The sequence below is a fragment of the Leucoraja erinacea genome, chromosome 27 (genome assembly GCF_028641065.1).
Source record: "Leucoraja erinacea ecotype New England chromosome 27, Leri_hhj_1, whole genome shotgun sequence".
In the NCBI taxonomy this organism is placed as follows: Eukaryota; Metazoa; Chordata; class Chondrichthyes; order Rajiformes; family Rajidae; genus Leucoraja; species Leucoraja erinaceus.
In genome coordinates, this window is record NC_073403.1 from 7,606,526 (window position 1) to 7,894,883 (window position 288,358).

Here is a 288,358-nt window from a genome sequence, read left to right on the forward strand (position 1 = left end):
GTAGAGGTGAGCAAGACTCAAAGAACTTTAGACATTAGAGATACAGTGCGGTCAGGCCCTTCGTCCCACTGATTCTGTGTTGACCAGCAATCACCCCGTACACTAACCTACATACACCAGCTACAATGTTACAACTTACCGAAGCCAAATTCCGGTACTCTACAGACCTGAACGTCTTTGGAGTGTGGGAGGAAACCGGAGCACCCGGTGAAAACCCACACGGTCACAGGTAGAACTCCAAACTCCTTACAGACAGCACTCATAGTCAGGATTGAACCTGGGTCTCTGGCGCCCTAAGGCAGCAACTCTACCGCTGCGCCACTGTGCTGCCCCTAATCTGTTTCCCAGAGTTTGGCCATGCCCTTTAAATGAAGGAACGTGTGACCAGAATGGTATGGATGGGGTCGACACTTCATATTGCATCGGCAAGGCCACCACCATAAACAAGGTCCAGTCTCACCCTGGTCACTCTCTCATCTCCTTCCCCCATCAGGCAGGAGGTACCAAAGATTGAAGACACACACATCCCGAATCAGGGACAGTTTCTTCCCAGCTGTTATCAGGCGATAGGACTGCCCTCTCGCCAACTCAAGAGTGGTCCTGATCTTCCATCTACCTCATTGGAGACCTTTGAACTCTCTTTAATTGAACTATACTGGATTTTACCTTGGACTAAATGTTATTCCCTTCATTCTGTATCTGTACTCTGTCAACGTCTGATTCTTCATGTATTCATGCATTGTCGTTTCACTACAGATAGACACAAAATTCTGGAGTAACTCAGCGGGACAGGCAGCATCTCTGGAGAGTAGGAATGGGTGATGTTTCGGGTGGATAATCGGTTGATCTCATTACCACAGAGGCCTGTGGAGGCCAAGTCAGTGGATATTTTTAAGGCGGAGATGGACAGATTCTTGATTAGAACGGGTGTCAAGGGTTATGGGGAGAAGGCAGGGAAATGGGATTAGGAGGCAGAGATCAGCCATGATTGAATGGCGGAGTAGACTCAATGGGCCGAATGGCCTAATTCTACTCCTATAACTTGTGAAATTGTAAATTGTGTGTAGGGAGTGGATGCGAAATTGGGAATAACAAAGAACGGGTAAGTGATGGTCAAAGTGGACTCCATGTCTGAAGAACGGCCACAACCGGAAACGTAATCTATTCCTTTTCTCCAGAGATGCTGCCTGACCCGCTGAGTTACTCCATCATTCCGTATCTATCTTCAGTGGGTCAAAGGGCCTGTATCCAGGCTGTATCTTTGATTTAAATTCAATAAGCTCCCACAAATGGCCATGAGATAACAGCCCATCCATCTGTTTCAGTGATGATGAGTGAGAGATAAATATTGTTCAGGATGAGTTAGAATCTTTCCCCAGCAAGGTTAATCCAGGTGAGCAGAAATTGAATTTGTCAGGGACCTGTCCGAACTGAGAGTTGGTTTTGCAACCTAGAGGGCTGGCACCTTCGCTCCATAGATGCTGCCTCACCCGCTGAGTTTCTCCAGCACTTTTGTCTACCTTCGATTTTCCAGCATCTGCAGTTCCTTCTTGAACCTTAGATACTCCAGCATTTCCAGAAGAGTCAGGCCTGTTTAACTGTCAAATGTGCCGCAAACAGAACAATGAAATCCTTACTTGCAGCAGCACGTACAGGTCTGTACAGATGCGGAGAATGCTAACAGGAGATTGTCAACCAAAGCCCCCACCCCGGTCATTACCGAACTGTACCGGCTCAGGCTGGGAACCAGCTCGGAGTTGAAGCATCTCCCACCCGAACGAAACGGGTAAACAAGTGAGGTAATGGAAGGAACTGAATCAGCGCCTCTTACGCATGTAGGCCGAGCAAAGGTTGCAACAGAGACCTGGAACATCGCAAACCGCAGCACATTTAACCTTTCCACCACCCAAAAAATATCTGCCTCGCTTTTACGAAATCCTTTCGCGTTGGTGCTGGGTTACACCTAGACATTTCAGTAACCAACATGACTGGACTTTCCAAAAGCATGGTACAAAAGCTGCAAAGGCAATCGTTTTTGTTCTTGATCTTTTCTCACCTTGGATTGCATAAAGTCCCCCGAACATCTCACCTGGTCATCCCGAGGATTACAGTAACATCTTTTGCACTGCTGTGTTTTTAGAGATATTCTGAGAAAGTAACAAAGCCAGTCAGAATGAACAGCCGTTGCGATCAATACTGCACGTCTGCTGCAGATTCATATGCATGATTGCAAATCAGCTGCAAAAGGCTCATCGCCAGTGCATCTTAGAGAGAGATCCTGTTAGAGGTTTAGTGCCATTGATTCACAAAGCATGGAGAAAGGCCCTTTGAACCAACTCATGGACATCTTCCCTTAGATGTGGACACAATAGACAATAGACAATAGGTGCAGGAGTAGGAGTAGGCCATTCGGCTGTTCGAGCCAGCACCGCCATTCAATGTGATCATGGCTGATCATCCCCAATCAGTACCCCGTTCCTGCCTTCTCCCCATATCCCCTGACTCTGCTATTTTTTAAGAGCCCTATCTAGCTCTCTCTTGAAAGCATCCAGAGAACCTGCCTCCACCGCCCTCTGAGGCAGAGAATTCCACAGACTCACCACTCTCTGTGAGAAATAACGTGGACACCAGACCTGTCCACGCTATTCTAGGTGTGGTCATCATCAGGGCCCCATGTAAACAGCACAATATCTCTGCCCCCATACTGAAATCTCATTGCAATGTATTATTTGCCCTTCTAACTCCGCACTGACTATGCATGTGAACATTCAATGATTTATGTACGTAGACGTCAAGTTCCCTCTGACACCAACACCTTTTAGCCTCTAACTATCTTAAAATATATAAAATTAACTTTCTATTTCTTCTACTAATGTGGATGAAGTCACATTTTTCCACATTCCATCCGCCACATCCTTGCCACGTTTATTATTAACCATCTCTCTCACCCTTGGAGTTCCCCTGCCTACCGTGGGGCAGAATTGCTGCCTTACAGCGCCAGAGACCCGGGTTCGATCCTGACTACGGGTGCTTGTCAGTATGGATATTTGTACGTTCTCCCCGTGACCTGCGTGGGTTTTCTCCGGGATCTCCGGTTTCGATCTACACTCGAAAGAAGTACAGGTTTGTAGGCTAACTGGCTTGGTGTAATTGTAAATTGTCCAAAGTGTGCATTAATGCACGGGGGTCGCAGGTCAGTGCGGACTTGGAGGAACAAAGGGCCTGTTTCCGCGCTGTATCTCTAAACTAAACTAAACTAAACCTTTCACAGCCCACACTGCCACCTAGCTTTAGGGAGTCATACTGAGCAGAAGACAGGCCCTCCAACCCACCATGCCCCATACTAACCATCAAATACTAATCAACACTAACCCCATCAACCAACGCCTGTTTCATAGCCTTCAGTGAATTGGAGATTCAAATACTTGTCTAGATACTTCTTACATGTTCCGAGGGTATCTGGTTCCATCACCCTCTCTGGCAGTGCGTTCCAGACTCCCACCACCCACAGTGAGGAAATTCCTCAGTATAAAATCATGAGGAGAATAGAGAGGGTAAATGCAGAATCTTTTACGCATGGTGGAGGAATAAAGAACAAGAAGGTATAAGCTTAAGGTGAGAAGGGAACGATTTAATAGCAACCTAGAAGCCATATAGCCACCTAGGAGAGGCAACATTTTAATACTGAGAATGTGGGTATATAGAACGAGCTGCCAGAGGAAGTAAGTAAGTAAGTTTATTGACCAAATATTCACATACAAGGAATTTGCCTTGGTGCTCCGCCCACAAGTAACAACATGACATACAGTGACAGTTACGAATGACTCAGAGAACACTAAACAGTAATAATAATAAAACATTAATGATAAAACACCATTGATCAAGCATGTGAACCAACAAAATACCAGATCAAAGGGTGGCTACAGATTTTTGGCTGTTGAGTAGAGCAACTACTCGTGGATAAAAACTGTTTTTATGTCTGGCTGTGGCAGCTTTGACAGTCCAGAGTCGCCTTCCAGAGGGAAGTGATTCAAAGAGTTTGTGGCCAGGGTGAGAGGGGTCAGAGATGATCTTGCCCGCTCGCTTCCTGGCCCTTGCAGTGTACAGTATTTGAGTACTAGTATTTGAGACGCGTACAATAACAACATCTAAAAGGCCTTTGAGCAAGTGCATGGATCGGAGAGGTTTGGAAGGATATGGACCACAGGTGAGTAAATGGGCTTTGATGGGGCATCTTGGTTGACATGGACAAGTTGGGCCGAAGGGCCTGTTCCCGCACTGTACGACAGAGACTCTAATGCCTGCTCAGCAGGTCTGCGGAAATGGAAACAGATTGAACTTTTCAGGTGAATTGTTCGGCTTGCAGAGTCATTAACCCGAAATGTTATCGCGGATTTCCTCTCCACAGTCACAACCTGGCCCGCTGAGCATTGCCAGCCTTTTACATTCTTGTTCTGCATTTCCAGCATCTGCAGCACTTTCCTTTTGCACCTTTTTTTCTGCCCGATACGTAGATTACATCAGAATTAACTGAACGCAATCTCACCACATCAGCCGTTTCAATAATCTTGCATCAAACACGAACCACTTATCTCATCGCAGGGTGAGATACAACGAGACACGTATGCCGCATATTTCGATTCGATGTTTAAGAATGGTTAAGGTGGAAATTCAGAGTGCAGAACACCTAGCATTTGATCATGAGAAATGATCGGGAAGGAAAGACGAAATTGATTTTTAAATATTTTTCAAATTATCGATATGTCCCGAATGAAATGATGCGATAGAACTTTATTGATCCCAGAAGGGAAATTGATCATAAACACACAAAGTACATGAAATGTGGAATTAAAGTGTCGAGTGGAAAGGATTGTGGGTGTCCAAAGATTGTGAGGTGGGGGGGGGGGGGGGGGGGGGGGGCAGGGGGGGTGAGGGGCGGTTTGGGCGGTGGGGGGTGGGGTGGGAAGGGGAGCCAGTCTACCCCATGACAGAAGGGGGAGGGGTTGTCACAGGTTGTTAGCCACAGGGAAGAAGGATCTCCTGTGGCGTTCTGTCCTGCATCTTGGTGGAACCAGTCTGTTGCTGAAGGTGCTCCTCAGGTTGACCAGTGTTTCATGGCGAGGGTGAGCTGTATTGTCCAGGATACTCCGCAGTTTGAGGAGCATCCCCCCCCCCCCCCCCCCCCCCCAAAGACCCACCCCCCATGAATCAAACTCTGCCCCATAGGATGGAGCCAGCCTTGATGAGGTTGTTAATCCTAATGGATGAATAAGAATAAGGAGTAAGGACATTTAGAACGGAGATGAGGAAACACTTTTTCTCACAGTGAGTGGTGAGTCTGTGGAATTCTCTGCCTCAGAAGGCAGTGGAGGCAGGTTCTCTGGATACTTTCAAGAGAGAGCTAGATAGGGCTCTTAAAAATAGCGGAGTCAGGGGATATGGGGAGAAGGCAGGAACGGGGTACTGATTGGGGATGATCAGCCACGATCACATTGAATGGCGGTGCTGGCTCGAAGGGCCGAATGACCTACTCCTGCACCTATTGTCTATTGTATGTACAGTATTTATGTATTCATAGAACATAGAACAGCACAGCACAGGAAACGGCCCCCTTGGCCCACAATGTCCGTGCAGAACACGATTCCAAGTTAAAGTGATCTTATCAGCCTGTTCATGATCCACATCCCTCTATTCTCTGCACTTCCATGAGCTTATCCACAAGTCTCTTAAACGCCACTATTGTATCAGCCTCCACCACCTCCCCTGGCAGTGTGCTCCAGTCCCCCACCACTCTCTGTGTAACAAACTTGCCCCGCACATCTCCATTAAACCCCCCCCCCCCTTCTCACTTTATAGCTATGCTCTCTTGTGTTGTATATTTCCACCCTGCGGGAACGTTTCTGACTCTTCTGGAACAAACTGAATCCCGCCACATCTACCATTAAACTGTGTGCCCCCCCCTTCCGTACCTCTTGTGTTGTATTTCCACCCTGCGGGAAACGTTCTGACTGTCTACCTTATCTGTGCCTCTCATAATTTTGTAGATTTCCATCAAGCCCCCCCCTCCACCAACCTCCAGGTTCCCAGGAAAAAAAGAATCCAAGTCTACCCAAACTGTCGGTGTCACTGAAATCCAGGCAGCAATCATGTGATCATTGGACATTCCCTTGTGAAATGGTCGGAGGCCACTCAGCCCATTGAGTCCAATGCTGACACTCAGAGAAATGCCATCAACTCCAGAAGAGCACTGTGGCAGTGTAGCCACAATGTGACAAATTTGAGTTACGTGACCTCTTTACACCCCTCTCCCCATAAATTCCCAAATCGATGATCACGCCAATGGGGAGATGAATAGCATGTTCAGTCTTTAAAAGGAGGCAGTACCTTAATTCCATCCAAACCTTGAACCAAACCCCAGCAGATCAAATTGCTTCTTACCATTATTTTATTCATTCCAGAGATGTGTGGTTCACAGGCAGAGCCCGTTTTTAACCCTTAATTACCCGTAAGGAGGTGTAGGAGAGTTGTCTTCTTGAATTGCTGGTCCTTTGGGTGTGGGCACACTTGCAATGCTTCAAGGGAGAGAGTTCCTGGATTTTGACATTACGAGCCGCAGAGTTTTCTCAACGTTTTTTGCTGTATGGTTTTGCTGCGGATCAAACCTATGTACCGTGCCTTGGTCCAGTTGCGTGGCAACTGTCATTGTATGTCATGTTGTTACTTGTGGGCGGAGCACTAAGGCAAATTCCTTGTATGTGAATACTTGGCCAATAAACTTACTTACTTACTTACGTGCTAGTAATGAACTAAACTAAATTCAAGGATAATGCTGTGGCATGAAGAATCTAAACCAAATCCAAAACAAGTCCATAGCCTCTCATTATAGTCCAGGTTATAATTGCCACCTGTACAGTGAAAAGCTTTTTTGTAGCGTGCTATCCAGCCAGTGAAAAGATCATACATGATTCCAATCAAGCCACCCGCAGTGTATGGATACAGGAGGAATGGAATAATGTTTAGTGCAAGACAAAGTCCAGTAAAGTCCGACTAAAGATAGTCTGAAGGTTTCCAAAGAGCTCGGTGTTAGATCAGGGCCATTCTCTAGTTCTAAAGGAGGGTTCCAACCCGAAATGTCATTTGACCATTGCCTCCATGGATGCTGCCTGACCTGCTGAGTCCCTCCAGCATTTTGTGTTTCCCTCTCGTTGTTTGATGGTTAATAGATCAATGGTTCACAGCAGATAATTAATTCCAGCATAACATTTAAACAGCAAATCCTGCTCGAAACAAAACATCTTCTTGTTGATACTCCAGCCCAAGTAGTTTTAGTTCAGCAGCATTTTGAGAGGGGCGACCTCTTTTGCTGTGAACTTATCACATCTGCTGTGCCAATGAAACTTCTAATTGATTAGATGGATTTTGAATAAATACATGTACCATCTCAAAGTATATGGTGAGAATAAGTTCTGGTAAACAATGGGAGGTGGGTTTCTGCATAGATGTCACAGTTGCGGAGAGAGCACACTATGTTTCTGTCCTTTCGTCCGCCCTTTCTCATGCTTCCCTTGACTTGAAAACAAGGTCAGACAAACTGTAAAATGGAGAATATTTCAGAACAAAAAATTCATTATTAATCACCTTGCCAGCCGTGAGACAGTTTCACAATCTGGGAAGGTGTCAGACTTTCAATCAGATCAGCCTCAATCCGTACAGTCTTACGGTAACTTTGACTGTGAATTGAGAAATGAAAAGCGTTCGAGATTTTCCGAACCGTAAAGCATCCATTTTGTGAGTTTGACCGAGCGTCGTTCCAAACTTCGTAATCTCACACCTCCCACGTTAAAAGGTCTCGACCCGAAACATCACCTCTCTATTTTCTCCAGAGAGGCTGCCTGACCTGCTGAGCTTCTCCAGCATTTTGTATCTATCCCCATTTGCCAGGTTTAAACTTTAGCATGAAGATGGGCAAAACAAAAAGCTGGAGTAACTCAGTGGGCCAGGCGGCATATCTGGAGTGAAGGAATGGGTGATGTTTCAGGTCGAGACTCTTCTTCAGAAAATTTAGCATTATCCTTGAGTTTAGTTTAGTTTATTATTATCACCACGTGGACCAAGGTAATAATAATAATAATGGATGGGATTTATATAGCGCCTTTCTAGATACTCAAGGCGCTTTACATCGCATTATTCATTCACTCCTCAGTACAGTGCAAAGCTTTTGTTTGCATGCTATCCAGTCAAAGAAAAGACTATACGCAAATACAAACAAGCCGTCCACAGTGTGTAGATAAAGGATAAAGGGTAATACATTTAGTGCACAGATAAAGCATCTGATAAAGTCCAATTAAGATAATTCAAAGGTCTCCAATGAAGTAGGTGGGAGGTCAGGATCGAACTCTAAATGATAATGAAAGAGCCATCAGTTGCCTTGAAATTGTTCCTGAATCTGGAGATGTGCGTTTTCAAACGCCTGTACCCGATGGGAGAGGGGAGAAGAGGAAGTGGCCAGGGTGTGACTCATCCTTGATTATGCTGGTGGCCTTGCCGAGGCAGCGTGAAATGTAGACTAAGGCAGCGTGAGGTATATTCCTTTCTTATTCACAAACCATGTCTGTTTCTAGTGAAATCCATCTCTTCAATGGTGGTGTTTTATCATTGATGTTTTATTACTATTAATGTTTAGTGTTTTCGGAGTCATTCGTAACTGTCACTGCATGTCATGTTGTTACTTGTGGGCGGAGCACCAAGGCAAATTCATTGTATGTGAATACTTGGCCAATAAACGTACTTACTTAAATTGGGATAAATTCCCGTCCAGTATTAATTCCAGCTGTTTGAATAGCTGTCATTGTGTAGGCAGGAACTGCAGATGCTGGTTTATACTGAAGATACACAGTGGACGGCTCTATTGTAATCACGTATAGTCTTTTTGCTGACTGGTGCGCAGGCAACAAAAGGCTTTTCACAGTACCTCGGCACACGTGACAATAAACTACACTAAAGATGGAAACAAAATCTGGGGTAACTCAGCGGCTCAGTCAGCAACTCTGGAGAAAAAGAATGGGTGACGTTTGGAGTCGGAACCCAGAATCATTTTTATGAATAACGATATTCGTTCATTTACTGACCGGTCTCTTGGCTTGTCACTTGAATACTGTGTTCCTCAAATAGCATCTGGAATGATATCATACTGCGGTCAATACTTTCAAGGGGATATTTAACGGCAAGATCTCTTATTAATCCTTCCTCGTTAATCATAACCAAATCAAAAATAGCCTGACCCTCGCTAGGTTGCGTAACAAACTGTTCCAAGAAGCAATCCGTAATGCACTCAATAAGTTTTTCTTCCACAATACGCTTAACTGTTTCAGTGCCTTTTTTGTTTTTGCATGATCATCGCAGAGGAGGATCCTGAAACTCTCCTGACAGTTGCAGCTCTCTTTAAACATGATGCAGATATTTCCCTACTTGTCCTCCGCCATAACGAGAGGCCACAATTTGGCACAGCTTCTCTCCCCTACTCCTCAAGACTTCAGTACAAACTGATTCCCCATCACTATGTAGGAGAACAAAGGGGGACCCAGCCAGGGGAAGGGGATGGGGAGGGAAGGAGAGGGGGGGGGCAGGGGCGGGGAACAAGGGAGGACCCGTCACGGGATACTTGGTAAGTTTGCAAAACAAAGAATTATCACTGTAAAGTATTCACTCATTCACTCATTCACTCATTCAATCACATCATTCATTCATTCAGTCATCCATTCATTCATTCAATCATGCATTCATTCATTCAGTCATTCATTATAAAAGACCCCACACATCTCCATCATGGACTGTTCACTTTGCTGTCCTCGGGCAAACAGTATCGTAGTATAAGGAGCAGAACGGCCAGGTTTTGCAACAGCTTCTTCCCCCGAGCCATCAGATTCTTGAATTCCATATAATGTGCCGCCACTATTATCTATTTTATCTTTTTATCTATTTTATCCTTTTGGTATTTTATGTTGCACGGTGAGCCAGATGCAACAAGATTTAGTTCGGACTTGCATTTGTTGGTGTATTTATGAATGACAATAAAGTATTGATTGATTGATTGATTGATTGATTGATTGATTGATTGATTGATTGATTGATTGATTGATTGATTGATCCATTCATCCATTCATCCATTCATTCATTCATATTCATTCATTCATTTCATTCATTCATTCATCATTCATTCATTCATTCATCCATTCATTCATTCATACATCCATTCATTCATTCATTCATCTACTGCCTCCATTTAATGATACCCCACCATTCTGAGAGCTCCCTTTATGAGCAATGATGCCCTGCCTCATAGAACATGGAACAGAATCCATAGAACAGTCCCGTACAGCAATAGGTTCTTCTGTCCAAATATCCATGCTGAACATGACGCCAAATTAAACTGTCTGCACATGATCCGTATCCCAGGTGGCGCTTCGATGGCAGCCTCGCCGACAGTCTGTCAGTCCTTTTAGATTTTTTTTACTGTGTTTAAAACGTTTGTGTTAATGTTCTCTGGTTTGTTTTATGTGGGGGGTGGGAGAGGGGGGGTCGGGGGAAACTTAAAAAAAATCTCTTACCTTGCCGGAGATGGGATTGTTTTCTGGATGGTATCTGCGGTCACTCTGCGGCCTAACATCGTGGAGCTTGGGACTGACTTTGAGCCCCACCGCGGGGCCGTGGACTTACCATCGGAGCCGATTCCTTGCCTGGGGTCGACACTCCAACTGCGGGTCTGCGGGCTTTAACGTGAAGGGGCTCGCAGTCTCGGGAGAGACCGGGTCGGGAAGGTCCAAAGCCGCACAACGTTCGACTAGCCCCGACCCGAGATAGATCGCATGGCGCGGGGGAGCTGATATTCCCCCCCCCCCCCCCCCCCCGATGCAGGAGCTTGATCGCCCGGACGAGGAGGCCCACCGCCGGCTACGGGAGTAAGATCCTCCCGTCAACGGAAGGCTCAAGACCCTCGATCACTGGAGGACAAAGAAGGGATTTAACTTTTTTTTCGCCTTCCATCACAGTGAGGAATGTGGAGGAGTCACTGTGGTGGATGTTTATGTTAAAATGTATTTTGTGTGATCTGTTGCTTTTTATTAGTACGACTGTAAATGGCAAATCAAATTCCTCGGATGTTGCAAAACATACTTGGCTAATAAAGTATGATTGTGAATATGATTATTATGCTTACGAAAAGCCACTTAAATGCCACTATCATATCAGCCTCCACCACCATGCCTGGCAGTAGGTTCCAGGTACCAGCCACTCTCTGTGTAAAAAACTTGCCCTCCACATCTTCTTTAAATGTTGCCCCTCTCATCTTAAAGCCAGGTCCTCTTCTCGTCTTTGGCTTTTCTACCCTGAAAAAAAATGATTCTGACTGTTGCAAATTGAAGGAACAGCACCTCATATTTCACTTGGGCAGCTTACAACCCAGCGGTATTAATATTGATTTCTCTAATTTCATGTAACTCTTGCATTCTCTTTCTCTCTCCATCTATTCCCCCAGCCTAATCATCCTGCTAGTTCTACTGTTCATATCATAGAAACATAGAAACATAGAAATTAGGTGCAGGAGTAGGCCATTCGGCCCTTCGAGCCTGCACCGCCATTCAATATGATCATGGCTGATCATCCAACTCAGTATCTCGTACCTGCCTTCTCTCCATACCCCCTGATCCCCTTAGCCACAAGGGCCACATCTAACTCCCACTTAAATATAGCCAATGAACTGGCCTCGACTACCCTCTGTGGCAGAGAGTTCCAGAGATTCACCACTCTCTGTGTGAAAAAAGTTATTCTCATCTCGATTTTAAAGGATTTCCCCCTTATCCTTAAGCTGTGACCCCTTGTCCTGGACTTCCCAAACATCGGGAACGTCTTCCTGCATCTAGCCTGTCCAACCCCTTAAGAATTTTGTAAGTTTCTATAAGATCCCCTCTCAATCTCCTAAATTCTAGCGAGTATCCCCTCATTATCACCAACAATGGACCATTGTGGGCTCTTTGGCCATCGGTGCCGGCTCTGATTTGTTCTGTACTTTTTCATGCCTCTAGTTTCCCGCTCCCCTGAATCACAGACTGAAGAATGGTCTCACCCTGAACCGTCACCTACTCCTTTTTACCAGAGATGCTGCCTGACCTGCTGAGATACTCCAGCATTTTGTGCTGATCTGCAACATTACACTTGACCACTTCACCTAAATCATGATAGAGACTGTGAACAGCTGGGGCCCCACCACTGACCACTGTGCCACCTCACTCCTCCCAGTGTCTCCACCCAAAAATGACCGATTTATTCCGACCCCGTGTGTTTTATGCCCGGTGAGATGATTAATCTCAGCTTCCTGCTGAGATTCCTGGAGTCGCAGAAACCCGCTTCCAGCGAACTTGACTCAATGTACATGATATCAAGGAACACAACATTAGAGCACTGACGACAGCAACGGTCCCAGCTGTGGCACTCAAGACCTGTGCTATGTGAACTAGCTGTAGTTTCAGCAAAGAAATTCCGTGAGAGGGGAAGGTGTAAAATGGTGACAGGACGACAGAGGTGGGTGAACATTGACAGGCGATTGGAGCTAGATAGGGTAGTGGGAAGGGTCGAGTTGAGAGTTGAGAGATCCTTCTCCCCATATCCCTTGATTACGTTAGCGCTAAGAGCTCCATCTAACTCTCTTTGAATGTATCCAGTGAATTGGCCTCCACTGCTTTCTGAGGCAGAGAATCCCACAAGTTCACAACTCTCCAGGTGAAAAAGCTTTCGTCATCTCAGTTCTAAATTGCCTACCCCTTATTCTTAAACTGTGGCCCCTGGTTCTGGACTCTCCCAACACTGGGAACATGTCTCCTGCATCTAGCGTGTCCAATCCCTTAATAATTTTATATGTTTCTGAAAGATCCCCTCTCATCCATCTGAATTACAGTGAATACAAGCCCAGTCATTCCATTTTTTCATCATATGACAGTCCCGCCATCCCAGGAATTAATCTTGTGAACCTACGCTGCACTCCCTCAATAGCAAGAACATCCTTCCTCAAATTAGGGATAGGATGTCTTAAGTGATAGGAGCTGTATTAGGCTATTCGGCCCATCAAGTTTATTCCATCATTCAATCATGGCTGATCTACCTCTCCTGCCTAACTCTATTCTCCTGAGGTCTCCGCATAATCCTTGACACCCGTACTGATCAAGGATCTGTTTATCTTTGCCTTAAAGGTATCCATTGACTTGGCCTCCACAGCCTTCCATGGCAAAGACTTCCACAGATTCACCACCCTCGGAAGGATGGGGATATTGGGGTTCAGTGTAAGAAGAGATGGGGGATGAAAATTGGTGATGGGGCTGGAGGGGGATATATGGGCATGAGAACAAAAGTGGATGAGAGGAGCAGAGCGAGGGGGAACATTGGCAGGAAGGGTGACCAGAAATGTGACCACTCCATGTTCATACACTGGGTTGTTCCAAGTAGTATTCTTTAACATTGCTTTCTCCACTGCCACAGTTAACAGGACTCACAACACCACCAATTTCCACACATTTACTCCGATCGCCTTTCCTCTAGTCAGAACGCAAGGATACGCCCAACCTGATCTCCCGGTGGCTCAGCATTTCAACTCCCCCTCCCATTCCAATCTGGCCTTTCTGTCCTGGGCCTCCTCCATTGTCAGAGTGAGGCCCAGCGCAAATTGGAGGACCAACACCTCATATTTCGCTTGGGTAGTTTACACCAAAATGGTATAAACATTGACTTCTCTAACTTTCTCCCTCCTTCCCCTCCCCCTTCCCAGCTCTCCCACACGTCCTACTGTCTCCCCACACTTTCTATCTTTTTCCCGCCCCCCCCCCCCGGACGTTACTCTGAAGAAGGGTCTCGACCCGAAATGTCACCCATTCCTTCTCTCCATAGATGCTGCCTCACCCGCTGAATTACTACAGCATTTTGTGTCTTCCTTCGATTTTATTTAGCATCTGCAGTTTTTTTTTCACACAAGGATACGAGTTCCATTAACTGCACTTTCCACCCCATTAGCCTCTGCAACCAATTTTCCTTTATAATCTAGAAACATCACCTACTCCTTTTCAGAGATGCTGCCTAACTGACTGAGTCACTCTGCATTTTATGTCTATCTGTTTAGTCTCGATCAATCTGTTTCTCACACCGCAGATGCTGCCCGACCTGCTGAGTATTTCCATCGTTTTCTGATTTTGCTTCAGATTTTCAGGACTCTCTTTCTTGCTTTTCGAATGCGTACAGATATCGCTCGATTTGGAATTAAGATAATGTCAAGTATGGTTTCATTCGAGATACAGCAAAGGAATCTTTATTAGGTATGTCTGTTAATTGATATGATGCTGATCACTGTGGTGTGATCACCTGTTTCCAGATCACTGTGTGTTATTTGCTTCTTCCTTGCCATGCTACTCCTTGGGTTAAAATGTCACGGCCCATTTCGGAGCAAACTCTATTTGGGTGAAGCACTCACACAACACAGAATGCAGGAAATATCTTCACCCAACAGCCCAATGAAACAAATGGTGAGTTTAGTTTAGTTTAGTTTAGATTAGAGATACAGCGTGGAAACAGGCCCTTCGGCCCATCGAATCCACACAGACCAGCGATCCCCGCACATTAACACCACCCTACACATACTAGGGACAGTTTACATCTATACCAAGCCAATGAATCTACATGTCTGTGGGAGTGTGGGAGGAAACCAAAGGTCTTGGAGAAAACCCACGCGGTCACGGGGAGAACGTACAAACTCCGCACAGACAGCACCCGTAGTGGGATCGAACCCGGGTCCCTGGCGTTGCAAGCGCTGTAAGGCAGCAACTCTACCGATGTGCCACTGTGACCGCCCTTTAATTGCAACGGAAAGAACTGGCTAAGTGCAAAAGATAGCTTCGGAACACTTTAAACCCAAGTTGTGTTTAATCGGAATACATTGTGCCAGTTGCAGGAAGATTTGCACGATGCCAGTAAATGATATTTCAAGTTTACTTGGTTTACTGTCATGCTCCATGTCTATTACATTTGGTCTAGACGTTTGGTAAAATATTCACTTATCAACAGTCATTATAGAGGTAATGAAACAGAACAACCTAAACCTATGTGAATGGCAAGCTGTCTGTCAGTCATAACCACATCAATGGCAAACCATTCTCAGCCAAAGCCCACAAAAAAGCACTGACTGAAATTAAGTAAGATCACAAACAAACGCAAAATGATGGCACAGAGTTTTTTTTGGGGGGAAAAAAAACTGTGCAAAATGCAGTTAATAAAATCCACATCATTTTTTTCCGCCATGTCATAGAAACATAGAAACATACAAAATAGGTGCAGGAGGAGGCCATTCGGCCCTTCGAGCCAGCACTGCCATTCACTATGATCATGGCTGATTATCCAAAACCAGTAACCCATTCCCGCTTTTTCCCCATATCCCTTGATTCCTTTAGCCCTAAGAGCTAAATCTAAGGGACACGGGCCCCTTGACCCACCATGTATGCGCCGAACATGATAGAAACATAGAAAATAGGTGCAGGAGTAGGCCATTTGGCCCTTTGCACATCTCCTTTGAAGTTTGCTCCCCTCACCTCACCATGCCCTCCAGTCTTTGACACTGTCCCCCCTCTCTGTGTCTTCATAATTGTATGTACTTCTATCAGATCTCTGTTCAACCTCCGGCGTTCCTGACCATACAATCCAAGCTTGTCCTGGTCATGATAAGGGCTGCTGAACTTGCATTTGTCGTTATAAACCATTCAGCCATTTCAGCCATAAAATATATATATATTTTGACTGCACTTTCAGAAAACAATGTCATAGAGTGATACATCGTGGAAACAAGCTCTTCAGCCCAACTTGCCTACACCGGCCAACGTGTCCCAGCTACACTAGTCCCACCTGCCCATGTTTGGTCCATATCCCTCCATACCTGTCCTATCCATGCACCTGTCCAACTGTTTCTTAAATGTTGGGATAGTCCCAGCCGCAACTACCTCCTCTGGCAGCTTGTTCCATACACCCACCGCCCTCTGTGTCAAAAAGTTACCCCTCAGATTCCTATTAAATCCTTTTCCCTTCGCCTTAAACCTATGTCCTCTGATCCTTGATTCAGCTACTGTGGGCAAGAGACTCTGTGCATCTACCCAATCTATTCCTTTCATGATTTTATACACAAGCAGCAATGGGTGATAAATTTGGCTCAGGTTGTGAGCTGAAGACATCTTCGAGAGTATTGGCTGCTGCTTGAACTCACCTCTAAACATACAATAGGTAGACAACAATGCTGGAGAACTCAGTGGGTGAAGCAGCATCTATGGAGAGAATGAATAGGTGACGTTTCGGGTCCGAAATGTCGCCTATTTCTTAAGGGGTTGGACAGGCTTGATGCAGGAAGATTGTTTCCGATGTTGGGGAAGTCCAGAACAATGGGTCACAGTTTAAGGGTAAGGGGGAAATCTTTTAGGACCGAGATGAGAAAAACATTTTTCACACAGAGTGGTGAATCTCTGGAACTCTCTGCCACAGAAGGTAATTGAGGCCAGTTCATTGGCTATATTTAAGAGGGAGTTAGATGTGTCCCTTGTGGCTAAAGGGATCAGGGGGTATGGAGAGAAGGCAGGTACAGGATACTGAGTTGGATGATCAGCCATGATCATATTGAATGGCGGTGCAGGCTCGAAGGGCCGAATGGCCTACTCCTGCACCTAATTTCTATGTTTCTATGTTTCTCCATAGATGCTACCTCACTCGCTGAATTTCTGGAGCATTTTTGTCTACCTTTGATTTTTCCAGCATCTGCAGTTCTTTCTTAAACAACTCGAAACATAATCACTTGGAAGGAACCAGGCATGTGTATGGGTGGGGAAAGATGTGTGGGGTGTACTCTATAACTGTTCTCCTGCAGGCCTTCCCTGAGTTACAAATGCCTGAACAATGAGCACCTTGACATACAAACGAGCGGCCATTACATTAGTAAATTCAAAGGTGCATTTAAGAGACTTTTGGATAGGCACATTGAGTCTGAAGAAGGGTCCTGACCCGAAACGTCACCCATTCCTTCTCTCCAGAGATGCTGCCTGTCCCGTTGAGTTACTCCAGCTTTTTGTGTCTATCTTTGGCACATGGATATGCAAGGAATGGGGGGATATTGGTGATGTGCAGGTAGATAAGAGATGGTGCTGGCATCATGTTTGGCACAGATATTGTGGATCCAAGGTTCTGCACTTGTGCTCTACTGTTCTGTGATCTAATGGCATAAAATGTTCTACCAAGTAATTTGTGGCCAACAGGACAGCGAAGGTGATTTACTACCTGGAAGGCATCACACCTATCCCCACTTGGTCAAAAGGTGCTGATGTTTTCAATCTGTTTATACATTGTTTTCTTGCAAGCCTACTTTTTCTTCCTTGAACAAATCAGGCCAAGATCAGATATGATATCTGCAGAGACATGAAACTTGATAGATGCAACCTGGTGGCAGAACTTGGCGACTCTTGCCTACTGTCCCAGAAGAGGATCTACTACTATCCACATTGATCATTCCACTCTTTTACAGGGTGGCACGGTGGTGTAGAGGTGGATTTGCTGCCTTACAGTGCCAGAGACGCCGGTTCGATCCTCGCTATGGGTGCTGTGTGTACGGAGCTTGTGCAATCTCCCTGTGACCGCGTGGGTTTTCTCTGGGATCTCCAGTTTCCTCCCACACACCAAAGAAGTGGAGGTGTGTAGGGTAACTGGTTTGGTATGAATTTAAGTAGTTCTTAGTCTGTAGGATAGTGTTAAGCCTGTGGGGATCGCCAGTCGGTGCAGACTCAGTGGGCCGAAGGGCTTGTTTCCATGCTTATCTCTAAACTAAACGAAACTTGGTGTATCTGACAATCTATATACTTAAAGGTCTGATCTTGTATGTGGATGTGTGTGTGTGTGTTTGTTTGTGTATAATCACATCTTCTCCAAAAAACTACACGCTAACGGTAAAATGTTTACATATTCCGGTAGAGATATTTCCCGTGGAGTCCAAAAGCACCTTATCTGAAAATTTCATGCTTCATTTCTCGAGTATTACTGAAAATGTTCAAAAATCGGCCAAAACTTTGAATTTAAAAACGACTGCGTGCCCTTCTTCCTCACGCTGCGAGTGATGTCACCACCCCGACCTCCCCCTCCTCCCCCCCCCCCCGTTATTCAAGACTCTGCCCACCCCCCCAGTCCAAAAGACACTGAAAGAACGAGCAAGTCGAGTCCTCCCCTCCCTTCTGCCCTCATTGAGGGGACGGGACCGAGCTGTAGGGTCCTCGGGTATGGTCCTCTCTCTCCGCCCCCCCTCCCTCTCATTCTCTCTGGCCTCACCTGCGAGTTGGGGGTATGCGTGAGTGGGTAAGGCGGGGATGGGGTAAATGAATATTAATATAATATCAAAGGGGGTGGTTAGTGTGTGTGTGACGCCGCAGGCCGCTCCGCTCCCCCCCCCCCCCCCCCCCTCAGCTGTTTGAGGGGACGGGACCCAACGGGTCCCACTGGGTCTAGTGATAAATAAAACTGTCTACATTAGTTACTTCAACAACTCTCTCTTTACTCTTTTAGCATTTGTTCTTTCTTATCAGTCTCATGAGCTTTCAATGCCAGTCATTATAATACTGTGAAAGTCTGTTTTCAATATTTATGTAACTTTTGTGTATTTTCTGACTTACAGACAAAATCAACTTAAAAGCATCTGTAAAACTGAACCTGTTTTCTTGTCTGGGGCCATCCTGTGTTTCCATGTGTCGTGCTGTCACTCAAATAGGCTTTTTTTCCCTCAATATATTACTTGCTTATACAAGGTATTCAAATTTGGTGGAATAAAATATACGACCCTGAAGGTGCTTTACTATCTGGAAGGCATCATATTCATCCCCATTTGATCTAGAGAATGGCAGTAAGGAATGAACGTTGCCACTAATATTTTCAGATGCACACAAGGAACTGCAAAAGCTGGAATCTTGAGCACAACACCCACTGCTGGAGTAATGCAGGGGCTCAGACAGCATCTGAGGAGGGAATTGGACAGGCGTCATTTTGGATCAGGTCTGATGAAAGGTCCCCGATCCAACACGTCCCCTGCCCACAGTCTAAAGTACCCCACCCACTGAATTACTCCAACATTTTGTACTTGGCTCTTACAGTCTCTTTATATTTTTCCCGTATGCCTACTCCCATTATTTTACTTTTCCTTTTGCTAACACTCCGTTTGCTGAATTCTGAAATTTAATTTCCCAATCTTCAAGCATACCACTTTATTTCCCCAGCTTAATAAGCGCTTTCCTTTTGTATCTTTAAGTATCTTTTACTGTTTGTGTCTTTAATGTCTATTTACGCCCCGTTAGGCAACTTTTCTTTTTGATTCCTTCTTTGCCAATGATGAGAACACAATCCTAAATGACCCACCTGACAGAAACAACCACAAGAACCTGATTATTCTTTTCAGTTCGAAAATGTGTAGGTTGGCAAATCTCTTTATGGGCAAAAAAAAAAAAAAGGTGACTGATTAGTCATGGTGTGATAACACTCCACCCAAATTCCTCTGTACAATTACTTTGCTAAAATCCTACAAATCAACTGGTATGACTCTTAAAGGAAGTGTCTTTGCACTGAAATGAATGCTGGTTGTGTAAATGACAGTAGATCTGCAGATGTTCTTAACACCTTCATCTGAGACGGAAGTGTTTTTGGTTTCAATGAAAGGGCAACCAGGTGATTGTAACCTAGATTTGAATCAAGTCTTGCTGCCTTCTTCACATCTATGTTTCTTAAAATTGCATCATTTTCTCAAATGCTAATGTGTTCACTCTATTCGCTCAGAAAGCAGTCATATGAAGCTAGTTTAAATAGGTTGTAGAAAAGAAGGTTTCAGCAACTAAGTTACAGAGATAGGTTGAACAAGTTAGGGCTTTATTCTTTGGAGCGCAGAAGGTTAAGGGGGGACTTGATAGAGGTCTTTAAAATGATGAGAGGGATAGACAGAGTTGACGTGGATGAGCTTTTCCCACTGAAAGTAGGGAAGATTCAAACAAGGGGACATGACTTGAGAATTAAGGGACAGAAGTTTAGGGGTAACATCAGGGGGGAACTTCTTTACTCAGAGAGTGGTGGCTGTGTGGAATGAGCTTCCAGTGAAGGTGGTGGAGGCAGGTTTGTTTTCATCATTTAAAAATAAATTGGATAGTTATATGGACGGAAAAGGAATGGAGGGTTATGGTCTGAGCACAGGTATATGGGACTAGGGGAGAATACGTGTTTGGCACGGACTAGAAGGGTCGAGATGGCCTGTTTCCGTGCTGTAATTGTTATATGGTTATATAAGGGTCTTGACCCAAAATGTCACCTAGTCCATTTCTACAGAGACGGTGCCCGACCCGCTGAATTACTCCAGCATTTTTGTGTCTCATTTTAAAAAGGAATGGATATGGATCAGGCGTCTGTTAGACGTGGTATCTAAATAGGGAGGAGTGGGGTAAAGAGTTGACAAGGAGTTTTTATGTCGCATCAATGTCTACACACCAGGGCTACTTCAGTTTCAGAGACTTTAGGGTTGCCCGAGACCAAGAAGTCCACTAGATGGCAAAAAGGAAAATTAGGCCCACGAGAGAGATAAATACAAGTAATAAACAGCACACCTAATGTGAGAGCACCAGAGAATAAACTGGAAAAATCAAAACTGCAAAGGCTGGAAAACTCAGAAAATGCTGGAAATACTCAGCAGTTCAGGAGCCACCTGTGGGAAGAGAAACAGTCGAGGTTTCAGCTCAAAGAATTATCAGAAGTGGAAGCAGAGGAAAGAAGCTTGTTAAGCTGTGGAGAGGGTGAAGGGGGATGTTTCCAACAGGTAAAATTGGGGGTGACCATGGCAATAACTTGTAAACAAGCCGTCTGGTCAATGAGTGAATGGGAGCGGTATTAGAGAGCGAGCAGACAATAATGGTGGCGGCACTGTGGCGCAAAACGAGCTGCTTCCTTTTACAGCGCCAGAAACCCGGGTTCGATCCTGACTACTTGTTGTCTGTATAGTTTGTACGTTCTCCCCGAGACCTACGTGGGTTTCCTCCAGGATCTCTGGTTTCCTCCCACACTCCAAAGACGTACAGGTTTGTAGGTTTAATCGGCTTGGTATTAATGTAAATTGCCCCGTGTGTCGGACAGTCTTAGTGTAAGGGAATCGCTAGTCGGCGCTGTCTCGGTGGGCTGAAGGGCCCGTTTCTGCGCTGTAAACTAAAATAATAAAATGGAGGAGATGCAAAATGTGGAGCGGGAAGATGTGCCCAGCAGGTCAGACTGGGCTAGTCCTCCATCCTCAGAAGGATAAATGAATCAAGCTGAGCCAATAACACTGATACAGAGAAATCTAACCATTGCTGACTAAAATGGTAACATCTAAATGCTTTATTAAGACTATCATGGTTCAACGGTAGAATATTGCAACAGAGGACAGGCCCTTCAGCCCACCTTATCGATGCCCACCAAATTGGCACACTGGGCTCGTCCTGTTTGCCTACATGTGGCCTACAGGCAGCTAAATTCTACCTACGCAGATATCAGTTCAAATATCTTATAAAAGTCAGCATTATATTGACTTCTATAACACAGATTTGCACAAAGTACACCAGACCAGTGTGGTCTCACCAATGACTTTTACAGCAGCATGATAAATCAACTTTAGCACTCAATACCTTTCCCAATATAGGCGGGCACGTAAAATATCTTCTTCACCACACTATCCACCCGACTTGCAGGTTTTATAATCCATGCCATCATAAATCAGAATCTAGAAAGCGAGGCTTGAAAATTGGTTGATGTGGGGGCGTCACACTTTAAACATGTTGAACGTCTGAATGTTCCCTGAAACTTTATAAGAAATGGAACTATAATGACAGTTTAGGCAATAAAATAAAAAAAAAAATTGATACACGAACGAGCCACAAATGCCACTTGTATATTTGTGTTGAAAAGTACAAGGGCTCCATGCAGAAAACTACAAATATTTTTGGCATTTTTGAAATCCAGCATTTGCCCCTTCAACCATTTGAATAGTTAAACAAACATTGTATATTAAACAATCAAGGATAGGTGGTGGGGGATTTTTTCCTCCATTATGTTATTTTACCTTCTCTTTGATTTTCCAGAAAGTGAAGTGCAGCTGTGACTCGAGTTGATAATTGGGAAATAATCCAGCAACATTTCAGACTGACCAAGAAAGAATGGACTAATCCCCAGTCCCAGTAACAATGAAACCAGCGGACTGACATGTACATTTATTTTCTTATAAAAAAACCCCAACATAATGCAACATGTGATTAACAATAAACTTTTCACACCAAAAATAGTATTTGTATGAAATCAATTTATTGTATCTTTTGAAATCCCAGCAAATCTTTCAGCAGCGGTGAACATAACTGGCAAACAGTTGTCCGAGGAAAACACAAACAGTTTACTATGATTTTAATATCATTTTAAATATGATTTTTAAAATGACTTAAATATAAAATGTAGAATGTGTAACAAATTCACAAAAGAATAAGTAATCAAGAGATCAACTCATTATCAAACTGTTTATTTGCTAGTTACAATCCCCAGTTGGTTTGAGGTTATAAAAATCACATTAGCAGTCCTTCCAAGTTTCCTATGGAGTGTACATGCTGATGGCGATTGAAGTTCCAGTCCTCTAACTATGGGTGTTTCTAGCCACATCTTATACACTCAAATAAGCAGGAAGATTTAAACCCTCTCACTTAAAAATAAAATAAAAATCTCTCTAACGAGCCCAGGTTTTACCCAACTTCCTATACTCTACATTTCACAAGTGTACTTTATGTATTTTTCTTTATTCTTTTAATGAATGTTGGGACTAATCTCGCCACTGCCTGAGAAATGCAACCCTAAATATATGGTAAAAAAAACATCATCTTTATCTGCTTTCAGCACCATCGTTCACTTCAATTCCATCGAGTCCAGCCTGTCTCTCACATATTCATTACAGTGACCATTTCTTGTTTAGGCAATTTGCTGCACAGTGTTCAGTCATTTAGGGTTTTAACAATTGATGTCAATACCATACTAAACAATATTAACAAAAAAATAGTTTCCGGTCTGAAGAAGGATCTTGACCCGAAACATCGCCCATTCCTTGTATCCAGGGGTGCAGCCTGTCTTGCTGAATTACTCCAGCATTGTGTGTCTATCTTCGGTGTAAACCAGTAACTGCAGTTCCTTCCGACACAAAATAATTTACACATGTAAAATACTGCTATATTACACAATGCTCAATACATCATTAACAGAATGGAGGCAATGTTAAAATCATGATATGCATGTATATAAAAAGTTAGATAAATAATATTGCTATTGAAGATGTTCCAAGATTTCCACAACTAGTGGTCCAGTAATAAAAGTCGTATGCCCGAAATGCAGATGCTAAGGAAGGCCTATGTCTTTCATTCAAGCCAATTTATGACTGTGGCACAGCTAAATATACGAGCACTTTGGTACTATGATGGTGTCATATGATACTATGATCCACACTAAAATACCAGCATTTTATTCCTCAAAGTGTGCATTGGAATGTGAAAGTTCTGGACTAGCTGATCATGTTTCATCTGCACTTTCCTTTATGCATTCCTATAATAAACTTCTCATGGAGTCCAATAGCAGAGCAAAAAATTGCAACAATTCCTCAGACCAAACACTGCAGAATGGAAGAATTGGCAATGAGGGAAATGGTATAACACTAAATTTAAGCTAAATGTTTGAGAAACATTTGGACAGTACATGGATAGGACATGTTTGGAGGGATATGGGCCAAATGCTGGCAGGGGGAACGAGTGTAGATGGGACATGTTGGTGAGTTTGAGCAAGTGGAACTGAAGGACTTGTTTCCAGTGTATGACTCTAATCGAACAAAATGATTTGAATGTGGAGCTAAGGAACTGCAGATGCTGGTTTACAACACAAAAAAGGATACAAAGTGCTGGAGTGACTCGTGTTAGGAAACATCTCCGGAGAACATGGATCGGAGGCCCTCCTACAGAGACCTGACCCGAAACGTCACCTATTTATGTTCTCCAGAGATGCTGCCTGAGCTGCTGAATTACTCCAGCACTGTCTCTTTTTATTTTTAATTGACTTAAATGTTTTAATTTAATTGTTGTGATCTTACATGTTTTGCTTTGATAAAAACATTTTAAAATAATCAATTAGATTAGCATTTCTGATTTACAGTAATTCAGGAACATTCATGGCTATTTTCTGGTTTGATAGCAAATGCGAAGGCTTGACTTAAGATTGCCAGAAGTCCTTAAATTTTGGAAGGGTACATCAATACCAACGCTTAAAATGTGGATTGCAAGTATGTTGGACACCGCTCATCTTGAGGAAATGCAATTCCTCCTAATGGATAAATCAGACCAATTCATAACGAGTTGGTCTCCATTCGTCGTTTTTTTGGAATCATATGGTGAAACACAATTGTAAAAAATAAAGTTTCAGGACTGGACGAGGATGGTCAAGACTATAAATAATGGCTCCTTTTCTTTGCACTAGAGTGGTCTCTCAACTTTCTTCGACTTACTCATTTTCTTTGCTTCACACACTATATATTTCACAAAACTCCCTTTAAGCTATCTAACTTCTTTTTCTTATTCTCATCTTTTTTCAGATAACATGTACAAAAAAAAGAAGCAGTGTACATAAAATGTATTATGGAAGAATATATATTAGGCACTTTGGTGCCATATGACACTTACTTCTGTAAAATCAAATATACAAAAAAAAAAATTAAAAAAAAAAGATTGCCAGAAGTCTTTTCCGCATCTATTTCTTGCATGGGGCTTGGTCTGAAGCAGCCCGTGTACTGCCACATTTAGGCAGTTGAGCCCTTCATCCCCAAGTCTTTGGCACCAAGGATCTGGAAGTCTTCATCCAATAAGTTCAAGCTGCAGGATGTGATTAGATAAGGGCACTCTCAGTGCATAGAGTGGTAGCCTGCCGCCGACTAGAATACCTAGGTCTTTGCCTCTACCTCGTATTTATGCAAAACTCCAAGCAGCTCAACATTTTTATGTCTGCTTTCACAGATAACATGTAAACAAATGTTTAATCGTGTTCCAGCAGGGAAACTGTGGACTGGAAGAAGTTCAAGTTGGTGACCTTACCACCACATTGCACAAAATTGTCTCTCATTATACAATTCAAAGAACAATTTAACCGTGGATTTTTCTCATGGTTGTGCCCAAACTTGCTATTCTGATACGCTGTGCTAATTTCTTATTTTAGCAGCAAGTGTTAAAAATGTACAAGTTGATATGAACAGCCAGTAATCTTAAAGTACAGGGGGTCACAGGTTTGTAAGGAATAACATGAGAATGAGGAATTTTATAGCACCCTGGTGTATATGGAAATAAGCCAATCAAAAAACTAATCTTTAGTAGCAATATAAATTGTAAGCAGCTTGTAAATTATGATGTACTAGGCTGTAAGGTACAGTAACAAAACATGCAGACACAATAAGAATTTAGCAAGCCAAATGATAAGCTCAGCTTTACTGCAAAAACATTGAAATGCAAAATTAAGGAGAATGTTGACATTTTACTGGGCTTTGCTCATAGAATCAAAAACGATATAAGATGGAATCAGGCCCTTTGGCCCATCAGTCATGCCCACCATTTTTCTTTTACTACGCTAATCCTATTCATTCTACATTAATCCTATTCATTCTCTATATGTTGCCATGGACACATCACCCCCATTGCTCTCAGATCCCACCCACAAGATCTATATACTGGAGACAATTTCCATTGGCACAAAGCTTTATGGGAATGGGAGGACCATGCAATGAAACTCTCTGAGAGTTACCACTGCTGAGAAACCTTTCATACAACTCAGCCCTTTTGTGCTCATCATCTTAGCACATGGCACTGGCTAGTAGAGAATTCCCAAAAATCAAGATGTTCACTGCTGGGATACATCAGGAACAAGATGTGTTTCTTGATCCATTAGATTGTGATTTTTTTGGGATTTCTTGGCTAGCTAGTGAATCAGTCTCTGGGCATCGACAATGTTAAACCCGATCAAAATGTTGTATCTCTCGTTCATCTAAACTCCATAAAGTATTGACGAATCGTATTCCATTTCGCTTTGTGCAACCAGCTCGTTCCAGGAATAAATCTTGTAAGTCTCTGCTGCAAAAACAATTATATTCCTCTTTACGTGCAGAGCCCAATACTACGCACACTGGAGACCTGGGTTTAGACCAGGGACTGCACGGTGGCACAGCCATTGGAACCACTTAATGATGGTGGGCATGACTTTGAGGAACTTGCGAATCAAAGATCATCTATACTTTCAGTGCAAGCAGAAAAGACTCAAGAGGCTGTGTAATCTGTTCTTACGTGAAGGCAACTCCACTGTATCACGTGCCCAGAGACTCACCAGCCAGCCGTTAAAGTGCAGCAATCGCCTTTGCGGCAACCCTACGTCCCAGAGGGAGGCCCAAATCAGTTATAGCAAGTACTGTTTTTGGTTTGGATAGGGCAGGCAACTTCACGAGCTCAGAAACCTATTTCAGAATAAAAAAATATCAGTGTCAATGAAAAAAACCCAAAAACATTTGAATTGTAAAAGATACTGGTAAAGCAAGGACTTACTCTAGAAATTTGCAGTAATTTTTACTTGCAAGAAGCTTCAATTAGACAACATTACTTATGGTATTTAGTTACAAAGAAGAGAAACTGAATATATATATTTTACAGCTGTCAGCTTCTGAAAACAAAGCCCATGCAACAAAAATCATTTCCCAAAAAACAATCATATAAATCTTTAATGTAATTAAAATGTTAGAATGTTGTATTTTGAAACATGACTATAAAATATGGGATAACAAAAAGAACACATGCATTTACGTTGCACCTCTCACAACCTCAAGATATCCAAAACTTTATACAGACATTTAGGTGAATTTGACATGATCAGCCAATTGGTTCACAACAAATTCTCATAAACACAAATAAGCAGAGTTTTTTTTCTTTGGTTTTAGTTGAAGAATAATCTGACATGGACACAGGGAGAACCATAGAAATAAAGAACATCAGGTGTTGGTTGGACCCGAAATGTCACCCATCTATTTTCTCCAGAGATGCTGCCTGACCCGCTGAGATACTCCAGCACATCGTGGGGTGACGCCTGTTTGATCGTGAGTAGTCGCCCAAAGAGTCGTACCTTTTACAGGTCGCCGTTAGGAAACATGTTGAAAATTTTCGGCAACCTGCTGCGACGATGACGGGTGCCGGCAGGTCACCGAAAACCCTCCAAAAAAACGCGTAAGTGGGACAAGTCCTTTAGTAATTTAAAGCACTAATCTAATATTATTTTTCTTAGTGATCAATTGGTTTGAAGATCTAACTCACCATGGTAAAAGGCATGAACTGGAGAATGCTACCACGACTTCCTTGGTCCAAGCACTCCACACACTCTTCCATAAACCACTGAACAAACTGAGTATGTGGACCAGCCACCTTTGAGCTCAGGATTGTGGAAATCAAAAGGAACAGGTTTGCTGAAAAGATAGTTGAGAAAATTAACGTTTTTTTTTCTCATCTTTTCTTCCAGCTTTTAGTTCACATTCAGCAGTGTCAGTGGAGGGATATTTCACATTCTGTTGAATCTGAACGACTCCCCCGAGACATTAATGAGATAAAACTTAAGACAATTTAGATTTCCATCAGCTGAACAAAATAAAATTGGCTGTACCGCTGTGTCTTTGTCCACTGAATGTAAAGAAGTACGCCATTACAGAAACATGACTTCAAAATGTGTTTGGGCAGGAATTTAGACTTGGAGTTCTGAATAGGTTAGGGAATATTAGAAAATAAAGGCAGTTATTTTCACTTTCCAAAATATTAGGCTAGAATATGCTGATGTGCCCAGCTGGCAATTTCCCAGAAAAAAATAACTGTCTTGTTCCTCTGCACATTGCAGCTGAGTGTTTGCAGCACAGAAGTACACAATTCACTGGAGATTAGATACAGATGCACTGAGTCCTTAAGTGGTTCCAGGTATTATTTGTCTGAGGGATTGGTTACATTTCATAAATTGTCCCTTGGTTTTGCACTGGCCACAGATGCTACACCTAGCTTTGCCCCCACTCAGCTGAATGCAGTTGCTGCCCTGTGGAATGAATGCTCTTTACAAAATGTAATGATTAATGTATACAAGTTAAATGTTTTTGAATTATTTCATTGTATGAGGATAACTTTAAATTTCTCATTATAAATGTGTTTCAACTGTTTCTTAATATTTCTGATCATCAACAAGGACAGCAAAGTTGTGCAAAGAATCAACCTAAGTGTGTATCACAATATAGATATGCCTAGTAATGAAACAGCAAATAATGCGTTGCAGAATATCTAATTATGAAATAGGTAAAAATACAAAAACAAAATTAAAATCACATTGTAAAGAAGGAACCAACAATTTAGTTATTCTACTGGATCTGTGGGACCATTTAAATGCTGCAATGCAATTTAATGTCAGTTAAATACAACACTTGACTCAACACACACCTGAATGGGTTTGAATGAACACCCATATAACTTACCCAATACTCTGTTCAAGGGATCTCTCATATTTATGTTGTGAAGCTGAGAGGCAGTCAGTGAGCTGCTCATTGAACGGTCACCTAAAGGTCAAACATTGAAATCATTATAAAACAATTAGAACAGTGACTAAAACAGCGACGCAGGAGAAATAAAGAAAATCTAAAGAGGCCAGAGCCCAGACTTCCAATGCAAACAGAAATTGCAAAGGAGAACTGAACTGTCAGAATATATGAACAGGGAAGAATGAGAGGAAAACAAAGTGCTTTTTAATTGGTCTCGTGCCAGGTATATGACAGCATGTGCCTGATGATGGAAGTACAGTTAACTCTGTGGGGCAGATGTGATTATTAACACCCGAGCTCAGCAGGCCACACTTCCACAAAGAAACATAATTGAACAATCAGCCTGAAGATTCCTACCAACTTTTATTTAAGAACTTGAATCAGCTAATGGGGATAGCCCCTACCTGAAGAGTGTAGCCTTCAGCACACACAAAAGGACATTGGATGATAGTACATAGAAACATAGAAAATAGGTGCAGGAGTAGGCCACTCAGCCCTTCGAGCCAGCACTTCCATTCAATATGATCATGGCTGTTCATCCAAAATCAGTGCCCCGTTCCTTCTTTCTCAGTAGATTCAAAGTCAGTACCCCGTTCCTGTTGCTAGTACGCACCAATTTGATAGGTTTTCATCATTAAGAGAACCAAGGGATACGAGGTTAGTAAAGGAACCTCAGCATTGCCATATTTTAGAATTTCATAAGAAATATATTATGCCATAAGAGATGGAGCAGGCGGAAGGGATTGCATGGTTTACTTATATGTCTTATGAAATTCTAAAATATGGCAATGCTGATCCACTGTGGATCCGAACTTAACAAAATTTACAGTGAACTAATTATCACTCTGCTTAAAAAAAGCAAACTTTGTGCCGTCACAGTAAACCACTGAATCACTGGCTGTGATGATTGCAATCTTGCATCTTTTGCTCTCTCAGGTCAAGTTTCATACAGTTAATCATACAGATATAATAGACCACAGGGAAGGTGGTAATGGTGTTCACTGTTGTCGATTGCCGCTATAACTGACTGAGGGTTTCGCTCCAACCACTCAGCAGTTACTCCGTGAAGCGACAAAATGTTTTTAAATAATGCTCTTTTTAATAGCAAAAAACGTATTTTTGTTACTGTAAGTTAAAAATACTAAAGACTGTTTGATACATTGTTATCATTGCACAAGTGTCGACCGAAGCAATTGCTTGTCAGTTTCAACGGCCTTCCGCAGTGCAACTCGCAGCCTATGTTTTTAAAGAAACGGTGGTGTCTGATTACTGTGGGGATGCTCCATCCGTCATAACTGAAATCTGTTCTCGAGCTCCACAATAATGAGGGCAGACTGTATCTCACTATAGCTGTTGATTGCAAGCTGCACATAAGCCCACTCCATTAAACACGTCTAACATACAGTGCACAGTAAGGACTCTCTAGAGGAAAATGCCATGTGTCTGAAATCACAATTCATAAATTTGTGGAACTCCTGGTGCTAATGTACATCATCTTACACTCTCATATTGTAGCATTATTCAAAATACATATGATTTGACGCTACTCACTAATCTTCCTAAATGGAAAGCTGCAACATAATATATTAGTACACCCATACATCTAATAATACAGTGCTCTTTATTAGGCTACGACGTGATGTGTGTCAAGAGCACCTACCAGGACTGGAAAGGATATTCGGATCCTCTTCATTCGAGCTTAACAATCGTAACAGTTTTGATGGTTGGCTATCATCCAGAGGAAACAAATTGATGTAGTCCTGTTGAAACAGAAGCCCAACAGTTTTACATTTCACTGTTTTTTAAATGATACACTTCAATTGTAAATTAGGGTGGCCCAGTGCTACTCAAATTGTATCTTAAATGCAACCAACGAGTAACACTTTGCCAAAGTTACAAAGGGAAGATTTTGTCCGAGATTTTAGTTTTGTTTAGAGATACAGAGCAGAAACAGGCCCTTCGGCCCACCGTGTCTACGCCGACCAGCGATTCCCGCACATAACAGCCTATTGCACTTTATCTGTTTATTGCGTGCGTGTGTGTGTGTGTGTATATATTCTATGGTATATGGACACACTGATCTGTTCTGTATTCATGCCTACAATATTCTGTTGTGCTGCAGCAAGCAAAGATTTCAATGTCCTATCAGGGACACGACAATAAACTCTCTTGACTTGACATTAACATTAATCTGCACACACAAGGGACAATTTAGAATTATACTACGCCAATTAACAACAAACGACAGACTACAAACCTGTATGTCTTTGTCGTGTGGGAGGAAACTTGAGATTCCGGAGAACACCCACGCAGGTCATGGGGAGAACGTACAAACTCTGTACAGACAAGCAGCAGTAATTAGGACTGAACCCAGGTCTCTGGTGCTGTAAAGCAGCAATTCTACCAGTGTGCCACCATGCTGCACAAAATGTTATTGGTAAATTGGTGAATCTCTGAACAGCCCTGAAATTTCTCATCTATTTTTATTTTGAAAATGTTTTTTGACTGACATTGCAATAACCTCAGTGAAAAAAAGTTATTTCTTTGCCATTCATTTTTTACTGCTGACTGTTGAAGGCTGAATGGGGTGTGAAAAGTTTGTTGGGTGTCAGCAGCCCACTGTGCGATTAGGGGAATGTAGTTACAAAAGGTATCCTTTCACTTCTAACCTATTAGTCAGTTTCTCTGTTAATCAAACTCTCGTGGAACAAGCCACCTTACCACAGAGTGGGGAAACTTTACAGCAGTTTAGAAATTCAGCAAAGCGCAGCACATATTTGGGACAGACTATTGCAGTTGGACAATTCTGTGATAAGATCACACTGAAATGTTGGGGTCATGGAATGTCAATGCATCCAACTAGATCAGGTTCATTCTACCTATAGGCTTTGCAGCTTAGTCTCAGAAATCCTTTATTTGAACTCCAATAAAATAAAATTCTTCTTGCAACTAATTCACTAAAAACCTACTTAATAAGTAAGAAGATATAGAGGAAATTTAATGGAACAGTATCAGTTTAAGGATGAGTTATGCATTTTTGAACATCTCCTGAATGTGAAATGTACCATATTAATGGGACGATCCCGTTTTCTCTGGGGAAAAAAAAATCAATTTCTATGAATCGTTTTCATAACATAATCCATTTTAAAGGTTACAGATCAATAGTATTACTGATTTATTTTTCTAACAGAAACAATATAACGATGGACGTTCCTTTTGAAAAGGTACTGTTCTCACCTCAATATCCTCTCTGTGTCTTTTCCTCTGCTTGGCTGTGGCCTGACCCTTGTTATGAGTGGAATGAGAGCTCAGAGAACACCAGACCGAGAGCCTGCAATAAAACAGAAATTGGTCAAATAATGGAATTTCAATCAATCAATCAATCAATCTTTATTGTCATCTTGCAAGCAACAGTTGTACAGTGCAAAATGAAAAGACGTTTCCCAGTGAATAGCGGAGCATCGCACATGAAATTTAAAACATTTCACACATAAAAACAATCCAGTCCCTGATGGAACAGTATAAATAGTTAAAAGCAGGTAAAAACACAATGTTAAAATACAATAAACCAATCATAAAAAATGTCCGGGGCAGCTGATTTGAGTGGCCAGTTCCAGTTATTAAAGTGTCCGTGCCAGCCACAGAATCAAGTGACTTTGAGTACAGAGTGACTGTTTAGCAGCCTCACAGCCTGTGGTAGGAAGCTGTTTAGCAGTCTTGTAGTCTGGGCTTTGATGCTTCGATATCTCTTGCCTGATGGCAGGAGATCCAGGTGTATGTGGAGGGGGTGCAGTTTTCCTTAGCAATTCTCTGAGCTTTTTTCAGGCGGCTCTGGAACCCTTGTACCGAGGGTAGGGAGACGCCAATGATCCTCTCTGCTCCCCTCACTACCCTCTGCAGAGCCTTCCTGTCCGAGCAGTTGCAGGTGCAGTACCACGTATTTATGCAGTACGTGAGTACAGACTCCACCGTGCCCCTGTAGAAAGTCCTGAGGATGTTGGTGGGGAGTGAGGCCTGTTTTAGTTTCCTCAGGAAGTGCAGTCGCTGATGGGCCCGTTTGACGGTCCCAGTGGTGTTCCTGGACCAGGTGAGGCTGTCCGTAATTTGCACACCGAGGAACTTTATGCTCTCCACTCTCTCCACTGCAGTGCCACTGATGTTGAGGGGTGTATGCTTTGGCTGCGCCCTCCTGAAGTCGACAACCATCTCCTTAGTTTTGTCGACATTCAATTCTAGATTATTTTTGCCGCACCAGTCCACCAGTTGTTCTCCCAGAACCAAGCAGGTGAGCCAACAAGGGAAATGAATATCATTTTAATATTAACAAAAGATTTAGCATGCTATAGGTCAAATGCAGGCATTAAGACCAGCTCAGTAAAGCACTTTGGAGGACCATGGGCAAGATGAGCCGAAGGGACAGGTACTTTATGATAGCACTAACAGGAGCTTACTGCCTGGTATTTAAGAGTGAAGAATTCATTTTGCAGCTTGAGAAGTTAAATGAAATCGCATTTGATGTTCTAACTGTGCCAAACTACAGTTAGAAATGCATCTCAAGGAAAGGAAAGTTCCAGCTGAAAAGCCCACATTTGTGAGGGTCAAATGAAATGAGAATTAAAGATGCTCTAAGATTCCTTTGAGTATTGAATGTACTGCCAATACAAATCACCTCATTTCACACAGAGGTGCAGGAGCATTATTGATATCCAAGGAAATGTTTCCCAGCAAGGGGCTACACCTTTCAGGAGTGAGAAGGGAAACAAGGCCAAAAAGTGAAAAATAAAAACGGCAGGAATTAATTTTGATTTATCATTACAATATCTAGGCAATACCTTGGGTTACTTTTCAATTACATTCTTGCAAAGTTCATATCTCAAATATAAGAAAGCTGAACTTCATCGTTGACTTCAGGAGAAACCGGCACAGTCATACACCACTATACATTAATGAAATCGATGTGGAGTTGGTCAGTAGCACTAAGTTCCTGGGGGTGCAGATCACAAACAGTCTGACCTGGTCATAAAACATCACTAATTAAGAGAGCGCAGCAGCGTTTGCACTTTCTGCGCCGTATGAGAAGAGCTCACCTTCCCCCCCATCCCATCCTCACCATTTTCTACAGGGGCACCATGGAGAGTATTCTGACCAGCTGCATCTCTGTCTGGTTTGGGGACTGCAAAGCCTCCGACTGGAAGTCCGTGCAGAGAGTGGTGAGGACGGCTGAAAAAATCATCGGGACTTCTCTTCCTTCAATCCGGGTCATTGCGTGCAAACGTTGCTTGTCCACAGCCAACAGCATTATAAAAGACCCCACACATCTCCATCATGGACTGTTCACTCTGCTACCCTCGGGCAAAAGGTATCGCAATATAAGGAGCAGAACGGCCAGGTTCTGCAACAACTTCTTCCCCCGAGCCATCAGACTCTTGAATGCCATATAATATCCCGCCACTATTATCTATTTTTATCTTTTGATCTATTTCATCCTATTGTTATTTTATGTTGCACGGTGAGCCAGATGCAACAAATTTCGTTCAGATTTGTATTTGTTGGTATATTTTTGAATGACAACGTCTTTGATTGATTGATTGATTGATTCAAAAGGGAGGGAGAACTTTTTTCGATTTGTCAGTTCTAGCCCATAAGTTTTTTTTTAATCAAACAGATTAAAGAAAGTCTACAGTAGTAGTTGCTTCAATTGTGTAACATGAATGATTAAGGTAATAATAAAAGAAAATACTTGGCAAGAGCTCTTCCGGGTGGATCCATGAGGGTCTGCCACTTCAGGGAATTGGTCAGGAGCCCAGGCAGGATATGGCCCAGCAGGACCAAGGTGATCTGTTGCATGTCCAAGCAAAACACACTATGTAGGAGTTCAACAGCTTTGTAACAGTGTTCCTTCCTTGTCTCCTTCAATAATTCCTAAAGGGAAACAAAATGTATAGACGAGGCAATTAGTCGGTGACGTAGTTGATAATTGTTCTCAATAAGAAATGAGACAGACTAAAACTTTCAACCTCGTGGAGTCACACAAACATTAATAGCATTTTAGATTTTAAAATATTGACATTAGAGTGCAAGAATCCAATTATAATAATTTTCTTGCACAAAACATTTAGCTAGAATAACAGGTAGACAAAAATGCTGGAGAAACGGGTCGAGACCCTTCTTCAGACTGGTTAGGGATAAGGAAAACGAGAGATGTAGAGATGTAGACGGTGATGTGGAGAGATAAAGAACAATGAGTGATAAAGAACACCAAACAAACCTTATCTGTTGGAATGTTTCCAAGATTTACACAATGTGGCAATCTGATAAGGGTGGGGGGGGGGGAGACGACAAACACTTTTGAAGAAGACGTCTTTTTAACAAATACAGCCATCAATGTATTTCAAAGTAATGTACCCGCTGTGTGTGAGTGTAGTTAGGAATGAGAACAAACTGTTTTATTGTTTTAGAATTGATTAAGTTTAATCTATGCTAGTCTATAAGAAGGATTAATACATAGAAACATAGAAATTAGGTGCAGGAGTAGGCCATTCGGCCCTTCGAGCCTGCACCGCCATTCAATATGATCATGGCTGATCATCCAACTCAGTATCCCGTACCTGCCTTCTCTCCATACCCCCTGATCCCCTTGGTCACAAGGGCCACATCTAACTCCCTCTTAAATATAGCCAATGAACTGGCCTCAACTACCCTCTGTGGCAGAGAGTTCCAGAGATTCACCACTCTCTGTGTGAAAAAAGGCCACAGTGCAAGAAAATACACAGGCCAAGAGATGGGTTAGCCTAATTTCACAAATCTTTCTCAACATGTCCACCAACCTTGACCAAGTTATTGCAGAACCAGTATACTCCTCCCATATGTAGCAGCGCCTCAAATACGTGGATAGTGCGGCTGTCGACCCAGCCTTTATTCAGTACATTGTTGAAATTGGTAATGAGCACCTCTTTAATTGGCATCTTCACTGGCAGCAGGTTGCGGTATGGGATGGGGCCCAGGTTTGCTGTGGGAAACATTATGGAGGTTGCTGTCTGCTGCAAGACGTCGGCACACATCTGCTCCAGGATCAGGTTCATGATAGCAACTCTGGGAGAAAGCAGAAAAATAGCAGCACAAATTACAGGTTTTCCTGGTAAGCTAGTGAATTTTGAAATCGAGAATAAATTAGCAAAGGTAGACATAAAATGCTGTAGAAACTCAGCGGGTGAGCGGCATCTATGTAGAGAAGGAATTTCAGGTTTCGGCCCGAAACGTCGCCAATTCCTTCTCTCTATAGATGCTGCCTCGCCCGCTGAGTTGCTCCAGCAATTTGTGTGTACCTTGGATTTTACCAGCATCTGCAGTTCTTTCTTAAACAAATAATGAATTAGCACATACTGGCTTTGTAAATAAAAGTCTAGTATAAACATCAGCATGTTATGCTAAACCTATATAAAAGATCAGCTCTGCTTAGCTGGAGCTACCATATTTCAAAGAACATATAATATATATTCACATAGGATCTCAGATGAGGGTCGTCTGAAATTCCAATTGAAAAAAGTCACAATATTTATAAGGACTTGTGAAGAGAGCATATTATTTCTGTGACCATGAATGAATATGAAGGATTCCTGGAAGCCACAATCAGCAACTGTTATCTCTAAATGATTATTCATGAGCCAGAACAAAAGGTTTATCTACAGAGGGAAAGTATATATAAAAATGAGGTGCAGTCTCTGGAGGTGGGGCAGCATCTCTGAAGAACATGGATTGATGAGATGTCGTCTCTGCAGGTCAGGCAGCATCTCTGAAGAACATGGATTTCAGGTCGGGACCCTTCTTCAGACTGAGGCATTTGTCAAAATAAAAAAAGTTGCTGGGTTTTTCTTTCAAAGTTACTATGTAATGAAGTTACCTTTCATTGTAGAATTGAAGGGTGTTCTCTGCATAGAGTGGTGTCACAAGCTGGAAAATCATTTGCAATGGTTTCTCACGCTCCTCCAGACCCAACATCCTAACGTGCGCTACTAACCATGCTACTGCACAGATAGCCATGCTGCAAATCTTCCCCTTGATGTTATCGGTGATTTTCTAGTTGGGAAGAAATCGAGCAATGGTTCATACAAATTTTTCCTTGCTGCAAAACAGATCACATACTAATTGCATGAGATGAGGATTGATAACTACATTTATGCTCTGATCTCTTACAAAAGGAATAAGCGGTAGCTCCCATTAATCCTGCCCAAGTATTCCCGAGGTTTGCACTGAATGATATCAAATATAAAGCCAATACCTAGAGTAACTTAGTGCTCTCATGGAAATAATTTTGAAGGTACAATTGTATTGATCAACTTTAAAACTCATTTATTCAGTTCTAATTAATTCTGATGTTAGGGCATTGATGAAGCCAGCCTTTAACCAGCCATTGATGCCTTTAACAACAAACTTGTGTTGCATAAGTTCATTATCAATTTTGCACTAAAACTAGCCCTGATCTTGTTCTTTTCCTGTCAAGAAGAGTTTTAAATTCTGCTCTTTGCTCAAAGTGGTTGAATCTGAGATTTTATTTGATTCATGACATTCCACCACTCCTAGCTGCTTGAATCTATCATAATTTTCAGTCCATGCACATTATGATGAATGGATTAATGGGCATAAAGAGACTACACCTCATTTTTATATATACTTTCCCCTTATAGATAAACCTTTGTACTGGCTCATGAATAATGACTTAGAAATAGCCATTGCAGATTGTGCAAAGGAATATATTCCTGGGAGCTACAGTCTCACTGTAAATCTTTATAAATATCATGAATACGTTTAAATTGGGATTTCAGAAGGCTCTCATCTGAGATCCTAGGTGAATGTATATTAATGGCTAACTTTATTTCTCAATTTTTAGTAATCCATGCAACTCAAGATTTGTGTAATAACCAGTGCCATAATTATGAGCAGGAATTCTTCGCTAAACTTTTGAAACAGAACTGCTGGACTGAGATAAAGGGCATGAGATGTACCATGACAAAAGTTCAAGTACATGAGGAAAGCGAAAAGGCCAACAGATGTAGAACAAGTTGTTTAAGAAGGAACTGCAGATGCCGGAAAATCGAAGGTAGACAAAAATGCTGGAGAAACTCAGCGGGTGAGGCAGCATCTATGGAGTGAAGGAAATAGGCAACGTTTCAGGCCGAAACCCTTCTTCAGACTGATGTGGGGGATGGGGCGGTGGGAAGAAGAAATGAAGAGGTGGAGCCAGTGGGCTGAGGGAGAGTTGAGAAGGCGATGAGAAAGTAAGCACTACCTGAAATTAAAGAAGTCAATGTTCATACCGCTGGGGTGCAAACTGCCCAAGCGAAATATGAGGTGCTGCTCCTCCAATTTACGGTGGTCCTCACTCTGGCCACGGAGGAGGCCGAGGACAGGAAGGTCGGATTCGGAATGGGAGGGGGAGTTGAAGTGCTGAGCCACCGGGAGATCAGGATAGCTATTGCGAACCGAGCGGAGGTGTTCGGTGAAGCGATCGCCAAGCCTACGCTTGGTTTCTCCGATGTAGAGCAGCTGACATCTAGAGCAGCGGATGCAATAGATGAGGTTGGGTCCAGTATCTCCAGAATACAAGTAGAAGTCATGAATCTAACATCACAATAAAGGGAGAATCAGCTGGTTCAAAACAAACTTTTTAATTCTGTATTTACAGGTTTTTTTTTAATTACATTAAGTTTTGTGTAATGTATCGTCACTTCCCTACATTATTAATTCCAGTCTTCCCTGTTTCTTAATTTTTATGTCTGCTGGGCTGTGCTCTACCAGCCAATCTTCACGCTGACTATTTTGCATTGAGGAATACAATAAACATTGAATCCTTCTTGATTTATAGGCTACATGGCTCTGGGAATCTAGCAGGAATTACTGAACAGTGAACAGGAGTGGGAAACCTTGTTAGACTTTCATCCCTGAGATCCACTGAGATCAAATTAGCACTAAATTGCCACCTTGGTGAGATCAAGTAGCTTGGCAAAAAACAAATTTGATAGCTCAACTGAGCAGCATCTTACCTATTAGACATTAGGCTCTAACAGACTTTTTGTGATTCAAAGGCAGAAATTTGAAATACACATTTGCATTTGTGGTATGGACAGCAACGCAAGTGACAAGCATACATTCCTCAATCGGACCCACAGCAAAACATAAAGGGTAGTATTACCTGCACAGCTTCCAATGTCAGTAGGCCATGTTCCCAGGCATTTAGGACCTCCAGAATAGCAGCTGGTGTACAAGAGCATACTTCATGCCACTTCACCTGCCTTGAGAATAATAGGGGTTTGATTACTCCTGCTATATATTACATATGGTAATCCAAACATTAAAAGGGTAACAAAGTGAATCAGTGAATCCAGAAAGACGACTTAAAAAATAAAAAAGCAGACTTGTGGACATTTTAACAGAAGAGAATTGAAAGCTTACAGGAGTTTCAAATGAATTATAAAATAGTTAAGTTACAGGAGATTATTTTGATACTGATGGTAGTGGAGTAATGTGGATCTCAAGTATAACATCAAAATATCACTCAGTCATCTACTCCCTCAATCTTTTAATTTAGTTTAGAGGAAACAGCTCAATGAGTCCACACCGACCAGCGATCCCCACACACTAACACTATCCTATACACTAGGAACAATTTACAATTATACAATTTCTATTAACCTACAAATCCATACGGCTTTGGAGTGCGAGAGGAAACCGGAGCATGGAGAAAACCCACGCAGGTCAGGGGAGAACGTACAAACTCCGTACAGAGAAGCACCCGCAGTCAGGATCGAATCCTGGTCTCTGGTGCTGTGCCAGCCCTTCCCAATTCTCAATCTGTTTGCAGTCCTGGACACGTCTAACCTCTTCACCTCCTCTAACGCCTCTCTACTATCACCTAACAAGCTGAATTCATGCGCTCTTGGTTCAGATTTATTTTAAGGGGATGCCGACTGGCTATGGGTTTTCCTTCTGCAATCAACCATGGCCTCTTGTGTCTCTCAGAAATCAACCCATGTCTTTTGGTTCTCCAGTAGGCATTGCCACAAATCAATATTACCATAAAACATGGTTTCCATTTGTACAATGATAACACCCAAATAAACCTCAACACTTTATATGACTGCCACAATCTCTACAAATTGCTGGACTGCTTGGCAACAGAACTGTCCTCCAATTAATTATGGGAAGACACATAATCTCCTACTGCTGGCTAGTTACACGTGACAATTGTTAGACACAGACTCCTTCCTCTCCTCTACACCCCCCCCCCATTGTCTCTAACCTAATTTCCACATACTTGTCCAACCTTCTGTTAATAAAAGACCACCCAATACTCCGTTGCCTACATTCATTCATCCATCTCCCCTGTTCTTGCTGGCATATTAGTTCCCAGTTTAGCAATGTCTCAACTTTAAAACCATTATCTTTTTTCTCTATCTCCTTCAATCCCTGCAAGATAACTGCAGTCCTCCAATTCTACTCACTACTTGATCATACTCACCAATTTAATCACACCATCTACCAAGATTATAAGCAATAGATTTGGTAGCCTATGTAATTCTTTTGGCCTCTTCCATCATTAAATACTCCTTAAAACCTTCTTCTGGGCAAACCTTCAGTCATCTGCCCTAGTTTCACCGCAAGTCATTTATACCATGTTATCACCTTCTTAGCTTTTATTTTTGAAAAATGGTCTTCTAACATAACATTGTTACTTCAGAAACTGAGATACATCTGACTATATTTTTAGTATTAAAACTCCTCACTTGACATAAGAGTAGAACTGCTTAGTGACCGTCTTACAGACCTGTTGCTTAAAATTATCGGTGAAATATATAATAACTGAGTTTCCATGAGAGCAGACAAACCAGTCTGAAGAAGGGTCTCGATCCGAAATGTCACCCATTCCTTCTCTCCAGATGCTGCATGTCCCGCTGAGTTACTCTAGCTTTTTGTGCCTATCTTCAGTTTTAACCAGCATCTGCAGTTCCTTCCTACGCTAAACAAAACATATGTCGGCTGAACTCCAAGTATTCTTTATACTTATAAATTGTATTTGCCCATACAATTTAAGAACCAATCCGATTGAGTGAAAATTAAAACCAAACAGCAACATACACAAGTTTCATTTCAGCAGAGGAGTTGAGATGCGTCATCAGCGATTCTACTTTAGTGGGATCGGCACGAAAGCCTTGCTCTGGATTTAGAATTTTCCCTTCCTCGGGCATGCAAGTCAGCATCCAGGTCTCAAAGAAGACCACCTCCCCTGACGCACAGGGCTCCGACAGAATTACCTGCAAACAAAATGCAAAACATCACCGTGTCTTCCCACAAAGTTAGAATGAAATGATTTAACACAACAACAAAATCTACACCTTTCATGTTCTCAGATGCCAGGAAGATCACAAAACACTCAGAACAGCTATTTATGAATGGCTATTTTTAAAGTATGTGAAGGAAAAGGTAAGGTAAGGTAACAACTAACACAAAATTGAATTAACACTGTCAGATTGTTGTGTAGCTAGGAAGTGCAGATGCTGGTTTAAACTGAAGATAGACACATAAAGCTGGAGTAACTCAGCGGGTCACAGGATCTCTGGAGAAAAGGAATAGGTGAAGTCTGAAGAAGGAAACGTCATCTATTCCTTTTCTCCAGAGATTGCTGACCGACCCGCTGAGTGAACACTGGCAGATTGTTGTATTTAAACACTTCAACATTAAACTAAGCATCAAATGCCAAGTGAAGGAAGAGTTAAAAACAGGGAATTCCTTCATTCAAAAAACATGTTGAATGCAAATGTTTTATCCAGGGAACCAAACATGTAGAGGTTCAGCAAATCTATTGTTGCAATAGTCCCGAGTGAGTTGAGAATGTGAAGACAACCATAATTGTTCATTGATTTTAGGCAAGCACAGAAACATACAGGGATTGGAGGAGTATGAACCATGAAGGTAGATGGGATTAGTTTAAATTGGCACCATGGTTGTCACTAACACCATGGCCTGAAGAGCCTCTTCCCTGTGCTGAACTGTTCTATGTAAGAAAGAACCATGGCTTTGTAGAGAGGTTATTGAGAGAGCAGTAAGGAAGGTTGGAGAAGGTGGGAAAGGCCAAGATTTTTTAAGAGCTTAAATATAACCAGCTGTAGGGATATTGCATATTACAGGGAGAATGTACAAACTCTGTGCAGACAGCACCCATAGTCAGGAATGAACCAGAGTCTCTGGCGCTGCAAGGCAACAACTCTACTGCTGTGCCACTGTGCTGCCCGTTTTATTATTCTGAAAATGTTAAGAGTACAATTTAAGAGTTGGGTTGTAAGCTATCCAAGTGGAATTCAAGGTTCTGTTCCTCCAGTTTGCATGTGGTCTCACTTCGGCAATGGAGGAGGCCCAGGACAGAAAGGTCGGCTTGGAAATATGAAGAGGAGTTCAAAATGGTTAGCAACAGGAGTTCCATAGACCTTGGCCAAACGAGCACCAAATAGAAATGTTTGGATATCTCCTCTCTATAGAAACTCCATTAAAATGTAATGTGTAAATAAGTACCAACAGCAAAGACTAATTGGAACAAATAAAGTTCATCAGTGCACAGATGATTATCTGCAGCATCTTAATTAGTGGGGACAATTATCATCGATAGGAACGAGTTACCATTATGAATGTTAAATATATGGTGCTTGATATGCATCGAAAGGTTCATTTTCACCAGATTTATGAGCCCAGTTTGCACTTACATCAGATCCATAAGTCTGAGCAACATGACACAACATGAGGAAGGAAATGTCAAACAGTAATGCTCGCACAGAGGCTGCTTTTGCTGGAAAGAAAAAGACAGAACAGATTAACAATGGGTTTTCAACATGATATTGGTTATATATATATATATATATATATATATATATATATATATATATATATATATATATATACCTATATATACCTTATTAGTTTAGTTGAGAGATAGCGCATGGAAGCAGGTCCTTCAGCCCACCGAGTCAGTGCCGACCAGTGATCCCCATACACTAGCACTATCCTGCACACCAGCGACAATTTACAATTTTAACCAACGCCAATTAACCTACAAAGTTGTACGTCTTTGGAGTGTGTGACGAAACCAGAACACCTGGGGAAATCCAATGCAGTCACAGGGATAGGTACAAACTCCGAATAGTCAGGATCGAACCTGGGTCTCTGGCACTGCTAAGCAGTAACTCTACTGCTGCACCACCATGCTGCCAACAAGAACTTCTAAATGTATAAGTTGATTTTTAAATTATTTTTATTTAGTCAGCTTTCATGGATCTTGCTCACCACTAGATTCCATTGGAACGGTGATGACGAGTTAACTCCTTAACTACTGTATTCTTTCTGATGAATATATTCCTATAGTTCTCTTGTGTAGGATTTACTTCCAAAAGTAATGAAGGACTGGTGACATGTTTTACTCTCAAAATTAGAGCAGCATGCATTTTGGACAAAGCCCTGCAGGCATCTGTGGCCTGGTGTGGAGGGTGATGATTTGGGAGATGCTATAGGAGTATCCTGGGTGAGTAATTGCATTTTGTAGATGGCTTACAATGCCTCGGCTATGCACCAGATACAAATGGAATGGTTATTAGGATAGAGACTGCTTTGCCCCCTGGATGGTCTTGTGCTTCTCGAAATATTGATCAATGGTAATTATGTCCTAAAATCTCAATTACATCCAGCTCAACAGCTCAGTCTGAACAAGGGTCCCAACCTGAAACATCGTCCGTATATTCCTGCCACAAATTCTGCCTGACCCGCTGAGTTCCTCCAGCACTTTTGCTCAAAATTCTAGCATCTGCAGTCTCTCGTCTCTCAGAGTATTTGGTCGCTTGGCAAAGAAAATCGCAATCAGGTTTCAGCCTCCTATCTAATCCTAACTGTTGGAAAATGTAAGTGTTGCAGATCCCATGTCCACTTACCGCAACCCTCGCATTAGAATTGTAACTACTTACAGCCTGCCCAAAAAGTGTTGAAAGCATGACACCTAGTGACATCAGATTGAAACATGTTCCCGATATTGGGGGGGGGGGGTCCAGAACCAGGGGCCACAGTTTAAGAATAAGGAGTAAGCCATTTAGAACGGAGACGAGGAAACACTTTTTCTCACAGAGAGTGGTGAGTGTGGAATTCTCTGCCTCAGAGGGTGGTGGAGGCAGGTTCTCTGGATGCTTTCAAGAGAGAGCTAGATAGGGCTCTTAAAAATAGTGGAGTCAGGGGATATGGGGAGAAGGCAGGAACGGGGTACTGATTGGGGACGATCAGCCATGATCATATTGAATGGCGGTGCTGGCTCGAAGGGCCAAATGGCCTACTCCTGCACCTGTTGTCTATTGAAGACAAAATTAACTGAATCAGGTCATAATCATACATGAATAATACTTACATCCTTCCATAGTGATGTTCTTGGCAAACTCATTTAACCTAAGATAAAATTTAAACAATGAGTTTACAGAAAATTTATGACACAGGAAGCAACTGTTTGACCCATCAACTTGAGCAGGTAAAGAAAGACTTCTTCAGCCTAGATTGTCCAACCACCTTGAGGGCATGGGTCTTCAGGTACACACCAAGTACTCAAATGTGATGAGTGTTTCCTCTTTCACCACCCTTTTGGGTAGTCATTTGCAGACCCATGCCAGCTTCAGGTTGAAAAATGTCAATATATTTTACAAATTACTTTATAACTACACCTCCAAATTTGAGGTTGCAATTCTGATAACAACATGAACAACTCCAAGAAAAATGTTCCAGTCATATAATTTCTAACATACATATTTTGTTTTTGATAGTTCCCACAGACCAGCTTTGCAAACTCGGACAGCAGAGACAGCATGATAAATAATATTATCAATTATTTCATGCTGTTGGTGTTAAACCAGTTCAGATGCTAGGCTGCATTATATTAGGCTTATAGAATTATCCATCATACATTGTACTGTACTATTAGCCATGTCAATATGAAGTGCTAAATCTAATTACTGCAAGAATGATAGGGCACTTGCTCTCTACATACTTCTCCAGTCTAGATTTAACAAATCTTATACCATCCTTGATTGCTTAATACACCCAAAATGCTCCTTAAATCGCCGCTGGTCAGAAACTTTAATGATTATAGTCTGTACTGCCTTAAGTCCTGCACGTTTTTCAACTCCATACTTGCAAGTCTCAACCAGCTCTCAATAGCCCAAATTTAAAAAAAAATTAAAAAGTGCTGGTAATAGACAACATGTCAATTAGCAAGGAAAATGTCTGAGGCATTTACCTTGTCACAGAGTAAATGAGCACTGGTTATTCTTCCCCTAATATGGGTCAATTACCACAATATTCGTCTGAGGAAGCAAGTCATACACACCGCTTACTTTCCTAAATAACGCTGAATTCATCTGGTCAATCAATTACATTAGGTAAATTACTGTCATAAAATCTGTAAAATATCTAAATTTCAAAGCAGATCCTCAGAGATTTCCGACTCACTTTTCACTTACTTGACAAACTTCCGGGCAAAAGATTTCAATTTTCCAGTAGCTGCAGCAGCTGCTAACAGTAAATCCAGGCTCTTCCCTGAAAGCATGTGACCCAGGACTCCCAACAACCCCTCGGGGGATTTGGAGTGGTCCGCATCCATGGTCTGCAAGAAACAAATTCATCTTTCAAGCGTTATTATAATGGTCAAATTTTAAGTGCATAGTATTAGGGCGAAAAAGGAGCTCAATTTCAGAAGCAGGGTATATACACATATACAGACACTGCTATGTTACTCATTCATTGCAAGTGACAGAGGATGATTTTCTAACCAAATGCCTCTGTAAACAGAAAAAAACAAAATATTGCTTCTCTATGGGTAACAATATAGACAATAGGTGCAGGAGTAGCTTCGAGTCAGCACCACCATTTAATGTGACCCTGTTCCTGCCCTCTCCCCATATCCCTTGATTCCACTAGCCTTAAGAGCTCTATCTAACTTGCTTTTAAATGCATCCAGTGAATCGGCCTTCTGAGGCATAGCATTCCACAAATTCACAACTGTGTGAAAATGTTTTTGCTCGTCTCAGTTCTAAATGGCCTACCCCTTATTCTTAGATCTTCATATTATTAATTAACAAAACATATTTTATGTTAAATTTGTTACCTGTGTAAATTAATCATGCAAAAAATGTAGTAGTTTTGAAGTGTATATTATTTAACTTTTAGATAAGTGAATGGAAGAGACACGATACAAGGCTTTCAATCCTGGCCGAACTCAATGCTTTCTATCCATGCTTCACTAGGGAGAACACTAAAGTGCCTTCTGGGGTTCCCACAGCAAACTGTTATTGAGGCAGATGTTAGGAGGACCTTCGGGAGAGTGAACCCTCAAAAAAGTGTCTGGACCTGATGGTATATCTGCTTGAGTTTTCAAAACCTGCTCAGACCAACTGGTTAGAGATTTTGCACACATCTTCAACCTTCATTATTGAGGTTTGAGTTTCCCACCTGCTTTAAAAAGGCTTCAATAATACCAATGCTCAAGAAAATTAAGGCGACAGGCCTCAATGACTACTGACTGGTGGAGCTAACATCCATGGTGAAGAAGTGCTTGGAGTGGTTACGGCACATATCAACACCTACCTCAGCAACAACCTGGACCTATTGCAATCTGCCTTTATCATAATAGACCAGAGGATGCGATTTTGCTAACTCTCCACTGGACCACATGGATAATAAAACACAGGTTGCTGATCATAGACTACAGCTCGGCATTCCATACCATCATTTCCCTCAAACTTGTTCCCAAGCTCAGGGAACTGGGTCTCTGCCATCTCTTTGCAAGTGGATCCTCGACTTCTTCATCAACAGAACACAATAGGTACTTATTGGCAACAACACTTCCGTCTCGATAACCATCAGCAGCGGGGCACCTCAAGGCTGTGTGCTCAGCCCCCTGCTCTACCTACTCTATACCCATATGTGTCTATAGCAAGACACATTTCCAACTATCTTTAAATTCATTGATGACATCTGATGAGAGAGTATAGGAGGGAGATCAATCGTCTGATTGAATGGTGCCAGAACAACCCACCTGGCTCTCAACGTCAGATAAACCAAGGAACTAATTGTTGACTTTAGAAGAGGAAGTCCAATGATCCACAAGCCAGTCTTCATCGATGGGAGACCCATACAAGTTCAAGTTCCTAGACGTGCATTTCTCTGAAGATCTGTCCTAGACCCAGCACATTGATTGTAACCAAAAAGAAATCCCATCAACGCCTCTACTTCCTTAGAAAATTGAGGAGCACATTGACTAGTTGCGTCACGGCCTGGCTCAGCAACTCCAACGCCCATGGAATGATGGAGTGGCAAACACTCTGCAGTCCATCACAGGTCATTTAAGGGATCTATTGGAGATACTGCCTCTAAAAGGGAGCCAGCATCATCATTGACCCATACCACCCTGGCCATGCTCTCATTTCACTCCTGCCTTGCAACAAGAACCTGTGGAGAAACATTATGTCTAAAAATACAATAGTATTGGTTTAATAGAAACAAACAGGAGCAAAATTCACCTTTAAAATATTTGTGACGGTGGGCTCTGCACGCAGAATCAGGCCTGGGTTGGGCTGAATGCTGGCATTTTCAGCAGATTTTAGTTGGGGAGCCAGCTCTCTATCTGCTGTCCTGCAATGTGAAAAAGAAAGAAGAAATGCCGTGAGAAGAATTTTCAGGTATTTATAATTCTGAAAACTCAGTTAAGTTTACATTTTTTTTTTAGTTTAGCTTATTGCCACATGTACCGATGTATAGTGAAAAGCTTTTGTTGTGTGCTAACCAGTCAGCGGAATGACAATACATGATTGCAAATTGAACCATCCACAGTGCACAGATACAAGATAAAAGGAATAACGTTTGTGCTAGTAAATGCGATTAAAGATAGTCGTGCGATTAAAGATAGTCCAAGGGTCTCCAATGAAGTAAATAGTTGCTCAGGATTGCTCTCTGGTTGTTGATAGAATGGTTCAGTTGCCCGATAACAGCTGGGAAGAAATTGTCCCTGAATGTGGAGGTGTGCATTTTCACTTCGTGCCTGGTGGAAGAAGGAGTGATCGTGGCGAGACTTGTCCTTGATTATGCAGGTGGCCTTGGTGAGGCAGAAGGAGGTGTAAATGGAGTCTGAGATGACTGCAAAGTGAAAATTTATAAAGTTTAACGCCGGGGTAAAAATGTACCTTTCTTGGTCATGGACTGCCAAAAGTGTAGAAGGAAAATTGAAAAGTTGCAAGCACTAGAAACACTACAGCTCCTACTTTCCTGAGAAATACCAGATGGTCTGCTTAATAATGCCAGCATTTATTTACTCATGTAAACATCAAGAAGTTTAATATAAACTCTTATCATAAGTTTAATAATGTATTTCCCTTACCAGCAATTAGACTGGACAATGAAATACAATGACAGTCAGATATTCCCCAATTTACTACACAGAAAAAGTTGGTCCAATTCCTAGTTTCTGAATTACCATAGCCGAGATATGGGCAACTCTGCTGGCCATAGTGCAGCTGGGACAAATGGTGACAGCCGTTATGTAATACTGGTATGAGGGCATGTTTTCTATAAGTGACTTGGTTGCTAATGAATTAAAGGACAAATGCAGTAAACAACTTGATTTTGTAGAACTTTCATAAGACTGTGCTCAGCTAGTAGTGTTGCCAAATTTCTGTTAGGCTTAATTAACAACTGCACCAAAGCGCTATGAAATGTATTTGAAATGTTTGGTCAACTAAATAGCTTTTTTTCTTTTTATTGAAGCAATGTGATCACATTCAAAGCGCTAAAGTGGAATTTTTCTAAATGTTTATATCTCGAACAATCCAATTTTGCCAATTGTTGGATGGAGAAAATTAAACCTACATCTTCTGGCAAAAATAACGCCCCACCTTTGAAACAAGCGGAACACAATGCACATGGCACAGAAAGACAACGCTGCATTTCATGTTCCTGCAAAATGCACAGTACACAGTACCAGTCTTACCTTTTGTTAACCAGGTTATTCATGTTGTCCTCTGAAAGCAACCCTAGTTTCCCACATTCCTGAAGCAGGAGACTGACGCAGTCACAGCTAAGACGAGAAGAACAAAAATACATTGGTCTAAGGGCACTTAAGGTAGATTAATGAGACTTCATTTTTAATTAGTGGTAGTTATTGTTTTGTGTAGGAAGGAACTGCAGATGCTGGTTTACACCAAAGAGAGCCACAAAATGCTGGAGTAACTCAGCGGGACAGGCAGCATCTCCAGATAGAAGTAATGGGTGACATTTCAGGTCGAGCTCTTCTTCAGACTTGAGGGTCAGGAGAGGGGGAGTCAATGAGATAAGGAAGTCTAAGAGATTAAGATATGATGATCAAGGAAAATGCACCTCTGTACCTCAATCCCCATATTATTCCACCCTGTTTCAAAAAATATTGCAACAAGCAGCAATCTCCAAAACAGATGGGAGATTATTCAATCCTGCAGACACCCAGTCTCTGTTCTGAACATTTATCTGATGTCACATCTTGAATGCAAAATTGTACTTTCAGATGTCCTATTGAAAAATATTGTTGGTTTGTCTTCGAACATTAGTACTGTTTAATGATCCATCTATTTTGTTTCAAGATATGATAAATTATATTCTTATTTTTATTTGATCATGTCATAAATTTGGGGTCAGCAATTGTTAATTGCCTCCAGCTATTTGTAACTTTGCACATTGTTCTGCTCGAAAATTTAAGAAATGCTTTTAATTAATTTAGATTAGTCAATTATCACATGAAGCCCAGAGGAATCAGCATACATGCAGTAATTACAAAGATAATAAATACAAGAGTGCAAAACAGATGCATGGTGCAAGACTGGAGAGGAAAATCCAAGTATTTATTTAAGAAGGAACTGCAGATGCTGGAAAATCGAAGGCACACAAAAATGCTGGAGAAACTCAGCGGGTGCAGCAGCATCTATGGAGCGAAGGAAATAGGCAACGTTTCAGGCCAAAACCCTTCTTCAAACCCACATGTCTGAAGAAGGGTTTTGGCCCGAAACGTTGCCTATTTCCTTCGCTCCATAGATGATGCTGCACGCCGCTGAGTTTCTCCAGCATTTTTGTGTACCTTCCAAGTATTTATTGATTGATTGAAAGATACCATGGAAACAGGCCCTTCGGCCCTACATGTCAATGCTGACCATCGATCACCTGTTAATACTAGTTCTACGTTATCCCACATTAGCATGAGCTCCCTGCAGTATGGGCAATTCACAGAGACCAATTAACCTACAAACCCACATGTCGTTGGGATGTTGTGAGAAACCCAAGCTTCCGGAGGAAACTCACACTGCCATCGGGCAAAAGTGCAAACCCCAAACAGAACAGCAGAGGTCAGGATTGAACCTACAGAAGTCTCTGACACCGAGAGTCAGCGGCTCTACCAGCTGTGCTACTGTGCTGTCCTAGTAGTGCAAAAGGATTATTGAAGTATTGAAGGGGTATAATCGAATGAGGTGATGAGCATTTGGCAGCAACTAACAATACAACCTGTCATACCTCCATATCTCCACACCACTTTTTGCACAATGCTCACCATTTCAATCATAATAAACATTAAAGACATATCTATGGATTTTAAACCACTAGATGGCAATAAATACTGAAAATCAAATCACAGCAAGAAGCACATTCAACCAGGATGTGCAACTCTAATGGCAGATATTCCAACAGATCAGAGGTGCCCAAGAGGCATAATGGTTAAATGGTTGCAATTACTTTGAAAGCTTGCTTATACTGTATGAGTATGAGGCATAATTGTACCTAAATCAGAAGCCCTGAACTAGCTGTCTGCGAGTTTGATTAATTTTTCTTTGTTTACTCTTAATGTAAGACTCCTGACTCAGATGGCAGTTTATGGCGTTCCTAATAATTTCATACTCTCCACCCACTCCTTCTATGCCCACAGCAGGAGAGGTTAACCAGCAGCTCAAATTACAATATTCTGTGCGTAATTCCTCACTTAAACTGAACAGTATACTCTACTCATCAACTATGAATCACAAAAGTGTACCAGGTTGCCAAGAGTAGGATAATTATACAGTAACCTGTTTTCAGGTAGAGCATAAAATCATTTTTATTAGCTGAGTGCTTAACCTCAGGGAAAAAATCATTAAAAAAAAACTAACATAATCAACGCCACCCATACTGCAAACACACCCAACTCTGACACAATGAAGGACCAAAAGTACCATCATGGATCAGAGCCACATTCAAAATCCCTCATGCACAATGGCACAACGAGTAGAGTTACTGCCTCGTAGCTTCAGCAATCTGTTTTCAATTGCGATCTCCAGTACTGTTTGGGTGGAGTTTGCATGTTCGCCCTGTGTTTGTGTGGGTTTTCGCATTACATGTGGGCTTGTTAATTAGCAACTGAAAATTAGCTACCATGTGTAGGTAAGTGATAGAATTTGTGGTGGAATTGTTGGGAACGTAGGATAAATAAAAGAGGATGTGTGTTAATGGGTGCTTGATGGTTGGTGGTGACTTGTTGGGCTCAAAAGTCAATTTCCGCGCTGGATGATTATGATTCATCGAAAATCAGTACTTACTTGCATCGCTGATCTGCTTTGTCCAAAAGTGGAGTAAGTTTAAGCAAAAACTCAAAGGCAGTGTTCACATCTTCAGTGAAGTCCTGTACCCAAAAATAGGATAAACATTAACACACTTAGGCCACTACCATCAAATAACACCCCTGTAAAATTTGTGGCGAGTGGCTGGGAGTTCACAGGCAGATTATCCCTCCCATGTAATTTGAAATGCTAATTGTAAATAGATTAGTTAACAAAAATCTCGCAATGAGTTTAAGGGATATGCAATGACATAAGGAATTAGGCTATAGATCAACCATTGATTTTATGGAGTGGCCTAACTGTCTAAGCAAATCACCAAAGTACCAATCTTCTAGGCTGATCTAGAAGTGAACTTTATTCCCTTCTGTCACTAATAAATGAGCAGTGTTGGGCCTGTTAAAATACAGTTCAGTCAAGTAGCACAAGGATCATTTAAAACTATGGGCCCCATTCAGACTAGGATATTTGCAGAACAGAAACCTAAACAGCGAATTGCGCAATGAGATAGTAGCACCGATTTGTCACAACATATTACATTGTACTAAACCATCTACCCATGAAAAACGCAGGTGTAGTATGTCAATTCTCAGAATCAGCTTTTTTATATTCAACATCATTTAACTGGTATTCACCAAATTTGCTGGATGCACACCTCGCTTTTTGAATCAACACTTAAGAAAAACACCAAGTAGCAGAAAATAAATAATAGTGCAATATTTTGAGACCAGTAACATAAAACCATCAGGTCCACGTAATCAAAGTCTTTCACTCAGACCAAGGGTGTGGTATTGCTAATAAGGAATTAAATACAATCGTCATCGACTTTATAATTGGATCGTATACAAAATTAAGAAATGTGTGCAATAGTGGCACTAATATCTGATATGTCCTCACTAATGCAAATACTATTTTCAGATTTCTTTAGTATTTTATTTGTAATGTGCACTTCAATTCTCAAAAAAAAACTTTATTAAATGTGTTGTTAGCAACTGGGTTCCTTCCTCCTTATGGCTTTGCTTATTTTATAGCAATTGCACCTGAAAGCTATTGCAATGCTGCTGTAGTACTCAAATGGATATGAAACAAGCACATAATATGAAGAAATGCAAATATATCCATTTGAGAAGGAAGAATGAAATGAAATCATTATATAAATGGAGTGAGACTTTAAAATCTGTGCAACACAAAGCACATCCGCACGCCCTGGTGCATGAAACAAAGGGTTAACATGCAAATATAGCTTGTAATTTGGCTAGCTAATGGAACATTAGCCATTATTGAACAAAAGGCAAGATAACGAAATCTGAAGAAGGGTCTCGACCCAAAACGTCACCCATTCCTTCTCTCCAGAGGTGCTGTCTGTCCCGCTGAGTTACTCCAACATTTTGTGTCTACCAGGTAAGCTAACTTCACAGTTCTCTGGTGAGACCTCATCTGGAGCAGTGTTTGAGGTTTTAACTAGCAATATAGATATTGGTACAGCAGTTGATGGGGGAATATTTGGACTTTCAAAAAGCCTCTGGACGTCATACTTCAGAAGAGGCGATGAAACAGAATTAGAGCACAGAAACAGAATTAGTGTTTGGAAAAACACAAAACTCAGCACTTTAGTAGAGAAAAAATAAAAATGCAAAACATGTTTTTAATTGTGAGAAACTGAATGATCAAAGAGATCCAAGTCTTTCTGCACATGAATTATTTAAAGTTGATATTCAGCTTCAGGAAAGCAGGACTTGTGTTGGGAGTTGGGGTTATGAACAATCTGTCATAGCCTTATTAAAGTCAAGTCGAGTCACTTTTATTTCTATAGCACATTTAAAAAGCAACTCTTGTTGACCAAAGTGCTTTACATTGGTGGAGGTACTAACGTTATACAACATTGGTTCATAGATTAAGTACATACATAAATACATACATATAGCCCTCCCTCAGAGGACGTCAAGAAAGGCTTGAGAGTAAAGATGAGTTTTAAGTCTCGACTTAAAAGAGTCGATGGAGGGGGCAGTTCTGATGGGAAGAGAGATGCTGTTCAGCAAAATTAAATACCAGAGGAGACTGGACAGGGTTAATTCTTAAGTCCGAGTCATAGTCATACAGCACGGAAACAGGCCCTCAGGCTCAACTCATCCATGCCACTAAAGATGTCATATCCAAGCTAGTCCTATTTGTCCCTGGTCTGGCCCATACCCTCTAAACCTTTCCTATTCACGTACATGACTAAATTACTCCAAATGTTTAAGAACTGCAGATGCTGGAAAATAGAAGGTAGACAAAAATGCTGGAGAAACTCAGCGGGTGAGGCCGCATCTATGGAGCGAAGGAAATAGGCAAAGTTTTGGGCTGAAACCATTCTTCTGAAGAAGGAAACGTTGCCTATTTCCTTCGCTCCTTAGATGCGGCCTCACCCGCTAAATTACTTTAAATTTTGTTATTGTATCTGCCCAAACTACTTCCTCTGACTTGTTTAATTTGGCACCACCAGCTAAAAAAATGTACCATGGGTTTCTATTTAATCTTTCTCCTCTAATCTTAAACCCATGGCCTCTAGCTTTCCTATGGGTAAAAGACTGTGCAGAATCTAGTCACCCTATCTAGTCCTCTCATGGTTTTATACATCTCTATAAGATCACCCTTAACCTCCTGCATTCTGCATTCCAAGGAATCAAGTCCTACCCTGCACAATCTGCGGTCCCTACAGGTCGGGTCCTTTAGTCCTGGCAACGTCTTTGCAAATCTTCCAAAACATTTTTTTTCCGCTTATTGGCATTTTTCCTATGGCAGGGTGACCAAAACTGAACATTATACTTCAAGTGTTGTTTCCACTGACTGAGACAACTAGAATTAAGGGAACAGGGCTGGTGTGGGGAGGTCACAGTCTTCAAATAATGGGTTGGCCATTCGGGACAGAAATAGAGAGAAACCTCTTCACTTAACTGGTGGCAAATCTTTTGAAAAAAGGGACTGTGGAGAATGAACCCAAGTATTTCCATGAAACAGATCAGTAGATTTTTAGATACCAAAGCATTAAGACATTCACTAAATTACTGGGAACATAGAGAAAGAAAATATTAATAAAAGGGCATGGTAAATAAAAAACAACTTACTTTATCGCCAAGAGGGTATTCCTTGAGCTTCAGTAATGCCTGTGGAATCTAGAAAGATTATACACCAGGTAAATATACTAATATGGCCACAATCACACAAAATTCCAGAAGTTATCTTTAAGCCAAAAACATAATTTAAATCACGTCGTTGCTGTTGAATACTTTGATAACATCATAATGGAAGAGGACAAGATGATTAAACTTGGTAAGGTGGAATACAAATAAGCAGCTGAGGAAAAGCATGGTTAAAGCTAGGCACGATGTATTCAAGAATGCACAGGATAACATGACAGCATGATGAAAGGGCACGATGCTCCAAAGGCTTTTTAAAAAATGCATAATTCTGGATCAATCTACTTGTTGACTGTTATCCATGTTAAACGAAAAGAATCCAGGCCTACTTTCCACTCTACAAAGAAATTTAAGACGTGCGCAGTTTTGGGGTCATACTGGTAAGTCTACAGCCAAATCAGATAAAAACAAAAAAATGTTTTAAGCACTTAGTGAGTCAGGCAGCACATATAGAAAGATTAAGAGTTAATGGTTCAGTTTAAAGGCTTTTCAGCATCGGAAATGTGAGAAAATAAGTTGCTTTTATGTTGCAGAAAGGGTGTGTAGGTTAAAGGGATTATTTCTGATGGGGCGAGGTCAGTGTTACCATGGTGACATACGGTTTACAAAGCCGTTGAGTTGATAAAAGTAATAAGAGCAGCTTGAGGTAGAGATAACAAAGAGATATGGAAAAGCTATAAAATACAGGTTGGAACTGTTGCAAAGAATAGAAATCAAAAGGGGAATGCTGAAAACGCCCAGCAGATCGAGTCGGTGTCGATGGCTATTCCAAACAAAATACCTTAAAATATAGAGCTAAAAAAAAATAAAAGGAAAAACCTTTACCTTGAGGAATGTGAATGCCGTCCATTTTAACTCTTGAGTTCCCTCTGGGGATTCAATAAGACCGACAAAACAGGCCTTCCAGATTTCCAGTAAAAAGAGAGGCGAGGGGATTCGCTAACAAAAGGAACAATCTTAAAAGCTTCGAATTAAATGATCTCAAGTTTTATTACATCAAAATCACTTGATTTCCCATCACAGCGAATTTCCCAATTACATATGTGCTTATCTCCAGCCTCATTTACGTTATTATCAATGTATAACAGAATAACAAACAGGCAAAGATGATAAAACTATGGAACTATGGAACATTCCGACTCCAGTCTGACTGGGTCCCTGCGCTGCCTTCAGGGTGACACATGGTAAGAACACGAGAACTAAGACCAGGAGTGGGCTATATCGTTCCCTTGAGCCTGTTTCCCCATTTAATTATATCATGGCTGATCCTATATCCAATCCATTTTCCCCTGGATCCTCATGTCTTCCAATTCCCTTTGTGGCCAACAATCAACCACAATCTTACAATACTCTGTGAATAAATATTCACTTCCCTTTGAGGTAGAGAATTCCAAATATGTGTGACCTGTTACAAGACGTCTCTTCGCATCTCTGTCCTAAATGATCAGCCTCTTACCCAAAGGTGATGATCGTTGCTCTAGACTCTCCAGTTACAGAGTCTAGGATCCCATTAAGAACCTTAGCCTATATTGTGTGAGCTTATTGGGTGCTGACAACCTTAGATAAACTGCTACGTCCAACTTCTTTACTGTTAGGATAAATGATATGCTCAGGAGATAAAAGAGACAACCTTAACAATCTTGCAGTAACTTGTAAATTCATGCACTCTCCCTAGCTTCTCCAGCAAATCAATTTATTCTATTCATAAGCTACATTTGTCAACAACAACAGAACTTCAATTCTTATATGCTTTCATATTGCATCTATTCTATCAATGTCATAGTCTGAACTGCACTTCATCCTCCTGGCCATTTCTTCTCCATATATCCCAAAAGATTACACTGGACTCGTCCCGTGACTGCCATATCTTTGATGCAACAGCCAAATAGCCTTTCATTCACTGCTACTTTTTCATTTGGAAATTTAAACTACCTTAATCATTTCTTCGAGTAAAACACTTCTAGAAATCGTAAGCATTTAGAATTTAGAATCTTGGATTTACAATATGCAAAAAATAAGACCATTGTAACTGCTTTCTGTAATGCTGGTATGAAGCTATATTTTCAAATATACGTTTGACCCCATTTTAATCTATGATCACAAAATGGCAAGAAGATAGTAATAATGTTCAATATTTTACTGCCTGTAATTAAGTTTAAAATTCTAGTTACCTGCATTCTTTTCACCATGATCAGTTGTTCAACAAGTGATTGGGTATCAGATGTGAGATTTAGAGTTCCTTCCAATATAATCAAGGCATGAACAGTTGGGAATTCCATCTTGGTGTTCTGCTCAGTCTGCGTTGTTATGACTGAAATACTAGAAAGAATTTACACTGCATTAGTATTGTATGCACAGACAGCAGTTTACTAAACTTTGTGGGGAAGCCGACAAAGCTAGTTTTGGACAAAATCTACATGTTTGAAAATGAATTATTCACAAATATTTCATTGAAAATCAGTAATGTATGCAGAACACAAAGTCTTGAACAAATGTAGAAACTATTGTCAATTAACTTCTCCACATTCTGATATTCTTGAATTTAGAAACATAGAAAATAGGTGCTGAAGTAGGCCAATCGGCCCTTCGAGCCAGCACACGCCATTCAATATGATCACAGCTGGTCATCCAAAATCAGTACCCTGTTCCGGCTTTTCCCCCCCATATCCCTCGATTCCCTTAGCCCTATTTATTCCACTCCTAAAAAGGTATCATAAACTAATTATCTTTACATTAATTTTCCAGGATTTATGGTCCATATCTAATTTATCTTGGAAAGTGAGTCTTGCTCTTGGAAATAAACTGCTTTCTTGGACTGCTATAGTCTTTCGGAATATTAGCCGAACCATCAACCTGCCTATCAGTGAACCCCCTCGTCTGAACTCATCTGTTGCCAGATGTAATTTATTCAGCTTTCGTTTCTCCTCTTCCAGTTCCCCCCCCCCCCCCCCCCCCCCCCCCCCCCCCCGCTCCACCATGCAATCATTTTGCAGAGGTGTGCTGACCCAAGATATCACCTATCCTTTTCCTCCAGATGCTTCTTGACCCAATGAGTTACTCCAACATTTTGTGACTTTCTTCTATATAGGGTCTCCCCGGGTTACAGAAGGGTTCCATTCACACAATTAAAGGCATTTATACATTGTCTTTACAACCACAAACTTCCAGTGATCAGTACAGTCCTCTAAGTATTTTTGAAATTCAGACACTGCTGTACTGAGGGAACTATCTGCCAGTTTGCAGATCCGTCCATAGTAAAGAGATGTTGACTGAAGGAAGACATGGGCTAAAAGATATAGAATAGTGCTCTCTGTTTTTCTTCAGGATTACGAGATATTCTTTACATCCAGTCGGTCGATGGATGAGGAATTAGGTTCATGCACAAAATGCCACCTCCATCAGCACATTCAGTTCTGCAATGGAGTGACAAGAGACTAAATGTTGTGCCAAGTGCTGAGAATGGGACTTGAGAAACATAATAGCAAACATGATATTCCACAACACGTAAAGGTATTCCATCAAGCTTTTCCACAACATTCTGGTGTTGGATTTTTTTGATGTTTGAGATTATGAAATTTAAATCCAGCAACAAGTGGCTTGAGAGAATCTTGAGTGTATTATTCCTCTTCTACCTCTACAGGTATAAGTAAATCTATCATGCTGGATTTGTCCAGCTGAACTTGGAAACTTGGAATTTGGCAACAGCTTACCATGGTAACCGAATGGGATAGCCTTACCTCTTAATCAATCCAATGCATTCATCCAGCTTTAGTCGGAGCTGCTGATTACTTATTTTGTTACAGTGTTCTGTTAGCTTGATGAATGCTTGCTCCACATTAGCCCACGTAACTAAAAGATGGAAAAAAATGAACAGATAATCATTTTAATGCATATTTCAGAGACATTGTAAAGTTCACTACATAGCTAAGCTCCAGTCATTGAAGATAATTAAGATTTTTTTCAACACACATATCTGAACAGGTCACGACACATTTTTGTCAAGATGAGACATTAATGTAACTTGCAAAGGCAAAATTACCATTAATGTGTACTGGAAAACGACTTCAAATTTACATTGGAAAGTGACAAGCAAAAACATCAGGGTAAAAATAATCCAGGGAAAATAAACTGTTTCCATCCAACAACCCCCACCCCCCAGTAATCAGATTTCATTATCTCCAAGATACCTCATAATCTCTAGGTTATCCCTAAAAACACAGTTTGGTAATCTTGTTAAATTTGCAGCTACTGCTGCCTGTAGAAAAATACATCAAACAATAGAACAGATAGCATTCAGTATTTTTAAGCTCGTAGTAACAAAAGCAAACTTGCAGATATTAAAAGGACTTTCATTTTTGAAAACCTCTTTGGGAAAAATAATTTTGTCATTGGGAGTCTCAAACTCCGTAGTCCTTAACATCCTTTCCTCCATTAATAATTATTTTTTTCTGCATTTTTCTATCACATGAGGCTTCTTTGGAATGTAACTGTCATGTTACAGCAGAACTACCTGCATCTTGTACTCTGTTACATCCACGGTTAGAAGCTTCCGTTTAAGAAGGAACTGCAGTTGCTGGAAAAATCGAAGGTAGACAAAAATGCTGGAGAAACTCAGCGGGAAACTCAGCGGGTGAGGTAGCATCTATGGAGCTCCATAGATTCTGCCTCTCCCGCTGAATTTCTCCAGCATTTTTGTCTACCATGGTTAGAAGCTGCTCTGCAGCCCTTCGTCATGAGTGGACATTGGCCTATACAGTGAATAGCCACAGGCTCCAATGGTGAAGAGCGTCACCATCAGACAATATAATTAGACAGCAAATAAGGTGGAAACATAGGTCGTCTTTCACCTGTCAAAACTAGGACTGCTGAGGTTAACTACAGTACCTCAACAGTGATGACTAATGTGATTAGACTGGGGAAAATTTTAATTTAGGTGCCTTTGAACTCAGTCGGAATACCATACTTCATCCCCAATCAATTCATCGATTCATGTATTGTGCTGCTGCTAACTGGTTAGCACGCAACAAAAAGCTTTTCACTGTACCTCGGTACCACGTGACAATAAACTAAACTGATCATTTTCATTCATTACACCATCACAAGGGTAATCCTCAACATAGAAAACTGAAGTAAAGCAGTTAATATATCGAGGCGTAGAATTTAGCTTGGCACACATACCTGGCTCTTCCAGTCTCGCTATATGAAGAAGAGCTCTATTCTTTCTCCTGATCACTACTTTCTCAATCCGGTTAACACAGAGTTGGAGCTGTTCTTCTCCGGAAGATGCATCTGGCCCCTCTTTCAGCCTTTCAGTAAAATGAGCAGCACACTTCAGCAGCCATCCTAGTGTGCTTAGCAAAGCACGACAGAGACTTATGCATTCTTCTGCTTTTCCTTGACAGCTGAAGGATTAGAAAGTATCATTAGGCCCTTACGTAGAAAACTTGGAAAATAATTTAGAAATAAGGAACTGCAGATGCTGGTTTACCAACGAAAGACATCAAATGCTGGGCTAACTCAGCAGATTAGGCAGCATCGTTGAAGAACGTGGATAGGCAACGTTTTGGGTCAAGAGCCTTCTTCAAACTGAAGAATGGTCCCGACACAAAACGATGACCATCCTTTGAAAATAATTTAATCATTCAATGATCTAGAATCGCAGAGCAATGCAAATGTATTTGTCCATTTAGAAACATTTACACTTGATTATTTGGAAAAATTATGATACAGGTGCAATGCAGGTTATCCGAAGATCCAAATAACGAAAACCTCCGAATAGCGACATTTTTTCGGTCCTTGAAGAAAGGTCCTTGAAAACGTTCACCGAGGGCGGCCTGCAGAGGTGACAGCGGAACCTCCGGTCGGTCCTCGAAGAAAGGGGAACTAAATCCCCATTCATAAAAGAGAAGGTGAGGGTATATTGCGCGGGAGGGTTAATAATTGACAATATGCTGCTACCTGCCAGCCGAGTTAAAAAGTTCCCATGGTAGACTCACGATACACAGTGTATCGTGAGTCTTGCGTGGGAACTTTTTAACTCAGCGTGCAGGCAGCAGTAGATTGTCGCTCCCTTCAGTTTCACCCCACCTACACCCCTCTGCTTCCCGGCCATGTGTGTGACCCCTTCCCTCCCCTCTCCAGCTCCCCGCTCATTGCACCGGCGCGGGGGCTTTGTACTGTCTTCACGTCGCGATGCTAGCAGCACAGTGCCAGTCACCGGAGACGTCAGGACCAACGGAACACCGACCCCCAGGCCCACTGCAAGCACGGAGATCCCAGATCAGCAACTCCAGCCCAGCCCCGTTCCAACTCCAGAGGAACACGCTCCCCGTATGGGCAGAAGCTGATGGTGTGCAAGGGGTACGTCTTGTTCTTGGGGTCGCGCAGCTCGGGCTGTGGGCGAACTGCCACTTGTCGCCATAGCGGCCCATCGGGGAGCGGATTCCTCTGGAGTTGGAGGGGGAGGGGGGTATTGTGCTGTTTGATCGCCCCCTACTATTCCAGGGACAGGGAGACAGGACGTTCACCGAGGGCGGCCCGCAGAGGTGACAGCGGAACCTCCGGTCGGTCCTCGAAGAAAGGGGAACTAAATCCCCATCCATAAAAGAGAAGGTGAGGGTATATTGCGCGGGAGGGTTAATAATTGACAATATGCTGCTACCTGCCCGCTGAGTTAAAAAGTTCCCACGATAGACACGATACACAGTGTATCGTGAATTTTGCGTGGGAACTTTTTTAACTCAGCGTGCAGGCAGCAGCAGATTGTCGCTCCCTTCAGTTTCACCCCACCTACACCCCTCTGCTCCCCGGCCATGTGTGTGACCCCTTCCCTCCCCTCCCCAGCTCCCCGCTCATTGCACTGGCGCGGGGGCTTTGTACTGTTTTCACGTCGACGATGGCAGCAGGCCAGTGCAGTCACCGGAGACGTCAGGACCAATTGGACGTCGACCACCAGGCCCACCGCAAGCACGGAGAACCCAGAGACCCACAACCAACAGCAGCCCAGCCCAGCCCCGCTCCAACTACAGAGGAACCTGGGTTGCGGATGACGGGGCGCTGCTCGGGGCGTCGTAGGGGCCTATTGGGGAGCAGGTTCCTGTTGGTCCTGACGTCTCCGGCCACCTGCTATCCTCCGGGAACTGTACCGCCCTTGCAGGAGAGTGGGGTTGTTTGCAGTTGCAGAGGGAGGGGGCAAGGGCGGTACAATTCCCAGTCTCAGCTCCAGTCCAGGGGGGTGGCCGGAGACGTCAGGACCAACGGGACAGCGACCCCCAGGCCCACTGCAAGCACGGAGATCCCAGAGACCCACAGCCAGCATCAACTCCAGCCTAGCCCCGCTCCAACTCCAGAGGAACACGTAGGGGCAGAAGCTGATGGTGTGCAAGGTGTTCTTGGGGTGGCGCAGCTCGGGCTGTGGGCAAACTGCCACTTGTCGCCGTAGCGGCCCATCGGGGAGCGGATTCCTCTGGAGTTGGAGGGGGATATTGTGCTGTTTGATCGCCCCCTGCTATCCCAGGGACAGGGAGACACAGCGGCTTTTTAGACTGGTGGGCAATCACTTCCAAAGTTCTGCCCACACAGTCAGTACACCTCTCCTACACTGCATTTCATACAAACATTTATTCTGCAAGAAAAAACGACATTGGAGACTCAAACTCGCGACCGAGTAACTGCCGGGATCAAGGCGCAAACTCGCGACCTTGCGGATATGAGCCGAACACTCTACCACTGAGCCAGCCATTAAAATCTACGCTAAAAAATTTCCATTCCGAAGACCGACAAATTCTGAATTACGAAAAGTGTCTGGTCCCAAGGCTTTCGGATAAAAGGTTGTGCACCTGTATAGACAAAACGTTGTCTAAAATACGACAGGTCTGATGGTATATGAAGATGACAAACGAATCAAGACTGATTTTGGCCGTGTACGCTCCTTCAGTGTCCACTCAGTCATGTACCTAAATCTGTGTCTTCCTTTACTCCTGCATAAGTAGTTATAACTCTTTCCTCATAATTTAAATGCTTAATGCTTATTGTAAGCAGATGGGGCTCGTCAGCCTGGGAAGGGAGTCCATCTCGGAGAGGGAAAACTCGGATTTAAAACCTCCACTGCCTTGTGGCCATATCCAGTCATGGAAAAGGCTCCAGGAGAAAACCTCAAGAAAATCCAGAGTCGGAGCCCCTAAGGCAGTTCGTCGTTGTCTACAACCTCGCTCTGGCAGCTCCTGCAATGATGCTGGTGCCAAACTGTAACGGCCCTGCTGTTCCTTTGGATCGATCAGCGAAGTGGAGTGGGGAGATGTGCTGCATGGGCAACAGCCTGTCCTCCATATGACATCGGCCAGGCTTGCATCTGACCAGGATGCATCACCCATGGTCAGTCATGACTGAAGGGGACCTACTAATTTTATCTATGAAATAATATTTTCATATGGCACCTAAAGGGCAGGAAGTAGAGGTATGGAAAAATAATAATTTGAATTACCACTGACCTGAGTCGATCACAAAACATGTCCATCAGTTCTAATAGAGCTTTAACACACAATTCCCTGGAGTAATCTTCAAACTGAAACAATAGTATTAAAAAAATGTAGGTACTGAAAATATACCCATCTTTAATATATAACAATCATATCACTTTGATTCATAAACACGTGCTATCAATGAAGATCTGAAAGCAATTTATCAGCATCAATTTATTGGCCAAATATATGTTATCATACAAGGAATTTGACAGTGCTTGCTCAAACATGGTAAAATTACACAGTTATTTGTATGCCAGAAAACAAACTTAACCAAAGCTGAATGGTTTGGTTTCAGTTTTATAGAGGAAAAGAAGGAAAATAATTCTAATTACTTAAAAAAATTAGGCATAAAGTGCTGGCTCATTGATATTCAAGAATTCAGCCAAATGTTTTTTTGTGTAAGCCCTTCATCAGAAATAGATGGAAAAGAACAGTTACCCTCAAGCAATTTCTTTTTTTAATTAACAGATGCCATTAAGACAATGACTTGAGCTGAACCAATTTGGGTATAGTGAATAATACACAAAAAAGCAATTAATAAGATGTAACAGCCTGCACAATTTTTTCTTTAAAGTAGTAAATGAGAATGAGCCGAAACCGGAAACATTTCCTTGCGTAGAGCATGCTTGCGAAAGTTTCCGATTTCGGCATCTAATAATCACTCCAAAACAAATACAGACCTTTGCAATAGAAGACATCACGCTTGCGTAAGACACCATCTGCAAAAAGTATCAGAGAAAAATCAGCCTGAATTTAAAAGATTTGTGAACAGAACAAATATGTTAATTTAGCTATAAAAGAGCTGAACTCTTCCCACTTAGTGCCCTCCATAATGTTCAATCAATCAATCAATCAATCAATCAAAGACTTTATTGTCATTCAAAAAAACACCAACAAATGCAGGTCTGAACAAAATTTAATTGCATCTGGCTCACCGTGCAACATAAAATAACAAAAAGATAAAATAGATAAAAAGACAAAATAGATAAAAAGATAATATAGATAATAGTGGCGGCATATTATATGGAATTCAAGAGTCTGATGGCTCGGGGGAAGAAGCTGTTGCAAAACCTGGCCGTTCTGCTACTTATACTGAGATACCTTTTGCCCGAGGGCAGCAAAGTGAACAGTCCATGATGGAGATGTGTGGGGTCTTATGGGACATAGAACCATAATTTATTTATTTGCCTCTGTACTCCACAATTTGAGCTTTGTAATAGAAAAAAAAAAATCACATGTAGTTAAAGTGCGCATTGTCAGATTTTAATAAAGGCCATTTTTATACATTTTGGTTTCACCATGTAGAAATTACAGCAGTGTTCATACATAGTCCGTGTCCCCCACCCCCCATTTCAAGGCACTATAATGTTTCGGACAGCAATGTCATGTAAATTAAAGTAGTCATGTTTAGTATTTTGTTGCATATCCTTTGCATGCAATGACTGCTTGAAGTCTGCGATTCATTGACATCACCAGTTGCTGGGGGTCTTCTCTGGTGATGCTCTGCCAGGCCTGTATTGTAGCCATCTTTAGCTTATGCTTGTTTTGGGGGCTAGTCCCCTTCCGTTTTCTCTTCAGCATATAAAAGGAATGCTCAATTGGGTTCAGATTGAGTGATTGACTTGGCCATTCAAGAATTGACCATTTTTTAGCTTTGAAAAACTCCTTTGGTGCTAGAACAGTATGTTTAAGATCATTGTCTTGCAGAATGAACTGCTGGCCAATGAGTTGAGGCATTTGTTTGAACTGGAGCAGATAGGATGTGTCTAAACACTTCATAATTCATTATGCTACTACTATCAGCAGTTGTATCATCAATGAAGATAAGTGAGCCAGTACCTTCAGCAGCCATACATGCCCAGGCCATAACACCCCCACCACCGTGTTTCACAGATGAGGTGGTATGCTTTGGATCTTGGGCAGTTCCTTCTCTCCTCCATACTTTGCTCTTGCCATTACTCTGATATGAGTTAATCTTCTCATCTGTCCACAAGACCTTTTTACAGAACTGTGGTTGCTCTTTTAAGTACATTTGTTCTCCTTATAAAGTACAAGTTAAAGTACTTACAAGGTCTCGGTCAAAAGTCTAATCCTGTAGATGGCCAGATTTTGACCTGGATCATAAACATAGAAAAATAGGTGCAGGAATAGGCCATTAGGGCCTTCGAGGCTGATCATCTAAAATCAGTATCCTGTTCCTACTTTTTCCCCATATCCCTGATTCCTTTAGCCCCAAGAGCTAAATCTAACTCTCTTTTGAAAAGTTGGACAAGATGCAGCTGCAAGCCCCCACATGTAAAGCTGAAGTCCAAGTTCCCACAGCTTTGCACTTGTTGAATTTATGAATGATATTAGTGGTCTGCTTAACTATAATTTCTAATGAGGTAAAAGCATACAAAAAAAACTTTCCAAGCTTCCAGACATTTAATAGAAACCTTAAATTATTAAATGTTTTAAAATGTAAATGTAAATTTTAAAATGTAAATGTCAAGCATTGGACACTAAAAGTTGAGAATCATAAATGGTTCACAACCCATAGAATGGCCTTCTCAATTTGTGGAGTTTTAAGCCCTTACCTGTGAACTAATTGCATACTTCAAATAGGACATAATCAGTGGATTTGGTGAAGGGCCAACCAACGCTTGTTCCAGCAAATGATCTGGAAGAAATGCAAGGAAGATTGGAGCCATTTAATTTAAATACCATGGTTTTGTTTTCTAAACCTGTCTCTCTCTTTTCACTGTCTTGCAGACATTATGTTAGCACATCTACAGAACAACTTTATCTGAAAAGCTTTTTTGGATATCTCGAAAGGCATGTATATACTCAAATCTTTCTGCTTTCACCAACACCAGGATATTACTTGATTACAGTACTTCTTCCAAGACAGCCCTATGAATCGAGGATGATTTGCTTTTATCTGGTTTTGCGTATCCTGGTGAGACGGATGAGGCCAATTTGGGAACGGCAGGGTCGGGCTAGCCACATTGGGATTGAGTGAAAAGGCTGCATGTTCTAGGTACAGACATGAACAATGGACAGTTGGATTAAATAATTAAGGGTAGCTTTTGCCACAAGGTGGAAGAAAACATGCAGCCTTAATATGCCTTAAAATAAACAGTAGGAACCCAACTTAAGTTCAAATAATGAATACAATTAAGTTCTCAGGCGTTTCTACCTGAAAATGAATCTGTTGGAAAGATATTTTGAAACATTATTTTATGGGTTATCTCTAAAGTTACTAGTCTACATGAACACTTTTCACGCATTCTGTTTCAATACAATGACACATGAATATGCAATCAGATTACTGCATATCAACAGTCCGGTTAAATTGCTAAAAGACAAAAAACAAAATTGAGCCATTTACTAATTTTTTTTTTTTTTTATCTGCTAAGACTGCATTTTCATTTAAATTCCAAACAGTGAAGCAATTCCACCTCAAAGGCTGCATAGTCTCACCTGAGAGTCCAAGGAGGTCCCAGGTTGGACCCTTTGGAAAAAGATTTTTCATGTTTATGGCCCATTGATAGTCTGTCCATCGTTCCTTCCATGCCTGGAGAATGGCTTGCCTCAGGTTTACCACCTTCATCTTTGAGTGCTACAATCAATAAGAGGGGAAAGAAATTTTAAAAAGTAATTCCACTGTGCCAATGTACCAAATTCATTATCCTTTAGCAATCCAAAAGGAACAGTCTAAATGCCTAAGGGACAGAGAAGTTGTCAGCCAGCCTGTGCCCCGTATTCACTTCTCTCAGAACTCCTTGCTGTCACACTTGCTTTTTTCTTCTGTGCAGCGTCCAACATCCTCCCAGCCTTATGCTGTCAGAAAGAATTTTCCACTGAATTTGATGTCATGATCAGAGGCACTTAGAGACAATTAGAAAAATAAATTCAAACTATTACTAAAAATGTTCATTTCAAAACCATATTCAACTTCAACAATTTAATTAGAAAAAGTAACTTTAATTACAATTATGCAAAAACAAAACCATGTAGTTTTTCATTGTGTCAGCAACTTGATGCAAATGACATGACATGCTATATGTGCCAGGATGTTGAGGTGCCAGAGATAAATTGAATGCAGCCTCAGAATCGGCTAAGTACATTCCAAAATGCCTCTGTACTTGGTGATTCAGGATGGAGCTGGAGGTCAGATGCACTTGAACTTCTATGCTGTAGAGTGTGGAGAGAGTCAACAGCTTCAAGTTCCTGTGTGCGCTCAGCCTAGCACATCATTCCAATCACATAGAAAGCTAAACAAAGCCTCTGCTTCCTAAGAAAATTGAGGAGATTTGGTATGGCAACAAAAATTCTCTTGAACTTCTACATGTGTACAGTAAAGAATACACTGACTTGGTTGCATCACGGCCCGGTTCAGCAACTCAAATGTGCAGGAATAATGGAGACTACAGAGAGTGGTAGACATTGCCCCATCCATCACAGGTACTGACCTCCCCACCATGAAACAAGTGAAATAAGTGAAACAAACAAAAAGGGAGCCACAATCAGGGACCCACACGGCCCTGGTTGCAGTCCCATTTCACTTCTACCATTGAGAAGAAGGCAAAGGAGCCTCAAAACCGTGACCACTGGGTTCAAGAAGCTTCTTCCCAGCAACCATCAGCCTTTTGCGCATTAAACTCAGTAACTATGATCTTCTGCGCATCACAATTTATTATGTATTCATCTGTGTGTTATTGCATTGACATGCTTGTTAAGCTGCAGCAAGAAGGAATTTCATTGTTCCGTTGCCAATAAATACGAGTTAAACACACTTTACTTGTTTATTAAGACAAATCTGGAACATATCAACATACACTCTTCAACCTGTTGGCATTTCACTTTGGAACCATTGGCTAGGCTTCAGTGTGACTGTTCCACTATCTGTTTGTATATGGTTCCTGTCTGCTAGTTGGAGAGTGTATAGATGTTTGGATGTTCACTAAATTGGATGCTCACTCAAGCACAAAGGGACTGAAAATCATCCAGACTAGATGAAAGAAATTGTGCTCTTTCAAGAGCAGATTTATACGTGAAAAATATTGTTTTAGCTTTAAAAGAAGTGGATGGTACTGACAACCAAATGAGTAGACTATCAAAATAAACAATGGATAAAAAAAAAAACTTACCCACTATACCTGGTTCAGCTCTTTGCTCAACTACCCAATATAAATGCCATCTCCAAACCCACCCAGACTTTCACTTCTGTTGGCCATTTAGATTCCTCAAAACAAATAATTATATCTGCTGAATTTTTGCTTCACCACAAGGGTGGCAAAGTATATCAGCCTCTCTGATCACTTACACCAACATTGTTTCTTTGATTCATTACTTAACTGATCGATATGCTTCCAAAGACAAGTTCCATTTTCATGTAAAACCACTTATTATTTTTCAGACATCTACTTGTAAACTGGAGTTACAGTTCATAGTAGCAGTATTTTTTTTTTGGTATATTATTAGTTTGATGGACAAGCTACCTTCTTCTAGATTATATTTGATTTTTAAGACCGAGGTAGTTTCAAGCGGATCAATTTAGCATTGTAACGAAGAAGCAGGGCTTTCACAAGATCAAGCCATTTGTGAAGCAATCTTATCACTGCTTATCCTGTTCTTTCTCTATATCGATACAAACTACCTTCTCTCCAATGTCCGTCCAAACCTCTTCTAAAAGCACCAAAAAACTATTTGCAACAGACTGCAGATGCTGGCAAAAAATAAACAAAACAATATGCTAGAGGAACTAGGAGGTGGCTGGAGGTTAGGCTGCATTTGTGATCTGTGCAGATCATAGATGCCCTCTCCCCCCCCAAGAAGCCACCTGCGAGCAAAGATTCGATAGAATTTTATTTTTTTGCTTCAATCAATGTTTGATCCGTGATCCTTCCATGAATAGGAAGAGCCTCTATTTATCCTATATTAGTCTGACATGATCTTTGCACACCCATCAAATCGCCTCGGAATCACCTTTGCTCCAAGGAGAGTAACCCTGGTGACTCCAGTCTCTTCATGCAGCTGACATACTTAACATAGAAACATAGAAATTAGGTGCAGGAGTAGGCCATTCGGCCCTTCGAGCCTGCACCGCCATTCAATATGATCATGGCTGATCATCCAACTCAGTATCCCGTACCTGCCTTCTCTCCATACCCCCTGATCCCCTTAGCCACAAGGGCCACATCTAACTCCCTCTTAAATATAGCCAATGAACTGGCCTCAACTACCCTCTGTGGCAGAGAGTTCCAGAGATTCACCACTCTCTGCGTGAAAAAAGTTCTTCTCATCTCGGTTTTAAAGGATTTCCCCTTTATCCTTAAGCTGTGACCCCCTGTCCTGGACTTCCCCAACATCGGGAACAATCTTCCTGCATCTAGCCTGTCCAACCCCTTAAGAATTTTGTAAGTTTCTATAAGATCCCCTCTCAATCTTCTAAATTCTAGAGAGTATAAACCAAGTCTATCCAGTCTTTCTTCATAAGACAGTCCTGACATCCCAGGAATCAGTCTGGTGAACTGTCTCTGCACTCCCTCTATGGCAATAATGTCCTTCCTCAGATTTGGAGACCAAAAGACTTTTTAGTTTCTATAAGATCCCCTCTCAATCTTCTAAATTCTAGAGAGTATAAACCAAGCTGCGCCAAGGATTAATGCCTGGAAGCATTCTAGCTGACAACATGCAGTTAATAGCGAGACCCAGGGAACCTCAGATGCTGAAATCGGGACCAGATGCCAGTTTTGTGTAAGCATTGAGCAGTTAGTTTGGCGAGAAGCGTTTTTCATGAGTGTTTGGATGGAGAGTGATGAAGATGATGGTCCCTGGTCTTTGCTGGGAGCCTGATTCGCTGCTTTGTGGGTGCCGAGCTGCGCCAAGGATTGTTCATCGCCACAGAAACCATAAGATAACGCGGGTCAGACCGCAGCTCCGGGCACTTTACCTGGGTTTTTCAGCCTAAAATCCAAACTGGGGCCCCGGTTCCTGCAGTCGACGCCTCAAGCAAAACGCTCCGCCATCTTAGTCAGCCACCAGCACCGGGCAACAACCGCTGCGCCCATTGGCCGAGCCCGGAGCAGCGCAGGCCAATCAAGTCAATGAGGTGGCCTGTGCCGCGGTGGCGGCTGGGAGATGTAGTCCGACCCTCTGCGAGTCTGCGCGAAACGCGGCAGCATGAACGACAACTCCCAGAGCGCACTGCGAACAGCTCCCTGTCACCTGCGCTGGAAGCTCTGAGCTGGTGAGTCAGATTGCATTCGCTTGTGAAAATACATGAGATCTAATTTTAGTACATTATTTCAGCATTTGGCTGTAGATTTATGTGCATTGGGGGGTTTCATGTTATGGTTTGCATTTGTCCCCAGATCTGCTGTTTAACTGTGTGTGTGTGTGTGTGTGTTTTAAATGAACTGGGCTGCTTTTCTACCCATTAATGCTGGCTGAGGTCCAAAGGTTGCGTTTCATTCACTCTTTTACACACTTGTTTCCCTCCAAAAGGTTTCGTAGTCCTTCTTCCACGTTGGATTGCGATTTTGGAATAGTTGTAGGACTGCAGTGCTAACGAAGATTGCCTGTCCCCCCCTCCTCCACCCTTGCATGCAGGTTGGATGCACCAACAGACGTGCTATTGATTCTCTTACGTTGTGTGTGTATGTGTGTGTGTGTGTGCTTCCCGGGAAATGGGGTCAGCTTGCCTTTCTGGGTGGGTGTGGACATACACGATACTCCGTGTAACTACAAATGCTTCGATTTTGCTGTTTTGAAACGTGATTTCCCATTCATTGTTCTGCTCCCTATAAAAGTGATAAAGTAATGTCATGCCACCCCCGCCTTATTAAACATTCAGCTCAGGGTGACAGAGAATTCCGCTGCATTTTGGTTTCTTCTTCAAGGCGTTCAAACCCTATAATGCAATAGCAAACGTGTTTTCTTTATGTTCTTCTATATTCCTCAGGATTGGACAGCTACTCTTTTCACACCAATTTCTTCTCTCTTCGCACTCTTAGTTTTCTATTCACACAAACGCTTTAGCTTGAAGAATCTTTTCTTTACTGGGGACAGACATGATGTGATGACAGGCTTTTTTTGGAGGGGATAATAGATCCAACACCAACTCGATTTCCATTTGAAATACACACGGTGTGTAAAAAATAGATTTTCTCTCTCTCTCTCTCTCTCTCTGAGAGTTGTTGAAGCTAAATGACCACCGCATTCCTGATGATTTTGGCTAATCAAACATGAACCAGAAATACACGGAATCACAAGATAGTTAGAGCATAGAGAGACCATTTGGCACATCAAGTCTTTACGTGATCTATCTCATAGTGATGCAGCTAGTTCCGTTCTCTGCCTTTTCTCCGAAGCCCTGCATTTATTTCCTTTTGAGATACCATGCATAATGCTACAGAGCAATAGTGCAGCATCACAGCTTCAGCAAGCTGAGTTCGATCCTGACCTCCACCACTGTCTATAAACAGCCTGAACATTATTCCCGTGGGTATATGGGCTCCCCCTTTATGCTCAGATGTGCTGGTTGGTAGGTTAGTTTGTTATTTTTAAATTATCCTGAGTGGATTGTGGAAGAATCAGGATGGTGTTAATAGGCATGTGAAATAGAATATTTTGCAAGGAAATAAGTGGGAGAATGAAATTGCTCTTTGAGCTGGCATAGATGGGCTGAATGGCCACCTTCTGTGTCGTCAGAAAATAAATAAGAGATCATTTACAGTAACTGTAATCATTAAAATAGCAGAGTGTTATAAAACTCCACCTGATTCTGGGAAGACAATCTGCCATCCTTATCCATCAAAGATAGACACAAACTGCTGGACTAACTCAGCAGGACAGGCAGCATCTCTGGGGCGAAGGAATAGGTGATGTTTTGGGTCGGGACCCTTCTTCTTCATCACATATTCCTTTTCTACAGTGATGCCGCCTGACCCGTTATTCCAGCATTTTGTGTCCATCTTCAGTGATAACCAGCATCTGCAGTTCCTTTTTACACTTCCTTATCCACTCTGGCGTGTGTGTAATTCCAAACTCGCCATTATGCTTGACTCTCAACCTTCTCCTCTTCCTGGAGCAATTAGGAATAGACAATGATTGCGGGCATTGACAGCCACATCCACATGTTGGGAATACATGTTCGTGCACTCACCTGCTTGGAGCTCAGGACAACCTTTTACACAGCTCATTTCCCAAGGCAGCAGTGATGGTCTCGTGGGATTTTAACATCAGTTGTGAGATTATTGTTGCTCTTCCAGTGGCGCACTGGTAAGCAGAAGGTAGGAGTAACTGAGAAAACAAGCCAGAAAAGTTGAAGGAAAGTGATAAATAGAACTGCAGAATGCAAGCAAGAGAAATTAAATGAAAATGTGGGAAAGATATATCAGTGGCCACTGTACACCTGACAGAGAGGTGAAGACTTTGGATGAAAACCTTCAACACAATGTCTACTTTGTGAAATCAGTTAGGTTTAATTCAACATGGCTCTTAATATAATGGCCTCACAATATAAAATTGCCCCTCAATGGAATTGGTTGGAATAGGGAATTATATTTTATATTGTTGCAATAGGTGCCACATATTTGTAAATTGGCGTTCGTTATCGTAAATCTTGGCCCAGCATAATCCTCATCAACCCTGAGGGTGGCACACCTGTAGAGCAGCTGTCTCACAGTGCCAAAGTTTCGGGAATCATCCCGACCTCGCGTACTCCCTGTGTGGAGTTTGCACGTTGTCCCTGTGAGTACAGGCGTTTCCTCTAGGTGTTCCCGTTTCCTCCCATATCCCAAAGACGTGCAGATTTGTTGGTGAATTGGCATCTGCAAATTGCCTAATTGTGTAAGGTGTAGAAAAAAGTGGTATAACAGAACGAGTGTGAAGGGGTGATGGATGATCAACATAGACTCAGTGGGCCGAATGGCATGTTTCCATGCTGTATTTTTCAATTAAAGCCTTCATCAGCCTGAAATAAGCCTCCAGATGTAACATCCCTGCCCCTTTTTGAGGGTGAGGCACTAAAGCTGTTCAGCACATGTACTCCAGTTCTTAAAAGCCTCCTCTGTTCACAGGCATCAAGCGACTCTTATCTTCCCTTCAGTAATGACAGCACTGCTTGTCAGAAGTCTTCAATATTCTGAGTAATAAAAAATGTTCACGCGGTGGTTACCTCTTACTCTCGCACTATTTACACAGCTTGACTCCAATCGCTTGCTTGATTTGGTGATCGAAGCCTTAATTGTGGTTGAATTCTGTCATGCAAAATCTACTCGATTTGAAGGTGATGTGAGCACTGTTAAGAGCTGGTTGGAAACTGCCAGATTTTTTAATAACAAAACATTAATATCCCCCAGCTATACCACGTCTAAACAATATTACTCTAGGATTTAGAAGATTCTTCACCGCAGTTCTAAACTGACATGAAGGTTGTATAACCTTTATCTAATTTGCTAATCTGTCAACATGACAAGGAGGGCTGCATTCTTCTGTTTTTATGTTAGGACATGTTTTCACTTGTTCTAATTGCATTTTTAGAAATCAAAAGGTAATATGTAGTAAATATCAAAACAGTAGGAGAGCGAAGGAAGTCACCTCCCCAAAGAGGAATAATTTAATTTGGCTCTTAAAACCAGTTAATAAAATAAAGTACAATATATGCCATTGCCTGAAGTCTGAAGGAGGGGCTCAACCCAAAACGTCACCTATTCCTTTTATCCAGAGATGCTGCCTGACCCGCTGAGTTATTTCAGCTTTTTGTGTCTGTCTTTGGTTTAAACCAGCAACGGCAGTTCCTTCCTACACACATGCCATTAAGTAATAGCTCTCTTGTAAACCTGCATCTGCAGTTCCATGTTTATCTATTTCTTTTCTTGAACACACACACTTCCAAATTTCATTAGATAGGAGAGAACTTGTTCTTGATTGCACATTTGCAATAAAGACATGATGCTTGGCAATGTGTCTTTTATTGAGCAGGGACAGGATCTGCAACAAATCTCAAAGAGAAGTGGCATAATATCTCTGCAGATTTAAAAGTTTAGATTTATTTTAAAGGTTTAACAATACGAAAATTGGATTTGACAATATATAAAAGAAGATTGTGCTGCTATTTTTAAAAAGCAACGTAAATGAGCACACGTGGAACAGCGATGCTAGAATCTTGAACAAAGGAAAAAGTGCTGATGTAACTCAGCAAGTCAGGCAACATCGGAGGAGGGAATGGGCAGGTGCCGTTTTGGTGCGGGACCCTTCTTCAGATTGATCAGTCTGATCAGTCTGAAGAAGGCTCCTGACCCGAAACATCGTCCATTCCCTCCACAGATGCTGCCTGACCCGCTGAGTTCCTCCAGCACTTTGTCATTTGCACATGGAGGGGGGTATTATTTTATTCACACTGGATTTAGATTATTTTACACACACTAGATTTGCTGTGGATTGAGAAGGTGTGAGAAAGGTAAACCCATTTCCCACTGAATGAGTTTAGAATAAAACAGACACGAGAAATAGGCTTCATTTCCCGACAACCGAAACATTGTATGTATGAAATTTATCTTTGTACTTACAAGTTGGTATGATTGAAAGGTGAAGGTCAAACCTAAATGGTCGTTCACATGGCATATTAGTTCACATGAACAAAGTTGTTTCTGTGATAAAACTAGATACATTTTAAAATAATGAGGCAAGAATCAAACGTTCAGTACCCAGTGGCGCATGTACCTTGTTACAAAATGAAGACTGGCTGGTGCACGTGCATTCATGGGGTTAACGGCATCAGTTGCCACTAGAACCACTGATCCTCTTTCCCCACTGGTCTCCATCTGTCCTTCACTAGGCACCAGTCTCCTGGCCACAAACTATCTCACCCCCTTTCCAATCTCTGACCTCATCTCTGATGACATAGTGGAGAGTGCAGTGCCAACTCAGTAATAACTCGGGCACTGCTGATGTTTTCAGAAAACGTTCCCACAACTGAAAGAGTCATGGCAGCACTAAACAACAGTCACTCAGCATGTATTTCAGCACAGAGTTACTAAGGCATGCCTTTAACGGAGAGCTTCCCAATCCAATTCTTTCTGTCGAAAAGTTATTAAATGATTTCGAATATAGTAATCCTGACTATATACATAAAAAGACACAAAGTAATGGAGGAACTCAGCAGGTTAGGCAGCATCTCTGGAGACCAAAACATCACCTACCCATGTTCTCCAGAGATGCTGCCTGACCCGCTGTGTTACTTTAGCATTTTGTCTCTTTTTTTTTAAACCAGTACCTGCAGTTGCTTCTTTCTACATTAATATACAGTGTAGACATCTTATCTTAATAGCCACCTGTTTTCCAGCTTCCATTGGTTTGATAATGAATAACTGACACTGACATTGCCACTGCATTTTCCGTTTTGTCCTCTTGTGGTTACTGATGGGACAATTCGATGAAAAATGATTAATTAACTGAGAAAGATAATTTATCTAAATGGAAAATAATTTGTGTTTGTGAAGCACTTGTTTGCTCAATAACCTCGCCGAGCATTTCACACATTTAGTTGTTGGAAACGGAATGAACCGTGTCACATGAGCCACCATAATACCCATATTCTGTACAACTTAATCCCTGAAGCAGCTTGTGAACAAATGACCAGGTAATGACAAAGTGCTGGAGGAACACAACAGGTCAGGCAGCATCCGTCGAGGGAATAGAGGAGCAACGTTTTTGGGCCAGGACCTTTGTTCAGATCTTTTGTCGGACTCAATCAGTCCGAAGAAGGGTCCTGACCTGAAACGTTACCCGTCCATGACCTCCACAGATGCTGCCTGACCCACTGAGTTCCTCCAGCACTTTGTCTTTTGAACGCGGAGGGTGGGATTATTTTATGCGCGCTGGATTTAGATTATTTTAAGCACACGGGATTTGCCGGGGATTGAGATGGTGTGACACAGGTAAACCAATTATCTATTGAATAGAAGCAATGAGTTTAGAATAAAGCAGAGTGTTCCTCCAAAACTTTGTGTTTTGCTCTAGATTCTAGCATTTGCAATTCCTTGTGTATCCATCTCTGAATGATCGGTTTTGATAGCATTGATTGAGGGAGCTGTAATGCTTTAGATGCTGATGTATCTCGGTCTTCTTCATTAAATGGTTTATAATGAGATTAACTGATGAGCAATGCCAAACAGCTGGCGGAAGTGTTAGTTTAAATTTTCACCTGAAGCCTGAGCTATATACGCGTCAATTAAATGTGACAAGAAAATCTACTTAGTAAATAATTAATTATGTATAACAAATTCCCATCCCCCCCCCCCCCCCCCCCCCCCCCCCAAATATATTTTATGGTAATTGAGAATCTTTTATTTGAAGCAAGATAGCCATCGCAAACCACCAGCCTTATCGTTTGGCTCATCCATATCTGAAAGAGCTCGGTAAATTAAAAGTGAATTGCCTTATTGAGAATACGTGTCCCAGGGATCAGTGAGCTCAAGACCCAAGGAAAAACACATTTTATCTGAAGTGGAGCCGCACGTGTTCCAGTCCTTTCTGCATTGCAATTAAGATTCTGACCGATTTTACATTCAAACAGGAAGATAGCTATGGAACGTTAGTAGCAGAGAGATGAAGCCAAGCACTGTTCAGCAATTAACCATTTCTACTCCAAGAGCTTTTTGCCATCTTTCAGTGCAGTGGTCTAAATCTTAACTCCGGTCACCTGTCTGTTCTCCTTAACGTTCATTCCCCCTGTCCAGTTTAAATCTTTAAACATAGCTTTGAAAGTTTCATTTGACCTTGCATCTACGTTGCTGCCAGCCCAACGGAAATGAAGACCTCCTTACGCCAAGGAGCACTCAAGGATTTTTGGCAGCAGTTCATCATGTTCCACAATAAAACACTCTTCATTTAACGAAGGGTCAAGGCACCTGCTGGTTTATAGAAAAAGATACAAAATGCTGGAGTAACTCAGCATGTCAGGCTGCATTACCCGCTGAGTTACTCCAGCGCTTTGTGTCTTAATTTAACGTATCTGCTGCAATTAGATATTTATGGCAAGATTCCACGGTCTGAAAGGACAAAATTGATCAATTATTGGCTTGGAAATGGTACTGGACGGGACAAATTGTTCTTTGGTTATTGGCTCGATGCGGAACCATTTTGAATTGTCCAGGGGTGGGTCTTGTAAACAAGTAGGAGGAAGATAAGAGTGGCGTTTGGAGGCTCCAATAGAGGGGAGGGAGGGTGAGGGAAGGAATTGTTTAGCTGTCAAAGCATCAGCTGCTTGGTTGAGAGTGAGTAGGACGACATATTTAGGGCGGCTAGGGTGGCGCAGAGGTGGAGCTGCTGCCTTACAGCAAATGCAGCACCGGAGACCCGGGTTCGATCCCGACTACGGGTGCTGTTTGTACGTTCTAGCCGTGACCTGCGTGGGTTTTCTCCGGGATCTCTGGTTTCCTCCCACACTACGAAGACCTACAGGTTTGAAGGTTAATTGGCTTGGGATAATTGTAAATTGTCCCTAGTGTGTGCAGGATAGTGTTAATGTGCGGGGATCGTTGATCAGCATGGACTGAGTGGGCCGAAGGGCCTGTTTTAAAAAGTATTATTTTAATAATAAAGTGGTGCGTGACATCAGGCACTTGCCTGAGCAGATCTTATTTCATCAACACATTAAGCTCCAGGTGGCATCTCTTCCTTCAGAATGTTGCTGGGCTGTCAGTTTAGATCATGCATTCACATTTTGGAGTAAACATTAAATCCACAACCTTGTCAAATGGAAGCAACAAGGCATCAACTGAGCCATACTGATAAATAAAAAATTATGTTCAGTGATTTCTGTCAAAGAATAGGATTCCACACTGATAGCCGAAATGGCAATGGATCTGTTAATTATTCTCAGTATAATGCGAGGAAAATTAGGCTTCCATTTCAAGAGGAACATTGCTGCGAATAAATGAATCAGACCTTTATGTCATTATTTGTGCAGGGAGGAACTACAGATGCTGGTTTAAACCGAAGACAGACGCAAATGGCTGGAGTAACTCAGCGGGTCAGGCAGCATCTCTGGAGAGAAGGAATCGGGTCAAGATAGTTTGAAGAAGGGTCTCGACCCGAAACATCACCTATTCCTTTTCTCCAGATTTGCTCCTTGGCCCGCTGAGTTACTCCAACTTTATGTCATTATTGTTCCTTGAAATCTGGTTCCCGCTCATCTGCACTTGAAGGGAATTTTAAGTCAGACAAAACAGGTCCGTGCTTGAATTTTACCTAATTCCTGGATGAGGATAAAATCAGATGGAATTGGGAAATGGAAAATGATCGATGTGTAGGCACTTTATTTTTAGATAGTTATGGCAAAGAATGGTAGGACAATTTACTTGCGGCACGGTGGCGCAGCCGTAGAGTTGCTGCCTTACAGCGCTTGCAGCGCCGGACACCCGGGATCGATCTTGACTACGGGTGCTGTCTGTACGGAGTTTGTACGTTCTCCCCTTGATCTGCGTGGGTTTTCTCCGAGATCTTCAGTTTCCTCCCACACTCCAAAGACGTACAGGTTTGTAGGTTAATTGGCTTGGTGTAAGTGTAAATTGTCCCTAGTGTGTGTAGGATAGTGTTAATGTGTGGGGATCGCTGGTTTGGTGCGGACTCGGTGGGTCGAAGGGCCTGTTTCCACGCTGTATCTGTAAACTAAACTAAAGACAAAGCTTAGCACAGAACCACAGTGTGCAAGGCGCCTATTGGTATATCTTGGAACTCCACTGAGGAACAAATGAACCCAAACCACGATTGAAACATTAAAATGGTGCACTCCATATAGTTTAGCTCAAGGGTTATTGATATTTGCCTTCACTAATTTTATTATTACAGGAAAATAGTTCATGTGCTGATTTGTGAAAATTGCAATCCAAAAATACAGATTATTTAATTTGTGTCAAATATCCAAGGAAACAACAGTTGAATGATCACTATGTACCATCACAATGAATGGCGGTGCTGGCTCGAAGGGCCGAATGGCCTCCTCCTGCACCTATTTTCTATGTTTCTAACCTCATCCTTGGTCAACGTGGACTAGGTGGGCCGAAGGGCCTGTTTCCAGTCTAAAGTTTTAGACTTTAGAGATACAGCATGGAAACAGGCCCTTCGGCCCACCTGGTCCACGTTGACCCGCAATCACCCCATATAATAGCACTATCCCACTCACTAGGGCCAATTTATTATTTTATCAAAACCAATTAACCTAAAAAATTGGCAGACCAAATTCCCTCCAGGGATGAATAAAGATTTATCATATCGTAAGTAAACCTGTATGTCTATGGAGAGTGGGGGGAAACCAGAGCATCCAGAGAAAACCCACGTGGTCACAGGAAGAATGTACAAACTCCGTACAGACAGCAACCATTGTCAGGATCAAAACCAGGTCTCTGGCGCTGTAAAGATGCAGCTGTACTGCTGCACCACTGTGCTACCCTTAATAACTAATTACCAACTAGGTCATATTTATTAAGTGCAAGTCATTCTCATCCTGATCTATTGAAAAGTTACCTGACTATGCTGGGTATTTAGATGATTGGTCCTCTGTCCCTTTGTGCCTTATCCCACACTAGGGCCGTAGTTGACCTGACAGGGTGCATGTCAGATGCTCATACAGACATGGCAACGTCTTGATGTTGCTATGCTTTTAGATACGCGCTTTGATCAGCACTGCAAATCGCAATTTAAAAAAAAAAAAAAAACGAAGAAAATGCCGGAAATAAGCAGAAAATAGGGAGAATGTTTCAGGTTGATCACCTGTCATCAAAACTGGAAAAGCAAGCACACGGGCGTGTGACAGAGAAGGGAGGGGTGGGGAGAACAGGTCTCCACCCTGTCACACAATTGTCCAGGTGACACAAATGCAGATGGTGTTATGGATGAAACCGAGTTGGCTGCTCAAAGGCCTTTGTTGATATGTCTGGAAGGCTGTTATTACAGGGAGGTGCTTGAGCATGGGCGAGACAGAAAAACAACTTTGGATCTGTGAGATACAAAACACAGCAGTTACCGACCGGGATTCACGTCTGACAACCCTCATGTCAGCCATGTGCCAAAGTCAGAGTCGTACCTAAGAACTACATGGGGGTTATAGCTCAGTGATAGAACATTTCACTGCAGATCAAGAGATCCCTAGTTCAAATCTGGGTGCCCCCTTAGTAATTTTTGGGAGGCACAGTGGCATAGCAGTAGAGTTACTGCCTTACAATGTCAGAGAATCAGGTTCGATCCTGACCAAGGGTGCTGTCTGTACAGAGTTTGTACGTTCTCCCAGTGGCCGCTTGGGGTTTTCTCCCGATGCTCCAGTTTCCTCCCACATCGCCAAAGACATACATCTTTGTAGTTTCATTGGCTTGGTATAATTGTAAGTTGTCCCCAGTGTGTGTAGGGTAGTGTTAGCGCAAGGGGACCGCTGGGTGACGTGGTTCCATGTTATCCCACATTCGCATCTTACACACGAGGGCCAATTTACAGAAGCCAATTAACTTACAAACCTGCATGTCTTTGGAGTGTGGGAGGAAACCTGAGCACCCGGAGAAAACCCACGCGGTCACAGGGAGAAGGTGCAAACTCCGTACAGACAGCACCCGCGGTCAGGATGGAACCCGGGTTTCTGCCGCTTGTAAGGCAGCAACTCTACCGGTGCGACTCCGTGCCGCCCTTGAAGTGATTCATACTAGTCCAGAAGATCACTCTGGCTTTTAATCCCTATGGTATCTTTAGTAATTGATGATCTTCACAGCTAACTGAACACAGAACCAGCTCTTCCTGAAATAGATCTGGCATAGTGACTTGCATTGACAATGTGCCGGTCAACATATTGGCAATGCCTAAGTGTGAATTATTGAGTCGGTGATACAAGTTGCATCTCACTTAAGCAGCTGAGGAATTTAATTCAAGTAGTTAAATAAGTCAGAAATAAAAAGCTGACATTGGAAATACTAATTTGGGGGAATTTTCCTGTTTTATTGTAAAATGTATTTGATTTACTAATGTTTGAAGAGATGGAGATGTGGGAGCTATATTTAAGAGAGAGTTAGATGTGGCCCTTGTGGCTAAAGGTATCAGGGGGTATGGAGAGAAGGCAGGTGCAGGATACTGAGTCGGATGATCAGCCATGATTATATTGAATGGCGGTGCAGGCTCAAAGGGCCGAATGGCCTACTCCTGCACCTATTTTCCATGTTTCTATGAGAGAACAGCACGGTGGAGTAGCGGTACAGTTGCTGGCTTACAGCGGACACTCTGATTCCATCCCGACTACGGGCGCTGTCTGTATGGAGTTTGTACGATCTCCCCGTGACCTGCGTGGGTTTTCCCCGAGATCTTCGGTTTCCTCCCACACTTCAACGACGTACAGGGTTTGTAGGTTAATTGGCTCGGTAAATGTAAAAATTGTCCCTCGTTTGTGTAGGGTAGTGTTAGTGTGCGGGGATCGCTGGTCGGCGCAGACTCGGTGGGCCGAAGGGCCTGTTTCCGCGCTGTATCTCTGAATTAAGCTAAACTAAACTAAACAGGGGGAGCATCTGTAAAAGATGGAGACCGAGAGTGTTCAGGTTAACAAATGCAGTTAGTGTCTTGGAAGAGAGAGTGATGAATGTTTCTTAATCAAATCAGATCTGTCTGGGAGATTGTAAACAGTGGGTGATGACTGACAGTGGCTGAGTGAAAAACAATGCTGGAGGGCAGTTACTGAACAGTGGAGACGCGAGGAACTGCAGAGGCTGGAATCTTGAGCAGAACACAAAGTGCTGGAGTAACTCAGCGGGTCAGGCAGCCTCTGTGGGGGAGGGGGAGGGAGGATAGACAAATTATACAAGGAACTGCAGTAACTGGAGAGTGACTGTGTATCAGGGGTTTCAGGGTGTCAGGGGATATGGGGAGAAGGCAGGAGAATGGGGTTGAGAGGGAAAGATAGGTCTGCCATGATTGAATGGCAGAGTCGACTTGCTGGGCCGAATGGCCTAATTCTGCTCCTATAACTTATGAACTTATGAATACCACAATCCTCGTCCTGTTGGCATACGCTCATTCCAGACCCACAGCACGGACTCTTACTTCTCTGAAATGGCCTCATAAATCCTTCAACTCATGGGAAATTAGAGATGGATAATATATGGCAGCTTTGCCAACAACGTCCATGTCCTTTAAGCACATTTAAAAAAAAAGCCTAATCTAGAAATCCACTGTGTTTAAGAAGGAACTGCAGATGCCGGAAAATCGAAGGTACGCAAAAATGCTGGAGAAACTCAGCGGGTGCAGCAGCATCTATGGAGCGAAGGAAATAGGCAAAGTTGCTGCACCCGCTGAGTTTCTCCAGCATTTTTGTGTACCTTCTAGAAATCCACTGTTTATTAACCCGGATCTGTCCTTTCACAACTTCAAATGTTACAGGTGATCTCTCTGTTTAATTGAAAACGTTATCTATTCCCCCCACCAATCACCCTAAAGGGCCTGTCCCTCTGTACGAGCTAATTCAAGAGTTCTCCCGAGTTTCCCCTGATTCGAACTCTGAGAATTCCCTCTCTCTCCGCCCCTCCCCCACCACTCTTTCCACTGTTTGCATCAGAGTTTCCCCTGATTCGAACTCTGAGAATTACGGTAATAGCCGCTCGTAGGTACTCGGGGCTCTTGTGGACATTTTTCAACATGTTGAAAAAACTTAATGAGCTTACCGCATTTCCTGAGTACCTGCCGTTAGCGTTACGAGCCGCTAAGAGACATCCCAAGCTCCGACGTACCCGCTACGTACATTCTACGTACTTACCACGAGTTTGATTTTTTTAAACTCGGGAGAGTTCTTGGGTAAAATCGTATAGTGGGACAGGCCCTTTAAACTACTCTTATGCGTAGAGTCACAACTTTCCTTTAGACTTTGGAGATACAGTGTGGAAACAGGCCCTTCGGCCCACCGAGTCTGCATCGACCTGCGATCACCGCGTGCACTAGCACTATTTTACACACACCAGGGACTATTTAGTGCAGCCAATTAACCTACAAACCTGCACGTCTTTGAAGTGTGGGAGGAAACCGGAGCAGAAGGTCACAAACTCCATACAGGCAGCACCCGTTGTCAGGATTGAACCCGGGTCTCTGGCGCTGTACGGCAGCAATAACAACTGCGCCATCCAAACTATCTTGGGTCAGTGGGTCTTGGCTGTAATAATTTCCAAAGCATTAGCTTCACGTGAGAGGTGACCAAAACCAGGCACCGTGTAAGTGTTGCAAATGATGCCTGACCCTTGTCCTATGCAAAAACAATCTGGTATGCATCATTGTTATAAATTGCTAAGTCAATACATTTTGAGTCCTGTTTGCCCTGGCATTCACAGCACAAAATTGTCCATGTACCTTCAGAGATGAACCTGGACAAAAAGTGAAAACACTCAGCAAGTCAGGCTGCATCAATGGGGAGAGAAACAGTTAATGTTTCGGGATTGATAAAGATTAAAATCTTTTTTACTTCATAGATGCTGCCTTACCTGCTGTGTACCACTGAACATTTTAACTCTCCTTCCCATTCCCAGGTTGTCCTTACTGTTCTGGGCCTCCTCCACTGTCAGAGTGAGCCCAGCATGAGCACCTCATATTTCGCTTGAGCAGCTTACAACCCGGCGATATGAATATTAATTTCTCTAATTTCAAGTACTGCCTGCATTCCCTCTCTCTCCGCCCCTCCCCCACCATAGTCGTTGTACTCATTCCACTGTTTCCATCCATATATCCCTTCCTTGTCACTTCTTCCACGGCCAACAACAGATCATTGTGGGCTCCACCTTTCCTTGGTCATCGGTGCCGGCTCTGATTTGTTCTGAACCTTTTCAAACCTCTAAGTTCCCAATCCCTTGTCCCTCAGTCTGAAGAAAGGTTTAGACCGGAAACGTCACCTATTCCTTTTCTCCAGAGGTGCCGTCTGATCCTCTGAGTTACTCCAGCGTTTTGTGTCTATCGACCTAGTATTTTTAATGTTTATTTAAGATTCCCAGCATCTACAGGTTTCTTTCAATGTTGATTTATCTGCACACGCTGAAACACAGACCTATTTATTTCTCTAACCACTATCATGCTTTCCCCTTCAATGTATTTAAACATTGAACTGTCACCGTGCTGACAAGTATAACATCACTTTTCACCAAACGAAATGTTTTTTGGCAGTCTTGAGCCCAATCTGCCAACGTGTTGTGATCTGCGCAGCAGCTATTAAAGATTGTGTACTGTTGTAGCACTTGAACAGATCATATTATCTGCAGCAGAATTTGCTGGTTTTATCCTCCACACCAATGGAAGAAACAGTAAAGGCCATTGGTTTCAACGGCATCCTTCCAGAATTCCTAATCAAACGTGGCATTTCCCATCTAATCTCCGTGGCTTCAATCTTGGTGAAAAGTGCCCCGACCTATTTCCTTTCATGCATGCTGCCTGAACAGATTCAGCTGCATGCTTTTAAATTTAATGACGTGAATATTTTGGGAAACGAAAAAAATTGTTGTGCTTTTGAGAAAATGCAAAGTGGTCTGGTAGAACAGATCGGATATTTTCCGTACAAAAGGGATGAACAAATCTATGTCCAGGGTGCGAACAACATTGGCAATGAGGGCAAGAACATAATCTTGATGCTGTAAATCTCATGAGATCATGAGAGGAAAAGATGGGATGGATGCACAGTCTCTTGCCCAGAGTGGATGAACCGAAGATCAGGGGATATTGGTTTACAGTGAAGGGGGAAAGATTGAATAGGAATCTAAAGAGTAACGTTTTGACACAAAGGGTGGTGGGTGTATGGAACAAGCTGTCAGAGGAGGAGGTAGTTGAGGCTGGGACTATCCCAATGTTTAAGAAACAGTTAGATAGGTACATGGATAGGACAGGTTTGAAGGGATATGAACCAAATGCAGGCAGGTGGGACTAGTGTAGCTGGGACACGTTGGGCCGGTGTGGGCAAGTTGGTCTGAAGGATCTATATCATTCTATGAATTTATGAGAGTTCAAATAATTCCTTACTTCCTGTTCAAAATAACTTTGATCCCATTGTGGTACAATGCACCACTGCTGTGTAATGTTAAGGTATGACACGACATGCTTTTTACCACCTACCCTCTCCGCCCACCGCTGCCTTTCCCATTGCAGCTTTTTAAATTCCCTTCCTTCACTGAAAGAATAAACTTCCTTTATGGGAATGTGTCCGTTGCTAATGGTTACTCAGTTGGCAACTTTCCATGTATGAATTCTCATAGTGAAGAAACTACACCCAATTGCCTCATGTCCTAGCCGTGGGCTTCTACATGTGAGCTGCAATTTGCTAGCCAACAATTGGGAATAAGAAGCCTCAATTATATTTTCTTTTTCTGATGCAGAAGACCATTTGCACCCCAGTTATTCTCCCTCTCCCTTCTCCCGTTGGGCACAAGAGCTTGAACGTATATACCGCCAAATTCAAAAACAGCTTAATCTCCACTGTTATCAGACTTCTAAACATCCTCTCATAAGCTAAGGGTGGAATCCTGATCTTCCAACCTACCTGATTGCAACCCCTGCACTTTTTTAAAATTTATACTTTCTCTCTAACTGTATCACTATAACACTGTAACATTATAATTTGCACTCTGGTATTTTTCTATTTGTGTTACCTGTGTACTTGTGTAATGGCTCGATTGTACACGTATATAATATGATTTGACCGGACATCTCAGAGTTTTTCGCTGTTTCTTGGAAAGAGTAACAATAATATAATAATAGTAATAATAATAACAATAATAAACCAATGCTAATACCAATAATAGAGACACAGGAGACTACAAATGCTGGAATCATGAGCAAAACCAAAGAGCTAGAGACCAGAATCAGAAGAAGGGTCTCGACCCGAAACGTCACCCATTCCTTCTCCTCCAGAGATGCTGCCTGTCCTGCTGAGTTACTCCAGCTTTTTGTGTCTATCTTCGGTTTACACCAGCACTTGCAGTTCTTTTCTACACATTTGAGTATTAGCCAGATCTGCAGTTCTGTGTTTCTACTTCTCTGGAATTCTCTGCCTCAGAGGGCGGTGGAGGCAGGTTCTCTGGATACGTTCAAGAGAGAGCTAGATAAGGCTCTTAAAAACAGCGGAGTCAGGGGATATGGGGAGAAGGCAGGAATGGGGTACTGATTGGGGATGATCAGCCATGAATGGTGGTGTTTTGCTCGAAGGGCCAAATGGCCTACTCCTGCACCTATTGTCTATTGTCTATTCATTCCCTCCACAGTTACTACCTGACCCGCTGAATTGTTCCAGCACTTTGTTTTTTTGCTCAATACCAATGATGCCTATATTTGTCTGAGGTTACAGTAGCTAGTCTGCAACAGATTGGATATAAAGTTTTGACTCATCTTGATATTTGTGGCTCAGCAGAGAAACATTTGGATGACTGGGAAAAGCAGTGATAACATTGACCATTTAGGTATTTATAACAACGTGCTACGTGCTTTTTGGAGGTATGTTGCAACACGGCTGAGGATTAATGATATTAATGTTCCACCTTAGAGCAGAACAAATTCCTTTTTAATTGCACATTGGAGGCAGTCAAGCAAACTCCTTAAATTAGGAGGCTTGGTTTTAAAAGAAAACTTGGAACATGTTTGCTTTTTTTTTAAATCTTAGTCAATCAAAATAATTAAATGTGCATGTTTTCTCATGTCTTTTAAGAAGTATCCTGTTTAATAGATATTATTTCATAGAGTCATAGACCTGCACAATTTGAAAACAGGCCTTTCGGCCTACCATCTTTCCGTTGACTATCAAGCCTTTCTATACCAATCCCACTTCCCTGCAATTTAAAATTTAGAAAGAATAGTACTGGGACCTTAGAGTAAATGGACCAAAAATGCTGGAGTAACTCAGCGCCTGTGGACGGAATGAATGGGTGACATTTTGGGTCGAGACCCTTCTTCAGACATGAGACATCTCGACCTGAAACGTCACCCATTCCTTTTCTGCAGATTTGTTGCCTGTTCCGCTGAATTACTCCAGCATTTTGGGTCTATCTTTGGTGTAAAACCAGCACCTGTAGTTCCTTCCTACAGCTCAGAGCCGAAGTTGACTGGTCAAAAGTGTGATATGATTGTATGTGTCTGATGGAACACAGAATGGTTTGTAGGTGGGGAATATAAATTTACTGCAGCATGTAGAACCAGATTATGTTGGTAAGAATGAAGGCTATGAGTCAGAGGGTTTTGCTGTATGGGAGCATAATCACCTACAGATGTTTAAGAAATTTGGCCATCATCTCCCCAGTCTACAAAGGGTCAGGTAATCTTGTCAATGAGACCCACAAGACTCTCTCTAATGGGTCAAATTAGGAGGTAACCTGCGTAAACTGCTCCTGGTATGACAGGCATGACAGAGACCTGCAGCTAGGTCTTTGGCACAACTATGGAAGTTGACCTTGCCTTGAAAGACTCGGTATTAATGCATGTTTAAGAAAGAACTGCAGATGCTGGAAAAATCGAAGGTAGACAAAAATGCTGGAGAAACTCAGCGGGTGAGGCAGCATCTATGGAGGGAAGGAATGGGCGACGTTTCGAGTCGAGACCCTTCTTCACACTGATGTTGTTGGGGGGGTGGGGAGGAAGAGAAAGGAAGAGGCTGAGACAGAAGGCTTGTGGGAGAGCTGGGAAGGGGGAGGGGAAGGAGGGGGCAAAGCAAGGACTATCTGAAATTGGAGAAGTCAATGTTCATACCGCTGGGGTGTAAACTACCCAAGCGACATATGAGGTGCTGTTCCTCCAATTTGCGGTGGGCCTCACCCTGGCAATGGACAGAAAGGTCAGATTCGGAATGGGAGGGGGGAGTTAATGCATGTTTTGAGAGAAATTAGAACTATAATAGGACCTGTTGGTCGGTGTATGGGACAGGTTGGTTAGTGCGGGCAAGTTGCCCGAAGGGCCTGTTTCCATGCTGATTGGCTCTATGACTCTATCACAATTTTTGCAAGTTTAAAACGGGAGGCGCTACAGGTCTCTCTGTTGCCGGACCAGCAGGTCCAGGAACAGCTTCTTCCCTGCGGCTGTTACACTACTTAACGCTGTACCTCGGTGGTTGCAAATCACCAAACCCCCACTCCTGGACACTCCTCCCACCAGGAAAAAATATATACTATGACTGTTTGCACGTAAATAGACTGATTCCTGGGATGTCAGGACTGTCTTATGAAGAAAGACTGGATAGACTTGGTTTATACTCTCTAGAATTTAGGAGATTGAGAGGGGATCTTATAGAAACTTACAAAATTCTTAAGGGGTTGGACAGGCTAGATGCAGGAAGATTGTTCCCGATGTTGGGGAAGTCCAGGACAAGGGGGTCACAGCTTAAGGATAAGGGGGAAATCCTTTAAAACCGAGATGAGAAGAACTTTTTTCACACAGAGAGTGGTGAATCTCTGGAACTCTCTGCCACAGAGGGTAGTCGAGGCCAGTTCATTGGCTATATTTAAGAGGGAGTTAGATGTGGCCCTTCAGGGGGTCAGGGGGTATTGAGAGAAGGCAGGTACGGGATACTGAGTTGGATGATCAGCCATGATCATATTGAATGGCGGTGCAGGCTCGAAGGGCCGAATGGCCTACTCCTGCACCTAATTTCTATGTTCCTATGTTTCTATTTATTGCTCGTATTTATGTCGCTCTTCTAGGGAAATGCTAACTGCGTTTCGTTGTCTCTGTACTGTACACTGCACACTGCCAATAAAGTTGAATCTGAATCTGAATCTGAAAAGTTTGTTTCCCCCTTTTGGTCCCATCGTGTTTCAGTTTCAAGCCATTTGAGATACATAATTTTGTGGCTAGTTTACTTTTGACAATGAAATACAAGAAAAATTATTTCCTTCATACATATTTCACACTGTGCGACAAGATAAATTGCTAACCTGCGATTTAAAACAACTACTTAATAGTCTCTGGTCTTCTGTGTGAATTCGAATCAAACATCCCAATTATGCACTTGGCCTTTTCTTAGGTTATCATAACCATATAACAACCGTATCCAAGCTTGGGCAATTAGGAATTGTTCACCTTTTCGGTGGCAGTGGTAGAACTTCAAGTATCATCCATTTTCATTAACTTTGCGCTAAAGCTTCAGCACAAGTTTTACAATCAAATAATTGTATGAAACCACTTGAATTGATCTACTCCATTCATCCACATATACGCAGCTAATCATATCGCACCGTATCACAGCGCCGGAGACCCAGGTTTAATCCTAGGAATAAAAATGCTACTAATGTAGGATTAGTGTATCAGAAGGAACTGCGGATGCTGGAAAATTGAAGGTAGACAAAAATGCTGGAGAAACTCAGCGGGTGCAGCAGCATCTATGGAGCGAAGGAAATAGGCAACGTTTCGGGACGAAACGTTGCCTATTTCCTTCGCTCCATAGATGCTGCTGCACCCGCTGAGTTTCTCCAGCACTTTTGTCTACCTAGGATTAGAGTAAATGGCTGATTGATGTTGGCACGGATTCAGTTCGCTGAAGGGCCCGTTTCCTTGCTGTGTCTCTCTCTCCTTGCTCCACAGGTCACAATTAGCACAAAATAGTGATTGCAGAGAATTAGTTCAAATCTGTGATTCGAACTGAGCACGCAGACCATTTAATATTGCCACCTAACAATACATATTGGATCATTTCTGAGAACTGCTCACCTTCTCATCTTGATATTAGTCCAATTTATTTGCCCCAACCTTTGCTACACTGTTTGGACTGCACTCCTCTCGACAGTACTGATAATTCGTCCACTTTGCCTCCCGCTGGGCCTTATGTCAGTTTGAGTCTTCTTTTGCCAAAATCCTGTAGTTTGCCATTGCCTCCATCTCAGCCACATTCCTTCCCTTCAGGCGTACGCTGCCATGCGCTGTATCTGTTTCCACATCAGTTGGCTTCCTTTCTAATCCAACTCAAATGCGTAGAGATAAGGGTCTGACAAGCTGTTTTGATATCAGATACCATAAAACTAGGCCAAGTTACTGCACCACAGATGGCCATGGCCTACTCACTAGACCTGAACACATACATTTAACTGGGAGCACTATTGTTTCCCGGTCAGAAAGATTCTGGATTTAAGTTCCATTTTAACACTTGAGAATATAATGTAGACAAAAATGCTGGAGAGACTCAGCGGGCGAGGCAGCATCTATGGAACGAAGGAATAGGCGAGATGTCGGGTCGAGACCCTTCTTCAGACTGTTTGGAACCAATGTTGGCTTGGTGACTTGTGTAGGAAGGAACTGCAGATGCTGGAAGATAGACACACAATGCTGGAGTAAGTGGGTCAGGCAACATTATGCTCCTTGTCACCCCCCCCCCCCTTCAGCTAACAATGAACCATTCTACATTTCCTTATCAACAACTGCTTTGATCCGACGTTTTCACAATTAGTACTCCATATCTCTAGACTTCCTCTCCCCTGACTCTCAGTCTGAAGAAGGGTCTCGACCCGAAACGTCACCCATTCCTTCTCTCCAGAGATGCTGCCCGTCCCGCGGAGTTACTCCACCTTTTCGTGTCTTATCTTTAGTTTTGCCGACTGCTGGGTCACTGTAAACTTGTTACTCCGTGCATAGCCGCGCCCTTTCCTGTTTCCCTCGTCTCCTGCTGCTCTTCCTTCATCTCCGTCCCACTCCCCTTCTCACACTGGCACATCAGCAAGTTCTGGAACTAAATCACTCAACCTTTCTCGTAAAAACTTACTTCCCCACCCAAGCTTTCGTCATCCTTTCCGGCTTTCGAATTCTTTGGCTTGATATCAGTCTCTTTTAGAGTCGTAGCATAGAGTGATTCAGTGTGGGTGCAATGTCAAGGCTGTGCTATATTCATGAGATGTTAAGTCAAAGACACTAACGACCAAGGCAGCTCCATTCAAAGCGCAAGAGTATTACCAGCAATGTCCTGATCATTAGTTTTCTTCCAAACAGTATCAACAAAACAGATAATCTGCAAATTGCTCGTCTTGACACCAATCTCTTTGACATTATGTTACACTCTCATAGAGTGATACAGCGTGGAAACAGGCCTTTTGGCCCAACTTGCCTACACTGGCCATCATGCCCCAGCTACACTAGTTCCACCTGCCCGCATTTGGTCCAAACCTGTCCTATCCATGTACCTGTCTAACTGTTCCTTAAATGTTGGGACTGTCCCTGCCTCAACTACCTCCCCTGACACCTTGTTCCATACAACCACCACCCTTGGTGGGAAAATCTAATTTTTAACCTCATTAACATTTTTGCATTAGTTTGTATCTTCGGAAGGGACTGCTTCTTCCCAGCTGTTATCAGGTAACCAAACCTTCCCACCAACAACTAGAGAGCAGTCCTGAGCTATTATCTTCCTCATCGGAGACCCTCGGACTACTTTTAATCGGACTTTACTGGACTTTACCTTGCACTAAACGTTATCCCCTTTATCCCTAGAGGAGCAAAGGGCTTAAGAAGTAAGAAGAAGAAACATTATCCCTTTTATCGGGTTGTCCATTGCTGTCAAATCCTCTCAGGTGAATCTTTGTACGTCGCCACTGGATTTCATCTGCCCCATTCACCCACATTTACGCACGCAATTATATTGCTACATAATGCTGTGGAAAAGTCCATTGCTTTCGCATCCGACTGTTTCCCAGAGAGATTTCAGGTTTGGCAGCATCCTGTTGCTTGGGTTGAGGTAAACATCTCTGCCGAAACACCTGCCCCATCTTGAACTTGGAAAATGCAGGCATGTAGCAGCTTGTCTCGCTGAGAACGTGAATGCAGTTGTACTTTCCTCGTGGCTCCAAGCAGCCAGCATACGAACACAGTTGATCTTACTTATCAATGAATGGGATTTGGGCATAACATTTCTCTTGCTGTGCAGGAGGGATTTGATGGCATTAGGAAACTGAGCCTTTTCATTCTCTTTATACCTGGTGCCAAAAGTTAGCATTCTGAGTGCAAGTTTGTAGCATGTCTTGGAGCAGTAATACCGGGCACTCCCTTCATTTATATGAACTTCAAAGCCGTCTGCACAGTTTGTACAGTAACAAGCAGAGGCTGGGCATTTGAAATAAAAATAGAAAAGGCTGGAAATACCTAGTTAAACGTTCAACCCAACATGCTTACTTCACCCTACTCTCTGTAGGTGTGGCCCAGCAGTAGAGTTGCTTCCTTACAGCGCCAGAGACCCAGGTTAGATCCTGACTACGAGTGCAATCTGCGCGGAGTTTGCACGATCTCTGCGAGGGTTTTCTCCGGGTGCTCCGGTTTCCTCCCACACTCCAAAGACACACAGGTTTGTAGGTCAAATGACTTGACATCATTCTAAATTGTACCTAGTGTGTGTGTAGCATCGTGTTAATGTGCAGTGATCGCTGGTCGGCGCGGACTCGGTGGGCCGAAGGGCCTGTTTCCGCGCTGTATCTCTAAACTAAACTAAACTAAACTACACTGTATCGGGCCCATGACAATGATAAAACAGCTTGAAATAGCTTTGCAGCAATGCTAAATATATTTCTGCTGTTTTAGATCTTGGCTGATCTGTAACCTTAACTGCATCCACCAGCTGTGGTTCCATGATAATATGAAATAAATATTTTGGTGCTGCAGATTTTTCAGGAAATAAGATACGGTTTTGTACCACTGCCTGCATGTATATTATTGCTGTCCATTGGTGGCACAGCGGTCCACAGGACCATAGTCGTCTGCTCCCTTGTCCAAAACCAAATTACTGAAATTGTTGAGAATCTGAAGTGAAAACACAACATGCTGGAAACAAGATCAATAAAGGGAGAAAATAGGGAATCAATATATTTGATCAAAACTTTGTCTACTTTTTGAAAAATATTGGTATTTGAGGCAGTGGAATGACCATGTGCAAGGAGTGTGCAGTTAGTAGAACAACTGCCTCACAGCGCCAGAGATCCCAGGTTCGATCCTGACCTCGGATGCTGCCTGTGTTGAGTTTGCGTGTTCTCCCTATGACCGTGTGGCTTTCCTCCCACATCCTGAAGACGTGCAAATCTGGAGGCCGATTGGCCTCGGTAAATTGACCCCTAAGGTGTAGGGAGTGGATGAGAAGGTGGGGGGGAACATAGAACGAGTGTGAAAGGGTGATCGTTGATCAGCGTTGGTGGGCCGAAGGGCCTTTTTCCATGCTGTACCTTTTGATGATTCAATGAATTGATGCCGTTGTGCTTTCTGGGATTGGGTCTGTGATAGAAATGACAAAGCCATATTGTGAGTGACGCAGGGCTATTTGGAGTCATCGAGTGTGGAGGTAAGAATGGAGCTTAAATTACAGATGCTATCTGAAGACACTTTGTGTTGCCCTTTTGTCTGTGTGCCTCATATATTAGTATGGTGTCATTGTATTTGGATTAGGTGTCAAACATTTGATATACTTTCATGTGGCAGCTGTATTATTTGTCAGTTGTGCAGGTGGCGGCCAATCCTGCTAATGGCTAGGCTAGGAATCTTGAACACATTTCCACACCAGACCAATTTACCCTTTCCCCAATCCACTCAGCAGTGCAGCGGTACAATTGCAGCCTTACAGCGCCAGAGACCCAGGTTCGATCCTGACCTATGATGCTGTCTGCATGGAGTTTGTACGTTCTCCCCGTGACCACGTGGGTTTTCTCCGGGTGCTCTGGTTTCATCCCACACTCCAAATACGTACAGGTTTGTAGGTTAGTTGGCTTTGGTAAAATTGTAAATTGCCCCTAGTGTGTGGTGTAGTGTTAAATGCCCCTGTTCCACTTAGGGAACATGAACGGAAACCTCTGGAGACTTTGCGCCCCACCCAAGGTTTCCGTGCGGCTCCCGGAGGTTTTTGTCAGTCTCCTTACCTGCTTCCACTACCTGCAACCTCCGGCAACCGCCTGCAACCTCTGGGAACCACACGGAAACCTTGGGTGGGGAGCAAAGTCTCCAGAGGTTTCCGTTCAGGTTTCCTAAATGGGACAGGGGCATTATAGCGTAAGGGGAGAAGGCTGGTCGGTGAGGACTCGGTGGGCCAATGGTCTGTTTCCACACTGCATCTCAAAAGGCTACAATCTAAAAGTGTAAGGAACATAGATATAGTAGGAGACAGAACTTCTCTGAGCCTGCACCACCGTTCAAATAGTGGAGGATCAGACTCGGGGGAATATTGTCTACTCCTGTACCTATGATCTATGTTCATTGATGCAGGATCTGCTTTGTTATATATCTTCCCATGCCTCTAGAATCCTCCTCCATAACTCTCAGTCTTGACCCAAAACGCCACCTATGCATTTTCTACAGAGATGCTGCCTTGCCCGCTGAATTACGCTAGCATTTTGTGCCTAATTTCTATGTTCTTTGGGCTAGAGAACAGCTATATAGACCAGCCTTGGAATTTTGTTGAAAATATTATTAATTGCAGTGATGAATTAGTTGATATAAAATGATATGCGAGGAATTAATTATTCAGTGCTCTCAAAAGCTAGATGTTACATTTAACATGTACATATATTAATTACTTTCAGTCAGTTTAACTAAACTCGGACTATCTTGGATCAGACTTTATCTTGCACTATATGTTATTCGTGTTATTCCCTTTATCGTGTATCTTTACACTGTGGATGGCTCGATTGTAATGTGTATTGTTTCTGACTGACCGTTTAGCATTAAAACAAATGCTTTTCACTGCACCTCGGTACACATGACAATCAACTAAACTCAGACTAAAACCACCTCCTGCACCCGCACACAACTGACTGACTTCATCCACTTCACCACTAACTTCCATCCGGCACTCAAATACACCTGGACCATTTCCGACATTTCCCTACCATTCCTTGACCTCACTATCTCCATTGCAGGTGATAGACTTCTAACCGACATACACTATAAACCCACTGACTCCCATGGCTATCTGGACTACACTTCTTCCCACCCTGCTTCCTGTAAGGACTCCATCCCCTACTCCCAATTCCTCCGTCTACGCCGCATCTGCTCCACGGATGAGGCGTTCCACACCAGGACATCTGAAATGTCCTCACTATTCAGGGAACGGGGGTTCCCCTCCTCCACCATAAATGAGGCTCGCACCAGGGTCTCTTCCATACCCCGCAACACTGCTCTCTCTCCCCATCCCCGCACTCGCAACAAGGGCCGAGTCCCCCTAGTCCTCACCTTTCACCCCACCAGCCGTCACATACAAAAAGTAATCCTCCGTCAGTTTCGCCACCTCCAACGTGACCCCACTACTCGCCACATCTTCCCATCTCCCCCCATATCTGCCTTCCGCAAAGACCGCTCCCTCCATAACTCCCTTGTCAATTCTTCCCTTCCCTCTCGGTCCACCCCCTCCCCGGGCACTTTCCCCTGCAACCGCAAGAGATGCAACACTTGTCCCTTTACCTCCCCCCTCGACTCCGTTCAAGGACCCAAGCAATCGTTCCAGGTGCGACAGAGGTTTACCTGCATCTCTTCCAACCTCATCTATTGCGTCCGCTGCTCTAGATGTCAGCAGATCTATATCGGTGAGACCAAGCGGAGGTTGGGCGATCGTTTCGCCGAACACCTCCGCTCGGTCCGCAATAACCAAGCTGACCTCCCGGTGGCTCAGCACTTCAACTCCCCCTCCCACTCCGCCTCCGACCTCTCTGTCCTGGGTCTCCTCCATGGCCACAGCGAGCAGCACCGGAAATTGGAGGAACAGCACCTCATATTCCGTTTGGGGAGTCTGCACCCCGGGGGCATGAACATCGAATTCTCCCAATTTTGTTAGTCCTTGCTGTCTCCTCCCCTTCCTCAGCCCCCCTGCTGTCTCCTCCCATCCCCCAGCCTTCTGGCTACTCCTCCTTTTCCCTTTCTTGTCCCCACCCACCCCCGCCCCCGATCAGTCTGAAGAAGGGTTTCGGCCCGAAACGTTGCCTATTTCCTTCGCTCCATAGATGCTGCTGCACCCGCTGAGTTTCTCCAGCTTTTTTGTGTAACCTTCGATTCTCCAGCATCTGCAGTTCCCTCTTAAACTCAGACTAAACACAGTTCCAACCCTTACCTCCTGGTGATAACACAGAGACCTATCATGAATGTGAATATCACAGCAGAACCGAACCACTTTGACGTAAGGAAAACGTCCTTTGGCTTTGGTCCATTTGTGAGATCACAAAGTAGGCATATTAAATACTATTCTCCCAATGAAATGTCATGAGGTCAATAGAATTAGGCCATTCGGCCCATCCAATCTACTCCTCCATTCAATCATGGCTGATCTATCTTCCCCTCTGAACCCCATTCTCCTGCCTTCTCCCCACAACCTCTGACGCACCCCCTAAAAAGCCCCTGAATGGAGTTAAGAAAATAGTACTGGTTTGGACTTGGGCAGATGCCTTCTTAAAATAAACCCTGTGCAGCGATAAAAAGTGGAGATTTTCTCAAGGGAATATTGATGAATATTCATGTAATCAACACAGTCAGAAAGCAAGCTGGATATTCACTTCATTATCATATCTCCGAATTGGGCTTAAAGGTGCCATGGCCAGGATCTTGTTCCAAATCATATTGCGATCAATTAATGCACCAATTAAATGCAATCTTTGTTTCCCATCCCCTCCACTTTTTACACCTAGTCCTCCTTTTCCATCCCTTCTTATGATGATGCATCCTCAGGAGCCCTGGAAGATTGCGAGTTCACTGTGTTAAAATTTAATGAAGTCCTCCACGGTCCACTATAATTTCAGATCAAACACATTTCAGAATTCTGAGCCCTGATGTGATTAATACAACCCCTCCCATCCCCCCCCACTCGCCACAAGGAATACACCAGAGACATCTCCTTTGAACATGCTCTTTAAGCACCCCCCTCCCCCATGAACAAAAAAATGTTTAATTTATTAAGAGTATTTTCTGTGTTGCCCATGTTGCTGTTTTAAATTTTAAATTGCTGCATTCCTAGCTCAGTTTGAGGCTGCCCGCAGCTAATCCATGGATGGTGGTCTTCACCATCTGCTGCCCTTGTTCAATAAAACAAAGCACAAAATCTCACCCTTAAATTACCCCCCCCCCCCCCCCCCACCCTTAAATTACCCCCCCCCCCCCCCCCCCTCACTTTCACAATGCTCACAATTTTTGCTGAAGACTCCTTCTCTTCATAATATCTTGCAAGGGCCTGTCCTACTTAATGCGATATTTTTCGGCGACTTAGCCATAGTCGCAGCAGGTCGGCGAAGATTTTCACCATGTTGAAAATCCAGCGGCGACCAGAAAAAGGTACGACTCTTTGGGCGACTACTCACGACCGTACAGGCGACATGTCGCGGGGGTGACGCCTGTTTGGCGGTGAGTAGTCGCCCAAGGAGGCGTACCTTTTTCTGATCGCCGGTGGATGTTCGACATGTCGAAAACTTTCGGCCACCTGCTGCGCGGCTATGACGGGTGCCGGCAAGTCGCCGAAAAAAATCGGGTAAGTGGGACAGGCTCCTTAAGTGTGTGAGACTTTGCTACATAATGTATGCAATTCCTGCAGGGCAATAGGAGAGGGATACCATTTGCCTTGTGTTCAAAGGCATAATTGTTTGGGTTACATCAGGTTAAATTTCATATTCAATTCTTTCAATGACTGAGAGCAAAACTGTTCATTTAAACCAGGGGGTGTGCATAGATATACCGCAGCCTCATTACAAAGATTGGCAGGCACGGTCTATATCCTCCAGGGCAACACGATCTTTTGTGAATAGGAAGCAACTAATTCTAATGGAACTGCAGCTGCTGGAATCTTGAGCAAAGCACAAAGAGCTGGAGTATCTCTGCGGGTCAAGCACCATTGGCCTGGGGAATGGACAGGGGACTTTTTGGTTCGGGCACGGTCTGAAGAAAGGTCCCGCCCAAATTGTCACCTGTCCATTCCCTCCACACATGTTCCGAGACCCACTGAGTTACTCCAGCACTTTGTGTTTTGCTCAAGTAGTTCTAATGAGCTGAATAACGCGTGCCAAAGATGCACTTTCAGTTTGTTAGAACTATTAAGGAGGAATGCAGTCTGATTGACCTGAGGATCCATTAACTTACGAGGGTTCGTTAATTAACCATCAACCTCACTGTGACGCATGAAGATAGGGCTATCACACCTGGTAAAGAATGCATAGCTGTATATAAATACATATCTTGTGTGCGAGTGGGTGTGATGGCTTGGTGGTTAAGTTACTGGAGTTGTATCCAGAAACTAGCACCATTTATTAGCAGTGATGAGTTCAAATCCTATCAAGGTAGTTGATTGCAAGGTTGAAGTGTAAGAACAAAAAGCTGGTGCTTGCAAGCTTGAGTGTACAACTAGTGGTTCTGGTCATCTGGTTCACTGCCATGATAGAATGAAAAAATGGGTTGTTAGCCTTGTGTAGGGAGGAACTGCAGATGCCGGTTTACACCGAAAAGATAGACACAAAATGCTGGAGTAACTCAGTGGCAGCATCTCTGGATAGGAGGAAATGGGTGACATTTCGGGTCGAGACCCTTCTTCAGACTGAGCGTAGAACTTGTTCCCGACCTTTCTGTCCTGGGCCTCCTCCATAGCCAGAGTGAGCACCACCGGAAATTGGAGGAGCAGCACCTCGTATTCCGCTTGGCCAGTCTGCACCCTAGCGGCATAAACATTGACTTCTCCAATTTCCGGTAGCCCTTGCTGTCTCCTCCCCTTCTCAGCTCTCCCTCAGCCCTCAGCCCTCGGGCTCCTCCCCCTTCCTTTCTCCTTTCCCCCCCCCCCCCCCCCCCCCCCCCCCCCCCCCCCCCCCCCCCCCACCACCCCCCCTGTAGACCAGTTGTGGTTAGTACTGGAACATGTGTTATTAGTGTTTAAATAAAGACCTAGCTAAAGGACTATGGACAACGTCTAGTTTCCTTTACATGGTGTCAGAAGTGGGATTCGAACCCACGCCTCTAGTTTCCTTTACACATTTGAAGTTGCAAAAGGACAGATCCGGGTTAATAAACAGTGGATTTCTAGAAGGTACACAAACATGCTGGAGAAACTCAGCGGGTGCAGCAGCATCTATGGAGCGAAGGAAATAGGCAACGTTTCGTCCCGAAACGTTGCCTATTTCCTTCGCTCCATAGATGCTGCTGCTGCACCCGCTGAGTTTCTCCAACACGTTTGTCTACCTTCGATTTTCCAGCATCTGCAGTTCCTTCTTAAGAACTTGTTCCCAGGATGTTAACTGTACCTGGGCAAGCCACCAAATGTCAGGAGAATTAGAGAAGAAAAGCAAATGCCATGTTTGCCAAACACATCCACATCCTGACAACCATATAAGTGGTCAAAGAAAATCTTTAAAACAATAAATCCTCTGAACCAGCAGCACTAATGTAGATTGCTGGTGTGTGTACACTTTGTACATGTCAAGGATGCATTCTCTTGCCAATGGAAATGAATCCTTTTTAAAAGTAGCCATTTATGACATTATTTTACAGATGATGATTTTTGCAGCTACATTGCCTCATTAATTAAAAACCCGCCAATCAAAATTTAAGTAATCGATGAACGTACTGCCTTTTTATATTAATCATGCAGTTCTGCACCTATCAATACACAATAAATCAGTAATTGGCTATTTTAGTCGATGAATTGCTGGCATAGACACAGTGGGCCCATGACCACTGTTATTTTATGAATCGATATCTGCTTCTAAAGCATTATATTCTAAATGCTTCAGTTCCTACACTTGGGGGAAACACTTTCCTATACTGCCACGCATTTCCTAAGAACATCTACTGTACATTTTATTAATAAGCTTTTTGTTCTATGAATGAATCTGTGGTGGCTGTGGAGAGGGTGAAGAAGAGGTTTCTCAGAATGCTGCGTGGTTTAGTGGGTATTAGCAACAAGGAGAGTTTGGGCAAACTCGGGATTATTTTCTCTAAAACGCTGGAGGTTGAGGGGAGACCAGATAGAAGTACCTGTATGTAAAATTCTGAGAGGCGTAGATAGTCTGAACCTTTCACCCCACAATGGAAATGTTAAAGATTAGCGAGCAGAAATCTATAAGGTGAGAGGGGCAAGGTTTTTAAAGGGCCTGTCCCACTTAGGCGATTTTTTTCGGCAACTGCCCGTGACTGTCACAGTCGTACCAGGTCGTCAAGATAGCAGCGACTGGACCCCCCCCCACGACAATGTCTACGACAAGCTACGACTATCTACCACCTAGTCGACGTCAAGTTACAGGAAGCTAACGACAACTGGTGACCCATTAGGACGTCCACCTACGACCACACCCACGACAACCTACGTCCACCCGCGACAAGCGCGACAAGCAACGACGCTGTCGGCGACAACTGAAGACAATTCGGTCGCCGGTTGACGTAGGTAGTCGCCAATGGAATTCACCGAAGTCAGCACCCGGCGACCACCTGCGTCATCCCACGTCAAATCTGACGAAGGGTCTCGACTGAAACGTCACCCATCCCTTCTCCCTGGAGATGCTGCCTGTCCCGCTGAGTAACTCCAGCTTTTTGTGTCTATCTTCGGTTCAAACCAACATCTGCAGTTCCTTCTTAGACAGTGCACTGTGCTGCTTCCAAGTTCCTGGGATAAATATAAGAATTTCTTTCATATCTTGGCTATTGCCACAACACACCATTGTTTAAAAACAAATTAAATTTATGGAATGGCTCCGCTCTGACAGATTCTCATTGGTATCCCACAATGTGCATCGTCCCAATCAAGAAAACACGGGGAAAAATCAGGAACGTGGTACTGATTTTGGATGATCAGCCACGATCATATTGAATGGCGGTGCTGGCCTTAAGGGCCGAATGGCCTACTCTCACACCTATTTTCTATGTTTCTCTGTTTAAAACAATTCCAGTAACTAGGGTTTGGCTGGGCTATGACAGCTCACTCATCGCGTTCAATTATTTCAGTTTGTCAATTGGAAAGATGACTAGCGAAGTGTTGAAGGATGATTAAGGTGTTTGAATTTTGCCCCCAGCCTGATTTAATAGTTTTGTTTTGTGCAGCTCTGCTTGTGCTTCTGCCAAATGCTGATTAACAAGGTGTTTGCTTGATGAAAGGCAGATTAGCAGCGAAACGAATGAATGAAGAATTATTAAAAAACACATTTTTCCCATTTGGTTCTGACTTGGAGTGGTGGATGGAGTTAGTAGATACAGAAGATAAAAGGCACAAGCTTCTACTTATCACATGAGAGCATTACATCTCATTTAGAGTGAGGAACCAAACTTGTCCCCTTTAAACCACTGTTCATCCTATTCCACTTTACGAGACGTTACGCAATGCAGATTACTGCACGGGACCTCCTTAAGAGTGACTTTTCATGCCGTTTCTCACAAGATGTTTCTACGCTTCTTGCAACACAATCTTCTTTTATACCCCACCCTCGTCTGCCTCCACCATTTACTTAATTCCTTGCTTCTCTCCTGGGATTGTGGAGGCCGGTTCTCTGGAAACATTCAAGAGAGAGCTAGATGGAGCTCTTGAAGATAGCGGAGTTAGGGGATATGGGGAGAAGGCAGGAACAGGGGGTGTACTGATTGTGGATGATCAGCCTTGATCACATTGAATGGCAGTGCTGGCTTGAAGGGCCGTATGGTCTACTCCTGCACCTATTGTCTATTGTCTATTGATTGCGATTGCTTGATTGGGTTCAAGCAATATTGGATCACGAGTAACTTGTTCGAGCGACCATTCTTAAGCTGAATGCACAATTGGGATACATCACTGTGCCTTGTTCTTGCTTAGCATCTGTTTTACACAACAAGTTGGAATGGTCTGGACTGCACAACCTGAAGAGTTGGTGACAGCAGATCCAATACCAACCTTAGAAGTGGGATCAATTGGACAGCTGCTAAAGCGCAAAGCTTCTTCGTTTAGTTTAGTTTAGAGATGCGACACAGAAACAGGCCCTTCGGCCCACTGAGTCCGCGCCGACCAGTAATCCCCGCGCATTAACATTATCCTACACACACTAGGGACAATTTACACTTACACCAAGCCAATTACCCTACAAACCTGTACGTCTTTGGAGTGTGGGACGAAACCGAAAATCTCGGCGAAAACCCACGCGGTCACGGGGAGAACGTACAAACTCCGTACAGACAGCACCCGTGGTCGGGATCGAACCTGGGTCTCTGGCGCTGCAAGCACTGTAAGGCAACAACTCTACCGCTGCGCCACCGTGCTGCCTTTGCTGAGAGTCTCTGCAATTCGACACACTTTCAAACAGAAATTGTCTCTGCAATATTTATTGTCACCCAGTAATTAGTGCCAGAACCCTGACTGGTTCACAATCCTTCCTTAGCCCAGAGAGAACGGACATCCAATTGATTTAAAGAAGGAACATTTACCCAAATAAGATATATATATATATATAAAGATTTGCTTTAAGAGATGGCAAAAAGTACATTTCAGAATTGCTTGTTTAAAGGCTAGAGGTTTAATGCTATGCTCATTCTGTGTTGTGCTCTGGAGATAGACCAGACTCTATATTACCCCTCTGGTGAGTTTCCATTCAAAGCTGATCTTTGATGGAGGTTACTTGGGATATTCCTTAAATGCTTTGGAAGGAACTGCAGATGCTGGTATAAATCGAGGATAGACACAAAGTGCTGGAGTAACTCAGTGGGACTTGCAGCATCTCTGGAGAGAAGGAATAGGTGACGTTTCGGGTCGAGACCCTTCTTTAATGGATGTTGTTGAGCTATCTGAAAAGCTTCATCTCAAATGAAGGTCATTCTGTAATCACTCTTTTATTCAGAGATTTTTTGCGTTCATTTGTAGGGTAATGTATGGAGTGCACGGATTACAATGGTATCAGGCAACTGAACAGCCCCCCTCACCAGCTAGCGAGCGGTCCTGACCTCCCACCACCTCATTCGAGACATTTGAAATATCTGAACATTCTATCTCTGTCCCGCCCACTCCCGTGACAACAGCCTGACGAAGGGTCTCGACCCGAAACGTCACCATTCCTTCTCTCCAGAGATGCTGCCCGTCCCACTGAGTTACTCCATCATTTTGTGTCTACCTTTGAAATAACTTTATTGGACTTTATCTTGCGCTAAACATAACACCCTTTATCCTGTATCTGTACACGAATGGAATGCTTGACGATAATCATGTATAGACAAAAGTGCTGGAGAAACTCAGCGGGTGCAGCAGCATCTAAGGAGCGAAGGAAATAGGCAACGTTTCGGGCCGAAACCCTTCTTCCAGCATCTGCAGTTCCTTCTTAAACATCATGTATAGACATCTTGCTGACTGGATAGCACGCTACAAAAAAGCTTCTCACTGTACCTCAGTACTCGTGACAATAATAAACTAAACTAAACTAAAGTAAACTGAGGTAGCCAAAGAAATTATTAACCATCGGATGAGTGGCAACATTATGAAAAATGCTGTATGCTCAATGAAGAGTTTCTAGATTGACTGTTTGATTTTTAAAGTGATAAATGGGCTTTGTGATAAGTAATAAAAGTGAGAATGTAATTAAAGATGGGAGAATTCAGAGAAGCAGTTTCACACATTTGAGTTTCTGGAAACTCCCTTCTGATTTAATTTTTATGTTGTAGAATTAAATTAGCTCTACCTCGTACCTTGACTGATCACGGCTATGTTGTTTTTTTTTGTCTCTGCCTCTTGCCTACTAGTATCAGCTTGCAGAGTGCCATGGAAATTCCTGCCTTGCTTCAAACAGTCAATGGGAGTGAACTGCCCTCGAGCTCCACGCTCGCCCTGGTTTGAAACAAACAGCTCTGGTGATGAGGTAGGGAGTCCCTCCCACGCAGTCGAGGCGTTGAGACGCGCTGAAATCCTTCAGCCCCGATCAGTGTTCGAAGACAATGACAGGGATGAAGCAAATAGAAAAATTTCTCAAGAAGCAGACCTCGACACTGACCAGAAGCCGTGTGGACAAGGATAGCTTCTTCCCAGGGACGCTCAAGCGGAGACCGAGCGCCTCCAAAATCCTCCCCTTCTTAAAGGACGCCGTCCCCGGGAATGACAGCCCGAGCCCCAAGGATGAGTTCGGCTCCGACATCGGTTGCCTGGAGAACAAATGGGCGGACACGGATGACGAGCTGACCAGTCCGTCTCTGTCATCGGGGGAAATGAGCCCCAATGGGTCAACGCTAAGCAGCAAGTTGTGGCACTTCTCAGACACCCCGGAGAACATCGTGGAGCATGTGCTGGAGGGACTGATGGAAAGTCCAAAGAGCAGCATTGACACAGGTACGTGTGAGGGCACTCTCAATAACCGGGGTGGAATTGGAAGTACGATATGCTGAAGTCAGACTTTCCAATCTGCAATCAGCACAGCTTGTACAAATCAAGCGCCAATATTCTTGGCTCTTAGCCCAAGATTGTGAAACCATACTTAAAGCATAACCGAGATAAGAGAAAAGTACTTAAGACTTCATTTGGATTTTTCAACTATCATTCCCGTTCCAAACCCATGTAAATATTGTGGTCTCTTTTGGAAATTGCTTTGGAAATGTAAGATGTATGGACCTCCAGTCTCAAGTAAATCAGTGCACGCCTCTCTATTAATTGTAGCCGTTGAAAATACGACTCGATGTGATGACACTGAGCAAAATTGAACAAATTATATTAAATGTATATGTTTTTTTTAAACTTAGGGTATCGGAAAGACAATGTTCCCATTCATTCTCCAGTGTTATTTTAATGTTTTAATCAGTGTATTTACGTTCAACGTGCCAACTATTGTTCCTGACATTTATAACAACTCAGAAAGGGGGAGGCCACTCAACTCTGGGTGGCATGGTGGCACAGCGGTAGAATTGCTGCCTCACAGCAGTTGTACAGGGCTCTGGTGAGACCACATCTGGAGTATTGTGTACAGTTTTGGTCTCCTAATCTGAGGAAGGACATCCTTGTGATTGAGGCAGTGCAGCGAGGGTTAATGAGATTGATCCCTGGGATGGCGGGACTGTCACAACAGGAAAGATTGAAATGACTAGGCTTGAATTCACTGGAGTTTAGAAGGATGAGGGGGATCTTATAGAAACATATACCATTATAAAAGGGCTTGACAAGCTAGATGCAGGAAAAATGTTCCCAATGTTGGGCGAGTCCAGAACCAGGGGTAACACTGTCTTAGAATAAAGGGGAAACCATTTAAGACTGAGGTGAGAAAAACTTTTTCACCCAGAGAGTTGTGAATTTGTGGAATTCTCTACCTCAGAGAGCAGTGGAGGCCAAGTCACTGGATGGATTTAAGAGAGTTAGATAGAGCACTAGGGGCTGGTGGAATGAAGGGAAATTGGGAGAAGGCAGGCACGGGTTATTGATTGGGGATGATCAGCCATGATCACAGTGAATGGCGGTGCTGGCTCGAAGGGCCAAATGACATCCTCCTGCACCTATTTTCTATCTATCTATCTATCTACAGCGCCAGGGACCCGGGTTCGATTCTGTCTACGGGTGCTGTCTGTACGGAGTTTGTACATTCTCCCTGTGACCACGTGGGTTTCCTCCGGGTGCTCCGGTTTCCTCCCATTCTCCAAAGACGTACAGGTTTTAGGTTACTTGGCTTCGGTAAAATTGTAAAATGTCCCTGGTGTGTAGGATTGTGTTTGTATAAGGGGTGATCGCAGGTCTGGGCGGACAGTAGGCCAAAGGGCCTGTTTCCTTGCTGTCTAAAGTGACGTCTAAAGACTCATCAGGATCATGCTATCTCCCAGCAGAACAATATACCATCATTCCCACTGTCTCCCATTCGTCTATTCCACCGTTCCATGATGGTTGATCTATCTCTCCCTCCTAAACCCATTCTCCTGCTTTCTCCCCATAACCCCTGACACTTGTACTAATCAAGAATCTATCTCTGCCTTAAAAATATCCATTGACTTGGCCTCCACAGGCCTCCTTGTACCTCTGCCACTGTTTGTCTCTCAGAAGCGCATCAACTCCCCTTTCATTTTTTTAGGGCACTTAGCTACACTAATGGGTAATATACTGGAGATAATTAATCTGCTAACCTGCACATTCTGGGGGGTGTGGGAATAAATCAGAGTCCCCAGCAGAAGCTTGCATGGTCATGGGGAGAACGTGCAAACTCCGCACAGCTGAGGACAGGATTGAACTAGGGACTCTCGAGCTGTGACACCTGCATCAATTGCTCTGCCACTGTGCCACCCTGTATTTCAGAGTGAGAGTAGTGCATTTGTTAGCCACGTGTTCGGGCAAAGGGTCATAGCATTGTACAGCATAGAAACAGGCCATTTGGCCCACTATATCTGTGCTGGCCATCATGCCAATCTATATTATTAACATAGATTGCTTGCATTAGTTCCTTATCTCAAATATTAATGTTGTTCCTGCCTCCACCACCACCTCTGACATCTCACTTCATATACCAATTACCCTTTGCATTCAAAATGTACCCCTCAGATCCCCTTTAAACCTTCTCCGTCTCACGTTAAAACTATACCCTCTAATTTTAGATATAACATGCTCTGGCTATCTACTCCATCTATCACCTCTCCCAATGTTTTTTTACAAAGAAAGAGATGCTGGTTTGATCGATTAATAAACATAGATGTTACTTCGCCAAAAGAGGAAATCATGACGTTTCAATTTTTAGAGGTGCTGGCATGTTTAGTTCAGTTTAGTTTAGAGATACAGTGCGGAAACAGGCCCTTTGGCCCACCGAGTCTACGCCGACCAGCGGTCCCCGCACAATAACACTATCCTACACACACTAGGGATAATTTGCAATTATATCAAGCCAATTAACCGACAAACCTTTTCGTCTTTGGAGTGTGGGAGGGAACCGGAGCTCCTGGAGAAAACCCACGCAAGTCACGGGGAGAAGGTACAAGCTCTATACAGACAGCACCAGTAGTCAGGATTGACCCCGGGTCTCCAATGCTGTAAGGCAGCAACTCTATTGCTGCACCACCTTGTACTGGTACATTGTGTCACGTAAAAAGCTCTGGCCTCTCCTAATTTTATGTATCTCTACCAAGCCACTTCTCAACTTCTTTGCTCCAAGAGAAATAGAGATAGCTTACCCATTCCTCTCCTGGTAACTCAAGCCTTGCAAATTCAGGCAACATCCTTGTGAACATGTAGAAACAAGGATTGGCAGATGCTGGTTAATCCACCAAACTACACAAAGTCCTGCTGTAACTCGGCAGGTCAGGCGGCATCTCCGGAGAACATAGATAGGTGACGTTTAGGGTTGAGACCCTTCTTCAGACAGATTATATGGGGGGGGGGAGTTGTTCACAGGCAGCAAGTGGATGTTGGTGATGAACCCCGAGGCCCTGACCCAACATGGCACGTTATAGGTGGATACAGGCGAGGGTTTTCTCCATGGGTAGAATAATTGGGACAAAAACAGGAGGAGTGGGACAGGATTGAAGAGTTGCTGACTATGAAGGCAGAAGGAAGAAAGGAGGGGATGGAGGGAGGGGGATAAATAAATGGGAGTCGAGGTGGAGCATAGGGGAGGGATGAAAGGGAGGGGGGTGTGGGGGAAAAAAGGGAAGAGCCAGAGATGCTGCCTCACCCGCTGAGTTACTCCAGCATTTGGTGTCTACCATCGATGTACAGTTCTGATCTCCGTATACAGATAGAGCGGGAATTTACTGGATTGATTCCCACGAATACGTTGGGATTGGAGGTAGAATTGGCCTATGAGGAGAATTTAAGCAGACCAGGCCAATACAGTCATGTTTAGAAGAATGTAAAGTGATTGGAGCCCACCGAGTCCGCGCGGACCGTCTGTTCACACCAGTTCCATGATATCCCACTTTCTCATTCACTCCATTCACACGGGTGGCAATTTTACAGAGGTCAATTAACCTACAAATCCGCACGTCTTTGGGACGTGGGAGGAAACCCGGAGCACCCGGAGGAAACCCACGCTGTCACAGCAGGGAGCACATGCAAGCTTCACAGACAGCAGTGGAGTGGCGATCGAACCCGTGTCTCTGGCGCTGTGAGGCAGCAGCTCTACTGCTTGCGCCACTGTGCCGCCCAATAGATACAATGTGTTTTCCAGGGCTTGACAGGGTCGACGTAGGGATCTTCCCCTCACTAATAAGTCAGTGGGATGTTATTTCAAGTCCCATTCCAACACCTACACACAATCTATCCTTGCTGCATCAATGCTGAAGTTGCACTTGATTAAGGAAAGATTGCATCCCAGGAGATTTTTGTATGGGAAGATTTTGATTAGTACGGGTGTTATGGGGCGAAGGCAGGAGAATGGGGTTGAGAGGGAAAGATAGATCAGCCGTGATTGAATGGCGGAGTAGGTTTTGATGAGCTGAATGGCCTAATTCTGCTCCTATCACTAATTAAGATAATTTGCTGGTTGTACGTGGCTTTGGGGCTTGGAAGATGGAATGAGGCTGTATTAAAAAAAAATTCAAACTCTTTTTCCCTTTGCACATTGAGAAAGAGGGATTGGATGCAACAATCTGTCACCTTAACTCAGCCTAATGCATTTAGCTGAAAGCTCATCCCTGGTTTCTCGATGTTGATATTGCACTGCAGTGTACATTCTTCACCGCATAAAACAATTCCCTCGGGGAGAAAACGTCTCAGTCAGTACAACGGCCCATTATTTAAAGCTGTGGTCAGGAAAGACAGTCAGGGTCAGTGGGAACTTCCTCCGCTCATTAACTCCTGAGTTAGACTGAGCACGGGAAGACGACAATTCCTTCACAGAACCTGGCACTCACACTTCAAGCACATCAAAGTGCATTAAGAGTTGCCTCTGCAGTTTATTAACAGAACTCGAGACCTACTTTGCAATGAAAGTATTTCCCATCAGTAGAAGTGCAATTTGGCTGAGACAACAATTAAATTAATAATACGTCCCTGAGACCTTTGCTCTCAAGTTAGATCATGTTCAAAGGGATTAATTGTGCACTTGAGTCTGTAATTCCATGTTTGCGACCATTGTGTGTAGGAAGGAACTGCAGATGCTGGTTTAAACCAAAGATAGACAAGATGTACGGAGTTTTGTACGTTCTCCCCGTGACCTGCGTGGGTTTTCTCCGAGATCTTCGGTTTCTTCCCACACTCCAAAGACGTACAGGTTTGTATGTTACTTGGCTTGGTAAATGTAAAAGAAAATGTCCCTAGTGGGTGCAGGATAGAGTTAATGTGCGCGGATCGCTGGTCGGCACGGACCCGGTGGGCCGAAGGGCCTGTTTCCATGCTGCATCTATAAACTAAACTAAAAACTAAAATGCTGGGGTAACTCAGCGGGACAGGCAGCATCTCTGGAGAGTAGGAATGGGTGATGTTTCAGGACGAGACCCTTCTTAAGTCTCGCACGAAACGTCACCCATTCCTTCTCTCCAGAGATGCTGCCTGTCCCGCTGAGTTACTCCAGCTCGTGTGTCTATTTGCTACCATTGTACTGTGTAGACTCTTGCAGATGGAGAAAGGGGCTCTGCATGGTCTCTTTGGGAGGCAAATTTTAGATTGGTTTAATTTATAGATATAGGGTGGAAACAGGCTCTTCGGTTGTGGTAGGATGGTTCAGTTGCCTGATAACAGCTGGGAAGAAACTGTCCCTGAATCTGGACGTGTGCGTATTGACACTTATATACCTTTTGCTAAACTCACCATCGAGCTCAGTGATGGAGCTATGAAATGCTGAGTGTGCAGCTTTACACTGGGAATGTTGATGGATAAAACTACCGAGCTCACACACAAACCTTATGAAAAGGGTATGTGCCCGAGTTATTTTACTTTACAGTTTTTAATTATTCTGTTGTATTTTAAAGTTTCCAATTACATTTATTTCTAATTAAATTGACATTTAAATAATTTATTTGAAGAAATTTAAAATATCTTTACAGCAAATGGTGCTGTGGAAGGTCTCAGTGAGGGTGAGGATTTAGCTGGCACAAATCCATGTCATACTGGGGCACAAAAAAACAATTCTAACTTAATTAAGTTAGAATTCTAAAAACTTAGATGTTTTAAGTTAGAGTTCTAAAAACATGCACTATTTCAGCTACAAATTTGGCAAGTAGAATCAGATGAAAGGGGATTTGAGTATAGGAGCAGGGAGGTTCTACTGCAGTTGTACAGGGTCTTGGTGAGACCACACCTGGAGTATTGCGCACAGTTTTGGTCTCCTAATCTGAGGAAAGACATTCTTGCCATTGATGGAGTACAGAGAAGGTTCACCAGACTGATTCTTGGGATGTCAGGACTTTCATATGAAGAAAGACTGGATAGACTCGGTTTGTACTCGCTAGAATTTAGAAGATTGAGGGGGGATCTTATAGAAACGTACAAAATTCTTAAGGGGTTGGACAGGCTAGATGCAGGAAGATTGTTCCCGATGTTGGGGAAGTCCAGAACAAGGGGTCACAGTTTAAGGATAAGGGGGAAATTTTTTAGGACCGAGATGAGGAAAACTTTTTTCACACAGAGAGTGGTGAATCTCTGGAATTCTCTGCCGCAGAAGGTAGTTGAGGCCAGTTCATTGGCTATATTTAAGAGGGAGTTAGATGTGGCCCTTGTGGCTAAAGGGATCAGGGGGTATGGAGAGAAGGCAGGAACAGGATACTGAGTTGGATGATCAGCCATGATCATATTGAATGGCGGTGCAGGCTCGAAAGGCCGAATGGCCTACTCCTGCACCTATTTTCTATGTTTCTATGTTTCTATGATACAGATAGCAATAATAATGAAGGACTTGCTCCCAACACTGTGAATTCACCTTCTCAGCCAACCTGCTTCTCAGTGTTGCAGGTTTGTTTGTGCCTTAATTAAACTGCAGATTCAATGAAGGTTATTAAACAAAGAGAATGATGATTTTAATCTTGTGTGGAAAATTGTGACATCAAGGAATGTTAAATTATTTGGTCCAAAAACCCTGACACTATGAACAGTAGAGAATTGGCTTCAATAGCAGAGTGACTTCAACATGAAAATATAATTAATTGAATTGAATTGAATACTTTATTGTCGCTTGTGACAAGTCGCAGTGAAATTCTTTGCTTGCCTACCCAAGGTAACGGCAGGGGCGCGCACTTCCACGTGTTCCGTCCTTGTCTGTCGGTCAGCGCCCTCATTGACCGCCGTGTCCACCTCTCCAGTGTCGCTGCCAGGTCCTCTCCGCATGCATCGGTGGCACCGACCCAGGTCCCAGCCATGGGCTCCGTCGACCCAGGCTCCGTCGATGCTGGGTCAAATCGAAGATGGACACACAATGCTGGAGTAACTCAGCAGGACAGGCAGCATCTCTGGAGAGAAGGGATGGGTGACGTTTCGGGTCGAGACCCTTCTTCAGACTGAAGAAGGATCTCGACCCGAAACATCACCCATTCCTTCTCTCATGCAATCATCATGTTACACTAATTGCTCTAACATTTAAAAAAAATCCTTTGGATACTAAAATGAACAGCATTCATTTGGCTTAATGTACATGAGGTGAAGTTCAATAGAATCAAGAGTCCATTATGGAATAGAATAGAATGTCTTTTATTGTCATTCAAACAGTTTGGTTTGAACCAAATTGCTATTTTCTACAGTCTTAATATTACAAAAAAAACAAAGACCCACACTTAACACAATTTACACAAACATCCATCACAGTGAATCTCCAACTATCTATAATTAGTATTTTACCTTGGTCTTTTTGTATTGATGTAGTTTATCTTGGTCTAAAAGTTGATAACCAATAGAATGTGATAGAAGCTTTTTGTAAAGGCAAGGAAATCTAAAAACTTTACTGAACTGAGGTCATTCTTATAGTGACGTGCTAATGTTTTCCAGTTTTTGCAACTGTACTGATCCCTGAATCTGGAGGTGTGCGTTTTCACACTTCCTGAAGTAAGTTGATAAACAGGATTGGGGTAAAGACCAGCAAACACTATGACTTATGGAGGAGGAGACAGAGAGGTGATCTCGATTAGATCACAATCTTGCAACACATATGAGGAAACCTATGAGCAAAGTTTTCTTTTGAATTATGACATTACAGCAGTAATCTGTCACGTCATGGACAAAAATCTGGAAAAATATTGTGTTTGCATCACTCCCATCGATGAAGGGTGAGAGAGAATTGGGTGAGAGAGAGCCATGCCTACTATGTTCTGTTGTGCTGAAGCAAAGCAAGAATTTCATTGTCCTATCAGGGACACATGACAATAACTATCTTGAATCTTGAATCTTGAATCACATTGATAAAGAGATATAAGAAATTAACTTAGAAGTGCGAAGGTTTCATCGGTCCCTATCACACTGACCATTTTCTTTGGTCGTAGACAACTGTTGTGCGGAAAAAGGTCATATTGACAAAGGCGATGTGTGGGAAGCAAAGATGTGTTTAACTACAAACAACTGAAACAAATATTATTGTAGATGCATGGTCAGGGTTACCATACGAGGATTTAGACAGAAGAAATGTAAGCATTATCTTCACAATGAAAAAGGTGATTTTTCTAGATGGAGCTATGAACATGACCACAAAAATACAAATCATATTGGTTGAGAAGAAGCTTAGTTTAGTTTAGTTGTGAAGTACAGCGTGGAAACAGGCCCTATGGCCCACCGAGTCCACACTGACCAGCGATCTCCGCACATTAACTCAAGTCTACACACAATAGGGACAATTTTTATGTTTACACTAAGTGGAAGGAAAGCGAACATCTCAGAGAAAGCCCACGCGGGTCTCTGGCGCTGCAAACTCTGTAAGGCTGCATCACCATGCATCACCATGCGTCTCTACCGCTGCATCACCATGCAGCCCTGATTTTAGAATAGAATAGAATTAGAATGCATTTTGGAATAGACTCACATTGAGTATTCTGGCATTGGGAGCATGAAGGAAAGGGCAGGAGATTTTTTAAAATATTGTTCAGGGTTAGTTAATGATCTCAAAGAGCTCGTAGACAAGTGTATTTTCTGTCAAGATTGCAGAGCAGAAAAAATGAAGGTACCTGTGCAGCGATGGAGGTAGTCAACGGGACTTTGTGAAGGAATATATGATCACAGTGAGGGTGGCCCTTGGGCATGAAACAAATTGCTGGATGCAGTTAGCATGTCGGGCAGCATCAATGGAGGGGAATATGCATTTTGGGTTGGGACCATCTTCATAGTAAATAATAAATAATTGGATAAATAATCCAAATGGAGTTTATTGTAATAGCAGAGGCTGCTGTCAAAAAGAATCGAGATTTATTTTCTCACGTTGTAACTTATCAAAAGAACTAGTCTCAGAGAAGAGATGGATTGGCACAGTGGCGTAACGTGTGGGGCCTCTGCCTCACAGAGCTAGAGACCCATGTCCAATCCCGAAAGATAGCAAGAATGTTTGTCTCACGGTGAGGTTGTCTAAAACAAGAGGGCGTACGTATAAGATGAAAGATAGGAGGGTTAGTGAGAATCTGAGGGAGAATTCGTACACACACAGAGTGTTTGGAATCTGGAACAAGGTGACTAGAGTGGTAGTAACTTTGCACTGTACCTCAGTACACATAACAATGAACTAGACAAGTGGAAGAAGATTCACTTACAACATTTAAGAAGCATCTATATAAGCACTTGAATTACCAAGTCATATAAGGTTATGGGCCAAATGTGGCTATTGGGACTGGTATAACATTGTACAAAGTTGGCATGGGCAAGATAGCCAAATCTCTGTCCTGGGTCTCCTCCATTGCCAGAGTGAGCAACAGCGGAAATTGGAGGAACAGCACCTCATATTCCGCCTGGGGACCTTGCGTCCGGATGGCATTAACATTGAATTCTCCCAATTTTGCTAGCCCTTGTTGTCTCCTCCCCTTCCTTAACCCTCTAGCTGTCTCCTCCCACCCTCCCATCCGCCTGCCCTCGGGCTCCTCCTCCTCCCCTTTTCCTTCCTTCTCTCCCCCCACCCCCCATCAGTCTGAAGAAGGGTTTCGGCCCGAAACGTCGCCTATTTCCTTCGCTCCATAGACGCTGCTGCACCCGCTGAGTTTCTCCAGCAATTTTGTGTACCTTCGATTTCCCAGCATCTGCACTTCCTTCTTGAACACAAGATAGCCAAAGGACCTGTTTTGGTGCTATGGTACTCCTTGATTCCCTGATGTTTCAGAGATCAATGACATTTGTCAAAGAAGCACCGAAGGAACAAGTATTATCATGTTCCTCGACTTTAATAATGAGTTTGGTTTGCTGAATTTTTGCTGAACCACAAGAGTGCCAGATTCCTCTGTGGGTGATATTGCTGCTGGATTACTAATGTACCGGAGGTTTGGACTGTGACTAGGCTCTGTTCTGTTAAACCTTGAGGGCAAGGTAGAAGAGAGGCAGCTGAGACAGAAATGAAAGTATATGTTAAGTTACGGTAAAAAACATTTTGAAACAGAAATTATAGAATTTGTTTATTGACGTGATATTATAAATCTGACACCAGGAAGCGGAACTGTGGCAGAAAGAGATACTGTATGGAAAAAGGAGGAAAAATCAAAACCATGCATGGGGGGAGCTTAATTCCTGCAGGCAGTGTACAAGGGTCACGTCGCGAGTGTTTTATTGTTGTATCTCCCGAAACAGAACAATGGAAATCTTACTTGCAGCAGCACAATGAGAGAATATTGTAGCTTAATGACACAAAGTGCTGATGTCAGTCTGAGTAATGGTCCCGACCCAAAACCGTCACCTGTGCATGTTCTCCAGAAATGCTGCCTGACCTGCTGAGTTACTCCAGCACTTTAGTGTCCTTTTGTGTATTAACCAGCATCTGCAGTTCTTTGTTTCCACGGCATGGAAGATTTATTTGATTATGAGTGCATCCTGGACATAGAGATTGGATGAAGACTCTCATAAACTGTGTCAAAAAGTGACATCACCTCCAATCAACAAGTGGATATAATGCCAAATGACGCAAGTACCTTTTAGAAAATCAAAGTGACCTCCGTGATCAGACGCATCTGAATAAAGTGATCTCTGAAGTCTGAAAATTGGTTGAACCTGTAGAATGAAACCAATGCATGAATCCCTGATTTAGGAAGGGCATAAACAGTGAAATGCACGCAAATATATAACAACATGAATAATGTATGACATATTCATAAATGCATATTGGGATACATTAGCTTGGTTTTAAAGTTCTGAGATACAGCATGGACACGGGCCATTCGGCCCACTGAAGTTACGCCAGTCTACAATCACCCGTATACTAGTTCAAAGTTATCCCCCACACGAGCGGCAATTTACAGAAGCCAAATTAACCTACAAACCACCATGTCTTTAGAATGTGGGGGGAAACCAGAGCACCCGGAGAAAACCCACGAGGTCACAGGGAGAATTTACAACCACTGTATAGACAGCACCCGTGGTCAGGATCAAACCCGGCTCTCTGGCGCTGTAAGGCAGCAACTCTACCGCTGCCTTACAGCGCCACCGTGCCGGAGAGATGAATGGCGACAAAATGGCTGAAAAACTGCAGATGCTGTAAATCTGAAATAAAATGTCATAAAATGCTAGAAATTCCCCAACGGGTAAGGGGTCAATCTTTGAAAAGTGAAACCATGTAAATATTCAGGTTGTGTAGTAAGGAACTGCAGATGCTGGTTTATACTCAAGATAAGCACAAAGTTAATGTTCATGTTCATAAATGATAGGAGCAGAATTAGGCCGTTCGGCCCATCAGGTTTACTCCTCCATTCAATCGTGGCTGATCTATCAATTTCAATTTTCAATTTAAAAACTTTATTGGGATTATAAAATACATCGTTATATTGCCAAAGTATAAAACATGACATACATATTTAAAATGCACACGTATAAATACAAGTAGACAGTGCATGGATAGATATGTCCCTGTACATAAACTCGCAATAGGCCTATAGCCCTTTATCGATTGCTACACGCTCTTGCAGCTGTAAGCAGTACAGCAGAGGGATCTGTCTTTCCCCCTCAACCCCATTCTCCTGCCTTCTCCTCATAACCCTTGACACCCGTACTAATCAAGAATATATTTCTTCCTTAAAAATATCCATTGACTTGGCCTCCAAAGCCTTCTGTTCAGGATGATCACCTTACATTTAAAAAATTATAACAAAAGATTATTGACGTGAAACTAAATCTGGCTCTCCCTGCACAGATGCTGTCTGCCCTGCTGAGTATTTCCAGCTACATTCTGTTAATTTTGTTCTAAAGTGGGTTGAATAAACCAGTTGACACTGTTCCAGCAGCTCTCTGTGTTTCTTTATTGTTCTTTGGTTCAAAGCAAGGAATGTAAGCAACACATACAGGTAGGGATGTATCAAGCCTTGACATCAGAGTGTTTGGGTGAAATAGCTGGTGCTGGTGCTGCTGATGACGCACAGTGCCTCTTGGCTGTACAGCTTTGAGATGCCACATCAATTCTCTTCACATTCTTTATCTCAGTAGTTACGACACGCAACGCACTGGGGAATGTCCTCAGTGTAAACATTATTGAGCCCAGTAACCTGGAGGGACAAGGAAAATGTAATGCATGATTTTCCCCTTTGGTTGTTAATTTTATTTAAAAACTTGGATATACATAACTCCTTTCATAACTTCAGAACATGTGGGCGGCACGGTGGCGCAGCGGTAGAGTTGCTGCCTTGCAGCGCCAGAGTCCAGGGTTCGATCCTGACTACGGGTGCTGTCTGTACGGAGTTTCTACGTTCTCCCCGTGACCCGCGTGCATTTTCTCCGAGATCTTCGGTTTCCTCCCACACTCCAAAGACATACAGGTTTGTAGGTTAATTGGCTTGGTGTATGTGTAAATTGTCCCTAGTGTGTGTAGGATAGTGTTAGTGTGCAGGGATCACTGGTCGATGTGGACTTGGTGAGCCGAAGGGCCTGTTTCCACGCTGTATCTCTAAAGGAAACTAAACTAAACTAAACATCTCAAAATTGTTTACAGCTGGGAAGGTCAAAGTTGCAAATGGGAAGCCCATTTCCCTAATTGTGTTTGAACGCCAAACAAATGTTTCTATGTCAATGATGGACCAAAAAAGATGAGCACCTTGTATAAAATGGGTTGATGTTACAGTCTTTTAAAATGCAAAGCATTAACGTGGTGCAAGACCTTTGCATTCATATTACAGATGAAGCTTTGTCTTGCATCCGATACGTATTTTCAGGTATAAATATAAGTGTCTGCAACTTTTGATTCAAATCTATAAATAGCCTGGCAAGGAGACACCCATTTTGAATGTTTCAAGGTGCATGAAAAATACCTTTGTGCAATGCTTAATCCATTCGACCTTGTTCCTGCCCCGTGCAGTTTTCTACAAGTTGAATGTTTATTTCAAAGCTAAAATTTAAGGGCCTGTCCCACATACGCGACACGTGACGCCCGTATGGTCGTGAGTAGTCGCCCAAAGAGTCGTACCTTTTTCTAGTCGCCGCTGGATTTTCAATAAGTTGAACATTTTCGGCGACTTGCCGCGACCATGACGGGTGCCGGCGGTCGCTGAAAAAATCGTGTAAGTGGGACAGGCTCTTAAGCCTTGCTTCATTCTTCCGGGAGATACTTCGATTACTTATGTAATAATGAGGAATGTATATTTATTTTAAGATATACACAAAAAGCTGGAGTAACTCAGCGGGACAGGCAGCATCTCTGGAGAGAAGGAATGGGTGACGTTTCGGGTCGAGACCCTTTTTCAGATGAATATTTATTTTACTTCTGCAACCCGACCTCTCCGTTCAAGATGTGTAAGAAGGAACGGCAGAACCGAAGATAGAAACAAAATGCTGGAATAACTCTGATGGAGGGTCTCGACCCGAAACATCACCCATTCCTTCACTCCAGAGATCTGCTGCCTGACCCGCTAAGTAACTCCAGCATTTTGTGTCCACCTTTGAGCATCTTACCTGTTTCCCCTCTTTATCCACTTTGTGTCTGCACTAGACAAAAATGCTATGGAAACTCAGCGGGTGAGGCAGCATCTATGGAGCGAAGGAATAGGTGAAGCGTCACATGTTCCTTCTCCAGTATATTTGTCCAACTTCGATTTTTCCAGCATCTGCAGTTCTTCCTTAAACGGTGTATCTGCACTAAATACTTTTTTTTTGCTTGAGTTTGCAACTCCTCCATTCATCCATTTCAGGCAAGGATTAGTTGCTAAATAGGGTCCCTAAAAAAAACTGTTTAAAATGCAAAAGGTTTGCGATCAATATCAGTCAAACAAACCTTGAAATGTACTCTTGACCTTTAATTCCCATCCACTTATCCAATTACTATTGTTCTGGATTAATTTAATGGGTTTGCAAATAATGAATAATTCACAAGTGTTCTGTCTGACTGAACATTCAAGGCCCACTGCTCTATGCACCTTGACTGTCGAGCTGAGGTACCACATTTACAGGAGCACCATTTCCTCTCACCATCTTTTGAATGCAGGATAATCTGCAACAATGTTGTGTCTGGCATAGACTCGATGGGCTGAATCGCCTCCTCCTGTGACCGGCATCTTTCTAATTTTTCCATTGGAAATACGTGACATGGACAGCAAATAAAATCTGGCCCGTCATGTGATTCCTGATTCATAAGATCATAAATGATAGGAGCAGAATTAGGCCATTCGTCCCAACAAGTCTACTCCGCCATTCAATCGTGGCTGATCTATCTTTCCCTCCCAACCCCATTCTCCTGCCTTCGTCCCATAGCCCACGGTGGCGCAACGGTAGAGCTACTGCCTTACGGCGAATGCAGCATCGGAGATCAGGGTTCGATCCAAACTACGGGTGCTGTCTGTATGGAGTTTGTACGTTCTTCCCGTGAAATGCGTGGGTTTTCTCCGACATCATCAGTTTCCTCCACACTCCAAAGACGTACAGGTTTGTAGGTTAATTGGCTTAGTAAATGTAAAAAAAAATTGTCCCTGGTGTGTGTAGGATAGTGGGGATCGCTGGTCGGTGCGGACTCGGTGGGCTGAAGGGCCTGTTGCCGCGCTGTATCTCTAAACTAAACTAAACTAAACCCGTCCTAATCAAGAATTGTGTGATTCCGTGCCTCCTGCTGAGCAATTGTCAGTTTCACAAAGATTTCCTTGGAGGGTCTGGAGTTATGGGGAGAAGGCAGGAACTTATGAGAAGGTGGCGATGGGCTGCGGATCTGATGCTGCTAGTTTGGGAGTTGAAGGGTTCTGACACAGAGAAGATCAAGAATAAAATAACGCATACCCAGAACAGGAGAGAGTGCCATTTGGCAAGGTGTCAATCCAGTGGGCTATTCATCCTTGCGTGCTCATGTGCATTTTGAGTGCTGCATCTGCAATCATCTCCACAATAGACAGTTTTTCCATTAGACACCTGACTTGTGTCCTTTTGATGATGGAAAGAAGACACAGGGAACGCCAGGAGTTGCAGTATTTCCAGTTTTGGTCAGTTTAATTTTGAGATACAGCGCGGAAACAGGCCCTTCGGCCCACCGAGTCCATGCCGACCAGCGATCCCCGTACACGAGCACTATCCTACACACATTAGGGACAATTTACTATTATAATTCTCCCCTTAGCCAATCAACCTACGAACCTGTACATCTTTGGAGTGTGTGGGACGAAACTGGAGAAAACCCACGCAGGTCATGGGGAGAACGTACAAACTCCATAAGGACGGCCCCCGTAGTCAGGATTGAACCCTCGTCCCTGGCGCTGTGAAGCAGCAACTCTGCAGCTGCCCCACCGTGCCGCTTTTAAGATTCCTTCCCCCTGCAGTATTGACATGATTAATTCTCTAATCAGTTGTGATCCCCACCACGTTGTAAGGTGGGAAGTCAATGATGCTGTCGTTGGGGCTGGTGGGCAGATATTCTCTGGTTAGATTTGGTTATCGCCTGGCTCCCGCCTGGTGCAAATGTCCATTGTTATTTACCAGCCTGCACCTGTTTGTGTCTCAGCTCTGATTGCATGTTGATCGGCACTACTTCAACCAAGAAGTTAAAATTGAAGTGGTGCACCGTGCATCTAATTAAATTATTGATTGTGCAATTAGTGAGAAATAGTGCAGAGTTGTGCATACTTGAACTTATTTTGGCAGGCTAGCAAGAAGCAGGCTGTGTAGAACAGTGCAGAACAGGAGAGGATCCTTCGGCCTTCACTGCATGTGCCGAACATGATGCCTAGCTGAATTGATCTTATCTGCATCCACATGATCCATATCCCTCTAAAAGCCTCTTAAACGGCACTATCATACCTGCCTCCACCACCCCTGGCGATGTGTCCCAGGCCCCAACCACCCTCTGTAAAACAAAACTCTTGCCCCACAGACAGTAACTTTCACCATCTCACATTATAACTATGTCCTGTAGTTTGGAGGACCCACTGGGGCTGCACCGACCAGCGATCTCCGCACATTAACGCTATCCTACATCCCCTCAGGGACAATCTTTACATTTACCAAGCCAATTAACCCACAAACCTGTAGGTCTTTGGAATGTGGGAAGAAACCGAAGATCTGTGAGAAAAGCCACGCAGTCACGGGGAGAAGGTACAAACTCCGTAGAGACAGCACCCGTGGCCGGGATCGAACCCGGGTCTCTGGTGCTGCATTTGCTGTAAGGCATCAGCTTTACCGCTGCGCCACCGTGACTGTTGTGTTGGATATTTCCACCCTAGGAAAAAGAGTCTGACTGTCTACCCTATCTATCCCTCTCATAATTTTATATCCTTCTTTTCTATCAAGTCCCCCCCTCAACCTCGGTTTGCATCCCAGAAAACATTCAGAATCGTGATATCCCGCAATGCCTCATCATCGGTCCATATGTTTGCTTGTTTATTTTTGTTTTACACAAATTTGGTGAGAGAGAGTTTTATTCCACAACTCAACATTTTTGGAATGAGATTGTGAATTCTGTAAGGGTGAACTTCTGTTACCGGGACATCCGCAACATAGGAGTCGCCTGCAATACACTGGAGCATTAAGGGCCTGTCCCACTTGGGCGTCATTTGCGCGTCATCCTAAAAATTTGGTTGGCGCTACGTGACGCGGGCATGGCGCGTGGTGAGGCGTGGTGGCGTATGCAGTGACGCGCGGTAATGCGCGGCGCCCCAGGATTCTGTGAGGCTCAAAATCCTTGCGTGCCGCCTTCGTGACGTATACCTTGCGCACGCTGACATACTGATGGCGTACGCTGACGTACTGACGGCGTACGTGTAGCATGGTTACGCACGGTGACGCACGAACGTTGCCTATGCTAATTTATTATGCGTGACCGTCCGTAACCATACGCCGCCCTTACGCCGTCGGCACACCATTGAGCGCCGCACCACGTGACCACCCGGGTATAAATCCTTGCCACGGAGATCGGACTAAGTATGAACTACATCACAAATGGCTCCCAAATGAAGCAGGGCCCTCAAGAGCACTTGGCACGCGACTGTCGTACAGCTAGACGATTTTCGTGCGACAGTCGTGTGTCAGTCACTACCGGCCTGTCGTGTAAATGACGCGCATATGACGCCCAAGTGGGACAGGCCCTTTGATCAATGCCTCCCAACCCTATTCATCTGAGATTGAAAATTGCTGAAATATTTTAAGTTGGCATGATAAATGAATTAGTAACTACCAAAATCTATATTATTGGAATTTTCAAAGCATTTTATTTTGGCTGCAATTTAATCAATCGCCAAATTAAAGCATGAAATAAAAATCAAATAAAATAATTGAAAACAAAATTAAACCGTGAAATTAATTTTTTTTGGACTCCCTCACGGTTCAAGTTCAATCCTTTGTAGCCTAATTTTGGGCTGCTGTCGGAGGTTGGGAAGGAGTGATCTAGATTAAGGGTGTAACACTGTGAAATGACAATCGGAATGGTAGGTGCGATTGTTACCATTGAACCCAATTTTTAAAAAGGTTAGATTTACTTAAAATGTGTAGGAAGGAACGGCAGATGCTGGTTTAAATCGTAGACACAAAATCTATTATATATTAAGATATATATTAAATATTAAATATTATATACAGTATTAAGATGTCTATCTTAGATTTACTTAAAACTCTGTTTTCAAGTTCGGTTACAACTGCAGGAAAAATTAATGCGTTTCACCTGAACAAAATAACCAATTCCTTTAATTTTCCTGCATAGAAAGGACTGGAGATAAACCGATGTGATTAGTGAAGGGTTAGCTTGAAGGAGGGGGGTGGGGTGGGGCAGTGGGATTTTGATAGAGAGCGGGAAACAAAAGAAAAATAACCCAGGTGCTGGAGTAAATCAGTGTCCCCACTGAGTTACACCAACACTTGTTGTCCTTTTATGTACATCAGCATCTGCTGTTCTGTTCGTCGAAAACAAAATGACCTCCCTGCTCAATAAAATAACCCTGTAGATCCTAGTCTTTCTGTTCCAGCTCCCTGACATGTTTATTATTGGGCACCTACATGGTCCAAAGTTTCCTCGTCAAACTCAGGGAAAGTATGAGAGTGAAATGAAGGGGAAGAAATCAGAGGGTGTTGCCATTAAACATCTTCTCCTACGTGCTACATCAGACCAGGAATCCTCCACCTCCCCCTTTAATATTGATGTTTGCAGCTCCTCTCTATAGCTGTTCCCAGCTCTCCTCCCCTGCCTTCCCCCGCACCCCCTCCTCGCTATGTGTTTGCGTCTTGTCTGTGGGTGGGACAGAATCATCTGTATTCTGCCTCGCATCTCTCCCCGGGAGCTGGAAAGCTGCAGAGCTGGTTTACGACAGGCTTTCTTGGATTGCGTGTTCAGTTTGGACGCTGAAGCAGCCAGAATAGTGTCATCTGCAGTGCTGAGGTCATGGTGAGCTGTAAATGTATTCTGTACATGTCAGCACGCCTGCTGCTTTCTGATGACTTCTCCTCTTCTTACAGAGATCCTTCTGGACGACTTCCTTCTCACCCACTCCGTCTTCATGCCGACTCACAAGTTGCTGCAGGTTTTACACAAACAATATCCTTCCTTTGGAAAACATCGGATCGTTTTCATTATTACATCAAACAGGAACGAGCAGCTGCTTGGCAAATCTTGCAACATTCCACATCGGATATGGGGCTAAAACGTCTTTCATTCACAACTGCTTGCACCAGTAATTTAACAAGCGCACAGATCCTTTTAGGTTTTTAAAGACCCTCTGTAATCTCTGGCGATTGATGATAAGTCCTTCATTTATCTTTCTCTCCTGTGTTCTCTCCACACCCTTAAGCGTAAAAAGTCATGTGCAGATAGGTCGCGGAATGTAAAGTCCATTCAGTCTATAGATCCCAGACTGTTCCCTCCTAGAGCAGAAGATAGAGACAAAAAGCCGGAGTAACTCAGCGGGACAGGCGGCATCTCTGGAGAAAAGGAACAGGTGAGGTTTTGGGTCGAGACCCTACTTCAGACAGCACCCCCTCCTATTCCAGATGCGAATAGTTCATATTCATAAGTTCTAGGAGCAGAATTAGGCCATTCGGTCCATCAAGTCCACTCCGCCATTCAATCATGGCTGATCTATCTATCCCTCTCAACCCCATTCTTCTGCCTTCTCCCCTCAACACCTGACACCCTTACCTCCTCTTGTGGCGTATGGCGTGCACAGCCTAAAGTTGTGGGTCAACTTGTTCTATTTGATCTTTTGTTCATGCACGTCGGGTTGATTGCATTAGTCGAAACAGGGTGGGCCACGTGAAGGTTGCAATCTCCCGTCCCCGACACCCTTACTCATCACCAATCTATCATTTCAAAATAAATAAAGCATTATGTCACTTGCGTTTCAATTTGTCAGCAACCTTTGAGAATTCTTGAGCTCTCCACCAATGAGAACATTTTCTCCCTTCTAATTCTGTCGTTCCCTTTATGATTTTAAATATCTCTATTGTTTCTCCCCTCCTCCTCCCCCCCCAACACTGGTTCCTAATCCATTCACATAATTAAGAGTCCCATTCCTTGAGTCACTTTAGTAAATCTCTTCTGCACTCCTTCCAAAGCATTCAACACTTTCAATCAGGGTGGTACCAAATCTAGACGCAAGCTAGTTGAGTCACAACTAGTATTTTTTTCAAAGATTCACGCTGACCTCCCTGTACTTGTACTCCACCCCTTAGTTTACAAGAAGTCATGTGCCGAAAGGTCGCAGATTGTAAAGTCCATTCGATCAATAGATCCCAGACTGCTCCCTCCTAGAACAGAAGATGGGCACAAAAAGCCGGAGTTACTCAGCGGGAAAGGCGGCATCTCTGGAGAAAAGGAATTGGTGACGATTTAGATCGAGACCCTTCTTCAGACATGGAACAGTCCAGCTATTTCATTGCCCCCCCCCCCCCCCAAAGCCCTGTAGATGATTTCCTTTTAGAGAGTTACCCAGCTGACTTGTTGAACGCTACAGTTGAATCTACCTCCACATCTACCCCAGGAAGTGCATGGTTTAAAATGTTTATAAAGTTCAGAATCCTGCATGTGTTCAATTTAATCGATTTATCAACCTGCCCGGCTACTATCAACAAACCACCCACATGTAGCACGACCACTTGCTCTTGGACTGTGGCCTCAAGTTTACATTTCCTCTTCCCATTCTTCCAGCCACATTTCTCCGCATCATGTTACTACCTGTCTATATCTCCACTAAAACTGTTACAATCCTCCTCCGTTTATTCCGCTCCCAGGCTTTGTGGCAATTGGAGATTTTGAAATCATTCCCTGTGTGCCCAAGTCCAGCTAATTAGTGTAGATTAAGTGAAGCAATGGTTCACGTTCGGCCAGCCTTTCTTTGGCGTAGGAAGGAACTGCAGATGCTGGTTTACATCGAAGATAGACACAAAATGCTGGAGTAACTCAGTGGGACAGGCAGCGTCCCTGCTAACATTTTGGGTCGGGTAGAAGGGTCTTGACAAAAACGTCGCCTATTCCTTTTCTCCAGTCTGTTTGAGTTACTCTAGCTTTTTGTGTCTATTTTATCCTTTCTTTAGTGCTCTGCTCCTTATGGCAGACTCCTTCATTCTGTTGCTTATAGTCTCGAGCCATTGGGTAATACAGTGCGGAAACAGACCCTTCATCCCAACTCACCTACACCGACCAACATGTCCCGTCTACACTAGTCCTACCTGTGACACACCCCTCCAAACTGATCCTATCCATGTACCTGTCAAAATGTTTTCTTTTAAACATTGCTATTTCGGCCCGAAACGTTGCCTATTTCCTTCGCTCCATAGATGCTGCTGCACCCGCTGAGTTTCTCCAGCTTATTTGTGTCACCTTCCCATTGTACCTGCTTGATTGCCAGCTTATTACCTGGTGGTTTGTCCAATGTTTTGGGGATCCATATATACCCCATTGCCCTCTCTGAAGAAGGGTTTTGACCTGAAACGTTGCCTATTTCCTTTGCTCCATAGATGCTGCCTCACCCGCTGAGTTTCTCCAGCATTTTTGTCTACCTTCGATTTTCCAGCATCTGCAGTTCCTTCTTAAAAAACAATGCCCTCTGTGATCATCTTTGTTATGGCCTCAAAAATGAGCTTCATCAAATTGGTGTTTAAGAAGGAACTGCAGATGCTGGAAAATCGAAGGTACACAAAAATGCTGGAGAAACTCAGCGGGTGCAGCAGCATCTATGGAGCGAAGGAAATAGGCAACGTTTCGTCCCGAAACGTTGCCTATTTCCTTCGCTCCATAGATGCTGCTGCACCCGCTGAGTTTCTCCAGCATTTTTGTGTACCTTCATCAAATTGGTGATGTGAAATCTTAACAAACTCACGTTGGCTTTCCCTAATCAATCTCAACTTGTCCAAGCACCTTGCAAATTCTGTCTCTGATTGCTGTGTCTGAAATTTTCCCAGGCACTGAGATTAAGCAGTCTCGTCTGAAAATTACAGGATTCATCACAACACCAGTTTTTTTGAACAAGGGTTTAACATGAACAATTTTCACCCTTGCTTTTCCCACAGGAACACACCATTAGAATAGGCGATGCACCTGATGTGCTTTTGAAGCATATCCCATCAATCGATATTTAGCCATCCCGAACAGCAACATTTTCCTGTGCTGATATTGAAGCTGTACTTCGTGCGGCACAGTGGTGCAGCTGTTAGTGCTGCTGCCTCACAGTGCCAGAGACTCGGGTTCGATCCTGACCTCGGGTGCCGTCTGTGTGGAGCTTGCACGTTCTCCTTGTGACCACGTGGGTTTCCTCCGGGTGCTCCGTCCGGCTCCTCCCACATCCCAAAGACGTGCGGGTTTGTAGGCCAGTTGGCCGCTGTAAATTGCCCCCAGTGGATGCTAATGGGATAACATCGAACAAGTGTGAATGGTAGATTGAAAGTGCCCTGTTTCCCATCGATATCTCCCATTGTGTCCCTTTGGGTCCCTTCGACCCATCGAGTCCATTGCCGACCAGCGATCACCCCATGCTACACACTAGGGACAATTTACAGATTACCGACAGACCTTGTGTGTCTTTCAAAGACTGCAGGAACTCTCCAGCATTTTAGAATAGCGTACTTCCTCATGGACGATAGACATAGGAGCAGAATTAGGCCCTTCAGCCCATCGAGTCCACTGCTATTTGATCGTGGATGATCGTAGATGCTAATGGGATACTGAGTTGGATGATCAGCCGTGATCATATTGAATGGCGGTGCAGGCTCGAAGGGCCGAATGGCCTACTCCTGCACCTAATTTCTATGTTTCTATGTTTCTATGATCTATTTTCCCATGTAAATCCCATTCTCCTGCCCCCTCCCCATAACCTTTGACACCCTTTACAAATCTAGAATCTGTTCATCTTTGCTTTGAAAATACCCAATGTCTTGTCCTCCACAGCCGTCTGTGGCGATGAATTCCACAGATAACTACAGTCCGGTACCAGGGCGTACACCCATACTGTTCTCACCAACCTGGACAGTCCTTAGTCAGCCAGCTGGTCCAGCGATGAACAGGATCCAAGGAATTTCAAATGAGAGCAATGCTAATCCCAGTAAGCCCTCTCTCACAATAGCCTCACTCATTCTGTTCTGCACGACATACCACTTTGTTCATGTGGCAGTAATGTTACTGTGGCTGCCAAACTCCACATTCCTCGATTGGCGACCGGTTGCCTGTATGAAACAGCCTCTCTGGAGGACAAGAATAGGCAACGTCAACAGTGAGGACACTTCTTCAAACGCTCTTTCAGGCACAGTCATTTAGTGCACAATTCTCACATTGTAATAAAATAATAGAAGATGCAATCAAGATTTCTCATTATACCATCAACAGCAACATGCATTGAGGCAGCACTTTTAACAGAAAAGAATCAGATACTGGAGTCACAGAATCACAGTCATACAGTGTGGAAACAGAACCTTCGGCCCAACTTGCCCACACCAACCAACAAGTCCCACTTGCCTTCGTTTGACCCATATTCCTCCAAACCTGTCCTATCCATGAACCTGCCTAATTGCTTTCTTAAACGTTGCAATAGTCCTTGCGTCAACTATCTCCTCCGGCAGCTCGTTCCATACACCCACCAGCCTTTACCCCTCAGATTCCTATAAAATCCTTCACCTTCCCTCTCTTATCCTTAAACCTATGTCCTCTGGTTCTCGATTCCCCCACTCTGGGCAAGATGCTCTGTACCTCCACCCGATCTATTCTAAATTCTTCGAATGTCCTTTCGCTGAGCCTTTGAAGGTGTGAAAGCAGTTCTCCTTAACTATGTATTACATACTCTATGGGCATGGCTGGGAAGGCCGAAAACTACAATGAGGCCTACCCGGAACTGAAGAAGCAGAAGGTGCTGAAAATCACGATAGATTGGGCAGAGAAATGCAAGGATCTCCTTCTGGAAGATGAAACTGCTGTAAAGTTGCTCAAGGTAGGTGGCTTCCTCAATTACTTATATAAAATACGGATGTTGCATTCCAATGCCCACGCGCTTATTACAACTGCAGCTGAATATCGTGTAATCAAAACAAAAATGCCACGAACCAAAGCCATGCAGGTTTGTCGGTTCGGTCCGGACCTCAGGTGCTGTCTGTGTGGAGTTTGCACATCCTCACTGTGACTGCGTGGGTTTCCTCCAGGTGCTCCGATTTCCTCCCGGGTCATGGAAAACTGGGAAAAGTTAGACATTAGGCGTGGATTGAGTTGAAGAGAGATGGAGTCATAGAGTGATACAGTGTGGAAACAGGCCCTTCGGCCCAACTTGCCCAAACACGCCTCAGCTACATTGGGATGGACGGGATGGATGGATGGAGAGGCCAAAGGGATTGTGTGAAACTAACACGTGACAAACTAGACTAAACTAAACTAAACTAAACTAGTAGGGAGGGACTGAAAGGCACCAAATGTGCTGATGCTGGCTGAGAGAGTTTGCTGAAGGCCTTTGAGTTGGAGTTGATTTATCCAAGTTTAGTTTAGTTTAGTTTAGTTTAGAGATATAGCGCGGAAACAGGACTTTCTGCCCACCAAGTCTACGTCGACCAGCGATCCCTGCACACTAACACTATCCGACACACACTAGGGACAATTTACAATTTTACCAAAGCCAATTAGCCAACAAACCTGTACGTCTTTGGAAAGTGGGAGGAAACCGGTGCACCTGGAGAAAACCCACGCAGGGCACGGGGAGAATGTACAAACTCCGTACAGAAAGCAACCGTGGTCAGGATCGAACATGGGTCACACTGCCGCTGTAAGGCTGCAACTCTACCGCTGCACAACCATGTCGCCCCTCTGCAGAAGATATAAATAGAGGGGATGAAAGAGAACAAAAATGCTGGAGAAACTCAGCGGGTGAGGCAGCATCTATGGAGCAAAGGAGACGTTTCGGGTTGAAACCCTGATTCAGACTGTGAGCATCTGCAGTTCCTTCTTAAACAATATGAATATCACTGTACCTTAATTGGTGAATGTGACAATAAAAGATCTTTGAAACCTTTGAACAGACAGGTTAATATTGATATTGACAAATGGAACAGTGAGATGTAGAACATGTCATAAATAAAAAGGAATGCTGGAAATACATGGCATATGTGGTGAATGAAAAACAGGTTTAATGTTACAGGTTTTATCAGACCCGGTCAATTCTAATACAAATTGGAAATGCTCGTACTCTGAAACTGTGGAATTTCAATGCTGTGTGGCCTCTGCTGTGATATATGTAGGCAGCACATATGATATTGTTCCTTAAGCCTACATTGAGCTTCATTGGAACAGTGTAGGATTTTAACCTAGGGGCTTTAAGGTGGATGGAGTACACAAAAATATGCCGATGTTCGGAATCCGAAATTTAAAAAAAAAGAAAGTACTCGGCAGGTCAGGCAGCACCCGTGGAGGAAGAAAGTGAGTCAATGTTTCGGGTTGATAACCTTTCGCCAGAACTTGGAGGGAGTGAAAATCAGCGGATGCTGGAAATCTGAAGTTAAAACAAGGGGAGATACTGGAAATACTCGATAGGTCAGGCAGCATCTGTGGAGGAAGAAATGGAGTCTTGGGAGTTGGGAGTGAGTGAGAATGGGATGGAGGGAACTGGAAATTAAAGATCACTCTTGGAGATTGAGGAAAGAGGCTAGCCAATTCTGCAATGAATAAGAAGCCACTTTGTGAACATTGAACATGGTGATGAAGGCAGGCATGACAGTGAACATTGAATATAGAACACCACATTTTAAATGGTACACGTGTATCTTTGTATCTTTGCTTCACCTGGATGGTGGGAAGGGCAGGAATTGCGACTCTAGAACGGAGAAGCAGGGAGCTCTGGAAGGAGCAGACCCTTGGAATGTTGATCGGGCAGAAGAGAGGAGTGGTGACATTGTGGTAAAGGTGGAAAAAATTACAGAGGAGGATCTGTAGAAAGACACAAAGTGCTGGAGTAACTCAACCGATAAAGTAGCATCCCTGGAGAAAAGGATGGATGACACTTTGGGTCAGATTGAAGAAGGGCCTCGACCCGAAACCAAGTTGCACTAATCCCCTTGTGCCTGCATGTGATACATATCCCTCCATTTCCTGCATATCAATGTGCCTACACCGGTAGGCGGCGCGACTCTGGTCAGCAGCGGCCACTGCAGCCTGTCCGCGTTTTTATTATTTTTTGTCTGTGTTTTTATGTAGTTTTTGTTATTTTATGTTGGTGGGTGTGTGGGGGGGCTGGGGTGGGAGGGGGGGGGAAAGGAATCTCTCCCTGCATGACCCGACTTTTCCTCGTCGGGTCAGATGTCGTTGAAGAAGGGCCTCGACCGGGGACTCTGAACCTCACCGTCGCGGAGCCCGAGTCCGGAGTTTGGAGCGGTGGAGGACGCAACCCTGCCGCGGCCGCTGTGCCTGCATGTGACCCCAACGACAGGTCTGTGGACGGCGGCACCGGGAGCCCGCTGCTCCCCTGGAGGGAGACCGCTTTTCGGGGCTCCTGCATATCGGCGACTTCTGTGCCTATTGCTCGAAGAGCTTACATGCCACTACATCACTGTCTGCGTGGCTTCATCACCACAATCGACCACTGGCTTTGTGACATTCCAGGCGCCCACACATTCCAGGCACCCACCCATTCCTCTGTCCATCCTAACCTCATCCCAATCTTTTTAGGTAGCCCCAACCACTTCCAATTCCCATAAACTGAACACTCATCAAAGAAATACACAAGATGTATGGAGTAACTCAGCGGGATAGGCAGCAGCATCTTTGGATCCCTTCTTCAGACGTCAGCCAATTCCAAGCCCTGATCAATGGACCACCGTCACTGCCCCTCAACTCCCAGTCTCGGTCCTAGTTGGCCGTCTTTAGCAATGAAAATGTGCTGAGACGTAGCTGAAAGCGGCCCGCATCCAAAATGCTGCTTTACCTTCTTGCCTACCCATTCAGGTTCACTCAAATTCCTTGGCCGTTCTCATACACAACAAACTCCATTTGCTGCATTGCAATTTGTGAAGTCAATGTTATCTTTTCGACTTTGGACTTTCTTTGATAACGCACTCAGTGACTGAAGGGTGACGCGATAGCTTTTATTATTTTTTTAATAAAGATTTGACCCTGATCTCTTTAAGTCCACAACTCTAACCGTAGTTAGGTAAACATAGACTCAACTCATCCAGAGTTTATTTGCCTGCTGTGAGTGAACTTTGAATCGTGACTGTTTCACGTTCAGGAATATTCAACATTATTATTATTTAGGGTGTAAAATATCTGGAATGAATTCAGCTGCAGAGTTCATTTCTTCTCAGGTTCCAAACCAACAGTGTCATCGAGACAGGGCTACTCATTAGGCCAAAAATCCAGAGTTCAAACACCTAGGAGTAAATATCACCAACAATCTGCCAATAACGCAATGTCAGCAAGACAAAGGAGATAGTGATAGACTTCAGGACACACACCCCAGTTTGCATTGATGGTCTCGAAGTAGAGAAGGTTGAAATTCCCAGGGGGTAAATATCACCAACAACTTCTCCGGGACTGTAACGCCTTCCTTACGACCTTGTTGTGACTTGCACAATGAAGACACGTCCGACATCTTGTAGGAAAGGTTTAATCTGCAATCACTGAAACTTCTAAAAGGTCACTTGACCTCAGTCACGAGGCACAGATACATTTTCCAGCTTCTGCTTTTGGCCTCAAGGGGCACTGGCATAGTACATTACATATCCATCACAGGGACCACCCATATTGAGGCAACGACCAAGAAAACAGACCCACGCCTCTACTTCCTTAGAAGGCTCAGGAAGTTCGACATGTTTCCAACAACCCTCACCAACTGCAACAGATGTGCCGTAGAAAGCATTTTACTGGGATGCATCATAGCTTGGTTTGGGAACAGCTCCATCCAACACCGCAAGAAATTGCAGCGAATTGTGGACGCAGCCCAGACCATCACACAAACCAAGCTCACTTCCATTGACTCCATTTATGCAAGACCAGCAGCATAATCGAGGATGAGTTACACCCTGGATACTCTCTCTTCTCCTTGTTCCCATCGGGCAAAAGGTGCAGAAGTGTGAAAACGCACATCACCAAATTCAGGGACAGTTTCTTCTCCGCTGTTATTAGGCAACTGAACCATCCTGACGGTACGTGTTCAAGAAGGAGCTGCAGATGCTGGAAGATCGAAGGTGCACAAAAATGCTGGAGAATCTCAGCGGGTGCAGCAGCATCTATGGAGCGAAGGAAATAGGTGACGTTTCGGGCCGAAACTCTAGCGGTACATCCTGACGGTACACACGGTCGAGTTGTCGAAACCTGTGCAGACCAACTGGTTGAAGTTTTTGCTGACATTTTCAACCTCTCATTGCTGAGGTCTGAGGTTGCCACCTGCTTTAAGAGGGCATCAATAATACTGGTGTCCAAGAAGAGTAAGGTGACGTGCCTCAACGACTATCGACCAGTGGCACTCATGTCTGTGGTGATGAAGTGCTGTGAGAGGTTGGTTATGGTCCATATCAACTCCTACCTCAAAACAAACCTACCGTCACAACAACAGACCACCGGAGGATGCGATCTCACAGGCTCTCCACGCCACTCCGCACGGGACCACTTGAACAATAAATACACCTTCTTCAGTTGTTGTTTATAGACTACAGCTCGGCATTTAATACCATTATCCCCTTCAAGCTGGTTACCAAGCTCACAGAACTGGGTCTCTGAGCATCCCTGAGCAATTGGATCTTCGACTTCCTCATATATATTGTTTCTACCTTGTGTATATATATATATGGAAGGTAGAAACAAAATGCTGGAGTAACTCAGCGGGACAGGCAGCATATGGATAGAAGGAATGGGTGACGTTTTGGGTCGAGGCCATTCTTCAGATTGAATCAGGGGAGAGGGAGATACAGAGATAAGGAAATGTAGGTGTGAAAACAAGACGAAGGGGATGGAGATCAAGGCAAATGTAGAATAGATTATTGTTGGCTAGGAGAAGCGTAACAACAAAGCAAAGATAAAATGTAAACGAGGACAATCGGACTACTCGGAGAACCGGGAAGGGGGAGGGATGCAGAGAGAGGGAAGGCAAAGGTTCCTTGGAGTTAGAGAAGTCAATGTTCATACTGCTGGGGTGTATGCTACCCAAACGAAATATGAGGTGTTGTTCCTCCAATTTGTGCTGGGCCTCTGACAGTGGAGGAGGCCCAGGACAGAAAGGTCTGTCTGTCTGTCTGTCTGTCTGTCTCTGTCTGTCTGTCTGTCTGTCTGTCTGTCTGTCTGTCTGTCTCTCTCTAACTCACTCACTGACACTGACTGACTGAATCACTCACTCACTCACACACACACACACACACACACACACACACACACACACACACACACACACACACACACACACACACACACACACACACACACACACACACACACACACACACACACACACACACACACACACACACACACACACACACACACACACACACACACACACACACACACACACACACACACACACACACACACACACACACACACACACACACACACAAATGTTCTCACACACACACACACCCCTTTTCTGACCACACACACATGCAAACACACACACAACACACACACAAGACAGCAGGATATATACATCAACAATGACAAATGAGCTGGACCCCTTTCTGACCTCTGCATATGCAAACACAGCCCAACTAACTGGAGAGAGCAGGATATAAGTAAGAATGACAGCTGTGAGCTGGACTCCTTGACTGGGTGAAGGATTCTGAAAAGCAGGCAGTGATATTGGAGGTGCGAGTGAGGAAATGCAGTGGCTGGAGGCTGTAAAATTAGATGACTTTCCTCAATCCCTTGGCAGCTGGGCTGGGCTGGTCTGGGCTGGGCTGGTCTGGGCTGGGCTGGTCTGGTCTGGGCGACATTGTGATGTTGTTCTGGATGAAACAAATGCAAACGGCCGAGCTGTATCTCCACACAGCACTGCACTCTGCGGGTTAAGTGTTATCAGAGCCACATTGTCTTCAGGATGCTCAACAACAGGCAGACAGACACCCCCGCACCCGCTGATGTCTTTGTGTGTTATCATCAGCGACTGGCAGAGCGGAGATTCATGAGACTTGCAGCCAGTTCGAGTTGTACAGGGTTGACTTGAACGGAAGCCACCAGGATCTTGGCACGAAGGGAAATAACAGGCGGCCAAGTTGTGACAGTTGTGTATATTGTCACGTGTACCGAGGTACAGTGAAAAGCTTTTGTTGCGTGCTAACCAGTCAGCGGAAAGACAATACATATGATTACAATTGAGCCGTTCACAGTGTACAGATACATGATAACATTTAGTGCAAGGTAAAGCCAGCAAAGTCCGATCAAGGATAGTTGAGGATGGCCAACGAGATAGATAGTAGGTCAGGACTGCTCTCTGGTTGTGGTGGGATGATTCACTTCCCTTATAACAGGTGGTTGCCTGATAACATGCAGCCAGTTGTTGATGAGTTGTACATGTGTGACGGACTGCAAGCTGCACAACAGCCCCTCCGTTGCAGGAAGACGCATGCGCTGCTGCTTCCCTAGACAACATGCACCTGCAACCTCTGTCTGCTCACTGCTGCCATGGAAATGCACAGAGTAAATTGCCATCCAGAGTCCAACCGTGGTGTCATAGATCCTATTCTTGCCCAATGGCTGCAAGGAAGAAGCTGTTCCTGAACCTGGACGTTACAGTTTTCCAGGCTCCTGTACCTTCTTCCCGATGGCAGGGGTGAAATGAGAGCGTGGCCAGGGTGGTGTGGGTCTCTGATGATGCTGGCTGCCTTTTTCCGGTAAGTCCCTTCGATGGTGGGGAGGGCAGAAACCGTGATGGACTGGGCGCAGTGTTGCCGAACCAGGCCCGTTCTTTATGCATCTTATGTATTAATTTGTCCGTTTGTTTGCTTGAATCGAATAGGACCTGAACACCATTGCCAAAAAAGACGTGCGTCTCTACCCGAATTTGAAGGACGACATGTCCAGGCTACAGCGCACGGTGGAGAAGGTGGAGTTCAGGTGAGGAGTGACACTGTATATACCTGGCACAGGGTGATCGAACAAAGCAATGGCAGATAGACAAAACATGCTGGAGTAACTCAGCGGGACAGGCAGCATCTCTGGAGAGAAGGAATGGCTCGAGATCCTTCTTCAGACTGATGTCAGGGGAGTGGGCGGGACAGAGATAGAATGTAGTCGGAGACAGTAAGACTGGTGGGAGAACTGGGAAGGGGGAGGAGATGGAGAGAGGGGGAAAGCAAGGGCTATTGGAAATTAGAGAAGTCAACGTCCATACCGCTGGGGTGTAAGCTGCCCAAGCGAAATATGAGGTGCCTCTCCTCCAATTTTCACTGGGCCTCACTATGACAATGGAGGAGGCCCAGGACAGAAAGGTCAGATTGGGATTGGGAGGGGGAGTTGAAGTGCTGAGCCACCGGGAGATCAGGTTAAGGTGGACTGAGCGGAGGTGTTCACCGAAACGATCGCCGAGCCTGCGCTTGGTCTCGCCGACGTACAGGAGTTGACACCTGGAACAGCGGATACAGTAGATGAGGTTGGCGGAGGTACAAGTGAACCTCAGCCTCACCTGGAAAGACTGTTGGGGTCCTTGGATGGAGTCAAGGGGGGGAGGTAAAGTGACAGGTGTTGCATCTCCTTCCCTTCGATGCTCCCCTCCTCTGTGATTCCTCCTTCTCTCCGGAGGAGATGCAGCAGATCCCTTAACCTCCCCCCTCAACTCCATCCAAGGACCCCGACAGTCTTTCCAGGTGAGGCAGAGGATAACGTGCAAACTCCGCACTGACAGCATTCGAGGTCAGGATTGAGCCCGTGTCTCTGATGCTGTGAGGTTGCAGGACTATCCGCTATGCCACTGTGCCAGCCTGGTTATGATTTCTGTAAAGTCACTGTCTCTGTTCACTTCGAAACAAATAAATCACCCCTAGATTTGTTGAATTGGTAAATGGGATGAAAAACTTGTTCTTCATTTCAGTCCTAAATAGCCTACTCCTTATTCTTAAACTGTGACCACTGGTTCTGGACTCCCCCAACATCGGGAACATTTTCCCTGCATCTAGCTTGTCCAATTCCGACATCTAGCCTGTCTAATCCCCTCTCATGAGTCTCATCCTGCTAAATTCCAGTGAATACAAGCCCAGCCGACCCATTCTTTCATCATATGCCGGTCCCGCTATCCCGGGAATTAACCTGGTGAATCTCCACTGCACTCCCTCAATAGCAATAATGTCCTTCCTCAAATTAGGAGATCAAAACTGCACACAATACTCCAGGTGCGGTCTCACCAGGGCCCTGTACAACTGCAGTAAGGCCTCCTTGCTGGCGACAAGACTTTCTTCACTGCCTGCTGTATCTATTAAATGTTAACAATTTACTGTGGGTGTTCCCTGAGTGCTGCTCCATCAAGAATCGTAGAGTTGATATAATATGTTGCAGGTCTAGCATTAAATCCATTTATCTATCTCTCTGGCAGGCCACCTGAGGATTGGAGCTGTTTGAGAAAGAAACAGGTAAATATTCTGATCGTTTTGTAAATTCCCTGTAAACACTGGAACAGCAGATGCTGGTTTCAACAGAAGATAGACACAAAAAGCTGGAGTAAAGGGGCTGTCCCACTGCGGCGACCTAATCTGCGAGTTCAGAAGAGTTTGCCCTCGACTCATATTCGCAACATGGTCGACATGTGGTCCTAGCAGGGCACCGGAACTCTCCTTCATGCTCGAGGGAAGTTCCCGCCTAATCGCGGCCTCAGCTAGGTCGTGGAAAAATTTTCAGTGCGTGGAAAAATATTCCCGGGAGTAAAATTTGGTCGGCGTGGTTCTTTTTGACTCGTAGTGCAATGGAGTGGGGTCGCTATGTAGTTACAGGCAGTCGAGGGCAGCCGTAGGCAATCTCCTTCGTAGACCAGGCCATTGGAGTTTTCAGGACCCAGGACGGTCAGGCAGCATCTCTGGAGAAAAAGGAATAGGTAACGTTTCGGGTCGAGACCATTCGGTCTGAAGAAACGTCACTTATTCCTTTTCTCCAGGGATGCTGTCTGACCCGCTGAGTTACTCCAGCTTTTTGTGTCTTATCTTCAGTACAAACTAATCTACGTTCCAAAGACGTGCAGTTTTGTAGGTTAATCGGCTTGGTACGAATGTAAATTGTTCCTAGTGTGTGTGTGGTATAGTGCTAATATGCGGGGATCGCAGGTTGGCACGGACCCAGTGGGCCAAAGGGCCTGGTTCCGCGCTGTATCTCTAAATGTTTAGTTTATGGTTATGTGTCGCAAGATACAGTGAAGAGCTTTTGTTGCGTGCTAACCAGTCAGCGGAAAGTCAATACATGATTACAATCGGGCTGCTCACAGTGGACAGATACATGATGAAGGGAATTACGTTTAGCGCAAGATAAAGTCCAGTAAATGCCAATTACAGATAGTCCGAAGGGTCAGGTTCAGACATGGCAATAAAAATTCCCAAGTTATCTAGCATAGAGTCAGCAGAAATAGAACTTCTCAGTTTAGTTTATTGTCACGTGTACAGAGGAAATTGGAAAGACATAACATGATAGCAATCAAGCCATCCACAGTGTACAGATACATGAATAAGGGAATAATGTTCAGTGCAAGGTGAAGCCGGTAAAATCCGAGCAAGGATAGTCCGAGGGTCACCAATGAGATCGATAGCAGTTCGGAACTGCCCTCTCTGGTTGTGGTAGGATGATTCAGCAGTGTTAGTACAAAGAGTCTCGTTGAGGATTATCCCCCTCGGTTGAAAATGTAAACAGCCTCGGCATTCTTCATCAACAGGTTAACCATTATCACTCTTCACCCAACAGATTAAGCCTCTGTTCCGTCACTTCAGTCGCACTGATATCTGCCTCCAGCAGAGGGAGCCCCTGCGTGGGACGGATGAGAGTAAGTGTCCATTACTTGGCCCTTGTTGCAGTAAGTGAGGCCCCTCCTGGCCGAACCAAGCACATTGCCGCCTGCGTGATGGAGGCTTTGCTGAAGCCACCCCCTGTTTTTCGTGGGTAGACACAAGGAACTGCAGATGCTGGTTTACAAAAAAAAAACAACACACAAAGTGCTGGAGTAACTCAGTAGCTGCAGCTGAGACAGTTAAATTGGTACCTAAATGGTGCCTCTTGCATATGGACTCGACGGGCTGTTCTGTACTGACCGGGCACTGTGCTAATGTATGGGGATGGTTTTGCTGAGCTGTATGCTAAAAAAATATTTCACTGCACCTGGTACATACGACAATAAAGAAACCATTGAACTTGGGTAGTTTACACCCCTGCGGCATGAACATTGACTTCCTTTCTTCTTTCTCCCCGCCCGCCCCCCCCCCCCCCCCCCACCATCCTCCACCCCCACATCAGTCTGAAGAAGGGTCTCGACCCGAAACGTCACCCATACCTTCGCTCCATAGATGCTGCCTCACCCGCTGAGTTTCTCCAGCATTTTCGTCTACCTTCGATTTTTCCAGCATCTGCAGTTCCTTCTTAAACACTTTGCCACAAGTATTGCGTACAGTTTTGGTCTCCAAATCTGAGGAAGGTCATTATTGCCATAGAGGGAGTGCAGAGAAGGTTCACCAGACTGATTCCTGGGATGTCAGGACTGGAAGAAAGACTGGATAGACTTGGTTTATACTCTCTAGAATTTAGGAGATTGAGAGGGGATCTTATAGAAACTTACAAAATTCTTAAGGGGTTGGACAGGCTAGATGCAGGAAGATTGCTCCCGATGTTGGGGAGGTCCAGGACAAGGGGTCACAGCTTAAGGATAAGGGGGAAATCCTTTAAAACCGAGATGAGAAGAACTTTTTTCACACAGAGAGTGGTGAATCTCTGGAACTCTCTGCCACAGTGGGTAGTCGAGGCCAGTTCATTGGCTATATTTAAGAGGGAGTTAGATGTGGCCCTTGTGGTTAAGGGGATCAGAGGGTATGGAGAGAAGGCAGGTACGGGATACTGAGTTGGATGATCGGCCATGATCATATTGAATGGCGGTGCAGGCTCGAAGGGCCGAATGGCCTACTCCTGCACCTAATTTCTATGTTTCTATGTTTGCCCATTGAACCAGGTCAGGCAGCATCTCTGGAGAACATGGAGAAGGGACCCGCCCCGACACAAAATTAAACTTTGTGTCTTATATTTAGTGGGCGTTTCCTGTCACTGAAACACATCCCTGATGGGCAGCGACTAAGTTGGACTGAGTTAGGTAGTGAGTCAGGAATGTGCATACAATGGGTGTGCCATCCAGCTATTGTGTCGGAGAAAAGGTGCAGCTGATGATTCAACGTCATGATCGGACTGAGTGTTTCGTGACTGATTTCGTTGGAAATAATCATCCAGTGGCCAAATACTGGTAGCTGCCTTACTGCACCAGAGGCCCGGGATCAATCCTGTCCTCGGTTGCTCTCTGTGTGGAGTTTGCACGTTCACCCGATGCCCACGTGAGTTTTCTCCAGTTTCCCTCCACATCCCAAAGACGTATGGGTTTGTCTATAAGTTAATTGGCCTCTGTAGATTGCTTCTAGAGTGCGGGGAGTGGATGAGAAAATGGGATAACATAGAACTGGTGTGAAAGTTTAAAAGACATTTGGGCGGGTGCATGGATAGGACAGGTTTAGAAGGATATGGGCCAAATGCAGACAGGTATAACGAGTGTAGATGGGGCCTGTTGGTCGGCATGGTCAAGTTGGGCCGAAGGGCCTGTTTCCATGCTGTAGGATTCGATGCCTCCTAAGGGCAACAGCAGTAGAGCTTACAGCACCAGAGACTCAGGTTCGATCCTGGCTACAGGTGCTGTCTGTACGGAGTTTGTACGTTCTCCCAGTGTACTGCCTGGGTTTTCTTCGAGATCTTCAGTTTCCTCCCACACTCTGAAGATGTACAGGTTTGTAGGTTTATTGGCTTGGTATAAATGTAAAATTGTCCCTCGTGGTGCTGGCTCGAAGGGCCGAATGGCCTCCTCCTGAACCTATTTTCTATGTGTGTACAGAAGTGTTAATGTGCGGGGATCGCTGGTCGGTACGGAAGGGCCTGTTTCCATGCTGTGTCTCTAAACTAAACTAAGACTCTCTATGACTATAAGATGCTTGTAATGTTTGTCGAATTTGTAAACTGAATGAAATTGAGTATTTCCCCCAAACTATGACCAGGTTGTTGAAGAAGTCACGATTGTGTCTGGTTCAGACCAGGCCCGTTTCCCAGTTGTCAATGTGCTACTGATATTAATTCTCTTCCTCCTTTCTGCCCCACCAGTTTTCTGCCGTATTTACGCTACTGACCATTCCTATGTGACCATCAAGAGCAGGTTATCGGCGTCGGTGAACGACATCGTGCTGTCGGTGGCCGAGAAGCTTCAGCACTGTGAGGAAGAATCAAAGGAGCCTGTGCATACGAACCTGCTGCTGGTGGCGATAAGATCCTCAGGAGGTAAGAAAGACCCTGTCCTTAACCTGACCCCATCCTCCGCCTTCATTTCCTATCTGATTCCATATCATCTGCAGCCCCTGGGGTCACCTCCACCGATCATATCCAGCTTTGTGTCTACCTTTGGTTTAAACCAACATCTGCAGTTGATTCCTACAACATCCCAGCTCCTGATCGCATTATCTCCAGCCTTCCCTCCTCATCCCCACTTGACTCCATCCACCAGTCCGTCCCTCCTCAGCGGGATCCACCTATCAGTTACACACAAAATGTGGAGTAACCCTGGCCGGGTCAGCGGGATCCCACCTATCCATGAACAGTACCCAAAAAAGACAAACAAACTGGAGTCAATGTCTCCAGTGAAATTTGCACCGGGCACCTTTCAGTTGCAGCCCTTTTTTAAAATCCTCAAAGATTTTGCTACAAACACTGTGAATATTTTAATATTTTAAATAATGTAATGTCTATTGTCTATTTTTATTGGTTTCTGGTTGTGAATATTACCCATTTGGAGTATCAAACGTATTGGTAACTACTGTTTAGTTCAGAAAGTTTACTTTGAACTTTGCTAGGTGACGGGTTGAGACCCTTCCAGACTATTTTGGCCCACCAGAAATTAGCGCTGTGCGGAAACAGCGATTTGGCCCACCAAGCCCACTTACATTTTACATTTTCCTACACACACTAGGGACATTTTACAATTATACCAGGCCAATTAGCCGACAAAAACTGGACCGTCTTTGAAGTGTGGGAGGTAAAACGGAGATCCCGGAGAAAAACCACACAGATCACGGGGAGAACGTACAGTACAGACTCCGTTCAGACAGCACCTGTACTCCAGATCGAGCCTGGGCCCCTGGCGCTACAAGGTAGCAACTCTACCGCTGCGTCATTGTGTGTCTTGTGTCAGCTCGTGACCCTGCCGCCTCACCTCTGTCTAGTGTCCATCTCTCATCCACTCCCTCGGCACAGAGGAAGGATCGCGACCCAAAACGTCTACTGTCCACTGTCCCCCCCTCCCCCCCCACACAGATGTTGCCCTGTCACAAACAAGCTCGTTCAGGGCAGAATTGAGAAGAGGTGTACTGATCCAGAGAATAAGACATTGTTGGTACAAGAGAACAGTGAAGACATTGAATGGACCTATTATAGACGTTTCAGGTCGAGACCCATCTTTGGACATCAGTAAATTCTCCATCACTGAGGATTAATTGTCAAATTAATGGTCAGCTCGACATAGACTACAAGACCTACACCAAACCCAAACCAATTAGGAGCAGATGAGGGCATTCGATCCAATTTGTGATCCCAGCTACAAAGACAGATGTGTACAGCAATTCGTTCTTCCCCCGCACAATTAAAGCATGGAATAATCTCCACCCAACTATAGTTACCCAACCAGATGCAACTACATTTAAAGTAGCTCTTTCTTCCCAATTACCCTTTTCTGGCTTAAGCCCTCCCTCCACCACCTCCAGTTTAAATTCCATTTGGAATATTTTGGAGGACCAAGAAACCAAGAAACTTCTCCTGCTTGAGTAGCATGGTGCTCCTTCTCGAGTTTTGATGTTCAAAACTGTGTTTTCGTTCTGCAGAGAAAACGACGTTTCGTTTGGATGAAGACTCGGTGTTTACGACGCTGGGGGTGAACACTCACCTGTTCGCCTGCACGAAGGAGTCGGTGGAATCGCTGGTGAGACAGCAAAGTACCGACACATCTCCGCTCGCCCATGTCTCATAGGTTCATAAGTGATAGGAGCAGAAGATGTTATTCACGTTATTCCCTTCATCATGTATCTTTACACTTTGGGGCGGCTCGATTTTAATCATGTATTGTTTCTGACTGACCCGCATAGCACGCAACAAAAGCTGTTCGCTGTATAAACTCAAACGAAACACAGGTCTGTATAACCCTTATCCTGGTTATAACACACAGGCCTGTCATTAAAGTGGACATCATAGCAGAACTGAACCACTTTGATGTTAGGAAATCCTTTGGCCATTTGTGAGATTACAAAGCAGGCACATTAAATACTATTCTCTCAATGAAATAAGGTCCTAAGGTCAGTAGAATTAGGCCATTCGGCCCATCCAATCTACTCCGCCATTCAATCATGGCTGATCTATCTCTTCCCTCCTAACCCCATTCTCCTGCCTTCTCCCCATGACCCTTGACACCCGCACTAATCAAGAATCTATCTATCTCTGCCGTAGAAATATCCATTGACTTGGCCTCCACAGCCCTCTGTAGCAATGAATTCCACAGATTCACCACCCCCTGACTAAAGACATTCCTCCTTATCTCCTTCCTAAAGGAACGTCCTTTAATTCTGAGGCTCCTCCGAGTCGAAACCTTCTCCCCACATTCACTCTGCCCAGGCCTTTCACTAGTCGGTAAGTTTCTATGAGGTCGCCTTTCATCCGTCTAAACTCCAGCGAGTAGAAGCCGTGTGCCATCAAAGGCTCATCATATGTTACCCCACTCATTCCCTTCCCGACCTGTGTCACTCCCTATGTCTCCACGTCTCTGCTAACTCTTTGCGCTCTAACGGTCCTGGCCTTTGCATCCCTGAATACCATGGATCCAGCATGCTGGAACTGCTGAGCTCTGGAATTCTTTCCTGAACCAAACACCAAGTGTGTTGGCGGAACTCAACGAGTCAGGATAAGGAAAAGACAGACAACATTTCGGATTGGCACTCTTCGTCAAAATGCTTCTTCATTCCCACCACAGATGTTGCCTGACCCAATGAATTCCTCCAGCACTTTGTCTTTTGCTCCACATCCCAGCATCTGCAGTTTCTTGTATCTCCCTCCTTGACCTTTGTCCCCTTCTGCAGGACACTCCACTAAACTTAATCTCATGCCCGACCCAGGCAGCATCTATGGAGAACATGGAAAGGTGACGTTTCCAGTTGGGGCCCTCCATCAGACCGAAGTTACTCCAGCACTTTGTGTCTTTTCTAATGGAAGTACCATTCAGAAGTCCTTCCTTAAGCTAGAGTACTGTCCTAAGCTGTTGGTGGATTGATTGTAATAAAAAGGAACTGCAGATGCTGGTTGATACAAGAGATGGACACAGAGTGCTAGAGTCACTCAGCAGGTCAGGCAGCATCTCTGGAGAAAATTGAATGGTTTATGCGCAACAATTAAAAAATGCAAAATGAATGCATCTAAACTCGCTGGAGTTTAGCTTTCGAGATCTAAGGAATGAAAACGTTGCTGTTTTGGCTCAAGTTCAGCAGACACATTGTATTCCGGGCAGCTTGTTCCTGTGTTGCTCAATATAAATCAATCGACCTGAAACATTACCCATTCCTTTTCTCTACCAGAGATGCTGCCTGACCCACTGAGTTACACTGGTGTATTGTGTCTATCTTCAATATTGAGCATTATGTTTGCTGCAGAGATAGACACCAAAAGCTGGAGAATCGAACCACTCAGTGGGACAGGCAGCATCTCTGGAGAGAAGGAATGGGTGACGTTTCAGTTTGAGACCCTTCTTCAGACTGGTTAGGGATAAGGGAAACGAGAGATATAGACGATGATGTAGAGAGATAAAGAACAATGAATGAAAGATCTGCAAAAAAAATGTATTGGTGATAGACAATAGACAACAGATGCAGGAGCAGGCCATTCGGCCCTTCGAGCCGGCACCGCCATTCAATGTGATCACGGCTGATCATCCACAATCAGTACCCCGTTCCTGCCTTCTCCCCATATCCCCTGATTCCCCCTGATAACGGAAACAGACCATTGTTAGCTTTTTGTTGGGTGAAAACGAGAAGCTGGTGCGGCTTGGGTGGGGGAGGGATGGAGAAAGAGGGAATGCCGGGGCTACCTGATGTTAGATAAATCAATATCATACCACTGGGCTGTAAGCTGCCCATGTGAAATATGAGATGCTGTTCCTCCAATGTGCGTTTAGCCTCACCCTGACAATGGAGGAGACCCAGGACAGAAAGGTCTGTGTGGGAATGGGAAGGAGAATTAAGGGCCTGTCCCACTTTCACCACCTAATTCACGACCTCTGTCGAGTTTGCCCTTGACTCGTACTCGCAGCATGGTAGTCACGAGGTCGTAGCAGGCTGTGATGCTGGTCATAGGTACTTGTGGCATCAAGTAGGTCGGGGCGTTTTTTCTAGCCTGATGATAAATGTCCACGAGTACAAAAAGGTCGTGAATTAGGTCGTGAAAGCGGAACAGGCCCTTTGATGCGTTTAGCAACCGGCAGATGATGTTTGCTGCTCTCGACTCCACTTACAGCAGGTGGCGCCATTGAGCTTGCGGTGAAAATGGTTCCATTGCTGCTAATGACAGGATCACTTTGCAAACCGTACCAGTGGCTACCGTGGAAAGTGCATGAATGATTTAATTAATTCGTTTTTGACGCCTGTTTTATCACTGGGGCACAAAGGACAGAAGCAGACACAACTGATCTTCCAGACTCAATGCCACCTGGGATGAAGTATTCTTCGCGTAGGAAGGAACTGCAGATGCCGGTTTAAACCGAAGACAGACACAAAAAGCTGGAGTAACTCAGCGGGACAGGCAGCGTCTCTGGAGAGAAGGAATGGGTGACGTTTCGGGACGAAACGTCACCCATTCCTTCTCTCCAGAGACGCTGCCTGTCCCTCTGAGTTACTCCAGCTTTTTGTGTCTATGGAAGTATTCTTCTTTATGTATTCTGACTATATTCTGTTGTGCTGAAGCAAAGCAAGAATTTCATTGTCCTATCTGGGACACATGACAATACACTCTCTTGAATCTTGAATCTTGAATCTTTGCAATGTTATCCAGGCTGACATTTCATCGATGTGCTGAGGTAGAGGTATTAGAATTGAATTAGATCCATGATGTATCTGCTAATTCAGGTGGTTGAAATTGATCCCACCGTGTTTGAAAAAGAATATGGATTTAACAAACTTTAATTTCCACAACATCAATTATCACCTCTCTCCCCCCCCCCCCCCCCCCCCCCACTTTCCCTTCACTTTCCCCTTCACCCCCCCCCCCCCCCCCCGAGGTGGCCTCCCAACCCTCCAATCCCACATTCCCCTTTTATCCCTCTTCTTTCCCCTCCCTTTACACCCATAACCCTTCCTCCTGCTTTACATTTTACCCCCCCCCCCCCCCACACCCTGCACCCCCCCCCTCCCTCCCCTGCCTCACAATCAGTCTGAAGAAGGGTCCCGACCCAAAACGTCAATGATCTATATTCTCCAGAGATGCTTCTTGACACGCTGAGTTGCTACAGCATTTTGTGCCTGTCTTTGTTATAGATCAGCCGTGATCACATTGCAAGGCGATGCTGGCTTGAAGGGCTGACTGGCCTACTCCTGCACCTATTGTCCATTGTCTATAAACCAGCATCTTTTCGTTGCGTTATGTTCTGTGCAAAGTTGACTGTTGTTTCTCTGTCGGTTCACAGGTCCCCCCTCCTGCTATCGAGCGGCTCTCCCACGAAGGCCCAGAGATTAACGAAGTGAACATGATGGAGATGGCCATCCAGATCACAGCCTTTGACTGGGAGCTTTTAAACTGTGTGCATGAGGTGGGTAGCCCAGGGGTGTGACGCTGAGGGTCTAGAAGGCGCTGGGTCAGAACGCACTTGGAGTATTGTGAGCAATTTTGGGCCCCACATCCGAGGAAGGATGTGCTGGCCATGCAGAGGGTCCAGAGGAGGTTTACGAGAATGATCCCAGGAATTATTGGAGTAAGATATGGTGAGCGTTTGTCGGCACTGGGCCTGTACTCGCTGGAGTTTAGAAGGATGAGGGGTGAACCTCATTGACACTTACCGAATAGTGAAAGGCTTGGATAGGATGGATGTGGAGAGGATGCTTCCACCAGTGGGAGAGTTTCCACGGAGGCCATTTCCTCAGAATAAAAGGACGTACCTTTAGGAAGGAGATGAGGAGGAATTTCTTTAGTCAGAAGGTGGTGAATCTGTGGGATTCATTGCCACAGACGGCTGTGGAGGTAAAGTCAATGGATATTTTTAAGGCGGATATTGACTGATTTTTAATTATTACGGGTGCCAGGGGTGATGGGGAGAAGGCAGGAGAATGGGGTTAGGAGGGAGAGATAGATCAGCCATGATTGAATGGCGGAGTAGACTTGATGGGCCGAAAAAATAAAAAATATAAAAACCACAGCAAACGGGACAAAAATTTAAAAAATGGACAGACGAACTGCAGGGGCCGCGCCATTACAGCGCCGCCATTTATTATTATTATTATTATTATTATTATTATTATTATTGCACTATTATTTATTTTTTGAGTATGTGTGTGTATATATATATATATATGTGTGTGTATATATTGTGAGTATGTATATACACACGCACGGAAACGTTTATTCTCCCTCTATTATATTGTTTACAGTGTACTATGTTTCCACATTCTGCTGTGCTGCAGCAAGTAAGAATATCATTGTTCTATCTGGGACACATGACAATAAAACTCTCTTGAATGGCCTCTCTCGATGCTGTAAAGTGTGTACCTTTCTCCCCTGGGATAAAGGACAGTTTCAGGGACGATAACGTCACATATCCGCAGCAGACAAGGTTGCTAACCAAAACAATTCTAGTGTTCGGGCAAGAGGGACAGAGGTGTGAAAACGCACATGTCCAGATTCAGGGACAGTTTCTTCCCCGATATTATCAGGCAACTTAAACATCTTATCACCGACCAGAGAGCGGTCCTGAGGTTCTATCCACCTGATTGGAGACCCTCGGACTATCTTTAATCGGACTTTACCGGGCTTTATCTTGTACTAAACGTTATTCCCTTTATCATATATTTCTACACTGTGGACGGCACGATTGTAATCATGTATTGTCTTTCCGCTGACTGGTTAGCACGCAACAAAAAAGCTTTTCACTGTACCTCGGTACACGTGAGTCAGCTAAACGATACTAACCGTGTTACCCGGGGTTCTGACACTCTTGCAGCTGGAGCTGATCCACTACGTCTTCCGGAACGACTGCATTCGGAAACGGACGGCGAACCTGGAGCTGGTGCTGCAGCGGTGCAGTGAGGTGCAGCACTGGGTGGCCACCGAGATCCTGATGTGCGAGCGGCTGGGCAAACGAGTGCAGCTGCTCAAAAACTTCATCAACATGGCCGCCTTGTAAGTACCCGTTCGCCATCGAGGCTCGTGACTGGGGAATGGTGGGGACGAGGAGAGATGGGCACCGCGACGGGACTGTAACTCCTGGCTCCTGGTCTTTAGATTGGTTTAGTTCAGATTCAGATTCAGATTCAATTTTAATTGTCGTTGTCAGTGTACAGTACAGAGACAACGAAATGCATTAGTTTAGAGATACAGCGTGGAAACAGGCCCTTTGCCCCACCCCCACACCCCCCTCCGACCCTGCCGAGTCCACGCCGACCAGCGATCCCCGCACACTGATGCCCCTGGTCCCACTTAGGAAACCTGAACAGAAACCTCTGGAGACTTTCCGCCCCACCCAAGGTTTCCGTGCAATTCCCGGAGGTTGCAGGTGGTTGCAGGTAGTGGAAGCAGGTTGGGACACTGACAAAAACCTCCGGGAACCGCACGGAAACCTTGGGTGAGGCGCAAAGTCTCCAGAGGTTTCCGTTCAGGTTTCCTAAGTGGGACATGGGGCATAACTCAACGGGTGAGGCAGCATCTATGGAGAGAAGGAATGGGTGACGTTTCGGGTCGAGACCCGAAACGTCACCCATTCCTTCTCTCCATAGATGCTGCCTCACCCGCTGAGTTACTCCAGCATTTTTGCGTCCACCTTCGATTTTATCCAGCATCCGCAGTTCTTCCTTACACAGCATCTCTGGGGAACGTGGATGGGCTGTGCTTAGGTTCGGGACCCTTCTTCAGACTGATTGTAGTGGGCGGTTGGGGCAAAGCTGGAAGAGAGGAGGACCAGGGAGGGACAAAGCCTTGCAGGTAATAAATGGGTCGATTCAGGTGAGTGGGGCTGTTTGCAGGTAGATGGTCGGACAAAGGCCATAGATGAAAAGATGGAAAGGAAACTAAATGCTGGAGCAACTCAGCAGGTCAGGCAGCATCTCTGGAGAACATGGACAGGTGATGTCTTGGATTTGGATTCGGATCGGGATGTTTCTTAAGACTGATTGCTGCCTGACCCGCTCAGTTACTCCAGCACTTTGTGTCTTTTTGTTTGGGGGGGGGGTAAAACAGCATCTGCAATCCCCTTTGCTCCCCCCCCCCCCCCCCCCTTGCTTTATGCCGACCCTGATGCTCGTTCCCTCTTGCAGCTGCAAGGAGAAGCAGAACCTGTTCTCGTTCTTTGCCATTGTCATGGGCTTGTGCAATCCGGCAGTCAGTCGCCTCTGTCTGACCTGGGAGGTGAGTGGAACACGGCACGGTCACTGCCTGCCCTCGTACACGCTCGCTCGTCACCCCACCCCGCCCTACTGAGTTCAGCAGTGATAGGAGCAGAATCGGGCCATTCGGCCCATCAAGTCTACTCCGCCATTCAATCAATCAATCAATCAACCAATGACCTCCCGGTGGCTCAGCACTTCAACTCCCCCTCCCACTCCGCCTCCGACCTCTCTGTCCTGGGTCTCCTCCATGGCCACAGCGAGCAGCACCGGAAATTGGAGGAACAGCACCTCATATTCCGTTTGGGGAGTCTGCACCCCGGGGGCATGAACATCGAATTCTCCCAATTTTGTTAGCCCTTGCTGTCTCCTACCCTCCCTCAGCCTTCGGGCTACTCCTCCTTTTCCCTTTCTTGTCCCCACCCACCCCCGCCCCCGATCAGTCTGAAGAAGGGTTTCGGCCCGAAACGTTGCCTATTTCCTTCGCTCCATAGATGCTGCTGCACCCGCTGAGTTTCTCCAGCTTTTTTGTGTAACAATCAATCAATCAGTTTTATTCGTCACATTGCACATAAAGTGCAAGTGAAATGAATTTGCCAGCAGCGGTACAATGATAAAGATCTATCTCTCCCTCCTAACCCCATTCCCCTGCCTTCTCCCCATAACCCCCGACACCCGGACTAATCGAGGATTGCGTGAATCTGAATCTCCGGCAGAGCAATGGGCAGTTCCAGATAGTTTTCCTCGGAGGGTCAGGGTTATGGGGAGAAGGCAGGAAAATGGGGTTTGGAGGGAGAATGAGATTGGCTGTGATTGAGTGGCGTAGAAGACTTGATGGGCCGAATGGCCTGATCTGTGCCTAGAACTGATGAGAAGGTGGTGATAGGCTGCAAATCTGATAAAACATGAGGCCATAACCCCTGTCACCCATACTAATCAAGAATCTATCTATCTCTGCCTTAAAAAGGTGTACACATTATTAATGAATCTATTACAGTCACCGACTGCCTTTGGTGTTGCAGTAACTGCAATCTGATACTGAATAGGATGAGTAGTTGAGAGGAAAATCATTTGGAGGAAGAGGTCCTCTTACTTCTTGCAGATGGGTTTAACACCGGTAGAGCTGCTGCCTCACAGCATCGGAGACCCAGCTTCGATCCTGACCTCGGGTGCTGTCTGTGTGGAGTTTGCATGTTCTCCCTGTGACCCCCCGCGTGGGGTTTCCTCCAGACGCTCTGGTTTCGTCCCAAAGATGTGCAGGTTAATTAGCCTCTGTAAATTGCTCTGCAATTCCTTGTGTGGTCCAAGGCAGAGCCCTGGCCAAACCCAGCTTTGATGCAGACCAAGTGGCCTTGGAATCCGTTCCCCCGACCGTCTGGCTCTCTCTTCAATGTGAGAGCTCTGAAGGGAAAAGTGGGAATCAATAACGGAGCAAGGTTTGGGAATACGTAAAGCCCTGTCCCACGGTACGAGTTCATTCCAAGAGTTCTCCCGAGTTTGCCCTGATTCGAACGCGGAGATTTACGGTAATGGCCACTCGTCGGTACTCGGGGCTCTCGTGGACATTTTTCATCATGTTGAAAAATCTTCACTAGTCTTCCCGTGCTTACCTGCCATTAGCGAGTCTTCCCGAGTACCTGCCGTTAGCGTTACGAGCCGCTAAGAGACGTCCCCGAGCTCCGACGTACCCGCTACGTTCATTCTCCGTGCTTACCACGAGTTTGATTTTTTTTTTTAAACTCGGGAGAGCTCTTGGAATGAACTCGTACCGTGGGACAGGGCTTATAGGCTCTATTGGCTCAGTAAATCAGAGAAAAACGAGACAGTTTGTCGAGGGAGGGAGAGGAAAGTGACATATTTTGTCCACCAGCACCCCCTAATGGTGGTTCTGTCAATGGCGCTTTTACCAATCTAGATTACACAGTGTCACCCAGGTGGGGGAGATTGCAACCTTCACGTGGCCCGCCCTGTTTCGACGAATGCAATCAACCCAGCGTGCACAATCAAATAAGATCAAATAGAACAAGTTGCCCTACAACTTTAGACTGTACACTCCATACGCAAGAAGAAGAAGAAATGCTACCCAAAAATACTAATAACATCCAATATGAAAAAGTGATTTATTAATCTACCTTGCCTTTCCAAAGCAAGATGTATAGTTAATGAAAAAACCCCAGCACGTGTGGAAAATACTTTGACATCCAGCAGCATCTGTGGACAGAGAGACAAGTGAACTCCACATCATAAGCACCCCCCCCCCCCCCCCCCCCCCCCCCCCCTCTGGTCTGAAAGCAACAATTTTTTTTTATTTCCAATTTCCTCTATTTAGAAGATTTTGATTTTCCAAAACAAAAATACGAAAATCCTGATTTCAACTCTTGTTTGATGTCTTGTTTGCTCCACAGAAACTCCCGACAAAATGTAAAAAGCTCTTCCAGAAATTTGAAAGTTTAACAGTAAGTAACCTGCGTCGTCTCGCTCTGAACTGGACAGGGGGCGGGTACAGTTACAATCTCTTTGAATCCCTCTGCTTGCCTTCAGCAGTCAGGGTCTTGAGAACAGGCATTGGGTCAGTTGCAGAAGGCGTTGGCAAAGCTGCAATTGGACTCACAACTTCACAAGTTATAGGAATAGAATTAGGCCATTCGGCCCATGGAGACTACTCTGCCATTCAATTGTGGCTGATCTCTGCCTCCTAATCCCATTTTATGACCTTTTTTCTCCCTGTTCTCTGCCTTAAAACTACCCACTGACTTGGCCTCCACAGCCTTCTGTGGCAATGAGCTCCACAGATTAACTACCGTCTGACTTAAGAAGTTCCTCCTCACCTCCGTTCTAAAAGAGCGCCCTTTAATTCTGAGGGTGTGGCCTCTGGTCCTAGACTCTCCCACCAGTGGAAACATCCTTTCCACATGCACTCTATCCGTGCCTTTCATTATTCTGTACGTTTCAAGGAGTTGTGTACAATTCTGGTCATCCTGCTATTGGAAGGTTGTCATTAAACTGGAAAGTTGCAAAGATAAAATCGAAGGATGTTCCTGGGTTCAGAGAACTTGAGTTATAAGGAGCTGTGGCTTTTTTACCCTTCGAGCCTAAGATGCTACGGGGTGACCTTGTGGAGATTGGGACGGCACGGTGGTGCGGTGGTAGAGTTGCTGCCTTATAGCGCCAGAGACCCGGGTTCGACTCTGACTATGGGTGCTTGTCTGTACGTTCTCCCTGTGACCGCGTGGGTTTACTCCGGGTGCTCTGGTTTCCTCCCACACTACAAAGACGTGCAGGTTTGTAGGTTAATTGGCTTGGACAGCGCCTCCTGCGAGTGTGGGGACCCAACGCAGACAGTGGAGCACATCGTAACCAGTTGCCCCAAACACCGGCCACCGAATGGTGAACGAGGTCTGATTGACCAGGACGATGACACGTTGGCCTGGCTCGCCTCAACGGAGCTGCAGGTCTAAAAGACACACAACATAAGAAGCAGAGGGCTTGGTATAAATGTAAATTGTCCCAAGTGTGTGTGGGGTAATGTTAGTGTACATGGTACGTGAAACCACCGTTATATGGCGGTGGTGGAATATTTAAAGTCCACCGAAGGCACTTCTCACTTCCCATCCACCTGGTTGTTGTTTCCAGTATTGGTCACTTCCCATGGACTTTGGATCAATTTCAACCAGGCTCCCGCTCGCTCCGGCCCAGCTTTAATAACGGATGCTGCAAGGCTTTGTACTGGGAAACCCGAGTTGAATAATTAGCAGGGCGACCGATTCCGTAGTGGTTACAGGGCCCTGGTGAGACCACTCCTGGAATACAGTTTTGGTCTCCAAATTTGAGGAAGGACATTCTTGCTATTGAGGGAGTGCAGCGTAGGTTCACAAGGTTGATTCCCGGGATGGCAGGGCTGTCGTACGTCGATAGAATGGAGCGACTGGGCTTGTATACTCTGGAATTTAGAAGGATGAGAGGGGATCTTATTGAAACATATAAGATCATTAAGGGATTAGACATGCTGGAGGCAGGAAACATGTTCCCGATGTTGGGGGAGTCCAGAACCAGGGGCCACAGTTTAAGAATAAGGGGTAGGCCATTTACAACGGAGATGAGGTAAAACATTTTCACCCAGAGAGTTGTGAATCTGTGGAATTCTCTGCCTCAGAAGGCAGCGGAGGCCAATTCTCTGGATGCTTTCAAGAGAGAGTTTATCTAACTCTTAAAGATAGCGGAGTCAAGGGATATGGGGAGAAGGCAGGAACGGGGTACTGATTGTGGATGATCAACCATGATCACAGTGAATGGCGGTGCTGGCTCGAAGGGCTGAATGGCCTACTCCTGCACCTATTGTCTATTGTCTATTGTGCCATTGTACATGAGAGCTGACGATGAGAACACTTTCCTGTCTTGCAGGATCCCTCAAGAAATCACAAAACCTACAGAGACACCATTGCCAGGATGAAGCCTCCTATTATTCCTTTTGTCCCCCTGCTACTGAAAGGTGAGATACGGAGCTGCCCCTAACACCAATCTCCTCTTGGCCGCATCCCCAACAAATGCCGCAGCATCGGGGGGCTGTATCTTTGCGGAAACTCTTAGAAAGAGGTGCCAAATGAGTTCCATTCTGAAGAAGTGTCTCGACCTGAAACGTCACCTGTTCCTTTCCCCCAGAGATGCTGCCTGACCCGCTGAATTACTCCAGTATTTTGTGTCTATCGTCCATTCTCTAGCGGGTCGGGCAGCATCTCTGGAGAAAAAAAGGATGGGTGATGCTTCGGTTCGGCATTAGACTTGTCAGTCTGAAGAAGGGTACCGACCAGAAACGCCACCCAGCCCTTTTCTCCAGATATGCTGCCTGATCTGCTGTGTTACTCCAGCACTTTGCTTCTATCTTTGGTATAAACCAGCATCTGCAGTTCTTTGTTTCTAAGTTCCATTCTCTTCTCTTCCTTGATACTGTAGCTGCTGCACAGTTTTCTTTGTTAAACTGTTCTCCTACAATATAGATGGCCATTCAGCCCATCGAATCTATCCTGACCCTCAGTTCAATCCCATTAATATCCCTCCATCCTGTTCCCCATCTCCTCCACCCAGAGGCTCTTGGTTACAGCCGCTAATTAAATTTCCGACCAGTGACCCACATGGTCACGGGTAGAATGTGCAAACTCCACACAGAAAGCACCGTGGGTCAGGGTTGAGACAGGTGGTTGGGTCCACGGAGGCAGCGGTACTACCTGCCGCATAACCATGATCCTGGGACGAGGTGCAGATCCAGCGGGAAGGGTTCTCACCAGCGCGGGGGGGGGGGGGGGGGGGGGGGGGGGGGGGGGGGGATGACAGCTGCCCTCTTTGTCCACATCAGACGCCGACCAGACCAACGGCAACCCTGTGGGAGGAGAATATTGTCGACAGAATGATGCCAGAGCACTGGAGAAGCAACAGGGGAGTCCCAGTGTCAGCACTGGAGCCCCAGTGCAGGACCTTCACTGATATAGACGATGAATAGCTCACAATAAAAGATTTGCATTTCTGTAGCACCTTTCACATCCATTTCTGGACATCCCTACCTGTTTGATAGACTAAATATTCCAGTAGATGGGAAGCTCCTGAATTGTCCAGTATCCAGACCAGGGGTGGCACGGTGGCTCAGCGGTAGAGTTGCTGCCTTACAGCGCCAGAGACCCGGGTTCAATCCTGACTACGGGTGCTGTCTGTAAGGAGTTTGTACGTTCTCCCCGTGACCACGTGGGTTTTATCCGGGTTCTCCGATTTCCTCCCGCACTCCATGGTCAAGCAAGTTTGTAGGTATTTAAATGGCTGCAGTAGAAGATTGTAAATCATCCCTAGTGTGTGTAGGATAGGGCTAGTGTGCGGGGATTGTTGGTTGGCGCGGACTCAGTGCGCTAAAGGGCAGGCCGTGTCTCTAAACTAAACGAAATCTAAACAGTCACAGTGTTCACCTTATGGTTTACCCTCCTACCATCCGGGAGGCGCTACAGATCTCTCCGTTGCCGAACCAGCAGGTCGAGGAACAGCTTCTTCCCGGCGGCTGTCACTCTACTCAACAACGTACCTCGGTGACTGCCAACCACCACCCCCCCCCCCCCCGGACACTTATTATTATTTATTCAAATCATTTGCTATGTCGCTCTTCCAGGGAGATGCTAAATGCATTTCATTGTCTCTGTACTGTACACTGACAATGACAATTAAAATTGAATCTGAATCTGAATCTGATTGGCAGTTTACCGCAGAAATCTCAGTCATTTTATCTTTCATGCTTTTTCCAGACATGACTTTCATTCACGAAGGCAACAAGACGTTCCTGAATCAGCTGGTGAACTTTGAGAAAATGGTGAGTAGTTCTTTGATTGCTCTGGAATAAAACAGCAACAGTTTCCACACTGCCGCACCTAACCGCCCAGGAGTTTACTGGGCAGTGTTTTCGTACACTCCACCATCCGATGATCGGATGTACCATGGACTCAACTCTGTACTGTACTGCACTGCTTCACAAATGGGCAACATTCTGGCACAGTCTAGCACTGTACACCACACAATGATCAAATGCACAGTGTTCTAACACTGTAGAAGTCTTTGCCACAGAAGGCTGTGGAGGGAAAGTCAGTGGATATATTCAAGGCAGAGATAGATAGATTCTTGATTAGTATGGGAGGGGGTCAGGGATTATGGGGACAAGGCAGGAGAATGTTTTTTTTAATCAAAAATAAAATATTTAATTACTATCGCGATACAAAACCAAACCGTAGTGGCACGCCCATATTACAAAATCACCAAATTATACAGACACTAGATTTCCAAACATATGTTACAATCTTTACAAATATTTTAAATAACTACGATACAACTATGTCCCTCTCTAACACCGTGACCCGGGCACGGACGTAGCCCCAGTAAAGGGGCAAGCATCGGGTTCGGGCGAAGCCCGCTACCGCCTGGCGCCGTGACTGGCGGATGGCCAGCTTGGCCAGGCCGGAGAATGGGGTTGGGAGGGAGAGATAGATCAGCCATGATTGAATGGCGGAGTGGAGTCGATGGGCCGAATGGCCTAATTCCACGCCCATCACTTATGAGTACACTATCCAGTATACAAATGAACAGTGTGCTATCATGCTGTACTGTTGCAGCACAAACTACACAATCCACAACCAATGTATAATGTTCAGGCACACGTCCAAGTGGACTATCTCCTGACACAATGTCACCTAGTTCCTTCATATTACAACGAAAGGAAGTAAGATGTGTTTTGTTTAGTTTCGTTTGTTGCCAAGCGTGCCTTGTTACAGTGAAAAGCTTCAGTGAAAAGACCACAGTGAAAGTCTTTACAGTGAGAAGGCTTGAATGGGACAACTTAGTTCATTGAGAGAGGCAAAACTATTCAGACACCTGAAGATCTCTACGTAATGATGGCTGCAAGCGGCTGCTAATCACTGTGTTATGGATTTTTCAGACAGTCACGATCTGTTCAAGAATTTAGACTTCGAATTGGTCCCCAGAGACACGTATAGTGATCAATAATGTATGAGAACACTGCAGTTTCTGCGCTGCATGACAAAACTCCATGGCAGCTGGTATATTTTTAATACTGATTTAATTTAAGGAAACCTTTCCCTTTTGCCGCAGGGACAGAATAACACGGCACAGAAAGTTCCCAATAGTGAGGTATTAATCTTCGCTAAGTCATCGGTTCAAGAAGCACAATTGTTCTCAGGAACAAGATAAAATGAGCTGGGTTTTTTAAAATTAAGACTTCGGAGTCTCCGGACTAGTGGGAGAGTCTAGCACCAGGAGGCCACAACCTCAGAATTGAAGGACGTTCCATCAGAGGAAGGAGATGAGGAAGAGTTTATTTTGTCAGAGGGCAGTGAGTTGTGGACCAGTGGACCATTGCCATGGAAGGCTGTGGAGGCTAAGTCAAGGGACGTTTTTAAAGGGCCTGTCCCACGAGCATGCGACTCCGTGCGGCAAGCGCGACCTAACGTGGTCGCTTGAGCCGTACGGCCTCGCGGGGCCGTATGTGGTTGTGCGGTGCTGGTCCCGACATCGGGCGGGGCTCCGAGAAACTGACCATGTTCAAAAATTCCGTGCAGCAACGGCCTGCCGGCCCGCAGCCGCCTCGACGCCGTACGCAGCGTCTTGACGCCGTACGTCACGCGCGAACTTCCCGCGGACTTCGCTCGAACTTCACGTCGCTCACTCGAGGTTCCGGTTTGGTCGCGTTTGCCGCATGCAGGTCGCATGCTCGTGGGACAGCCCCTTAAGGCAGAGATTGACAGAGTCTTGTTCAAGAAGGAACTGCAGAGGCTGGAAAATTGAAGTGCTGGAGAAACTCAGCGGGTGAGGCAGCATCTATGGAGCGAAGGAAATAGGCAACGTTTCGGGCCGAAACCCTTCATCAGACTGACGGACAGATTCTTGATTGGCACTGGTGTCAGGGGGTTATGGGGGGAGGGCAGGAGAGTGGGGTTGAGAGGAGAAGATAGGTCAGTCACGATTGAACGGCGGAGTAGACTTGATGATGGGCCAAATGGCCTAATTCTGCTCCTATCACCCATGAAAACGGCAGCCTGTGAGTACCTGTGAGTTTGGCGGTGGTGCAGTGAATGAACATCCGTGGCGATCAGGAATATGGAGCAAGCAGCCACTGTCGGGGATCATAAACATTGACGCCAGTCCCACTGCATTCATTTCACTGAACTGATCTCCTGAGACCTCCGCTATTGAGCGCTCTGTGTGGAAACTCATGGAGGAAACAGTTTGTCTGCTCTTCCAGCTTAACACAGCGTCCTCAAGGGCTGGAGGATGATTCAGTGTGACGGCTAAATGGATTGTTCCCCTGGCAAGCCACTCTCCACAGCTCAAGCTGCTCCAGCTGCAGGCTGTCGGTATTTTACAGGCATCCTGTTGTACAACAGAAGGATGCACTTTAGTCGGAAGGAACTGCAGACGCTGGATGAGTGAGCAAAATCCAAAGTGCTGGAGGAACTCAGCAGGTTAGGCAGTATCTGGGGAGGGTATGGATAGACAACTTTTTAAGGTCTGAAGGAGGTTCTCGACCCGAAACTTCACCTATTCCTTCACCCCAGAGATGCTGCCTGTTCTGCTGAGTTACTCCAGCTTTTTGTGTTAATCTTCGGTCTAAACCAGCATCTGCAGTTCCTTCCTACACATTTCAAGTCGGGACCCATCTTCACACTCGGGAGGGTCCCAACCGAGCTAGATTATTGTCCGTTAAACTCTTAAGAAGGGTCCTGACCCAAAACATCATCTGTCCTTTCGAGTCCGAAGAAGGGTTCCGACTTGAAATGTCATCTGTTCATTCCCTCCCACGGATGCTGCCTGACCCGCTGAGTTTCTCCAGCTCTTTGCGTTCTCCATTTTAGTCAGATATTACTTGTGTTTGCCACAGGATTTTCAGCATAAGGGGGGAGAGTTGACACTGGCGTCCACTGTGTTAGTTGGAACAGACCAAGGTGAGCGAGGGAGATGTGTGTAACGCAAGGGACAACCTTCATACAACAACTTGCATTTCAACAACACTTCTAGCCAGTAAATCACCTCACCTGAGTGTTATCAGATGACAGTGGTATCAGGTCAGGTCGGGGGGGAGTTCCCCCCCGGCCAGGGGTACCATGTAATCCCGTGCTACCTGCTCCATGGTCTTGAGACTTGAGAATTAAGGGACAGAGGTTTAGGGGTAACATGAGGGGGAACTTCTTGACTCAGAGAATGGTGGCTGTGTGGAATGAGCTTCCAGTGGAAGTGGTGGAGGCAGGTTCGATTTTATCATTTAAAAATAAATTGGATAGTTATATGGACGGGAAAGGAATGGAGGGTTATGGTCTGAGTGCAGGTAGATGGGAGTAGGGGAGAATACGTGTTCGGCACGGACTAGAAGGGCCGAGATGGCCTGTTTCCGTGCTGTAATGGTTATATGGTCGGATAGTCGGCGACTAAACCGTCTCCCCCACCCGGTTTGTCGGTGAGGAGGGGGCTGTGGACCCCCAGCAGGACCAAAAACAAGACCTGTCAAAGGGCGGATGAGCTTCTAGGGAGCCAACGGCCATCCACACTTCAGTAGAAGTTGCGATCACTGTCGTACACAGCATTGTAAGGCATGATGATGATAAACCACACACACACACACACCAAAACCCTGTACTTCCAGCGGCGGAAGTCCGTAGGAACTGGAGGACAGGGATGTGTGTTGGTGCGTCCGTCACCGTTCCCGTTGGAAACCGGCGCCACTGCGTCGCTAATGTTTACAACGATGATGAGATGACAGTTACGGCAGCACGGTGGCGCAGCGGTAGATTAGCTGCCCTAAGGGCCTGTCCCACTTTCACCATCTAATTCACGACCTCTGCCAAGTTTGCCCTTGACTCGTACTCGCAGCATGGTCGTCACGAGGCCATAGGTAAGTCATAGGCAGGCCGTGATGCTAGTCGTAGGTACTTGTGGCATCAGGTAGGTCGGGGCGTTTTTCTAGCCTGATGAAAAATGTCCACGAGTAAAAAAGGTTGTGAATTAGGTGGTGAAAGTGGGACAGGCCCTTTACTGCCCCCCCCAGACCCAGCTTTGCTTGTGACTATGGAACTGTCTGTACGGGGGTTGTATGTTCTCATTGTGACCACGAGGGTTTTCTCCTGGTGCACCGGGTTCCTCCCACATGCCAAAGATATACAGGTTTGTTGGGGGTAAATTGGGTTTGGTAAGGTATCCCTAGTGTGTAGGATAGTACTAGTGTATGGGTGATCGCTGGTTGGCACGGACACTGTGGGCCGAAGGGCCCTTTCTCTGCTCTGTATCTCGAAAGTGAAGTCTAAAGTTGACCAAGAGCAGGATGTCTATAGTTTGCCGCTAAGGTCAAAATAAAAATCTTGAAATTTTAATGTTGACCAACAATCTTGTTCATCTCTGTCTCTCACACAGCACATGGTCGCCAATGCAGTGCGGACCTTGAGGAAGTATCGCAGCAGTCCGCTCGGTGAGTGACCAACAATATCTAAAGGGGCCGGGGGGCTTTACAAGAACATGCACGTGTCAGCTTCAGTGGGAACAAGAGGAGTCCCCGTAAGGGATTCTTGATGGGGAACCAGGGCCCATGGTTGACAGCTATGAGGTAGGGAGTATTTTCTAATACTGGGGGAACTCAGCGGGTCAGGCAGCATCTCTGGAGGACGTGGATAGGTGGGTCACCTGAAGGGTCCCGACACTAAATGCCCACACGTGCCGACAAGATTCATGTTCTGCAGTTCCTTGTGTCCTTTCTCTTCCTCCCTCCCTCCCTCCCTCTGCCCCTCTCTCCCCTCTACTCTCTCCCCCTTTATAGAAACATAGAAATTAGGTGCAGGAGTAGGCCATTCGGTCCTTCCAGCCTGCACCGCCATTCAATATGATCATAGCTGATCATCCAACTCAGTATCCCGTACCTGCCTTCTCTCCATACCCTCCTGATCCCCTTGGCCACAAGGGCCACATCTAACTCCCTCTTAAATATAGCCAATGAACTGGCCTCAACTACCTTCTGTGGCAGAGAGTTCCAGAGATTCACCACTCTCTGTGTGAAAAAAAGTTCTCTCATCTCGGTTTTAAAGGATTCCCCCTTATCCTTAAACTGTGACCCCAGTATCTTCTCTCTCTCTCTCTCTCTCTCTCTCTCTCTCTCTCTCTCTCTCTCTCTCTCTCTCTCTCTCTCTCTCTCTCTCTCTCTCTCTCTCTCTCTCTCTCTCTCTCTCTCTCTCTCTCTCTCTCTCTCTCTCTCTCTCCTCTCCTCTCTCTCTCTCTCCTCTCTCTCTCTCTCTCTCTCTCCCCCCCTCTCTCTCTCTCCCCGCCTCTCTCTCTCCCCCTCTTTCTCACTCCCCTCTCTTTCTCTCTCTCCATCTCTCTCCATCTCTCCCTCCCTCGCCTCCCCCTCTCTCTCTCTCTCTCTCTCTCTCTCCCCCTCTCTCCCCCCCCCCCCTCTCTCTCTCCCCCCCCTCTCTCTCCCTATCTCTTTCTTCCCTCTCTCCCACCCTCTCTCCCATCCTCTCTTCTCCCTCTTTCTCCCTCACTCCCTCTCTCTCCCATTACGGACTAACGTTTCTTCCTCGTTCCTCTTCACACAGTCCTGGAGTCGGAATCAGCTGCGAGCCACTTCCAGATTAAGGCGTATGTGCGGCAGCTCCAGGTGATCGACAACCAGCAGTTGCTGTATGATCTGTCGTACCGACTCGAGCCCAAGGACCCGTGATCCCTGGAGCATCTGCTCCTTGCTGCTCCCAGTCTGCAATGCTAGTCGATGGCGTTGGAAGTGTATGTGGCTGTGCCACTGCTGACCTGAACCTACTGTGTGTAACCGTGTAGAACCATCAACTTGACCAAAAGAGCCCTCTCTGCACCGGCTTCATGATGCACTGCCCACCAGCCCTCACCATGAGGTGGGCCCCATGGCTGACTCCTTCATGAACAGATCCTGGGCCAGCACAGGACAGCAACACCTGCTCTATGCTCTGTTTCCAACCCAGGAATTGCATGCACTGATGTCGTAAGCTGCAAGCTATTCATCATTCTGCTTCGCTAAACCACGGAACGATTCTTGTCAAGCAAAACTTGATTGAACCAGAATCAGGAATTGGAGCAGACGGGAGGGGATGTGTGTGTGTGTGTGTGTGTGGGGGTCGGGGTGTGGTGGGTGGTATGTATGGGTGTGTGTATGTGTGTGTGCGTGTGTGTGTATGTGTGTGTGTGTGTGTGTGTGTGTGTGTATATTTGTGTGTGTGTGTGTGTATGTATATATGTGTGTGCGTGTCTGTGTATGTGTATGCGCGCGTTTGTGCGTACGTGTGTATGTGCGCACGCATGTGTATGTGTGCGTGCATGTGTCCGTGTGTGTATGCATGTGTATACGCATGTATGTGTGCGCGTGTGTATGTGAGTGTGTGTGTACGTGTGTATGTGTGTGCGTGTGTATACGTGTGCGTGTGTATGTGTATACGTGTATGTGTGTGTATGTGTGTGTAAGTGTACATGTGCGTGTGTGTACGTGTGCGTGTGTATACGTGTGCATGTGTATACGTGTGTATGCGTGTGTATACGTGTGTATGTGCATGTGTGTTCATGTGTGTGTGTGTGTTCGTGTGTATGTGTGTACGTGTGTATGTGTGAGTGTGTATACATGTCTATGTGTGCATGGTTGTATGTGTTTGAGTGTGTACGTGTGTATGTGTGCGTGTGTGTGTGTGCATGTGTGTATTTGTGCCTGTGTATGTGTGCGTGTGTGTACGTGTATATACGTGTGCACATGTACGTGTGTGTGTGCGCGTGTGTATGTGTACGTGTGTGCACATGTGCGTGCGCGTGTGCGTGTGTGTGTACGTGTGCGTGTACGTGTGTGTGTGTACGTGTGTGTGTGCACGTGTGTAAGTGGGCCTTTGGGAATATCCACATTTCCATGTTGGGTTTGGTGGCTGTGGGCCTCATTCCAAGGTCTTCATCCCTAGACGGTGTCTCCCTCTGTTGGCAAGGAGTAGAAGGTGCAAGTTTTAAACCAGTCCCTTGCGAGCTTCGACTGCATCATAATACTGTTGTGAATCCAGCGTGCAGTTTCCCTTCGTTCCCTCAGCTGCCATTTAAAAATATATATTTTATTCGTATTTCCCCCCTCACCGCGCCTCCCACCACAGTGGCTGCTCCAGTTGTATGTCCACGCACCAGTCTGACTTTTCTGGGCCACTCAGACATGGGTGAGGGTGACTGGAAGGGTGTTGAGGAAGGGAGGAATGGACTGACACCCCTTTCCAACCCCTTTGCCCTCGTTGGGAAGACCCTTGAGCTGCCCCCCCCCCCATCTCCATTGGGGATCCTGGATGGCAATTCCATTACAGAAAACATTTTCAGACCAGACTCGTACAGCCCTGCATAACGCCAGTGTTGTATCCATACTTGATTTGACATATTTGTAATATAGGTTGTAATATAATGTTGATCGATTATTTCTGATTCTAATTTCAAGAATTGCATTTAGAAAATAGAATTTTTTTTTTTTTAATTTTGTGCAAAGGATGGGTTCTCTTGTTTATTTTTATTTCGTTTCAAAGTGAGGTGACTAAGCTGTGTTCATCTGCTCTCTGCGTGTTGTCTACGTAAAGCACTTACAGGTCTGACTGAAATCATGCGCTAAAGAATGAATAAATCATCGTTTTTAAAAAAAAAACAAAAAACGTGGCATGTCTTTTCCCGGACGTGGGAATGTGGGGCTGAGAATTCCTCGGCCGAGAGAGGCCCTGGGAAAAGTGGTCAAAAAATCAGTGAAAGTCATCCAGAGTAGAACTAACTTGCCCACTTGCTGCGTGAAAGATACGTGTTCTAGATGCGCTGGGACGCATCCTTGGTGATGTGACCTGGGGTCATCGGGTGTTTCGGGTCTCACACCATCAGACACCCTCGCCTATGTAACCCAGCCGGGGTTGACCAAGCCCCGACTTGCGTCCCAGCAGCAACCGCCCACGGATCAGCCCTCTTAATCCAAAGCCACCTAGTGGTTTTCTCTGCGGCTTCTCTTGCGGATTGAATGGCCCTCTTCTTTGCCAGCCCCGTCCTGCCCAACTGGTTGAGCGAGCGTCCTGCAAAGCCTCTACAGCCAACCTCTATGAGCTCATAGTATGTCTTCCAGCCACCGAACTGGCACCTATCCACCAGTTCCTGGTACTTTGCGCGTTTCCTCGCGTTAGCCTCTTCAATACGCTGTTCCCAGGGCACTGTCAGCTCCAGAACACTAAGCACCATGTCCCATCTACACTAGTCCCACCTGCCTGCATTTGGCCCATAACCCTCTTAACCTGTCCTATCCATGTACTGGTCCAAATGTCTATTAAATGTTGTGATAGTACCCGCCTCGACCACCTCCTCTGGCAGCTCGTTCCAGACACCCACCACCTTATGTGTAAAAAAAAACGTTCTGAATTTGACACTTTTTAAAATTCCAGGTTCAGAGACAGTTTCTTCCCAGCTGTTATCAGGCAACTGAACCAACCTACTGCACCCAGAGAGTGGTCCCTACTTACTATACAGACTCTCGTTGATCAGACTTTACTGGCGTAACCTTGCACTAAACGCTATTCCCATATCATGTACCTGTATACTGCGAATGGCTCGGTTGTAATCACGTATTGTCTTTCCCCGGACTGGTCAGCCCCCAACAAAATGCTTTTCACTGTTCCTCGGTACACGTGACAATAAACTAAACTAAACTGAAAAGGAGTAGAAATGGCAGCACAATGATGCAGCTGGTAGAGCTGCTGTCTCTCAACGTCAGAGACCCGGGTTCAATCCTGACCACGGGTTCTGTCTACGTGGAGTTAGTACGTTCTCCCTGTGAGGCACGGCGGCACAACGGTAGAGTTGCTGCCTTGCAGCGAATGCAGCACCGGAGACCCGGGTTCGATCCTGACTGCGGGTGCCGTCTGTACGGAGTTTGTGCGTTCTCCCCGTGACCTGCGTGGGTTTTCTCCGAGATCTTCTTTTTTCTCCCACACTCCAAAGACGTACAGGTTTGTAGGTTAATTGGCTTGGTAAAAATAAAAATTGTCCCTGGTGGGTATAGGATTGTGTTAATGTGCGGGGATCGCTGGTCGGCGCGGACCCGTTGGGCCGAAAGGCCCCGTTTCAGCGTTGTATCTCTAAACTAAACTAACCTCGGGGTGCTCTGTTTGCCTCCCATACCGCAAAGACGTGCGGGTCTGTAGGCTAATTGACAACTGTAAATTGCCCTTCCCATGCAGGGAGTGGATCCGAAACTGAAATAACAGATTGAAAGAACGGGTGACTGAAGGTCGGTGTGGGCTCGATGGGCCGAAGGGCCTGCTTCCATGCTGTATCTCCAAATTAAATGAAACTAAACTTTATTTTCACAATCAATTAAAGCGTTCAAGGCCTAATCACAAGAATGACACACATACATTGGAAGGATGTAATATTAATGTCCACAAACAACCAATTTGCATGGCTATTTTAGTAATAATGGGGGGTTAAAATGTCGAGTCATACTATGCAAATTGGTAATGATGAGCAGGTCATGAGCAAATCAGTATTCTGTGGCAAATATAATTGGTATCCAAATAGAAACTGAATCAGTGTTGTTGCCGGTGAGGTCTGTGTTTTCCGTACATTCCTTTTCTAATTGGGACTTTTCTGATAATTGTCGGAGGTCTTAAAGTCTATTTTGACCCAGGAGATTCTGATTGTACATAGGAATGGGTGATGGTTCGGGTGGAGACCCTTCGACAGAAGAAGGTCTGATGAAAGGTCCCGACCCGAAACGTCACCCATTTCTTCTCTCCAGAGATGCTGCCTGTCCCGCTGAGCTACTCCAGCATTTTGTGTCTAACTTTGGTTTAAACCAGCATCTGTAGTTCCTTCCTCCAACGTGGCTTTGGGTAAAATATTACCAATGAGACACATAGGTTGTTCAAGGTAAATAAGAAAAGCATAATAAATGGATATAAAAACACACAGATATGCTGTGATCAGCAGGAATAAATCCAAGATCAGGGTGTTGGGACCCCCTTCATTCATTCCCTCAGTTGCTGCTCAGTGCGTTTAGATAGTACAAGGCCACAGACAGTTCATAGAGACTGGGTTCCCTCGTTTTCTGGACACTGTCCCTCTCCAGATGAAGCCCGACATCCGTCAGCATCTCCGCAGTTATTCCAAACGCATCCTCCGTGAAACTACCTGTCTCCACCTTCAGCGCCTGGTCCACTTGGCTGTGATCAAGATCCTTGAGGATGCCGGTGACCTTTGGAAATACAACCAGGTACAACAGCTTGTGGGATACACAAAGCACCTTTGACACCATAAAACGTCCAAAGGGACTTTCATTAATGATTAACAAACAAAATTTGAGCCTACTGAGGAGATTAGGATTGATTGTAAAAAGTTTGATTAAGAGTTAAACAGATGCCCGCAAGGAGGAATTTGAGGTCAAGAAATTGAACAGCTCAGGAAGGCAATTCCAGCATTTTAGTTTAGTTTAGAGATACAGCGCGGAAACAGGCCCTTCGGCCCACCGAGTCCGCGCCGACCAGCGATCCCCGCACACTAACACTATGATACACACACCATTACACCAAGCCAATTAACCTACAAACCCGTACGTCTTTGAAGTGTGGGAGGAAACCGAAGACCCCGGAGAAAACCCACGCAGGTCACGGGGAGAACGTGCAAACTCCGTACAGACAGCACCCGTAGTCAGGATCGAACCTGGGTCTCTGGCGCTGTAATAGCCCTGTCCCACGGTACGAGTTCATTCCAAGAGCTCTCCCGAGTTTTAAAAAAAATCAAATTTGTGGTAAGCACGGAGAATGAATGTAGCGGGTACGTCGGAGCTCGGGGACGTCTCTTAGCGGCTCGTAACTCTAACGGCAGGTACTCGGGAAGACTCGCTAACAGCTGACAAGCACGGGAAGACTCATATTTTTCAAAACATTGAAAAATCTCCACGAGAGCCCCGAGTACCGACGAGTGGCCATTACCGTAAATCTCCCAAGTTCGAATCAGGGCAAACTCGGGAGAGCTCTTGGAATGAACTCGCACCTTGGGACAGGGGCTATAAGGCAGGAACTCTACCACTGCGCCACCGTGCCACCCATGGCAGTGCTTGGACCTTGGGAGCTGAATGCTTGGCCACCACCGACACAGAAATGGACAAAGTCAGAAATGCGGAAGGATTGTGGTGTTTGAGAAGGTTACGTGACAAGGAGCTGCAGATTGTGGTTGATATACACAAGGACACCAAGTGGTGGAATAAGTCAGCAGCTCAGGCCGTATCTCTGCAGAAGGTTATTTGCCTCTTTCCCCCTTTTGTGGCATCAGCTGGCATCTTACCAGGGTGAGCTGCTGGGGCAAAATCTGCATCTTCATACTTTGAATTAGCACTGGTAACGTTGTTGGCGGCAGATCTGAAATAAGGAAAAAAATATCAGGTTTGTAGGCAAGGCTGCTGAAGACCGATCGGGGGCAGGTTGTGGGGGGGGGGAGGGTTGGTCTGGCATCGAACCCACACACCCAGAGCTTAGAGCGAAGTATCCAGGCTGTCGGTCCAAGTGGGGGAGTGGGAGTTGGAGGGCTGGGGAGTTACAGTGCTGGAGATGCCTCCATCAACTGAGACACTAAACTGTCCTCTCAGCTGGAGTTGGACACTAATTGCTTGCCCAAAGACCACGCTATAAGGAGAGGACTAAGGAGGCTCAGTACAGAGGTACAGAGGGGACTACAGAGTCACAGGCGGACCACACACACCTGAGGACTCACACACCAGTGCAGTGGTGAACAATAGCAGGGTAACTTCAATGGACAGTTGGGCATCTGTACATCATGTGTAGGAAGGAACTGCAGGTGCTGGTTTAAACCGAAGACAGACACAAAAAGCTGGAGTAACTCAATGGGACAGGCAGCGTCTCTGGGGAGAAGGAATGGGTGACGTTTCGGGTTGCCACTGATGCAGACTGATGTCGGGGGGGGAGATACATAGAGATACATAGATAAGGAGGCGTAAGGTGTGAAAACAGGACAGTGGGGATAGAGATCAAGGAAAATGTAGAATAGATCATTGTTGGCTGGGAGATAGTTTACAAAAAGCAAACAGAGATGCCATGTAGTCAGAGACGGCCAGATTGGGGGGGGGGGGGGGGGGGGGGGGGGGGGGGGGGGGGTGGGGGGATGGAGAGGGGGGAAAGCAAGGATTACTTGAAGTTAGAGAAGTCAATGTTCTGAGGTGTAAGCTGCCCAAGCGAACTATAGGGTGCTGTTCCTCCAATTTGTGGGCACGACATTGCGTGTGCCTGTCGTCGTGTGGAGGCCACATCTAATTAGTGCAGCCAGTTATTATTCTCAATGTCAACTCTCGACACTCATTCAGAAGCATTGCTTTCATTTTCAGACATTCTCCGGGAGATCAGTCCAAGCCTCTCGTCAAAGAACACGTTCTTCCCGCCACCATCTGCGGTATCTGTGGTCCCTTTTGTCAAAGACTGCGCCCAATGGTATAATTCCCTTCTCGACCCCTATAGGAATGTTGATCTGCACTGAAGGATGGGATTTGATTCCTTACCTTCCAAAGACGCTAAGAGAAAAGAGACAGCCTTACAAAGGTAGTCATCGGCTGCATTCTTCAACTGGTCCCCGCTCCAGATGGCCAAGAGGTTTTCTGCACATTCCCTTCCCTCTTTATCCAGCTTGTTTAGTTCTGAGAGTGAATAATCAACTCCAGCACAAGCATCAGACAACTGGGGAGAGAGGGGGAGGGGGAGGGGAAGGGGGAGGGAGAGGGAGAGGGAGAGGGAGAGAGGGAGAGGGGAGAGGGAGCGAGATAAGGAGAGAGGGAGAGAGGGAGAGGGGGAGTTTGTAGTGTGGAGAGGGAGAGGGGAGAAAGAGGGAGAGAGAGGAGGGAGAGGGAGGAAAGTGGAAGAGGGGAGTAGGAGAGAGGGGAGAGGGAGGGGGAGAGGGAGGGGGAGAGGGAGGGGGAGAGGGAGGGGGAGGGGGGAGGGGGAGAGGGAGGGGGAGAGGGAGGGGGAGAGGGAGGGGAGGGGAGGGGGAAGGAACAGGGGAAGGGGAGGGGGAGGGGGAGGGGAGGGGAGAGGGGGAGGGGGAGGGGGAGGAACAGGGGAAGGGGAGGAACAGGGGAAAGGGAGAGGGGGAGGGAGGGGGAGGGGGAGAGGGGGAGGGGAGGGGAGGGAGAGGGAGAGAGAATGTGATTAGCACCAAAACATCTCAACATTATCAGTGCAGAAAGATTATCCCAAGGAGGTTCATGGAAGCTCCTCGTATTGTGCTTGAAACAACCCAGTTGCTTAGAATGTTGATTTCTCTCATTTCAAGTAACCCTTACATTCCCTCTCTCCGCCCACCCTGGTCATCCGACCAGTTCCACGGTTCGCATCCTTGTATCCATTTGTTATCTCTTCTTCCCCAGGCAACAATGGGCCATTGTGGGCTCTGCTCTTTGATCATCTGTTGCCGGCCCTGCTTTGTTCTGGCCTTTTCTAACCTCCATTTCCATCCCGTCTACTTTTAGTTTGAAAAAGGATCCTGTGTTTGCCCATCATATCTTTCTCTTCACATTTCAATATCTTGTAGAGTTTATGTGTCATTTATGTATAAATTAGGTGTCTGTCAGTTGTCTGTGTTTATGTGCCTGTGACATTGCCACCATCAAGATTTTCATTAGACCTGTACCTCAAAGTACTTGTACATATGTTCATAAGTCACTGGAGCACAGTTAGGCCAATCGCCCCATAGAGTCTACTCTGCCATTCAATCACGGCTGATCTATCTTTCCCTCTCAATCTCATTCTCCTGCCTTCTCCCCAGAACCTCTGACACCCGTACTAATCAATAACTTGTCAATCTTGGCTTTAAAAATACCCAATGACTTCACAGCCGTCTGCAGCAAATGAATTCCACTGCTTCACCACCCTCTGGCTAAAGAAATACCTCCTCATCTCCTTTCTAAAGGTACGTCCTTTTATTCTGGTTCAACAGTAAACTCGACTGGACTTAACTTGACACTTGACTTAACTGCACCTTACCACGTCACTCAGAATTGAATGAAGTTCAAAGTCTTCAGTGATGTGACACACAAGGCCCAGGAGACGTTGCTTCAACCCATTGTCGAGACATTGAAGCTTATAGCAGATCTCCCCATTGACTGGAAGAAATAAAATTCAATCAAGGCTGGTGAATTAGATGCGTTTGATACTCTGCAGAAACTGTACTCATACAGTGTGGACATTTTATTGAACATCCCTGGTGGGCAACATTTATGTTCACTGCTTCTACCATCCAAGGATTGTTGCCGCAATGTGCACTGAATTTAAATGGGCATATTCTGCATGGCTAGTAAATGGATCTCTGTCCTTGGGAGAAGATAGGGAGATGCCTCCAGGCACATACACACACTTTGAAGTGATAGCTTCATTTCGTTTAGTTTAGAGATACAGCGCGGAAACAGGCCCTTCGGAGCACCGGGTCCGCGCCGACCAGCGATCCCCGCACATTAACACTATCCTACACCCACTAGGGACAATTTTTACATTTACCAAGCAAATTATCCTACAAACCTGTAAGCCTTTGGAGTGTGGGGGGAAACCGAAGATCTCGGAGGAAACCCACGCAGGTCACGGGGAGAACGTGCAAACTCCGTACAGACAGCACCCGTAGTCGGGATGGAACCCGGGGTCTCCAGCGAATGCATTCGCTGTAAGGCGGCAACTCTACCGCTGCGCCACCGTGACCGTCGGAAGTAAGTTCTGAATTTAGTAGCTTTGTTCGACCCCTCACCAGTGCTCTATTTCAGATCCAGATTTGGGATTAAAACTTCGTTTAGTTTAGGAAGGAACTGCAGATGCTGATTTAAACTGATGATAGACACAAAATCTGAGGTAACTCAGCGGAGAAGGGTCTCGATGTACAGCGTGGAAACAGGCCTTTTGGCCAACCGGGTCCATGTAGACCAATGATCACCCGTAGTCACACTAGTCCTACCCTACACACTAGGGGCAATATACAGAAGCCAGTTAACCTACAAACCTGGTGGTCTTTAGAATGTGGGGAGAAGCCTGAGCACCTGGAGAAAACTGACCCAGTCACAGGGAGAAGGTGCAAACTCCGTACAGACAGCACCCACAGTCAGGATAGAACCAGGGTCTCTGGTGCTGTATGGCACCAACTCTACCGCTGTGCCATCGTGCCACCCGAATGGGATTAATGAAGGATTAGTGTAACTGGTACAAATGTGTGGTTGATGATTGGCGTGGAACTCCATGGACCAAAGGGCCCTGACTCCGTGCTGTTTCTATGGGACTCTATAACTATTTATGCTTCTAGCAGGAACACGGTCTACCCTTCCACTAATTTCCACTCAGCTCCAGCAGAGACTGTACCATCTGCGCTGTCACAGCAGATCCAAGACTGTGGCTGGCTCCTTTTGTTTGGCTTCGACAGGCCTGAGAAGGAAAAGAAAAAACCACTGAGTTGCAGGAAAGTGCAGAGCTTACGAGTGCTGTAACTCTTAGGATGGAGTTAAACGAAGGGATTAAACATCAGGTTGGGTCATTGAACTGTTTCCCTGATAATGGAGATCGAAGGGGAAATGAAACCTCCGCTCCCTGACAGGGCCCCAGACTCTCCGACTTAATTAATCAGCCATGTATTCACTTGGAAGCTTTTCAGCGAGACAAGATCTTCTGTTTTACGCATGTTTGATTTGTGCGTTTTTTGAAATAATCCTCTTGTTCCATGTTTTTTAACCAAAGCTAGTTTTACATGCTGGTATTTTTGGAATATCATGATGAAATTTCCTGCCGACAAGATATTCAAGTATATGTTTCATTTAAGTGTTTTTGAATTCCGCGCTGCTTCTCAAGCACGTAACCTCTGCGTGGAAATACAAGGTGCCCGCACTGGAGTAATTGGGGTGATGTGGAGCCGTGCTGAGCCAGTCAGATCAACAATCGATCCTCTCCAAGTGGTGAAAGCTCATCATGTTTGGGGCAAAAGTAGGAACAGGGTAATTGCTCCTGGATTGTACTGGATGGAGAACAATGATTACGGTGCAGGGCGGCACGGTGGCACAGCGGTAGAGATGCTGCCTTCCAGCGCCAGAGACCCGGGTTTCGGATGGACTATCAGATGGAAGCTGCATACCAAATCTCATTGCACCTTTGTGCAATGACAATAAAAGATATTATTATTATTATTGATCCCGACTACGGGCGCTGTCTGTGCGGAGTTTGCACGTTCTCCCCGTGACCGCGTGGGTTTTCTCCGGCTGCTACGGTTTGTAGGTTAATTGGCTTCCCTAACAAGTTGTAAATTGTCCCGAGTGCGCGGATACTGGTAGCGTGAATGTCGCGGAGTGACGCCTGTGGTGATCGTAAGTAGTCGCCCAAAGAGCCGTACCTTTTTCTGGTCGCCGCTGGATTTTCAACCGTTTGAACATTCTCGGCGACCTGCAGCGACCATGACGGGTGCCGGCAAGCCGCCGAAAAAAATTGCGTAAGTGGGACAGGCCCTTAACGGGAATCGTTGGTCGGCACGGACTCAGTGGTCCGAAGGGCCTGTTTCCACGCCGACTCTCTAAACTTCAAACTAATCTGCATGCTCCTTGCATTCCACATGGGGGCGGCATGACAAGTAATGCAACAACGCGTAAATTACACATGTAAGCAAACACGTTGTCAGCAGTAAATCTGAGCACGATATTCCAAAAATACCAGCATGTAAATCCAGATTTGGCATTAAAGCAACAAGGAGGAAGAAGGATAAGAAGGAACTGCAGGTGCTGGCTTAAACCGAAGATAGATACAAAAAGCTGGAGTAACTCAGCGGGACAGGCAGCCTCTCTGGAGAGAAGGAATGAGTGACGTTTCGGGCCCAGTCTGAAGAAGGGTCTTGATCTGAAACGTCACCCATTCCTTCTCACCAGAGATGCCGCCTGTCCCGCTGAGTTACTCCAGCTTTTTGCGTCTACCTTTGGAGAATTTAATGCCCGTGGGATTGGGTTGTAGGTTACCTTGTGAGGTGCTGTTCTTTCACCTTGCCTGTGGCCTCCCTCTGGTGATGGAGGATGCCGGGAACAGGAGGGCTGCTATGAGAATGGGAAGCGGAATTGAAATAGCGAGCAGCAGGGAGCTCTGTCTGGGCTGAGAAACTATTTCAGCTTTTCCGCCAAGAAGTCTTTATAGCCCGGAGAAAATATCACTATCCCTGAACAGTGTGGAAGACAGATAAGGATAATTGCACAAACCTTTGCGGATACAATCTGGCAAATTGCACAAGCCTAAAGTCTGATAATTGCAGAGCAGGTGGCTAATGTGATCATGGGAGCTGGTAGGAATTTGACAGAATAAAAGAAACATATACCCCAAGTGAAGATAGACCCGGAATGCTGGAGGAACTCGGCAGGTCAGGCAACATCTCTGGAATTGCATATTTCACTTGGGCAACTTTCAACACATGGTCATTGATTTTGACCGACTCCTGTATTCCCTTCCCTCCCGTGCTTCCCACACCCTAGTTAGTCCGACCAGTTCCACGGGTCGCATCATTGTATCCCTCTTGTTGTCACACCATCCCCAGCCAACAATGAGCCATTGTGGGCTCCACCCTTCCTGAGGTGTTTACGAAGGAACTGCAGATGCTGGAAAAATAAAATCGAAGGTAGACAAAAAATGCTGGAGGAACTCAGCAGGTGAGGCAGCATCTGTGGTAGATAGATAGATAGATAGCCTTTTATTGTCATTCAGACTTAGTCTGAACGAAATTGCAGCAGTCATACATATAATACAATACAATAAAACAACAATAAACACACATTAACATCCACCACAGTGAGTCCAGGTGAGAAGGAATAGGCGACCTTTCGGGTCGAGACCCTTCCTCAGATTTCCCGAGTCATCCTTCCCGAGGTCATCTGTTGCTGGCCCTGAATTGTTCTGGCCTTTTCTTGCCCCAAGTTTATAACCCCCCCCCCCCCCCCCCCCCTTCCCCCCCCCCCCCCCCCCCCATCCCTGCCCCCCCACCTTTGAGTCTGAAGAAGGGTTCCAACCCGAAATGTCACTCATTCTTTATCTCCAGAGATGCTGCCTGACCCTCTGAGTTACTCCAGCAATTTGTATCTATCTTTGGTGTAAACCAGCAGTTCCTTCCTGCAAATATACCGGAAGCGGGTCGACTGATAGCTATAAAATTGGTGTAAAATCAGAGCAACCTTTGTAAAGAAATGTTTTACAAGTTGCCTCATGAAATCAATGGTGACAATAGCTCTGGAAACCACTAACCCGAGATGAAGAACCCATGTCCCTGATTCACAGATGAAGTTGTCACATTGACCCTTGGCCAGGTTAATCAAAGTCAGAAATATCTGAACACAACCAACTAAAAATCTGTGCAACTTAAAGAATCAAGTACAGGCCTGTCCCACTTGGGGATTTTTTTTGGCAACTGCTGGCATCATTGACTGATGTATCCGGTCACCGAAAAATTTGTGGCGAGACGCGGCCTGATCACATATGACGTGCGGTGTTTTTTCAAGTGTCGCTACATTTTTTTTTGTCACCACTGGATTCTGAAATGTTCAAAACCTTTTGGCGACCCTGATATGACGTCGGCAGTCGTCGAAAAAAAATGGCCAAGTGGGGCAGGCCCTTCACTGATTAGTCAACGGGTCTTTGTTTGAATGAGGTAGTGATTTTTTCACTTGTTTGAACTACATGTGAAAACTGTAACGTCCAATTTCAATTCCCAAAACACTTACTCAGCTCGCCATCTTTTGTAAGGGCGAGATCCCACACTCTGTAGGCAAGGACCGAGCCCTCAGGAATGCACAGAGTGCTTTTGGCGGAAACATGGTATTCTCCACCCACCTGTAAAAAGGACATTGTCATTAGAATGTAGAACGTAAAACAGGACAGCACAGGAACAGGCCGTTGCACCCATAATCTTTGCACCAAACACGAAGCCAAGTTAAACTGATCTCATCTGCCTGTAATAATAATAATAATAATAATATATTATTGTCATTGCACATAGGTGCAACGAGATTTGGTATGCAGCTTCCATCCGATGTCATAACTTAAACAACTAATAAGATTTAGATTTAGATACCCTGAGAACATTATACATTATACAAAGAACAGTAAAACAGTCAAAACAGTCTAAAGTGTAAATGTGTATGTGCGATGTGACCATCAGTGGGAGACAGTTAATGAGGGTAGGGGGCACTCAGCAGGGCCGGTTCAGAGCAGCTATAACTATAGCTCTGGGGATGACCCATATCCCTCTATTCCCTGCCCTTCCGTGTGCTAATATAAAAGCCTCTGAAACATAACTATCTGCCTCCACCACCACCCCTGGCAATGGGTTCCAGGGCCCCATTATTCTCTGCGTTAAAAAAAGCACATCTCCATTAAACTTTCCCAGCAGACCAGACTATATACTAGAAGGAAATAATTGAGGCAGAATAATGACAGGAAGGTGGGGGAATAATAAAATACTTCAGACTCTAGAGTTTAGAGATACAGCACGGAAACAGGCTCTTCGGCCTACTGAGTCTGTGCCAACTAGGATCCGCCTTTTACATAGAAACATAGAAATTAGGTGCAGGAGTAGGCCATTCGGCCCTTCGAGCCTGCACCGCCATTTAATATGATCATGGCTGATCATCCAACTCAGTATCCTGTACCTGCCTTCTCTCCATACCCCCTGATCCCTTTAGCCACAAGGGCCACATCTAACTCCCTCTTAAATATAGCCAATGAACTGGCCTCAACTACCCTCTGCGGCAGAGAGTTCCAGAGATTCACCACTCTCTGTGTGAAAAAAGTTCTTCTCATCTCGGTTTTAAAGGATTTCCCCCTTATCCTTAGTGTTTACATTAACACTATCCTACACACATTGGGGATCATTTATAATTTTATTGAAACCAATTCACCTCCAAGCCTGGAGTGTGGGAGGAAACCAGAGAAAACCCACACGGTCACGGGGAGAACGTACAAACTCCATTCAGACAGCACCCGTGGCCAGGATTGAACCCGGGTCTCTGGCGCTGTAAGGCAGTAGCTCTACCGCTGTGCCACCGTGCTGCCTTATCCGGTGAGATATGGAGACTATTCCGAAACTAAGAAAACACGGATCAATGAGTTCACATGTTCCCTGAAACCAACTGTTTGCAATTTATTTTCAGTGTGATCTCCTAGATTGGACTCAGTTTGGTCAGAGCAGAGCATTTTTCCAAATGTTTCGGTTGATTGGGTAACTAATCAGGCTTGTGTAAACTTTGTGATATCAGCTGAGACAGGAAGAATGTGCATCCCATCAAATCCCTCCGCCACCTCACAGCTCCCTGTTGCTGTAACCTTGTCCAATAGAAATTCCCGGGAACCAAACCACTCGACACAGTTCCCTCCACAGCCGAAGAGAGACACAAAAAAACCAGGCAAGCCTAACTGGCAACGACATATCAGTTCCAAATCTCACAGAATTCAAGCAGACTTCACACAGCAAACTTTCAAAGAAATGCTCCTACCGAAACGATGCTGGGTAAAGTCATGTAAAGTTCAATTCCTCTCTTTTGAACTTTCCTCAGCATTAGGGGCTGCACAGACATTAATACTTCAGTCACCACACAGAGATCTCCTGAGTAATTTTTTTGAACAAACTCCCAAGATTGCCCGACTTTTCTGAAAGGAAAACAGAATTGTGAATGAGTGCAATTTCTTATCTGACAACTGTTTATTCTTACCAGAAATCTTGGTGCTCAGGTACTGCGCAACTGAAGTACAGTAATGCCCCTGGTCCCACTTAGGAAACCTGAACGGAAACCTCTGGAGACTTTGCGCCCCACCCAAGGTTTCCGCGCGGTTCCCGGAGGTTCTTGTCAGTCTCCCTACCTGCTTCCGCTACCTGCAACCTTCGGCAACCACCTGCAACCTCCGGCAACCACCTGCAACCTCCGGCAACCACCTGCAACCTCCGGGAACCGCACGGAAACCTTGGCTGGGGCGCAAAGTCTCCAGATATTTCCGTTCAGGTTTCCTAATTGGGACAGGGGCATTACTCTTTGAAGCGACGTTTCGGCCCGAAACGTTGTCTATTCCTTTTCTCCATAGATGCTGCCCCACCCGCTGAGTTTCTCCAGCATTTTTGTCTACCTGTAATTCTTTGATGTCATTTTCACACCTCACCCTTCCATATCTCTAGATTCCCTCTCCCCCGACTCCCAGGCTGAAGATGTGTCTCGACCCGAAACGTCACCCATTCCTTCTCTCCAGAGATGCTGACTGTCCCGCTGAGTTACTCCAGCAGTTCGTGTCTATCTTCGGTGTAAACCAGCATCTGCAGTTCCTTCCTGCACATTGACCAGTTAGGCCTACCCAGTTTTGCCTTGTTGGAAGTGATAATAGATGATGTGCAAGCCCTGCCACAATATTAAACATGGACCTGTGACTCCAGCTTACTCCAGAACCATCTCTTCACACCTATGATTGCCTTCCAAACGTTCTTGGACTTGTTCTATGATGATGGATTCTGAAAATAGGTCGATGTTCAGAAGACCATCACTGACTCAATCCTTTCAGTCAATTTTATTTAGTTACTTTTTTTAATTTCATAAAATAATGTGAACGAAATCAAGCCTTCATGTCCTGATCAATAGTCCCAGACAAAGATCCTATAGCGGAGCAAGATAGACTACTCCTGCTAAATGTTTAAGAAGGAACTGCAGATGCTGGAAAATCAAAGGTACACAAAAATGCTGGAGAAACTCAGCGGGTGCAGCAGCATCTGTGGAGTGAAGGAAATAGGCAACGTTTCGGGCCGAAACCCTTCTTCCATGAGATGCTGCTTCAGCCCGAAACGCTGCCTATTCCTCCTTCTCCAATGCAATGGGCTGCTAGAAACATAGAAACATAGAAATTAGGTGCAGGAGTAGGCCATTCGGCCAGAGCCTGCACCGCCATTCAATATGATCAGGCTGATCATCCAACTCAGTATCCTTTACCTGCCTTCTCTCCATACCCCCTGATCCCTTAGCCACAAGGGCCACATCTAACTCCCTCTTAAATATAGCCAATGAACCGTGTTGCCTCGACTACCCTCTGTGGCAGAGAGTTTTGCAGAGATTCACCACTCTCTGTGTGAAAAAAGTTCTTCTGAATGGTTTTAAAGGATTTCCCCTTTATCCTTAAGCTGTACCCCTTGTTGGATTCCCTAACATCGGGAACAATCTTCCTGCATCTAGCCTGTCCAACCCCTTAAGAATTTTGTAGTTTCTCAAGTACGCAAGGAGCGGAACGTCCTTTTTTTGCATCCATTTCCGTAAAAGAGACCGACCCGATAAGAATGTAATCATCGTTTTGGGGGAACAGCTTATGTTATGAATTAAAATCTGAAAATGAGGCAGAAGATTTTTACAAAGAACTTTTATTCTTACGGGAGTTTTCCGTAACCGGGGTCTCCGCACTAGTGTCTTTGCTCCGCTACGGGATCTTTGGTGCGGAGACGCAAGCCGGTTACGGAAATGGGGGGCCGAAAATTACCCACGAATCTGCCCATGACCGTACTGCGTCTTTTTCGTCGAGTTGGACCATCTTGCTCGCTATAGGATCTTTGGTCCCAGATGCTTGCCAAGTGCATTAACCAGCATGCCAACATAACCAAACATAGACACAAGTCGCTGGAGTAACGCAGCGGGTCAGGCAGCATCCATGGAGTAAATAGATGGATGACGTTTCGGGTCGAGACCCTTCTGCGGACTGAGAGTCAGGGGAGAGGGAAACTAATGGCATGAAGAGATTGAGGACAAATCGGTGCCGGCTCTCAGTCTGAAGAAGGGTCTTGACCCGAAACGTCACCTATTCCTTTTCTCCAGAGATGCTGCCCGACCCTGGTGAGTTACTCCAGAATTTTGTGTCTACATTAGGTGTGTTCTTGTCGTTGTACAATACAGTACCTGTTTTCCAGGCTCTCATTTAGATCTGAGACACTGATGGAAACTTGTTTTGCTCCTTCCAGCTGAATGGTTACGTAAAGGTTTTTTGCAATGTACGGGTTGTTATTCAGCTTCGCAAACCCTTTCATGTCCAATGACTCCGAGAAATGGAAGGAGAAATCATTCTGCTGCACTGCATGGATAAAAGACACAGGATCAGAATTTCTAATTTTGGCCCCGTCCGATATTTCTCTGCAGCTTCAAGCAGCAGGTCAAAGAATCGGGAGTTTTCTCAGGGTGGTAACGTCAAAAGCTAGAGGGTTTAGGTTTAAGGTGAGAGGGGAAACATGTGGGGCGGCACGGTGGCGCAGTGGTGGAGTTGCTGCCTCATGCCCCTGTCCCACTTAGGAAACCTGAGCGGAAACCCCTAGAGACTTTGCGTCCCACCCAAGGTTTCCGTGCGGTTCCCGGAGGTTGCAGGTGGTTGCCGGAGGTTGCAGGTGGTGGAAACAGGTAGGGAGACTGACAAAAACCTCCGGGAACCGCACGGAAACCTTGGGTGGGGCGCAAAGTCTCCAGAGGTTTCCGTTCAGGTTTCCTAAGTGGGACAGGGGCATTACAGCTCCAGGGACCTGGGTTAGACCCTGACTACGGTGCTGTCTGTACGGAGTTTGTACCTTCCCCCTGTGACTCTGTGGGTTTTTTCCAGGAGCTCCGGTTCCCCCCCGCACTCTAAAGACGTACAGGTTTGTAGGTTAGTTTGGCTTTGGTAGGATTTGACAAACTGGTTCCACCAAGATGCAGGGCAGAACGCCACAGGAGATCCTTCTTCCCTGTCGCTATCAAACTCTGCATCTCCTCCCCCTTCTGTCGTGGGGTACACTGAGGTAGACCCCCCCTCCCCAATCTTCGCACATCCCCAATCCTTTCCACTCGTCACTTTCATTTCATGTTTCATATATTTGGTGTTTTTGTTGGCAGATCAATTTCCCTCCTGGGAAAAATAAAGTTCTATAGTTTCGTAACATTGTCCCTATTGTGACAGATAGAGTTAGTGTACGGGTGACCGCTGGTCAGCATGGACTCAACGGGCCGAATGGTCTGTTTCCGCACTGTATCTCTAAAGTAAAGATTTGTGGAGCAGAGGTTTTATTTATGCAGAGCGTGGTGGGTGCCTGGACCCCACAGCTTGTGGTGGTGGCAAAGGCAGGTGCAACAGTGGCATGTGAGATGCTTTTGGATATGCAGGGGCCGGAGGCATATGCATCCCATGCAGTCAGAGGAGATCAGTTTAAAGGGCCTGTCCCACTCGGCAATTTTTTGGCATCATATCAGTGTCGCCAAAAAATGGCGAAATCCAGCGGCGACACGTGAAAAAACACCGCGAGTCATACGTCATCACGCTGCGTCACGCCGTAAATGCTTCAGTGACCTGATATGCCAGTCAATGATGCCGGAAAAAATCGCCACTTGAGACAGGCCCTTAACTGGCAACATGTTAAGCGTGGACATTTTGTGGGTCAAAGAGCCGGTTCCTGTGCTGGACTGTTCTATATTTTACGTACCCGTTTCTTAGTTTAGAGGTACAGCGCTGAAGCACCGTCGGGTCCTCGTCGACCGGCGATGCCCGTAAACCAGCACAGTTGTAAACCAGGGCCAGTTTAAAATCTTTACAGAAGCCAATCAACCTACAAACCTGGAGATCGTTGGAGAGTGGGAGCACCCTGAGAAAACCCACGCGGTCACGGGGAGAACGTGCAAACTCCGTACAGACAGTAACCAGTAGCCAAGATCGAACCAAGGTCTCTGGCGCTGTAAGGCAGCGACTCTATGTCTCTGTTTTTGTGCTCTATTATAAGGAGAGAGGGATATCCTGGATATGTTCGTGGATAAGCTGCGAGCTGTAGAGTGTGGCTTAACTGGGCGTCAACTGGTGCAAGCTCGAGGTAGTAGATGGGACAAGGGAGCTGATGCTGATGTATAACCCAGTGCCGTGGTTTAAGATGACGTTACCAAGGGGCGGCAGATAAACGTGAATGGGATGGCTCAAGGTCAGAACCGCGCGGTCAACGAGTGTCCACTTGAACAGGGGGAGACCCACCAGTCGGTAAGTTGCTTCCATCAGCCAGTATCTGCTTCAGCTTGAAATCTGTGCCACGGTACCGGGCCTTTCTCCAGAATGGGCCACCACGTCTCCTGTGGACCAGGCACAGAGGCTTAAACCTCTCCGACTCGTACGCACTGGTGGCTGGCGTCAGCTCGCCTCCACAGTCAATCTGGCTGATCAGCTGCTCCATTGCTTTTTTAAACATCCTTAAACGAGAGATAATATATGTTCAATATGAGAAAATTGAACACAGCATTGAGCTGGGTCTAAAATACTGCTCTCCTGCCTCCTCTCCCTCTGATCTCTTTTTTTATTTTTTTAAATTTTTTTTTATGACTTTCAAAGACTTTATTCAACACATCAAATAATACAACAGATCAAGTCATACACAAAACAAACTTACATTATATCGTGTCATTATAGTACAACATTACAATCATTATTCACAATACTCTCAACCCCACGCGGTGACCAGCGCCCACGGAATACCTCCAAAGTCCCTGTGAACTCCGCATGTTTCCTCCCAGGGACACAACTTGTCCACCTCTCTCTCTCTCTCTCTCTCTTCACTCTCTCTCTCTCCACCTCTGTCTCTGTCTCTGTCTCTCTCCATGGCATCTTTCTCCTCACCTTTACCTTCACTAATCGAGACATTATGTTATTCTGCGTCTATATAGGTCATGTGTGTCTGTAAGGTGATCATGTAGTCAATAATCTATCACGCAATTAGTTGCTCCTCTTCAGCTGTGTATTTATTGTGAGTTAGTAGTGGTCCGGTGTACTCACGCCTCTGATATATTAAACTTCATTATTTTGTTTTCTGTCCACGTGCCACTTATGTTTATTCATCTAAAAAGTTTCAAATTGGGTTATCACTTCTGAAACTTTTTAGATACGAAAGGAATCAAGAAAAAACCGCAAATAATGCCTTACTGTTGATGAAATGCAGTGAGCAAATGCGATAATTCCCAATATTTTCAATCTCGATATCTGCACGGCCAATGTTCGCCAAGCACTTTGGCTGTTGTTGTCCCTTCAGCTCTCGCTTCTCTCTACCATCATTTCTCCTCACTTTTGCAATTCTGAAGTAGGATAAATGTCTCTCCCCCTTTCACCGATTTCCACAAGTATTCACAGTGCAAAGAAAATTACCTTTTCAGCGTTTTTTAAACGGATAAGAAAGTACGTGTTTCGTGTATTAACAGCATATGCCGGAAGCTGCCTTGTCCTCCACATGGATTGAGCTGGTCCGTGCGTCACGGCTTTTGACCCGATGACCTTACGTGCAACCCCCCCTATATTCAGCCCGTGGAGCTCAACATTTGAATTCCCAATTTCCAGCTACACCCCCTACTATGCCCCTCACTTCACCAACCTCTCCCCTCCCAACGCACGCACATTCCTTCCACCATCTCCTTTGTCACTCTGCTCCGTTCCCCTTCTCTGTACCCTTATTGCCGATCCCTCTAACCCCCCTCACCTACCCCTCCCATCTCCTGCACTGGCTTCCGAATAAACTTTGTTCCCATTCTAGCAGCAGTTTGTGCCACAGCCAACCTGATAACACTCCTGCGACACGCCTTAAAGAGATGATAAAAACGCAAGCTATTGTGGTCAATTTAAAACCTTTGTTACCAGACCAATTCACCTAATGATACTTTCAAATTAAATCCTCAAATCTGGAAATTCTGGGAAAGGTGAGTTCACTCTGGAGAAATAAGGGAAATGCAGACGCTGGTTTACAGAAAACGACACAAGGTGCTGGGGAGAACACTCAGAGACTGCCATGACCTCTACACTTGGAACCCAGTGCAAGATGGTGATAGTACTGTGGAATCACACTGTATCAACAAGGCAAAGGTTTTTGGCTCCAACAGTCTGAAGAATGGTTTCGTCCCGAAACGTTGCCTATTTCCTTCGCTCCATAGATGCTGCTGCACCCGCTGAGTTTCTCCAGCATTTTTGTGTATCTTCGATTTTCCAGCATCTGCAGTTCCTTCTTAAACACAAATGTTTTTTGCCAGACCAATTTCTGTGATGGTGTGGAGTGGAGGGGGTAGAATTGGAGACTTTGATCAATGGTATCGTTCTGAAGATAGGCACAAAAAACACTGGAGTAACTCAGCGGGACAGACAGCATCTCCGAAGAGGAGCCAGCGGGACAGGCAGCATCGCTGGAGAACATGGATAGGTAACGTTTCGGGTCGGGAGCCTTCTTCAGCCAGACGTCACCTATCCATTCCCTCCACTGATGTTGTTTGACCCATTGAGTTACTCCGCCACTCTGTGTTTTGCACTTTGTATAATTACTTTGTCGACAAAGGAAGCAATGAAATTTAGATATAAAACTATACCTAGATGGCAAGGGGAAAATGACCTGGAGCTCACAAACTTGCTGCCTCGATTCCACTGACTCCCTAAAGATGAAGCATGAAAAGATGCCTCTTTTCACACCTCCAGTTTCCCCAGACTCTCAGTCTGAGGAAGGGTCTCGACCCGAAGCGTCACCCATTCCTTCTCTTCGGAGATGCTGCCTGTCCTGCTGAGTTACTCCAGGTTTTTGTGTCCATCTTCAGAGCAATACCATTGATCAAAGTCTCCAATTAGTCATAGTCATAGAGTGATACATTGTGGAAACAGGCCCTTCGGCCCAACTCGCCCACACCGGCCAACAGTGTCCCAGCTACACTAGTCCAACTTGCCTGCACTTGGTCCATAACCACAATTAAAGCATGGAATAGTCTTCACCCTACCATAGTTACCCAACCAGATGCAACTACATTTAAAGTAGCTCTTTCTTCCCAACAACCCTTTCTGGCTTAAGTCCTCCCTCCACCGCCTCCAGTTTAAATTCCATTTGGAATATTTTGGAGGACCAGGAAACCAAGAACCAAGAAACCCTCCAAGCCGGTCCTATCCATGTACCCGTCCAACTGTTTCTTAAACGATGGGATAGTCCCAGCCTCAACTACCTCCTCTGGCAGCTTGTTCCATCCACCCACCACCCTCAGTGTGAAAAAGTTACCCCTTGGATAATCCTATCCCTTCCATTCTCCACCATCACAGAAGTTGGTCCAACACAAGCCTTTCCCTTGGCACAGTGGGATTCCACACCAATGAACCACTAAAACTCCAAGTGTCAGACCATTTCCTAAAAATACGGTCTCCCTTTATCGACCTATTACAAGCATATGATGCAACGCAACCTTAGAACGTAACTGTTTCAGAACCTGGTGAGAGGTGGGTAAAGATACGAAGTGGGTATATTCCTTTCAACTCATTTCTTTCTCTTTTTTCTTCTTTATTTTCTTTTCCTTCTTATTTCACCTCACCTTTTTGTTTTCTCCTTCGGGCTACACAGCCCCATGGGATCTTTCTTTTCTATTTCCTCTCGAACTAACAATATCGCTACTTTATATTCAATTCAATTCAATTCAATTCAACTTTAGTGTCATCGCGCAAATACAAGTATGAGTACAACGAAATGCAGTTTTCGTCAGTCCGTAGTAGTTGTGCATAAAGAAATAAAAAAAATAGAAAGAGAGAAGATACAGAATAATCAAAAAATACAGAATAATTAAACAATGGGGACGGAGGGACTCTTTCTCTCTATTTCTGGCTTTTCTTACTCTTTTTCTTTACTATTAAATTTAAAATAAGAAGTTGTACACGAAATGTAATATGTTATTCATGCCTTATGTTATTGCACTTTACTTCTAGTAAAAATATATTTTTGAAAAACACAACTCCAAGTGTAGAGGTCATGTCAATCTCCGAGTGCAATAAACCAGTGGTTGCCAAGCGGAGTCACCCCTTGTGCCAACAAAACTTTATTATCTAAAGGCATAAATCTTGGTGAATTACCAAAGTAATGAGCAGCAAACAGCAATGATTTTCAAACAAAACCCGAAGAGATAAAGTCGCTAACGCTTTCAAACTGGCCTTAAAGCAAAGACCTTGCACTGCAGCTTTCACCCTGCCAGGGATGTAGAGCATCGAACAGTACAACAGAGCAACATTTGGCCCACATCATCCCTACTGAACACGGTGCCAAGTTAAACTAATCTCTTCTGCCTGGATGTGGTCTATATGTTTCAGTTTCAGTTTCATGTGTACAGTGATAAGCTTTTGTTGCATGCTAACCAGCCAACAGAAAGACAATGCATGATAACAATCTAGCCATTTACACTGTATAGATAAGGGAATAACGTTTGGTGCAGGGTAAAGGTAGTAAAATCCGATCAAAGATAGTCCGAGGTTCACCGATGCGGTAGATAGCAGTTCAGGACTGCTCTCTAGTTGTGGTGGGATGATATGCCTACATGCCTCCATTTCCTGTATATCCTGTACCCGTCTAAAGCCTCTTAAACACCACTGTCATCTCCACTTCCACTCCAGGCACCGGCCACTCTCTGTGTAAAATCACTTGCCCCTCGCTTCTCTTCCAAAACTTTTCCCCTCTCACCTTAATGCTACGGCCCTAGTCTTTGACATTTCCACCCTGGGAGAAAGGTTCTGACTGTCTACGCTAATAATGCCTCCCCTAATGTTTTTTTTTTAAAATAATTAGAAGTAAGTACAATAATATGGTACCATAGGTACCTAGTATATATTGGCATGTTACAATTCATGTACAGCTTCTTATTATTTTTATTTTAACAATAAAAAGGAGACAGAAAAGGAATAGAAAAGAAATAGAGAAGTGCGTGATATCAGAAAGTGAGAAAAGGAAAATGGGAAAAGGAAGAAAATGAAGAGAAAAGAAGCAGAGGTAGTAAGCAGAAGAATAAAGGAGAGATAGTTATTTGTTATTGTTGACCACCATTCACCCAGTCCTGAAACGGATCACGTCTACGTTTGTGTTGCACCATATGCTTCCAATAAGTCGACAAATGGAGACCAAATCCCTTTGGAATTGGTCTACTTTGTCTGTTAGGAGGAATCGCAAGATGTAGGGTTTCCAACATGTTTGAAATCCACGTTTTAAGTGTTGGTATCGATGCCTCTCCTAATGTTTATACACTGCTATCACGCTTCGCCCCTCAACCTCTGATGTTCCAGGGAAAACAATCCAAGTTTGTCCAATCTCACCGTACAGGTAATAAATACCCTCTGTCGCAGACACCAGTCTGGTGATGCGGCATCGTTAAGTGACCTTAAATACGTCGTTATTAAGTGTTACGTCTATTTGATTACAAAGAATTGATAGCAACTCTTGATGAAACTGCACGTTGCCATTGTTGAACCATTTGCTGCACTGTGCTGGAAGTACATACTGTACCTTATACCCCATGTACACATGTATGCATGCAGACACAAACACTCACATTCCCTCTGCCTCCCTCCACCCCTCACCTCTCTCTCCCACCCTAATCGCCTATTAGTTCCACTGTTGATATCCTCGTATCCCTCACATTGGCACATCTTCCCCATTATGGACTCCACCCTTTCCCGAGGTCATCTGTTGCCGACCCTGTTTTGTTCTGGCCTTCTCTATCTTTCAGTCCAAAGGAGGTTTCCGACACACGAAACGCCTCCTGATCCTTTTTCTCCAGAGTTACCCACCGAGTTCCTCCAGCACTTTGTGCCTGCTTTTGGTTTCGAAAAACCAGCATCTGCAGTTCCTTCCCTGCGCTGAAAGATCCACTTACGTTTTGAACGCAGGACAATGACTCCAGTAAGGCCTCTTGCGTTACACCATCGCTGTGGGAGACTCAAAGAGCAATCTCAGCACCGTCCGTTACGATACAAGTGGAGAGTGTTTATGGAGCAGACAATGCAAGTGCGGAGGTGAGATGACCAATGTGAACCTGAACAATGTGAATAGTGAATAAGAGACACTCGGGTTACGCCCACTGCTACTCATCCACCACTCTGTGTGTGCCCTGCCCAGAACTTTGGCCTCCTGCCTCCCCTTATCTATGCTGACGCAAACTCTTGCAGACACAATTTCCCAACTTGTGATCAGTCAGCACTCAAAGATCAGCGCCCGCTGCACTTCCATTCTGCTCAATGTGTCCCCACTTCACCAGACAAGACACCGGAGCACCCGGAGAAAAACCACGCAGGTCACGGGGAGAAGGTACAGACCCCATACAGACAGCACCCGTAGTCAGGATCGAACCCATGTCGCTGTGAGGCAGCAGCTCCACAACTGCGCTTTTCTATCTTCTGGAGATACAGGAGCTCGACAGTAGATTGTGGGCAACGTGACTGATATCCCAATAGATCTTTCAGAAAATTAGCCCGAAAATTCTCAGTTTTACCAAATTATTTTATTATTTTGAGACAATTCTGGTCATTGCTGAGGGAATTAAGATCTATTTTAATAGAGGATTTTATGATTTTTCTTGGATAAAATAATAATGAAGAGAAACAGATTGTTCTAAGTAATTTGAAGAAGGTCTGATGAAAGGTCTCGACCCGAAACGTCACCCATTTCTTCTCTCCAGCGATGCTGCCTGTCCCGCTGAGTTACTCCAGCATTTTGTGTCTAACTTTGGTTTAAACCAGCATCTGTAGTTCCTTCCTCCAACGTGGCTTTGGGTAAAATATTACCAATGAGACACCTAGGTTGTTCAAGGTAAATAAGAAAAGCATAATAAATGGATATAAAAACACGCAGATATGCTGTGATCAGCAGGAATAAATCCAAGATCAGGGTGTTGGGACCCCCTTCATTCATTCCCTCAGTTGCTGCTCAGTGCGTTTAGACAGTACAAGGCCACAGACAGTTCATGGAGACTGGGTTCCCTTGTTTTCTGGACACTGTCCCTCTCCAGGTGAAGCCCGACATCAGCCAGCATCTCCGCAGTTATTCCAAACGCATCCTCCGTGAAACTTTCTGTCTCCACCTTCAGCGCCTGGTCCACTTGGCTGTGATCAAGATCCTTGAGGATGCCGGTGACCTTCGGCAATACAAAGAGTGCAACAGTCAGTTGAAGATAGCCACAAAAAGCTGGAGTAACTCAGCGGGACATGCGGCATTTCTGAAGAGAAGGAATGGGTGACTTGAGAAGGAAGGGTCTCGACCTGAAAGGTCACCTATTCCTTCTCTCCAGGGATGCTGCCTGTCCCTCTGAGTTACTGCAGCTTCTTGGGTCTATCTTTGGTTTAAACCACCACAGTTCCTTCCTAGACATACACAACAATAAGTTGGATTCATCCCACACATTTAACACAATAAAACTTTATAAATGCTGGAGTAACTCAACGAGACAGGGAATATCTTTGGAGGACATGCTGGATGACATTTCGGGTCGGAACCCTCTTTAGTAGATACAGTGTGGAAACAGGCCCTTTGGCCCACCGAGTCCATGCCGACCAGCGATCCCCACACACTAACACCGTCCTACACACACTGGGGACAATTTACATTTGATACCAAGCCAATTAACCTACCAACCTGCGTGTCTTTGGAGTGTGGAAGGAAATCTCGGAGAAAACCGACACAGGTCACGGGAAAAAGGTACAAACTCCGTACAGTCAACGTCAGGATCGAACCCGGATTTCTGGCGCTGTAAGGCAGTAGCTCTACACGCTGCGCCACCGTGCCGGGAGTATTGTAATCAGGGGGGTGGGTGGAGAAAGCTAGAGGAGAGGTGAAGGCGGGACGAGGCCTGGTAAGTGATAGAGTGATAGGTGGAAGGTAGACAAAAATGCTGGAGAAACTCAGCGGGTGAGGCAGCATCTATGGAGCGAAAGAAATAGGTGGATGCAGGTGAGGGGGAGTTTAGAGTGACGGAGAAATGGACAAAAGCTGGAGATGAAAAGGCAGGAGAGGCAAGGGGGTGTTAGATCAGGAGGGAAGTGGATTAAAAATTGAAACCAGAGGAAGGAATGTAGATGGAAGGAGATGGGGGAGGGAGGAAAAGGGGATTGCAGTGGGGAAGATATAGGTGTGCGCCAAGGTGAGGCGTGAGGAAGAGAGGGGGGGGATAAGGGGGATAGTACCTAAAATTGGATAATTCAATGTTAACTTTAACCTGCCCCAATAGTATTAATCCGTTTTAATGCACTCCTGGAATCAATGCTTTAGATTTCGATTTTCATCGTCTATATACCCAATATTCCCAATTTCAAATATTTTGGCCTTTAAATACATTATCTTCAAAATAATTAAAATTCACATTTTCCATACTAATTTCCAGGTAACTATTTCTCCCCTTTTAATTTACTGTTGGGTTTCACTATTTTCATTTTTGTGGCCAATGTTCAGACATCCTCTGGTAATCTTTACCCTGACTGTAGAAGGTTATTTGCCTCTTTCCCCCCTTTTGTGGCATCTTACCAGGGTGAGCTGCTGGGGCAGAAACTGCATCTTCAAACTTTGAATCAGCACTGGTAACGTTGTTGGTGGCAGATCTGAAAGAAGGAAAGAAAAATAGTCAGGTTGGTTGGCAAGGCTGCTCGAGGCCGATCGAGAGGGGAGGGGGGAGGTTGGTCTGGAATTGAACCCACTCACCCAGAGCTTAGAGCGAGGTATCCAGGCTGTCTGTCCAAGTGGGGGAGTGGGAGCGCTGGGGCAGTGGGTAATTGCAGTGCTGGAGATGCCTCCGTCAACTGAGACACTGAACTGTTCTCTTAGCTAGGGCGGCACGGTGGCACAGTTGCTGCCTTACAGCTCCAGGTACCCCGGTTTGATCCCGACAACGGATGCTGACTGTGTGGAGTTTGTACGTTCCCTCCATAACCACATGGCTTTTCTCCGAGATCTTCAGTTTACTCCCACACTCCAAGGATACCCAGGTTTGTAGGTTAATTGGCTTGGTATACATGTAAATTATCCCCAGTGTGCGTAGGATAGTGTCAGTGTGCGGGGATCGCTGGTCGATGCGGACTCGGTGGGCCGAAGGGCCTGTTTTGCCCACTGCATCTCTAAGCTAAACTAAACTAAGTTCGAGTTACACACCAGTCACTTGCTTAAAGACCATATTATAAGTCCCTGTCCCACGATGCGAGTTTACCCAAGAGCTCTCCCGAGTTTAAAAAAAAAATCAAACTCGTGGTAAGTACGTAGAATGTACGTAGAGGGTACGTCGGAGCTCGTGGATGTCCCGTAGCGGCTCGTAATGCTAACGGCAGGTACTCGGGAACCGCGGAAACTCGTAAAGTTTTTTCAACAGTGTAAAAAATTTCCAAGAGTAAAAAAATACTTGTGATGAAGTACCACGAGTTTGATTATTTTTTTTTAACTCGGGAGAGCTCTTGGGTAAATTCGCATCGTAGGACAGGGGCTTTAGGAGGGACAGTATCGAAGCTGAGAAGGGTCTGTAGACTCCATACGTTCATAGGTTCTAGGAGCAGAATTAGGCCATTCAGCCCATCAAGTCTACTTCGCCATTCAATCATGGCTGACCTATTTTTCCTTCTCAACCACATTCACCTGCCTTCTTCCCATAACCCCTGACACCCTTACTAATCAAGTATCTATCCATCTCTGCCCTAGAAATATCCATTGATGGCCTCCACAGCCACCTGTGGCAATGAATTCCACAGATTCCACAGATTCACCACCATCTGACTAAAGAAATGTCTTCTCATCTCCTTTCTAAAGGTACGTCCTCTTATTCTGAGGCTGTGGCCTCAGGTCCCAGACTCCCCCACTCGTGGAAACATCCTCTCCACACCCACTCTATCGCAAGAGTTCACAGCCAGGCAGCTGAGGGCTCACACAGCACGGCTCTTGGTGGCCTCTGCTAACCAGCCCGCATGTGTTTTCAGCCATCCACGTCTATGTCCACGTCAACTCCAGGAAGGTTGATCCACACTGATGGTATTTGATTCCTTACCTTCCAAAGTTGCAAAGAGAATAGAGACAGCCTTAAGAAGGTTGTCCTCGGCTGCATTCTTCAGCTGCTCCTCACTCCAGATGGCCAGGAGGTTTTCCCCGCACTCTCTTCTCTTTCTATCCAGTTTCTCCAGCTCTGAGAGGGTGTGGTCGGTTCCAGCACAAGCCTCACACAGCTGGGAATCGAAGGGGAGACAGTGAGGGGGTGTGACATCCCGTATATTGGGCTAAATTGGTTTATCCCGTATGGGACCGCCCTTGTCCCGTATTTGACGGCTACTACTCGGGTCGAGGGGACTGTCAGGTCGGAGCGCCGTGTCCAGCCCCACCTCACCCGTCCCGACGTAGTGCAGCCCATGGAGTGCAGCAGCAGAGCCTCGCCCGTGGCCCCGTCAGTCGCCAGCTGTCCGACCTTCAGACTTTCGCTTGCCGCCGACACCACCCCTCCTTCTCACGGCCGATCACCGGTTCATGAGTTGGATGGGGTGCCGGACTTTGTGTGCAACGTTGCCCGGGCCAAACCTCCTCAGCTGGCCCGCCGGCTGGGCTTTGCGTGCAGTCCAGCACCCGGGGCCAACTCATCATTCACCCAGCCACGGCCGAGTCGGTCAACGAATTGCCGTCGGGAATTTGTCCCTTAGTTTGACCTTTTGTCCCTTATTTGGGAAGTGAGAAAGTTGGCGACCCTCATCACAACACCATATTAATTAAACAGAGCAACGCAGAAGGATCGTGCGGAGGAGGTTCGCGGATATGAATGAAACCATCGCGTGGACACCAATGGAGGAAGCAGCAGATTCACTTGCACTTTACATAACGAACAAGGTGGTCTCCTCCACATGGCATGACTGCTTTGTGGAACACCGTCAACCTGTGTGTACAGGTGATCCTGAGTTTAAGTTGTCTATTCCATCCGACCCTCGCTCTGACCTGCCCGCGTGTGACCTCTCGCTCTCTGACTCCAAACCTACCCGTAAAGCCCAACATACATCTTTTCACTGTACCTCTGTGCACGTGTCAATGATCATCTAAACATGGAACAGCATCTCATTGTGTGCAATTCCACTATTTCACTTGGTTTCCTGCTTGTTTCCGCAAATGAATTCAAACAAACTTTTCTCCTCTTTCTCTCCATTTTCGGGACAATCTGGGACGTTAACTCTGTTTCTCTGTCCACAGATGTCTCTGGTTTAGTCTCCAGCATCTTTTATATTTAGTCATTGAGTTGTCGCCTGAGCTGACATTTTGTGAAATTTCCATTACAGTTGAGTCCAGCTCTCAATGACAAGCCTTGCTGGTGTCCAAGTTTTGTCCAAGTTTTTTCCTGACCAGTGGAGTATGAGGGGGTGATCTGATAGAGGTGTATAAAATCATGAGAGGAATAGATTGGGTAGATGCACAGTCTCTTGCCCAGAGTAGTGGAATCAAGAACCAGAGGACATAGGTTTAAGGTGAAGGAGGGAAAGAGTGTATTGGAATCTGAGAGGTAACTTGTCCACTTATAGGGTGGCGGGTGTAAGCTGCTTGCGGAGGTAGTTGGGGCAAGGATTATCGCAATGTTTAAGAAGCAATTAGGCAGATACATGGAAAGGACAGGTTTAGAGGGATATGGGACAAATGCAAACAAGTGGGACTGGTATAGATGGTACATGTTGGCCGGTGTGGGCAAGTTGGGCTGAAAGGCCTGTTCCCATGCTGTATGACTCTATGACTATATTGGAGGGCCATTGCAAACAGTCACGGTGGCGCAGCGGTAGAGTAGCTGCCTTGCAGGGAGTGCAACGCCAGAGACCCGGGTTCGATCCCGACTATGGGTGCTGTCTGTACGGAGTTTGGACATTCTCCCCGTGACCTGCGTGGGTTTTCTCCAAGATCTTCGGTTTCCTCCCACACTCCGAAGACGTACAGGGTTTGTAGGTTAATTGGCTTGGTAAATGTAAAAATTGTCCCTAGTGGGTGTAGGATGGTACTAGTGTGTGGGGATCAATTGCTTACTTTACTTACTAACTAATGTAGTTCCTTATTATTATTATAAACTCCGCCCACTACCACACCATTCATATTGTCGCAACCCGACATGTGCTGTTAGTTATTGCTGCTGCATGGTAGAAGTAACATGTGTTGTATTAAGTTACTCAATAAGTACTGTTATACCAGATCTATGTGTGATTCACTCAACATGGTGTCAGAAGTGGGATGTCTTTTGCACGGTCCAGTACTTTTTTTAAATTGGCATCATGTTCAGCCGTGTCGCATCCAGCAACGGTGGGCCGAAGGGCCTGTTTCCGCGCTGCATCTCTAAACTAAAGTAAACTCTATCCTGTCCACACACATCTTCCCCTCTCGGCTATTTTCCACGTGGAGCCACTGGATAGTTACTGGTCCATTTGTACGATTGTCCTCCACACTCCAGTGCCTCTTTTGACATAAAAAAAAAACACCAATTCCGATCAGAATCAAATCTGAAGTCAATCTTTCCATCAATATCAAAATCATTTCTTACCACATCACTCAGAATTGAAAGAAGTTCAGAGTCTTCAATGATCTGACACACGAGACCCAGGAGACGTTGCTTCAAACCATTGTCGAGACATTGAAGCTCGCAGCAGATTTCAAACACTTCATCTCCATTAACTGGAAGAAATAAAATTCAATCAGAACTGGTAGATTAAAAGTGTGTGAGACTCTGCAGCAGTTGTACCCATGTGGTGTGAACATCGTATTAAAAATCCTGGCTGGGCTGTGTTTGTTTAGCTTAGTTTAGTTTAGTTTAGTTTAGTTTAGAGATACAGTGTGGAAACGTGCCCTTCGGCCCACCGAGTCCATGCCGACCAGCAATCATCCCTACACTAGTTCTATCCTACACACTAGGGACCATTCACAGAAGCCAATTAACCTACAAACCTGTACGTCTTTAGCATGTGGGAGGAAACCGGAACACCCGAAGGAAACCCACGCGGTTGAACGTGCAACCTCCCTACAGACAGCACCCGCAGTCAGGATTGAACCCGGGTCCCTGGTGCTGTAAGGCAGCAACTCTACCGCTGTGCCACTGTGCCGCCCTGTTTGTGTTCATTGTTTTAACCATCCAAGCATAAAATACACTAAATTAAAATGGGGAAATTTGAAAAAGGTGGCCCTGTTTTACCAGACCAATATGTGAAGGTCATTCATTACCCTAGCTCCAAGGGCAAAATGCATTGACAAAGGTCCAAATGGCTTATTGGTAACCTCAGCTTTTTAACACAGCCATAGAAACTGTCCAAGGTTCAAGTTGCTTGTTGTATAATTCAGTTAAAACCTCCAACTGGTGCAATTTCCACATCCTCTTGACAATAGTAACCAGAATGACTTTAAGACTATCACCCTCGTGACCTGATCAAAATAAATAGTAAACACCACCTTGACCTAGTTATGACTGTGATCTGTCCCAGGGAAACCAGAGGGTTCGAGTGGACCTAATGAAGTCACTCCATCTTTTCTTTAGAGATACAGCGTGAAAACGTGCCCTTCGGCCCACCGAGTCCATGCCGACCTTAATCGCCCGTACAATAGTACTACCCTACGTATTGGGGAAAATTTACGGAAGCCAATTAACCTACAAACCTGCCCGTTTTTGGAATGTGGGAGGAAACTGGATAAAACCCACGCGGCCACTGGGAGAAGGTACAAATTCTGCACTGGCAGAGTTTTCTGTCAGGACCAGAACCGGTTCTATGGTGCTGTAATGCCCCAGTCCCACAAACCTGAACGGAAACCTCTGGAGACTTTGCGCCACACCCAAGGTTTCCGTGCGGTTCCCGGAGGTTTTTGTCAGTCTCCCTACCTGCTTCCACTACCTGCAACCTCCGGCAACCACCTGCAACCTCCGGGAACCGCACGGAAACCTTGGGTCTCCAGAGGTTTCCGTTCAGGTTTCCTAAGTGGGACAGGGGCATAAGGCAGCAGTTCGACTGCTGTGCCAACATACAGTGTTCAATTTACCTGCAAAACATCCCATGCAGATGATGTCAACTAGTTAAAAAACAGTATCAATGTTAGAGGACAGTCAAGGTGGTCAGAGATTAATCCACTCCGCAGCTGCGACGGATGAATAATCTCTCCCTGCAGCCTTCTTTCTGCGATGGACAACTTGCTTTTGTGTCTCGAACATTGATATGTTTTTCTGGTTTGTAAGAATTGTACTTATGTTTCGTACATCCTTTGTAAATTATGACCTCTGTAAGGAATTACCCCCTCAGAATTAAACATGCTTCACTTAATAATATAACTGTGTTTAAACTCCTTCGTTAGATGGAAGAGTCTTCTCCTTGGTTGGGGAAGGTTGGACCCGCTATTATGGACAGTGACAGTAAACCCCTTCAGTAAAGAAACGGTGGTAGTGAAGTAAACTAGTCTTTGAAATATCGATTGAGACAGGGTAAAGAGAGGATACTTGTTGATACATATAACAGGTAAGATTTAAGGTCTTGAATCAAACTTAGGACTCCAGAAGGAATGCACTCAATATAATCTCAGGTAAATGAATCTCTGTGTCCATAGGAGCAGAAGGAGAGATGCAAGCGAGCACATACACACACACTTTTCATTGTTCTGAGATAGGTCAGAGTTATGGGCTTTGCTTGATCCTTCCCCAGAGCCCGATTTCGAATCCAGTTCTTGTATTAAACTGTTGACAGGATTACTGGAAATATCTACTCCTATTTCTTTTTCTCTCCACACAAAGAGATGAAGGAGAGATTATTTTGAAAAAATAGAGGTTTAGCCTGAATAGACAAAAGATAAACTAGTTTCACTGGAGTAAGGATCAGGAAGGTAACACAACATCCTCAAGTCATATCTACCATGCCCGCCTACCTAGAAACATAGAAACATAGAAAATAGGTGCAGGAGTAGGCCATTCGGCCCTTCGAGCCTGCACCACCATTCAATATGATCATGGCTGATCATCCAACTCAGTATCCTGTACCTGCCTTCTCTCCATACCCCCTGATTCCTTTAGCCACAAGGGCCACATCTAACTCCCTCTTAAATATAGCCAATGAACTGGCCTCAACTACCTTCTGTGGTAGAGAATTCCACAGATTCACCACTCTCTGTGTGAAAAAATGTTTTCCGCACCTCGGTCCTAAAAGATTTCCCCCTTATCCTTAAACTGTGTGACCCCTTGTTCTGGACTTCCACAACATCGGGAACAATCTTCCTGCATCTAGCCTGTCCAACCCCTTAAGAATCTTGTAAGTTTCCATAAGATCCCCCCTCAATCTTCTAAATTTTAGCGAGTACAAGCCGAGTCTATCCAGTCTTTCTTCATATGAAAGTCCTGACATCCCAGGAATCAGTCTGGTGAACCTTCTCTGTACTCCCTCTATGGCAAGAATGTCTTTCCTCAGATTAGGAGACCAAAACTGTGCGCAATACTCCAGGTGTGGTCTCACCAAGACCCTGTACAACTGCAGTAGAACCTCCCTGCTCCTATACTCAAATTCTTTTGCTATGAATGCCTTGTCTCTCATTTTACCTCAACACCTCCTGGGCAGTGAAACAACTCTACAATTGCTAAGATGCTTGTTCCGGGTATGAATCACCCAGGGAACTCCTTCACCATCTTTCCTCCCATATTCCAAAGACATGCGGGTTGGTCGGGCAATTGACCATTGCAAGTTGCCTCTACTGTGGTACAATCTGGGTGAATTAGTGCAAAGCAGGGCGAATGGGATTAAAGCTGAACTACTTCGAACATCAGAGGACATAGGTTTAAGGCGAAGGGGAAAAGATTTAATAGGAATCTGAGGGGTAACTTTTGCACTCAAAAGATGGTGGGTGTATGCAACGAGCTGCCAGAGGAGGTAGTTGAGGCACGGACTATCCCAACATTTAAGAAACAGTGAGACAGGTACATGGGTCGGACAGGTTTGGAGAGATATGGACCAAATGCTGGCAGGTGGGACTAGTGTAGCTGGGACACGTTGGCCAGTGTGGGCAAGTTGGGCTGAAGGGCCTGTTTCCACGCTGTATCACTCCATGACCACTTTAATTTGGCCGTTGATGTTTGTTGGGCCGAGAAGCCTATCTCCATGCTTTGTTTCTCTGTGACTCTATGCCTGTTTCTGCTTCTGTCAGGAACACGGTCTACCCTTTCACTAATTTCCAACCAGCTCCATCATTGACAGTACCATTTGCAGCGTCCCGGCAAATCAAAGACTTCGCCTGGTTCCTCCGCTTTGGCTTCGACAGACCTGAAACAGAAAAAAAAAACACTGAGTTACAGGAAAATGGAGGGCAAACGAGTGCAGCAAACCTATAACTTTTTATTGTTTCATTTCTTTAGTTTAGAGATACAGCGCGGAAACATGCCCTTTCGCCCACCAAGTCTACCACAACCAACGATCCCCACACACTAACTTGGGTTTTTTTTAGAGATACCTTCGGCCCTTCGGCCCTTTGGCCCTCCGAGTCCGCACTGACCAGCGATCCCCGCACATTAACGTAATCCTACACACATTAGGGACAATTTACATTTTATACCAAGCCAATTAACCTACAAACCTGTACGTCTTTGGAGTGTGGGAGGAAACCGGAGATCCCGGAGTGAACCCACGTGGTCACAGGGAGAACGTGCAAACTAAATACAGACAGCACCCGTAGTCGGGATCGAACCTGGCGCTGTAAGGCGGCAACTCTATCGCTGCGCCACCGTGCCGCGCAAATTGCATAGAGTTCAGTGGATGGAGTTAAATAAAGGGATTAAACATACACTTGGGTCATTGAACTTTTTCCAGATAATGGAGGCAGAATGGAAAATGAAACCTTTCACCCTTTACTGGGGTGAAGTAGATCCCCGCTGAGCCACTCTGCTCCATAATCAATCCTTGCCCAGTGATGATAGCCCATATGCCTGGAGATAAAGCAACAACGCTGCTATTGATCCTGGAATGAAGTGCGATTGAGAAAGAAATCAATCCAGTATTGCTGAATGTACTTCTCATTAATGAGACCAGGGAGCTTTGTCCCAGTGCCAAAGATAGACACAAAATGCTGGAGGAACTCTGGACTGGCAGCATCTCTGGAGAGAAGGAATGAGTGACGTTTCAGTCTGAAGAAGGGTCTCGACCCGAAACGTCACCCATTCCTTCTCTCCAGAGATGCTGCCTGTCCCGCTGAGCTACTCCAGTTTTATGTGCCTATCATTGACACGACTTGGCTTACTGGGACTTTAACTTGCACGAAACGTTATTCCCTTACCATGAATCTGTACACTGCGGACGGCTCAAATGTAAACATGTACAGTCTTTTCGCTGACTGGTTAGCACGCAACAAAAGCTTTTCACTGTTCCTCGGTACACGTGACAATAAACTAAACTAAACTAAAGCAAACTGAAGAGGAGGACTTGTGCTGGGTCATGCAGCCACGCTTTAGACAGGAATGGGAGAGAATGTGAGATTATAGACACACTGGACTTTTACCTCCTGTTCCGCATTATGTTTACATATTCTGTTGCGCTGCAGCAAGCAAGAATTTCATTGTCCTATCTGGGACACATAATAATAATAATAATAATAACTTTATTTATAAAGCGCTTTTAGACAACATCAGTTACCACAAAGTGCTGTACCTGGGAAATCAACAAAAAGTTATTACAAACTACTAAAACCATTAAGACGACAGGACTATAAAAACAGTAAAAAATTAAAAGACATTAAAAGCACTAAAACAGGAACAATGTTTCAGCCAGTGTCGAAAGCCAGTGAATAAAAGTGAGTTTTTAGGGAGGGTTTAAAGATGGACAGTGAAGGGGCCTGTCTGATCTGCAGCGGCAAGGTGTTCCAGAGTGCCGGGGCAGCAACAGAAAAGGCTCTATCCCCTCTGAGCTTCCGCTTAGACCTTGGTACCTCAAGGAGCAGCTGATCCGCTGACCTGAGGCACTGGGTAGGAGCATATAGGTGGAGCAGCTCAGAGAGGTAAGGCGGGGCGAGGCCATTCAATGATTTAAAAACAAATAAAAGAATTTTAAAATGAACTCGAAAGTGCACAGGGAGCCAGTGAAGGGAGGCCAAAATTGGCGTAATGTATAATGTTAACCTACATGAGATACTTGCACATGATAATAAAACTCTCTTGACTCTTGACTCTTGACAGGTAAAACAGTTCAATAACTAATTCCACTTACACAGCACATCCTCTTTTGTGAGGGAGAGGTCCCACACTTTGTAGGCAAGGACTGATCCCTCGGGGATGCACAGTGTGCTATCTGAAGAAAGGTCGTATTCTGCACCCACCTAAAAAGGACATAGTGATTAGAGATGAAATACTCCTGAGATCCGAAGCAAGGGAGCTGCTGATCGCTCTGAAACTCAGGAATCACAAATGGCTTTCCTTTTTAAAAATAACTTCTACATGAAACCAATTTATCGGATTTATTTTCTGCGCAATCTCCTAGATTAGAATCAATTGAGTCAGAGGAGAATTTTCTGTTCAAGTCCCTCTGCTTGGATTAATAATCTGCCTTGTCATCTTCCGAAGGAAATTCTGCACTGTCAACGGAGATGGGCAGAATCTGGACCTCCACCAAATCTCTCCGTTGCCTCACTCTTCCCCCCTCTCTGTCAGCTTTCCCAACAGGAATACTCAAATTCCACCTAGATCACCAATAAGTCCCTTGATTTTCATGTGATCGGAGCAGAATTAGGCCATTCGGCCCATCAAGTCTACTCCGCCATTCAATCATGGCTGATTTATCTCTCCCTCCTAATCCCATTCTCCCGCCATCTCCCCCATAACCCCTGACGCCCGTAATAATCAAGAACCTATCGAAGGTACACAAAAAAGCTGGAGAAACTCAGCGGGTGCAGCAGCATCTATGGAGCGAAGGAAATAGGCAACGTTTCGGGCCGAAACCCTTCTTCAGACTGATCGGGGGCGGGGGCGGGGGTGGGCGGGGACAAGAAAGGAAAAAGGAGGAGGAGCCCGAAGGCTGGGGGATGGGAGGAGACAGCAGGGGGACTGAGGAAGGGGAGGAGACAGCAAGGACTAACAAAATTGGTAGAATTCGATGTTCATGCCCCCAGGGTGCAGACTCCCCAAACGGAATATGAGGTGCTGTTCCTCCAATTTCCGGTGCTGCTCGCTGTGGCCATGGAGGAGACCCAGGACAGAGAGGTCGGAGACGGAGTGGGAGGGGGAGTTGAAGTGCTGAGCCACCGGGAGGTCAGCTTGGTTATTGCGGACCGAGCGGAGGTGTTCGGCGAAACGATCGCCCAACCTCCGCTTGGTCTCACCGATATAGATCTGCTGACATCTATCAATCTCTGCCTTCATTTTCTTTGTTCCATCCAAATATCAGCTACCAAATTCCATTCAGTCTCTCTGCCTCTCTCCCTTCTCCCTTCTCCCTAAAGCCCAACTCTTTGACCAAGATTTTGGCCATATACTCAATCTCCTTAAACGGCTGAGTCTCAAATTATATTTGCCGCACTTGTTACGAAGTGCCTTAATTAAAACTGTGAGGCATGAAGCTATTGTACTGAACAGGCACGCAGCCCCCAAACTCACTAGGGACACTTTACTACTAATATCCACATTGCCCACAAATTCACTTGGATCACCACATCAACAATTATATCAGAGATGCCTACTGAATCCATTCAGAATTATCAACTTTCCTACAAGACGACACCCTGCCCCCAAGTTCACATTGTCACAGCCCAACAGTATCTCTATTGAATTGTTCAATTTTATATCATACTCACACCCCCCCCCCCCTTTACTCTGCCCCTCATCCCCCCATCCCAAAATGCACATTTCTCCATCCCCACCCTCCCCGTCACTCTGCTCCTTATCCCTCCTTTAAACATTGATCTCCAATTCCTGACTCCCAGCTTTCCTTCTTTCCCCCTTCCACCCATATCCCTCCCTCCAGCTTTAGATTTCACTTCTTTCCCTACCTGACACTCTTTAAGTCTCCTGTTCACTCTAGCCTTGGCCACTTCTTCCACCCCTCTCCCAATGATGTCCCCTCACCAGTATCCACACCACTTGCCAGGCTTTGTTCCAGTCCCACCTCTCTGTTCCAGCTTTCTGCCCCCTACTCCAATCAGTCTGAAGAAGGGCCCCGACTAGGGTTGCCAACTTTCTCACTTCCCAAATAAGGAACAAAAGGTCAAAGTACGGGACAAATTCCCGACGGCAATTCGTTGACCGACTCGGCCGTGGCTGGGTGAATGATGAGTTGGCCCGGGTGCTGGACTGCACACAAAGCCCAGCCGGCGGGCCAGCTGAGGAGTTTTGGTCTGGGCAACGTTGCACACAAAGTCCGGCACCCCATCCAACTCATGAACCGGTGATCGGCCGTGAGAAGGAGGGGTGGTGGTGGTGTCGGCAGTAAGTGAATGTCCAAAGGTCGGACAGCTGGCCGGGCTGCCGACCGACCGGGGCCACGGGCGAGGCTCTGCTGCTGCACTCCATGGGCTGCACTATGTCGGGACGGGTGAGGCGGGGCCAGACGTGGCGTTCAGACCCGACAGTCCCCTCGACACGAGTAGTAGCAGTCAAATATGGGACAAGGGCGGTCCCGTATGGGACAAACCAATTTAGCCCAATATACGGGATGTCCCGGCTAATACGGGACCGTTGGCAACCCTAGTCCCGACCCAGAAACATCATCAGTCCATTCCCTCCACAAGTTCTGCCTGATCTGCTAACTCCCCCTCCAACAGTTTAATTTCTGTACAGAACACGTATGTGTAGAAAGGAACTGCAGATGCTGTTTTTTACAAACCTGTAGTTGGAACAGGTGGATAGACAAAATACTGGAGTAACTCAGTGGGTTATGCAGCATCACTGGAGTAAAGGAAGAGGCGATGTTTCGGGTCGAGACCCTTCTTCAGACTGAGAGTCAGGGGTGAGCTAACCCCTCTTCCCTCTCCTCAATGAAGTTCCTTTTGTCCAGAGATGCTGCCTGACCCACTGAGTTACTCCAGCATTTTGTGTCTATCTTCAGAGTAAACCAGCATCTGCAGTTCCTTCCTGCAGAGATTGAACATGTAGATTGTTTCATATCACTGTTTTCCAAAATAATCTGATTTTATCGATCGAACTCTATTGCAGAATCCTCAGAGTAAAGGAATTAATTTACTAACCGTGGCTAGTTCTCCAACCAGGGAGTTGGAAGGTATGGTTACGTAGAATTCTGATCCACTTTGATTAACTTTCTTCAGTGTGAGGGGTTCCACCGACAATAACACTTCAGTCACGACACAGAGATCGCCTGAGTAATTCCTTTCAATGAGCTCCCAAGACCGACTGACCTTACTGAAAGAAAAAACAGAATTGTGAACAGGTTCAAATTTTTAGCTTGTATACTAATCTCTTATGTGGGACCTTGTCACCCTGCAGTCTCCTAGCATCCTCCTCACAGCTAACACTGCCCCCCAGCTTAGTGTCATCCGCAAACTTGGAGATATTGCCTTCAATTCCCTCATCCAGATCATTAATATATATTGTAAATAGCTGGGGTCCCAGTACTGAGCCTTGGGGTACCCCACTAGTCACTGCCTGCCATTGTGAAAAGGACCCGTTTAATCCTACTCTTTGCTTCCTGTTTGCCAGCCAGTTCTCTATCCACATCAATACTGAACCCCCAATGCCTTGTGCTTTAAGTTTGTATACTAATCTCTTATGTGGGACCTTGTCGAAAGCCTTCTGGAAGTCCAGATACACCACATCCACTGGTTCTCCCCTATCCAGGCTACTAGTTACATCCTCGAAAAATTCTATAAGATTCGTCAGACATGATTTACCTTTCGTAAATCCATGCTGACTTTGTCCAATGATTTCACCACTTTCCAAATGTGCTGCTATCCCATCTTTAATAACTGACTCTAGCAGTTTCCCCACTACCGATGTTAGTCTAACTGGTCTGTAATTCCCCATTTTCTCTCTCCCTCCCTTCTTAAAAAGTGGTGTTACGTTTGCTACCCGCCAATCTTCAGGAACTACTCCAGAATCTAAAGAGTTTTGAAAGATTATTACTAATGCAACATTATTACTAATATAACATGGAAGTAGGCCTGCAGATAGACACAAGGAAAGTTGGAGTAACTCAAGCGGGTCAGGCAGGTCCTTTTCTGTGGAGAAAAGGAATAGGTGACGTTTCGGGTCGAGACGTGTCTGTAGAAGGCTCTCAACCCGAAATATCGCCTATTCCTATTTTCCAGAGTGCGTCCTGTGACAGCGTGGGTTTCCCCCGGGTGCTCCGGTTTCCTCCCAGAACGTGCGTGCTTGTAGTTTAGTCGGCCTCCGTAAATTGTGGATGGGGAGTGGAAGAGAAAGTGGGACAATGTAGAACTAGTGTGAATGTTTGATCGATGGTTGGCATGGGTTCGGTGGGCCGAACGGCCTGTTTCAATGTTTAATCAATCTTACAATCGAACAACCACCTTGCAGCGCCAGAGACCCAGGTTCGATCCTGACAAAGGGTGCTTGTCTGTGCGGAGTTTGTACGTTCTCCCCGTGACCTGCGTGGGTTTTCTCCGAGATCGGCTTTCTCCCACACTCCAAGGACCTACATGTTTGTAGGTTAACTGGCTTGGCATCAATGTAAAATCGTCCCCAGTGTGTGTCGGGATAGTGTTAATGTGCGGGGATCGCTGGTCGGTGCGGACTCGGTGGGCCGAAGGGCCTGTTTCTACACTGTATCTCTAAACTAAACTAAACTAAGCTAAACAATCAATGACTAAAGTTGACCACATTAGAGATATCATTATCGCTGTGCGTTACCTGTTTTCCAGGCACTCAGTTAGATCTGACACTCTGATGTAAACTTGCTTGGTTCCTTCCAGCTGTATGGTTTTTCTCACTTTATTTGTAATCGCAACATTTCCCACCAGTGGATCGATACTTAGCTTGGCCATCCCTTTCATCGGCCGCTCGAATGACTTCGAAAACTGGAAGGACATGTCAGTCTGCTGAACTGCATGAAAATAAATAAAACATATCACCATTTTAGGATGGCACGGTGGCGCAGCGGTAGAGTTGCTGCCTCACAGCGCTGGAGACCAGGGATCAATTCTGACTACGAGTGCTTGTCTGTACGGAGCTTGTGCGTTCTCCCCGTGACATGCGTGGATTTTCTGCCGGATGCTCCGGTTTCCTTCCATATTCCAATGACGTACAGGTTTGTAGCTTGACACAAAATGCTGGAGGAACTCAGCGGGTGAGGCAGCATCTCTGGAGAGAAGGAATTGGCGATGCTTCGGGTCGAGACACAATGGGTGTGAAGAAGGGTCTCGACCTGAAAACGTCGCCCATTCCTTCTCTCCAGAGATGCCCCCTCACCCGCTGAGTTACTCCAGTATTTTGTGTCTACCATTGATTTAAACCAGCATCTGCAGTTCTTTCTTGGGGTGGGAGATTGCAAACTTCACGTGGTCCAGCCTGTTTCGACTAATGCAATCAACCCGACTTGCACAAACAAATAGATCAAATAGAACAAGTTGTCCTACAACTTTAGACTGTGGACGCCATACGCAAGAAGTTTGTTCTTACACAGGTTTGTAGGTTAATTGGTTTGGTGCAAATGTAAAATTATCCCTAGTGTGTGTAGGATAGTGTTAGTGTGCGGGGATCGCTGGTCGGCGCAGGCTCGGTGAGCCAAAGGGCCTGTTTCCGCGCTGCATCTCTAAACTAAACTGAACTAAACATCTAACACAGATGAAGGATTTCTATTTCTCAATCTTGTTTCATCGGTTAAAGGAATAACTGTGAGCTTGTTGCACTTTCCCACCAACATTGATAACAATGGCTCGATAGCAGCGATCACAGGGGAAAAGCAGCTGAGAGAGGAAGAGGGGAAAAGAAGAAGAATCCACCTATGCAACTTTGCAAATTCCATCAATGACAAGGATTCAGTGAAGCCAACCAGTGGTCTTTGTCCTCTGTTCAGAATTTTGACTTTAGAGATAGACAATAGACAATAGGAGCAGGAGTAGGCCATTTGGCCCTTCGAGCCAGCACCGCCATTCAATGTGATCATGGCTGATCATCCCCAATCAGTACCCCGTTCCTGCCCTCTCCCCATATCCCCTGACTCCACTATCTTTAAGAGCTCTATCTAGCTCTCTCTTGAAAACATCCAGAGAACCTGCCTCCACCGCCCTCTGAGGCAGAGAATTCCACCGACTCACCACTCTCTGTGAGAAAAAGTGATTCCTCGTCTCCGTTCTAAATGGCTTACTCCTTATTCTTAAACTGTGGCCCCTGGTTCTGGACTCCCAGATACAACGTGGAAACAGACCCTTTGGCCCACTGTGACCGGGCCGACCAGCGACCACCCTAGCTGGCACTATCCTACACACACTAGGGACAATTTACAATTTTACAGATGCCAATGAACTTACAAACGTGTGGGAGGAAACTAAAGCAAGAAATGTGACTGGATCAGATACTACGCATCTAATGCAATGAATGGCAAGATGTTAAAGCATTAATGTGATAATTCTGCAATAGAGAAAAGACGAGAGATAATCCTGGAGAGGTTTATGGACAAGGTTGAGAGCTGTAGAGTGTGACTGAACTGGGAGTCAACTGGTGCAAGCTGGAGGTAGTAGATGGGACAAGGGAGCTGATGCTGATGTATAACCCAGTGCCGTGGTTTAAGATGACGTTACCAAGGGGCGGCAGGTAAACGTGAATGGGATGGTTCAAGGTCAGAACCGCACGGTCAACGAGTGTCCACTTGAACAGGGGGAGACCCACCAGTCGGTAAGTTGCTTCCATCAGCCAGTATCTGCTTCAGCTTGAAATCCGTGCCACGGTACCGGGCCTTTCTCCAGAATGGGCCACCACGTCTCCTGTGGACCAGGCACAGAGGCTTAAACCTCTCCGACTCGTACGCACTGGTGGCTGGCGTCAGCTCACCTCCACAATCAATCTGGCTGATCAGCTGCTCCATTGCTTTTTTAAACATCCTTAAACGAGGGAATCAATATGGTTGATTAGAGAGAGAGAGAGAAAAGATTTTGTATAACATAGAAACATAGAAACATAGAAATTAGGTGCAGGAGCAGGCCATTCGGCCCTTCAAGCCTGCACCGCCATTCAATATGATCATGGCTGATCATCCAACTCAGTATCCCGTACCTGCCTTCTCTCCATACCCTCTGATTCCCTTAGCCACAAGGGCCACATCTAACTCCCTCTTAAATATAGCCAATGGACTGGCCTCGACTACCCTCTGCGGCAGAGAGTTCCAGAGATTCACCACTCTCTGTGTGAAAAAAGTTCTTCTCATCTCGGTTTTAAAGGATTTCCCCCCTTATCCTTAAGCTGTGACCCCTTGTCCTGGACTTCCCCAACATCGGGAGCAATCTTCCTGCATCTAGCCTGTCCAACCCCTTAAGAATTTTGTAAGTTTCTATAAGATCCCCTCTCAATCTCCTACATTCTAGAGAGTATAAACCAAGTCTATCCAGTCTTTCTTCATAAGACAGTCCTGACATCCCAGGAATCAGTCTGGTGAACCGTATCTGCACTCCCTCTATGGCAACAATGTCCTTCCTCAGATTTGGAGACCAAAACTGTACGCAATACTCCAGGTGTGGTCTCACCAAGACCCTGTACAACTGCAGTAGAACCTCCCTGCTCCTATACTCAAATCCTTTTGCTATGAAAGCTAACATACCATTCGCTTTCTTCACTGCCTGCTGCACCTGCATGCCTACCTTCAATGACTGGTGTACCATAACAAAACACAAAATGCTGGAGAAACTCAGCGGGTCAGGCAGCATTTAGAGTTTAGAGTTTAGAGCTGCAGCGCGGAAACAGGCGCTTCGGCCCACCGGGTCCGCGCCGACCAGCGATCCCCGCACATTAACACTACCCTACACCCACGAGGGACAATTTTTATATTTACCAAGCCAATTAACCTACAAACCTGTACGTCTTTGGAGAGTGGGAGGAAACCGGAGATCTCGGAGAAAACCCGCGCAGGTCACGGGGGGGAACGTACAAACTCCGTACAGACAGCACCCGTAGTCAGGATCGAACCCGGGTCTCTGGCGCTGCATTTGCTGTAAGGCAGCAACTCTACCGCTGCGCCACCGCTTGTTTCTGGGGGAAACGTTGAGATGTTTCAGGACGGGATAAGGAAAATTACGCTCACGTACGTGGAAAAATATTGTGACAGGGACAGCACACACCCTGACTTTCGTCCTCAGTTCCCAATTCCAGATGTTGGCAGTCCTTGTGCTACTCCTGTCCTCCCCTTCTGCATGTACACAGGCAGGCTGTGAAAGGAGGAATTGGCTCGCAACTTTTAAACCCATTCTCTTTCACCAGACACTGATGAAATTAAAGGGTCGCCGTGGAATTTCCAATTTCAAACCTCCAAGAAAATTATTTTGCAATCTTTCTTTTGTCAGCTGAATCACCCAGAAGGCAAAAAAAATCATTGTGCAATATTTGTCATGACTCAGTCCCGTACGTAATAGCTGGGAATGCACAGAACACAGCACCGAAGATAGACACAAAATGCTGGAGTAACTCAGCGGGACAGGCAGCATCTCTGGATAGAAGGAATGGGTGATGTTCCGGGTCGAGACCCTTCTTCACCATTCCTTCTATCCAGAGATGCTGCCTGTCCCGCTGAGTTATGCCAGCATTTTTTGTTTCTCTTCGGGCTAAACCAGCATCTGCAGTCCCTTCCTACACAGACTTCAGTCTGTGCATGTTTGGTGAAATCAATACATTTCCATAAAATGGTTTTTGGGTGGTGAATCTGTGGAATTCATTGCCTCAATCTGCTGTGGAGGCCGTCAATGGATATTTTTAAGGCAGGGATAGATAGATTCTTGAATAATATCGGTGTCAGGGGTTGTGGGGAGAAGGTCGGAGAATGGGGTTGAGAGGGGAAGATAGATCAGCCATGATTGAATGGTAGACTTAATGGGCCGAATGGCCTAATTCTGCTCCTACCACATGACCTTATGACCTTTACTGAAACCAGAGGGACGACTTTGTTCACTTTCATCCCCTTTCTTTGATTAAAATCAAAACGTTCGCTGGGTTTGACAATTATCTGTGCCTCACTTGGTTTCATTTTGATTTGCAAAATGGTGATAAATGAATTATTGTGCATCTCCACACTCCTAAAATAAATTCAAAATCGTGAAATCATAAAATTGTTAGCGTTCAGGAGCAGGCCATTTGGCCCATCAAAGCGCTGTGGACTCCTTGTAGATTCATAGAGTCATGGAGTTGTACAGCAATGAAACAAGCCCTTTGACCCACCTTGTCCACGCTGCCCAACTTGGCATATTGGCCTAAACCCATTAGCCTCAATTACGCCCATATCCCTCCAAAGTCTTATTCTCCTAAATTGGATCGGATGCGATCCCATCAGACAATCCCCCAAATTATTTCTCTTCTACTCCAAACTAATCTGATTTTGTATGGTCAGCCATGATCACATTGAATTACGGTGCTGGTTCGAAGGGCCGAATGGCACCTATTGTCTACTGTTTATTGTCTATAATCACAGAAAACGCTTTGACGTGTTTTGATATGGTACATGGGTAGGGTAGGTTTGGAGGGATATGGGCCAAGCGCGGGCAGGTGGGACTAGTGTAGATGGGGCATGTTGGCCAGCTTGGGCAATTTGGGCCGAAGGGCCCATTTTTCAAGCTGTATGACTCAATGCCCCTATGATAGTCCACAGCAAACCTCGCACACCTTTGCCTCAACAGTGCAGTGTGATTCCACACCACCAACACAATTTAGCACCAAGGATCCAAGTGTAGAGGTCATGACAGTCTCTGGGTGCGATGCATCATTGGTTGCCAGGTGGAGTCACCACTTATGCCAACAAAACCGGATTATCCAAAGGCATAAATCTTGGCAATTACTGAAGTCATGAGCAGCAAGTAGCAGTGTCATCCAAACACTGCAAACACAAACCCAAACGGGTAGGTTGCTCCCACTGTCAAATCAGCTTCAAAGCAAAGACCTGAGTGGTGTAGATGTCACCCTGCCAGGAACATATGGGGCATCGTAACGTCATAAACATCAGCCACTTCTCTTATTCTGCAATCATAAAGGTGTTCTACATGTTTGATTATAAATAAATCAGAGTATCTGCTGCAGTCTTACAGTGGAGAATGCATATCACCACAATTTAGTTTAGTTTAAATATACAGCATGGAAACAGGCCCTTCGGCCCACTGAGTTCATGCTGACCACCCATTCGCACCAGTTCTATGATATCCCATTTTCTCCACATACCAGGGGCAAATTACAGAGGCCAATTCACTTTTGGATGTAGGAGGGAACCATAACACCCGGATTGAACCCGCACAGTCAAAGAGAGAACGTGTGTTTTCTCCCATTGCTCCGGTTTCCACCCACACTCCAAAGACGTACAGGTTTGTAGGCTAATTGGCTTGGTCAAATGGTGAATTGGTCCCTAGTGTGTGTTGGATACTGTTAGTGTCCAAGGATCGCTGGTCGGCGCGGACTCGGTAGGCCGAAGGGCCTGTTTCCACGCTGTATCTCTAAATTAAAACGAATTGGTGCAGAATGGCACAAATCAAATGATAATAGTCAGGCAAAGACGAATAATTCTTGATCTGGAACGTGCCTCACCGTCACTCCCCTTGGGATTCCTGGTCCAAATCCCTCTGAACCTTCCCCATCCATGCACACGTCCAAATGTCTTTTAAATGCTGTGATAGTACTTGCCTCAACTATCACCTCTGGCAGCTCGTTCCATACACCCACCACCCTCTGAATATAAAAGATGCCCCTCAGGTTCACATCAAACCCTGCCCCTCTCACCTACATAGTGAGGATCTGTTGCCTTTCGCCAGATCCTCTTCAAGATACTGCCATCAGATATTTTATATTCACCCAAAAGAGCAGCAAAGCTAGTGGTTTGCCCCTTGAGAGGCTCCACCTGCAACACCTATAAGAGAAGCACTGGAGTGTCAGCCAGTGTAACCATCTGTCTTTGAAACCCCAGGACTAAGCTCCAAGCCAACAGTGTTATTGTGCAATCTTAACTCCTGATTCATTTTGAGATACAGTGCGGAAACAGGCCCTTAGGCCCACCGAAGCTGACCAGCGATCCCTGCATATTAACATTATCCTACACACATTGTTTACACTAACCAAGCCAAGCTACCTACACACCTGTGCTTCATTGGGCATGGTGCCAAGCACAACATCCATTAATGCATCAAATAAAGATGAATTCTATTTCCTAGTTGGAATAGGCATAGAGTCGTAGAGTCTGACAGCGTGGAAACAGGGCATTCGGCCCACCGGGTCCGCGCCGACCAGCGATCCCCGCACAGTAACACTACCCTACACCCACGAGGGACAATTTTTCATTTACCAAGCCAATTAACCTGCAAACCTGTACGTCTTTGGAGCGTGGGAGGAAACCGGAGATCTCGGAGAAAACCCACGCAGGTCATGGGGGGGGAAGGTACAAACTCCGTACAGACAGCACCCGTAGTCAGGATCGAACCCGGGTCTCTGGCGCCACATTTGCTGTAAGGCAGCAACTCTACCGCTGCGCCACCGCCTGTTTCTGGGGACAACGTTGTGATGTTTCAGGTCTGAATAAGAAAAATGCACTCACGTACGTGGAAAAATGTTGTGACAGGGACGGCACGCACCCTGACTTTCGTCCTCAGTTCCCAATTCCAGATGTTGGCAGTCCTTGTGCTACTCCTGTCCTCCCCTTCTGCATGTACACAGGCAGGCTGTGAAAGGAGGAATTGTCTTGCAACTTTTAAACCCATACACGTTTCACCAGACACTGATGAAATTAAAGGGTCGCTGTGGAATTTCCAATTTCAAACCTCCAAGAGAATTATTTTGCAATCTTTCTTTTGTCAGCTGAATCATCCAAAAGGCAAAAAAATAATTGTGCAATATTTGTCATGACTCAGTCCCGTACGTAATAGCTGGGAATGCACAGAACACAGCACCGAAGATAGACACAAAATGCTCGAGTAACTCAGCGGGACAGGCAACATCTCTAGATAGAAAGAATGGGTGACGTTTCGGGTCGAGACCCTTCTTCACCATTCCTTCTATCCAGAGATACTGCCTGTCCCGCTGAGTTATTCCAGCATAGAGCCTGACAGCGTGGAGACAGGGCATTCGGCCCAACTTGCCCACATCAACCAACATGTCCCATCTACACTAGACCCACCTCTCTGCGTTTGGCCCATATCCCTCTAAACTTATCCTATCCATGTACCCATGTAAATGTCACTTAAACGTTGTGGTCGTACCTTCCTCAACTACCTCCTCCAGCAGCTCGTTCCATGTAGGTATGTTGCAAATCTAACCTTCAGCGGCGCTGCAGTTCTGTCGCTGCCCGTGTGCACGACTTTGGCGCCTTTGAGAGGGGGGGCGAGTTTAAAACGCGATTTTCTCTAGGCTATTGAAATTGAAGTTGTTCAGCCTACTTAGTTGCTGACGAAAAATCGCAGCGCCATTCGTTCGATCTAGTTTTTAAACTAGATTGGGTTATTTAATTGTTTATAGTAGATTAAAAATCATCCTCTAAAGCCGCAAACGCCGCCAACGGGACGGATCTCATGTAGGGGGCAACACAAGGTAGGTTGTTTATTTTTACATTAAAAAGTGCTTCTTAAGATCCCTTTATTCAAAATTTTAAGTTGCGAGTACGTGACTTGGGGGCCCATTCAAACCCACAGTATCTTTCATGCCGCATATGGGCTTCAAATCCACCACAATGGCAACATTCCAAACCATCGCGTTCCAGAAAAACCCACTCGCAAGCTGATTTAAATGGCCATTAATTTACAGCAATTGAACACTAAATTCCTTCCATTTGGCCTATAAATTAATGTCAAAGAGATTTAAAAATCATGTTTTATTGTGAATTCTTAGGTGAATGTTCTTTGGACACTTAGGCTATTTAAAAATGTTAATCTTTTCTTAAGAAATGGATAGATATTTAGATCTAGTAATTGAATTTTGGAATTAGCTCCAATTGGGTAACTAACTAATTATCTGCTTTAATTTCAGGTCATCCAAGTAAGATTGTTCAATATTTGTTTCAGAATGCTTCAATCTATAATAACTGAAAATTTCTTTCAGTTCTCTTAATTTTTAATAAAGTTATGGCCGTTTGACTGTCCTCGATCACAGCTTTTGTGTTAAGAATGGAAAATCAATAGGGAACAAGATGTTAATTTCCGAGTATGAAAATGACCATACCTTTTTTAATACTGAAAATATGAAAGTGAATTAGATGTCAAATTAAACTTCTTTTTATGCTTTATCTGATGGGATAAATTGCAGACTTGATTTTTAAAATCTCAAAATTTTGTAACGTTGCTATTCCATGCAACCACCACCCTTTGTATATAAAAGTCACCCCTCGAGTTCCTATTGAATCTTCGGCCTCCCTCCCCCCTCACCCCCTCCTCATTCAACAAATGCAACCAGCGTCCATGTATCGTGATCATATAGGTCCTTATGAGCAAAGTACATGTTGCTTGCAGCCAACCAGTAAGACCAAGTTAACCTGGCACTGTGCCAACTTGAAGGGCAAAGGCCTCAGTTTTAAAGTCAGATCACAACTGTACCCGTGAAGCTGGAGACCTTTGAAATCAATGAAATGAATTTGAGATCACGCCGGCACCAACCAGAGAATCCGTGGCTGTTTCACGCATTTGTCTTGTTTAGAAACATTGATAACGTGCAGGCTCATGCTGACCGCTGGAGCTGGCTAATGAAATGATCTTTCGCAACACTACGAACTAATAAAGGAGGAGGAATGCTCTGATCCAACAACCAGACTTAGATTGATGATGGAATAACACGGCCTGCAGGACTATGTACAGCTTCACATTTATTTGATCTGGAGAAAGGGTTTGATTCATTGCAGCCTCCAAGTTGGAACAGAATCCATTGTGGCACAGTGGCGCAGCGGTAGAGTTGCTGCCTTACAGCGCCAGATACCCGGGTACGGTCTTTGTACGTTCTCCCAGTGAACTGCGAGGGTTTTCTCCGGGTGCACCGGTTTCCTCCCACACTCCAAACCCGTACAGGTTTGGAGGTTAATTGGCTTCTGTACATTCTGCATGAAAAAGCTTGCTCCTATTAAACCTTTCCCCCTCATACCTTAAACATAAGATGGACACAAAATGCTGGACTAACTCAGTGGGACAGGCAGCAACTCTGGAGAGAAGGAATGGGTGAAGTTTCGGGTCGAGACCCTTTTTCAGACCCTATGTCTTCTGGTTCTGCCAAACTGATAAATCTGATAAATGTTACTACTGGGTCAACTGGTCACGGAAAATAAATGCACAAGTCCCCTCACTTAACGTCAATGCGAACAAATGGCACTCAGCCCGTTAAACCCCTGTCCCACGGTACACTCTCCCGAGTTTGCCCGTTAACTCGGAAATGCCCTGTTACCCCGTGGACGGTACGTGAGTTCATTCCAAGAGTTTAAATCCCGGGTAATTTGCCATGATCCGAACTCGGAAGATTTGCTGGCTCGTTGATTGTTAAAATGGCCACTCGAAATAAAACGGGGTACTGGTGTTTATTTTGGGGCTGGTCGTGGGGACATTTTTGGGGCATCATGTTGAAAACAAAGACTTAGCACGAGTCTTCCCAAGGCTGAGATTGCTTACCTGCCGTTAGAAAATGGGAAAGTAATCTTCCCGGTACCCGCCTCAGTTAGCGCTAAGGGAAATAGAGAGACGTCCCCGAGAGAGAGAGAGAGAGAGAGAGAGAGACAGACTCAGACGACAGACACCAGACTACGTTCATTTTTTCATCATGTTGAAAAATCTCACGTGCTTACCACGAGTTTGATTTTTTTTAAACTCGGGAGAGTTCATTCTCCGTGTTTACCACGAGTTTGATTTTTTCAAAACTCGGGAGAGCTCTTGGAATGAACTCGTACCGTGGGACAGGGCTAGTATTTTAATTTATTTTAGATCAGGTGATTGAAATTAAGGCCTTTAAGTCTAGGTTACTATTGTCACAGATACCGAGGTACAGTGAAAAGCTTTTTTTCAATTCTATCCAAACAAATCAAATATATAGATACAATCAAGTCAAACTCAAGTAAAATAAGTAGAGCAAAGGGGTAGATACAGAGTGAGGAATATAGTTTGCAGCATTGTAGGGCATCTGTTCCATAGACAAATTCCAATGTCTACAAAGGGGTTGAGGTAATTCAGACAATACCTTAGCTTACACTGTCCTTATATCAATATTGTATTAAAATGTCTAGTTAGGGGTGGCATGGTAGACACCAGACACCCAGATTCGATCCTGACGGGGGGGCTGTGTGTACGGAGTTTGTACGCTCTCCCCGTGACCACGTGGGTTTTCTCCAGGTGCTCTGGTTTCCACCCAAACTCCAATGACGTACAGGTTTGTAGATTAATTGGTCTTCGGTACAAACTGTATATTGTCCCTAGTGTGTGTGTGTAGGATAGTATTGGTATATGGGGATCGCTGGTCAGCACGGACTCGGTGGGCTGAAGGGCCTGTTTCCACGCTGTATCTCTAAACTAAACTAAACTAGACGGCCTTTAATTCTGCTGCAGTAAATTTACTTTGCTGGAAGATCAACGTTTGTGAATTACGCACACTCTTTCATAATGAAATACACAGAGAAACAGGCCATTTGGCCTATCGAGTGCATGCCAGTGTATATAGTTCCCCAAATCTCCTGCCTTCTATTGATCTCACCCATAAAATCCTCCCTCCTTCTTCTACCTATAAGGTCATAAGTGATAGGAGAAAAATTAGGCAATTTGGGCCATCAAGTCCACTCTGGTATTCACTCATGGTTGAAGCTCTCTCCTAACCCCATTCTCCTCTCTTCTCTCCATAACCCCTGACACCCATCCTAATTAAGAATCTATCTATCTCTCCCTCAAAATAACACTTAAGCAATAGACAATAGATTCAATTTTATGACAATTAAATTGAATCTGAATCTGAATCTGAAACACTAAATGCATTTCGTTGTCTCTGTACTGTACACTGACAATGACAATTAAATTGAATCTGAATAGACAATAGACAATAGACAATAGGTGCAGGAGTAGGCCATTTGGCCTATTCGAGCCAGCACCGCCATTCAATATGATCATGGCTGATCATCCCCAATCAGTACCACGTTCCTGCCTTCTCTCCATATCCCCTGACTCCGCTATCTTATCGAGTCCTATCTAGCTCTCTCTTGAAAGCATCCAGAGAACCTGCCTCCACCGCCCTCTGAGGCAGAGAATTCCACAGACTCACCACTCTCTGTGAGAAAAAATGTTTCCTCGTCTCCTTGTTTTTAAACTGTGGCCCCTGGTTCTGGACTCCCCCTAACACCGGGAACATGTTTCCTGCCTCTAGTGTGTCCAAGCCCTTAACAATCTTATATGTTTCACTTCCCTCTAATTATACATTTCTTCCAAACACAAAGGTTTCTGGGATTGAATCATTACCACAAAGTCTGTACCGTTTGTTTGAGGGAAGAGAGGGGTTAGAGGAGAGGTGTCACACTGCGGAAGACACTGATGTACAATGGATGCTTGTTCAAAAGACTACCGTCTATCCATCAGCTACACATTCAGCAAAGTGTGCAAACCTAGTCTGACAGGGCATTAGGAGAACAGCTTGAAGAGATGAACTCTGCATGACAGAATGGGATTTATGAATCTCACACACATCAACCCTGACAGAAAAATAAAACCAGTGTTGTATTTTTAGATTTAAAAGTAATTGGATTCTTTTTTTTGTTGCGATCCTGCTCCCCTGAGATATGGGAGGAAGTCCCCGACAAATAAATAGTTTCCAACTCTTTAGATACTTCCAGCTTGATTGAGTAACCGGGCCAAAAACCTTACTCCTGGTGCCATAATTGCGCAGAATCTCAGAAGGATACTGCTCTGACGGCCATTCGGCCCCTTGTGCCAATGCCGTCTCATCGATAGGACTATCCCATTAATCCCTTGCTATTTTCCCAAATATTTGTCACTGCCTTATTTTTATTTTTCACTGGGAATGCGGAATCAGCCAACCTAAGGAAGATGTAGACACCAGGAACTGCAGATGGAGGTTTACAAATGAAGATGCAAAGTGCTGGAGTAACTCAGCACCTCTGGAGAACAAGGATACGTGGCGTTTCGGGTTGGGACCCTTCTTCAGACTGTCTCAGAGGCCGAGGCTAGAAATGCCAGTACGGGAATGGGAAGGAGTGTTAAAATCAATAGCATGTGTTGGAAGGAACTGCAGACGCTGGTTTAAACCGAAGATAGACACAAAATGCTGGAGTAACTCAGCGGGACAGGCAGCATCTCTGGAGAGGAATGGGTGACGTTCCGGGTTGAGACCCTTCTTCAAATCGTTACCAACCAGGAGATCCAGCTGGCCTTCGCAGACAGAATCTAAGTGTTGTTCATATCATAAGTTCTTGGAGCAGTATCCGTCATTTATTACAAGAGGAATCGAATATAGGAGCAAAGAGGTCCTTCTGCAGTTGTACAGAGCCCTAGTGAGACCACACCTGGAGCATTGTGTGCAGTTTTGGTTCCCTAATTTGAGGAAGGACATTCTTGCTATTGAGGGAGTGCAGCGTAGGTTTACAAGGTTAATTCCCGGGATGGCGGTACTGTCATATGCTGAGAGAATGGAGCAGCTGGGCTTGTACACTCTGGAGTTTAGAAGGATGAGAGGGATTCTCATTAAAACATATAAGATTGTTAAGGGTTTGGACACGCTGGAGGCAGGAAACATGTTCCCGATGTTGGGGGAGTCCAGAACCAGGGGCCACAGTTTAAGAAAAAGGAGTAAGCCATTTAGAACTGAGACGAGGAAACACTTTTTCTCACAGAGAGTGGTGTCTGTGTAATTTTCTGCCTCAGAGGGCGGTGGAGGCAGGTTCTCTGGATGCTTTCAAGAGAGAGCTAGATGGGGCTCTTAAAAATAGCAGGGTCAGAGGATATGGGCAGAAGGCAGGAACGGGGTACTGATTGGGGACGATCAGCCATGATCACATTGAATGGCGGTGCTGGCTCGAAGGGCCGAATGGCCTACTCCTGCACCTATTGTCTATTGTCTATTCAATCATGGCTGATCTATCTTTCCCTCTCAACCCACGGTGGTGATAGATCAGCCCTGCTATTACTGAATGGTTGAGCAGCGCAAGATATTTTCTCTTTAAGCTTTCATATGCCTGTGACCCAGTTTACAGAAGTATTTACAATACTCAAACAGGAACTTCAATGGTGAATGAGTTAACCCAGATTTAGACCAGCAAACTATTTACAACCCACAACGACAAACCTTGGAGAAGATTTTGTTCCTCTTCGAGAATGTACCTGACCATAGTGTGGTGAGGCTCTAATTTAAATCATAATGTTAAAGGGCTATACAGCATGGAAACAGGCCCTTCGGCCCAACTCGATCATGCTGACCCCTCTTGCCTGCACCCCCAAACATTTCCTGTCTACATGCCTGGTCATGAATGTTTTAAATGACATCGTTCTACCTGCCTTGACCACTTCCTCTGGCAACTCATTCCATATACGCACCATTATTTGTCCGAAAGAGTTGCCCCTCAGATTATTTTTTAAACCTTGCTCCCACTTCTCACCTTAAACCTAAATCCTCTTGTTTGTAGACTCCCATACCACAGGGAAAAGACTGTGGCTGATCACCTTCTCTATGCTCCGCTTAAACTGTAAGGTCAGACCTCAGCATCCTATGCTTCACTGTCGCAGCGGGTAGAGTTGCTGCCTTACAGTTCTTACAGGGCCAGAGAACCAGCATCGATCCCGACTGCGGGTGCCGTCTGTACAGAGTTTGTACCTTCTCCCCGTGACCGTGTGGGTTTTCTCCGAGACCTTCGGTTTCCTTCCACACTCCAAAGACGTGCAGGATTGTAGGTTAATTGACTTGGTATAAAATGTAAATTGTCCCTAATGTTTGTAGGATAACATTAATGTGCGGGGATCGCTATTCGCTGCGGACTCGGTGGGCCAAAGGGCCTGTTTCCGAGCGGTATCTCCAAAAAAAATTAAAATAAATACGTGCAGATCCGGGAACATGATTGTAAAACTTCTCTGGACCTTCTCCAATTTAATGATATACTTCCCTTAGAGGTCCCACTGAGTCACTCCAGCATTTTGTGTCTAACCTACAAACCTGTTCATTTTTGGAGTGTTGGAGGACACTGGATCAACAGGAGAAAACCCACGCAGGTCACGGGGAGAATGGACAAACTCCGTACAGACCCCCCTGGTCTGTCAAAGATTCCTCTTTTAGCTTCAGAAGAAACAGCTTCAAAATGATTTTTAAAAAAGCTGTCTGAGCGTAATCGGAGTTGGGGAGACAAAGTACCCCCAAAATAACGAGAGCTTGAGGCTTACCTTGACGGCAAACACACAGTCTAATCCTCATCTGATATTTGCCATTCTCGACAGCACACTTACAGTCCCAGATCTTGCAGCGAATGTGGTCACAGCGACTTCTATTCAGAGCAGAGCACAGAGTTACAGGAAATTGCGACACTTATTGGATTACGGTCAGATGATCTTTACCAGTGATAAGAAATTATGAAGTTATGGAGAAAAAGCTGATTTAAGCTGGTGCCTCTGCTTTGAAAAATGACCTTCCTAGTCTTGTCTTTCACTTGTCTCTCACTATCCCCCTTAAAAATGTTTTAACGTACGGTGGCGTTAGAAATGACGCCAGGTTGAGCAGTGACCACACTGACATTCACAGTAGGTTGGACTCATGTGATGTATTTTAATTTACAGTGTGCATGTTAGAAATGGTATACAGGTGATCGCTGGTCGGTGCGGATTCAGTGAGCCGAAGGGCCTGTTTCCACGCTGCATCTCTCAACTAAACTAAACTGAACCAAAACTAGGGAAGTCCTTCAGAATGATGGTCGACAAAATTGCTGGGGAAACTCAGCGGGTGCAGCAGCATCTATGGAGCGAGGGAAATAGGCAAAGTTTCGGGCCAAAACCCTTCTTCAGACTGATGGAGGGTGGGGGGGGAGGGCGGGGAGAAGAAAGGGAAGAGGAGGAGCCCGAGGGCTGAGGGAAAGCTGAGAAGGGGAGGAGACAGCAAGGGCTATCGGAAATAGGAGAATTCAATGTTTATGCCGCTAGGGTGCAGACTGCCCTATCATCCTTCTGAATGATACTCCAAGATATCACCAATGATACTCCAAGATGGGGTTGGATGTATTTAGTGGCACATCCAGAAAAAGAGACCACTTCAACACCAAGAAAGCCTTTTGTGCAGTAAGGAACTGCAGATGCTGGTTTGCACTGAAGATAGACACAACCTTCTGGAGTAACTCTGTGGGACAGGCCGCATCTCAGGAGAGAAGGACTAAGTAACTTCACCCATTCCTTCTCTCCAGAGATGTTGCCTGTCCCGCTGAGTTACTCCAGAATTTTGTGTCTATCGTCAATATTAAAGCGCAATGAAGTGAGTCACATGTTGTGAACTCAAGGACAAGCTTTATTAAACAAAAATAATTTCAAAAACAATGGCAGTGTTGCAGAGCCCAGAGTAACTGCATGTCGATGCAGCAGGGCACATCCTCGACTTCCTTCCTAATCCCCGTCCCTCAGTCATGCGCCTCTTACCACATGATGAACGCGGGTTCGATTAACCAGTGGCCTGACCACCAGATGGCACCACACAAACCCCCCCCCCCCCCCCCCCCCCCCCCCCCCCCGGAGGAACAAAAGCGAGCAGGCAGCCGAATGCAACGGCCTGATCTCATAACCACAGGATCCGTATTCGGACACCTCACAGGCACGGGCAACAGGGGCTGAGACGGTGGATGCCCCCGACAGCAAGGCTGAACCACCTGCACCTGCTGGTCAATGACCACATGACGCTCCACCGATACAATAATCAATTATTTACAAGAATGATATATGCAATAAAAAAAACAATATCAACAAACCCACCACCACAGTACAAATTAAAACAAATATTCTTAAGTATCAAATAGATTGTAATGGTAAGTTAGCTTTCATTGCAAAAGGATTTGACTATAGGAGCAGGGAGGTTCTACTGCAGTTGTACAGGGTCTTGGTGAGACCACACCTGGAGTATTGCGTACAGTTTTGGTCTCCAAATCTGAGGAAGGACATTATTGCCATAGAGGGAGTGCAGAGACGGTTCACCAGACTGACTCCTGGGATGTCAGGACTATCTTATGAAGAAAGACTGGATAGACTTGGTTTATACTCTCTAGAATTTAGGAGATTGAGAGGGGATCTTATAGAAACTTACAAAATTCTTAAGGGGTCGGACAGGCTAGATGCGGGAAGATTGTTCCCGATGTTAGGGAAGTCCAGGACAAGGGGTCACAGCTTAAGGATAAGGGGGAAATCCTTTAAAACCGAGATGAGAAGAACCTTTTTCACACAGAGAGTGGTGAATCTCTGGAACTCTCTGCCACAGAGGGTAGTTGAGACCAGTTCATTGGCTATATTTAAGAGGGAGTTAGATGTGGCCCTTGTGGCTAAGGGGATCAGGGGGTATGGAGAGAAGGCAGGTACGGGATACTGAGTTGGATGATCAGCCATGATCATATTGAATGGCGGTGCAGGCTTGAAGGGCCGAATGGCCTACTCCTGCACCTAATTTCTATGTTTCTATGTTTCTAAACTATATTGTTGTATTGTATTGTATATCTTTATTGTCATTTCCTGAGTATTCGCATACCCAGAGGAAACAAAAAAACGTTGCTCAACCAGTGTCCATTCAGTGTGCATGAAAAATAAATAGAAATAAAAAAATACATGTATCATGAACAAATTTAACACTCTACTAAACATTCAACAGCCGTTCCGACCGGCAGCGGCACAACAGTGGCTCTGCTGCAGTGTGGGGGTTTGTGCGCGATACTTGGCAGGGGGCAAAGTCCATTTAACAGTCTTATAGCCTGTGGGAAGAAGCTGAGGAGCATCCTGCTGGTTTTGCAGCTAATGCTCCTGTACCTCTTCCCAGATGGGAGGATGGAGAAAATGTCATGCGATGGGTGGTAGGGGTCTTTGATGATGGAGATGGCTCTGCTGATACATCTCTTCCTGTATATGTCCAGCAGGAAAGGGAGTGGAGCACCAATAATCCTGCTGGCGGTCTTCACTATATTACACTCCTTGTTAAGGGTAAATTCCACCTCCCACATAGACAGCGGGTAGTCCCTCTCTAGTGACACCCAGGCCCGGACGTAACCTCGGAAGAGGGGCAGGCAGTCCTCTTTCGCCTGGCGCCTTGACTAGTGTGTACAGTGTGTTATGTGTGGGTCTTGGGATTCTTTTGTAACTGTTAAGACTGTAGAAAATGCAATTTTGTTCAAACCAAGCTGTTTGAATGACAATAAAAGGCATTCTATTTTGTTCTATTCTATTGTTGCATCTGGTTGTGAGGTCCAGAGTGGAAGATAGTGGGATGTAGTGCCGGTGAGCAGATCGGCTACGGGAGGGAGTGCGGTGTATCGACGATGGAGTGGGCCCCACAACAGCCTGGGGTTCGGGCGCTGACCATGGGTGCCCCGGGGGATTTCCGGGACAGTTGGGCACCGCTGGGAGGGGGAGGTGAAAAGTAAACCTCAATAAGGATGGGGAAATAGTTGTTTAATATTTTGAATTTAAAGAATATTTATTTTACTTTGTATCATGCTGGTGGGTTTGTTTGTATTGTTTTGTATTGTACATATCATTTTTGTACATAGTTGATTACAATTATTTTTGTTGTACAGGTTTGGTCTCCTAATTTGATGAAGGACATCCTTGCTATTGAGGCAGTGCGAGATTAATCCCCGGGATAGCGGGACTGTCATATGAGATAGATTGGAAAGACTGGGCTTGTATTCACTGGAATTTAGAAGGATGAGAGGGAATCTTATAGAAACGTATACAATTATATGGTCTGGTCAAGATCCCTGCACTTACAACAACTGGGACTTGAAAATGGTGCCAAACTGGCGACCCTGTATACTGCCTCAGTGTACTACTGCTGTACACTAGTACTGTATCTGAGATGCTTATCTAAGATGTATCTAAGTGCTTATGTATAGTGATATGTACTGAACTGTGTATAAAAATACATTTCACTGTACCTCGACAAATAAAGTGCCATTGGACCATTTAACCTGTTGCAAGGATAGAAATTAAAATGGAATATGTCGCAAATATTCAGCATCTTCAGATTGAAGACATTTTGTCAATTAGTCCGAAGAGGGTCTCGGCCTGAAACATCACCCATCCCTTTTCTCCGGAGTTCCTGTCCATCCCGCTGAGTTACTCCAGCATTCCGTGTCTGTCTTCGGTGTAAACCAGCATCTGGAGTTCCTTCCTACACAATTTATCAATGAACTCAGTTTCTCTTATCACAGAGGCTGTCTGGCCAGCTGTGCAAGTCCAGCCTTTTCTGTTTGGTTTTAGATATCCAGCATCTGCAGGTTTAAAAAAAAAAAAGGTTAATTTACAGATGCAGAAATCACCTGGTGCTGGCCGTTATAAACTGGCAGCCTTTGCTTCCATCTATGTGACCATGATACATCTTCCTTGTAAAGAACTGCCAGTAAAGATGATGCTGAACCTATGGATAATCCTTCACGCCTGGGGTGAACAACCTGTTTTAATCTGCAGCTGTAGAGGGGAAACAACTCGGAAATTGTTCCTGAAGGTAAGGAATCAAACTTTAATTGAGGCAGAAGTGTTGTGGACAGCGACAGATGGTGAGATGTTCTCCACACGCTGAACCAAGCAGCTGCTGTTATGTTTCATTCAAATTGAGCCTGGTCTCCACTGCCTCCGTGTCCATTAACAGCTTATTCTCCAGAGATGCTGCCTGTCCCGCTGAATTACTCCAGGATTGTGTGTCTACCTTCGATTTAAACCAGCATCTGCAGTTCTTTCTTAAACAGCTTATTGGATGTATTTACGTAGAACGTGGGCCCAACGTTGAGATGAAATGGCAACCATGGTCCCAGGCGGAGGTGTGTGTTGTGCAGGAACTGCAGGTGCTGGTTTATACCGAAGACAGGCACAAAGTTCTGGAGTAACTCAGTGGGTCAGGCAGCATCTCTGGAGAAAATCGATTGGGTGACAATCGGATTTCGGGTCAGGACCCTTCTTCAGACTCTTGTAGGTGACCCGAAACGTCATATAACCATATAACCAATTTACAGCACGGAAACAGCCCATCTCGACCCTTCTAGTCCGTGCCGAACACGTATTCTCCCCTAGCCCCATATACCTGCGCTCAGACCATAACCTTCCATTCCCTTCCCGTCCATATAACTATCCAATTTATTTTTAAATGATAAAAACGAACCTGCCTCCACCACCTTCACTGGAAGCTCATTCCACACAGCCACCACTCTCTGAGTAAAGAAGTTCCCCCTCATGTTACCCCTAAACTTCAGTCCCTTAATTCTCAAGTCATGTCCCCTTGTTTGAATCTTCCCTACTCTCAGTGGGAAAAGCTTTTCCACGTCAACAGCTTTTCCACGTCGCCCGTTCTTTTCCTCCAGAGATGCTGCCTGATCCGCTGATTTACTCCAACACTTTGTGTCTATCTTTGGAGACGAACTGTGTTTGACTATAAACCTTTCCTCCTCCTTCCTGAAAGGGGTGTGTCACTATCTCCAGTGATTCCAACCTCTTTTAGAACTCACCACTGCTTCTTGTTTGTTTCTCAGTCAGGGCTGCAGAAGGTCTGTCACTTCTGCGGCAATGATGAGGCTGTCTTGAGGCATGGTGGCACAGCGGTAGAGTTGCTGCCTCACAGCACCAGAGACCCAGGTTCGATCCTGACCGTGGGCCTTCTCTGTACAGCGTTTGTGCGCTCTCTTTGTGACCGTACGGATTGTCTCCGGGTGCACCTGTTTCCCCCCACACTCCAAAGGCGTACAGGTTTGGCCTCTATAAGTTCTGTAAATTGTCCCTGATGTTCGTAGGATAGGGCTAGACTAAGGGGTGATCGCTGGTCGGCATGGACTTGGTGGGCCGAAGGGCCTGTTTTGATGCTGTATTTCCACAGTCTAATGTCTAAAGTAAAGTCACTGTTTCATTGATTGCAGAAAATAAATTCTGGTAACCCACTTAGGAAACCTGAGCGGAAACCTCTGGAGACTTTGCGCCCCGCCCAAGGTTTCCGTGCGTTTCCCGGAGGTTGCAGGTGGTTGCCGGAGGTTGCAGGTAGTGGAAGCAGGTAGGGAGACTGACAAAAACCTCCGGGATCCGCACGGAAACCTTGGGTGGGGCGCAAAGTCTCCAAAGGTTTCCGTTCATGTCTCCTAAGTGGGACAGGGGCATAAATAGTTAGAAGGTCTTCGTGCCGAAAGGAATTATTAGTATTGGTATTGATTTAATATTGTCACGTGCACCGAGATATAGTGAGAAGCATTTGTTTGCGTGCTATCCGATTCAATCATTGAATAGTGTACATGAATACCATCAAACCATACACACCTACAAGGTACAGCAAAGAGAAAAATACCAGAAATCGTTTTGTTTAATTTAGTTTAGAGATACAGCGTGGAAACAGGTCCTTCGGCCCACCAAATCCTCGCCAACCAGCGATCCCCACACACTAACACTATCCGAACATACACTAGGCACAATTTACAATTCTACCAAAGCCAGTTAACCTACAAACCTTTGGAGTGTGGGAGGAAACCGGAGCTCCCGGAGAAAACCCACGCAGGTCACGGGGAGAACGTGCAAACTCCACACAGACGGCACTCGTAGTCAAGATCGTACCCTGGTCTCTGGCTCTGTAAGGCAGCAACTCTACTGCTGCACCACCGTCCCGCCTTAGCAGACAATAGTTCAGTATTGTAACGTTACAGTTCCCGAGAAAAAGCCCAATGTTCGCAATGAAGAATTATGGGTTAATTCTTCATCCGGCAAAGGAATTGTCAGCTTTAAGTTCAACAATTATCCCCCAAATTCTCCGATTCTTTTGAATTTTCTTTTGAAAGTCCCAATGGAAGTTGATTGCACCACAGTCATAATACATCACCTCCACAGGCTCAGATAAAAGGCACAAATTGCTTCTGAACAGTGACCAGGTACAGCACATATTTGTGAGCTGGGAGTTTACGTAGGGCTCAGCTGTGGGTAGATTAAGGCTGACAAAGTCTATATTGCCTTGTTCATCATGCAATTTGGAGCCATATCTACAAGAGCCAGTGACGGGAATTCCAACACAGAAACTGTTTGCTTTAACAAACGAGGATTATTTTGTCGTTAATCTTTAATTAAGATCCACCATTCACCCTGGGGGCTGTGAATCACTGATGGAATTCTTGAGCGCTGTTCTGGCCATTTGCTTCAAGCTTACAGTAGATCTGCCAACTGTGAGGATTTATCTCGATCTTTGTCTGTAATTTCTCAGCCCTGTAGTTACATCTAATTCTGTTAAAGCTTTGCAAGGTTTTGTGCCAGAAGTTACCACTAGATTCGATTAGATACGTTGAGGGTAGAATTGTTTTTCTGCTCCTTTGCTGATTAGAAACTCATTTAGTGGACCACCTTGCAACAAGATTGTCCTCCCCCTCTCATTCACCTCTCATGGACGTTTACAATTGCACTTGCATTTTGTGGCTGTGTAACTCACGGAGTTACATCAGCATCATCGGCTGTCACTCAGAAATTGTATGACTGTCCTTTAGGACGCCTGTGCGTGACTTTGTTTAACGTGGGGAGACTGGTGCACACTCAGTCACCACACGGTCCTTGACAGATCTGGGTCAGGATCCAGCAGCATGGAGTCCAAGACGACCAGAGACTCTTTTCTGCTGCAGCCTTCATCCGCCTTCCCAGCCCTTGTGACGCTAAAGTCAGCCATCATCCTCCGCCCGTTCCACCGTTGAGGTGCAACTCCCAGAGTACTGTCTCCATCACTACTGAAGTGGCTGTTCTATTAGACAAGGTTATTTAGTCCCTAGCAGCTGAAACTTAAGGGACTATCTTCAGACATCTTCTTCAGAAATTAAAACGAAAATGATCCAAAATATGAATAAAAAATAAAACCATGTTCAACCATGTCAAAATATTGTAATGTTATTAAAATGTTATTAAAATTCGGTTATAAAGAAACATGTTTAAGAAGGAACTGCAGATGCTGGAAAATCGAAGGTAGGCAAAAATGCTGGAGAAACTCAGTGGGTGAGGCAGAATCTATCCTTCGCTCCATAGATGCTGCCTCACCCGCTGAGATTCTCCAGCATTTTTGTCTACCTTATAAAGAAACCTTCTCTTTTTTACATCATTGGGCCAACTCTTTAGTGTAAACGGTATTTGAGGAGCAAATTACATGGAAAATTACATAGATGTGGAAAAGCCGCAGTAATTTTAATTGATTTAGTTTGGGGTTTCAACGTGGAAACAGGCCATTCACCCCCACCGAGTCAACGCCGATCACCCCTACACTAGTTCTATCTTACGCAATAGGGACAATTTACAGAAGTCAATTAAGCTATAAACATGCACGTCATTGGAATGCAGGAGGAAATCGGAGCACCCGGAGAAAACCTGGGTAGTCATACAAACTCTGTACAGACAGCACCCATAGTCAGGATCGAACCCGGGCCGCTAGAGTTGTAAGGCAGCAACTCTAGCTCTGCACCACTGTGCCATCCAATGAGGGATATCGACTATCCTAAAAGCATTTGGGGTAAAGGAGAGGAGTTTCTTAAGTGTGTTCTGAACAGTTTTATTGATTGGTGTGAAGACAGGTCTCAACCTGAAACATCACCCTTTTCCCAGAGATTCTGCCAGACCCACTGAGTTGCTCCAGCACTTCTTTGCGTCTGTCTTGCAGTTCCCCCCTACACACTTTATTGATTGGAATGTTTTTGCTTCTGAGGCAAATGTTGCTGCTGGACTTGAATGTAGGAAATGAGCTGGTCCAAGTGGAGCAAACATCAGTGGGTAGACACCCACAAACCAGTCATTTTATTATCAAAGCCTCACAGGGCCAAAGACCCAGGTATGATCCTGACCTCCTTTGCATTTTCCCTGTAGCTGACATCATATTTTGCATTTGCTTATTTTCTCTTTTGCACAATCTGTTGTACTCATAAATGGCACGATGTGCTGCTAAAGTACACAAGGCAAAGATCTTCACTATATGTTCACCCGACGCCGATGATCCAGCTTCGCGGCAGAGGTCCTGAGAACATCGAGTTGGCTGAGGAGGCCACATATAGACCCCGAGCTCGGGTGGACTATGAGGGGGAGAAATGGATATTTTTAGTGCCTTCCCTCACAGTGAATTCTGCTGCGGGGGGACGTTTCATGTTGATTTCTATAGTGTACTGTTCTGTGTCTTTTTTCTTTTTTCTCTTTTTTGTTTTGTATGGATATATTGACATTTGATCTGTTCAATTAATTTAATCAATCTCTGTAAAGCACTTTGGTTCAAATACTGGTTTTGTTGAAAAGTGCTATATAAATAAAGATTATTATTATTATTATATCTCCGTACACATTAGGTTCATAACTTATAGGAGCCGAATTAGGCCGTTCGGCTCATCATTGAATCATGGCTGATCTATCTTTCCCTCTCAACCCCATACTCCTGCCTTCTCCCTATAACCTCTGACACCCGTACTAATCAAGAATCTGTCTGTGCCGTTAAAATATCCATTGACGGCCTTCTGTGGCGATGAATTCCACAGATTCACCACCCTGTGACTAAAGAAATTCCTCCTCATCTTCTTCCTAAAGGAATGTCCTTTAATTTTGAGGCCATGACCTCTAGTCCTAGACTCTCCCACTAGCGGAAGCACTCTCTCAACATCCACTCGATCCAAGCTTTCACCTTTTGGTAAGTTTCAATGAGGTGTCCCCTCATCATTCTAAACTCCAGCGAGTTCAGGCCCAGTTCCGTCAAAGGCTATTACATTTCTATGCTCTGACCCATGCAGGCTAGCATGCCATAAGTCTCCTTCACCATCGTATTCACCTGTCTTGCCACCCTCAGGAAGCAATGGACTTGATCCCCAAGGTCCTCCTGCACATCAATTTTATTTATTGTATATCTTCTACCCTTGCAATTGTCGGGGTTAAATTCCATCTGCCGATGCTCCGACTGAGTTTCTGTCTGATCTATATCCTGCTATAGTCTTGGATAACCTTCATACATCACCAATTTTCATGTCATCCACAAATTTATTAATCACTCCTACCTTCACAACCAAGACATTAATATTTATAGAAAACAAATCAGAAAGGCCTGAGCACCGAGCCCTGAAATACAACAGTGGTCACCTACTTCACTCAGAAAAACAACCTTTCATCAATGCACTCTGCCTTTCATCACCTAAGCCAATTTTACATCCAATTACTTAGCTTGCCTTGGATCCCATCTTCCATGCAGTGCCTTAGTGAAGTGCATATGGCCACTACCCTGTCTGCATCAGTCTTCTTAGTTACCTCGATATAGACAACATCTTCCATCCTGCCTCCTTCAATCATCTTGTTTACCTCCTACATAACAGTAAGATTAAACGAGAACTTACCATTTTGAAGTTTGATCTTTATTTTATGAGGAGTTACGATGAGGGATTACGTGAAGACCCCGCCAGCACGCGTGCACGACATTCTTCAAAGCAGCGGTGTGGAATCACAGTAATAGTAATTGAAATAAACATAGTAAGATAAGAAGAACTAAGATACCAGTTGACCTTTATTATAGAGGGCGGGAGCGGAGGGCACGTAATCCCTCATCGTAACTCCTCATAAAATAAAGATCAAACTTCAAACTGGTAAGTTCTCGTTTAATTTTACTATTTTACTTCGGAGTCACGCGAGTGACTACGTGAAGATTTTAAAGCTCAGTGATTTCAAGCCGTGGAACAGTCCATGCTTCACTCACTGCCGAAGTCATTCAAGGGAGGAAGTATGTTATTGTATTCCGACATGCATCCAATTCAGGCAATAACAATTTATTTTAACAAATAATCCTTCCTAGGGCTAAATATATTGCAGAATTCAAACTTGATTCTGCAATACCGCAGGTTTGGTTATTGGCTTATTATAAGGAATTGGAAGGTCTTTCTCTAGACCATCCTGCTGTAGCCAGGATATGGTCCATAGGCACTTCCTTGTCTCTAGCTGCCGGTGTTGCTGTTGCCCTTGTGGATAGAAACTTAAGATGTCAGTATCCACCCCAGCAGCTCCCAAGCCAGGCTGAGCTATCTAGCGATGGTTAGTGCTGATACCCGGCCATTAGGCTGTTTATGGCTGCCCATAGTGCTAATTTACTTCCCCTTAAGTTTTAGTAGTTTTAAGGTATAATAGAAGGTGTGTCATTACACATAGTTGGGTGTCAGTTGGGTATATCTGGAATTCCAAATTTTGTCCCGATGTTCATGGTCTATCTTGTTTAACAAGCCCTAATATGCAAAGTTATCTTTTCTGGAGATGCCATCATTTATCCCAGACCCCTAGAGCTGAGACCAGTACTATGTAGTTTTTAAAACTGGACCCCTAGAGCTGAGACCCCCCTAGCAATGTTAGTACAACACTGACGTCCCATATCTGGGAGTACTTCCCTCTAGGAGGGTTGGTGTTAAAAATAATCCTCATAAGTTTGACAACTAGAGGGTGAGATCCCATGGAGAGTTGTCGTGGCGCCTGCCACCAGCAAGCTGACAGGGCACTCCTGTATAATTATAGTACTGCAGCTCAGTCCTTCATCTACATGAAGGCTGGACAGGAATTACCAGGACGTTGGTGGTTGTAGCTGTATTATACGCTACACCAGTCCTTGTTGATTCTTGATAGGCCGCCGTGATCATGCTCATGGTCCTGTCCACCAGCCTGGATCTAGCATGGTGGGCTATGGTTCAGAGACTATGTCCAAGACCACAGGGATCCATGGTCATGTAGGCCAATCAGGTACTTTCAAGACACTTGATGTTGAGTCCATATGTGTTTTTGCTTCGGATCCGACTGATGAGGCAGGAGGGAAAAACATTGTAAACAATTATTCCCCATTCAGTGAGTAACGTCCATTGCTGCTGCCCCAAGTGTGGTTCACAAGCGGCATATGTTGGTAACTGGTGATTGGGTCTAGATGCAAATGGATCGATATCTGGTGTCCCTCTTTTGGTAATATCAGCAACTTTTTTGTGGTCCAACAGCCATTCGGTGCTGTCATTGAATTTTCATGACCTGGTGTGTGCCTCAGTATTGAGCTTACCTGGTAGGTAAGTTTGCTGATAGCCAAATATGTATGTTAACACACCATAGCCAAATATATTGGCCAGATTGACACATGATATCGATCTTTTCTCCCATATGATTAATATATGCCACCACTGTGATATTATCAATTCGTAGGTGGACATGCAGATGGTGCATTGTTAGCAGTAGGGTTTTAGCCCATAAAACGCACCCAACACCAGTGTTTTTAGTAATTAAATTTGTTGTAGGCTTCCACCAAGTCTGCTTTACTCTTTGGCAATGTTACAGACATATGGATAACGTTAATTGAAAATCCCAGAAAGTCCAGTTGTGGATACCGTCAACTTAGATTTATCTGGATGGAGATGACCCCAGAGTTTCACCCAATGTTTGGTAGATAAAACTGCTGATTTAGCTAGATCCAGGGTTTTTTCCCCACAATTGATATATCATCAAGATATGCCATGACAATATGTTTTTGTTTCTAATATTGCCAAGGCCCGTTTTAATATCTTGGTGAAAAGTCTTGGGGCTGAAGTTAGCCCATTAGGCAACGCTATACCCTGCCATTATTGCCCCATCCAGTTAAATTTTAGGTATCGACAATGACCCCTCCATGTCTACCAAAACAAGTGTAATATTCCCCCTGTTAGTACAGGTCGTACACCTTTGTGTTCTGGAAGGAACCAGATCCACCTACTTACCTGGTTGCTGGTGGTACGTCCCTTTCTTCAATTTCTGCCTCTTCTGCGGAAGAGGCTCCGGAGTGCGGGGTTGGCACGTTTTCCATGAGGGTCGCTCTGAACCTTGGCCTAAAAAGGACCTTTGTGGTGCTGCGCGGTCCTCAAGCTTTCACCAGCGTCCTGGTGTTGATACCTGCTGGTGGATGCATAGGGGTGCTGTCGTTGCTGATGACGCTGTTATTAGCCCGACGGCTTTTAATCTCTTCGTCGAGCTTTTTTACTTGTTTAAACAAGTTTCCCCCCTGGTTATGTTGCAGCTATTTCGCACAACCTTGCAAATATGGGGTTTAGTGCAGGTTTACTGTGCTCTCGCAAGCAATTGATTTCATAGTGGGTATTGCGGTGCAATGTCAATCCTGCTGTCATCTCTGTTCCATCGTCTGGGCGAGCAACCAATGATATGCCCGCTGTCAGAAGTTTTGAAATCTTCTGTAGTTTGATCTCCTGGGTTTTTGTGCCAGTCCCACTGTACCCCCAGATCGCATTGTTTGCTGCAGGCATTTTTAACGAAGTAAAGTTCACAGGAGGCCTACACTTCTGCGTAATTTTGTTGCCTGTTCCTGCAGAAGATGGAAGTACAGGTAGTCGATGCTGGCCGCCAGCCTGGTCTGTAATGGTACTTTTCGTTGATCCGTAATTTTGGTGATCACTCCCAGTAGCTCCTTAGGATTCTGCACCCCCTGCACACTGCCGTCTTCTTCAGCCATGTCCCCTTCTTCTGGACCAGCCCAGCCCTGGTCCACAACGCATTCCTCTATCGAGGGAGATGCATTGTTTTACAGCCCTCGATAAGGTGCTGTTGTGGGAGTGCGAAGACTCCCATAGTGAGCTTGCTCCATCTCCCGGAGCAAGTCACGGGCGGACCTCTGCTGCACTCGGGCAGCGCGCCCCTTCGGCCGGACTCAGATGAGTATGATCGGCCGGGCTGAATCCTGCTGGGCTTTGCCTCCAGCCTGCTGCGCTGCTTTGAGCTGTACGACTCATGGCGCTGGATTCAGCTTGGAGTCGGTAAGTGGACCTTAGTAACCACGCCAACGGTCACTTTCACTGCCCTTGGGCAGTGCGTCCTCGTGGCCGGACTCCCCGAGTCTATCGGCCATACCGACTCCTGCCTGCCTGCAGCCCGCTGTGTTGTTTCCAGGTATACAGCTCGCGGTGCTGGGCTCAGCCTGCGCCGGTCGTACCCGGCTGTCGGCTGCCAGAACTTTCCCTAGTTCCCCGCAGCCTGCGGTCCTGGAACCGCTGTTTGTCCGTGGTGTTGGCTGCCGGGACCTACCTGGTTCCCCGCAGCCTGTGGTCCTGGAGCCGCTGGACGTTAGTGGTGTTGGCTGCTGGGACCTGCCTTGTTCCCCGCGGCCTGCGGTCCTCGAACCACTGGGCGTCCATGGTGTTGGCTGCCGGGACCTACCTGGTTCGCCGCGACAGCCTGCGGTCCAGGTCCGTTTTTTCTTCCCCTTGTCCAACGTGCTGTAACATAAAGCACAGCAAGGGGAAGAATACAACTTCAATTTTTCCTTACCTGCGTAGGTCCGTTTGAATTTTTCCCGCGGGAGCGCTCCACCCCCGTCCGTCGCTGTTGCTCTGCGTGACGCTATGTCGCGCACGCGTGCTGGCGGGGTCTTCACGTGATCACTCACGTGACTCCAAAGTAAAATATCTATTACCCTGCCTTCTTCAACCTTCTCAGATAACCCCTTATCCCACTATCCTGCAGTCTTCTTGGTAACCTCACATTTCAGCAATATCTAAAAACCTGTCTTCTTCAACTTCCCTAGTTGCCTCCCATATAAACAGCATCTACCACCTTATCTCGTCCATCTTCTTAGATACCTCCATCTTAGATCTCCGATTCTCATTACCATTTGGTCTAATTTTACCAATTAATCCTTATACCTTGAACTTTCTCCAATGGGGTTAATAGATCCGTTTTATTTATCCTGTTTAAGCTCCTCGTGATTTTATACACCACAACTATATCTCCCCTCATTCTCCTTTAACTCGTCGATAAAAATCCCAACTTTGGCTCTCCTCATCATTTTGAAATTATTGCAAAATTTGTTTGGACCTTCTCCAATCCCGTTACATCGTCAAGAGGATCAAGGATAATTTAATAGTGTTATAAAAAGGAACTGCAGATGCTGCTTTATACCAAAGATATGACACAAAATGCCGGAATAACTCAACGGGTCAGGCAGCATCACTGGAGAAAATGGATAGATGGCATTTCGGGTCGGGATTCTTCTTCAATCTGAAGAATGGATAGGCGATGTTTCGGGATGCTGGTTAATACACTACAGGACACAACGTACTGGAGTAACTCAGCAAGTCAGGTAGCATCTCAGGAGTACATGGATAGGTGATGTTTCGGGTCAAAACCCTTCTTCAGACCCACAGGTGATATTTTGGGTCCCGGTCTGAAACGTCACCTAGTCATTTTCTCCAGAAATGCTGCCTGACCCACTGAGAAATACTCCAACATTTTATTACTCCAACATTTTATGTCTATCAAGGATATATTTAATGCAGGACCATGAGTTCTAATATTAAAGAATGAGACTCAGAGTATCCCATTGATGTTGCAGTGGTGTACTTCTTGTAAGAATTTGTCAGACATATTCCTTAAACAAGCTGCAAATGTGAACATATAAAATGCCAGTTGCCTGAGCTGTAGACATTACAGTACAATGTGCCTTATGTGAGATGTGGTGAACTGGATGATCGTCAAAGGGGAAATTATGCTCTTCAAAGCCACTAGAATAATTGTGGAATAAAAATCATTTATGGCGCATGAGAGTAAACCTAGGTTAAATGGGGTGAATGTAAAAAATAAATTGAAAATCTGTACAGTAATTCGGTCTGTGGCAGGCAAATTGGAAAGTGATGCATTTCACAAATTATATTTAAATATTAATGCTTATTTAGAGTAGGAATTCAGTTCACATTTTGTCATTAATCTTCTATACGGCAATGGAGGATTTGTACAAAATAATAGTGAGGGCTATGATGGGATTTGTTACATTGTTGCAATCTTTCCCGCACAACAAACCCTTCACTCTCTTGTGTCGGAAGGAGCCGCAGATGCTGGTTCACACCGAAGACAGACACAAAATGCTGGAGTAACTCAGCGGGACTGGCAGCATCACTGGATAGAAGGAATGGGCGATGTTTCAGGTCGAGACCCTTCTTCAGACTGAGAGTCAGGGGAGAGAGAGAGAGAGAGAGAGACAGAGATATGGAAGGGTAAGGTGTGAAAACGAGACATCAAAGGGGAGGAAGTTCAAGGAAAATGTAGAATAAATCATTGTTGTCTAGGGTTATCTTCCCCGATCCACCTTCACCTTTGTGTCCCTTTGATCTCTCGTTTTCACACCTTACCCTTCCTTATCTCTGTTGGTCTCGACCCGAAACATCAACCATTCCTTCTCTCCAGAGATGCTGCCTATCCCGCTGAGTTACTCCAGCATTTTGCGTCTACATTCGATTTAAACCAGCGTCTGCTGTTCTTTCCTGCACTTTACCATTGTCCAATGTTGGCTCCAGTCTCCTGTCCAGGTGGCAGAGGTGAGGGGACTATTCACAAACCTACTGCACCATCTATCATCAGTTCCAGTCGCTTTAAGGAGGGTATTAAATTGCAGCTCAAAATCACCTCCCACTTCTGATTTACCGCTCTGATCATATATCAGAAGCCCTGCATGCACCTTGGGGAGAATATTGGAAAGTAAATGAGATTGTCAGCTGAATGCTGTTCAACACATTTCTCATTAGTTTCCATCGCCGCCAGTTAAATACCAACACTGATTATCAGTGGAGTTGGGATTTTAGTGAAGGTATGAATCAACTCAGCAAGCATCGTTATTGTTTAATGAATTTGGTAATAGTTCTTCATGGTAACATTTGTCTTCCGTTCATGACTAATCTATATATTGTAATCTGCGTCTGTTTTTAGGCACTATGAATAGCCCATTATTCCTTTCGAGGTGTTTTATTGTGAGATTAAATAAAGGAAGATTGAGAATGGAAATGTAAACTGGAAATGCATGAAGGTGAGTTAACACCAGAGTAATTCCACAGAGAAGACTATGCTTCCATCTGCTTAAGTTGGACTGTACAAGTCATTAGAATGAATCATACGGACAGGGTGACGGGTGTGGTGAGAAACAAAGTAGGTATATCAACACGTTTTTTTTGTTTCTTTTTATTATTTTTCGTTTTGGTCTTTTAAATGTTTTGCAAGTTTTTACTTATCCACGCTGCGGCCACGCTCTTTGGTAGTTTAGGAGTTTACATGTTCGCTAGCTCTTTCACTCTCTCTCTTTCTTGCTCTTTTTCTATTTTTCTATTTCATTTGTGTCAAATTAAAATTAAAATGGAAGATGTACAATAAATGTGTTTTGTCATATGCTGCGGTTTATACCACTGTGCACTGCTTCCAATAAAAATATTATTAAAAAAAAAAAAAGAATCATTAGATGAAAGAAGAAAGACGGCAGGGGAAATCACTTTAAAAGAGGCTAATGTAATCCTCCTTCCCTCCCCATCACCACACTCCCTCCTCTCCCCTTCCTACTAACTCCCTCTCCCTTCTCCCCCCTCCAATCCCCCTCCCCTTCATCTTCCCCTCCCCCCCACCCTCCCACCTTTCTCCACCCCCCCCCCCCTTCCCATTACCTCCTGCTCCCCCTCTTCCTCTCTCCTTGCCCCCTCCCTCTCTGTCCCCTCCCCCACCATCTCCTCCCTCTCGCTTTGCACTCTCCAACTCCCCCCTCCCTCCTTGCCCCCCCCCCCCACCTAAAAATGATAGAAACACAAAAACTTATTGAGCACAACGCATCTTTAAATTTGACTTCATACCTAAGCGAAATAATTTCACTAGGTGCAGTGAACTTCTTTATTTGCATAGAGTTCAGTAAAAATCTTACTGTACATAGGCACAATCATATATGTACAAGAGCCAAAAGACTTTGGCATGTAGGATTATAGAAAATCCCAAAGCTTTTTATACCTATATTAAAAACAAGCGTGTAACCAGGGAGAAGGTAGGACCACTCAAGGATCTAGAGGGAAATTTGTGCTTGGAGTCTGGAGATGTAGACAAGCTATGGAATGAGTATTTTGCATCTGTTTTCACCAAGGAGAAGGATATGAAGGAGGATGAAATCAGTGTGGAGAATACTAATGAGCAAGGGCATCTTGAGATTAAATAGATGTTGGGGGCGGGTGTGGAGAAGCGTGTGGAGGTGATGCGTCTGGTAGGGCCCCACCCATCTAGGGCGAGGGGGGGAGGTCTCTGACAGAGCAATTCCTCTGTGCCCATTCACCCCACTTTAACCAAAGTCACGCACAGGCGCCCTCCATATAGGGAATAGCACCCTGGAGACACCCATGGTCAGCCATGACTGAGGGGGGGGCCTAAGAGATATTGTGGCTCTCCATGGATTATCACCTTATCGTGGTGGAGAAGCTTGTGTGGAGTGATGCCGTCTGGTAGGGCCACCCATGGCAGTAAGGTCAAGGGGGAGGTCTCTGACAGAGCAATCCAACCAAGACCTCAACGGTGGAACAAGCGGAGGACGATGGCTGACCTTTATGTTGGAGGGTTATATGTGACGGCTGATGGGGTGGAAGGTGGACTATGTCCTTGTTACGAATGGAGGGAGGGAGAGTAAGAGCAAAGCTGTGGGATATCAAGGAGACCCTAGTGAGAGGCTCAATTATATTGGAAGAGGGGAACCCCCGTTTCCTAAAGAATGAGGACATCTCCGATGACCTGGTATGGAAAACCTCATCCTGGGCGCAGTTGCGGCGTAGACGGAGGTACATGGATAGGAGAGGTTTGGAGGGATGTGGACCAAACACAGGCGGCTGGGAGTAGTGTAGCTGGGATATGTTGACCAGTGTGAGCAAGTGGGGCCGAAGGGCCTGTTTCCACACTGTATCACTCTATGACTATATAAGAATTCAATACTCTTGACTCTGGAGGGTCTTTTGACTCAAGAACTGAAGGCAGAAATCTGAGCAGGTGCGAGACAGACAATTAGAAAGTGACCAGGAGCTTGATCATTCCTTTAGACAAAATAATGGTGATTCATCCCAGTCCCTGCTAACATGGTCCAGCAGTTCTCGATTTACCACCTCATTGACTTCAAATTTCTCCTTGAATTATACAATCTCTTCAAGGTTTGTCCATTTTTCTTTAGAAAATGCCGCCACCCCAATGTGTCCTCTTTCTTCTGCAATATATTAGATGGATGATTTTCTTCTTGCCTGCCATATCTCAAAAGTCAAACTCCAGTTCAAGCCAGTCTGAACTTCTGAAGCCCTAAGTCATTATCTATATATGATCGCCTGCTGAGTTTAAACATGATCCCAGCTCCCTCTGGTTTCCTTCACTATTTAATAAGGTGCCATTACTATGTCCATGGCTATCTGTGCACTGCTTACAATTACTGTATTGACTTCTGCAAGAAGGGAACAAGTTTCTCTTTGGGAGCAAAGACCGAGGGATGATTTGAAATTGTGATAGGTTGCTATATAAGGTAGGTGGTCCTTCGAGTAGACTTCTTCATGCAGAAGGTAATTAGAATCTGACAATCTCTGCCGGTAGGGATGGGGGAATCAGTGCTTAAAAATAGGACGGAGCAGAGATTTGAGAGACACAAACTTGTGGGGAAGAGTTGCTCCACTTGGAACAGTCCAAATGATCTCCTCGGACGTAATACCAATTCTACGATTCTTTTGAATCCAGTCCGCCTTATCCTTTCCCTTCATTCTTAAGTCATAGAGTCATATAGCATGGTAACAAGCCCTTTGGCCAAACCTGGCCACACTGACCAACATGGTCTCACCTGCCTGCATTTGATCCCTATCCCCCCAAACCTATCCTATCCATGTACCTGTCCAAATGTATTTTAAGTGTTGTGATAGTACCTGCCTCAACTGCCTCCTCTGGCAGCTCCTTCCACACACCCACCACCCTTTGTTTAAAAACATTGCCCCATAGGTTCCTATTAAATCTTTCCCCCCCTCACCTTAAACCTATGCCCGCTGGTTCCTGATTCCCCCTACTCTGGGTAAAAGACTGTGCGTTAAAATAATCCCCAAAACTTCTATGTTTCCAATATCTTTCCTGTACTTTCGGGCAGCTCTCCAAACTAACTTCTCAACTTCCGCTTGCCATCATTTGTTCGTGCTCTTTGGGTGAAAATACATTGAGGAAGTTATATGTTTGAGTTGCCTACTGATTCCCTTTTGAAGGCGTTGATTATATTTCCATGTCGCCTACATTTCAGATCATAACAACAAAAATAAAAAATCTCCCTTCAACTTTCATCCAGAAACAGGTCCCCTTGGAACCAGAACCACCTGCAATTGGGAACAGCTTCTCTCTCAAGATGATCGCAATAACACATGAAAAGCTAACGGAAGTGTAAAACATGACTTGTACAATTGCAGAATGACGAACAAAGTCAATGCAATCATTGTGAGAAGAAAATGGAAATACCAATGGCTTGCATTATTAAAAGATGACGGCAACAAGGGGAGATTGGGAAATTGGGACTGTGTTTAAACTGGTCTATTTTGTATAAACAAGGAACGAGGGCTTCAGAAATTCAGACTAGGATAGTCTGAAGTCTGACTATTAAAATCTTGCATGCAAGAAGAAAATCATTCTATTCAACAGCACCCTCGACTATTCACTGCAGCTGTATTAGTTAGGTGTTGAGGAGGGATTCAATTTACTTTAGAATGTAGAGATACAGCGTGGAAACAGGCCCTTCGGCCCACTGAGTCCGTGCTGACCAGCGATCACCCTGTGCTCTAGCACTACCCTACGCACTAAGGACATTTTACAATTTTTACCGAAGGCAGTTCACCTACAAAACTGTACGTCATTGGAGTGTGGGCAGAAACCGGAGCACCAGGAGGAAACTCACATGGTCACAGGGAGAACATACAAACTCCAGGATGGAACCCGGGTCTTTGGCGCTGTAAGGCAGCAACTCTACCGCTGCGCTTCTGTGCCGCCCTCAATGTGCCAATATCCCGAAACGGATGCACAATCCTTTCTCTACGAAGTGCCAGAGAACATTTTTTTTGCTCTGCGTGTTTAATTGAGTTTAGATAGGCATTTTGTTGACCAGAGAGAATAACTATATGTCGTAATTCATTTTGTCGTAATTCAGTTTGGATTCAAAACTTTTTTTGCATCATGAACAAAAACTGGTATTCAGTGACAAACATTCTTGAAATCGTATTTCAGGAAATAAAAAAATCGCTGATAATCAGTTTCTCTTTGGTCGTGAAATGTGAGCAGTACTGAGCCAAGAGTCAAGATAGCCTATTTCAGATGGTAATTAAAATTCAACCATACTAGACCTGATAAGGTTAGCAAATTTGCTTCTCTCTGCACTGAACCAGATGGGTCGTGTAACAGTGGAGTAATTTTGAGACCAGCAGTTTATTCCCAAACTTTTTTCTTGTAATTTGGAATTAATTTACCCTATTGACATAATAGGATCTTAATTTGTGGTTCCAGATGAATAATCCGAGCCTTCATGTAGGCAGTTCAGTAAGTTAATCACACTGCTACTATATCGACTGTCTAATTGAACAATGACCATCAAAGTGTTCAGATCAGTATGTGGCACATTCATTAAGATTTACAAAAGATTAGCATAATGGTTAAAATTGATTTTAATTGAATTGTCATTTGATATCAATTTACCGTTGCCATTTTGGTGTGCAAAACTGATTTTAATTGTATCCTTAAGTTAAAGGCCTGGATAGAGTGGATGTGGAGAGCATGTTGCCACGAGTGGGAGAGTCGAGGACCAGAGGCCATCGCCTCAGAATAAAAGGACGTTCCTTCAGAAAGGAGACGTGGAGGAATTTCTTTACTCAGAGAGTGGTGAACCTGTGGGATTCATTGCCGCAGACGACTGTGGGGGCCGTCGATGGATATTTTTAAGGTGGAGATTGATTATTAAGGGTGTCAAGAGTTATGGGGCGAAGGTGGGAGAGTGGAGTTGGGAAGGAAAGATAGATTAGCCATGATTGGATGTTGGACTAGATTTGATGGGATGAATGGCCTTATTCTGCTCCCAGAACGTATGAACTTATTTACCCAAATCCCCCAGAGCACAAACGGCACCATTCATCTGTGTAAGGGTGCTTATCTTCTCTGGTCTCCCACGCAGTATTTGGTAGATGCTTATATGCCCTTTCAAATGCATTCTCAAGATGTAGACGTGATGAGTAAGTTTGTGGATGTTACTGATGCCAAGGAAGTTTGTCCAAGGCTACGGCAGGACATGGATCAGATGGAAAGTTGGGCAAAGTTTCGGTACATGCAATTTAACCATGACAAGTGGACGGTGCTGCTTCTGGCCACATCAAATACGGTATGGCATATACAGTAAATTATAGGGTACAAAGTTTTTTATACAGTACTCCCTCCACCACCTCCAGTTTAAATTCCGTTTGCAATATTTTGGAGGACCAAGAAATCAAGAACCAAGAACAGACTATACGATCCATGGAATATGCCAGCAGAGGATGGTGAGGAAACTGTTAGAATCACTATGTTTAAGAGACTTTTAGGTAGGCACTTAGATAATTAAGGCATGAAAGGGTAAGAACCTAATGTGGGCAGATGGGATTTGTGAAGCCAACTGAATGTTGGCATGGATGTGTTGGGCCAAAGGGCCACTTCAATGTTGTATGAAATCAATGGAATAGTTGGCATTTATCACCCAAAACACAAAGTTACCCCGAGAAACATGAATATATAGGAGCACCATCAATACCCCAAACAACATTGATGTGGGATTGGGATTACAGAGCAGGCAAGGTTAGCATTCATAGCAAAAGGATTTGAGTATAGGAGCAGGGAGGTTCTACTGCAGTTGTACAGGGTCTTGGTGAGACCACACCTGGAGTATTGCGTACAGTTTTGGTCTCCTAATCTGAGGAAAGACATTCTTGCCATAGAGGGAGTACAGAGAAGGTTCACCGGACTGATTCCTGGGATGTCAGGATTTTCATATGAAGAAAGACTGGATAGACTCGGCTTGTACTCGCTAGAATTAGAAGATTGAGGGGGGATCTTATAGAAACTTACAAAATTCTTAAGTGGTTGGACAGGCTAGATGCAGGAAGATTGTTCCCGATGTTGGGGAAGTCCAGAACAAGGGGTCACAGTTTAAGGATAAGGGGGAAATCTTTTAGAACCGAGATGAGAAAAAAAAAATTCATAGAGAGAGTGGTGAATCTCTGGAATTCTTTACCACAGAAGGTAGTTGAGGCCACAGTTCATTGGCTATATTTAAGAGGGAGTTAGATGTGGCCCTTGTGGCTAAAAGGATCAGGGGGTTTGGGGAGAAGGCAGGTACAGGATACTGAGTTGGATGATCAGCTATGATCATATTGAATGGTGGTGTGGGCTCGAAGGGCCTAATGGCCTACTCCTGCACCTATTTTCTATGTATCTATGTTTCTATAAGGATGACAGATCCAAACAGCTGGAGTAACTCAGCGGGACGGGCAGCATCTCTGGAGCGAAGGAATGGGTGACGTTTTGGGTCGAGACCCTTCTGTGAAACGTCACCCATTCCTTCTCTCTGGAGATACAGCCTGTGCCGTTGAGTCACTCCAGCTTTTTGTGTCTATCTTCGGTTTAAACCAGCATCTGCAGTTCCTTCCGACACCAAAGGACATCAGTGAACCAGCGTAAATAAAGCAGTGGGCAGGTGGTCACTGTGTTCAACTATCTCACCAATGTTTTGTCTCGACATTTTGAAAAAAATCATAAATTATCAAGCTGTCATAAACCAAATTAAAGGTGGCGATTATAGTTTGAGAGATTTGCTTTCTGAGCCTTGATGCTTTTAACAGTTTCAGATGATTTGTTAGGCTACAATTAAACGAACTCATCAGCACATGAAACAGCTTTGTCGCCCTCAGGAGGCAGCTTCCTCATTTAGGGATGGTGATGATGCTGGAACAGTGCCCTCAGGGAGTCCAATTTCCACCGAGTTTGCATCGTACATTACATTCTGGAATCGTCCCTCGAGATATTTATACTTTAATATGAATGCAATTGCTGTAAGGCTGCCAAAACAAAATCCTCCTTGGCTCGTGCAGTGATTTTGAAGAGCTTTTGTTAAAGCAATGAATGCAATGTCATAAAGACCGAGGTCTCAGGGCTTACAGCAGATCCAGATCTTTACAGTTTGCAATAACTTGTTCTCACTTTTAGCAACCACAATTACTTCCATTTACACAACAGCCGCTCAAGGCTCAACGCTGGGCGTCACGGTGGCGCAGCAGTGGATTTGCTGTCTTACATCCGAGTAAGACCCAGGTTTGATGCTGACTGCGGGTGCTGTCTGTACGGAGTTTGCACGCTCGTCCCACCCCGTGACCTGCGTGGGTTTTCTCCGACTGCTCCGGTTTCCTCCCATGCTCCAAAAACGTACAGGTTCGTAGGTCAATTGGTTTCAGTAAAGATTGTAAATAGTTCCCCGGTGTGGGTGTAGGATGGTGTTAGTGTGCGGGGATCGCTGGTCGGCGCGGACTCGGTGGGCCGAAGGGCCTGTTTCTGTGGTGTGTCTCTAAACTAAACCAATAAACGGAAGTGGCTCGAAACAAAAATGTCAGCCACTGAAGACGGGCCAAAAGCTTGATCAGAGCAGATTTACTGGTGCCAAGCAGGGAGGCATTGTGAAGTACCTTCAAGAATGAAGGGGCAGAAGTTTGGGGGTGGGTGGCTGAACTCCACAGTTTAGGATGTTAGAACCCAAAGACACAACCACCAATGGTGGAGAGTTTAAATTCAGAGATAATCAAGAGACAGCGGTGGTCACGGTGGTAGAGTTGCTGCCTTACAGCGAATGCAGCGCTGGAGACATCGGTTCGATTCCGACCACGGGTGCTGTCTGTTCAGAGTTTGTACATTCTCCCCATGACCTGCATGGGTTTTCTCTGAGACGTACAGGTTTTGTGGGCTAATTGGCTTGGTAAATGTAAAAATTGTCCCTAGTGGGTGTAGGATGGTGTTAATGAGCAGGGATGGCTGGTCAGTACGGACCCGGTGGGCCAAAGGGCCTGTTTCCATGCTATATCTCTAAACTAAACTAAAAATTAGAAGACTGCAAATAGCTTGGGTGGTCATGGCTCTGGAGAAGTGAGGATAGTGAGGAGATGGATGACCACTATGTTATATCAGATAGTATTTCTTTCTGAAAGTAAAACACTCCTTGTCATAGCCAGGTTTTATGGAGAGTCTCGTTTTAGTTTAGTTTTTAGTTTTATAGATACAGCGCGGAAACGGGCCCTTCGGCCCATCCAGTCCGCGCCGACCAGCGATCCGCACATTAGCACTATCCTACCCACTAGGGACAATTTACACTTATACCAATCCAATTATCCTACAAACCTGTACTTCTTTGAAGTGTGAGAGGAAATCGAAGATAAGTAAGTAAGTTTATTGGCCAAGTATTCACATACAAGGAATTTGCCTTGGTGCTCCGCCCACATGTAACAACATGACATACAGTGACAGTTACGAATGACCCAGAAAACACTAAACATTAATAATAATAAAACATTACTGATAAAACACCAGTGATCAAGCATGTGAGCCAACAAAATACCAGATCAAAGGGAGGCCACAGATTTTTGGCTGTTGAGTAGAGCTGTTTTTTATCCACGATCTCAGAGTAAACCCAAGCAGTTCACGGGGAGAACGTACAAACTCCATACAGACAGCACCCTTGGTCAGGATCCTCACAAACCTGCAATATGGACGTCCTCCATCTTAGGAAGCTTTCCCCCATGGCCTGAAAAGCTTGGCCATTGACAAGTGGAGACACAAGAAACTGCAGATGCTGGAATGTTGAACAAAACCTAAAATGCTGGAGGAACTCAGCAGGTCAGGCAGCATCTGTGGAGGGAATGGGGAGATGACATTTCCCTATTCGGGACCCTTCTTCAGACTGAGTCTGAGGCTGAAGAAGGGGTTCAGCGACCCGATATGTCTGTCTATCCTCTCCGCAGAAACTGCCTGACCCGCTGAGATCCTCTAGCTATCTATTTGTCGGCTTTTTAAAAATTGCTCTCTTCCAGATATTTCAGTGTTTCGAATTCAGCATTGAAAAAGAAATGGGAAACGGATACACCTAGTTCCAATAAACCCAAATAAATTTACATTAATTACCAGGCATCCATGTAATTTAAACTACCTTTCAACAGAAATCCTATACTGCCAGCATACAATTTCAATGGAAATACCCGGTCCACTAATAACACTATCAGTTCCAGCACAAAAATCTACAGGAGTTTTCATTTGATGACTATTTCTCCTACATCTACCACATCGTGAACTGACTGAATTGTTGTACTCTCTTCGCAGGGGTTGGCTGTATCCTCTCTTTTCTTGTCATTGCCTTTGGTCTCCTGAGGATTCTGCAGGCTTCCTTTGATGATGCCTCCCGCTGGGCGAAGCAACACTATTAGTTTTAGTTTAGTTTTATAGATACAGAGCGCCTCCGCACACGGAATCCATGCACTAGCACCATCCCTATACACCAGCGACAATGTTCAACCTTGACCAAAGCTAATGAAACTACTGACCACTACGTCATTGGAATGTGGGAGGAAACCAGAGCACCCAGGGAATGTCCTCTGGTCCTCAATTCACCTACTCTGGGCAAGGGACTCTATGCATCTACCCAATCTATTCCTCCCATGGAAAGTTCTTACTTACTACAATGTCCTTGGATACACTTGATCAAGCCCTGAGGATTGATTCGATCACCCGTCAGTCTGAAGAATGGTCTTGACCCGAAACATCCACCTATTCCTTCTCTCCAGAGATGCTGCCTGTCCCGCTGAGTTACTCCAGCATTTTGTGTCTACCTCCGATTGATTCAACAATCTATCCTAGGACCCCACCAGCAACTCCTCTGTTGTAATGTGGTTATGTTCCAACACACATGGCACGAATGTGCAGGAAGGAACTGCAGATGCTGGTTTAAACCAAAGATAGACACAAAAAGCTGGAGTAACTCCACAAATTTTATAACAACGTTTTCTTTGCACTTGTTTTTCTTCCATAGATTTTCTATTTTCACCTTGCATTTGCCATTGACACTACAATGGTACACTTTGTACATAGTTGGTATATGTTTTGTCATTTCAAATCTCTTTGCAATCTTCCCATGTTACATCACCATCCACCTGAAAATGTCTCCTTTCGTTGCATTTCTATTGTAGCAAAAACTGTGTGTTGGTCCTTGGCCATTTCATTTAGTTTAGTTTAGTTTAGTTTAGTTTAGTTTAGTTTAGAGATACAGCGCGGAAACAAATAATGTGTTCCTTTCATTTTTACCTGTCATAACATAGTGTAATTGTCTTTCTCTGACATTCTACAGCACTTTATAAGTTGTACATAGTCATGAAACACCTTTCCTCTGTAGTGAGATAAAACTTGCTCCAACTATTTACTTTGTAGAAACAAGGAACTGCAGATGCTGGTTAATATACAACAGGATACAATGTGCTGGAGTAACTCAGCAGGTCACTCAGCATCTCAGGAGAACATGGATAGGTGATGTTTTGGGTTGGGACCCTTCTTCAGACCCATACGGGTGTTTTAGATAGAGACACTTTTTCAAACTGAAGAAGGGTCCTAACACAAAATATCATTTATCTGTGTTCTGCAGAGATGCTGCCTGACCTGCTGAGTTACTCCAGCACTTTGTGTTCTTTTCACCTGTTTACATTATGGCATTCCTTCCCATAATATAAATTATATATTATATATCCCTTATTTCATTGACCATTGAGGGCTCCGTTTTCCCTGAGCCATCGGTGCAGGGTCCAATTGTCCTGTAGCTTTTCATATTTCCAGTTTCCCTCTCCCCCGACTCCCAAGAAGAAGGGTCACGACCCGAAACATCACCCATTCCTTTTCTCCAGGGATGCTGCCTGTCCCGCTGAGTTACTCCAGCATTTTGTGTCCATCTTCGATTTAAACCAGCATCTGCAATTCTTTCTGACACAGAACTGTACAGCACAGCAACAGGTATAAAAATGTCCATGCCGAACATGATGCCAAAACCATCTGTATTTCTTCCCATAAGTTGGGTATTTCTGTCGTTAATGCTCTTTTATACTGTTGGTCTTCATTCCTTCTGTGCTTTGTTCTACTGAGTGGTTGGAGATAGAGTCGTAGTCATAGAGTGATGCAGCGTAGGAACAGGCCCTTCGGCCCAACTTGCCCACACCGTCCAACATGTCCCAGCAATGTTAGTCCCACCTGCCTGCTCTTGGTCCATATCCCTCCAAACTTGTCCTATCCATGTACCTGTCCAACTGTTTCTTAAAAATTGGGATAGTCCCAGTTTCAACTGCCTCTTCTGGCAGCTCGTTCCACACACCCACCACCCTTTGTGTGAAAAAGTTACCCCTCAGATTCCTATTAAATTTTTCCCCCCTCACCTTAAACTTATGTTCTCTGGTCCTCGATTCCCCTCCTCTGGGCAAGCGATCCTACCTGATCTATTCCTCTGATGATTTTATGCACCTCTATAAGATCACCCCTCATCCTCCTGCGCTCCATGGAATAGAGACCCAGCCTACTCAACCTCTCCCTGTAGCTCAGACCCTCTAGTCCCGGCAACATCTTTGTATTGTGTTGTCTTCCATCCAGCTCGGCAACACTGGCTTCAGATAGCTCTGAGGCTCTGCAGGATTACATGTGCTCAATCAGGTCAAAGTCTGTTTTTTCTCAACAGATGCTGCCTCGGTCCTGCATTTCAAATTCAATGCAGAACCCTGCAGGGATCAATTAGCCCCTCCGATCTCCGAAGTTACAATTCGCAACTTCAATCCAGTCAAAATCTCTCCATTGGCCAAGCACATTTGTGAGTGTGTGGAATTATCTGCCTCAGAGGTCGGTGGAGCCTGGTTCTCTGGATGCGTTCAAGAGAGAGTTAGATAGAGGAGCGGAATGAAGGGATATGAAGAGAAGGCGGGAACGGGGTACTGATTGTGAATGATCAGCCATGATCACATTGAATGGTAGTGCTGGCTCGAAGGGCCGAATGGCCTATTCCTGCACCTATTGTCTATTGTCTATTCTGAAATGCTTGAAACTGTCCATGGTCTCGTTGCAATAATTCTCAAAATATTTGGAAGCTTCTTCTCTGGATGTCCAATTGATCGGTTGAGCTCTCTGCCTCAGTGGCCAACCAGACACAACATTATCTTCACTTTGGTTGTCTTCTCCTTGTAAACTTTGCCAGCGATCAAGGGGTGGGATCATGAGGCAAGTAGTTTTGGTCACCCTATTATAGGAAGGTTGCCATTAAGCTGGAAAGAGCCCAAAGAAGATTTACAGTTGTTTAAGAAGGAACTGCAGATGCTGGAAAAATCAAAAGTAGACAAAAACTGCTGGAGAAACTCAGCGGGTGAGGCAGCATCTATGGAGAAAAGGAGCAGGAAATGTCTCCATAGATGCTGCCTCACCCGTTGAGTTTCTCCGCATTTTTTGTCAAATTTACAAGGATGTTATAAAAATTATATGCCTATATGGGGCAGAATTAGCCCATTGAGTCTGCTCTGCAATTTGAACCTCTCAACCACATTCTCCTGTCTTCTCCCCATAATCTTTGACATCTTCACTAATCAAGAACCTTATCCATCTCTGCTTTGAAAATACCCAATGATATCTCCACAGCCGTCAGTGGCAATAATTCCTCAGATTCACCACCCTCTAGCTAAAGTAATTGCTCTGCATCTCCACTCCAAAGGTACGTCCTTTTGTTTTGAGGCTATGCCCCATGGTCCCAGGTTATTGCCAGGACTCGAGGGCTGGAGGGAGATTTGGCAAGCTAGGACTTTATTTCTTGGAGCTCAGGTGGCTAAATGGTGATCTTATAGAGGTGTGTAAAATCATGAGGGGAAATGATAGGGCGAATGCACAGATTATTTTACCCAGAGTAGGGAAATCAAGAACTAGAGAGCACAGGTTTCAGGTTAGAGGGGAAAGTTTTGATACTAACCTGAGGGGCAACATTTTCAACCAAAAGGCAGTGGGTATCTGGAATGACCTGCCAAAGGAAGTAGCTAAGGCAGGTACAGTCACAAAATGTAAACACATTTAGTCAGGAACATGGATAGAACAAGAACCAGATGGCATAGGTTTAAAGTGAAGGGGAAGGAATCTGATGGATAACTTTTTTACACAAAGGGTGGTGGGTGTATGGAATGAGCTGCCAAATGAGGTAGTTGAGGCAGGTACTATCACAACATGTAAGGAACAATTAGACAGGTACACGGATAGGACAGGGGGATTTAGAGGGATATGGGCCAAACGTGGCAAGTGAGACCAGTGTAGATGGGACATATTGGTGTTTAAGAAGGAACTGCAGATGCTGGAGAATCGAAGGTTACACAAAAAAGCTGGAGAAACTCAGCGGGTGCAGCAGCATCTATGGAGCGAAGGAAATAGGCAACGTTTCGGGCCGAAACCCTTCTTAAGACTGATCGGGGGCGGGGGTGGGCGGGAACAAGAATGGAAAAAGGAGGAGGAGCCCGAAGGCTGGGGGATGGGAGGAGACAGCAGGGGGACTGAGGAAGGGGAGGAGACAGCAAGGACTAACAAAATTGGGAGAATTCGATGTTCATGCCCCCGGGATGCAGACTCCCCAAACGGAATATGAGGTGCTGTTCCTCCAAATGGGACATATTGGTTATTGTGGTCGCTGGCCGAATGAACTTGTTTCCACTCTGTAAGATTCTATGACTATGAGGCACTGCTGTTAATAAGGGTATTCCTTGTCACATCCACTGGGTTCAAGGCGAATTAAGATATTATTTCTGAGCCATGTACAAGTCTGCAATTTAGAGAATATCAATCATGGTGGCTCCACTGATCTGGAAATGCTTGATACCCACAATTGTTGCATTGCCATGAGATGGCGCTGGTCAGCATTAATTCCCTGATAGGGAGGGAGAGTAACCTGAAGAAAGATTGTATAACAAGGATGTACATTTCAAACCTCCATGAGAGTCCATTTAATCCACGAGACTTGGTTTAATTTAATTTAGTTTAGAGATACAGCATGGAAACAGGCCCTTCAGCCCGCCGAGCCAGAGCCGATCAGCAATCCCCGTACACTAGCCCTATCCTACACAGTTTTACCAAAGGCAATTGACCTACCAACCTGATCAGTCTGAAGAAGGGTTTCAACCCGAAACGTTACCCATTCCTTCTCTCCAGAGACGCTGCCTGTCCCACTGAGTTACTCCAGCATTTTGTGCCTATCTTCGATTTAAACCAGCATCTGCAGTTCCTTCCTACACAACCTACCAACCTGTACATCATTGGAGTGTGGGAGGAAACCGGAGCAGCCGGAGAAAACCCACGTGGTCACAGGGTACAAACTCCGTACAGACTGCACCTGTAGTCAGGTAGTTAGAATCCTTTCCTGCAGTTAACTGTGCAAGACAAGACTGCATAGATTTAAGGTGAAAGCTGGGTGGTTGAGTGAGGATCTGGGAGATTGCTGGTAACTATAGACATTGCAGGTACAATTGCAAAGTTTAAGAAATATTTAGACAGGTACATGGATAGGACAGGTTTAGAGGGATATGGGCCAATTGCTGGCAGGTCTAGTGTAGATGGGACATATTGGCCGGTTCATATCCTTCTGCTTGTTCAAAACGGATGCAAAATACTCATTCAATAGCTTGCCTACATCTCCAGACTCCAAGCACAAATTCCCTTCTTGATCCTTGTGTGGTCCTACCTTCTCCCTGGTTACCTGCTTGTTTTTAATATAGGCATAAAAAGCTTTGGGATTTCCATTAATCTGACTCTCCTAAACTGAACTAAACTGAACTGAAAGGTCAGCGCGGTATGGGTGTATGTTGGAAAAGGGGGAAAATGTATGTACAGCGGGATCTGGGGGTCCTGTTCATCAGTCAATGAAAGTAAGCATGCAGGTACAGCAGGCAGTGAAGAAAGCGAATGACACGTTGGCCTTTATAACAAGAGGAGTCAAGTATAGGAGCAAAGAGGTCCTTCTGCAGTTGTACAGAGCCCTAGTGAGACCACACCTGGAGTATTGTGTGCAGTTTTGGTCCCCTAATTTTAGGAAGGACATTCTTGCTATTGAGGGAGTGCAGCGTGGGTTTACAAGGTTAATTCCCTGGATGGCGGGACTGTCATATGCTGAGAGAATGGAGCAGCTGGGCTTGTACACTCTGGAGTTTAGAAGGATGAGAGGGTATCTTATTGAAACATATAAGATTGTTAAGGGTTTGGACACGCTGGAAGCAGGAAACATGTTCCTGATGTTGGGGGAGTCCAGAACCAGGGGCCACAGTTTAAGAATAAGGGGTAAGCCATTTAGAATGGAGACGAGGAAACACTTTTTCTCACAGAGAGTTTTGAGTGTGTGGAATTCTCTGCCTCAGTGGCAGGTTCTCTGGATGCTTTCAAGAGAGAGCTTAGGGCTCTTAAGAGAGTGGAGTCATAGAAACTGGAAATTAGGTGCTCCATTCGGCCCTTCGAGCCTGCACCGCCATTCAATATGATCATGGATCATCCAACTCAGTATCCCGACCTGCCTTCTCTCCATACCCCCTGATCCCCTTAGCCACAAGGGCCACATCTAACTCCCTCTTAAATATAGCCAATGAACTGGCCTCAAACCCTCTGTGGCAGAGAGTTCCAGAGATCACCACGGGAAAAAAGTTCTTCTCATCTCGGTTTTAAAGGATTTCCCCTTTATCCTTAAGCTGTGACCCCTGTCCTGGACTTCCCTAACATCGGGAACAATCTTCCTGCATCTAGCGAGTCAGGGGATATGAGGAAAAGGCAGGAAAGGGGTACTGATTGGGGATGATCAGCCATGATCACATTGAATGGCGGTGCTGGCTCGAAGGGCCGAATGGCCTACTCCTGCACCTATTGTCTATTGTCTATTGTCTGTTGAGATCATGGAGACATATCTCACAGTGCCAGCGTTTACTATCCATCCAAAAGCACAAAGAGTGTTTTTTTTAACTGATTAGCTAAGTGATTAACCCATGCCAGAGGCACAGTATAGCAGCAAGACTGAAGAATGGCAAGGTGAATATTGGTTTGACAGATCACAAATTATATCCAGGGTCAGCCCAATATTCAGCTCTTTATGAATTATCTTGCCATGCTAATGCAAGCTGCAGATTGCTCTGTGTAAGCGGTTTTGTCTCAGCTTGACTCACAGCCAAGTGCTAAAACTCCGAGACAGTACAGAGACATTTGGCTGAGTACACAGAATTCCATCCTTGGGTTAAACATGGGGAGGAACGGAGAGGTCAGATATGGTGGCACGGTGGCAGAGTGTTAGAGTTGCTGCCATACAACACCAGAGACCCTGGTTCAATCCTGACCACGGGTGCTTGCCTGTACGGAGTTTGTACCTTCTCCCCGTGACCTGCGTGGGTTTTCTTCGAGATCATCAGTCTCCTCCCACACTCCAAAGACGTACAGGTTTGTAGGTTAATTGGCTTGGTATAAATGTAAAGTGTCCCTAGTGTGTGTAGGCTATTGTTAGTGTGCGGGGATCGCTGGTCGGCGCGGACTCGGTGGGCCTGAAGGGCCTGTGTCCGCGCTGTATCTCTGAACTAAACTAAACATGAATCAGTTTACTTTGCTTAAGTCACAGTCTGAATAAATAACTGGAGCAAAGTGTTAATCAACCTAGTGATTAACCTTTTGGCTCCTGATAACTCTTTGTCTGTGATGAGGGCAAAAGTTGTACAGTTTTACAAACTGTATCACTTTTGTATGAAAAAAGGGTCTCGACCCAAAACGTCACCTATTCCTTTTCTCCAGAGATGCTGCCTGACCCGCTGAGTTACTCCAGCAATTTGTGCTTATCATCGGTGTAAACCAGCATCTGCAGTTCCTTCCTACTCACTTTTGTAGATGCTTTTTTGGCGAAAGCGAGTGCCTTCACAAGGCACCGACATCGCAGAACAACCCCATTCAGCGTGTGGTGGGTAACATGCTCTAGTGACCAGGGCAGTGCCTGATTAGTTTAGTTTAGAGATACAGCATGGCAACAGGCCCTTCGGCCCACCGAGTGTACACCAACCAGCCGTCACCCCGTACAATAGTGCTGTCCTACGCACTAGGGACGATTTACGATTTACAGAAGCCAATTAACCTACAAACCTGTACGTCTTTGGAAAGTGGGAGGAAACCGGAGCACCCGGCGAAAACCCACGCAGGTCACAGGGAGAATGTTCAAACTCCATACTGAGAGCACCGATGGTCAGGATCGAACCCGGGTCTCTGACACTGTAAGGCATCACCTCTACTGCTCTAGTCTACTTTGTGCCGCCCTTAAAACTGTCAACCATCCACAGATGCCTCTTAACCCGCTGCGTCCCGCCAGCAACTTATTACACACCAGGTCAGGTGAGTTGATTGTAATGGAAGTCACGGTAAGACAAGAGTGAAAACAACATTGGCAGCACAAAATGAAAAATCTCATTCAACAAAATAAATGTTGGAACTGCCTGCTCAATTGCACTGCAGTAGCTGGGCAAAAGTAATATACTTTCATCTGAAGAAAATGATGAAAAAATGTATGAATGCATGGTGAAGCTTCATGATAGATTGCATCTCATATAGCTCTGGGACGTTTCCCATTTCCTCACTGTTAATGGTTAAAACTTGCCTCCCTTGATAAACTGCCTTCCATCTATTTACTGACTGAGCCAGACTTATGAGTAATAAAATGCTGAAATTTATTTTCCGCCTGCTTCACTGCTTTATATACTTATGGCTCTTGCTTAGCTTAATGATAGTTCAATGCGGTGCCTCCAGTATCCAATGTATTCATCACCGAGACATCTTCACTGTGCATTGTTTTTAATGCTGAAACTTTGACTTTTCATACGACTTGGTAGGCAAGTGCTGAATTGTTCCGTTTTGTCAGGACATTTGATTTTGTACTGTGCCAAAGCCAATAAAGCTGGTTGCATATTTACCAATAGATCCCTTTTTATAAATAAGAGAAAATAAACTACATTGGCTGAGAGGAGACCTGATAGATGTATATACAATTATGAGAGGCATAGATCAGGTAGACATTCAGAGCCTTTTTCCCCCAAGGTGGAAACATCAAGGAGTGTTTACATAGAAACATAGAAACATAGAAATTAGGTGCAGGAGTAGGCCATTCGGCCCTTCGAGCGTGCACCGCCATTCAATATGATCATGTTGATCATCAGGATCCCGTACCTGCCTTCTCTCCATACCCCCTGATCCCTTAGCCACAAGGTGCAGATCTAAGGTTCTTAAAGGATTTTGAGTGGCAGAGAGTTCCAGAGCTGCGTGAAAAAAGTTCTTCTCAGGGTTTTAAAGGATTTCCCCTTTAGCCTTAAGCTGTGACCACTTGTCCTGGACTTCCCTAACATCGGGAACAATCTTCCTGCATCTAGCCTGTCCAACCCCTTACGAATTTTGTAAGTTTCTATAAGACCCCCACTCAATCTCCTAAAGTCTAGCGAGTACAACCCGAGTCTATCCAGTCTTTCTTCATAAGAAAGTCCTGACATCCCACGAATCAGTCTGGTCAACCTCCCCTGCACTTCCGCTACGGCAGTAATGTCCTTCCTCAGATTTGGAGACCAAAACTGTACGCAATACTCCAGGTGTGGTCTCACAAGACCCTGTACAACTGCAGAGAACCTCAACTCAGCGTTGGTGAGACAGCAGCAGTATCTTTTGGAGCCCTGAAGGAAATAGGCATTGAGTTTCGGGCCGAAACCCTACTTCAGACTGATCTTTGGGCGGGGGGTTGGGCTGGACTTTACCAGGAAACGGAAGGATGAGGAAAAGGAGGAGTAGATAAGGTGAAATACCCAGAGTAGGGGGTCAAGAACCAGGACATAGGTTTAAGGTGGGGTGCAAAAGATATCATAGGAGCCTAGGGGCAACCTTTCTACATACATTGTGGTAGATAAATGGAATGAGCTGCTAGAGGAGATAGTTGAGGCAGATGCTATCCCAACATTTAAAAAACATTTGAGTAGCTACATGAATGGGATAAGTTTAGAGCAATATGTGCCAAACACGGGCAGGTGTGATTAGTGTAGATGGGGGATGTTGGTCGGCATGGGCAAGTTGGGCCATAGGGCCTGACTTTATGTTCTATGATGAGAGGGCATAGGTTTACCGTGAGTAGGGCAAAGTTTAAAGGAGCTGTGCGGGGCAACGTTTCCTCCCACACTCCAATGACGTACAGGTTTGAAGGTTAATTGGCTTGTAAATTGTCCCTGGTGTGCGTAGAACCAGCGTTAGTGTGCAGGGGCCACTGGTCGGCATGGACGCGATGGGCCGAAGGGCCAGGGACCGCTGGTCGGCATGGACGCGATGGGCCGAAGGGCCAGCTTCCGTGCTGTATCTCTGACCTAAACTAAACTACGAATGCTTTCACTGAATCATAACACTGTACTTGATGCAATCTATTTATTGAGCATGCGAGTCCACACAAAGATTTTATTTTCCATCTACACAAACAACATAACAAACAATAACAGTGACATTTCCCTTTTGAAGTATGCAGACGATATGGCCCTGGTGGCCCACATCAAGGATCACACTTCTCTGGCTGCCTACTATCAGCAGGTCAACACCCTGATGCTGTGGATCAAAGAGAGCTCTCTGGAGCTTAACATCTCCAAGACCAAGGAGCTGTGTTGTGGGGGGAGGTGAACATCTTCCCCCCCAACCTCTCTTTGAATCTCTGAGGCTGAATGGGCAGACAGTTGAGCAGGTAGAGTGGCCTTTAGATACCTGGGCACAGAGATTGACACCCGCCTGTCCTTCTCCCAGCACACAGACTCTGTGTACAAGAAGGCACAGCAACGCCTGTTCCTGCTGAGGAAACTCAGGAGCTTTGATGTCAGACAGGACATTTTAACAGCTGTCTATAAATCACTTATAGAATCTGTACTCACCTTTAACATCACATCCTGGTTCACCCTCACCTCTGTCAAAGACAAATCAAAGCTTTCCCGGATCATCAATCAGGCAAGCAAAATAACTGGCAAAACTCAAAATCAATTATCAGTACTCCACACCCAGGCAGTTAAAAGGAAAGCCAACCTCATTACACAGGATCACACCCACCCCCTGCACAAGTCTTTCCAACTTCTGCCATCAGGCCACCGATATAAAGTCCCCCTATCCAAGAAAAACATCCACAAAAACTCATTCATATCCATTGCCATAAACAGCTTAAATAAAAAATGAACAATGGACAAATTAACCCTGACGCATTGTCACTTTACACGTACACAGAGAGTGGTTAATCTCTGGAACTCTCTGCCACAGAGGGTAGTCGAGGCCAGTTCATTGGCTATATTTAAGAGGGAGTTAGATGTGGCCCTGGTGGCTAAGGGGATCAGGGGGTATGGAGAGAAGGCAGGTACGGGATACTGAGTTGGATGATCAGCCATGATCATATTGAATGGCGGTGCAGGCTCGAAGGGCCGAATGGCCTACGACTGCACCTAATTTCTATGTTTCTATGTATCCACAACTTTTATCTTGTCTATTTTTACAGTTTTTAATCTTTATATTTGCTTTTAAGGGAGGTTCGGCGCCCATGTCGGGGCGGCACGGCCGAAGGGAGGAGCAACGCCCATGTCGGGGCGGCCTGGCCCGAGGCTGAAGTTGAGCCGACAGTTACTCACGTGAGGGCGGCTGGGACGGTGTTCTGGCGGCGGTGGCCTGAGTCCGGGGTTTGGCCGCGGGCCAGCGGCTGCGTCTGCAGGTCTGGAAGGGCGGCAGCTACGACCACCCCGGGCCGCGGTGTTGAGCCGCGGGACTGTTATAACATCGCCCGGGGGGGGGGAGGGTATCGCCTCAGCGCAGAGGGAGAAGAGGAGGGAAGAGACTGCAGACCAAAGACTTTTGCCTCCATCACAGTGAGGAGATGTTGGGTGGCCTCACTGTGGTGGATGTTAATATGTGTTTATTGTTGTTTTTTATTGTATGTATGACTGCTTAAATTTCGTTCAGACTTCGGTCTGAATGACAAATAAAAGGCTATTCTATTATTCTATTCTAAGATCGATACACACTGCGTGTGCTCGCAGAAATCTGTGTTGTATGACTGCTTATCAGTACATTGTCCTGTCTATGTTGAGCCACGTCAAAGAAGATTTTCTGTTGCGACAGACAATAAAGTTTTCTGAATCTGAATCTGAATCTGAACCTCCAGGAGTGAAGTGGGTCCTTGGCAGCAATGCTGACTGGGCTGGGAGACAATCAGTAGTCTGCTCTCGCATCATGGACGAGGCAGACTTTAGAGCAAGCCAGTAATTAGCATGGCCTCTTCCACTCGAACAAATCAATTTCTTTCCGACTTCCTTTGGCCTAAAGTGTGACAGCTGAAAACGCCAGTGAACATTCACAAGCGATTACATTTTTAGTTCTTTCAGGGGATATCAGTGCCGATGCAGAAACTAGTTAGGAGTCAATTACATTGCTGTGTGGTGGCAGCCTTGCATCTATCAGACCGAGCTGGCATGGCAGACTTTGTACCCCTCTAGGACATTGGCAGACCTGCAATAGTCTGGTGGTGTTGTGGTTGGCCGTTACAAGCTTTTTATTCAAATGGGTTTGTCTTTGGATAAGAAATTAATATTCTGATCCAGGAGACACAAGGAACTGCAGGATTATAACAACAACAAAAATACACCAAGTGCTGGAGTAACTCAGCAGGTCAGGTGGAGAACATTGAAAGGTGACATTTTGGGTGTGGACCTTTCTTCAGATCCCGACCCCAAAGTGTCGCTGTCCATGTTCTCCAGAGATGTTGCCTGACCCGCTGAGTTACTCCAGCACTTGGTGCCTTTATTTACTCGGATCCAGGTGAAGTTCTCTCAGTCCTCTGCACCCACCTCACATCGAGATGACAGGGCAAGTTGTTTATTTTTATTTGAGTACAAAGATGGAAGTTTCAGTGATAACTTTGCAAAATAACTCAATTTTTGGAAACCTGGTAGTTAAAGAATGTTGGACAAACCAAGTCTGTGTAAAGTTCCCAGAGAATGCCCTTAATGAGGAATTTAATGCTGCCTTCGTAGAAAATTGGATTTGACATTCCATGCAATAAATGGGCATCTCTGACCCAGATATTCCAAATTTAGCTGAAGGCCCACTTTCCACACTATGACTCTATGATTCAATTGCTACCACTGCCACAAGATCAAAAGCAGCTTGCTGTTCTGAAAACTATTTTTTTCTTGAGAGAGAGAGAGACATGGGCAGGGAGAGGGAGAGGGAGAGGGAGAGGGAGAGGGAGAGGGAGAAAGGCCTTCCGTGGGCGCTGGTCACCACGTGGGGTTGAGAGTATTGTGAATAATGAATGCAATGTTGTACTATAATGATACTTGATATAGTGTAATTTTTGTTTATGATTTGATGTGTTGTATCATATGTTTGTGTCGAAATAAAGTTTTTGAATGAAAAAAAGAAAAGAAAAAGAGAGAGAAAGAGAGAGTTCCAATGACGTAACAACGCTGCAATCATCGTTTTCTCTGCGGCATCGGAGGCCGAGGGGAAACTTGACAGAAGTTTATAAAATGATGATATTAAAATATAAGTAGACAGAAACTAGTTCCCAGGGTGGAATTGTTAAGGACTCAAGGGCATGGCTTTAAGATGATAGGGGCAAGGTTTAAAGGAGATGCGTGGAGAATGTTTTTTAAAGTGGTGGGTGCATGGAAATATACTTCTGTGGATGGTAACGGAGGCAGATACGATAGTGGCATTTACTGCAAGAGGCTTTCATCCAGGTGCATGGACGTGCAGGGCATGGAGGGATAGGGATCGCTTGCAGGCAGAGGAGATTAGTTGAACTTGGCATCATGTTGGGCATGGACATTGTGGGCCGAAGGATCCGCTCCTGTGTTGTACTGTTCTATGTTCTTAATCTAACCTACAGCTGCGTAGTCTAACCTCGAAGGAACCATGTTCTGTCAAACTGGAATAAAGTCCTAGCCTGCTCAACCTCTCCCTGTAGCTCAGGCCCTCAAATCCTGGCAACATCCTCAAATCTTCTCTGCACCTTTTCCAGCTTAATAACATCTTTCCTATAATGGGGCGACCAAAATGGAACACAAATGTTCCTTCCTTCCTTCCTCTGATTTATGCCTCCCCGGGAAGAACACAATCAATGATTCCGGACTGTCTGATTTTCTTTGCTCTGTGTGTGAACTTCCCATCTCCTTTATCCTGCTACCAGGCTCACTTCCTGCCAGAACCCTCCCTTCTGAATGGGGAAACTGTAACTGCTTGGGAAGAACCAAAGACTTAATGGGCTGCACTTCGAATATTCCTGAAAGCATAAAGGGAGAATCACATGTTGAACAACTCCCCTTCTCAGCCCTCTGGCTTCTCCTCTTCCTTTCTTCTTCTTGCTCCCCCCCCCCCCCCCCCCCCCCCCCCCCCCCCCCCCCCCCCACCCCCCCCCTACATCAATCTGAAGAACGTTACCTATTTCCTTCGCTCGATAGATGCTGCCGCACCCGCTGAGTTTCTCCAGAACTTTTGTCTACCTTGAACAACTACTCACATTTGGGATCCAATACTTTCCTTGCTAGTATTTTTGGCGTCTTCACTAAATTCATTGAGACACTTGACTCAAAAGGAAATTCAATTTATGATTTATTTTTAAAGAATATTATTTTTAATATATTATTAAATATATATATATATTTAAAATATATTATTATTAAAATGTATTTCCGGCACCACGAATGGCAAAATTCTGCTCCCATCACTTATGAACATGATATTATGATCTAATGAGGATCACCAATTTCCCACTCGCACGGATCTATAGCCCACCTGATTCCGTAATGTCCTTTCCCTCTCTTCATCTCCCTTTGCTGCCACCACTCACCCACATCCCCCAGTTCATCCTATCCTCGCTTTCATCTAGACCTCTCCCACTGATTTCCTCCCCTTGCTCCCACAACATCACATCAGCCTCAGGCTCGTTACGCCGGGTGGCACATGTTGGGTCCCAAAAATAGGCCGAGCCTTAATGGTCATGCCCGAGATCCTGGGCCTTGACTGCAGCTAAATGCAAGCAGCAACATCACTTACGCGCCACGACGCACGACACACGTGTCGTGGCGGGCACGTGACGCGCGCATGGTGCGCAATTCACGAGCATGGTCCGAGATGACATAGGCAGTGATGCGCGGCTACGCGCTACGCACGGCGTCGCAGGATTTTGTGATGTACAAAATCTGCGTGACACGCAAATGACGGCCAAGTGGGACAGGCCCTTTAGGGTCTGGGAAGTGGTTTGGGAAGACGTTAGTCCAACAGACCATATTCCCTCTTTTATCAGCCTTCTGAATGGTCCTTCCATAAGCTAGGGTACTGTCCGATTCACCACGACCGCACTGTGGACGTTGGACTTTGTCTATGAGACTGATGCGCTACAATGGTGAGAACTATAATCTGTACTTTGTATCTTCCCCTTAGATCTATCTTTAGCTTGATTGTATTTATGTAGAGGATTATCTGATCTGATTGAATATCATGCCAAACAAAGCTTTTCATTGTAATTTATTACATGTCGGCACCGTGGCGCAGCAGTAGAGTTGCTGCCTTACAGCGCCAGAGACCCGGGTTTGATCCTGACCATGGGTGCTGTCTGTATGGAGTTTGTATGTTCTCTCCATGACTTGCGTGGGTTTCCTCCCACATTCCAAAAACATATAGGTTTGTAGGCTAATCGCCTTAGCAGGATTGTAAATTGACCCTAGCTTGTGTAGGACAGTGTTAGTCTGCGGGGATCGGCGGTCGGCACGGACTCGGTAGGCCGAAATACCGGTTTCCGCGCCGTTTCTCTAAACTAAACTAATCTAAAGTAAAAATAATGAAGCTAAACCTAAGGCTAAGCCCATTGCCAAGTGCCGATGGCAATGGGACAAGGGGGTGGATGGGGACACAGAGTTTGGGACTGCCATTATTAGAACAGGGACTACATGGTTAATGATTCACAACAATTCAGCGGAAGGAACATTGCGTGGGAGCAATTACATTCTGAAAGCAACAAATATGGAAATCACGTTACGCTTAAAGGTGAATCACAATGAAGGTGCACTTGTTCAAATTTCCATAGTGGGGGCGACTCCACTAGGAATTGGCCCACCAAGAATTGGTTGTAATCTGATTCCAATCTGAAAATAAATGATTTTCACATATGCAACTCTGAGAAATACTCAGTGCAATATATCCACATTTCCAGCCCTGAATCTTTATTGACCTTTATAAAAACTTCCTCTCCCTTCTAACATATTTAAGCACCAGTAAATTCTGTTAAGAAACCAATTAAGTTTTATTGCTTGTAAGTAGTTTCATTTCTGATTCATAAACTAGACCTGCATGCTGGCTTTCTCAGCTCGGTGATGACTTGCAGAATAAGTGGCAGATTGCCACAGCGCAACAGGGAAATAACGATGTTTATGGCAATAATCGCCACTGGTTTTGGGAAAATTGTGGACTTCTGTGTATCGGAAAGGTAAATGGTTGCTGTTTCATTTGTCACTTGGGCTGAATAATGTGCCTGCCGAACCTACTGGCAGTGAGTCCGTTATGACAGCTATGAGGGGCAAAGGTAAGATTCAGGAGGGTTGTATTGTCATACTAGACCAAGTGGGACCCGTTGGGTCCCTGTCACCCAGGAGGCCTGGTCCCCCAATGCAACCCGTTCCCCCAACGCAATATTCCACCACTCACCCATAGTTCCCAAGGAAGGCCTAGTCCCCCAACACAACCCGTTTCCCAACGCAATATTCCACCACTCACCTGTTCCCCCAAAGCAACCCGTTTCCTCAACGCAATATTCCACCACTCCCCCATAGCCCCCAACTGTGCAGGGGTGGCTCATTTCCCCTTATTCACCTGCCCTCTTTTTAAACTTAAAAAAAAAATCCAATTGCACTTTCTGGCAGGAAAAAATATCCAATTGAACTTGCTGCCAGGACTCAGTATCCTGGGATTTGCAACATTGTAGCAGGAAGGGCCAGCAATTGAGGGGCAGTTTATGTAAATGAGATCCCGTTGTAGCTTCGTCGTTTTTCTCAAAGTGATGTTATGTAAAGTAAAAAATGTGAATAAGTTGTAAAATATAACATCAATCCGAACGAAACTTGATAAAAAATACACCACAAGACAATTGTGAGTAAAATGGTCCAAAAATTGTAGCGCTGTCGTGTACTGTTTTGGCGTATTTCTGGGATCACGCTCTATAAACAATATAAGAAATGAAAAAAGTTATATATAGATATAAAAACAGATATATACACACATATATATATATGTGTATACCTCGCACCACCCGGCGTGGCTTTAATGGCCGCGGGACAATCGCCATCGCCAGCCGGGGTCTTTGACTTTGACTCTGACATCGTGGGGGGGGAGAGTGCAGTGGAGAGATAAGTGTTTTTGGCCTTCCATCACAATGATGTGATGGATGTTTATGTAAATTATGTTGTGTTGTTGTGTCTGGGGTCTATTTGTTTGTAATGTATGGCTGCAGAAACGGCATTTCGTTTGGACCTCAAGGGGTCCAAATGACAATTAAATGTATCTTGTATCTTGTATCTTGTATATATATATACACATGCACACACACATACATACACATAAAATCAAACACAATAATCGTGCAAAAAGACAAAACCAGTGCCCCAAGTCTATGTGGTTCGGAGCTTATTTGGAGGTTGTAGTGTTTAATAGCTCAATGGTGGTAGGGTTCTTATACAGTTTTCAGGCTCCTATATCTTCTTTCTGATGGCAGGGGTGGAAAGGGTGTGTGGCCGGGGTGGTGTGGGTAAAACTCTGATCATCCACTATCCTGCAATTCCTCAGAAAACTGCACAGGTTCAGCATCTGCCTCACCAGGTAATGTTTTTCCTACTTCCTTTAAACACCGTCTCCAGCACTCCTTTGAACGTCACCGCAGGCTCGATTCACACACTCCCTTTAAACTCACCATAGCCTGTTTGCTATGCTTCCTGTAAACCTACTTTGGCTCTCTGGAAAATGTATTAATCTAGCATGTAATATCAATAAAAAAGTGAATTAAAATAGTGCTGAGGAATGAATAGGATTACCATCCAATAGTCCATAAATCTGTCAGTTCGGTACCACTAAAGTCCCATACCTTCCTCATTAACGGAGTGTTACTGCAATTCAGTAATTAATACTTTAGGTTAACTGTGTTTAATAAAATGTTTTTATTTGGATAGAAGCTTTTATGCTTTTTTTTCGACCATTTTAAAATGTTTAATATTTTCATTAATTTTAGATTAAATTGATGAATTGGTTCTTGCAGGTCTGCTAACCTGGGAGATAGGGCTTGGCTAGTTCAATAATGAGTTTTTCAGCTATTTTGCTAATTTGGTCTGCCTCCTTTCCTAATCCCCCACCGTAAGGGAATTGCTCAGGCAAGCAATCCATGTGGACTCGCCCTTTAGGATCAGGGCAGTAGTTTACAGCATGTTAACGTCACCTAGTCCACAGATGGTGCCCAGCTCGCTGAGTTACTCCAGCATTTTGTGTCTATCTTTGGTGCAAACCTGCACCTGCAGTTCCTCCCTGCACAGCAAGTTAACAGTGATGGATCCCACATTAAGTTAAACTTCTGTTATACAAGTCAGCCACAGGCATTTGAGACCAGCTGCTATCGACAATTTCTAGCTCATTACTGAACTACTTCCATATTTCAAACAAGTCAAGTCTGAAGAAGGGTCTCGACCCAAATCGTCATCTATTCCTATTCAGAGATGTTGCCTATCTCACTGGGATTATTCCAGCATTTTGTGCCTATCTTCAGTGTAAACCAGCATCTACAATTCCTTGGCTAACGGAATCAAGGGATATGATGAGAAAGCAGGAACAGGGTACTGATTCTGGATGATCAGCCATGATCATATTGAATGGTGGTACTGGCTCAAAGGGACGAATGGCCTACTCCTACACCTTTTGTCTATTGTCAATGTGTCTAATTTTATTTTCATCTTCATACAGCCTTTGTTTCCCAATCAACTCACTATGTTTCTTCCAACAAAAGTCATAATGTAAAATGAAAAAGTCAATCAAATATATATGCAATCTTAGAAGTTTTTGAAATAACGTGGGACTATAGTTTAATTTAGTTTTGAGATACAGCATGGAAACGGGCCCTTAAATCTCACCAAGTTGTGGCCAACCATTGATCACTTGTTCACTAGTCCTATGTTATAGAAACATAGAAACATAGAAAATAGGTGCAGTAGGCCATTCGGCCCTTCGAGCCTGCACCGCCATTCAATATGATCATGGCTGATCATCCAACTCAGTATCCTGTACCTGCTTTCTCTCCATACCCCTTAGCCACAAGGGCCACATCTAACTCCTTCTTAAATATGGCCAATGAACTGGCCTCAACTACATTCTGTGGCAGAGGGTTCCAGAGATTCACCACTCTCTGTTTAAAAAATGTTTTTCTCATCTCAGTCCTAAAAGATTTCCCCTTTATCCTTAAACTGTGACCCCTTGTTCTGGACATGCCCAATATCGGGAACAATCTTCCTGCATCTAGCCTGTCCAACCCCTTAAGAATTTTGTATGTTTCTATAAGATCCCCCTTCAATCTTCTAAATTCTAGCGAGTACAAGCCAAGTCTATCCAGTCTTTCTTCATATGAAAGTCCTGACGTCCCAGGAATCAGTCTGGTGAACCTTCTCTGCACTCCCTCTATGGCAAGAATGTCCTTCCTCAGATTAGGAGACCAAAACTGTACACAATACTCCAGGTGTGGTCTCACCAAGACCCTGTACAACTGCAGTAGAACCACCCTGCCCCTATACTCAAATCCTTTTGCTATGATGCTAACATACCATTCGCTTTCTTCACTGCCTGCTGAACATCAGGGACAATTTACAGAGGCCAATCAACCTACAAACCCATGCATCTTTGGGATGTGGGACAAAACTGGAGCACGCCGGAGGAAACCCACGTGGTCACAGGAAGAACATGCGAACTCCACGCAGACAGCACTAGTGATCAGGATCGAACCTGGGTATCTGACTCTGTAAAGCAGCAGTTCTAACAGCTGTGCCATGCACACTGCCCACTATTTGGCGCCGCCATCTTATAATATGCATATCACAGGGATTACATAGAAACATAGAAATTAGGTGCAGGAGTAGGCCATTCGGCCCTTCGAGCCTGCACCGCCATTCAATATGATCATGGCTGATCATCCAACTCAGTATCCCGTACCTGCCTTCTCTCCATACCCCCTGATCCCCTTAGCCACAAGGGCCACATCTAACCCTCTTAAATATAACCAATGAACTGGCCTCGACTACCCTCTGCAGCAGAGAGTTCCAGAGATTCACCACTCTCTGTGTGAAAAAAGTTATTCTCATCTCGGTTTTAAAGGATTTCCCCCTTATCCTTAAGCTGTGACCCCTTGTCCTGGACTTCCCCACCATCGGGAACAATCTTCCTGCATCTAGCTTGTCCAACCCCTTAAGAATTTTGTAAGTTTCTATAAGATCCCTCTCTCAATCTCCTAAATTCTAGAGAGTATAAAACCAAGTCTATCCAGTCTTTCTTCATAAGACAGTCCTGACGTTGCCTATTTCCTTTGCTGCATAGATGCTGCTGCACCCGCTGAGTTTCTCCAGCACTTTTGTCTACCTTCGGTTTTCCAGCATCTGCAGTTCCCTCTTAAACTTTCTCGAAAGAGATCTTTAAAACTATGACGAGTTCCTCATATTTTTCATAACTTGGACGCAGGCCTGTTTCTACGTCATGTATTGAATGTAATCCTATGTAAGCTTACAATCGAGATGGGAAAGATTAAATTCGGTCGAACTAAATCTCAAACAAAGAGCTTTGTAACTATAATCATGATGTGCATACACCTATTAACCACACTGAACTGATTGACAATGGAAAACCGAGGCAGCTGCAGAAAAGGAATTGGAAAATGTGTTACCAGAATAGAGTTTAATTGTTCTAGGGCCAGTACATATGATATTTAACACTTGACTTTTGAATATTTTGTGATACAACAAGGATAGGTAGATTGATTGATTGATTGAATGACACAACACGGAAACAGGCCCTTCGGCCCACCAAGTCCGCGCTGCCCATCGATCACCCGTTCACATTAGTTCCATGTTATCCCACCATCTCATCCACTCCATACACACTAAGGTCAATTTCACAGAGGCCTATAAACCCGCCCGTCTTTGGGATGTGAGGGAGGAAGCCGGAGCACCCAGAGGAGGCCCACGCCGTCACAGAGAGAGAACGTGCGAACTCCACACAGACAGCACCCAAGTTCAGGATCAAACCCGGTCTCTAGCGCTGTGAGGCAGCAGCTCTATCAGCTGCATCACTGTGCAGCACGTTGCACCACCGCGATGGTAAGGAAAGACAGGAAAGTGGCGAGCAGGAAAGGAAAGGCAGCCAGTTAAGTTGTTGAACGAGGGATGTTTAAACTCCAAGGAACACCAAACAAAGATCAGTGTCAGAACTGGATCACGTTACATCAATTTGCTCTTGATGAAAACTGTCACCCTGGTCTACATTTACTATTTAGTTTGAATAAACCTGATTACTTCTTTCCAAAACGATTCCACTCCAATCAGTCAACTCAACAAAATATTTCCGCAGGCAACAGCAATTTAATTTCCTCGAAGTCTGTGAGATGTTGACGTCTCTAAATTGGTTCTTGTGCTTTCTTACATCGTGAAGTATTGAATTGTTCCTCCTGGAGGCGGCAAAGCTGCAGAGTCGGAGAAAAACGAATTCAATTAGTTCTGAAGATCTGGTGGTCTGTCCCCAATGAGCCTACGATAAACAATGCCGGAATCTATAACGAAGGATGGAAGGACATCTTGAAGAGAATGTTAGATTCAGCAAGGGCAAAATGAATTGAAGCGAGCCGGGTCACATTTGAGAGATTGACTTGGAAGAATAGATAAAGTTGTACTCGTGGATGTGGCAGATTTGGATTTTTGGAAACCATTCAATAAGGTCCCTCACAGGAAGTTGTTCAGCAAGATTAGACCACACATATATTGACAAAGTGAGAAATGGGTATTGGGAAGGAAGCAAGGAGTGGGAATAGGCGGAAGATTTTCCAGTTGGCACGTTGGGACTAGGAAGGCATCACTGGGATTGTTACTTGGACACCAGCCTGAATGACAATATTGAATGTTCGACTCAGGACCGTTTCCAAACTTGACCACAAAACTATACTGTGTTGGATATGAGTGCAGAGGGGAATGTAAAGACATTTCCAGTGGATATGGATATGCTGCATACTGTATATGGATGAAACCATGGCCAATGGAATATAATGTGGAAAAATATGAGGTCATTCACTTTGGTGAAGGAAACAGTGGGCGGCAGAGAGAGGCAGCTGGCAGAGCCACAGCCTCACACCATCAGCGGCTCAGATTCTATCCTGACCTCAGGTGCTGTCTGTTCAGAGTTTGCACGTTCTCCCTGAAAGTGAGCATGCAGGTACAGCGGGCAGTGAAGAAAGCTGATGGCATGTTGGCCTTCATTGAACCCCCCCCTGAGCCTTTTAGAAATCTTTCATCCTCTCTGCCCTTTAACACTATTATTGGACCAATTTACATTCAGATAATTAAAATCCCACGATATATGTAGCCTTTAGTCCTGACATTTCTCGTAATCTCTTTACATATTTGCTCCTCTCTATCAGTCCCCCTCGTTGGTGACCGCTATAATGCATCGAGCAGTTAAAGTGGTAAACCGTTCTCCCCATTGACGAAACCGACGCTGACTTTGCCCTCTCAGCGACACCCTCGCTCTCCACCACTGTAAAGGGCCTGTCCCACTTGGGCGTCATTTGCGCGTCACGTGAATCCCAAAATCCTGGGGCGCCGCGCGCGACTGCGCGTCACTTTCTATGCCACCACGCCTCACCGCGCGCCATGCACGGATAATGCACGTCATGCACGCATCACGTGCGCGTCGTATAAACGATGTCACGTAAATGACACGGAAATCACCCCCAAGTTGGACAGGCCCTTAACATTCTCTTTTACGGTGCTCCATTGAGAGCATCCTAACATACTGTGTATGCGTGTGGTACACCAGCTGCACAGCGGCTCAGAGGAAAGCGCTCCAGAGGGCCATTGACAACGCCCAGAGGATTGTCGGCTGCCCTCTCCTTACCTTGGAGGACTTACACAGTTCCCGCTGCATCAAAAAGTCCCAGAGTATTATAAAGGACATTTCCCACCCCGGACACTCCCTGTTTGAACTGTTGCCGTCAGGCAGACGGTACAGATCTACAAGGACAAGGACGAACAGACTAAAAAACAGTTTTTACCCCACTGCTATAAAAGCACTAAATGTAGCCGCCAAGGAACGCAGGGGCGATACAGACTAAGGGACTGTGGTACACTGTGAAATCAACAGAAGGATGGAGGGTTGGGTGTTTATGCGTGCTATTTTCATGATATTTATTTTAGTTGTTTATCTTTTAATATTTTATCTTGTATGTATCTTTAGCTTGTAGAAATGTTTGAATGGTGCACTGACTGGCTGACATTTTTAAATTTCGTTGTACATGGTTCATGTTACAATGACAATAAAGAAACTATTCTATTCTCAATACCGTCACCCAAGCTCTCTTATATTGAAGGGAGTGTTCCATGATAGAGTGGGAAGTAGGTCACACTGTACAAGATAACGATAGATTTCCTATTTCTCTAGTGGTAATGTATCATGCAGTATCAAGCCATTGGAAAGGATAGACTTGCTAGATAGGGGTTTGGTCAATACTGAAAAGAATCAACTCAGACTACAGAAATAATTTGAAACTTCCTTCTTGCCAGGAAATACTGGAAGGAATCCTTTCTTTAAAGTCTATCAATCTTGAATACTGCAGACACCACCTCAGCAGTGCCCACCTCCAAGTACAATATTCGTAAAGCTACTGAACAGAAATCTCATTGTACGGAGAATAGCCCATAACTTTGTGTCATGGAGTTATAGAGTCACACAACATGGAAACAGGCCCATCGGCCCAACTCATCCACACTGACCATGTAGCCCCATCTAGGCTAGTTCCATTTGCCTGTGTTTGCCCCATATCCATCTAAACCTCTCCTTTCCATGTACCTGTCCAAGTATATTTTCAAAGCTGTTCTAGTGCCTGCCGCTATTACCCCTAATGACAGTTTATTCCATATACCCACTACCCTCTGAGTGAAAAAAGTTGCCCCTCACGGAGTTATTGAAGTCCTTGAATGTACAAAGCATCAAATACTCTTAGATATATGTCATCTGCTTATGCCTCTGTTTCCTCACTATAAGTTGCCAAATAATATATATTTTTCTATAATTGTCCCTTCCCAGCCCCATCCTCTTGTGTGTATTTGAAACCAGTTTCTCTTTCTGGACTGTCTCTATAGGCAAATACTTCCAAACCACTGTTTGAGTGGGTGCACACTGTATGGGAGGGGGTGGGAGAGCAAGGAGGGGGTTCAGTAGAGGGAGGAGTGAGGGCATTGGGAATCAAAGCAAGGCCAGAGAGCGGCGGTAGTGTTGCTGCCTTACAGTGCCAGAGTCCCGGGTTCGATCCTGACCACGGGTGCTGTCTGCGCGGAGTTTCCACGTTCTCCCCAACTTCTACGATCAAGTGGGTTATCTCTGCGAGCTCCGGTTTCCACCCACATTCCCAAGACATGCAGGTTTGTAGGTTAATTGGCTTCGGTGAGAATTGTAAATTGTCCCCAAGGTTGCAGGATAGTGCTAGCGTGCGGCTATCACTGGTTTACGCAGCCTCGGTGGGCCTCTCCCCGTGCTGTATCTAAAAACTAAATTAAATTAAACTAGAGAGAAAGAAATTGGGTTTATTATAGAGGAAACGTTAGGGACAGGGACAATTGCAACTTGGACAAGCACAGGGACAGAAAAGGTTCGAACGGTTAGCGTGAGGTACATGCACGTGGGATCAGGCAAGATGGCTGGCGTGGACAAGTTGGGTTGAATGGCATGTTGAATGTCCATGCTATCTAACTCTCTAACTCTAACATTGATGGAGATGAGCTCTGAGTATGCCAGCCAACCCTGTTACCGTGCTGTTGGTTACAGAGGACCAGCCTCTTCAAAGGAGAGGTCTATCATACCTTTAATAATTTATGGAGGAAGTGCATTGCACTAAATGTGACCAAGTGGAACTTTCTTTCACAATGTCTAGGAACCATGCCTCAAGGTTGTTTCTTCGTGTCAATACTAATTTGACTCTAGCCAATTAGGTTTTCAAAGAATTGTAGCACGGTGCGAGAATCCAATTATGTTAGTGCAACTAATGCTCCTTTAACAAGAGAACATTGAATATACTGTGGAAATAATCACATCAACCAGATATATAACAATACTCCATGTTAGCAATTTAATTTTAAGCCGACTTTAGAGCTTGTGTTTCTTAAAGTATGTAACCTATCTTATTTACTAAAAATTGTAGACATTAATAGACTTTTAATTGATGTTTCCGTCAATATATCATATGGCTGAAAATAAAATTTTCATGGGAAATGTTAATAACTTGCCAAAGGAATGCTTTATCACATCTTATTACACAATAATGTCCATTAGGAACCTTCCTTCTGGTTGTAAAGGGGCTGTCCCACTGCGGCGACCTAATCTGCGAGTTTAGAAGAGTTTGCCCTCGACTCAAACTCGCAGCATGGTCAACACGTGGTCCTAGGAGGTCTTATGAGGTCACTGGAACTCTCCTTCATGCTCGAGGGAAGTTCCCGCATACTCGCGGCCTCAGATTTGTCGAGGAAAAAATGTCAGCATGTTGGAAAATTTCCTGCGAGTAAAAATTGGTCGGCATGGTTCTTTTGAACTCGTAGTGCAATGGAGTGGGGTCGCTATGTAGTTACAGGCAGTCGAGGGCAGCCGTAGGCAATCTCCTTCGCTGACCGGGCATTTTAATTGGCTCATTGGAGCTTTCAGGACCAAGGAAAACCGACCGGTAGGATAAATACCCGCTATTAAACATTCTCTGTCGTCCTAAAGGTGTCTCCACTCCTTCTCCCCCCCCTCCCCCCTTCTCCCCACCTTCTCTCCCTATCTCTCCCCTGCTCTCTCCTTCTTTCTCCCACTCCCCCCCTGCACGCTCTCTAAAGGACACCATACACTGTGCAGCTATCTTTTACTTTCCTCTTCATCGCGGGTGTGAATTTCAGACAGCGCTCCCCTGCTTTCCCTGGCCCCTACCTTTGCGGTGTGTGTGTGTGTGTGTGTGTGTGTGTGTGTGTGTGTGTGTGTGTGTGTGTGTGTGTGTGTGTGTGTGTGTGTGTGTGTGTGTGTGTGTGTGTGTGTGTGTGTGTGTGTGTGTGCGTGTGTGCGTGTGTGTGCGGTCGGTCGATATCCAGGTCGCGGTGTCAACGCTGACAGTCGATCCAGCTCAAAGTTTTTCAGGCGAGTGCCCTCGAGCTTGAAGGTCGAAGCCAGTCGCTGAAAGGTCACGTCAGTGGGACAGGCCCTTGAGCATGTTATCCAGTCAAAAACTTTGCACTGTAATCCAGTCAAATTGCACTGCAATGACAAAAATCAAGCAATACACAAAATCCGTTAGGATATTTCATGCCATGCACAGGAGCATATTGTTCCTGAAGTCATGACATTTTTTTAGCAATATGTAGCCATCTCTCCCTAGTGTGTAGGGAGTGGAGGCAAATGTGGGTGATCAATGGTGGCATGGTCTCTTTGAAACTTACCGAATAATGAAAGGTCTCAATAGAGTGGATGTGGAGAGAATGGTTTCACTTGTGGGAGAGTCTAGGACCAGAGGGCACAGCCTCAAATTTAAAGAACACGCAGTACCTTTATAAAGGAGATGATTGAATTACTTTAGCCAAAGGGCGCGAATCTGTGGAATTCACTGCCTCAGACGGCGGTGCAGGCCAAGTCATTTGGGTGTTTTTGAAGCGGAGATGATCAGGTTCTTGATTGGAAATGGTGTGAAGAGTTTCACGGAGAAGGCTGGAGAATGTGGTTGAGAGGGAGAGGCACTGTAGATCAGCCATGATTGAATGGTGGAATGAACTCGATGCTCCGGTTTCCTCCCACATCCCAAAGACGTGTGTGTCTGTACATTAATTGGCCTCCGTAACTTACAGGGAGCGGATTGTGTGTTTTTTTTTCATTTTAAGTTTATTTCTAAACTTGTGCTAGGCTGTTTCAGCACAATTCAGAGGACACTTCCATCAGCATTTTTGTTTCCAAAGTGCAATACCTCATATCTTTCCATTATTTTTTACCTGTCATTGTTCATCCCACTCAGAGTTTATTTTTATCCGACTTTTTCAGATCCATACTTTTTTTTTTCGTGCATGTTTCAGGATGTGGATATCACAGGTAAGGTCAACATTTATTGCCCGTCTTTAGGTGAACCGTGAGAACATGGTGGTGAGTCTGAACAAGGGTCTCGGCCCGAGACGTCACCCATTCCATCTATCCAGAGTTGCTGCCTGTCCCGCTGAGTTACTCCAACATTTTGTGCCTATCTGTGGTGAGCTACTTCCTTGAAATTTACCATTTCTTCTGATCAAAATACTCCCTCTGTGCTGTGAGGTAGGAATTCCAAATTTTAAATCCAGCGACCAACAATATATTTCCAAGTTAGAATAGTATTTAACTTGGAGAGGAACCTGCAAGAGGTGATTGTCCCATACGCTTGCTACCTAGAAACATAGAAACATAGAAATTAGGTGCAGGGGTAGGCCATTCGGCCCTTCGAGCCTGCGCCGCCATTCAATATGATGGCTTGACTAGCCTGTGCATTTCTCCATAACCCCCTGATCCCCTTAGCCACAAGTACCACATCTAATAGTATAGCCAGTGAACTGGCCAGCTGGCGGTGGGAGATTCAATGTTTCAGGAGGGAAAAAAGTTCTTCTCATCTCGGATTTTAAAGGATTTCCCCTTTACCTTAAGTGGCCCTGGTCCTTTGTGTTGAATGGCGCCATGTTCCTTAAGTGGTGTAGCTTCCGTGGTGAATATTCCATCTACACTCCACGCTGCCTTGGCAAGGCCAGCCCGGTCATTCCCTCTTCTCCCCACTCCCATCAGGCAAGAGGGACAGCAGTTTCAAATCACACAACACACAGATTCAGGAACAGTTTCTTCCCAGCTGTTAGCAGGCAACAAAGCCGCCCTCTTACCGACCTCTTACCAGCTAGAGAGCAGTCCTGGCCTCCCATTGTCCTCAATGGAGACCTTCCAGCCATCTTTAATCGGACCTTATTGGACATTATCTTGCAACAAACGTTATACTCTTCATCATGTATCTGTATGCAGAGGATGGCTTGATTGAAGGTGGACACAAAAAGCTGGAGTAACTCTGAGGGGTGAGGCAGCATCTCTGTGAGAGGAGGTTTACTCCTACTCTTTGTTCCTGACCAGTTTCTGGTCGAGACCCCCCATCAGTGCTGATGTCGGGGGTCCTTTTATAGTAGGGGGGGTCATGGGGAAGGGACAAGATAGAATGTAACTGATTGGAGACAGTAAGACTAGTGGGAGAGGACTGGGAAAGGGAAGGGGAGAGAGGGAGAAAGCAAGGGCTATCTGAAGTTTGAGAAGCCAATGTTCATACCGCTGGGGTATAAATTACCCAAGGGAAATATGAGATAGAAAAAAATGCTGGAGAAACTCAGCGGGTGAGGCAGCATCTATGGAGCGAAGGAAATATGCGACATTTCGGGTCAAGACCCTTCTTCAGACTGATGTGGAGGATGGCTGGTTGGGGGGGGGGGGAGGGGGTGAGGGAGGCAGCAAGGGAGAGGAGGTGGAGTGACGTGGGGAGAGCTGGGAGACTGATGTTGGGGGAGGGGGGCGGGGAAAGATAGGAGGAGAAAGACAGGGGAGAACTACCTAAAAGAGGGAGAAGTCTATGTTTGATACCGCTGGGCTGGGGTAAAAATATCCAAGCGGAATATGAGGTGAAACTGCTGTGAGGCAGCATCTATGGAGCGAAGGAAATAGGCACCAATTTACGGTGGGCCTCATTCTGACAATGGAGGAGGCCCAGGACAGAAAGGTCAGATTGGGAATGGGAGGGTGGAGTTGAAACGCTGAGCCACCAGGAGATCAGGCAGGTTAAGACGGACTAAGCGGAGGTGTTCAGCGAAACGATCGCCGAGCCTGCGCTTGGTCTCGCCGATGTAGAGAAGTTGACACCTGGAACAGCGGATACAGTAGGTGAGGTTGGAGGGGGTGCAAGTGAACCTCTGCCTCGCCTGGAAAGACTGTTTGGGTCCTTGGATGGAGTCGAGCGGGGAGGTGAAGGGCCAGGTGTTGCATCTCCTGCGGTTACAGGGAAGGCTTGATTATAATCATGTATACTCTTTTCGTTGACTGAATAGCACAGCACAAAAAACGTTTCACTGTACCTTGGTACACGTGACAATAATGGACTAAACTAAACCATCATGCTTCTGCCTTGTAATTTGTGGACAGGTTTGAGACTGTGGGGAGACGAGTCACTCACCACAGCGTACGCAGTTACTGTTTAAGAAGGAACTGCAGATGCGGGAAGATCGAAGGTACACAAAAATGCTGGAGAAACTCAGCGGGTGCAGCAGCATCTATGGAGCGAAGGAAATAGGCAACGTTTCGGGACGAAACCCGGAAGGGTTTCGGCCCGAAACGTTGCCTATTTCCTATAGTTCACTTATAGTCCGATTGTTCAACTCTTTGCATGGAGCGAAGGAAATTGTATTGTATTGTATTGTATTCAAATTTATTGTCATTGTCTCAATTTGAGACAACGAAATGAATTTCCCTTACAGGCAGTATCATTAAAAAAAAAAAAATCACAAATAAATAAATAAATAATAAATAAATAATAAAACATATTAAAAAGAAAATTGAAATTGAATTGAAAAAAAAGCACAAACTCAAATGGGCAACGTTGCCTATTTCCTCCGCTCCATAGATGCTGCTGCACCCGCTGAGTTTCTCCAGCATTTTTGTGTACGTACGCAGTTACTCACTTGCTCCTTTAGCCACAGCTCGGTGTAGCTGGTCCAATTGAGTTCTATTTCATGGTGATCCCCAGGGAATCTTGATAGCTTGGGACTGGGCACAATGACTTTGGTTGAGTGCCAGCATTGGGAATGAGGTCATTGCCAGCAGTGTATATACATGACCATTAGTTTCCATTCGCCAGCCCGTGCCAGAATGTTGTCTTGATGTTGCCGCACTCAGGCATGCGCCGGTTCATTTGCTGCAGAGTACCCAAATGGAATTGAATATTATGTAATCGTGAACTTGTGACCTTATGAAATATAATGTATTCATCGGCAAACATGCTCATTTCTGACCTTTCGCGAAGAAAGATCAACATTGGAGCAGTTGGAGAGTTTGCTTGGAGTGTGATTCCAGTCACAATTCAATATTCAATGTTCAAGAAGGAACTGCAGATGCTGGAAAATCGCAGGTAGACAAAAGTGCTGGAGAAACTCAACGGGTGCGGCAGCATACAATACAATACAATACAATGTATTTGTCACTTGAACCTCATAGAGGCTCAAGTGAAATGTTGTTTCTGCAGTCATACATACAAGAAAAAAAAGACCCAAGACACAACACAATTTACACAGACATCCATCACAGCGCATCTCCACCTCGCTGTGATGGAAGGCAAAAAAACGTATATCTCTCCCCTGCACTTCCCTCTCCCCCCGATGTCAGAGTCAAAGTCAGAGCCCCCGGCGGGCGATAACAATTGTCCCGCGGCCATTAACGCTGCGCCGGGTGATGCAAGGCCGCGCTCCGGGTCTTGTTGTTGGAGCCCCGGGCGGGCGCTAGCAAAGTCCCGCAGCCGTTGAAGCCACGCCGGGCGATGATGTAAGGCCCCGCTCCAGGTCATCCTCGACCCCGCTACTCGGGCGGGAGAAGTCGCCGTTGCGGAAGCCCCGAAAAGCGGTCTCCCAGCAGGGACCATATCTATGCATCTATGGAGTGAAGGAAATAGGCAACGTTTTCGGACCGAAATTCAATGTCCATACTGTTCATTCCCAAGCAGTCGCTTGTACCCCAACAGTGGAAACATTGAATTCTCAATTTCTAGGTAATATCCCCCCGTTCCCCCCCTCCCTTCCCTGTGCTCCATACCACTCATACCCATTTCCCCCACTATCTTGCCCCCTTTCCCCCTTCCTTCCGTCCCGTTCCACCTACATTCCTTCCTCCTGCTTCACATTTTCACTCCTCTTCTCTCCTTACGCCCTTTGGTCTTCTTTTCACCCTTTGTCCACCCACCTGCTGATCAAACCTTCTCTCACCTGTATCCACCTATCATTTGCCAAGCTTTGTCTCGCACCACCACCCTTTTTTCTAGATTTCCTCCCCTACTACACTCATGCTGAGGAAGGGTCCCAACCCGAAACGTCGCCTACCCATGTTCCTCCAGGAATGCTGTCTGACCCGTGCTGAGTTACTCCAAGAACTTGTGGGGTTTTTTCTAGTCCAGCATCTGCAGTTCCTTGCGTCCTCTTCACTGAATTATAATGTTTATCTTTCATTCAGTCCTTCTCACTGTATTCTCCCGCCTCTTCTTGGCAATGGCTTTCCAAACAAGACTTTGCAAAGAGCGTCAATTTGTATTTGGTTTCACTGCAAACAATACAGGGCTGCCAACTCTCACGCTTTGAGCGTGAGACTCACGCCCTCAAGCGAACTCTCACGCCCTCACGCTCATCGGAAATTTCTCACGCTCAGTGGTGAGAAGTTTTGTGTTCAACGAAAATGTCAAAACTCGGATAAACTGCATGGTCCGCGGGTGTTGGAGAGCCGGGCTGCGGGAGGGATGGGAGCAGAACCAGCGGCAGCAACAGATGCGGGGAGCCGGGACTGGCGAGGGTTTGCCGGGGCCGCGAATCGCTCGCTACAGCTCCGGCCATGGAGCACTCCGGACAGTGCAAGTCCCGGGCGTCGGAGGCATCGGAAGCGTCGTGCCGCTGCCGCTGCCGCGAGAGTCTCGGTGCTGAATTCGCCCAGGTGACCGGCATGGATCTGGCTGTGGCTCGGTGCATGTGGAGGACAACCAGTGGCTGCTGGAAGCAAGTACCAAGCACTGGGTAGAAACGGTGGAAGGTAGTGGACTTCAAATGGGGGTGGTTGGTGAAAGCATCCTGCTTGCCTGCTAGATTTTCACTTACTGTAAATCTCTAGATTTCTCCCCCCTACTACATTCATGCTGAGGAAGGGTCCCAACCCGAAACGTCGCCTACCCATGTTCCTCCAGAAATGCTGTCTGACCCGTGCTGAGTTACTCCAAGAACTTGTGGGGTTTTTCCTATTGCAGCATCTGCAACTCCTTGCGTCCTCTTCACTGAATTATAATGTTTATCTTTCATTCAGTCCTTCTCATTGTATTCTCCCGCCTCTTCTTGGCAATGGCTTTCCAAACAAGACTTTGCAAAGAGCGTCAATTTGTATTTGGTTTCACTGCAAACAATACAGGGCTGCCAACTCTCACGCTTTGAGCGTGAGACTCACGCCCTCAAGCGAACTCTCACGCCCTCACGCTCATCGGAAATTTCTCACGCTCAGTGGTGAGAAGTTTTGTGTTCAACGAAAATGTCAAAACTCGGATAAACTGCATGGTCCGCGGGTGTTGGAGAGCCGGGGCTGCGGGAGGGATGGGAGTAGAACCAGCGGCGGGAACAGATGCGGGGAGCCGGGCGTCGGAAACGTCGTGCCACTGCCGCTGCCGCAAGAGTCTCTGTGCTGAATTCGCCCAGGTGACCGGCATGGATCTGGCTGTGGCTCGGTGCATGTGGAGGACAACCAGTGGCTGCTGGAAGTAAGTACCAAGCACTGGGTAGAAACGGTGGAAGGTAGTGGACTTCAAATGGGGGTGGTTGGTGAAAGCATCCTGCTTGCCTGCTAGATTTTCACTTACTGTAACTGCAGGAAAAATGTTGGGGGCGTTCAGAACCATGGGTCACAGTTTAATAATAAAGGGGGGGAGGCAGTTAGGACTGAGATGAGGACAAACTTTCTTCATGTAGAGAGTTGTGAATCTGTGGAATTCTCTGCCACAGAAGGCAGTGCAGGCCAATTCACTGGGTGTTTTCAAGAGAGAGTTACATTTAGTTCTTGGGGCTAACGACATCAAGGGATATGGGGAAAAACAGGAAAGAGGGACTGATATTAGATGAATAGCCATGATCATATTGAATGGCAGTGCTGACTCGAAGGGCCGATGGACTATTCCTGCACCTATTTTCTATGTTTCTATGCTTGAGTATATTGCCATAAAACTCGATCACTTGATTTTGAAGCATTCATGCATGGTGGAGGTATAATGTAGTCATAGAGTGATACAGTGTGAAAACAGGCCCTTCGGTGCAACTTGCCCACACCCGCCAACATGTCCCAGCTACGGCACCTGCTTTTGGTCCATATCTCCAAACCTGTCCTATCCATGTATCAGTAACTTTTTCATAAATGTTGGGATGGTCCCTGCCTCAACTACCTCCTCTGGCAGCTTGTTCCATACACCCATCACCCTTTGTGTGGATAAAGTTACCCCTTAAAAAGTTACCTATTAAAAATACTTCATACAAAAAACATTGAAATCATCCTTCTACAGTGCACTAAAACATGATTTTAATACATCAAATTTCAAAAAGTTCCTACCCTGGGAGGGGGGACACCCTTCTTCCACACCCCCTCCCCACTCAGTTGCTCCACTCCCTCACCGGGTACCCCCCCCCAAGGCCAGTGATCAGTAATCGCTCAGCCTCCCCCCTTTCAAAAACGCTCCAATCCAATTTAAAGCATATATATTGCATTCAAGTGTAAGTTATAAGACTCGCTACAGTATGCACCATATTGCACAATTTGAAGTTGAAAAATGCAAATGTTCCGTACCAATGGGAGGGGGCACCCTTTCCCCCCCACCCCGTTCGCGATGCTCCCTCGGGTTTGGTCTCTCGCAAATTTCTCACTCCCAACTCTCACCCAATGTTGGCAGCCCTGACAATATAATGAATATATATCAAGTTGGGAGCTGCAGACATGGCTATTTGGTTTGGCTTGAAGCACCTTCAGTTCCTCGGTTCAACGAAGTCCTTCCCATTTCTGGCTTAAGATAAATGGTTTTTCGATCTGACAAAGCACAAATGAAGTAACAAGAATGCCAAGGCCCTGGAGCAGTCGTTATTCAAGACGGAGAGAACATTTCTCTGAAACGGCATTGTGTTATTTTTCAGTGTCGTGTTCGGTGTTCCTTTAAGGGAGGACACTTAACTTGAGTTCCATTATCTGTGGGCTCAATGACATCGCATTGATTTTTAACTTTGAACATTTATTCTCCATGTAACTGTAGGAACCAAATGCTTTTCTTTGTTTACATTTGAGTAAATGGTGCTTCTGGAGGTTGATTTAAATTCATAACAACCCTTGAATTAAATTAGCAATTAATTTTAGGTTTCTAATTACCTTTGCTAATTCTGTCTCACTATATCCTTGGTAATTATACAGAGTATAAGCCCAATTTTAATCTTGTTTCCTGTAGAAGCCAAGCTCCTTGGGTGTTAAAATGGCTTGTGGAATCAACAAGCTGCAGATACTGGAGATACCTAGTGCTGGAGTAACTCGGAGGGTCAGGGGAATATGGACCGATGATGTTTTGGGTTGGGACCCTTCTTCAGGCTGAAGAATGGCTTGTTTTAACTTTCATCAACCTGAAAGTATGAGCAGTTATAGGCCAGTGAGGTAGTTAAACCAGGGCTGAATCGTAAATCAAATCTAATTTCCTATTTGATTTCCGTATCAAATGGGGCGGCATGGCGGTGTGCAGCGGCAGAGTTGTTACCTTACGGCACTTACAGCGCCGGAGACCATGGTTCAATCCCGACTACAGGTGCTGTCTGTACGGTGTTTGTATGCTCTCTCTGTGACCGTGTGGGTTTTGTCTGAGATCTTCATACAGGTTTGTAGGTTGATTGGCTTGGTGTAAATGTAAGTTGTCCGTAGTGAGAAAAACATTTTTCACACAGAGAGTAGTAAATCTCTGGAACTCTCTGCCGGAGAAGGTAGTTGAGGCCAGTTCATTGGCTATATTTAAGAGGGAGTTAGATGTGGCCCTTGTTGCTAAAGGGATCAGGGGGTATGGAGAGAAGGCAGGTACAGGATACTGAGTTGGATGATCAGCCATGATCATATTGAATGGCGGTGCAAGCTCGAAGGGCCGAATGGCCTACTCCTGCACCTATTTTCTATGTTTCTATGTTTCGATGTAGTGCGTGTAGGATAGTGTTAATGTGCGGGGATCGCTGGTCGGTGCGGACTCGGTGGGCCGAAGGACCTGTTTCCGTGCTATATCTCTAAACTTAATTAAACTAAATCAGATATAAATCTTTCTCGCAGTAGCATTACAGCCACATAGACTCAGACAAGCACACAAAGAAAAAGTGTAAATAAATTAAACATAAATAATACCAAAACGTCTAAAAGAAAAAGAACTGTACAAAATAATTAGACATAAGTGCAAAAACATAACTTAGAAAAAAAAAACAAGTTCATGGAAGTGCAAGAGGTGGTCCATACTTTTCCATTGCTGAGGTAGAATTAGGGTTATGCAGGTCGGTTCAATAACCTGATGTAGTTGTTCCTGAAGCTGGTGGTGTGAGACTTCAGGCTTCAGTACCTCCTGCCCAGAGACAAGGCCTTATGTAGATGTTTCCAATGTAGAGGAGGGATATGCCCATGATGGACCGGGCTGAGTCCACTACACCACATCCATTAGTTCTCCCAATATACAAAATCACCAATTCTCAGTCTTGAATGTACTCAACAGCTGAGCCTTATACAGTCCATTGAGGGTAGTGGAGGCCAATTCACTGGATGTTTTCAAGAGAGAGTTAGATTTAGCTCTTGGGGCTAAATGAATCAGGGGATATGGGGAAAAAAAGCTAGAACAGGGTACTGATTTTAGATGATCAACCATGATCACATTGAATGGTGGTGCTGGCTCGAAGGGCCGAATGTCATACTCCTGCACCTATTGTCTATTGTCTATAACGTTTAAATTAATTTAGCTTAGTTTAGTTGAGTGTGGTTTAGAGATACAGCGCGGGTAAAGGCCCTTCGGCCCACCGAGTCCGTGCCAACCAGTGATCCTAATGCACCAGCAATATCCTACACACTAGGGATAGTTTACAATTGTTCTTACCAAAGCCGAATGAACCTACAAACCAGTGGGTCTTTGGAGTGTGGTAGGAAACCGGACCATCCAGGAAAAACCCATGCGGTCACGGGGAGAATGTACAAAGTACAGGACAAGAGGGAGCTATTGTCCTTGATCAGCCATGATCATATTGAATGGCAGTGCAGGCTCGAAGGACTGAATGGCTTACTCCTGCACCTATTTACTATGTTTCTATGTTTTTATTGTGATTCAGGGAGCAAGGGGTTGAGCAGGAGTACAGGAAATGCAACAACACAGCTCAGGTCAATGTCAACCAAGATAGATGGGAATGCAATTGAAGAAAAAAGAAATTAATCCAAATAAATCCCTGGTATGAGGAGTTGTATCATCAGCACTGATATGAGAGATGAGAAGGCGGGAGAATGAGATTAATTTCTAAAGAAATCACACAGTTATCAGGGTGGTGAATCAGTGGAATTCTTTGCTACGGAAGCCTTTGGAGGCCAAGTCAATGGATATTTTATGGCAGATAGGTTCTTGATTAGTATGGGGGTGTCAGGGGTTTTGGGGAGAAGGCAGGAGAATGGAGAATAGATCAACCATGGCTGAGCATACTTGATGGGGCCCAATGACCTCATTCTGCTCCCATCTCTTGTGAACTTGTAGAGCTGTTTCAATGTCAATATAGTGTAAGCAAAACCAGAAATGATGGGATAAATCGAATCCTAACGGATTATCAGTGATATAAATAGACTGTATCAATTTTGCAAGCGATCACACTACATGCCTGATGTTTACTTCATATTAAATAATTGGAGCGTATATACCAATGCCATTTGTTTCATGCCTGCCAATGAATAATTTCGAAACAGGATTTCCCCTTCCCTTCTGTTGTAAATATTGAGCCGAATGCTGAAGAAAATCAAGCATCATAGTTAGTTCTGTGCCAATTAATTCTGTTAAAAAGATGCTGCCTAAATATCTTATTAAAAATGCAACTAAGTTTTAAAGCTAAGACATGGATGCTGTAACGTTGCCCAGTGTCTCACCAGCTTCTGTATTCACGGGACTGACAAAATGTCATGGATATCAGTTGTGGAAGACACAATAAATATTCAGTAGTTTTCATTCCGGATGTTAAATTACACAGAGTGTTTGATGCATCACTAAGTAAGCAGAACATACAATATCAGAGATAGACACAAAGTGCTGGAGTAACTCAGCGGGTCAGGCGGCATCCCTGGAGGAAAAAGGAAGGGTGATGTTTCAGGTTGGAGCCTTTTTTGAGACTGAAGTCTGAAGGAGAGTTCCGACCCGAAACGTCACCTCCTTCTCCCTCAGTTCCATTCTGCCTCAGTTTTAAATGATCGCCCTCAAATTCATAACAAATGGTGGCGACTGTCCATATGTGGTTGTGCAAAAGAATTTCACTGTGCTGGGCATCTGTGACCGTGAAGAACCATTGAACCATTGAACTATATTTCCTTGTTTGAGATTCCCCCGCAAGTGAAGCATCTCAGTATACACCCCTCAGGATCTAACATAGAAACATAGAAAATAGGTGCAGGAGTAGGCCATTTGGCCCTTCGCGCCTGCACCGCCATTCAATATGATCATGGCTGATCACCCAACTCAGTATCCCATACCTGCCTTCTCTCCATACCCCCTGATCCCTTTAGTCACAAGGGCCACATCTAACTCCCTCTTAAATATAGCCAATGAACTGGCCTCGACTACCTTCTGTGGCAGAGAGTTCCAGAGATTCATCACTCTCTGTGTGAAAAATGTTTTCCTCATCTCGGTCCTAAAGGATTTCCCCTTTATCCTTAAACTGTGACCCCTTGTTCTGGACTTCCCCAACATCGGGAACAACCTTCCTGCATCTAGCCTCTCCAACCCCTTAAGAATTTTGTACGTTTCTTTAAGATCCCCCCCTCATGTTTCAACAAGATGTTACATGTTTCAACAAGATCGACCCTTATTCCTCTAAACTTCAGAGAATAGAAATCTAATTTCCTCAGCTCCTCATGAAAGGACAACCTTCTCTGCCCAGGAATCGGCCTGGTGATTATTTCTTGGGCTGCATCCAATATAAGTGCGTTCTTGCTTCAAATAATGGAACCAAAGCTGCCCGTTATTCCAGACGTTGCCTCACTAGTATCCTGTACAGTTGTTTCAATACCTCTCTAAATTTCAGTACCTCTCGAAATTCCAACCCACTTGTTATAGAAAATAGAAAATAGGTGCAGGAGGAGGCCATTTGGCCCTTCGAGCCTGCACCGCATAGATAAATATCCATCTGCCATTTGCCATCTAAATGTCTGCTTCACCTGCCTGTTAATTGTATCCTGTTAATTTATTTTCAAGCTTTTCACTGTGACAATAAACTAAACTCAATCTCAAACTAAAACACAAACTCCTCTCGCAGAAGAAGTACAATACTCATCTGCTTCCTGCCACCATTTAGATAACAATCTTCCTTTACATTTCTCTTAACAAGGTGCTGTGGCTTAATTTCTCCCATTTGCCAAGTTGTACCCCCTCACATCACAACACGCCTTCCCATCTATTTTTATGCTGTCAGCAATTTAGATGCCGTACACTCTACATCCGTTCAACCTAAAAATGGCCTGTCTATTCTGAAATCTCCATGCAATAGCCAATCTTGAACACATGCTGACACGCTACTATGAGGTCTTGTGTACCAGCATTGTATGAGGCACCTTAACAAATGTCTTCTGAATCCATATATACTCCATCCACAGGTTCCTTATATCGACACTGTTTGTTACAACCTAAAAGATCTCCTGCAAATGGTGTTGCTGCTGTTTACTCTACGGTGACATGAAGCTTTGGCTGAGAATGACTTTACCTCCTTCGGTAATAGCAATCAAGTCAAGTCAAGTCAAGTCAAGTTTATTTGTCACATACACATACGAGATGTGCAGTGAAATGAAAGTGGCAATGCTCGCGGACTTTTGTGCAAAAGACAAACAACAAAACAACCAAACAAAACAATCATCTCACCGACTGCTGCATAACTAGTCACCAGATATCCTGCCCCTCACTGCACAGTTTAACCTCCTGCTTCACCTTGCACCACTCCCAAGTTGAAGTAACTCGTTTCTACAATTGATGCTGAACATGGAATTTGAGCTGAGATCTGGAGGGGCACAGTGTCACAGCCGTGGAGTTGCTGCCTTGCAGCGCCGGAGACACTGGTTCGATCCTGAACGCGGCTGCCCGTCTGTACAGAGTTTGTACTTTCCCCCTGACCATGTGGGTTTTCTCTGGGTGCACCGGTTTCCTCCCACACTCCAAAGACGTACGGGTTTGTCGGTTGAAGCCAGACACAAAATGCTGGAGTAACTCAGCGGGACAGGCAGCATCTCTGGAGAGAAGGAATGGGTGACGTTTTGGGTCTAGACCCACTTCTTCAGACTGTTTGTAGCTTAATTGGCTTCTGTAAAAATTGTAAATTGCCCCTAGTAAGAAAGATAGTGGTAGTGTGCGGGGTGATGGCTGGTCAGCACGAACTCGGTGGGCTGAAGGGCTTGTTTCCAGGCTGTATCTCGAAAGTCTAAACTTCTGAGATGTGAGACTGACCCCACAGCACCCAGAGCAAGTGTGTTATGTTAGGGGTCCCTTTGCCTCTTGTTTGCTTTTCCCTCACAGTCAGAAGCCACAACAATCTCACCCGAGAGTATAAAAGTGCACCACAAGCTATTTGCATGTGAAGCACTGATATTGACCAACTAAACACTGACAAAATAATTCAGAAGCATGAATTTGCAATTATTGTCCGTCACCAACACAAAACAATGGGTTTAGCCAACTTATTATAGACTGAAGGATTGAAGTTGCAGTTCAATAATTTCATCTCGCGTCTTTTGTTTAATGAACCCTCTTCATCTGCATGGTTCATAAACCTCGCCATGGCAACGGTGGATGAAAAGTGCGCTGGGCATTTCCAGGCAGCGACAGGAATTAGCTGCTCATTAGAGAGCTCAGGTTGCAGTTCGACAACACCCGGATATTTTCCTGCATTAAGTCGAAAGGCACAAACATAGCGTTGTACTTCAAATACGCAACCAATATTAGCTCAATTAAAACCTGTCATTGTATCTGTTCATAGACACAAAAAGCTGGAGTAACTCAGCGGGACAGGCAGCATTTCTGGAGAGAAGGAATGGGTGACTTTCCGAGTTGAGAAACGTCACCCATTCCTTCTCTCCAGAGATGCTGCCTGTCCCGCTGAGTTACTCCAGCTTGTTGTGTCTATCTTCAGTTTGAGCCAGCATCTACAGTTCCTTCCTACACATTGTATCTGTTCAGGCTGTTCAGGCCAGAACTGAGGTCTGGCAGAGTAAAAATATAGAAAGAAGGAACCACAGATGCTAGTTTATACAAAAGTACCCAACGACTCAGCGGGTCAGGCAGCATCTCTGGAGAACGTGAATCGGTGACATTTTGGGTCTATGCAAGGAATTAAATAAATAAAAATAACATGCGCAGGACGGCAGGTGCTCCAATGGTACAGGAATCAAATGTGGCAGAAGGCAATGTCACATGCAGTGAGTATCTGCAGCTCAAGGAACTTCAGGTCTGAGTTTATGAGCTGAGGTTAGAGCTTCGAAGACCACTATGCATGAGGCTGGGGAAAGCTACTTGGATTATTTGATCCAAAATGAAATCACACTCCTTGGATTAAGTTCACAGTTGCTCAGTCGAGAGGGATGGGAGGATATGATTATGCGTAGGACAGCAATGGATACCAATACGTTGGATGAGTTTTAATAAATGCACTCATAGGGTGATACAGCGTGGAAACAGGCCCTTCGGCCCAACTTGCCCACACCGGCCAACATGACCCAGCTACACTAGTCCCACCTGGCTACACTTGGTCCATATCCCTCCAAACCTGTCCTATCCATGTACCTGTCTAATGGTTTTTTTAATGTTGGGATAGTCCCTGCCTCCACTACCTCCTCTGGCAGCTTGTTCCATACACCCGCCACCCTCTGTGTGAAAAAGTTACCCCTCAGATTCCTATTAAATCGTTTCCCCTTCACCTTAACCCTATGTCCTCTGGTCCTTGATTCACCTACTTGGGCAAGAGACTCTGGACATCTACCCGATCTATTCCTCTCATGATTTGATACACCTCAGTAAGATCTAATTAGTGTGAGATTCGTGTAATGTATGTGTTCAGGAATTGAGACAGCCCTAAGGGTGAGCAATGTAACCACAACACCTTGACACGGGACGTTAATCAAATCGGGGAAGTGAAAGTGAAGTCAATTGATATTTTTAAGGCAGTGAAAAATATTAAATGGTACGGGTGTCAGGGGTTATGGGGAGAAGGCAGGAGAATGGGGTTTGGAGGGAAAGATAGATCAGCCATGATTGAATGGGCAGAGTAGACTTGATGGGCCGAATGGCCTAATTCTTCTCCTATCACATGAGCCTGCGAACTTATGAAAATGGAATATGATCACGATAGTGGCCAATACAGTTGAAGGGCTGAAACTATTTCTCTACTAGATGTGATTGTGAGCCCAGAAGACAGTCAAATTCGAGGTTAAGGACATCTGCTCGGGGCTGGCGAGGAACTTGGAACGGGAGAGGGACGATGCAAATACCATGGGGCAAGTGGAACCCAGCGACATAAACAGGACAAAGAAGGAGTTCTGTTGACAGAGCTCGGTCCAGGTTAATAACCAGAACCACGTGCGAATTTGGCCTTTAGATCACTGCCACACGCGAGAAACAAGTTTTATTTTCTGTGACAATATTTGCTGCAGAAAGTGGGAGATGATTCATTGAGAAAGGTCTAAAGCAGCGTGGATTAGTTTCCTTGCAAACAGGAAGAACAAGAGCTGAAGATGAGGCTTTAAACTAAGCAGTAGGGGATCAAAATCTGTCATGAAGGGACTGTCTGTGTCAATGGTATAACTCCAGTTAGCCATGTCAGTGAAAAATTATATAATGTCCAAATTAAAGGCTCTGTGTCGAAATGTACCCAACGGTGGGAAAAAGATGGACAAATCAGTGACGCAGTGAGAACTAAATTGATCAACTACCCATAGATGCAGAGAGACCAAGGTGAATAAATAAATATTCTAGGATTGTTTACTTTTTAAAAAATGGCCGCACCGTGGCGCAGCGGTAGAGTCGCTGCCGTACGGCGCCAGAGACGCGGTTCGATCCATACTAAGGGGGCTGTCTGTACGGAGTTTGCATGTTCTCCCCGAGACCTGTGTGGGTTTTCTCTGAGATCTTCGGTTTCCTCCCATACCCCAAAGATGTTTATGTTTGTAGGTTAATTGGTTTGGTGTAAATGTAAAAATTGTCCCCAGTGTGTGTGTGTAGGGTAATGTGATTAATGTGTTAATGTGCGGGGGTCGCTGCTCAGTGCAGACTGGGTGGGCCGAAGGACCTGTTTCCGCGCTGTATCTCTAAACTAAACTAAAAAAACAAATAGGCAAAGTGGAAAAGCCCCTCGATCAATGTGTGCTCTCTGCATTGTGCGCATGACTTATTTTCTTTGAGTTCTGCTGCTACAGTAACTGATCACCAGCTTTTAAAATGCCAGTCCGTTCTTCAGGAGCCTCTTCCCTTAATCCTCTGATCAACTTCTCCCTGTTTATAACTGTTCCTTTCACTTCGGTTAGTTACGCACGGACTCTCAGGAAACTGTTTCTTCCCGAAACACTTTTCCCTGCTGTGCTCTTTCCAATCTTTTCCGACAATCACACTCCTCTCCCAACTCACGATTCATTCCAATCGAACACTGCCTAGTTCATCACGGTTCCAACCTCCCCACCATCGAAGGGATTTACAGTAGTCGCTGGCTCAAAAAGGCAGCCAGCATCATCAGAGACCCACACCTTGGGTTATGTTCAGGCGATAGTCTTGGCACCATGAACATGTCACGTTTATGAACCTGGATGTTACATTTTTCACTACACTACACAGTCTAGTGCAGTGGTTCCCAACCTTTTTTTGGCCATGCCTCACCTGATCACCTCTAAAATCTTGATGCCCCCCACCCCCCCTTGCTTTCCCTTGAGAGAAAACGCAGGAAATAGATATTATAAGGGTAACTTAGCAAAAGCTCTTTGAATCGCATTTCTAAATCCAATTCAATAAATAAGGTTCTCCCATGACCTTGCGCGCTTCGTGCGACGTGCATGAAGAGCGATGGCGCGGTGATTATGTAATAACTACACAATAAAGACCTTTTTTACCCAAAAAAAAAATATTTACTCAAAATAACATCTGAAACATAAACTACATATGTTTACCTGATGGAAAATCCAAAAAAATAAAAATCAAAAAATTTGGACCCAGACCTCCTCAGTCGCGCTCAATTGCCCCCCTTAAAAATCAAATTGCCCCCCTGTGGGGCATACGCCCCACGTTGGGAACCACTGGTCTAGTGTATCTAGACTTCTGAAAGTCTAGATACACTACATCCACTGGCACCCCTTCATCCATTTTACTTGTCACATCCTCAAAAAATTCCAGAAGATTAGTCAAGCATGATTTCCCTTTCATAAATCCATCTTGACTTGGACTAATCCTTTTACTGCTATCCAAATGCCCCATTATCACCTCTTTAATAATTGACTCCAGCATCTTTCCCACCACAGAAGCCAGGCTAACTGTAATCTGTAATTCCCCGTTTTCTCTCTCGCTCCTTTCTTGAAAAGTGGGATAATTTGGTTTAGTTTAATTTGGCATCATGTTCGACACGGCATTGTGGGCTGAAGGGTCAGTTCCTGTCCTGTACTCTTCTGTGTCCTATGTTCTATATGACAAAACGTTACACCATATTTTCCAGTGAATCCATTAAGCTTACAAGAGATAGATGATATATAACTTCTCCAGACCTCCACTCTAACCACAAACCTGCCCACGTTCCTAACCCCTGGTAGACAAAAGTGCAGGAGGCACAGTGAAAAGCTTTATTGTTGCGTGCTATCCAGTCAGCGGAAAGACGATACATGATTACAATCGATCCATTCGCAGTGTATAGATATGTGATAAGGGAATCTTCAACCACTGCTTCACCAAGTCTGCAGGTATGGAGATTTCTCCGGCTCTCTACGTTTACAACGGATCGGTAACACGATTCTCAGCTGCTGTGCACAAGTCCCGACTGCATTTTTCACTGAAAGAACACAAATCCAGCATCAGCAAACTGGAGACACAAGGACAAAATTCAGACGTGCAGCGCTTCTATTTTTGGATAGCATTGTGAAGGCTAGCTCTTTGCGTAAACAATCGCCCCATGTGGCCAGGTTTACCAACTCCCCACTGTTACATTGCTGTTGTGTTTCCCGCTGCCCGCATTGTGCATTCATAGCTATCTGAAGGTTGTTTCTCTCAAGTACGATGAGAAAGGACAGAACGATATTTCAGCCAATTCCCGGAACATAACACAGATGGTTCGCCGTTCTGCCCACATTAATGTCGATACAGGCAGCCACTATTCCTGCAAGTATGGCCACAAAGTGGACTCTGCAAACCAAGTCAGCAGTAACAGTGTGGAGGATGGATTCAGCCAATGTTTAAGCAATGGTTTAAGATTGACATCCCAGTGAGGGAACAGGCTACTGTAGTGGCAGTATTTTACATTGGGAAAAGGTTAATTGAAAATTTAATAATTAAGAGATACTTAGAGAGTAAGCATAATTTAGTTTAGTTTAGTTTGTAAATACAGCGTGGAAACAGGACCCTTCAGCCCACGAAGTCCACACCAAACAGCCATCGCCCATACATTAGTACCAGGGGCAATTTTTAACATTATGGAATTTTATTTAAATATCTACTCGAAAGAAGGCTTCCGTCTCTTCTTCCTGACTGAAAGGGTCCACAAATCCTGGTAAACTTCTACCGCTGCACCATCGAGAGCATCCTTACCAACTGCATATACAGTAACAGCATGGAAACAGGCCTGTCTCTCGGCCATTGCAGAGGGTGGTGAAAATTGCCCAAC

General features: G+C 45.0%; 4 protein-coding genes across 7 annotated transcripts; 1 reads left to right on the forward strand and 3 right to left on the reverse strand.

Moving 5' to 3' along the window:
* Positions 1–22,393: 22,393 nt before the first annotated feature.
* med24 (mediator complex subunit 24) lies at positions 22,394–70,173 on the reverse strand. 3 transcript variants are annotated; one of them, XR_008725646.1, is made up of 27 exons: positions 70,029–70,173; positions 66,554–66,692; positions 65,668–65,750; positions 63,772–63,810; positions 63,059–63,132; positions 59,748–59,971; positions 58,307–58,418; positions 56,741–56,888; positions 55,395–55,508; positions 54,498–54,545; positions 51,373–51,455; positions 48,771–48,857; positions 47,308–47,419; positions 45,250–45,392; positions 44,148–44,185; positions 42,469–42,551; positions 40,850–41,025; positions 38,907–39,006; positions 36,618–36,793; positions 35,545–35,809; positions 34,458–34,639; positions 31,955–32,048; positions 30,378–30,477; positions 28,655–28,735; positions 27,465–27,613; positions 26,451–26,617; positions 22,394–23,274 (listed from the first exon to the last, which is right to left on the reverse strand). XR_008725646.1 is itself a non-coding variant. In XM_055656960.1 (27 exons), the coding sequence occupies exons 2-26, from the start codon at positions 66,681–66,683 to the stop codon at positions 26,501–26,503; spliced, it is 2,958 nt and encodes a 985-aa protein (XP_055512935.1). In that variant the 5' UTR covers positions 66,684–66,692; positions 70,029–70,173; the 3' UTR covers positions 22,394–23,274; positions 26,491–26,500. The 3 variants fall into 3 exon arrangements, 2 of the variants coding, with proteins under 2 accessions (XP_055512935.1, XP_055512937.1); XM_055656960.1 differs by having other exon boundaries at positions 26,491–26,617; XM_055656962.1 differs by lacking the exons at positions 65,668–65,750; positions 70,029–70,173 and having other exon boundaries at positions 26,491–26,617; positions 66,554–66,677.
* A 96-nt stretch (positions 70,174–70,269) lies between these two features.
* rapgefl1 (Rap guanine nucleotide exchange factor (GEF)-like 1) lies at positions 70,270–161,345 on the forward strand. 2 transcript variants are annotated; one of them, XM_055656964.1, is made up of 17 exons: positions 70,270–70,325; positions 103,712–104,291; positions 122,865–122,943; positions 127,669–127,819; positions 134,813–134,910; positions 136,382–136,418; positions 137,731–137,809; positions 140,167–140,340; positions 141,933–142,030; positions 145,769–145,891; positions 147,296–147,474; positions 148,605–148,695; positions 151,079–151,129; positions 153,075–153,162; positions 154,952–155,016; positions 159,615–159,669; positions 160,790–161,345. In XM_055656964.1, exons 2-17 carry the CDS (start codon positions 103,904–103,906, stop codon positions 160,912–160,914), a joined length of 1,881 nt encoding a protein of 626 aa, XP_055512939.1. In that variant the 5' UTR covers positions 70,270–70,325; positions 103,712–103,903; the 3' UTR covers positions 160,915–161,345. The 2 variants fall into 2 exon arrangements, with proteins under 2 accessions (XP_055512939.1, XP_055512938.1); XM_055656963.1 differs by lacking the exon at positions 70,270–70,325 and adding an exon at positions 92,236–92,378.
* Positions 161,346–164,556: 3,211 nt separating this feature from the next.
* Positions 164,557–186,272, reverse strand: LOC129710175 (gasdermin-A-like). The gene is made up of 10 exons (XM_055656966.1): positions 185,908–186,272; positions 180,251–180,462; positions 178,171–178,342; positions 175,747–175,900; positions 173,977–174,085; positions 170,603–170,665; positions 169,250–169,368; positions 167,773–167,947; positions 166,548–166,621; positions 164,557–165,459 (listed from the first exon to the last, which is right to left on the reverse strand). Exons 2-10 carry the CDS (start codon positions 180,459–180,461, stop codon positions 165,241–165,243), a joined length of 1,296 nt encoding a protein of 431 aa, XP_055512941.1. The 5' UTR covers position 180,462; positions 185,908–186,272; the 3' UTR covers positions 164,557–165,240.
* Positions 186,273–186,563: 291 nt separating this feature from the next.
* On the reverse strand, positions 186,564–217,798 carry LOC129710174 (gasdermin-A2-like). Its single transcript, XM_055656965.1, has 10 exons — positions 217,476–217,798; positions 204,802–205,013; positions 202,825–203,017; positions 201,186–201,357; positions 198,218–198,326; positions 196,223–196,285; positions 192,550–192,680; positions 190,048–190,222; positions 188,547–188,620; positions 186,564–187,164 (listed from the first exon to the last, which is right to left on the reverse strand). Exons 2-10 carry the CDS (start codon positions 205,010–205,012, stop codon positions 186,946–186,948), a joined length of 1,347 nt encoding a protein of 448 aa, XP_055512940.1. The 5' UTR covers position 205,013; positions 217,476–217,798; the 3' UTR covers positions 186,564–186,945.
* Positions 217,799–288,358: the final 70,560 nt, after the last annotated feature.

Excerpts from the sequence above, each read along its gene's own strand:
- med24 (XM_055656960.1), bottom strand. The coding sequence starts at position 66,683 with ATGAAGGTGGTAAACCTGAGGCAAGCCATTCTCCAGGCATGGAAGGAA. Across the intron at positions 55,509-56,740 it reads TCATGGTGAAAAGAATGCAG|CGAATCCCCTCGCCTCTCTT; the intron begins GTAACTAGAATT and ends TCCTTTTGTTAG. Across the intron at positions 30,478-31,954 it reads GACACAGAGAGGATATTGAG|GACTACATCAATTTGTTTCC; the intron begins GTGAGAACAGTA and ends CTGTTTCAACAG.
- rapgefl1 (XM_055656964.1), top strand. The coding sequence starts at position 103,904 with ATGACAGGGATGAAGCAAATAGAAAAATTTCTCAAGAAGCAGACCTCG. Across the intron at positions 155,017-159,614 it reads TGGTGAACTTTGAGAAAATG|CACATGGTCGCCAATGCAGT; the intron begins GTGAGTAGTTCT and ends TCTCTCACACAG. Across the intron at positions 159,670-160,789 it reads GTATCGCAGCAGTCCGCTCG|TCCTGGAGTCGGAATCAGCT; the intron begins GTGAGTGACCAA and ends CTCTTCACACAG.
- LOC129710175 (XM_055656966.1), bottom strand. The coding sequence starts at position 180,461 with ATGTTTAAAAAAGCAATGGAGCAGCTGATCAGCCAGATTGACTGTGGA. Across the intron at positions 167,948-169,249 it reads ATTCAATTCTGAGTGACGTG|TTGTCTGATGCTTGTGCTGG; the intron begins GTAAGGTGCAGT and ends CTCTCTCCCCAG. Across the intron at positions 165,460-166,547 it reads TGCCCCAGCAGCTCACCCTG|GTCACCGGCATCCTCAAGGA; the intron begins GTAAGATGCCAG and ends GTATTTCCAAAG.
- LOC129710174 (XM_055656965.1), bottom strand. The coding sequence starts at position 205,012 with ATGTTTAAAAAAGCAATGGAGCAGCTGATCAGCCAGATTGATTGTGGA. Across the intron at positions 201,358-202,824 it reads ACTGAGTGCCTGGAAAACAG|TAAGGTCAGTCGGTCTTGGG; the intron begins GTAACGCACAGC and ends TTTTTCTTTCAG. Across the intron at positions 188,621-190,047 it reads TCTCTTTGCAACTTTGGAAG|ATCTGCCACCAACAACGTTA; the intron begins GTAAGGAATCAA and ends TCCTTCTTTCAG.